The sequence below is a fragment of the Netta rufina genome (genome assembly GCF_964035555.1).
Source record: "Netta rufina genome assembly, chromosome: 3".
Lineage (NCBI taxonomy): Eukaryota > Metazoa > Chordata > Aves > Anseriformes > Anatidae > Netta > Netta rufina.
Window position 1 is genome coordinate 42145375 of NC_140125.1, and position 288358 is coordinate 42433732.

General features: G+C 38.6%; 1 protein-coding gene across 1 annotated transcript; it reads right to left on the minus strand.

Annotated features, from left to right (window-relative positions):
* Positions 1-85165: 85165 nt before the first annotated feature.
* EML4 (EMAP like 4) lies at positions 85166-241696 on the minus strand. Its single transcript, XM_084283965.1, has 24 exons — positions 241557-241696; positions 156225-156407; positions 145073-145202; positions 139799-139972; positions 137536-137664; positions 133793-133818; positions 133282-133314; positions 121780-121903; positions 116539-116688; positions 114957-115026; positions 113587-113697; positions 111223-111318; positions 110374-110508; positions 110002-110137; positions 108042-108193; positions 106395-106520; positions 106146-106277; positions 105487-105554; positions 99404-99492; positions 98054-98151; positions 93452-93539; positions 92027-92125; positions 88412-88542; positions 85166-87919 (listed from the first exon to the last, which is right to left on the minus strand). Exons 1-24 carry the CDS (start codon positions 241579-241581, stop codon positions 87455-87457), a joined length of 2970 nt encoding a protein of 989 aa, XP_084140091.1. The 5' UTR covers positions 241582-241696; the 3' UTR covers positions 85166-87454.
* Between the last annotated feature and the right edge of the window lie 46662 nt (positions 241697-288358).

The window sequence follows — 288358 nt, forward strand, 5'->3', positions numbered from 1 at the left end:
GCTGATTAGGAAATGAGGAGAGTTAGCACTGCTTTGCCAATATCACAGACTTTAATAACACACTTGCTAGATGAGGAATTCAAATAGCTTTCCTGTGGCCTCCTGAATTTTACATCTTTTAAGCCTGAAAAAGAACCTACACCTGTCTGTAAAAGCTATTTCAGAAACAACACATAGAAGAAGGATTACCAGGTTTTATAGCCCAGCAAAGAGAGATTTAAACTGGTCTTCCCTGATGCTGATTTCAGATATCCACCTTTGCTTGAATACCACTCTTTTATTTTTTATTTTTTTTGCAGTGCAATCCTTTCCTTTGCACGATGTAAAGACAGAACTTGCTTCCACAGTCACTAGATATTACCAGTCACTTGTTAAATTAAAAAATGCCAGAGTATGTATCATGTCCTCCCTGTACATTTCACCGCCATTCCCATGCTTGACCCTCCACAGTAGTGGAAATGATACAATTACATACACAGGTGGGTCTGATTCTGACAGTTAACTGTAGTCTCCACCAGATTTGTTTTGATAGGCTATCTCCCAGCTGTAGCACTGCTGTGATGCTGTTCTGTGACTATTTATTTTCCTGAGGAGAAGAATCTGGGGGTGTTGGTTGATGAGAAGTTCAACATGAGCAAGCAATGTGTTCTTGCAGCCCAGAAAGCCAACCATATCTTGGCCTGCATCAAAAGCAGCATGGCCAGCAGAGCAAAGGAGGTGATTCCTCCACTCTGCTCTGTTCACATGAGACCCCACCTGGAGTCCTGTGTTCAGCTCTGGGGCCCCCAGCACAAGAAGGACATGGACCTATTAGAGTGGACCCAGAGGAGGGCTGCAAAAATGATCTAGGGCCAGGAGCACCTCTCCTATGAAGACAAGCTGAGGGAGTTGGGGTTGTTCAGCCTGGAGAAGTGAAGGCTCTGGGGAGACCTCCTTGCAGCCTTCCAGTACCTAAACGGGGCCAAGAAGAAAGCGGGGAGAGTCTTTCTACAAGGGCATGTAGTGATAGGACAAGAAATAATGTTTTTAAACTAAAGAAGGGTAGATTTGGATTAGAAGTTAGGCAGAAATGCATTACTCAGACAGAGGGTGGTGAAGCCCTGGCGCAGGCTACCCAGAGAAGCTGTGGATGCCCCAACCCTGGAGGTGCTCAAGGCCGGGCTGGATGGTGGTGCTTTGGGCAACCTGGTCTGGTGCAAGGTGTCCCTGCCCATGGCAGGGGCTTGGAACTGGATGGTCTTTAAGGTTTCTTCCAACCCAAACCATTCAATGATTCTATAAAGCCAAGCCCACTACTAACACTGCATAGAAGAAAATATTCAGAGGCAGGTATAGAGATTTGATGGATCTTCAGTTAACGTAGGAGGTTTTTGGGGTGCAATCCTGGAAGACCTACATTTTCATGTATTGTTTCTGTCATTATCTGAAGATGCAGTGTCATAACAGATATTGACTAACTGCTACTAAAACTCATTTTATAATAAACAAAGGAAAGAAAGGAAAGAAAGATTTGCAACACTTTCCTTAGATGGATAACAGAGCTCAATCCACTCTATTTTTCTTATTTTTATATGCTATTATGTACCAATACACCTTGTTTTAGTTCTTTTTGGTGTTACAGGGCAGTAAAAACCTCCCTCGTCATGCTTTCCCATCCCAGTTATGTTATGGGTAAAAATATATATTGTTAATGTTAAGAATTAGTTAATGCTTACAGAGTTTACCACAGTCTGGATTATCTCTGTCTCATTACACATGCCATGGTGGCCATCAGTCTCCAAGACCTAGGCAATGCAAAACAGTTAAGATAGCACATGGGATTCCTGTGAAAAAGCAGGTAACAAAGGGATGACCTTACTCCTGAGCCAGCAGAAGCTGCTTCTGTGCTATTCCTTGAGGGCCAGGACACAAGAATATTTTTTTTCTGAAACTCTAACTCTGTCAGTGCTTACTCCACCTGATGAATGTCTGTTTCTTTCAGTCTTTTTTGGTCTTTTTGTAGTTTTTTTTTTTTTTTTTTTTTCTTTGATTTGCATAAAGCATTAGGCAGATATTGTACAAGGTTAGGAAATTCCTTTTTCTTTTAACTTTGTAATCACAATTACTAATTTTGTAAACATCACTTAGAACATTCTTCTCAAAAGAAGACAAGATTAGTGAGAACAGTTTTAACAACTTTGAGAGAGATCTTATACCAACAAGGACTGTAATACCTGTAGTAGCATACTTTTCCCATTTAGAACAGAACTGAGAATGAAGATAGAAGCTGTGCACAAACAAGGAGAGCATTGTAACTTTGGAGTCCACCAGAAGCAGTGCTTCTAGCATCAGAAATTGCAACCTGCTGTTTTACCCATAATTATTTTATGAAATATAATCTACACATTTCTCTTAAAAATATTGCATAGGCCTTTTTTACAAAACAAACGATCCATGACATTTCAGTGTAAAAACACAGATCATTTTTGCTTAAAGCTTTGCGACAAAGAAAGATCTTTGAAGCAGCTAAATAAAGTAGCCACCCCATTTTGTCTAATGCATGGATATTGTGACTCAGATATGCTGGCAAACGCTACCTCCAGAAGGCTGAATCAATTTATAGCTTCATAAAGAACAACTTATAATGACCAGTGCTTATATGCTGTTTCTGATATTTTATTGATCAGTGTAGGTGTCCGAATGGTGATTTCCTGCTGCCAGCTCCACTGAGTAATAGCTTGTAAGTGCTTTAAATATTAAATATAGCTGGAAGATTTGTTTTCCACAAGCAAGGGGAATCCCATTGTTCAAGCCCTTGCAGGGTTATTGTATTATGAATAATTGAAAAAAACTGAATTGAAAGGTTAAGGCTCCAAGCAACTCTCCCACAGCTCTGAGAACAGCTGGCTAAAAATGAATGGAAAATCACCCAAAGTTTGGCTGTTTCTTTCATTAGCTTTTAAAAATTGGTATTATTCTCATAAGCAAATTATAGTTTGCAATAATCAAATCATGAAAACTGATCTGGAGACATTCCACATACTGATGTCATCAAGATTTCCAATAGTCTGTTTAATTTTCTTGGCAGAAATCCTAGGAACAGAAATCATTCTGATCGTAAAGGGCAGGAGCATAGGTGCTGGGAGATTAGAGAAACAAGGTTTTCTAAGGACAAAAAAAGCACCTCAGACCTCAGCTCAGAGGTCTCAGAGTCTCAGCTCTTCTAACTGAATTAGAAATAAAGATTTCCAAATATTTCCTGATTAACTTGTGGCTGTTGGCTACGAGGTAGGCTATGTTTTCCTCAGTCTAGAATACTTGGTGCCTGTGCTCAAAACTATTGTACCATAAACAAGGATGTGTTTACAATACCTTTAAAGAAATAGATCCCATGTTTGTCTGAAGATAAGCATGCTTGTCTGAAGAAACATATTTTTCATTCATGGAGTTGTCAAACTACTGAAAGAAAAATATATGAATGTAAGGTGCCATCTCTGCTGTACCATATATAAAATGTCTGTAAAACAGATACGACTGGAGGGATGAGCTTGGAGGTAGTATATTTTCCAACACTAAAATGGCAGAAAGTCCTCTCCTTCCTATGCAAGAGACCAAGGAGTTTTAAGATAAAAATCAGCGCTAAGAAAGCAGACACTTTTGTTTAACTGTCTTTAAGCTATGCAGATGAGACTTAATTTCACTGTGAACAATTTTTATTCATTGAATTTCCTTTCTTCCAGCCAAGTTCTATTACTTACTAGAGCAAGAAAACAACATTGGCATATTTTCCATTTCTTGAAAATAGAGTCACATTAAGAACTCATTACAGACTCCTAACATCCATATGCACTCATCTTCTTTAAGGACCAAACAGACAAGTATTTAAAAATATCTTGTTTACCCTGTTGCTGCTGAATTTTAAGATCTAAACAGTACCGTGTACACCAAACTGATCTGAATTCCAGTCAGAAATTTCTTATGTTGCACCATATCTCCATCATTAAGAAGTTTAGTGCACCGTTAATAGACTGGAGCTCAACAGCTAAAGAAAGCATCATCCTGGAACAAACCATGAGGTCTCAGTCTGCGTGCCTTTGATTTTTTTTTTCATATGAAGTTGTTTGCTGTTGGCTTTTTATGCATAAATGAAACATTCACATAGATGATCATTGCCACTTTTACCTAATGCAAGACCTTAAACTTTAATCTTGGTTTTACTTACAGGATTTGATAAAGTTCCTCTGAGGAGAGTATTGAGGCAAAGTAAAGCTTCATTTGTAAAAATTAAATTAAATTAAATTACTCTGGTAATCTACAAAAAAAAGTCTTCACATCTTTTCCACCAACTGACTCACTATTATATCTTTTCTTTAAACATGCAAGGAATGTTTACATAATGTTGTCTATGCTGAAAAAAATCTGGTAGCACTCACAACAGGTTATGAAGATTTCAACTGCATACAACTCTCGGCAAAATCCAACAAATGACAGAGCAATTAGAAAGGGTTATCACCCATGAGTTAAACTGTAAGGAAAATCAAAACAATAAAAAAAATAATTCCCCTCCCCCCACTTTTTTTCCTAAAAGAACAAAGAATAATGTTTTTGTGCAAGACCTTTCCTGTCCACAATGAGATCAGGAGCAGCACTGTGATTGCTGACCACTCTCACCTGTTCTGTCTGTTTTTGTTTGTTTGTTTGTTTGTTTTTGTTGTTGTTGTTGTTTGTTTTTTTCAGAATAACCTGAAAGGATGAAGGGATACATTAATAGTATATCAGTCAAATTCAGTCATCCACCACTTCTGCTTTTGTGGGCCAGTGCATGCAGTAATTTTTCTTTATAGTCCATGAATATTTTGGAGTAAGATATGGTGCTTCAGTAGTACAAACTGGCATCCTATAGAACATCCCTGCTTCACAGAGCAATTCCAGAGCTGCTCCTGTGAATTCAATTCTCCCTATGTATCTTGTGATACAGGAAATTCGATGAGCTACAATACTCATCAACAGAGATCACCTCTGTTTTTCTCTGGATACTTCAGGGTACTTCAGAGATTTGACAAAGCTGGTGACATCCACAGAAAAATGACCCCAGGCCATAAGAGCAAATGAGCTTTACTAAATGTGATTCAATTAATTTTAGTTAATATACTGAACTCATGCAAATAATTTGCTGCGACACTGTGAGGGCTAAGGAGTAGCTCAGACAGGGAACAATTCTGTTTGAATAACAACTGTCTTCTTTTCATCTTAATCTCTGAAAATATTGATGAAGTAGACCCTTCAGGCAAACCATGGTTGATAGGGTGCCCATGAGACTGATAGGATGTCATTAAGCTAAATCTTTGCATTAATGTTTAAAGAGCCAATGAATCTGTTGTTTAGCTCTATGAACTGTTTTTCACATGGCAGCTGTTGGATACTGAGCTTAATTGACGGATTATTATGTGTCCTCACAGCTTCATATATATTAAACTTAACTAGCCTTTTACAGTTAATCTCAGCTGAAAAGGAATATTTCACTAAAATTTCTGAGAAAATCAATTTTCTCCTCTTTCCCTAGCAGCATTTATCAGACAGTAAATTAGAAAAGAATGATATTTAAAAGTTATTTTCCTGGAATTACATTTTTTTTTTCTTTGTTTTAACTCCACTGACAGGTAAAACTCACCAAGTTGTGACCAGCTTCATTTTTATCAAGAAGAGATTTATTTTAGAGAATGCAGCAACTGTAACAACACAGACCAACTATGCACATATACTGCCTAACTACTGGCTCTGCTGTTAGATCACTGATCACATTCTGAATTTTCTTCCACGTGCTGATCCCCAACAGAACATGAAGGCCCCTCACAGCACAGAAATGCAGCTATTCTTGCTGTGCAGAACACCATGCAGTCACAAATGGCAGAGAAGTAAACCAAACAATTCCACCATCCATTACGGGAAGAAGAAAGACCAAAAATATCATTTACCACTCTGTGGGCTTAATGTTTTCCTCTGACCCATTGTTTTTACCCGAATATGTAGTGTGAAGTACTAGCTTGGTGCTTTCTTCTGTCTCGTTTGTTATAGGGACTGAGCTATCATAACATTTCTAATAACCATTTCTGTATGACTTCTGCTAAATGGAGTCTATAAAAATACACTGCTTGCGCATGATGTAGGTCTCAGGTGTTCCTCACCAGGGAGTTCAGAGACTAAGTGCTGCTGAAAGGACAAGTAAACCTCATCAAGTTTCCAAGCACAGTGCTGCAGGGAGCTCCCAGTGTTAAATCCTGCCATCAGGCCGAAGCTTGCTTTCATGACTTATTTCTGTGCCCTGGTCCGGAGTCACCTTCATTTCAGGCACTGTAAAATCATTTTTGTCAGATAAAGACATAATTCTTTCTTTTCTGTCTAGCGTGATTGTAAGAATACATATTATATGCAAGATGATTTACACCTGAGATTAGAAAAATATGCTTTAAAAAGCTTTTAAAAAATAAATTTAAGTTTGAGTAAAAAAGAGAACAACGTGCTTTGATCATGTTATTTCCACTAGCTCCTTCCTCCAGACACAACCCAATCAGAGAGTGGTGAACAAGGTCTGAACATTTTTTTCTATAGAACACATTTCATTGCTTTGCCAATTACGTTGTTCCCTACCATAGCAAGACAGAAAATTTACTTTATATAGGAAAATGATTCTTCAAGAAAGATTTTTTGTCCTTTATATGTTCATTGGAGATATGCATGTGTTTCACCATTAGGCATCCTTTTTTTTCTTATGACTGCATTCCCTTTAAGCATAGTCTTTTTCTTCAGTAAGGCATTTCTTCTCTATATCTGATTGCTTCCTCTGAAATCTCTCTTTGTTTGAAGAACGACAAAACTCAGCTACATAGAGAGTCACCTTAGAGCTTATATTATCTTAAGCCAGTGAAGTTAGTCTCTAAAGACATGCCCCAAATATTCTCCTTTTAATGCTGTGTACTGCTAGCGGATATTTTCTAAACATGTGACACAACAAATGTAATGACCTTTTTGTAAAAAATACAGAATTTTCTTGACTTTTAGTACCATAGAAGGACAGAAGACTGCAGTATATAACTATCCAAAGTAAGCTGATAGGGATCTAGATGTGTAGCTTTCTTGTTATTCTTTAAGATTGTAACTGCAGTTCATTCCTTTCTGACAGTTGGTAAAAAAACATCAAAAACAAATTTGTAGGAAGCTATTCTCAACTGAAAATGCATCCTGAAGAAAAAAATAACAATTTATGCAAGCATTTTTATTGTCCAATAACATTCTCTATCATACCTCAGGAACAAAAAGAGAAGCTCCTCATAAAACTTACATGCAAGTTATGTGACAAGCACGGGTGAGAGGACATAAAGAGGTGATTTATCCACAACTTCTTCTCCCTAGGAACTGTAAGCACTTCACAAAGAGAGAGACAAGTTCTATTTCAGAGCTGAAAGGGAAGAAGAGATGAAGTGTTTGGTCCACAGTCTCATAAGTCGATGATGGAAACATAAATGGACTTTAGGTCTTCTAGGAATGCCTTCCTTGAGAAACAGCCAGAGGACTGAAGGCTGTGGTCTCTAGGTGCTCTCACACAATTGCATCTTTAAGCTTTGCTTATACTTCATTAAGCTTTGCTTACACTTCATTGTTTCCTGTAAGTTTATTTTATTTAAAAAATACTTTTGGATGTTCAGAGCTTTATAGATGGGTGCTAGTGATAGTGTCTGCCCTTCTGTAACTATAAATTATATTTAAAGTCTTGCAGGCATAGGTGAAAATGCACTTGATGTGGAAATGTTGTCTACGAGGCTGTCCAGAAATTTAATCACATACTACATGCCCATTTTCATCTCCTACCATACCTACCTACAAGCAAGGGACTCTGTGTTTATCTATACATTCATAAGAGTTACCTGTCCATTTAAGTGAAAGTAAGAAAGCAAGGAACAGCAGCTGGAAGCCAACAACGAGACAAGAAAAAAGCAGAACCACCTAATAGCAGCATTCCACGAAAAGAGCACAAAGATGAGGTACAATATTATGAGTGCTAGCCAACATTTAAGAACCAACCAAATAATTTGCACAATTATTTTTAGCATATCCTTTCATGAGTGTGGGACCTCAGACAGGGTCAAAATATTCCAAAAATGAAAAACAACTGCACAAAAATGCAAGTGTCATTTTACACCAACAAAGTTTAAAGTTATTTTTGAAAATATGGCTTCCCAAAATGAGTCCAGATTTCATAGGAATAGACCAGTTGAGGAAAATATATTAGTTTTGTCATGTTGGTTTCCTTGTGGAAAGACTAATTTTGTTTAAGATGTGTAACTTGGCCATCAGAGTTGTAAAACCAGCAACTGTAAACCTCTTGCATGCATACCACTGGTCCAGTTCTGAAAAAGTCAGAAATTTTCCTCTCTTTTTGAGGAGTTACATTTTCTTTGAAGTAAAAGGAAAGAGTAAAATGTACCTCTGAACTGAATGCAGTACAATCAGAGCCAGCTCCCACACTGAATCCAGACTGGTTTATAACCTCATTTATAAAATGCTATTGACAATTTCACCTGAATGCTCTGTGTACCAAACACCTGTCTAGATAATGTAGTGAAGACGTGTACAGTGTCAGCACAAGCTCTTGTAAATCATTAGGAGATTGTCTCTGCAGGATCTGAGAAAGGGCACAGAAATTACTGACCAAGAAATGACATCAGAATACACTTAAAAGAAAACTGAAAAAGATAAGATTGGTCTGCCGTCTTTTTTATTATTATTTTTTTTAACTGATCCGGGAAAGACAATAACTGCTATAGTACAGCTAATATAAATGCATTAGAGAAATACTTTAGCAGAACCCAGAAATCATGTCTTACTGTCATTTTTCACAAAGCCAGTTACTGACTCTAAGTTGCCACCATGCTCTTTAAATGCAATTCACTTAAGCTGTGTGAACAGGGTGACACAGCAGGATGGAATAACTGTAAGGATGAGGCCAACTAGAGGTAGCATCCCTGTGGAAATCACCTGGGCTGTGTGGTTTGTGCCCAGGCAGCTCAGGGATGAGGTAGCTGTTTTTGTGCACATGTGCTCGTGTATTTCCATCTGCCACTCTGCATCTCCGGAACAGCTTTGCTTTCATGGCACCATCTGCACAGGGACATTTCTAGGAATTGGTTTGCATTTTGGGACAACTTGGCATCTCTTTGTCTTCCCCAATTAAAATAATAATAATTAAACAAACAAACAACAAAAAATAAAGTTACTTTAGGAGAAGCAGTTACTGAATGCCTTTCCTTCACACTGTGTGGAAATCTCTCTGTTCATGCTTGCGAGATAAGCTACAAATAAATAAAATGAGTGCTGGTTAACTATGTGACCTAAGCCTACATGGTTGGCACTTTCAGAGATCTTGACAGCTTTTCCAGGTCTTTCTAAAATTGGAGAGGTTTCTGAATACAGGAGGTAGGAAGGTCAGCTGCAGAAGGTGTCATTCAGTTGTTTTTACAAAAGTATTCTGTTTCTGTTAAACGTATTTTGTTTCTGATAAAGAAAATGAGTGTTAAAGGACATAGGCATCAATGGTATATCATTACTTCATTTTCTTTGCTGCCACCAAAGCATACATAAAGTGTGTAAGGCAGGCCTGAGAAATACCTTGTGCACCATTGCTGTAGGGTCAGATGCAGCCTGGGGAGCACCTCCTGCACCACGCGGATGCCAGCATGTCCACACTGTTCATGAGCTGGGAGCCTGCTGTGTGCTGCCAGGAAGGCAGTGGGCAGCATTTCTCAGCAGATGGAAGTAACACGCTAGTTTCCTAAACTTGGTCTGACAACCTGAAAGTGAACCCATCAGCACAGGCACAGATTCAAGGCAGGCAAGGAGGATAAGGGATACTCGTGCTCTGCTGATCCTCAGCTGACCAGAAGGATGTGAAAATTATTTAAATTTGACCAGGTGGTTTGCAGTATCCATTTTTGAGGTATCTGTTTATGTTGCAGGTTTTAAACATAAAATATCCATGTACAAGCTTTTTTTCAAGGCACTTGAGAAGTTTTGGTTTATTAACGAGTTAATACTATGTTAAAAAAATCCTTTCCACCTGACTATGGACAGTTATGCCTTGAAATTATTCTTCTAATCAGGAAAACAAATGTTGAAGAAGTCTACCTAACTGCAGGAGAAATCTACTTACCACTACAAACAGACCACATAGCTTGTCTGACAACTGAAAAATTCAGTTTCTAAATGTGCATAAATAAAGCTAATGATAGAGTGTGCTAGCGTGTGATAACATTGGGTATTACACATTCAGAATGAAAACCCTGTTAAACTGAAGTAAAAATCTAAAGACAGTAAAACTTATCGAGAACTAGCAAACATCATTATTTAAAGCACAGTTGCCATCATGATGTAGAAATAGCACATAGGGCTCTTGCACATGACTGAATTCCAACAGGGCTGATGAACATTTAAAATCCACTCTCTATTCCATTAAACCCACTTTATGCCCATGCAATGCCATTATTGTGAATAATGAATAGTAAATAGGCAAATCCATTTGGAAACAACCTATCAATGAAAATGAGTGTAAGTCAAGCTGTTAATATCCTCATTATAAATAAAAGTACTTTGAAGGAAAATCAGTATTCTATTAAAGAGATTTTTGTTCACAATGATCTCTATCACAGCTGTACCCTGAGATCCCTCCTACATGCTATAAGCATAAAATAACAACCCTTGTCTCAGAAAGTATGCAATCAAAGATGAAAGAGGAAACGAAGATCCATGAAAGTGAGGTGACTTGAATGAAAATGCCACTTAGGCCACAGAGATAAGCTTGGAAAGACAACAACTCTCTTGACACGGTGCCTGGCTGGGCACCTCTTCATCCCCAGGGCTGGCCACCTCCCAGGTAAATAGATGATGCCAGGCACTTCAGGCTAAACCTTCCTGTGCAGTAAGAACCTGTTCTCTTCTACTTCTGTAAGCCAGACGGACCACATGACTCCTATTCATCTCTAGCCTAAAGCCGAGGTTGCCTAAAATCCTGTAATAGACTCTCACCAGTAAAGTTTTTGTGGTGTCTAAAGATGGTCTAAGCATCAAAAAGACTTGTACCTGACTTGGATACCAGTGCATCTACCAGGCCAAATCCAGTAAGGTTTTCAGAGCTTCATGAGTACTTTTGCTACGGAAGAGGAGAGGAAAAAAAGGAAGTAAGTATGTACAGCAAGCTTTCAAATGGAGACATTTTAACTGATGCTCTTCATTTGCAGCCTTTCAGTGTAATAAAGCTAAGGAAATTAGCTATTCATTCACAGGATGCCCACGAATGTTAAGTGCTAAATTCAGTTAAAAAATTGAGACAATCTAACAGGGTCATAAAGGACACACAATGTGCTTTGTCTTCATCAGCACATCTGGAATTTCCTTGGTAAGTACTACGGTGGTAATGCTGCCATTTGGATTAACATACAAAACAATAGCTAAATCTACAAAGGAAAATGTGAGATATTCCGACACATAGAAATTAATAAAACTTCTAGATGGGATTATGAAGGCTGTTGAACAGTCAGCTAATGTATTTGGATTAATTTCAGAGAGATTCATTATCTCTGGGCAGACAACAGTAAACTACATTTAAACTGATTTTTATTTCACAAGCAGTAAAATGTTATGGAAAGATAATAAAATGTGATCGTTTAGACTAATATTTCAGATAAGTCCCACAAAGGCAATGAGCATTTGTAAAACATTTTCTTTTGGCAAGATGTTAATTTTAAGTTAAATTAATTCACTTGAATGCTTGAAAGACATTTGAATGGAGTAACCAAGAGGTGATCTAATACATGTAAGTGTCTTGGAGAAGAAGAAGAAGCAGGCCATGGATCACCACTGCTCAGGTGCAGGGTTAGATAAAGTGCAAGAGGGGAGGGTATTCACCACAGAGGGACACCTGTGAGCTGCAAAGTGGTTCATAATCCTTTCAAAGGACAGGAGAACATTATGGCAGTTTTTTCCTGTCTTCTCTTCCAATCTGTTATAATTCCCCCCTGTCACACTTCAGCAATAAAAAAGGTGAAATTCCACTAATTTGTTTTGCATTTCCACCTAGGGTTACAGCTTGCATTTTATGCACTGTTATTTTGTTATTGTTTAAATTCTTCTCTCCCTCCACTGTTTCAAAAATGCAATTTATGTTTGATTTAGTATCTCCGTAATACCACTATGCTTTTTTGTCAGCTGACATCTCTACAAGTCAAAAAGTGAACAACAAAAGTCCGAGAGTGAACAAGAATCTGCTGTGTGTTTGAGAGTTCACGCAACTGACCTGAAGTTAAAAGCAATAATATAGTATTTGGACTTGCATTGCTTCTGACAGAAAAGAAGTAAACCTCCCTGCAAAAGTACAGTGAAATTTCTTCAGTCTTCACAAGCCAGAGACTGAAATATATTCTGAGCAGCACTAGGGGATATTCCTAAACACAGGGTGTGCTTTTGTACATCCCCTTCCACAGAGATGTTACTTTCAAGATTATCAGCTTAGGAACTAAGAAACCTATTTTATCTCTTCTTCACAGCAGTAAAATAAACAAACAAACAAACAAACAAATAAATAATCTTACAAAGCTTTATTATGCTCTTATGGCATAAGGCAGTTAGTTGCTTTTGCTTTATTAGCCAGAAATCCGGGAATTTGCTTGTATTTCCTTAGCAGGATGTTGGTTTCTGTAATGAGCAAGTCATCAAGGTTTTGTAATATCTTTCTGGAAAATCTATTTTTTGAAGAAAACCTATTTAACACTTTCATTTATCTGTCTCTAGAAGAATACAATCTAAGTCTTTTTATTAGCTTTAAGAGAGTCTATTCAAAATGTTTTATCTGAGAAGACATAAATATAATGTTTATATTTTAGTAATTTTTATGTTGAATGTCACTTTGTCTAAAGATAACAAAAGCTCTCAAGGGCAGGTTCTCTTAATAATGAGAGGCAAGAGCTAATCTGAGAGCTGCAGGAAAGGTAGTACAGCAGGACGCCGATAATTTGACTGTGTGTTTATTTATGTATTTAAGTTAGAAGAAATGACTGCATGGGCAGCTATTTTGTATTCAAGCCCGACAAATAAGGCTGAAACGCCCAAGATCCTAAAGGTAGAAGATTCTTTGGATGAAGTATTATGGTGAGCAACAGCACTCAGTGCCATGGATGAAAAGAAAAGCAGGTAAGGTAGGGTGGTGATATTCCTGGAGAAGGGCCAGGGGGGAGGACAGGAGATGCTGTGGGCTGCTGTGGAGGGAGCAAGACCACTTGCACATAACAGGCGGATGACACAGAGAAGACCAAGCTGCCTTTTCGTGCCTTTTTAGTGTTCACAAAATTTGTGGCATGTGAAACACAGCATAATATTAGCAGGTAGGTAGAAAGTCAGGCCAGAACAGTTAAAAAGTTTGATAAAGAGAGGATAAATGAATTGTAGTCAAGTCAGCAGGGCATACTCAGATATACCTTAAAGCCAAAAGAATCTCTTGTGAATCATTATCCTCAAGATGTCATGGAAAGCTGATGAAAGGCAAGCACTGTGCTTCTTTTAACATGGAAAGGATCCAGAGAATTAATATATCAGCTTGTTTCATACCCTGAAAGGGGCCAGAGCAAACGTTAAATGAACAATTTGTAAGTATGAAGAGGACAGTAAATTGATCCAGTGGATGTAGCCGTTTCCATGTATACTGTAAATAGTTAAAAAGAACATAGTAGTTAATTATCCTCAAAGGCCATTGTGGATGAAATGAAGAATAATTAGGTTGTTTCATGGCAGGGAAATGTTGGAGGTTATACCAACTTTCTACTTAAGAATGGCAAAGTGCCACAAGTACCTGAAAAGGTTATGAAAACTAATCTGAAGATTTCCAGAAGCATGTTGGGTAAATACCTGTTAAAGAGCATTTAAAAGAGAATTCCCCTACTTCAAAGCAAGAAGATGAAATAGAAGACTATGATATATCTTCAAGCTCTTTATTCCTCAGATTCTGTGTTTCATATGTAGTAGGTGTGTATTTTCCTTACAGGTTCCAATACATCTGTATTTTTCTTTCAGATTTTCATATATTGATTTCAAAGGCACTGCCAGATGCCCATCATAAATCTTGCTAGCTCAGAGCTTTATGGAGACCTTCAAGGTATTCAATGACTTTCAGCTCATCATGTCATAAGATTTTATAAGAACACTATTTCTCTCTCTCTTTCAGAATACAACTCCCCTCAATATTTATAGTCTTTACAGCTATAAAGAAAAACTTGCCAATATGACCACAATGTAGGCTAAGATAGAAATCAAAGAGAATGAGATTCTTCCTTTTTAACATTGATTTTTGGAAGCTTGACGGATTTTGAAATGTTCAGGGTTGGTCATGAGACAAAGCAACAGATGCTTTCTCCTAGTATCAGAAAGAGTTTCAAGTAAAAAAAAAAAAAAAAAAAAAAAAAAAATTTAGATTTACTCCTCTTTGCTGGGTTATAAAGCATCCTATTCTCATATTGCCTTCTTTAATGACTTATCATCATCAAGATATTTCATCATCAAGATAGAAGGAACAATGTAACAAGAATTTATTAAGCATGTAACTCAAGTCTTAGGTTCCTAATGAACTACTTTTGCACTACTGAAAGAATAGAAATAAATAATAATAATAATAATAATAATAATGATAATAATAATAATGATAATAATAATAAATAGACCTCCTCTTCCAGGTCATCCTGGATTACCCTTTGTAATTTAGAACACTCTTACATGGGAGCAGGTAGCAAAGCACAAGCCTGTTTCTAACACAATCGCTTTTTTTTTTTTGCTTTTTTTTTTCTCCATTACCTATGTGTAAACCCAGAATAACTGTAATGTACATGTATGCTACATAAAACAGCAAGACTGAAAAAAGTGTTATCTGTGATAGTGGTGCTCTTGACATAGTGCTCAGGTAAGTTTTACATGTCACTCCCACCCTGACAGGCACCATTTAATATCTCAGACATGATAGGAGTCTAATGCTGTCACTATACTCTTACCATAGTTATACTACTACATGCTACCTACTACTCAACATGCATTTTTTCTTTGCTCTCACTAAATTAATACAAAATATATAAAATCTATGTCAATTTTACCTATTTAGTATTTCTCTTTCACTGTCAATTACTTTTTATATCACAACAATACCTTTTCTTTTCTTGTGATTTTTTTTTTTCCATTATCTATTTGCTATTTAAATTTTATTTGGGTTTCAATCTTTCAATACGTAAGCCCAGATTTACAAAATCCATCCTCTCACTCCACTGACGTTGCTTTGCCTATACACCTGTGTGCAATTTTATTGGTTTGATTGAAATCAAGATATTTCCTAAACACGATTTGGTTAATCCTTTATGTAGATGTGTATCCTGAACACAAATACAGAAGGTGCAAAATCTGACTACACAGATAATGATTTAACAAAGCATTTGGGTGCATGAACATCTACAGCATAAGAACACCACTGTCTGTTAAATGTCCAGTGTTTTACAAGACTATGCCCTAATGAGTCATTTAAATGATGAGATATGTCTGCAACTATTTTTTTCTACAAAAGAAAACAAAAACAAACAAACAAACAAACAAAAAACACAGTTGTATTAAACAAGCCCAAAGCAAATCTGTGAGCTGAAAGAAGCTGGGCAGAAATATACTGAAAAAATGAGGTTCTGTTGTTCATATGTTTATAAAGCACCCCTTGTCAAACCCCACATTGTTTGTCAGGTGTAAAACTGATTCAGTCCTAAACCAAAGCTTACCCTGGAGAAACTGAAGAACTGGCATGCAGGAACCAATATGGTGTGTATCTAAGACAACCTGTAGGGTCATACAAGAACAGTAATATAATTCCCTAAATATATAAAATCTATAATTTGAGCACTGCATTTTAGGCAGCTTGATTAGCATAGTAGATTAATTGAGAATACTTTATTTTTATTTTTATTTTTATTTTTTAGCATACCAATCCTTCAGAATCAATACCCTTATATTAATTCTGTGCATACAGTTGAACTCTACCATCACCAGTTTATTTTAAACATAACATTTTGCCTTCAGAAAAGGAATGAAGGCAATGTGTCTTGGTTGTTTGTTCTCCATTGAACTTCATCCATGCTCACCACCTCCTGGTTCCCTATTTAAGATAAATTATCTTCATTGATTGAAATGACATAGAAAGAATCTTTGACTTTGGGAAAGGAAGTGATGAAGATAGATGCATTCACCTCTTCACTTTAAAATAAATATTTTCAAGTGTTTTAGAAAAAAAAGGACTGCTACAGCAAAATGTAGGTTAGGTACCTGAGAAGTATCATGCAAACTGACAGGAAGATGCTGCATGATGCTGAAATGTAGCTTTTAATTCGCCAGCTTTCATAACACTGAAACGATGTTGAAGGACTGCTGAACTAATCAATTACTGTGCGTAACGGTCTCAGAGGAACAGCTGCACAAATAGATTGAACATTACAGAGATCACAGGTGCTGGGATTTTAAGTCAATCATCTGTGCAAGCATAAACATTTAAGTCCAGCGTCTCACATAACACCCTCTCAGACAGTGTGGAAACAGGCTTATCACAGTCATTTTAGCCATTTCTTACACCAGCAACCAATACTTTCTAAAAGTCTTATCTGCAGAGCCAGAGTTTAATGCTAACAAATCTCTCTCAAAATCAATTAAGTTAGATCCAATATTGGAAGATTTATTTGTGGAGAAAAGCAACAACTGTAGGAATAGGAAGCATTCTTATTTTTGAACATCTTTTCCTTTTTTTTTTTTTTTTTTTTAACCTTGAAAAATAATACTGTATAGGTGCTATATTTCTATCACAAAACCGTAAAAAAAAGTCAGTTGAATACTCAATGGCAGTATATTTATGGTATGTGCCATAGAAATCAAAATGACCCCTTTTACACTTACAATCAGTGAATATTTCATGTTAAATAATGAATTATTTATATTATATTTATATATATTATATTTATATTATATTATTATATATTATTTATATTTATATTATATTATATTATATATATTATATTATTTATATTATATTATATATAATTATTTATATTATATTTATTATATATTAGTAAATATATATATATATGTGAAAATATGATTTCTTTTTACACAAAGTGGGAAAGCAGAAAAAAAAATCCAGCTCAGAAAAAGAAAGAGCATTGAACAGTCATCATAAGCTGGAGTACCTTGCTCCTCAAAGTTTGGTTCAGAGGAAAAGGTTATCAAAGTCTGCATCTTGTATGTGACATTCTGCAGAATAATTTGTACCATTTTGAAATTAAAATAAGAATAATGATATGTATAAAATGAGATAGAATAACATTTAGAGCAAGCCAGTATTAATCCTAACAAGACACATCAACACTTTCTAAGTGCTGCCTGCTGAGATGCCCCATTGCTCTTTTTTCTGGTGTAATGCAAAGGATATGTGAACTGTTGCAAAAAGTAAGACAAGACAAATCCCTGTGTGTTATCTGGGCCTCACTGCAATGTCCGGACAAAGTGAAGGAACACGGAGTGAGGCCCTAAGCAACTCATTCTAAAAACTAGCAGAACTGGGATAACTTTCTCTGTGGACATAAAAGCAGGCAGTAAAATCTTGAATCCCACTTCTCTTGATCACACTTTGATGTATCTTCTGTGAACTTAAGAAGCAGATTGAGCATTATTTATGTTCCAGAATATGAAGAACTCTCCACAAAGGCCAGAATTTCATTTACATGTAGCTTAAATTAAACAGGATATATCATATTATTTCACAAGACTGCCAGTGACTGGGACTAATCTGGAGCAATGTTTTGACACCACTGAAATCAAAGACTAAAATCCTATTAATTTCACTGCAGCCATGCATAAAATCCAGCTGCACACTACAGGGATCTGCTGGGGAAGATGCAGTGCATCCCAAGAAGAGGTAACTAAAATGTAATCATTCATAGTTTTGTTTGAAGGCTAGAGGGATGTCCAGATGTAAGGGATACCTATGAACATAGGAGAAAACATGCTGCAAGCCAGTCATCAGGGCTTTCGTAATTGAATCTGAGTCTCTTATAAAACTGAGCTTAGATTTATGTTTCTTATGACTAATTAGCTGGTAAATGCCATAAATAAAGGAAATGGTGCAAAGGTTGTAAAAGGAAAATAAACTATAAAAATGCTGCACCATCAGAAAAACACAGTTTGAGGAAGAAAGCTGATGTGTTGCCCTCTCACTGAGTTTCTTTTGGCTTCAGCTTTTGTAACTTTTCAGCATTGTAATTCTGAATTTAAACTATTATGAATTTAAATTATTAGTAGAAATGAGGTCGATATTTTCAGTGTTTGTACCAGAGGGTTAAATTAGATGATTTTCTCTCTTTAGTCCTGAGGCTGTTCTCAAGTGTTCTGCATCTCATAGAATCATAGAATATCCCGAGTTGCAAGGGACCCATAAGGATCATTGAGTCCAACTCCTGGCACCACACAGGTCTACCCAAAAATTCAGACCACGTGACTTAAGTGCACAGTCCAAACACTTCTTAAACTCCGACAGGCTTGGTGCAACGACTACTTCCCTGGGGAGCCTGTTCCAGTGTGCGAGCACCCTCTCAGTGAAGAACCTCTTCCTGATGTCTAGCCTGAACTTCCCCTGCCTCAGCTTGATATCATTCCCATGGGTCCTATCACTGGTGACTAAAGAGAATAGATCGGTGCCTGCCTCTTCACGCCTGCTGTCCTTCTTTCTCACTCTTTTGTGCTATGCTTGGGCAGCTACACTAGGAGACAGACTGGGGCAGATTCATGTGGAAAAAAAAATATTCTCCAACTGTATTTTTTCATAAATCTCAAGGTAAGATATACAACTGTACTGGAAAACCTAAGTGGAGGCAGGAGTGCATCTGCTTCAATGACACTGCAGTAAAAGTTATTTGTGGTACTCACATGGCTCATTAAAAGAAGATGAGGTAGACATTGTACTAGATTAAGTAAGTGGAATGCAATTATTGATGACAGTTTTACCCAGTCCATCTAATAGCATCCAGCTCCACATATAACCTAGAGCAATCTGAGGGCTGCCCTATATTTCATTTTTAATGCTCTCAGATACTTTTTCCAAATAACCATGATCTGAGAAGGTCTTTTCTTCCTAAGAATTTGTTTGACTGATCAATTTTTAACAGAAACAGAGAAGATGGGGTGCTGGGGTAGTGGTTCTTCCTATCCCATAGAAATCCTCCTTGGGCAAAAGTGTTTCAAGTAGGACAGCCAAACCAGATTTTGCAATTTTACTGAAGAAAAATACCTACCAAACCACAGATGAAAATCAGAGCTTGTATGATTTCAGAAACACTGTATGAAGTAAAACCACAGTAAGTGATTCTTGGACACTGAATTGTAGAAAATATTGTCATCTTACCAAATGAGGAATTGTGCTTTCCTTTAGTGCTGCTTGAATTACCAGCCTCACTGGATTGTTGTGGCAGGTCCATTTGCACTGCAAAATGGAAATTCTTCCCATGTCTGCAGGATTAGAAGAAACAAAATAAAAATAAATGTCTGAGATGAATCACTACGTATTTAAAAGCAAAGAATGCTAGAAAATTCAGCTGATGCAGTTTGATTGTGATTTCTCTGTATGACCTGTTTATTTAGTTTACAAAATCCCTCTAAATTTTCTAAGAATATCTGGATTAAGATTTTTTTAATTGATATTCAATAAAATCTTAACTATTTTATTTTTACTATGATCAGTGAAAGATTTTTCCAAACTATCCACTCACTATATCTTCACGTGCAGACTCATGATAAACTAACTCATTAGCTGAGACATGGTACCTCTCCAAAGACAAGATTAATCTCATGACCTTATAACATTATATTTGAGTTAATTGCGTAGGCTCCTTTTAGAGTCAGTGGAGTAGGATTCATCTGCTGTTTTAAACAGCTATCCCAAGATGAGACGAAGCTCACCCCAGACACACCTGTTTGTTTCCACTGACTTTAACATGAACTTAGACAACTAGCTCAGATATAGACATCTCTGATACAGATTTCTAAAGTTAGAGCAGTGAACCCTACCCAATGTGCACTCCTAACCCATGGCATGCTGGGGGAAATTTGAAGCAATAAAAGAGAGTTAAGTAACATTACTTCACATTTTATGTGTCGACCCCCGACATGAACAATTGCTACTGTTCAGCTGATACACATTGACAACGTCACTTACTGAGCTGCAATAACTTGCTGTTAATCATGTAATGTATTCCAGCTCCTCAGTTATATGGGAAGACTGGGAGAAACAAAAATTTATATATTTTTTCTTTTTTTTTTTTAGCATTCTTATATTATCATGGGTTTAGCAGGATGGATTATGATACACTGGCCACAAAATAATCAGCCTTTCATGGAACAATATTACATCGTCTTTTTTTTTTTTTTTTTTTTTTTTTTTTTCCAATAGCATCTGAGCCAGCACCAGCTATCCAAACTCTCAGCACTTCTTAATTTTTCTCTCTTGGGTATGCAAAGAGAGAAGATCAGGTAGCTGACTAATGTTGATTATGGCTCAGTAGCCAAAGTTTGGATTCCCAGCCCTGAGCAGGATATCATATGTCCAGTTTGTTTTCATCTCGTAGTGTCTCTGTGGATTTTTTCTTCTGGGATTTTGCAGCTGTCTTATTGTATCAGCTTTTAAAGTATTCTTTACTTCACTTTGCAGTCTTGTATATACTGGCATTCAAACTGAACTTTTTTTCCCCTCAGAAGACACATCAGTCACAGTGAATACAAAAATATCCACCTATTTTCTCAATACCAATTTGTTCTGTGGCATGAGAAATGTTTCCCAGATAATTGCCTTACCTGGCACTCTAACAACTGGACTTTGTGTTGTCTATGGTTATCTTTCATGGCACAGTAGGGAACATTGAATTTAAAATAAAGATAACATCCAAAAAAAAAGCATACTCTCCCTGGTCTTACAACCCCTTTTAAAATCTTTTTTTTTTTTTTTTTCTTATGAATTCTCAGCATTCCTTTCAATTCCTTTCTACTGAATTCATCCAAAACCTTCATAACTGTATAGATAAGGATACAATACCTTGTAATATATATAAATACATGAATATTTATATATTTATGTCCTCAAATTCAAGTGTAGAAATGGCCAGTTTGGGTCTAAACACCAGCTGATGTAAATGAATAAGGCCTGTCTTAACATTTTGTTTAACAACTTTTGCCAGACCAGAACTTCAGATGGCAGAGACTGAAGCAGGATTAGCATAAAATGCTGAAGTTACACTGAGGTCATAGAAGCTATGCCAATTTAAGTCTGAAGGACACACAGAGCTCTTTTAGATATACCTGAAGAGTCCTTAAGAGTTCTTCATGCTGAGAGAAGTGGTAATTTACTGGGAATCATAAACACAGCCCAAGTGGGCTTAACTCATTCAAGTTATTCACAGCAAGCCATCTAAACTCTAGAAACAAAGCCGTTTGGAGGGAAACTGGTATGGTGAACAAAGACCTTAATGTAAGCCTGTTTTGTGGGAGTTCGTCTTTTCAGTGTGTCTAGGGCAGGGAGGATGAGGGAAAACAGTTCACATAGCAGCATAAACTCTGCTTAAGTCATTAATGTGGATGGGATAATGAATCAACACACCTCAGCTGTGGCACTCTGCTACACAGCTGTTCCAAAAGCAGGCTTGTGTTCCCTATTGCTGATACCACAAGCACACCAAGCAGTGATTCAAGGGAGAAAGTTGTCCCCTAAGCCCTCTGCCTCCTCTCCTCATGCATCTTCAGTAAATACACCTGAGAAAGAAATGAACTGTGACAGGCATCTTCATAAAAGCTTGATTTAGTGAAAACTTAAATTCAGTTAGCATTGCCACACATAGTACGGCAAAAATCCCTTTCCCTTTGTTGTAGTCAGCATCTGTTTGAAGAGCTCCAGGGTAAATTTCCCAGAGTGGCCATTAGGCAAAGTGCTCACTTCAGAACATCAGATGGAAAGTTCAGCAACTTTTGTCCAAAACCTGATTCCCTTGAGCATGCCCCACAACTCTTCTGACATGCAAGCAAAATGATTTTGCTCTACCAAATCACTGTGCATGCTCATCACTTTGTGCACTTGTGCTGTCCTCCCACCACCCCTGCTGGTCTCTCTTGGGGAAAGCTATTTATCAAAGTAAAAGCACAAAAGGGATGTGATAAAACCAAAATTCCCCAGACTTCTGAAGGTGGTCTTCTGTTACAGGTAATAACGAAAGGAACAAAGGATTATAACTGCCAAACCTCAATGTCTGCAAAAGAACAAAATTAATCACTTTCCACATAGGTGACACAAGCTCTATCTTTAGCTGATTCAGGTTGAAGCATAGGAATTTAGGGACTGAAAGCCAAAGAACAGAAAAAAGAATAACATTTTGTGATATCAGACACCAACTCAACAAATTTATCTAAATGCACATTTCTGACTTCCTGACTGTGAAGCACAAAAAGGTATTTAATTTAAACTAGATTCAAGAACTCTACAAACTCATCCTTCTCTTGCTAAAACAGCCAGAAATAGAGTTTCAAACATCATTTGTCAGAAAAAGAAAGGTGAACGGGACAAGAAATGTAACTCTTTTTGAAAATACAGCCACTGAATTCCAAATTTTCTGACCTACGCCCAAAACTGTGTATATCACTTTAGCTTAATACGGACAGGTCCAATCCAACAGATAGTTTTATGAAAATATGATTTTTTGAAAATGTTTGTCCTGCTCCTACAGGGCCTTAACAGATACAAGCTTTTTAACCTCAGAGTCAACTTTCAAGTTCAATTACAACGAAACAGTTTCTGTGGTAATGGTACTTCTCCATGAATCTTGGTTAAGGTGTTAATGAGCTACTATTCAGTGCTAACAGGAACTGCATGCAAATTGTTTTTCATTAAACAATTTTAAAATACTCTTATTTTAAACTTTTTCATAATCATGCATTTCACATGTTTTGCAGCAGAAGCCAGCTAACTCCTGAATTAGAAGCATTATACTTCAGTTTTCCTGAAGTTGGATGGTTAAATATTTTAGTGTTATACCTGGGTAATGCCAAGTAGGGCTTATGTCAATATCGGAGTAAAAAGTAGAGAAATTAAGACATATTGCCTTTAAATGTATATAACATCCTAATAGATTCAGTGCTGGTCCTCATATTTATGATGTTCTCTGTCCACACATGAATACTGTTGTAGTGAATCTTTGGAAGAAATTGCTTGTGTCTCAGTGTTGATGAAGTTGCAGCAGAGGGTTGGCAACAAAAAAGTGCATATGAGTGTGATTAAATCATCATCACTGGTGACACTTAGTGGAAAAGGTAAGATCTTTGCAAGTACAGTGGAACCATTTAAATTGAAATATTAGGATACTATATGAAAAATACTAGGTTATTATATTGAATACTTGGTAAATACTCACCGAGAACAAAATATAGCAGCTGATATATATACCATACAACAGTTCCCAAGAGACCATCTTGGACAATAAGATTGCTTTCCAGGTTAAAGACCCATTGCTTTCACGTCTGGAGGCAAAGAACAGCATCTTGGGCTGAGGACCTCACTACTGAGCAGGGCTTCATCTGAGACAAAGATCATTGATCAATGCAATTATATTAAAAATAAACTAAACTAAGTGCTGAGAAACAATGATAAGGAGTGAAATTCTTAGTATGCTGCCTGCAGAAAAGGTAATAGATTAAGCTGTGGTAAATAAAGGAATAATAACCATGTCCTTTCACCAGCTAGCAAATGTAGAGCTTTATGACTAAGTATAAAGATACTTTAAAGAAATGAGCAGATTTAGATGCACCTCACAAAAAGCCTCATTCTGCCCTCTTTTCCTTTGGGAAGAATGTCCTCGCACACCAGGAAATGTTGTCTCTGTTCGTGAGGAGGGCATAGAGGTGTTAGCCTCTGAAGCATTTCACACAGCAATTTTGCTCTTCAATATCAAGGCACCTGGGGAATACCCTGGATATGCACACTGCAAATTAGGGCAGTGGAAAATGCAATCAATGCAATTGGTTTTGAATTCCAATTCACCTGGGAAATAGCTTTAACTGCACAGAACTGTACTAAAGCACCTTGATATTTTCCAACTTTATCCTAAAACAGATTGCCTTTAAAAAACCTCAGTAGTTTCATTGAGTTTTCAGCTTAGTAAAAGATTACTCTGGATTTTCAAACAGTTTCTATAATTCAGAAAACACCCCACATAAACCCAGATTATATCCAGATTATACTGCAACCATACAAGAGTAATTCTTTGCACACATTTGCTGTTTGATAGTTGAAGGTTTGGTGATACTTCCTCTAGATAAACTTCTAAAACTTTGGCGTATGTTTAAAGAAATTTTCCTTGCTTAGTTTTTCGTAGCCTTTTTCATAGCCATCATTTCATATTTTATTTTATTTTATTTTATCCAGCATGTTTGCATAAGTAATTCAGTAAAAGAATCAAACACATATTTCTACAACATGAAAGTTTACCATCTATTGACTGACCCCTAGTGGAAATAAAGTAAAAATTAGAATAAATTTTAATTGGTATTGTATGATATATTAAGGAGACTATGGGGCTATGGGGGATATAAATAAATTTAATTTGCATTTTAGAAAAATATAAAACAAATCTGAATGCATGTTATTTTTCTTCTCAAATTATATTCAAGTATGTTATTGAAATGATAGGCTGAAACCAGACCCTGTAAAACAACAGTTGATTACAATGACTGTTACGCTGGACATTGAGAAATCAGCTCATAAATTTCACTGAACCTAAGTAACTCATTTGAAAATGCTACTGTGTAAAAAATATGACAAAAGCACAGATCCAGTGTAATGATGCTCTGCAACAGGGCACAGACCCTGCTACTTTCTCTCCATGAGTCAAAATCAGTCATAAATAACTACAAATTTTATCTCAAAAGTCATAGAGTCATGGAATCACAGAACATCCTGAGTTGGAAGGAACCTACAAGGATCATGGAGACCAACTCCTGGCTCCACACAGGACCACCCAAAAAGCAGTCTCTGTATCTGAGAGTGTTGTCCAGACACTTTGAACTCTGGCAGGCTCGGTGCCATGACCACTTCCCCAGAGAGCCTGTTCCAGTGCCTGATTACCCTCTGACCAGGGTCGAGGCATCACTGAAAAACATTCTTACTACTTTTTTTTTTTTACTTTTTTTTTCCTTTTCTTCACTATCTTCTGTACTTGAATCTCTCCTGTAACAATTGCTAGTTGGTACATGAAGAAATAAGGAGTGAATGTTTATGTGTATGTGAGATATCAATTTCTGTCCCTTTTTTCTAGGACCTGGAAGTAAATGAATACTTGCCCAACAAGCAAGAATGCTGAGGGTATTTCTTCACTACTTATCCATCTTGTCTGTGCCCTCTTGCCTGATTATCAACAAAATTCCACCTTCTCTCCCCTGACTCTGCTGGATTTCAGATACATCTTTGCAATTAAGCCTTTGGTTCTGTAGCATATGGCTGTTGATGGTTTTGAATGAGGAGAACACAGTAGCATCTGGAAAGCTTTGATTAAAAAATAAATTGAATGTAAAATAAGCCAAAACCTTTTCTTGTAAAGATGCCTCTTTCAGTCAAATATCTCTGTTATTAGAAAAAATATTAATGGGTATTTTTTAAGGTTGCTGTATCTGAAAAAATTGGACTTTCTATCTACTCAGCTCAGCCAGACTTTTCTTGTTCCATTATTTGCCATCTTTTTGCAGCTTGGAGAAGAAAACTTGCACTGCTGTATGATGGGACTAGAAGAAAGTCAGGGAGTCTGTACTGGGAATAATACAACAAGACTGTAGTATGTAAACATGTGACTTGAGAGAGCTATTCTGGCTTTACATACATGCAGTCCTCCAGTATTATTACCCAGCAACCCAGAATACACACTACCGTCTAGTTCATCTGTATTTCTTTCTCAGTGCTTACCTTTGTAACTATCACCATGGACTACACCCCATCCTTGTTTTCTCCACATCCCTTCTGTAACATAACTCACTCCCATGAACTGAATCTGTGCCTCTTCTCTTTGCACCCATTTTTCTTATGAGGGGCACCCTCTTTGATTCCCATTTACCTAGGTCAGCTTCACCATCCTGACATCACTACTGACATCTCCACTTCTTTTCCCTAATTTACTGATTAATACAAAAGACATACCGAAATTATCCTGAGAAGGAGCACTGAGAAAAACTATTAACTGATATTGCATTGGGCTTTCCAAGTACACTTGTTTAGGGAATAAAATGAAAATTATAAAATGAAGATGATTCATACTTTGATGTTAGATGAGACACCATACTTTTATAATTAATTTAGTTCACATATTTTTCATCACTGTTTTTGATTACATTTATTTTCTATTTTTTTTTTTTTGTAGTCTTTTAAAGGAAACATTTTGTAGATTACAGAAATAGAGAAATTTATAGCTGCTCATTCACTGAGGATCTTGTAATCATACATTGTACTACAGACATTTACAAATACATATATTTATATATGCAAGGAGAATAAAATGTTTTGTTGACTTTAATGGAGAGATTTTATAACTGTACCTGGAATTGCAAAATTGCAATCACATTTCTGACGGTTTCTCCACTTTTTTTTTTTTTTTTTTTTTTTTTTAAATATTGGACATCCTCCCCATTAGCAATAACATGAAACTGTAAAAACTGGAATGTCCCCATTTTTAGTAAAGATTTTAGTGATGCAGTGTGAGGAAGTAAAAGTACAGTTTTAATCATGGTCAGAGAATGGTGTTTTATATATTTCATTCCATTCATTGTTCACAGATTACATAACAAAGAGCATGAGAATGAATATTCATTTAAATGTACTGTTCTGTAACTTCTTAGTTCTGATTCAGGCTTTTCCCCAAAATAGACTTGCAACAGGCATTTATCTCAATTCTTTCTGCCCTTGTTGTAATGATTGTTCCACACTCTACCTACTGTACTGATCTCAGTATTTTTTCCATTCTTTATACTGCAAGAGGTCAGATTTCAGACTGTTGAGTACTTTTGCCTCCTAAAGATCTAAGTGAATATTAAACATTTACCTGTCAGATTTAAAAAAAAAAAAAAAAAAAAAAAAAAAGGAAACAAACAAACCTCTTTTGAGGTTATTTTATCACCAGAAACAATATCATGTAGGACTATCTTAGGTGTTAATAGTGTAAAAGTGCTGATTATTTCATAAAAAGGCATTACAGACCTTCAGCTGAAATAGGGATCTATCTCATTACCACTTAGGAAAAATGCATCATCTCATAAAATTCCCCCTAATAACAATATATCATGGGGATAAAAATAAATAAACAAACAAACAAAAAAACAAACAAATAAATAAATAAATTGAAGCATTGAACACCAACTGTTTCAAGCTATCACAAGCTATTTCAAAGCTGTCATCTTCACCTGGATTAACTTTTGCCTTCTTCATCCAGCAGTGATACCCATGTGCAGTCTGGGAGATGTGCAAAAACCCTTTGAGAATAAAGACAGGATGGTCTCCAGCAACAGAGCAGCAACCTGCTCTCCTGCCAAGATCTTACATGTGGACCTGATAATCAGGATGCCTCCTTTAGGCTTGAAATAATCATGACAACAACAAAACACTACCACAGCACAAGAACAGAACAGTGAGAGTTCATCAAACTTTCAGCTTTAAGAGCAGAACTAGAGTTTGGGCTACGGAGTCACATAGGGATTTTAAGTTTCCAAAAAGCAATAGAAGCCCTGAAAATCTTCCAGGCAAAGTGATTTCTCACAGTACTTGTAGAAATTAAATGACAAACCTAGGCAGGAACAATACAAAGAATGGAAAATTTATACACAGTGATTTATTGTAGCCTTTTTAGAGACTGTTGTTATTTTTCCTACAAGTTTTCTCAGATATCTCACAATGAAATTAAAATATCTGTAGGGCAATTCTGTCTTCTGATTTGCTCTCAGACAATTCTTCATAGTTTTCTAAAAATACTTTGCAAGAATTTACACAACTCTGATTTCGCTAGTAGAATGTGCATCATATGATCAGACAGACTATGCCAAAATCATAGTCGTTTAACAACTTGGCAGCTAATATTTGTATTTTTTTTCTCTCTTAGACTACCAAAGCCTGGCTGACTTTAAGAAGATCTGACCTCATTAACACTTTGCAACCTCATTTTCACTTTGCTTCTTCTGAAAAATACATATATTTTATAAATCCACAATATGAGCTACTGTTTCATACAAAAATGAACTACTTCAGCCTGTGATTTAATACTGCTGCCAGCTTTGCCTTTCTCAAGTCTTTGCCATGCTTCCCCCTCTAACTTCTCCAGCATACACATAAAATCAATGTTACTCTTGGGAATTTTCTTTACCTCTTCAACCAGAATATTCTCATAATTTGCCACTGAGTCATTAGAATCTTAATCTAGGGTTACTTAAGATTTAAAAACTAATTTTTCTTCTTTTGTGACTCATGTATAGCATTTCTCACATTTACATGGTATTTCTAAAGAGTATACAGATATTTTTATACAGTTTAGCTTGTGGGGGTGAACACAAAAATAAGGAGATGCAAGTTAATGCACAAACCAAAAATACATGTTGATTTACTGGTTTAAGTACAATCTATACAACATCAGATGCATCAGATTTTCTGTATGAAATCAATTTGCTGTAGTATGTCCATGGAAATTGCATGCAGTAAAAACAAAACAAAATAAAACAAATTATTCCACTCTAATGTACAGATTTTAATGAAACAGTAAATTTGTGAATTTGTTTCCCACTAAAATATTTTTTTCCTCCTCTTTCTTTTTTTCTTTTTCTTTTCTGTTTTCCCCATGTCTTTTATATATATTTATATATTTATTATTCCTAATCTGAGCTTTACATAGGCAATTTAATCGTTCTTCATATAAAACCTGGTCTCCAATTCTATTTGGATGAAAACTCAAAGGATTACTAGCTGCAAGATTAGCTTTCTAGAGACTATCCTTTCTTCTACTTATCTATCAGTCTTGTAGACAGTTCAGGAGACTGTGGGAAATTTTAAGCTTGAGATTAGTTACTTAAAAAAAATAAAAAAATAAAAATGTCTGGCAGCCAGAGCCATTTAGAACCTTTAGAACCATTTGGGTTTTCTAATGTGAGCTCTTTTATCTCCTACAGCCAGAAAGTATCATACATTGCTGGAGAGAGAGCTTTTGAGAGAAAACGTGTTTTGTTGTTGTTGTTTTGTTTTATTTTGTTCATTTTGTTTGATTGTTTTTAATTTCAAATACAGTCAGTAAAATGTATCTAAAGCTGACGAAAATGACATGCAAGATGTTTACACCACCCAAACCATGCTTTGAATGTTACTTGTTTTTTTTGCACTTTTGTCATCTTTGTCCAGACATGTCACCTCTCAGTCTCTGCTTGGTAGGTTGTACCTTCTCCCCTTTCTCTACTCTCCTCCACAAGTGAACTTGGGAGCTATCAGTGAAGCTGGATAGCTCTTTTCTGCTAGTCACCATCGGCTGAACCAGATGTTATTAAAAGTCCAGTACAACTCTGGATTTACATACGTGTTCATACATTCATAGGCATAAAAACTATATGCTTTTTTCCAACAGCCTCTTGGAGGATTTATGTCCTTTTCTATTATTAAAACAAACAAACACAAAACCAAAAACCCACAACTTTTGTCTGAAGGTAGTTACATTCTGAAGTTAAATATGGTAGATGTGAACATATATAAACAAAAGTTTTTGTTATAGAGTTCATGAGATTTTTACCTTTTAGAGAGAATATTTTTGAAGTTTATGGCCAGACAGAAGAGAATTTTTTGGCACCTGGTTCTTCCCATGTTGCATATGTATGTCTGGAATTGTTTCACTGTACAGTAGGGACTCATTACATTTTAAGGGCTGCAGTTATATACTTGAGTATGTTATAGGCTGAGCTACCATGGAATCCAGGGGTTTCAGGCAGGCTCTTCCTCAAGAAGAATCACACACTCCCTGAGAGTGGAAAAACGTTATCATCTGGCTCCAACTTGCTTCGTTCATCCCTGGCACGTGTCCCAGCTGTTGATACAATCACGCATTGTGCAATGGTAAGGTCTACAAAAGAAAAGGAAGAATAGAATGGATTTCCTTTCTCTTAAAATATAAGCATGAGAAAGTGTGTCAGTCAACTGCTGCATCATCTTAGATCTTGGGAAACACACCTAACAGACAGTAATAAACAAAGCAACACGGAGTTAAGGAGCGGCTCAAAACTGATTCATCGGCAGCATGGCTTGAATACCTGCACATCCACCCAAATCAATACCAGACTTCTGTTTTGTGTGGCAGTTAAAATCTGTATTTTAAAAACAAAACAGATTCCCTATTTCTGTTAAAAACAGGTAGTGAAAACATGGACCTGTGTGGTCCTTTTATCCTGAGTTACCCTCTGTCTGTTATATGCCAGCTGTTGTTATTTGTGCACTGTTAATTAACAGAGTAACTCTGGGAAAAAATGGACATAGTCCATTTGAAGGACTATTTATATTAGCCTATAACATGAAAGAAAGTTCTTAGATTATTCTATAAACTCCTAGCAATATGCTATTATACTAAGCATGATTAATTCAGTTATCTCTTCTTTATTAGTTTATCCATCTACAGTAATCAACAATTTTAATAGAAAAGGCAACCAGGATTTTATTTATTTATTTCTAATTCAGGAAAAGGTCATCTAGACCAAAAACATAATTGCATTTACAAAGAGTGTCTTTTGTTCAGCTAAATATTTGGCTAGTTTAATCAAAATGCAAATTATATCACAGCTGAGGAAAAAAGAAAGACTACTTAAGAGCGAAATATTACAGGATTGCACAGAACTCTCTGCTAACAATTTATTTTGGAAGATCTCACTCTTAGAGATCAGCCTCATAAATCATGGACTACATTGCTATGTGCTTTTCACAGCAGCATCTCATGTCTGGAAGCAAACCTTTCCAAAGCTTCAGTGCTTGGCATATTGAATGCATGGGCCCCATAATTTTCCTGTACTCCTTGAGCACTGACCAAACAGTAATCTCTCTGAATTTCTCTGTGGTGATGGTCATAGCTTAAAAACACACAAAAAGTGCTTAAATATGAGCAGTCTCCTTACCCAGAAGCTGATGGCTTCCGTCTTGCAGTGGAGAGGTTGGCATCTGCTTGCCACGAAACATAGGTCATGATTTTTCACCTGTGCTTTCCTTGGTAGTTCCACCTCATCTTCCTTCTGTTTTTGTTATTCATTGGATGAGGGTTCAGATTTCTGTCCTAGCTGGTGTTTGTTCTGCCTTGTGTAACCAGACTGTGGACTTTTCAGCAGCTGAATTCTGTGTGTCCCATTGCATTTCATCACCTGTCACACAGACTCCCATCAGCACATCAGAGATGCAGAATCTGATCTTTACTTGGGTTCCTGCAGTTATCTCACAGCTTTTCCTGCAGAAATCAGTTCCACATGAATAGTTTCAACATATTTGTCTTGTTTCTGTATACTTCTTACCAAAGTAAATAAAAGAATGAGGGAGGAAATATATGTTTCCATGAATGTTAGACGCCCTTCTTCATTTTAACTCCAAGCCCTTCAGGCTCCCAAATGCTTGAGAGGTGAGGTTATGCTTGACAACAGAGCAATGTCTTTTTCTCTTCTGGGTTCTTTCATTTTACAACCGAACTTTGGCATCTCAAAGCAAGATAGAAAAAAAAAATCTTTACAATCTGCATTAATAGTTCAAAAGAGTGGGAACATGAACAGGACTATTTGCCTGCCAAATCTACAATCAGGCTAACTGCCAAGGTAGGAATTTAAGGCAGGAATTTGAGCAATTTCATTCCTCAAGACCCATAACTGTTCCCAGAGGTCTGTGGCACTTGGACTGTGATGCCCTGGAAGGCGAGAGGGGGTAGGGTTTGCTTCTGGGGATGTATGGAGTGCCTACAATATGACAAGCCAGAGCTACAAAACTTGTAGCTCCTTAAGCCCTTCTGGGAACTCATTATTGCTCTGGCTCATCTGTGAGGCCTGATCTGATGGACTCAATGTACATCTGCTGGGTTGGACCTTACAAGGAAAATGAACACGGTGTTCTGCTTTTATGAACTGGCTTCCATGCCAACAACTCCTCCACCTCCTCGCACCTCCGTTTCTGTCATTCATCCTTGCCATCTCCTTTTTCTCTCTCTTGATTTTGCACCTCAGATATTAGCTCCATCACGTCTGTGCTGAGCCACACCTGTAAGCTGTTTACTACATTTATTAGTCTCTTTTTTGGAGGTGGTTCAGCTTCACACAGAGTATTTAAGTATGTCTTTGGACAGAGAATGATCTTGAGTGTGGTTAAAAGGTGAGGAAATTTTCCTTTGGTCAGGAACCCATTTCCCTTTTACTGCTCCACTGTCTTTTGTATTTTTACTCCAGTATCATTTAGAAATTTTTTTAAACCTTCACTGGAAAAGGAACTGAAATCCAGCCCTTGCTCTTCACATGCCCTGTAGTTTTCAGTCTGTGTTTACTCCCTCTGAACTATTAGGAAGTCAGTCCGCACAAAGGGGAATCACACAAGTGGATTTCAATGAGCATTAGCTCAGAAATACAAACTGCCTAGCAGCTATTTTAGTCTGACAGGAACTGGGGATTTAAACCCACTCAGGCAGAAGTTTAGCTAGGAAGTCACCAGCTACCAGCCTCCACAGCATGCAGCTGGGTAAAGCTTTGTCATGAATTCAGCCTCCACTGAGTTAGAGTGACCATGGAGTTACTAAGCCTGGCCTGAGTTCTGAGGGTAACAAAGACAAAAATGCTGCTTTATACAGAGAATTTTTAGCTCAAGTAAAGACATCGGATGTTGTGGGACTATTGCCTTTATTGTTTATATAAATGATGTTTGCTACTGTAGCTCCTACAAATAAAAATATATTTTGTTGTGCTAGGTACTCTAAAACCACCATAGTCAACATTTTTGGTTCTGGTGGGTATACTTACATTTCAGTAATGTAATTTTAAAACACCATGAATTTCACCTTTCTTCAGTAAAAAGTCACGTTTTGCTCTCACAAGATTACTCAGAGTGAAAACTAGATTTTACCCCAAAAAATCACAACCTGATCACAATGCCTTGTCATATGTTTACTGCAGCTCTACGACAATTGAAACGTGACCTCTTCCTCTTATGACAGTGATGCTTTGTGGTGATTTATAATTCATCATCTCTAATGGCATGTAAATGTGTCTGTCACACTTTGTGTTCTGCCCCACTGGGACCATCGGCAGGCAGGGTTTTAAACTGATCACTTGCAAAATACATGAGAAGGTCCAAATTCTGAAACCATTCAAACTGACTTCAAATAACTGCACCTGAAAGGAATGAAAAGTTTTTTACCTTTGCTGTTTCTAATTCTTCTTTTTCTTCCTACTAAACATTACTTAATTGGACTAAAGGGAGTGAAAAATGATTAATGGACACAGATATCAGGTATTCTTATGCACTTGACACCTGGTTTGCTCAAGAATGAGATCCAATGGATGTTGTATCTGTTCCAAGGGATCCAGTTGAACTTTCCTACTTAACACCATTTAGCTTTGTCAAATCAAGCAAAAATACACAGTTTTATCAACAACAAAGAATCCTTGATCATAGATAGCCAAGGTTTCTGAGCTGCTGTGATGATCTCTCACACATGAAGTAACAATATGTCTCATTGTATAATTATAATATTTATAAAATTATTAATTTTGTTCAAGATCTAGGCTAACATTTCCCATGATTCTGAGGACAAAGACTTCATGCAAGGACAGCACAAGAGCTACAAACAGAGAAATCACAAGAAGCAGTGTAAGCAAATACCTTCAGTCATCATATGTTTGGGGGGATTATATTCTCACTGACCCCATACAGAATGTTACCATGATAAGACAAGGTTAACAGCAATATTTACATCCAAAATAGCAGTGTGGAAGATGATTCCATTTGCAAGGAAGAAGAATGAACAAATACCGCCATCAAACACAATCTCTGGGTGTAAACTCATACACTGGTTTGTAGGAAAGGACATTTAGACCGAATCCAGTGTAGTCTGCAAATATTTGAGCACATCTAGGAAATGAAAATACTATTTAAATATCCATTTAAAACACATTTAATAGACAATTTTGGTGTAGAATAACATTTACCTTGGCAAATTAGCAACATCTTATTATTATTATTATTAAGGATGAAGAGAGCTCTTTGCACTCAGTACAGAATGCATTCACCTGACAAACATACCATTTTCTCCTGACTGTCTCCTTTATTGTAGCAAAAGACCCGCCCCTGTTTTAACTAACATTTAGAGAGTTGTGAGTGACAGAAATTAGCTTCTTTTATAAATATCCTATTAGTAATAATTCTGGATTTAGTTTTAAGATTTGTTTCTCTAGCATATTTAGCTAATTTCAGTTGAAACCAATGGAAATTGAAAATCAGATCCTAAACAGTGAATGACAAAATGGTGTTGTAGGAAACAGTGACTGCACATGAACCTGGAAGTGACATTGGCATATGAAACACATCTGAGAAGTTTCCTCATTAAAATATTACATTTTAATAAGAATAATTTATGACAAATTTGTCATGTTGCTGAAACTCTCCTTTGCAGCATAAATCTAAGAATGACAATTTAGTCAAATATAGTAATTTTGTAACATATACAATAACAATTCTGGAATCTTTAATATATTCTGAGTTTTTTTCATCCTCAGGCATAACTTTTGACCATAACTCTTTGTAGGCCCCAGTTCTCTTGAGGTTCAAAATAACAAATAATCATAAAATAATATTCAACTACCTCAAATGTACCAGTCCATCAGGCCTAACACAGTTGTCATCTGGAGATTAAAAGAGAATGATGAGTAGGAAACACTGTTCTCACTGCAAAACCAAAATCACAAAGCAGTCCTCTGCAGAGATGCCTGAGCTGGCTGAGCTCTCAGGAGATTTTATAGCTGCCAAGGGTTCTGCCTGATCCAAAATATTAGCTGTGCAGAGAAGGTCAGCGAAAAGGTTGGAGACTGTATGACACATGAGCTGGTTGAACTAACACTGCATTTTGCCACCTAGACAAACCTAAGGATTCAAAGAGAAAGGCATCATGGCAAAACAAAGAAAACCTTTAAAAAATGCATTAGAATTTCCAGTAAAATGGATTCCTAATTCTTCTCCATTGAAGGAGGACAATAATTGGACAAGCTAACTAAAGAGCTGAGCAAGAATTTTTAAAACAGATAGTTTTCTGGTTTTATTTAGAGTCTGATAACAACTGGAGTGCTGTTATATCTCAAAATTATGAACACAAATAAAATTGTTGGCATGAAAAGACCTGTGTCAGTATTTGAAAAATTGTAGGTGATATAAGCAGTCTTTCCTGACTTCAAGTAACAGGAAGGGTATGGCTATTTGTTTTTTGTTTTTTGTTTTTTTTTAAATCAACACTGTTACCAAAAATGTGCTGCCAGTTATTTCAAGTACTCTATACTCATGACAGAAACAAATCAGATTATTTGTTGGCAGTAATGTTCATTGAGCTTTATCTCCTTATAATCCAGCTTGCAAATGGCTGTCAACAGCTTTGATTGTGCATATCTGATTGTTTTATGTAGCATTTGGCAAACCTAATTTAAAACCACAGATTGCTTGTAAGCCCTGTTTTCTTCAGATGTAACTGAGTAACCCAATAACATCTGAAATTAAGTCTTATCTTTTCTTTAATGCTGCCTTCTGGGAACTGACAGAATATTATTGTAAAAATTGGAAAAAAGAAGAAATCTGTAATTTTATTGGCCTTAAAAATGAAGACAGTTATTCTGCAAAGCTGCTACCATCTCTCGTAGAAGCTACATCTATGGGTTGTATTGATGCTTGCTTCTCCTGTGCAGCTCCGTGGTCAAACTACATCACAGAGTCTTATCTGTCCTGATTAAATAGTGACTTTATTACTTTAAACCTTTAAAACTTTCCAACTTCTGGGACAAGTAAATGCTTGGGACAGCTGATGCACAGTTTCTCCATCTCAGACTTATTACACCATAAAACCATTGGGTAACCTCCCTTCAGCATAAGAAAAATTCCTTTACTAACTCAAGCAGGAGGAAAAAAAATCATAAATCAGAATCATTTGCAGTGCTGCCCTGCCTATGCAATCTGTAGCATCCCAGTCTTCAGAACAAAAGCGTGCCAGGGATCTCCAGGACAGACACAGGAACAAAGCCTGAGCAATAAGAAATCTTGTTTTCATCCCAATTTATCTCAGCAGGCTTTTGGTGACTCAAATTATTTTCTCTAATTTATATTAGCTATATCTTAAGTACATTCTATATTTTTATATTTATTGTGAATTAAACCGATAAATAGGAACTTAGCTAACAGAAAATAGTCAGCCTGTGTGAGGACACAAGTAGGCACTGTGCAGTTTTAACATAACTATATTTTTGTAGATTACTATCTATATAGGTCAACATTTTCAGTTAAACATTTAGAAAGCTGTAGCCTATTGAAAGCAGTTTCTCATTGATAGCCAGTTCTAAATGACAGTTGCTCTCAAGACTTAACAATTTACTTTGCTGTTGCTTTCACACTTTAATTCATTAAAATTCAAGCTCGGTCCCCAGAACAGTAAATTGAAGTTTTCAAAGAAAACGCTTGAAGAGCCTTAAAATCCAAAGGTATTAAAAATCATGTTCATAAAGCCACTGGCAAGATTGCAACTCTCATTCCCAAATGTTTTCTTTATTCTAGAACTTTTAATTTAGGAAAAGCTCTGATAGTACAAAGTAAAATCTCTCCAGAACAGTTTATACCATGACTAAATCTATGCAACACTATTTCTGGTGAACACAGAATAAAATACACACCCTTGTTTATTCACTGCTACTTCTTCAAGGTTTACAGTCAAATGAGAACCAGTAATGGGCACAGCCCATTGTTTTTACCTGCTGGGAGGTTTCATATACAGCCTGAGCAGTGCATGAATGCATTTGTGATGTCTCTGGCTTGCTCCCAACTCACATCCTGAGGGGGTTCCTGCCTACATTTGTGTTGTGCAGACGTATACCTCCACTCTTCCTCCCCGCAGCATATCTGCCACCTGCTCTAATGCACACAAAAGAACAAGCAGTGGCCCACTCTAAGTAAAGTTTATGGCTTGTGTCCTTGACCTTGCTTGCTTTCCTAATAATAACAACAACAATAAATTCATCTTGAACATTCCAGAACCTTCAGTTCAGTTACAAAAGTAATATTCTGTTGTCTTTAAAATTCTCTTTTTGTTTTTCCTTTTGTTTTAACCAGCCCTGCAGAACTCATCATAAAAAAAAAGGCAAGGCACATGGGAAGCAGCTATTCCCTAGATAGACTGGCACCCGGGACTTGTTTAATACATCCAAATTCCCTTTGCATGTGTGTTTACAAACAGAAGGAACCAACTTTTCAGTGAGGACTTTTTCTCTACTGTATTTTAAAGATGAACAAGTTCTTCTAGACACATTTTATAATCTGTATTATTACCCTCAGAAACAATTTGTTAAGAATGATTTCAACAACCTGAATGTATCTCAATATGAAACTCAGCTTTATACTTCAGAGAAAGAAAATAATATAATGTAATATGAACTCTTCTTATAACCCCTCCGATCTTCGCATGGATCCCTAATGTTTTCCTACAGATGCTTCAATATGGTAGTTGTTAGTTCATTCTACCATAAAAACCTTGCCTCCCACCAGGCATTAAGGCTCATTTCCAAATATCTGATGCATAATTTTTTCCATGTCTGCTACCACCTCAGAGCTGTCTTTTCCTTAATATGTCCTCTAGAGATGCTGCTCAATGTTCTGAGCTGAACCACAGCTCCTCAAGAGCTGGTATTACCAAATCTGACAAGGTAAGGCTGTGGGAGAGGGAGAAAGGTCTCAGGTAGTGGCAAAGTGCTTCAACAAACACATTTTGATCCTGATGAAACATGTGATGTTACAGACATGTTACACCTCACAGTCACAGAGCACAAACCACTGAACAGTTTCCTAAAGCAGGTCTGGGGATGAACAACCGTTCCCAAAGTCCTGTGGTGCACGATCAGCATTTCCACACAGATTTTGGCACAGTACATTCATCATAGGGTAGGAACATGTGCAATAAGGTGAACGAGTGCAATAAAGGGTCAAACGCTGTTTACTGTTACACCGACATGATGATTAATACCTGCACTGACCACAGTGGATTCACACTTAATTTACAAATTAAAAAAATAGCTGGAGACATGGCCAGCAGGATTTAATCCTGCTGGAGCATAACAGCTTTGGCAGGTTTGTACTGATGTCAGTAGGAGCATGCAGCATTTTGGACCTCACTGTTTTAATAAGAAAAAGGTTGCTTAAAAAAAAAAAAAAAAGTGTGTTCATTTACTGACTGTGATATTTTCTTAACCACCCACACAGTGGCTAAAACTATGTATCAGCATCTAGAGGCAGAAAATAACAGAAAATAAAATGCTTTTCTGAAAACCTTGCCTTTTTTTTTTTTTTTTTTTCACCCTGTTATAAACGTAATCTACAAGAGCTGTTTGTAATCTCAGTCTGTTTTTACATAAACTACTGAAGTTGGGGTTCTTGGATTTATCTCCTAATTCACACAGCCTCTGAAGTTTCTATTAAACTGTGCTTCTGACCCACCTGATCTCTTTGATCAAGATGAGCTGGGCTCTCAGCCCTACCCAGTCCTCTGGGCTGATTTTGCATATGTCTTTCACCTTCAACCCGGCTTGCAACCACCCATGGCAGAAAACCTGGACATCAGTGCCTTTGTGTCTCTGTCTTGTAAATTTTTCTTCTGAGAAGTTGTGATGTTTTTGCACTGCTTCTTCCTTGGTCTTTACCTGTTAGATCAAATGCATTCAAGAAAATCTTCCTTTCACTTCCTAAATAACATACAGAGTTCATGAAGTTGTTATATCTGACAATCCTTATTGCAGCTTTTACACAGTGGCAACCTTTCTGCCACAGAAAAGACTCAGGAGACTTTTTTTCTGCCTCAGAAACCTTCCAGCAAGAGGAGGAATGTACTTAAGTGTGTTTTCTAGAAGTCTCTACTTTGTACAAAGATGAAGCCGTACCTCATTCCTCACGTTCCCTTAGTTTTATTGTAATTGTGAATAAAGTGGGCTGCAAATATCTTTACAATTGTTTTATATTACTTGGATAGATACTTTTCTGGTTGTGCCAACAAATGCATGCTTTTCATGCATTTCAACCAGGGAAAAAATAATACACATTTCTAGCCATAATTGTGTGCAGGTGAAAGAACAAGAATAAAATTTTGATAGCCAAACTGAGTTCCCTGGAAAATCGAGACCTTAACTCTTCTCACCCTGAAAAATAAAAAGAGAAGTTTCAGATGTCACTTTCAGGATTAAATAAATATATTTTCATTTTCTGTATGACTCGAGTAATTTTTGTTTGTGACTGAGAACTCCACAGTTAGCGGGGAAGGAAAAACTTCTAGTCCACATTGTTCAGGGCTAGCTTAGCCCTTTGAAAACAGTGCATCTTGCCCTTGCCACAGTACAAGGAACATTGCCCTTGTCCTTGGAAATGCCAGCCAAGTTTTCAAGATGTGTACAAAGAAGAAAGCACCCTGGAGTTGCTTATTCTGCCTGAGCACCTTCTGCCACTGATCTTCTGAGGTCTTGCCTGGACTGTCTGCACATAGGATCATTTCTGTCTATCTCACAGTAATTGCTATGGTATGTTGGAATAAGAACTCATCTTATGGTTAAGTTCAGATGTCCTGGTCTTAGATTTCCATACATTCCAATACTCGTCTCAGCACTGCAGGGGAGAGAGAAAAAAAGGTCAAAAAATCACAGTCTCTAATGTGCTAAATGTCAGCATACAGTTAAAAGTATCTCCCCAGCCACTCATAGTTTGCAAACTTGGAAATGTCCCTTATTGGCACCACAGTGGCAACATTACAGGATAATTCTCAGTAATATTCATAATTCCCCCAGTCTATCACTGAACTATATCTCCATATGTATCTCTGTTTTATCTGTGAAAAACAGTAAAACTGTTCATGGGACTTATGTCCACAGTTCTGACACTTAAAAATACCTAGTACTACTATCACTATCATTGCAGCAAAATGCACTGTATTTTTAAAAATGAAGATGGATAGACATGTAGATATTCCTTTTCTGTTAGAATAATCATCATCATATCCAAATGCTCTTTTTAAACATTAATCTTTTTAATCATTAATAAAAGGAATCTATGTAGAGAGCTTCTTATGAAATGTCTTTAGAGTCTTATTTCTAGAGAGAGAGATCATCTTCATCTGCACTATATTGACACATTCTGGTTCTGGCAAAAAAAAAAAAAAAAAAAAAAAAGTACAACAAATGAAAATAGAATTTAGTTTAAAATATTTCAGTGACCAAATCAAACCTTAGGAGATTACTGCTTCTAGGTAATGATATATGGATATTCCCTCAAGTGGATATGACTTTTGGGTACACTAGATATTCTTTGAATAAAATCAACAACAACAACAACACATTATATTTAAATCTTATTTCTTGACTGGTTGCCCTCAAAGGGAAAAAATAATTAAAAAAAAAGTAGTTTTAAAATTTCTTTATACTCAAAATACAGTTTCCTAGCTAGAGAGAATGAAAAAAAATAAATTCCAGCCCATAGTTTGTTTGTGCCAGTCGAAGAGCAATGCTGGGTAATGATTTATTCTGTGCATATCAGTAGAGTAGGAGAGAGATGGGGTTCGTTCCAAGGCAGGGGTGCCTAATTTACACCTCTCACCTCTGACAGTCACTGCCTGGGACTTGACATCCCTAAACAATTCTCCCGTGGTCCCTTATAACAGAAACAGAACATGCCTTTTCCCCACCACCTTGGGTAAAGTGCAGATTTTCTGTGTCATTTAGCTATTCCTTCCTTCCCAGAGTCTGTGTTTCAGGTGTCTATAAAACACAAGTTCGTGTTGCATACAGTGAGGATTTATGACTAAAATTGGGCTACTTTGCTCCCAGGCATGGAAAAAATACTTTTACCTTTCAACCCCTGGAACTACAGAGTAGCAAAGCCAGGTTCTGGGAAGGAGGCAAGAGATGCAACTGCCTCTTCATGTTTATGGAAATCATAAAGGATCTCTTTCCATCTTTATGTTTAACGTGAAAATTATTTTATGCTTATTGGTTTACCAGTAATCTGAAAACAAACAAACAAAGAAACAACAAAAAAAAAAAGGTAAAAAAAAGTTACTTAGGGCATATTTTAAGAATATCTAAATCAAGGTTACCTAATAGTGATGCCTTTTTTCTTCTAAGAAAAAAAAAAAAGGTGTAAAAGTGTGGGGTTTTTGTTGTTGTTGTGCAGTAAAGACAAGAAAGACAGAGAGTGACAAAAACATAGACTATAGTTCAACAAAGGTGGAAATCCCATCATTACCTCTCTCTATATATAACCTGTCATACAACTGGGAGGGGGATAAGCATTGCCCTTTGACTTCTGTGCTGGATGGTCAGGAAAGTTTAGTTGTGATTACCAGATGTGACATACGCAGCGTCATCTATGTGGGTGTATATGCAAACATATGTTAGTAGCCATTCCTCTAAAGGTCTTTGAGCTCCTAAAATGTAGGATACTGGTACAAAATATTAATATGCTCCATGCAAAGCAAAAATGCTATAAGTATGTCATTCGGGAGTTTTTTTTAAGCTTTAGTAAAAATTAATATAGCTTAATTAAGCTGTGACTATGAGAGGAAATCATGAACATTCTTGAAATATGGTGTCTTTGCATCAATCCATTAAAGCACACAACCAAGGTAAATTCTGAGTGTTGCAGTGTAGTTAACAAATCGTGGTGTTGCAATGTATGTACAAGCAGGACAATCACACAAATAAATTCATTCCCCATTCCTGTTAGCAGTCAATGTAAAACAGAATGAGATTACATTGGAAAACTGCCAGAGATTGCACAATCTTCTACTTTGTATCACAACATGCTTTGGCTGTGCTGTGGTATATAAAATCATAGAATTGTAATTGTTAGAAAGATCATCTGGTCCAACCATTCCCCTACCACCAGTATCACCCACTAAACTGTGTCCCTAAGCATCACATCCAACCCTTCCTTAAACACCCCCAGGGACGGTGACTCTACCACCTCCCTGGGCAACCCGTTCCAATGTCTAACTAATAAGTGCGTCCTTCACATTGCTCCAGTCACACTGGTGAAATTATTACAAGGATGAATTTATACTAATACATCTAATGCAAGAGGAAGTCCAAAGGGATGGAAAAAGTGAACAATGTCCATTATTATGTAAAGTATTGTTTTAGTTATTAAATTATCTCTGTTAAAGCAATATCATTGACATAATGAAAAGCTTGAGTTCAGGAGTCTTCCAAGGACTTCTCTTAATCCCTCATCATTGCTCTCAGCAACTGTGTGTAATATATCAGTTTTATCCCACATGGGGAATCATTACCCTCTGACTCTGAATTTGCAGAACAGAATTTAAGAGCTGCAGTCTGTTTCCCACATGATAGAAGACTAAATATTTCCATGAGGATTGCCTTGTCCGAGTGATACTTTTTTGTCACTGCATTATAAAACTTTAAAAATATTGGGAACTTTTAATGTTCCACTGTGCTGAAGGCATCCCTTATGGATTTACTGAGGCGTCCCACATCCTTTCATAGTCTTCCAGTCACACAACACAAAATAGTTAGTCTTCCTGTGCACGTCTAAAAATATTATTCACAGCTGTGTTTGGACACACATTTCAGGACTGTTATAACTGGGGCTGAATGTAGCTGCTGGTGGCTGCGATGTGGGTGGGAGGCTGTGCAGTAACGTGGCAATTTTCATCAGTAGACATAGGCAACGCTTACGATAGACCCAACCCTGTCTCATCCTGGTACATCTGTGCTCAGCCACAAACACCTTTATCGTAAGGGGAAATTCTCCACTTCTCTTTCTTCTTTATTTATTTATTTTCTTTTCCCTAGGAAAATATGTATGGGATATAAGAAAGGTGCTCGAGTTAAAACATTTTCAGTCTTCAAAACCCAAGCAATACCAAGTGCGTCCACATCTAACAGCCTCAGAAACATACCCCAGCTCCTGCCCTCAGGGCTCTGTACTGTGCAGCACAATTCAAAACAGCAATTTCCTCCAGTTCCCAAGATCCTTGGCCAATAGCCTCTAGATATCCTCAGAAATACTTGAGAAAAATGAAAATAACTAAACAAAAATGCATAAAGTCTAATGGTAAGCTAATCTACTACTAGATCTCTGTAATTGATAATTTTTGAAGACTGCATGCAATCAACACCAGAAGGTTGGAGGATTTTCCATACACAAGTTGAAAGTCCCATATAGTAGATCGCGTAGCCATTTTGTACCCCTTTTCAAAGCATCTCATTGTAGTGGGTTTACGTGTCAAGGTTTTGGTAGCAGGGGGCCATAGGGGTGGTTTCTGTGAGAAAGATCTAGAAGCTGCCCCATGTTTGGGAAGGGCCCCATTGTTTTCCAGATCTGAGCCAATAAGCGATGTTGTTTGCGCCTCTGTGAGAGCATATTTAAGACAGGGAAAAAAACACTGCGCCAGACAGCAGCCGGGAGAGTCAAGGGAGTGAGAGAACAGCCTTGCACCAAGGTCAGTGTAGAAGGAGGGGGAGAGGTGCTCCAGGCGCCAGAGCAGAAGTCCCCTGCGGCCTGTGGTGAGGACCATGGTGAAGCAGGATGTCCCCCTGCAGCCCATGGAGTACCACGGTGGAGCAGGGTTCCACGCTGCAGCCCGTGGAGGAGACCACGGTGGAGCAGGTGGCCCTGCACCGACGGAGGCTGCCGCCTGTGGAAGACCCCTGCCGGAGCAGATTCCGGGCCGGACCTGTAGCCCGTGGAGAGGAGACCACGCAGGAGCAGGTGACCTGGCAGGAGCTGCTGCCCGTAGGGGAGCCAGGTTGGAGCAGTTTTCTCCTGAGGGATGGACCCCGTGGTATGGACCCATATCTGGAGCAGTTCTGGAAGAGCTGCTGCCTGTGGGAAGCCCACGCCGGATCAGTTCACCAAGGACTGCATCCCGTGGGTGGGACCCCACAGCACAGGGGATGAGAGTGACTGAGAAGGAGCGGCAGAGAAGAAGTGCTGTAGACTGACCATAACCCCCATTCCCCCGTTCCCCTGAACCGCTCGGGGGGGAGGAGGTGGAAGAGGGTGGATGGGGGGGAAGGTGCTTTTGGTTTCTTTACTTTGTTTCTCACTGCTCTAGCTTTTTAGTAATGAGCAACAAATCTTACTATCTTCTTATGCTGAGTCTGTTTTGCCCATTACAATAATTATTGCGTGATTTTCTCGTTCTTATCTCAACCCTTGAGCCCTTTTTACATATTTTCTCCCCATTCCTCTTTGAGGAGGGGGAGTGAGAGAGCGGCTGTGGTGGAGCTCGGCTGCCCACTCGAGCGGAACCACGACACTTATAACCTCTACTGGAATCCACCATAACCATCAGGTTCTGAGGCCAGGTAGAGTACCTGAGCATGAGCTTACACTAGGCTAGAAAATTACACATTTCACTGCCTCAGGCTATATGTCTTTACTACCAGAAACACTACCAGAAATAAACTGCATAATGAACTAGACCAAGAGGCACATATAGGAACCAAAAGCAGCAGAGATATAGGACACAACTTACCAAACCAAGAAAAAAATTCTTCAGATTTCAGACAGAGAGCTAAGGACAGGAAGAAATACCTTAAAGGGATATGTATGCCAAAGCTGCTACATGGTAGTCATCATCCTTTAGAAACCCATAAACCCAGGCCTTCATCAGACTTCCATGGGAGTTTCAAGTCCCTTCTTGGATGTAATCTTCCAACAATCACTAGCTACTTTTGTACAGCAGACAGCTGATCTTTGGTATCAGTAATGCAATGCACTACCCCAATAATGGGAGTACAAAGATGTATCAGAGAGCATTTAACATTTGCTTATGGAAGGCTCAGTTTCCTGAAAGCTGTAAATTGTAACTTTTTTTTTTTTTTTTTTTTTTTTGGTCAAATGGCTCGGGACAACCATTGCAAGCACAAAGGAAACAGATCCCTCTCCCCAACCTCCCTTTTGGGGCATGCTACAGAAAGATGCTCCCAGCCACACCACAGCGGGGTTTTTCCCTGCATCCTGCTGCTGTTCCCTCTCTCCCACGGAAGGCAGCACCATTTCAGACTACTTGCTCTTTGATATCCAGTGGCATGCTCTCACATTAGATTGGTAGGCATCCCTTTTCGTAATGAGCAGGTATGAAAAATAAAGTGACCTGGAACTTGTCTGACAAAGCCAAATCAATAAATAGTTGTACTTGCACTGGAAAGGAAGCAATTAATCTACTCCACCATGTACATTTATCTACAAAGGCAGGTTGTAAAAGCAAATCAAACTTAGGATTTGCTTTCTGATCTTCTGTTGGGCTTTAGACTTACCTGTGTGCATTTCAAAACATTGCCAGCCATGGTAATAAAAACAGCAAGTTAGAGGTAATTGAAAATGGTGTCGCAGGAATGTCCTTTAAGAAGGACATAGATGGGTGAAGTTACAGTCCATACATACCATGTGAGCCTCTCATGCAGAACTTCCTCATCTTCCATCCCTCAGGTTCAGCATTTCCTGAGGAAAAGGACCTGAGATGAAGAAGGTCTTCAGGTTCCTGCATGAGAGCCCTGGGGTCCCAGTCCCCACCTGCTTGCCAAGGGCAGGAGTCAGGGAGGGAGGGATCTTGGGGTACTTGAGACAGGCAGCATGAAGGTCTGGAAAGCCCAGGGGAGACATTCTTTTCCACAGCAAGGCATAACTCTGTAGAGGAAGCAACTGTTGGTTTTGCAGAAGTGCAGACTAGTAACAATGCTTAAACCCAGCTTATGAATTTTGCATCACCTTCAAAAGCAACTTTCATGAACCGTTAGTATCAAGCAAGCCAAAGATACTCAGCATCTCTCCAACTGACATCCAATATCTATGGTATTGTATATTTGGTTACTTTTATAAATATACTTATTTCTGCTGGCTTTTGTACTTTGATTACAGATTAAATTATTTCCAGACATTGTCTCATAACCTTAATTGTGTGGTAACAGAACAATTAAGTTTATCTGTGACCCTCTTCCTTCTGACAGAAGCAAACTGTGGAGAGCTCAGGCTTCCCAGAATTCAACCTCAGCACAGAGGTTCTTTGCCAGAGCCATGTCTGACACAATGAAAGATGATCTCTTCCAAAGCATCCAGCTCAGACAGTAGAAGAACAGCAAGATACAATAAAATATGAAAACTTTTTTTTTTTTCCCCTCATTTAGAGGAAAAAATGTAGACAAGGCACAATTCTAGTCACTTTTTACATTAATTTTATGCTCTTTTAGCTTGTCTTTCATAGAACAAATGCCTGTAAAATACAGAGCATATACTTGTAAAAGCAATGGTAGTTAAAAGGGTAACATGACATGAGCCTAATCTGTCCTCTTTAATCAGCAGACAGAGCAAATGGAATATAACATGACTGTTTGCATCCTCTGTGGCTTGAGCTCAGAGAGAAAGCTGATACAGAACATTTTGCAGTAAAAAAAAAAAAAGAAAAAAAAGGACTTTTTATACACAAAGCATACTTCTGTTATCAGAATGATTAAAGCCATTTACTGTAAAATAACAGCTTTCCAGATCCTCTCAGCATCCTGAACTCATTCTGCTGTTCTGTGGTAATTAGATGTGTTTCAAATGTTGTAAAATATAAGGCTGTTTATGGAAAGATGTTCTGCTAATCAAGATGTCTCAGAGTATTTGGTACAAGTTTTCACCTCTATTCCTTCTAACATCTGTCATGTAGGGGAGGTAACGGAGCTTTGCAAAAACATAACTAATACTTCTGCAACTGTAATTTGCTAGAGCTTAAACCAAAACATTTAACAGAAAATTCCATAAGAAAAAAAGTGAAGATGGTGTGGTTGCCAAGAAAATGAGAGGTCTGTATAAATTCTGATTGCAGGGACATGCCTGTGTGTGTTTCTGGGTTCTGGTCCTCTGGGGCATGTTGAGGAATGAGCACAAGTCTCCCACAGCCCAGAGAACAGTCCTGACCCACCTCTTGGTATATACATATATTAAAAAAAGAGAGAGAGAGAGAGAGAGAGAGCAGAGCTACCAGAATCAACATTTTGTGATCTCACCCTTCATTTCTGTTGCTTTCCTGGCAAGTCACAGTTTGCAAAGGGAGCTTTCTGGGGACTAAGTGGTCACCTAGTTTTTATTTTAGTTTCTCTGTCAATTTTATTTTTCCAGGGTTTCCTATTTTGTGGGGCATCTAATTCTCGGTGCAAGTGTAGTCATTGGTTATTTACTACATTTTATTTACTCTGTCATTCATTTCATTGCCCTGATTCTCCCTACTAATGTAATCACAGTTGTTTTTCCGAAATGTGTTAAGGAGACGAGACACCCCCTTCCAAAGCCTCTGCTTCCCAGCCTTTACCAGCTAGCTGTGTTGTCACCTTGGAGCATACAGCATGATGGACCTTTGCTGCAGGGCCATGTCATCGCCCAGGCTGTATTTCAGTCACTTTCTCAAATCATTGAATTCTTTTGAGAAGTTTCCATCTGCAGCTCAGAATTGCAGGTACATCTCCAGCCTCAGAAATACAAGTTTTCCTTGAGTTTTGGCAATGCTTTTTGATAACTTTAATATTTTTAGACTATTTTTAAACAAATACACATACACCCAGTGCTAAAACCCAAAATGATGATTTGGGCATTGATGTCAGAGCACTAAGGGCCCTCACACTCCGTGCCCAGCCTCCCCAAGTCCTCCTTCCACCCTGCCCGTGGACCAGGAGCCCTCTTTCAGCTCAGCTCAAGGTTCTAAGTCCCTGCCCTAGTGACAGCACAGCAGTACCAGACCCACCTCTGGCCCTGCCTCTCAGGTGGACCTTAGTCATATGCTGTGAGTAACCCATCTCCAAGATGAACCCCTTTGACATACCCTATGGTTGTGTACCCCACTTTGTCGCTTCCTTGTCTCTCCTTTTGCTCCTGGCTGGGCTCCCTGCTCTGGACACCAGAGCGAGTTTATCCCCTAACCATGTCCAGGACAGCTGATGGACTTTTATTACAGCAATACCCTGTTGTGCTTGGACGTGGTGGGACTACAGGCCAGGGGTGACGGCATGGCTGTGTCATGGTGACCCTGAGCTCCTAGCTTCTCATGGTGCCTCAAGACACAAGCTGCAAGAAAAAGGAATGAAACCTGGAAATGACTTGGCATAAACATATGCATCACAGAACGAGTTAATCAGTGGAAGAACTAGGGACTGAACTATACCTTTTGAAGAGGCAAGACTTGATTAGCAGGGTTTACAAGCAGAAACTTCTCCAGAGGGATTTTAATATATTTTTAAATATAGATGTACATACATCCATGTACATGTGCATGGTGGTTCTGCCTTCTCTAGAAATGAACAAAGCTATAAGTTTCAAGGAAGTTCAGAGTTCTCTAAACCCAGGTAAGAGATGAATCTTTTCTGTGATAATTCTGTAGAAGTTTCTGCAGCCCAGCAGCACAAACTCAACCTGCAGGCATTGACCTGCTCTGTGGACAAACCTGAGCATAGTTGACTGCCAGGCAAGAGAGTTACCTTCACAGCGAGAGCCCAGTGAGATACAAACTGAGTGCCTGCAGCAAACTACACAGTGTAGACAGCTCAAGCAAGATCACCTCATCAAGTCCCCTCTCCTCTTCACACTACCATTAATCAACCTGGGTAGTATCCCGTCAAAGACACCTCGAGGAAGCTAGCAGTTGTGTCCAAGTGTTGCTGGAAGCTCTGAGTCCAGTTACATTAGATATTTTATGAGTGAAGAAATCCATGGAATGAGCCTGCCAAAATAAATATCCACACCACATCCCAGGGCTTAAAAACAGATTTGTTCACAGTGACCATTTCTCTCAAGACTGAATAGAAAATTGCTGCCTTGCAGTTCTCACCACATTAATGGCAAAAGGGAACAAATAGATACACAAGCAGGGAGAAAGTGGCTGATTAAAATTTTCAGCACTGTAAATAAGACATGCCTATAGAGGACGTGTTGCACTTTGTAAAAGTGGATCACACTTTCAGGTCATCTGATTTACAAAGAGCTTGCATCAAGTAGATTAAGTCCATATTAACAATAATCAACACTAAACTTGTAGGGTTGAGGCTATCATTGACAAAAGAATATCCTGTTCACATCTGAACATCAGAGTGCTTTGGAATATGATATATAAATTAGTTACTGTTTTCTTTAGGTAATGCTGTAAATGTTGTTTCCCATAATATTTTGAGCTGACTTCTGCAAACTACTAAATTTTGTGCATCTTCTGGGTGGTAACATAAACATGAAGCCTTGGTTTTCTACATTTTTTTTTAAATTTTATTTATTTATTTTTTTTACAAAATTACAATTTTCTACAACTTTCTACAAAGTTACCAGCCAGATTTTCTAGGCTGAAGGCATGATGGGCATATTACTCAGTTCCTCCCTTGTTCTTATACCTTTTATGAAGTATAAGTTACCAGTTACATCAATAATACTGCACTGTATTTGATGGAGCTTGGCCTGATACGTCTGTTCTAGTGTTTGAGTAATTTAAGGAAAATGAATTTTTGAAGCAGATTTGTTATTCGGTAAGAAGCAGAGAGTTTTAAATATAATTTCTATTCAAGTGGAAAGCGTATGGCTTTTCTTCTAATTCAAAAGATTACTTACCTTGACATTTTCACCAGAACAAGTATTTTTAACATGTCAACATGGATTGAGACTATACAGTAATCTTAATAAACATATATCTGAGAGAGAATGAAATGAGAGCCAGAAAAGGAAGTCACAGAAGTGCATACATGTTCTAAAACAAAAATAAGCTGGGGGGAGGGAAGTTGGAGGTGATGGAAATGAGCTACAGGGACCATATTGTGGTTTCAGAAGTACCAATATTGGCAATGTCTTCCTAGTATGTTCCATTTGAGGGGAAAATATCATTGAAAGAACTATTTTGGGAATGGTTGCTGTTGTGATTTAGATAGATATACTTTGATAGACTGGTGATAAAAACATGAAAAAAACACACTCGAGTTCGTTCATAATTAGAACTTCAGCTGATACACAGCTTGGACTGGGGTTTCAGCATGTATGTGCAGATGGACACTATATTCAGAGGGAGGAAATTCAAGCACAAGAAACTGTAGGAGGGTTAGTGTCATAGTGAGACAGCTTACATCAATGCTTTTTTCCTTTTTGCTGCCAAGACGCACACACACTAATTTTACTGTTGCCCATACGGATAATTTCCTCTTTGAAAACAAAAATTAGTTCAGAGCAAATAACCAAAAATTTCAGGTAGCACACTAGAGATCTGCACCAAGAATATCAATGGATCAATACCAGAATCAGAATCACAGAATTTCTAGGTTGGAAGAGACCTCAAGATCATCGAGTCCAACCTCTGACCTAACCCTAACAGTCCCCACTAAACCATATCCCTAAGCTCTACAAATGACTACTGAATCAATGACTACTGGGACATAAATAGCTCTGTCACATGGTTACAGAGGAAATCATGATCCCGAGTCTGTGTCAGTGAAACAAAATTTCTTATACTTAAACTAAATTATTTCTTCCAAATCTATGATATTTGCAAGAGATAAACAGTGATCGTATCACCTTCCATCTACATGGGAGTTGTGAAATTTCTCTACTTAAACGTTCTAGTGATGAAAAAAGGTTGATGAAAAAACACGTTAAGTTACTTCGGCATTTTGGCAGACTGGTTTGGAACTTTCATAAATCTTTTTATTTGATAAAATGTTACTTTTTTTTTTTTTTTTTAACCTGGCATATGTGCAGGAATGAGGGGCCTAACAACCTTCTATTTGTTCCATCACATATATCAGCTCTCTATTCTTATATGACTTTAATTTACCCATCAGTACAAAATGTTTGATTAAAATAGACATGGGTAGGTGGCACAAATTGCACTTAAAACAGCAATCTAAAATGGGGTTAAGAAAAATGATGTCCTTATGATTAATTGCAGTACTTCTTATTTGATGTGAACTACAAGTTAATGACTGCTTTTAAGATATTCTTATTGCTTCTTCTTTATTTATTTGTCCAAAAAGGCATTTTATTTTTATTTTTTAATCCTATTGAGTAACTGCTGTGAGTGGGACTTCATATAAACATACTTGACAAAAACAGAAGAATAGGATTTCTATAGGAATGGGTTTCTTGAAGTGACAGATTCTGACAGTGGTAGTCCAGCAAAGCAACCAAATGAGTACCTCAGCCTTTAATTGTTCCGCACTTTCACATAACTGATATTGGCACAAAAGCTCCATTCAGCAGTGAGCGTTTAAATCATGGGACGATAGAGTTCAGTCATAACTTTACATGAAAATGTACAAGCAAGCTGTTAACTAGATCTTCCAACATCTGTTTCCATCCCATGTCACTTTAAATATTTCTCTCCTCTGAATGATGCATAAATTAAATTAAAAGAGTGCTTTTTTTTTTGGAGGGGGGTGGGGTGGGTGGGGAAGAGTTAGGAGGGGAGTGGGCAGAAATGAGATGGTGGTCTGCCCATCAGCATCACACAGTATGGCAAAATTTATCTCACACCTTTTAATGCCAGGGCTGTCTGCAAGCCTGGTACATGCTACCAACAACACCAGGAGTGACTGTTGTTAAATGCAAACAACAACACTCCATTGCTTTCCCAGGCACAAACAAACAAGCCAAATCGTAGTAAATTATATCTGTGTTTCACCCTCAATAGTAACAGAAGTAACATGAATAATAGGTAGACAAAACAAGATGACCCAAGTTGTGTTTCTCTCCTGTTGTCCACAGACTGTTGGGAATCTCTGAAGTACTTCTACAGAGGCTACAAATTAACTAAGAATAGAAAATTGCTTGTCCATAGGCTTACACCATTTTCATGGAGTCCACACATTTGCTTGAAAACTTTAGGGAAAATGTTTGAAGACCACACTAGTAAGGCTTTTTCTTTTATGAGAGAGAGAGAGAGATTAGACAATATATATATATATAAGAATAAATATAGGGGATTATGATATAGGGGAAAAAACGGTTATTGGAATAATAGCATGTTGATCTTTATACAATTTGTCTTATCTACTTAAGTCTGGGAAACTTAAAGCTGGGAATTTCTAGCCACAAAAATCTAGTCACAGATGTCATACACACTGGTGTAAAATAGATTACATGTTGAAAAATGGTTTTAGAATCACTCCTTTGTGCAAGAAATATTATTTTCTTCTCTCCTAAATTGATAAAATACAATTGCATTTCCTTTCTGAGAATCAGTTTTGACTTCCATGTAACAAAATTTCACAGGCGACCTCCCATGCAAGATAAAACACATGTCACGTTGGTCTCAGTGCTGTTCAGCAGCAAAATCCTACCCACAAAATAGGAAAATATTGTGCACATTCCATGCTGGAGCAACGAGAGGGATCTGCAATGCCCTTCTCAGCTGTCACCCAAACTCAGAGGTGCTTAGATTTAAGCCACACACTGAACTGCCAAAGAACAGCCAGGACTGCATTTGTGCGATGCTGAAAGTTTGATGCCTAAACTCTCACAACAGCCCTGAAGGATTCAGAAGCGTGGAAGCACACTGTTCATACCAGACATCAGTTCTGGCCGCTCCTTCTGGAGGTATTATGCTGGGCTTGTGTTTGGCAGGTCCTGTGTTTGCACTGGGAAGCCACAGTAGAACCTGTGCTGGGACTGGGGTATTTTCTACCTCAGTGTCAGTCACAGGAAATAGACCAATCAGTAGGAAATTTAGATTAGCCCTATTAACTCAGAACACATTCAGGCCATCTCTTTTCTGTGCTCTAGCATCTGTAGACATGATAACATTTAACAGTTTCTGGGGGAAAGAATTTGCTGTATTAGGAGCAGCAATGAGAGGTAGGAGCTATTCCAAAGAGAAAAGTTGCAACTCCTGGAAGGCAAATAAGTAAACTGAGAAAATACTGGAGAAAGCACTTGAGGCTTACTATCAGCTGGTGGATTTTTCTGAATAGGAGAGGGGAAACAAGTAGTCTGAAGTGTAGAGGCCATGTGAGACAGAATTGATGTGGCAAGGTTTTAGATAGATAAGCAGAGAAATAAATAATGTAGAGAGGGAAGGAGCAAGAAAAACTGTTGAAGAGACTGCAGATGTCAGCAAGCAGTTGAGTAGGAAAAAGTGACAGAAAACATGACTCCAGATTGTAAAGGAAAGTAAAGGGGCCATAAGATATAGAAGACATGATAAGGGCCACGGAGAGAAAGCAGTCTTCTGTCCTCTGCTCAGATATTTGTGTTCTGCATTAGGAGCAGGAGAATGTCATCTCATTCAGCTCTCACCAAAGACCTGTCTATTTGGCTTACACACACCCCTACCTTCTCTCTCTCTCTCTCTCTCATTTCTGTTGAATCACTGATAACGGAAAAGCACATCTTGCTCTGGTATGTCTGATAAAATTAAATCAGAAGAGTTGCTTTCTTCCTTCTTTTCAGATATTAATATTCCCTAGTGAATAAGCCTGTATCCTGTTAGTGCTCAGTTCAGTTCAATATCGGATGGCACCGCAGGTTATGTATGCTGTCCTTCAAGTCCTGCCTAAACCTTCTGTCATTATCTGTCCCCTGAGCAACATCACTGCCTTTCAGGGGCCCCCTCATTCTTCACCCACTCCTGGAGAGAAATCACAGTTTTAGCAAATCTTACCGCAAACACCATGAAACATCAGCAAAAGGACTTGCATACACATTTTAAAAATAAATAGAACTGCTTGACCATAATTAAACATATTGTGGTATATAGTCGTCCTCTTGTTCACTGAGCTTGCATTTTTTGAGTCTGAAATAAATTCACCACTCTTCAGTTTGCAAGAAAATTGGTGGCAGTTTTCAATACAATGCTCTTCTCTTGTGACCTTCATGTCACAGTCATTTGTGAAATTCTTCCCTTTGCCAGCATTTTAATCCATAACACTTTATTCATTATTCAATCATCCTAAAAAATATCATCAGCTAAAAATTAAGCTTTGGGAAGCAGAAGAAATGGCTGCAAGTCTCCATATGTTATCAGTCTTAATTTTCTTCCCTCCCAGTCTCACAATCCTCCTTCCATTTGTTCCAGTAGTTCACTTATCAGCTCCCTGAGGGGACCACAGGCTAGTCACTTCTTATCTCTTTACCACAAATGTGACATTACTTAAAGTATAAGCCTGAACAATGATATCAGTCACTGTTTTCCTCTCCCTTTCTTTGCTAATCCACAGTACTAATTCAGCCTACTCTCTTGCACTTGATATTCACTGAAATTAACAGTTAACAAATACAAGCTGTTTTCTGTGCTTTTTTAATAATCAGAGTAAGTATCTCTTGCTAGATCATGAGGAATTTCAAACTATTTGACTATGTAAGAGAAGAGAATTAAAATATTTTTTTAATCATGTTTCATGGCAAATGCAGCATTTGACCAGTAAACTTGAGAGCAAAGGCTGACAGCTGGGCTTGTGGCAGAGTAACCTCTTCTCCACTGGGATTACTGGCAGGGCTGCTGAAGAGGCCAAGTTAGAAAACACTCCCACACTGAATATCTGCCCCAGGATGCTAAATCAGAATGCTTACTCCCAAACATAATGCTTTCTGCCAAGATTAGACAGATGATTTCAACTTACAGGGTCAGGTTAGTAAGTTATCATCAGTAAAGGACTACAACACCCTGACTTCAAGGACCAGATGGCAAAATAGAGAAAAGTTTGGAAGATCATGATTACTCACCACCAAAAATTATGAGGTAAGTATTTACAAAAAGTATAGATTTTGATTAAACTGTTATTCTGCAGCTTGCAAAGAAAAAAAAAAATCTGTCTACTGAGAAATGCTGTCAATGAAGAACATGTTGAAAAAGAGCTGATCAGTACTCAGGTGTTTTATCTTTAGATCCCTAGAAAATTTGTTTTGTCCAATCACTGTACTTTGAGTCATGCATTTAAAAGGCAGGTTTAAATAGCTAATCCTTAACAGATTAAATATTTTCTACTGTGACTCACCTGATGTTTGCAGAGGACCTGTAAAAAATAACTATGTTACTTCAGAGCCCCTGACATTTCACGTGAGAGATAGGTCCTTGATAGGTGCATCCTACCTGGAGCAAAAAACAGAATATATATGGAAATGAAGACCTTTGAAATATGTTCAACACAGTAACAAATTTTACATTGGGTCTTCTGATTCTTAGCTTTCTGGGTAAAGGATAATACCTCTTCTCTGTGGCTATAGCAGTCAGCACAAGCAACTTATTTGATATCAAAATTGGCTTTGAGAGCTAACACAAGAAAGTATTATTACTGATTAACCTGGAAAAAACAAAATAATAAAATTTTGGGTGAGCATAGGAGAAAGTGCCTGCCTACACCCACTTACAGCACACTTCAGCAGTGATCAAATTTTTAATCCATTCCTGAATATCAGTTGGAAACAACAATTGTTAGCCCAGAGGAAGGCTTCAGCTTGCCCTGACAGCCCTCATCCAAGGCTGGAGCTGTGGATGCTGGATGCACCCTGCTGCTACCTGACTAGCGCAAGGTATGGGGAAAGACAGCGAGGTTCCTGTGGATGAAAATGAAGGCCAACAGCAAACCTAGGAAGGTATCAACATTTAGAAGAACCACATCAGCTGCCCAGATCAGTCTAGGAACTGTTACAGCTGTGAAGACCTGGATTACCAGATTTCTTGCATACACCTTAGTTTTTGACACCAGATTTCATATCTGAATGTCCTTTTCCACATTTCCCTGAAATACATGTTATTTTCAAAAAGTTTAGGACTGGTTTGTGAATTTATCAAATAATATTTTTAATACCAATAATTGTTAAATGCAATTTCAATATAAAACTTAATTTTAAATATAAAATAAATATTAATTTCAATATATGAAAATAATATTTTTGAACTGTAAGAAAGTTCAGAGTGACTCAAATGCTCACAGTTACCAATACAGTATAAACAACCACATAAATACGTATTTTAAAATAGCTTACTGGAATTATATATGACTGGACTAAGCCCTCACTATAATTCTAACTGGATCAATTAAGGCGTGTGTGTCACTGCAGTTTAGTGAACTGCTTACAGTGAAACCTGATTGAATCGTAAGTAGATCAGGAAGATGGTCAGCCTGGGACATATTATCCAATGCAACATACGCAAAGGAGGAGAAGAAGCCCTAAGATCTTTATAATTTAGCTTGGTCAGCCTGTCTAGACCAAATAAAGAATAGGTTCTCAGTAAACAATTTACCATGTTACTCACTGAAAAAATTCATCTGGATTTGTTATCTGGCAGCTTGGACAAAATTACATGCTTATGTTTCTTTGAAATGGTTTAACACTTCTTATCCATGATTATGTAACTGTGCTTTACTTCAAGATAAATTGTGAGAGTGCAGCAAACCCAAGAACCTCAAGAGTTTTGATTTTTAGATCCTGTTTTGCCTAAAGGCACCCTCTGCTTTTAGACTGAATCAGTAGAAGTCTTTAGATCTCAGCTGAAGCCATGACCAATGTAGTACTGTTTGAGGTACAGCCCAGAGGGAGAAAACAAAACAAAACAAACAAACAAACAAACTTTGATTCTCTGCATGGGGTTATGAAGTTTGGTCAGTTCAGAGTGATTTGCACCCTTACACAGAGTTAAACATCATTTTGTTGTTCAGTGGGACCCTTTTGTAGAATTAAATGCGAATACAGGTGAATTGTAATCAATCTAGTGTACCAGCAGACCCCAAGATTCACTGAAAAGCTCTATGCACTTTGTCCAAAATTGCTGAAATTTTACCAAGTACTACTACCACCATTTGTAAAATGAAGTTGCTCCTTTGTCATTTTTTTGTTCTTATTGCTCTTCTGTATGTCTGTTGTCTTCTAACCATCTCCTCAGAGCTGAACAGTCCCTTTTTATTTGCACAGGCAACAAACAAAGCTGCTTTAGTCAGTGATTTGTAATTTTCCCGTACTGCAAATACCATATATCCAGCTTTTAGTTACTTTAACTCCTACAACTGACGTGAATAATACTGAAAAAATACGTTTTAAAAAAAAAAACATACATTCATTTTAAAAAAATCATAATTCATAAAGGAAAATAGAGGATATGATTAGGGAAAATTCTAGATATTCAACACTTCTTTCAGAAAGTTACATATATCCATAAAATGACAGTAACTGGAGACAATGATATAGATTTTTTTTAGTTTCTCTATAATCGTTACAGAAGAGGTGAGCAGTGCCTTAATCAAATTCACAAACATCAACATTTGCTGAAGCTAGAGTTCTGCCTGCAAATGTGTTTTATGCCCAAGAAAAAGGAAGGCTTAAAAGCCAGAGAGTAGGTACATAGCAGACTCCTTCCAGTTCAGCTGGCCTTGCCTAAGACTGCATGAAAAAGACAAGAAAGTGTCACATACACCTGTGTCTTTTTCACAGTTCCTATTCAGAATAAAATGGGATCCATCACACCAATGCTTTGTAATAAGAGACCTCCAATCAATCATCATTATGGTGACAAATGTAAAGCACTATTCACCTGAGCTAAACGTAAATTAGAGACTGCACTATAATAAATCCTGGCTAAAATATTAAACTCAATGAAATTACATTCATTAATTCAAGAAATAAATTATCCCCTGACATGTGAAAAGCTCTATATTGTTATGTGAGAGAAACTGAAGTCTTTGGGGATGGTTAATGGAGAACAATAGAATTTCTTCATGGAAAAAAGCAGGGAAAGTCTGCCAAGTGCAGACATTCTCTTAGGACACACTTGAAAATATGAAAAAATACTTTTATATTCATAATTTACAGAATGTTTTTAAATAAAAATAGATTTTATTTTGTGAAGTTCTATCTCCTCATAAAGAAGGGAGAGGAGTTGATTGAAAGAGTATGTTGATTCCCAGGGGTATTAATGAGATATTCCCAGTAAAGACTGCAATTCATTGCAAACCATATCTTTATCATGTGTTTCCTTGCACGATATTCTCTCCTTTGAGTCTTCCTGTTTCATGCTAGTTTTTGACCTTGCAACCACTCAAGAAATGTCATGCTAGAGATGAAATTAAAAAAGAGGCTCACTTCTCTCCTGTTTACTTACTCTTCTGTTTGTCACCTCAAACCCCAGGACATGTGTCAGTTGGGCCTATCAGCAGTTTATTTCTCTCTCGAGGAAGCAGTAGGCTTTCTGAGGCCAAGTCTCTGCTTGCAGCTTCATTCCAGCTTTCCTGATTTGAGAACATGAACTACTTCACTGTCACTTATCAGTCATCTTTGGACATATTTTTCCTACTGAACTGACCATCTGAACTGGTCACAAAGACTGAAAAGAATTGTGTGTAAAACACAAGAAAAGGAGGGCACTGTGTACAGCCTATAAAAGGCAAGGCAAAGAGTTCACAATGACAGCCAAAAATTTAGAAGACTTCTACAAAAAGGGATGCAAATTCTCTGTTCTCTGCAACAACAAAAACCTTGCTGGATGAGTTAGGTATTAACAAACAATTCTAAAAATTATGGTGGAGTAACAAATGAGAAGATTACCAAAATGGAATTTAAATTCCTAGTCAGGAGGGATTTTAAGACCAGGGCATAACCCAGGCAAAGAGAGGACAATGCAGCTGTGAGGTAGTTTTCTCCAGGCCACCAATATCTGGAAGGAAGAAACCAATCTGCAGGACCAGTTTGTTTCCCCTGCCAGCCCTACCTAATACAGGCTTCGTTAAGTGTAAAGAAACCAAACAAACTGGAAACACAGATGGTCTCTGAGCACCAGTGGCCTACAAACACCGGAGACTGTCCCTCTTACACATCTCACTTTACTCCTGTGCTGCTCAAGAGCACCATCTCCCAGCTGCCTCACCACGGCCATCTGTCCTGCACAGCTTATGAAGTGGAGGGTTTACAAGAAATCAAGCACCGTGGGTTCCCATGGACTTTCATTTCCTATTTCATAATACTGCTCATTATCCGCACTGGAATGCGTGATGAATACATCCATACGAGCCTAGTGGAAAAAACATACCAGGCATTATCCACTTTATACTTTTCAAAGGCTCAGAAAGTTGGCCAAATCAAACTCAATTTCCACTGAAACTCTCCAAAGTCCTTCCCAATGAAAGCTATAATCCCTGCCAAATGTCAGTTTTCAAATTTTTGTTGCAGAGCTATTCAAATATTCATTTTTAAATGTTTTCATAAGGGGTAGAAATATTCTTTTTTCTTCTTTTTCTTCTTCCATTTACAAACAGAATACAAGTATCTCATCAAAATTTATTAAGCAATAAAAAAAAGCTGTCTTTCCTAAGCAATATTTTGGCTTCAGAAGGGAAAGACTCTGCCTCAATGAAAAGAGGCAACTTCAATGGCCATCTTTGCTACCTGCATCATATGATAAGTCTCCATCTTTGTAAGATCTCTGGACTAAGTTCATAACCAACAACATTAATGCTGTCTGCTTTCCAGAATAGCAACTGTGCCACACTGTTATATCATACCCTGACCAAAGCTTATCTCTTTAGAGGCAGGTAAATTATCACCACTAGCATCCCAAGTGGCTGCCCTGCACCTGTCCTCACAACTGCTGGGCTCACAAGGTCTCAAAAGTTGAAGCAATGAACTGCCAAATTGCATTAAAAAATTCAGCACTTAATCATGTAGGAAAGACAGACAACTACCAAGAACTTAATGAATCACACACATTTATGTATTCAGTTTTGCAGGTTCCTTAAAGCTTACCAATAGGTTGCTGTGTATAGGAGTATACTAAACTTCACAAAGTACGTGCAAAACACAGTGTAATTCATCATTTTCACTGGTATGCTGACAAAACCTTTATTAAGCCAGCAAAGTAGATCTTTCACAGCTTCATTTCATGAAAAGAAAGAAAGTATTTGGTATATTTACATTGTTGTTTTGTTGCACTGAGGTACAAATTCCAAGTTGTCAGTTTTAAGAGGACCCAGGCTTTACATTAAAAGAAAAAAGAGAAAAACAAAACAAAACAAAACAACAACAAAAAAAAACCTTCTGACTCAAGCTTCCTTAATAAATCTTTCTGACTATCTCAGAGTAAATTTTCTTTAGTGTTCTGGTTCAACTCAAGCTTTCACCTCCTGGTTGAAGGTCTTATATCATTAGCCCGTGGGAGGAACAAGATTAACAGCTGATATTCTGGGGGAGGAAAGGGAAAATGATCATGATTCATTTTGTGCCTTTTTTAAAAATGACTTGTTATTAGTTACTATTTTTACGTGCTTCACTGGAGTGTACAACAACAAGGGAACTTCCATCTATTTGTGCTTGATGTTTTGGCAGTTTTATGCACAAAATCAAGGCCAAAAGACAGAGAAAGGTGGGAGAGAACTGTCCTAGAACAGAAGTTGGAGTTCCTCTCTTTCTGGGTGATAAAGTTCCCAACTGACCTACTACATGGCCATGAGTGGCTGCCTCTCCAGGATGCCAATATCTGCAGGAACCAAAGGCATACCACAAACCTGGCCTCACCAGCCCACACCGAAGTCTGCAACGCTGCAATTTGGAGGGCAGATCTTCAGCTGTAAAAAGCTATTTAGGGAGGGTGAAAACACAATGCAAGAAAGTATAGTTAAATCTAATCCCAAGCCCTTCAGCTTTTCCTTTATTTTTATTTTTATTTTTATTTTTATTTTTATTTTTATTTTTATTTTTATTTTTTTCTTTTACTGAGCACTGAGTAGGCAGTATTTTAATGTTCCCACTTCATTACCATCTTGTGACTGAGTCTAAAATCTTGAAAAAAGCCCTCATATCTGTATTTTACTTTGTTTCCACACTGACATGACATTTCCAACTATGTCAAACCTAAAAGCCAGAGAAAAATTATGTCCTAGCTCATTTAAAACTGTAGTCAAACTCCAAAACAGCTAGATATTTAAGTATGGGATCTTGGCCAATCCTAAAAATATATTTGTGTAGCTTGGGTTGGAGAATGATTAGAGCTGGCATCAGACTTATTTCATAGGAGATTCTCTCTAAACATGCCACCACATTGTCATCACAGTTATCCCAATGGTCTCTAGCAGAGCTGGCAAATTTGGTATGGAAAAAAAATAGTGGTAGCTGTGAAAATCTAGGAGATGTATTTTACTCATTAATTTCATCATTACATGCAGCAAAAGAAAAGCAAAAGCTAGGGAAGACTGGAGATAATGTTTGCAACTAAGCTGCCTATGAGAAAATGCCCCTCAAAGCAAATGCAGGGTTCTCTTCCAATGCCCAAACATCATTCCCTTTCCTCATTCCACTCAGCAATATGCCATCCACAATGTCACAACCTTTGGCCATGGATGTACATTTCTCTCCTTCCCTGAGCCTCCAGCACTGTGTAATATAAGTTTATAAGTATATATAATTTCCAGTATTAGAAACACATCTTGTCTAGGAATTGCTATGCTAACTAATGCTTAGTGCAGATTTTTTAAGTAGTCCCTACTGTCAAGTATAGTTTATAGCCAGCTGATCTGCATTGTCTTCTTCCAAAACCTCAGCAGATTCAACTGACTGTCACTCTCTCTATTTCAAGTGAGTGCTCTTCTCTACCATATTTCCAGCAGACCAAAATCCAAGGGTTCACTCAGCTCACAGAAATCAGAGGTTGGTTATTGGACTGAATTACCACATTGTAATAAAGATTCCCATTTTGAAAACATCTCTCTGCTGTTCACTGAGGCATTTGATAAAATTCAGATTATTTTCAGCTACTGCAGAAAATGTCTAAATAAATCTAGAATCAATTTTAATACTAATTTATTTAAATTAATTAGATAGACACGCATATTAATTGTGTTTTCATTTTTCTTTCAGATATTTTTGGTCAATGGTGAAAGCAGAAGGGAAAACATCTGTTCCAGGTGAATGATGTACATAAAAGCCATCAACAGGAGCATTATACAAAAGCTGGCTGAGCCACTAACATTTCTCCACAAGTGGTGTCTAATGCATCTTAATAGCATAAGCCTAGAAACCGTAAGAAAGCCTTTGTTTTTGAACAGTTATGCTAACTGAGGTTAAATATACATAATTGGATACAAAAGATAATCTGACAGCAAAGAAAACCAAGTGGATCAAAGATATGAAATTCTAATGAGGCACTTAACAAAATAAATGCCATCTTCCACTTTTAACTCTGTAGTGCACTTGTTTCAGTGTTACTACTCCAGATTTAAAGCAGCATAGCTGAGATCAGAATGTGGTCTGATCTAAGCATTGGTTGAGAATTAAATAGTATCCCAGCAAAGGGTATGCATTTACCCTGACACCTTACTTTTAAAAGTAGTATTAAAACTTTAAGCTTTTCACAGCTTCTAGAATTATTTCAGTCCTCTCAAGAACTGGGTGTAAATTTTGAGAGGATTAAATACAGACTCAATTAATATTTTCCAGAAGCAGAAAGAGTGAAAGAGTGGTCAAAGGATATAGGTGTATTACTTGAAAAACAGTTACTTTTGAAAAATGTAGTAGCTAGTCAGGATGACAAGATATTTAAATTATATTTAAATGGCATATTAAATAAAGAGGTTTTGTTTTCTAAACACAAGTTCATTTAACCCACTTACTAGTGATATGTGCTTACCATCATGTTAAAAAAATAATAAAAATAAATTAAGGATGTCCAAGCTTTTTGCTTGCTCTTGCATGTTGCAGGTAGGAGTGATCATTAAGGAAGGTTGCTTTATACTTGCTGCACTTTCCTACAACGGTGATATTGTTAAAAGGAGAGAATGTGCACAGCAAACAAGTAAAGACTTATCAGCAACAAAGCACTTCCATTATACAGGCGCCCTTTTATCCTGATCTAATTATTTCCATAAAGCTTTACTTTTTATTCTGGTTTCCACTGCCGCCGTAAGGCCAGATCTTAAGCTGGCACAATAGACAGAGAAATATATGTTGAGTTAATTACAGGCTCTGGAGAGCAGCCAAGAAGATATACTGCTATGAAACATTTACTTACATTCCGGAGGTCATGCAAACAGCATTAATGGGATTCCCAGCTTCAAGACTGTGTGGAAATGAAAAAGGGGAACCTCCCATAGGAATATTGAAATGTAAGCTAAAAATGGAAAGTCAGACAATAGGGAAGGAAGCTTTAAGACTTATTAATGCAAGGAACTAAACTGTAATAAGTGAACACAATTTTTTTTTTTTTTTGACTGATATGCAAAGGGTAGATTTTAAGATCTAGCCTGAAAGTCTGCAATGTTAAAATAAAGGAAAAGCATGTTGCCAGCAGGTGAGACTTCTTTCTCTGGTTTTCTGGCTTTGAGAGAAATGCTGGGATAGTATATAGGGAATATCAGAAAGAGTTGTTCCAGTCTTCCTTTCTGACTCCTTTCACATTCATTTGATACTTTGAAATGTGTAGCCAAGGTCCAAAATATCTCATCTTGGATTCCCTTTAAAGGATTCCCTGCCTCTTAAATCCCCTATTTCTCTACTGTCAAGCTGAAGGAAACAGGGTTGCTTGGCCGTGATTCCCCAGGTCACCAGCAGGACAGACTGACTGATGTACAGACATCAAGAGAGTTAAGATTTCTAGGTACAGTTCTTCCAGAAGGAGGGACAGGATAAACTGTCCCTACCTCCTGGGGTCAAGAAACCAATCTTGAATTAAATCTCTCAGCTGATCCCCCTTACACTGCATTGTTTGTGTCACAAGAATATCTCGGACTGCACAAAAGTCCTTTAGCATTAAACTCAACTGGATGATGCGCTCCAGGAGTGCACATACTGTGCTAATGGACAGAAAGTCCACAGGATCAGACTGCATTCATTCATAAATAAATTCCCCCAAAATGTATACTGCAGGCATCAGAAACCCATCAGAAATGTTTTTACATTGCAGATTATCTCCTACTATGCAGCAGTTTTTGTTAATGTCAGCATAACCTGAGATGATTCATTAGTTCATTCAAGTCACCCTAAAAAGAAATCAAGTGGGCCCTTAAAAAGTTTTATTCTGCCTTGTGTTGTATCTATCTTCCTAACTACACTTTTTTTTTTTTTTGACTGTTTTTACACCTGTAACATCTCATCTAGAAATAACTATTTCTTTCATAACCTTTCAATACTTGTCATTGTTTTAGCGAGTCCTGCAGACTGCTACGAGAGCGGTTGGGTCTGTCAGCCTCAGACAGTGTACAAACCTGATCTCGGGAAGTACCTTCTGTTCCATGTCCTCACAAAGATGCTGTCAAAGGCACGAGTGTGCTGTGGAATTCACTACTACAGCTTCTAAGAAAGAGATCACCCATCCACAGACTCACTTTTTATACTTGGAAACACTTGCCAACATCTGGTCAACTCATATCTAATTCAGCTTACTCAAAGGCTGGTCTGCAGTGAATTGAGAAATTTTATATTAAAAAGAGGAGTCACATCACAGATCAATGTCTGTTTCTATAATTCTGTGGGGAGGAGTTAGAAAAATAAATGTCAGTACTAGAAAGCATTAAATTGCTGTAAAAGTTACTATTTGAAGAATAAGCTTGGATCATCTGTTTTGAATACTGCGTCACCTAACTCATGTGTTTCACTTCTGCAGAATATTATCTGATCCATCACAGAAAAAGAGTACATCACAAAGCAATGAACCCACTTGTACCCCAGGTAGAATATGCCTTCATGTGTTCAGCAAAATATTAATGAGCAGGATGACAGTTTACACTTTCCCCATTCCAGGTGCTTTTGCCTTATCAGTGTTTTCAAGGATATCATAATTCGTGCTTAGGGAGTAATTAACAGTCTACACACACACACGCACAGAGAAAAAGGAAAACTAAGAAAAAAAAAAAAAGAAGACTACTTCAGAATTGTGTCTTCTTGGGGTCCTACCGCCAGGCTCTGCATATTAGTGTTCTCTTTGTTGGTGTTTTTCCTCGAGCCTCTTCCAGAAATCAGCAACTTTTGGGAAGATTCTTGCTTTCCCCTCTTGGTCTTATTTATTTTATTTTATTATATATATATATATATATATATATATATATATATATATATATATATATTTTTAAGCAAGTGTCTAGTCCTGCTAGCTGTAAAGGAAAGCTTTATAGTGTAATCCAAGAGTATCATTTCAGCTTCTGTGTCAGTTAAAAAAAAAAAAAAAAAAAAAAAGCCAAAATCTTAAACAAGAAAATAAATTCTCCTTACTGAAATTTAATTGGGGAAAGAGGGAAAAAAAGAGAGAGAAGGGACTAAAGTTTAAGCTGTGAATTCTTGTGGTTGACAACCGTTTCATGCAACCCACACACTGACACAGCCCAGTTACAGTATTTGCAAACACTGTGCAAAGTGAAACCTTCACACTCTACATACAAACCACAGTGCTCTCTCTGCCTGTACCAAACTCAGACACTGTTCAGGTGTTTTTTCAACAACACCAAACACCTGAATGGAGATGTACAGAAACCTTATCCCTCTTCAGATACCACAGCCTGCAAAGCAGCAAACCATTTCTCATTTTCCCAAACTACTGCATGAGTTCTGAATGAGCTAAATTCTCCAGTGTGAAAACTAACAGCAGCTGGCAAGTGCAGTGGCTTCTTAGGAGGTTTACAGCTCCGTGTACAAAATCTCAAAGTGACACAAAAGCAAGGAATTGCTTTGGTTCAAATAATTAAGCATGCAGAAGGTTTTCACGTGCACTGAAACGCACAAACACCGTTGACTTCAACAAAGTTGCTGCTGCATTAATACATGAAAGATGCCAAACTGGTCTCTAACCTTAAAATGTCTGAATCTTTCTTTTGTCATTCAGGCAGTGGTACTTTAAATCTGTCTTGCTGACGTCCCGTAGCCACAAAGTACATGCATGCTGTATCGTGCTTTCCAATCAGACATATATATGTGGGATGCAACTGTATCCTTTATGCAGGCCTCCAACAGAAATGTACAGACTATTAAAAGCATTTGTTCCAATTTTAAACAGGATTCTGCCAAAATACTTAAGTATAGCCAGTCAGCAGACTGCACAGTGGTTACTGCGATTAAGTGAGACACCAGTCTAAGCTCTGTCTGCACCACAAATTTAACCAAGCTGGTCGATGGTCAGTGGTACAGTCTGTTGATCTGGGCTCATCTCTCAGTATAATACATCCTAAGTCATACTTGCTTCCATCAACAGAGTATCTGAATGCGTCTGTGGCTCTGCGGAAGCATGTGGGTGGGTGTGTGCTATTCACAGATGTGATGCTACAAGACCTTCAGGAATGTGACAGAAGAGCTTGCTGAGGGTTGTTTATCTTCTAATTTAACGCCAGTCTTTTAAAGGTGAAAAAATGAAAGACTGGCTCCCAGCACCACGTTGCAATTTGAGACAAGGCGAGTTTGTCTTCAAACACTTGGATGATTTACTTTCTGAATTATATCCCTGGATATTACCCTCTCCTTTCTCTTGCAACGCTGACGCAAAATCACTAAAACAACACAAGAGCCAAACAGTAATTAAAACTTTCCATCACATTGCACTGACATTATCAAGTTGTGGGTGGATTCACTGACACAGTAGTGGAAGTACGAAATCAACATTGGTTCCATTCTTTAGAGATGCTGTGCTGCTGGCACTCATACAGAAACGCCTACGAGTCTTGTGAGAATATGATAGTTGACCTAAAATATTTGTATACACTAGGTTATTCAAACAGTTTTAAAGATATTTCTGAGAGAGAGCCTTATTTCAGTTTGATCTCTGGCTCTGTGCTCAAGAAACATCTTGCACTTCACTGAGAATTTGCTGTGAATCTAGATTATATCCCAGTGCTGAATGCTTGGCCAAAGAGATCTAGGGTCTCTGCCAGCAGAAATATACACTGGAAGACAGGCTGCCTCAGTGTATTTTACCAGTACTCCGCCACATATTGGACTGATTTGAAACAACCAATTGCAGTTGTACTCTACCACAAAGAACAGTTAAATTGGGCACATTTCACAAAGAACCACCTCAGATGGATTTGAATTTATATGGAAATTTTTGTAATGTAATCTTTGCAGAGAGGGAAGCCATAGCTCATACAAATAATAAAGAAAATAATAACCTTTACACATCAAGCCTTGTACGGATAACCATTTATTCTCATTTATATTTATCTTTCTTTGCAAGCATTCCTCTGGAAAAGAGCACAGAAGTTTTGAGCTTTCTTTCCCTTAAAAAAAAAAAAATCTACAAAATATGCCTGTCTTTCTGCCATTAAAAAAAAATAAATAATAAAATAAAAAGACCAACTGAAGACATGCTATGGAATAGAAATTCAAGTTAATTATTTGCACGTATTTGAAGGGAAGAAAATAATAAAGGCAATCCAAAATATCAGAACTGTCTTAAAGTACAAAACAGACCAGGGTTAATATTAAGGAAAAACAACAACAGCCGTTGTAAATTGAGTATTGAGAAAAAATAACTAAAAAAATTATATGTATAGATAGCCAAGGAAAATGGCACCAGTCACTTGGGGCAGTAAGAACTGTTCTACATGGAGCACAAGAAAAGCTTTTTCAGGCGGGAGCCTTCGGTGTTAGGAACAGGACCCAAATCACAAATGTCATAGACCTACATTAAAATTTCAGCATTCACCAGCAAAACACATATAGACACACCACTACTTCATACAAATCACATTTGCCCCCCAGAGGCACCTGCTGTGGGCCCTTCCTCTCCTCCTTTGGGTGGCTGCCCACCCAGCGTTCACTCCAGCTCACCACCCCTGCTCCGAACAGGAGGTGGAAGCCCTGCAACTCCTGCAGGCAGGTACCATGTGTATCTGGAGCCCTCCTCTGAAAAGCAGGAAGTTTGGACATGCACTTCCATGTGATAAGGAAGAAAGCGAACCCTGGGCCCCCAAGATATCTGGCCTAGATATCTAAAACCTAAACAATTTGGTGTTCATCTCCTCCTCTGCCAGCCCCATTTTCAAGGAAAAAGAGACAAGCTCTGCTCAGCTCTTTTAGAAAAAGCTTTTGGCTACCTTTCCTCTGGTAGGACACCAATCTCTGGTTCCCAAGGGGATGGATACCCTCCAGCAGCCTCAGACATGCTTTTAAAGCTCTGCTGAACATAAGAAATTTCCCAACTTGCCCCAGCTTAACCTATAACTCTCCATCTTCTTCAATCATCAGCAGAGATGTGTTTGCCCATCTCACGTCCTAACTCATCACATTTTGGTTGCAGCATCTCAGTTCCTAATCTATGTGAATTAAGGGGTGAGTTACACTGAAGTAGCTGAGTGTTTGACTGAATCCAGCCTTTGGTGTTCATGGTCACACAGGAAGTCTGTAACATCAGACTTCAACATCAAAGCAGTAATCCCAGGGCTGGGTTTGTGTCCTGAGCAATAGGTCACCCTTCCTCTGTCCAGAAATAACAGTGACGTAAGATCAATATTTGACAGTCATTTTCCAAGTCACATATTTTTCTAAACAGAATTCACAAGCTAAGTTTTTCTAAGACTCTCCATTTCTTCCTGACAAGCTACACACATACAAACTATTCCATCCATGAGTGCTGATATAGGGTAAAGTGCTGATACAGAGTAAAGGTCTGCCAAGGGCAGCTCAGCTGGGAGCTGGGCTGCATTACTTCTTAACATACACAGAACTTCTGTTAATCCAAATCGGGGAACCTGATTCAGTCCCTGAAATACTTAGTTACAGAGGATTTTCACTCGGTCATATTCTAGTAAATTGTCTTACTGTTCATATTTAGCCCCATGAGACAGAATGTCAGTGCTCGCTCTCAGGTGTGTGGTGACTGAGCCCCTCCTCTTCCATTTGTCACAACACTGATGTCATTAGAGCTTGAACAGCATTCCCAGGCAACACCTCTTCCTGGAATTAGGGCCAGGCACAGCATCTCACTCCAAAGTCTCTGGATTACTCTTTATCACTAGAAATTGATAGAAGTGAGTTCCAGAGCTCAAGCCTACAACCATCGCCTGCCTCCACTGCCTCCTCTAATGATTCACCCTGCAGACAGCTCCCCATTGTTAGCCACTACCAGAACTCTGCCCCCCCATAATAGGTTCAACACCCATCCAGGCAATATTTGTCCCAGAAATACACCTCTCTGTTAACTCTTCACTTGCATCATATGTTCAGTCCATTAAAAAAATAAACAACAACAACAAAAAGCATGGAGCAAGTCAAAGTTGTTAAAATTATAAATTCCTGTCTCCTATGAACATATAGGGTAGAATGGACACTTTTTTTTCAGTAAGCTTTCCTAAAATTCCCATCATGTTCTCTATTGTTGTTGCCTTCAATTATTTTAGGTTGTAGCACTTTCCCAAAGGGCAACATATTTACCCATTACTGACTGTACCTCTTTCTCTTTCTCAGCAGTAGGTACAAGGAAAAGTGCTATTACAGTAAGTACCTGGATCTAATTTCCTTCCTGCTCCCTCACCCAGTGGGCATTAGAGAGGCTCAGGCAGGCTTATGATCTAATTAGATTTCCCCTCTTATCACAACATGTGTGCCTATCCTTGTAGCTTACTGATGAACCCAATCTCTTTTTGTTGTTCCCATTGCTAAAATGTTTACCAAACTTCAAAACTAAGACAAACTAATTTAGATTATAGCAGAGTGCCACCTAGTGCTAAGCAGATTTGAATTCTTTGTGAACCTGACAAGACTGCCATTACCTATGCTCTGCAGTTCTAGGTGAGTGCATTTAGACTGCTGCACCCGCTCTGGACTTTAGCAAAGAACATGATGTACGTAAAATGGAAGAAGAAAACACAATTGAATACTTTCAGACTACTCTGGAAATGCTCAAGGACAAAGGAGAAATAAAAGTCATGCTTACTTCAACCTTTGTTTTATATGATATTTTTTTGCCATGAAAAAAAAATCCAAATGTCTTACTGAAGTGATCATGGCACATAGGGCAAGGAACATCTTCTGTATTTTGGATGAAAGGCACCTATTGACCCCAGCATACATTAGCTGAAATTCTTACATGCCCCACAGCTCACTAAAGAGATACGAGGTGAAAACCTTGCTTGTGGGCTCTGCAAATGGCCTTGGACATGAACAGAGACTAGAGACAGAAAAGTTTCCACTCCCTAAATGATTTTACCAATGTTCTAAGGGAGATTTTGGGCTGGCAGAGGGTGGGGACAGGAAGTTGTTCCTTGAGAGTGCAAGCAGAGATTAAGAATTTCCTAGTATTAAGCTGGGGAAAGTATTTCACTAAGTAGGATGATGTTCCCATGCTGTAGATGTTCTTCTCTGAGACCAACAAAGGAAAAATTGAGAAGCATTTTTATTTTTATTTTTTAATTTCTTAAACATTCAACACACCCAACAGGTGTTTTTTAAAAAGAATTTTTCCCAGAAAATGATACCCAGACTCCAGAAACCTCACTCTTGTCTCTTTGTGAGAGCTACAAGTGGTTACTAACAACTGGCTCACACAGACTGTCAGGGTGGAGCACAGATATTCGCAGCAAAACACGATCTGAGGTAAAGTCTATTTGCTGCTTGTTGCGGTCTTCTTCCTTGGGTGTGTTTGAGAGAAAGCTGAGATTAATTGCCATTTATTATGAAAAACACAATTTATCTTTAGGCTAGTATTACTGGGCAGAGTGAATCAAGAAATAATTCAATGAATAAGCTGAGTTTCTGATTTGTGTCTCATCCTGTTTAGTGCTTTCAGACTGCAGCAAAGCCACAAAACACCACTTTCATTGTTTGCATTTGGAACCTGTTATTATTTACAAGTACGGACTGAAACATAAAAGTTATAAAATTCTTCCACTTTGGAGGACAACCAACATTTCATAATGGCTTACTGATTTTTTTTCCAAATATGTCAATTACTTCCTTGCCATGGGAGAAATTAGCACAATTCATGGGTTGCTTTTTATTTTCTTTTTCGTTAAAAACAGAGTTTGAGATAGATGAAACACAAAGGTGCAGCAATTTGAACCCTCTATCTGCTGTGCAGCTACTACACAAGCAAAAATAGCCTGAACTACTTTTTTTGTGTTATGACCACAAGTCATCAGCTCTGACCCAGAAATCTTGAAGGCTGAGAGAGGTGCCACTCTGCTGCTACTGTGCCTATTTTAGCCATTGTTACGATGAGGGATGAATTTGGTGGAAGTCCAGCAGCATACTAGCAGGCAGGGTATGGAGATGTCTCTGTAAGCTAGATGCCTTGGGAAGACTTGCACATGACCACCTGTTTGAAGCATCAGCTGGTCCCACCACACACCTTCCCTCTCTGCAAAGCTTAGGATGGGTGGCTCTGGGCAGTATGAATGTTGCACATCTGCCCCCAGCTTCATACCATACTCTACAAAATAAACGAAATAAATGTAGGGTTACCCCTACGTAGTGGGTTTTATTTATTGTCCATCACAGTTCGCACTAAATTTTGTCTTGATAATTATTTTAGTTTTTATTAAGGTTTAAAAATCAGGGCACTTTCGCTTACTTGTAGCTTACGAAGTTAGGTAGCTGAACAGGAATTGACCAAATCTCTTTCCCCCTCCTAGTGCTATCCTGCTGACTACTCCCACTTATAATTATAGCAAGCCAAAATCACCTCCAACGAGAACCCCTGCCACGAAAGCGAACCTTTGTTTCAACCCTAATCATAGTCCAACCGTTCATCCTTCTAGCCTTCTCCACCACGGAGCTAGCACTATTTTACATTGCATTTGAGGCCACACTCATCCCAACCCTAATCCTAATCACACGATGAGGTAGCCAACCCGAACGCCTCAGCGCCGGCACCTACCTACTATTTTATACACTAGTAAGCTCACTACCCCTTCTAATCACGATCATACACCTATACGTAAAAACACCCTGCACCTACCAACCCTAGAACTAACCCACCCAACCCTGTCCACCTCATGAACAAGCATCCTGTCAGGACTAGCACTACTCATAGCATTTATAGTAAAAGCCCCACTATATGGCCTACACCTTTGACTACCAAAAGCCCACATAGAAGCCCCCATCGCAGGTTCAATGCTCCTCGCCGCCCTGCTATTAAAACTAGGAGGCTACAGGATCATGCGAGTCACACTGCTAATAGGACCACTATCCAACCTTCTCCACTACCCCTTCCTAACCCTGGCCCTATGAGGTGCCTTAATAACCAGCTCAATCTGCCTTCGACAGACAGACCTGAAATCACTCATCGCCTACTCATCCGTCAGCCACATAGGACTGGTCATCGCCGCAGGAATAATCAAAACCCACTGATCATTCTCAGGGGCAATAATCCTAATAATCTCCCACGGACTAACCTCCTCCATACTATTCTGCCTAGCCAACACAAACTATGAACACACACACACAGCCAAATCCTACTACTCACACGAGGCCTCCAACCCCTACTACCACTCATGGCCACCTGATGACTACTAGCCAATTTAACAAACATGGCCCTCCCCCCAACAACAAACCTCATGGCAGAATTAACCATCATAATCACCCTATTCAACTGATCCGCCCTCACAATTATCCTAACAGGAATTGCCACCTTACTAACCGCATCATACACCCATACACCGAACTGCAGGTAGCTGCAAGCAAAGCCGCAACCCTGGCACACACAGGACTTATCAAAACCTACTTAGGATCCTTCACCCTATCTATCCTAGTAATAATCCTAACCACACAGACCTTCTAATGGCCCCCAACATCCGCAAATCCCAGCCCTTACTAAAAATAGTCAACAACTCCTTAATCGACCTGCCCGCACACTCTAACATCTCCGCCTGATGAAACTTCGGATCTCTACTCGCCATTTGCCTAGCCACACAAATTCTAACGGGCCTTCTGCTAGCCATGCACTACACGTATGCACTACACTGCAGATACCTCCCTTGCCTTCTCCTCAGTGGCCAACACATGCCGGAATGTCCAATATGACTCATCTGCAACCTACACGCTAACGGCGCCTCATTCTTCTTCATCTGCATCTACCTGCACATCGGACGGGGCTTCTACTATGGCTCCTACCTGTACAAAGAAACCTGAAACACAGGAGTAATCCTCCTGCTCACTCTTATGGCAACCGCTTTCGTAGGCTAACAAGTAAGCTTCAAGTTACGTAGGGTTACGTAGTTACAAGTTACGTAGTTACTAAATAAAACCCAAAAATAATATTAACAACAAAAAACAATAATAATAAATAAATAAAAGGGTGCACTCCCAACTCCTTTGTCAGGACCTGCAGCTTCCTGCAGATAACCTCTGTCTTTCATTAACCTCAGCACCCAACCATCCACAGCCTTCAGCAAGAAATTAAACCGTTACAGCTGGCCCAGCTCTCCAGTCCTGAAAACCTTCTTGCTTGAAGCAAAGAGAAAGGATTAACTCTATCCTGGTTAGTCATTTGCAAAAAGTTTCCTTTGCTCTTACAAAACATGCAGACAGATACAAGGGGAAGAACTGCTGTCTCTCAAATTTCCCCTTTTACTGAAAGGGTTTCTCTCTCCACATAGAGTTCAACCTATTTCACCCCAAGTACAAGTGGTTTGATGTGCTTTTTCTTCACTTAAGTTCCTGGCCTACAACATATTGGCTTTTAATGGATTTATTTGTTCTTTTTTTTTGGTAAACATATATCATTACCACAACACATATTATTGTATGTACTAAATTCATATTATTAAATACATATTATTAAATACTTATCCTATTCATTTTATAAAATTCTAGCACAGCAGCACGCCCCAGTTTTACAGAAGTAAGATTTCCTCATTCCATGCACAGGTAAACCAAAAGAACAGCTTTGGCAACAGCTTCCCCATTGAGCTGGGAGCAGAACTCGGGCTTCTCGAGCCACCATCTGAGGTATCTCCACCCAGCTGCACTTCTTCACACCAATGTTGCTGAGGCACCACCTGAACAAGGTCAGCCACCTATCCAGGACTCGGGTTTAAAAGACAGTTCTCCATTGGAAAACTACTGTATCGACCAAGGACCTTCAAATCAAATCCAGTAAATGAGTCCTGCCTTACAGAACTGCTCAAACAAAACAAAAGGGCCAAGTCTGAATGATCCGCGTGATCCTGCACAATGGAATCCTCTTTTGGTTACTGCATTTGAACTGTTCAGACTGAAACACAATGCTCAGCTGTAAAATATTTTCTTTTTGGCAGCTCACAATCTTGTTCCAAAGGCACATGTGAAATACATTCCTGGGTAATCTTGGAGTGAAGTGGGCCAGATGGTAGCAGTCAGATGTGACCCAGTTCTTCTTAAGCTCTCATATTTTCAAAGATGTGTGCTTAAAAACCTCATGCTTCTCTCCCACAACAGATATATTTCAGGCAGGGCTTTTGAGGCAGCTGCAGGCACAAACAGAGCCATCACCTTTCAGCTGCCTGTGTCCTGGGGATAAGGAACTGTGCATGTGTGTAAAATAACAAGTCATCCCATCATGATTTTCGCTCTGTTTCCTGAAGGAGAGTGGATCAAGGGGATATCAGGCAGCCCCTGGTTTAAGGAGGGTGAGGGAGTGGAAATACTTTCTTAAGATTTCACTGAAAGTAAACAGATAAAAGATAGATAGGGGTGGAAAGCTTTTCTAGTTGTTATATCAGCTGGAGGAATGGGAACAGCTTTCAAAATGGCCATAGAGCATTTTAGTTTATGGTTTAGACTTGTTTTCTCAGAAAGACTTTACAATGCCTGATTCGTGTTCAATTAAACATGCAACACACAGCCCTCCTTTAGGAGGGCTCACTCTTTGTTCTTGTTTTCTTTTCATGTTATTTGGCATAGGCATCTAAATAACATCCCCAGTGTATAAATGTTTCAACATCCTTTTAGTGGTACTCAGAGTAAGCTCATGTAGCTAACACAGCAAAACCCATCACAGTAGCAGAGCCAAAGCAGGGGAACAAAAAGCCCCACCAGTCTGGATGGCCACTAAAGCTAACAGATGCCAGAACAGGCATAGGGTGGTTCCTGATCCTCCATCATGTGAGACTCTTCAGCTACCTCACAGTAGTCAGACTTCAAACTTGTATGCAGACAGCCCTCTCCATAAACTCTTTCTCCATTAAACTTGATCTTTTCGTTGGTGTTCTCCCTGATGAGAAACTTGTTAGAATGCAGTCATCACTACATCACATAATCATTATTCCTTCAGAAATATATACCCAGTTATTCACTACCAAGTCTGTCTTTCACAGATTAAAAGAGGTAGGCAGAGTTGCCCATCAAAATGTCTTTTCTCCCCACCAGGACAGTTCACCAGAATGAATCAAAATGTGCATCACTCCAACAGCCTCTGCCAAAAATTTCAAAGGCGCAGCACATGAAGAAGAAAACATAACTGATGTTCAAAAGTACCTACAGCCCACCATGGCAATCACATTTTTGGGATTAAATGTCATGGAGAATAGAGGAGCAGAGCTCATACATACCCTTTCCAGTGCTCTGCAGCAGTATGGTGCACCCTGCCCAGGCTACTCTGCATAAAGAGCAGCACCACCATCATACTCCATCCTCACCTAGAGCTGGCACCTGGAGCCTGTGGAGAGGGGCCCACACAGGAGCAGGGGGTCTCAGGGGGAACTGCCACCCGTGGGGGACCCGTGCTGGAGCAGTTTGCTCCTGGGGGATGGGCCCCATGGTACGGAGCTGTGTGGGAGCAGTGCTTGGAGAGCTGCTGCCTGTGGGCAGCCCCCTCAGGCTCAGTTCGGGAAGGACATCATCCCGTGGGAGGGACCCCACATGGAGCAGGGGCAGAGAGGGACCATAAGGAAGTGTCAGGGACTGACTGCAGCCACCATTCTCCGTTCCCCTCCCCATGGGGAGGATGGAGAAGCGGCGGGAAGGTGGTGGTTTTAGTTTTGTTTGTTTCTCACTTCACTAGCTTGCTAGTAATAGGTAATACATTTTATTAATCTTTCTATGCTGAATCTGTTTTGCCCATGACAATAATTGTAGTATGATCTCCCTGCACTTATCTCAACCCTTGAGCCCTTTTCATCATATTTTCTCACCCTTTCCTTTGAGGAGGGGGAGTAAGAAAATGGTTGTGGTGAAGCTCAGCTGCCCAGCTGGGCAAAATGACCACAGAAGCATATGTAACTAAAGTCTCAAACTGAATACAAATACTTGATTCTATATTGTAGCTTATCAGATTGAGCAGTTATGGGACCTTTGGGATCGACAAGTAGGTATGCTGGTTGTGTTATTGCTCCTGAAGCTGGCAGTTTCCAGGGTCCCAGGTACCTTGTGTCAGGGATGGTTATCAGAGTATGTGAAGAGCACAAAATAAAAATAAAAATAAGATAAAATAAAATAAAATAAAATAAAAAAAATAATAAAAAAACAGGATTCCAGGGAAAAGCTTTTCTTATTTCCATTGAAACTGAATAACTGAATAAAGGACAAGACTTGAAACAAACACTTGAACATGAATGTCAACCCTTCTCAGCTGAATTTCATTGACTAGACAGAGTTTAGCCTCCCTGCTGACCAATTGGTGCTGTTACTTACCGTAAAAGTGCTTAGACCCCCACAGTACATGCAGAAGCAGATCTGGAGGCAAGAAATACAATCCATATTTCATCAGTGTGATGGCTTTTCATTACCTGCAGAGATCAATACCTTTGATTTAGTATTTTGCTGAAGGTATTTTTGTTGAGTTTCACTTGCCTTTCATAGTTTCTCAGAGCAGCTGTCTGTGACATGGAGGCTGAGCTGGAGAAAAGTGATTGTTCACAAGCCAATGTGGCAACAAACCATTGACAGTACTAAAGGCTACCTATGGAGTTCCTAGAAAGTGAACAGCTTAAACATGAGCCTTATAGACTGGCTGCATTAAAATACAAGTTGCTAATTGAGAAAAAAAAAAAAATCTCTAAATGTACTGTTGAGGCAAAATCCTATTTCTGCAAACTCACAGTCTACTCTGGTGAGGGAAAAAAAAAAAAAAAATTAAAAAAAAACAGCACCTTTTTTGGCCATTGCCCGGACTAGATATCCTTATGATTATACCATTCACTTGTAGGTCAAAATTTGGGCAGAGAGGTTAAATGATTAGTTTTTACCTGCAGCAAAGAAAAATACCAGATGTTCTGAAAGTGAATGGGAAAGTAAAAATAAACAACATGAAAAATATATCCAGGCAGAGATATTTTTTGAAAACATTTCCAACACTGAAAAGCAACTGTGCAGCACTGTTTAGTTTCAGTCTTAACACAAGCCCACGCAGAGCCAACTTAGATAATCATGGCTATAACAAAGGTACTGTAAACTAATCAAAATAATTCATCAAAAATAAGGAGTGTGTGTGTGGGGGGGGGTCCTGCAAAAATGGCTTGAAAGGTCTCTGTAGAAATTTCAGCAAAGCACTACAATTTCCCAAGGTGTACTCTAGCTCCATCATGAGAAAAAAAACTGTCTCATTGCACATCACCCTGTACTCGTTGGATCTATGATTTTTACAGATTTAAGTTAGGAGGCATGAGCATTTTTCCACCCAGACAGATTTTCACCTGTTGGTGAGAAAGACAAAAAACACTGATATGTAGCTTTAACACACTGAAATGGTAAACAGAGATGAGTTAGGTGACCTACAAGACAGCCTACAACAGGACTGGCCATTACTACAAAAGAGTATAACCCAAGTTCTTATAGGTAAAGCTCTAGACTTTCAGATGATAGTGACCAAATGTTTTACTTTTACAACAGGCAAAGGAGGAAAAAAAAAATAAAAATAGGGGTAGTACACTCTGGTGTATTCTATAATACATGGACTGTCCAGAGGAAATTTGGAGGACAAAGTTCAACAGCTTCACCTTGAATTCATAATTACTCAATGCAGTTCCTCAATTGCAGTGTGTTTCCTTGAAGGACAAATGTCAAAATTGACCATATCAGTTCCTCTGTGTTAAGGAAAGTGCTAATACAGAGTCACAGAATAAATACCTGTTGGAGGGGAGATTTCAGAACTTGCTTGGGTTGAAAAGCAAAATAATAAAATCCAAGTCTCCTGAAGGGTTGAATGGATGGTGAAGGCATGATTTCTGAAAGGTGAGCTTGTACCCAGATTCCTTTTTTTTTTTTTTTTTTTTTTTAACGATATAACAACTCAAGATGAACACAAATACTGGAAAATGAGAATTATGAACAAATGCTAAGATCACTATCAAAAGTACATCTAATTCCAGAGTGTCCCTAGAAAAACAGAGCACTGAAAAAGTTTGGTTGAGAACTATCAGTGAGGAAAATGCTTTAGGAAAGTGTGCGTTGTAACAAGTTTTGAAAAAAATTGCACAACATAGTTCCCATTGCCTTGTGTCTTGTTAGCTCTTGCTGTTTGGAATTGCCTTTTGCTGTGGTTTAGCCCCAGGAGGCAGCTCAGCACCATCCAGATGCTCGCTCACTCTCCTCAGGTGGGATGGGGAGAGAATTGGAAAGGTAAAAGTGTAAGAACTCATGGGCTGAGACAAAGACATTTTACTATGTAAAGCAAAAGCTATGTGGCAGAAGCAAAGCAGAACAAGGAATTCATTCACTACTTCCCATCAGAAGGCAGATGTTCAGCCACTTCCAGAGCCCATCACATGTAATGGTTTCTTGGGAAGGCAAACGCCATCACTCCAAATGCCCTCCCCCTTCCTCTCTCTTTACCTCAGCTGTTATTGCTGATCACGATGCCACATGGTACCTTTTAGTTGGCCTGGGCCAGCTGTCTTGGCTGTGCCTCCTCGCAGCTCCTGGTGCGCCCTCAGCCTCCCGCTGGCAGGGCAGCACCAGGAGCAGAAAGGTCTTTGGCGCTGTGTGAGCACTGCTCTGCAACAACTAAAACATCGGTGTGTTAACACCACTATTTTCATCAAAAAGCCCAAATACAGCATTTAGTGAGCCTCTATGAAGAGAAATACCTCTGTCCTAGTCAAAACAATGACACCTTTATCTCTAATGTTCAGCTACTATATTCAGTACTATGCAACCTCACTGTTCTGATGCTTCTTCAAACCATCAGGAATAGTTTGATCAATTTTGGATGACAGTAGAAAGCAACAGTGAATTTTATTATTTTTTAAAGGCAAGTCTGCCCTGAAAATGACTGTGGACTGGAATTCCTTGAGAACTTCCTGGAATAATCATCACAGAGGGCCTTTGAAAATTTGAAAACAAACAAAAACAAAAACCGAAAACAAAAAAATCAGGTTAAGGATATCAAAACAGTTTCATGTCAGGCTGATCTTGCCCAATCCTTTGCACATATGATTCTCATTCCCTCCACTTCTTGCACATTTCATTAAATACATATTTTTACAGAGACACAGCATGACAGATGTGAAAAGACATGCACAGAGCAAAGTGCCCCTATGCCAAACTCTCAGTGCATGCAAATTCTTGAAGCTGTACCTAGTCTAAAACTCATGAGTTGATTCCCAGAATTTTTCTTGAGACAAGTCTTTAGAAACATTTTCAAATCATCAAAAAGCTGGAGTGTAACATAAGCCATTTATGGCAGTTCTCCCATCTACAGCCCTCCCCCCTACACTCAAAACCCCTTCCTGCTCTTCACTGTAGAGTAATGCTTTATTCCCACAGGATGATTCTCAGGAGATAGCACATGCGAGGGGGAGATGTTATAGTTGGCAATAATTCAGGGCCCAAAATGGGATACAACCCTTAGCTTCCCTAGGTCTTTCCTTATAACAGAATTAAAACAGAATGTCTTTCATACTATCTGTGACATTAAAATCTGTGACCTTGGTCAGACTCCAGAGAGATGGGGGAAATACTGGAATAAGCTTTGTGGTCAAACCTGTGGCAGACCTTGTGACCATATGTTCCTTTGCCCATTTCCAGTCAACCGTGTTTAAATCTGTGGGAGAATTAAGAAAAAATGTAAAAATCAAGTCAGTAAATGAAAACTCTGACTACAAAAATTTTTCCCCTCCTCTCTTAAAAATTCATGGATCTTGATAGTCTGTGTGCTGCTGCTAAACTGAAAACACTCTGGGAGAAAGTAATCCAAGTATGTGAAACAGCTCCAAGAATATCACCAGAGTTGATAATGCCAGGGCATAATACTCACGAAAACCAAGAGACCTTGATGGACCTCCATCGTTTGCTGTGGAGCAGAAAGCTGCCCACAGCCACCACTGGCTGGTATCAGGTACATGCACTTACATATTTACACAACCTATCCTACCTGGTCTCCACCTGCAACTTAAGCAGGATGGCTTTTTCGTGGCAGCTGAATTTTCAGAAGATAATTTGAAAACCATAAAATGATTGTGATGGTTAGAGAGGCAGAGTTTGATTTAATTGATGGAAATAGCCTGGAATGTTATCATCTCCTAAAGAGAGAAAAACATTCAGAAACATATAGATAATTGAAGAAAGACCTATCAGAGCAAGGGGCGTACTCAGAAAGAAATTTCAGAGGCATTCATTGACAGAATAATCTGGAAGATATTTATTTGTGGGGTATTTTTATTCCTAAGGAATTATTGAGTCTAACTCAAAATACTACACGATAAGCAAAGTGTAATGTGGGTGTACACATGGTCCTGGCAAAGTGTGGGATGGATCCTGTCCTGATAAATCTGTCCTAGGTAAGCTTTTCCAACCATTTAAAATGTTTCACATTTTTTTCTCTCCCAGTTGGCAGAAATACCACAAGACTGCCCTTCACAAAATAGGAGACATGTAATCTTAAAAATGCATTGCAGCTTTTGATGTAAGAAAATCAGCTTTACACGCTCAACTGACATTTAATTTGACATTTGCTAAACTTGGGGCAAATAGGATCCTTTCAAGAGCCTTGTCTATGCTACAGCCACTTCACATTAAACATTTGTGACAAAGATCTGCTTAGCATTAGCAGTGTTGGGTACCAGTGCACAGACAAGATTTGGACTGCTCTCTCAAGTCTTAAGACTGTGCTGTACAAATCTTCAAGGAAAAATTCAAATCAGTGCAATACTGAAAACAATCTTTTCCGCTGAAATTCTGCTTACAGTGGATTTCACAGCTTCTCTGTAAAACAAAGTGAGTCCAGCAGGGATATAGCCCACACCCACCTTTATGTCCGAAGATAATGAGAGCAAGCTTAGCATATACTTACGTCCTTTGTACATTATGTAGTTGTTTTCTCACCCTTTCACTGTCAAACTGAAACTTTTCTGTTTTGCTGAAGATTTATTTTTTTTATTATTATTATTATTTTTTTTCTGTTTTTATTTCTCCTGAGTTCCAGTTGAGCCTCCAGGCCTCTCTGATGTTGCAATAACATTAAATCTGTTCTGGTCTCCTTTTACCTCAGTCACACATAGCTTATCAAGTTCCCAGTTCTACCATCAGCATGCACACAGTGCCAGACACAGACCTTCATTTATACAATACAAAATACCAGGAATTATTCCAATTCCATAACAGTTGGCTTTTGAGGCTGCATCCCTTATCGGATGCAGGTGGCTTGGGACTTTCCGCCTCTGTGACGTTTCTGCATGCAGTTATAGAGAACGTGTGAATGTACAAAAGAGAGACTAAAAGGAAGGAACATTGCCAGGTGAAGGACTGATCCTTACTTGACAGAAGTGTGGAGGAGGGAGAAGGGAGGGAATGTGCAGACACTGGCTGGAATGAGAAGATGGCATATTGAAAGGAGGCTGAAATAAGTTCTGAAACAGCACTGTAAGCAATAAGCAAATGCCACCTCTTTTGCTGTTAGACTGGAAGAGCGTTGAGGCACACATGATGAAGAACAGGCTGTGTGACAGGGAGGATTCAGCACAAGGGCAGCTTGCAAAACAAGCGGTGCACGACAGAAACATCAAATTGCTGAAACGTCCCACAACAGGCAATATGGTATCTCAAGGGCTAGCTGGAGCAATTATTTGGCTCACCATACAAAAGCATGTTCTAGAAACTAACTCAAAGGTGCTTTATCACAAACAACAACACCAACTAAAAGTAGGGACAATGTAACTGTAAATGACTATAATCCAGACAGACTTTAAGGAATTATAGAAAATGTCTTTTACAGAAATCCCAAGAAAACAGCAAAGCAAGGTGGTTATCAGACGGCAAAATAATATGACATTGTGACCCAGAGGTGCATGGCAGGGGCTGCTCACAAGGCACAGGTTTTTCTGACTCCACAGAACATCTCAGGAAAGCTGGGAAGTGCCCAGAGGTTTCCTCCAGAAGAAGATATGGGGTTGAAAAACCCACCCCTTGAATCACAAGGACACACAGATCACTTGAACAGGTAGACTCTTTCCATATTTAGTGATATTTAATAAAACCTTTTGGGAGAAACCAATTTTCTAGAATTATTCATTAAAAATTAAACCCAGACAAACTCTCCACAAACTTGTTATTTCTCTAAACAACCCTTACAGAAAAACTGAATGCTCTTGCAACCTTTATCATATAAACAAAAGACAGGCATTTTGGTGGGGAAGGTAGTGGGGTGAGGATAGTCTTTTTTGTTTGTTTTTAATTATCCAGTGATAACACCACCCTCTTTCTTCCTTTAAGTCAGGTTAGTTTTTTTGATACAGGGCCTTAAGTAAAGCGTCCAGGGGCTTCTGTTCTGCTTTTTTCCCCCCTCCTTCTTCAATGGCAGCAGGAGTCCAGCCACTGGAGCCTCTCCTCAGTGGTGAATTTCACCTCCCTCCCTCCCCAGCACTCCTGAATGCACTCAGCTGTACCAGGAGGCATCCAAGCTTCTCAACTCCAAGGCTTTTTTCTGTCTTTATAAAGAGGAATTTGAGGGCTACGGTCAGTTTAAGGTAGCAAGGCTAACAGACATATTCCAGGGGGTTTCCACTTACCAAATAAAATGCCTCGTAACTCTGAAACACCTCTTAGGGAACTTTTACTTTAGGGGATGTGTCAGGAGCTTCATCTCAGCTCATCCCAAATGAGGGCCACAGCTGGACCTGAAGGGAGGGCGCTGGGTCCTGGGCTGGGAAGCACAGCTCTGGTACAACTGGTGTGCCTCTCCCCCGGCCCTCTCACCTTGCCATCTTGCTGGGAAGGATTTTCCCCCTGTCCCATGCTCCTAAACTTTAATTCACCGCAGTGTGAAGCAGCCTATGTTTCTCTTTCAAGCATGACAAATGGCCTACAGCAGTAGTATCTGTTTGATGTTTGCATACATGTATGCACACAAATACAGTGCCGGGTACATTAAATAGTTTACAACGTGTATGCTGCCCATTCTCATTAATTGTATAACCCTACTGTAAGCAATTTTTCATTCTTAGCTGATTAAAGTATTAGTACAGAAACCATCTGTCAGAAATAAAGATTAGGCAATGGGCTCGGACTTGTTCAGAAAGAAAGCAAACAAGCAGCACAAATAACACACAAGTAAAATCCATCACATGTAATATTAATCCTTTCATTGCCAGGAACCAACATTTCATTGGCATGAGGCAGCGGAAAGGAGAATTTTTTGTTTGTTTGGCCCAGTCAAGCTAAATTTCACAAGGACTTCCTACTTATTTTTGTCCTGATTATTCAACTGAAATACTGCACTAAACTGAAAGAAAAAAGGGGGCATAACTTATCTCATGGAGCAAAACAAAGTAGAAAATACATTGAGCAGCATGCTATCATGAATGTTACAATCAAAATTTATTTTTTGCTCTATTTTCAAAGAAAATTAGAGCCAGAATCTATGCATTCTTGGGACGATTAAAAAAAAAAAAGAGGCTGGAACATAACACACGAGAACTTGATATTTATAATGAGAATTACAGTAAGATCAAACCTAAGAAATGCTTGGTTCATCATTACCCATCTACAACTGTAGCTTCTTTCTCACTACCCTGGAACTTATATTTCCATAAACAACAACAAGAAGACAACACGTAGTATGTGATCATATCCATACTCCTCTATATGTAAAACCTGATTAAAACTTTGCATGCCATGCTTCTGATATAGATGCATATTGCAAGAATGGAAACATATAGCATGACCTTAGCATATCTGCCTGTTGCTCCAGTTCAGAACAACATACTCAAGAAAATTTGGTGGAAAAGAAGCATCATGGAGGTTTCCAGTTTGATTGGAAACCTCAATGGGGGTGGCAATGATTTATTATTTTTTTTTAATTTTATTTTTTTAAGCAAGGATAAACATAAGGTATTTGGCTATCTTGGAGGTTTCTTTCTTCTACACTCCACCCTCTTTTAGTGAATGACAGAAACCAGCTGCAAGCAATGGAGATGATTCAAAGCCTTATAAAAGACTAAGAATCTTTCACAAGGAGTATGTTAAGAAACTAAAGCATATTGTATCCATTTTATTTCCAAAATATGTTTGTACTTTTCACATGACTTAAAGAAGCAAGTAGAACCCAGGAAGGTAGATTGCAATGCACATGACAAATACTTATTTGTAATCCCATGACCACCATCAATTAGTTGCAGAAGGGTAGTGTAGTGTAGGCTATTAACCAACAGTGGAAAATGGAAATGTCAGATAACTTTTGTAAAGTAAGCAAGAACAATATTTAGGAGTGTCAGCCTTATTCATGTTGCTGAATGAATTATTATTATTTTTTTTAATGAAGTCCAGGAGCCTATCAAGAAAGCACAAGTTAGACAAGGTTCTTTTCTTTGTTTTCTAACATCATAGACCCAGACATTGAATACATGATGACGACATGCAATTTGCATACAGAAGAAGCCAGGATAATACAGAAAACAAAACAAAACACTGCACTATCTTATTTTGATTATTTTATTATTTTTTTAATCTTCAAAATGTTCTGCCTTGAGACAGGAATGCATGATAGATAGAAATGGCTCAAACATCTTCACATGAAACACTCTTAATCAAAATTCATTCACAATTATTTTTCTAAAACATCTACAGTTACATAATCCCACCCATTTCCATCCATTATCACAGATTTAATTATTTGTTAAACAGTAGTTGCCAGCAATTGAAAGCTGTAAGGCTTTTTGCATATTAGTAGAGTCTTCTGAACTACAAACACAAGAATATCACAACTATATAACTCTCACTTTACATGGCAACCCCAGGTGACAGATGTTCCAAATGAAATGTGTTGCTTACGTGGAGTTCATAACAATGACAGAGAGCTCCATGCCTCATTAGCTCTAAAATCCTTTTTCCTTTACTAGGATTATTTTCTAAACCTACAGCATATTCCTCATTTGGAACCATACACTTTGATGAGTTGATCTTTATCTTCCACTGCTGCTATTTGGCAAATTCGCAAGTCAGGCATACAAGAGCTCTCCAGTAAAACACTATGTACAGAGCACAGTTTAAACAGATGGGTTGCTTGGAATCCATATCTCCCTCCATCCGGAGGGAACTACTTTGAGGTTTTCTTGAACTGTTGTAAACAAGAGGATATTTATATATATATATATATGCGTGTATATATATATTTATATATTTTATATATAAATGTTCTAAATGTCCTTTGGGAGTCCATTTGTTTTTATCTTTCCAAATGATGACTAAATACCTGATCTGTAGCATTTCTCCTGAGAAGATACTAGTAAGGGAATGACAGTTTTGATGCACTTTGGAATGGCACAATCACGTAAACGCTTGCACAATTAAGACTTATGAACTCATCCAAAGTATCTAAACATGATATTCTAACTAAAAACTAAAATACCAGCACAATGCAGCAAGTTAAAAAAGAAAATTCTATGTAATCAAAATATAAACAAGTACATAGGAAATGGATATCTGTCAGTAAATCTATATCTTTTTAAAGTAGAAAACGTATGCACTTAAGAAAAAAACTGTAGCTATCTGACAAACTTTGTAAAAAAAATTACTTTCCAAATGCCAAGATATCCCGTAACTGGCCAGGTATAGCCACATGAGAGCTGCATGGCTTAGAGCAACCCAGGGAGAGGTTGTGGTGGGAGTAAGGGTAGAAAAAAAAATCACAAAAATAGATCAGCAAGTCGGAGGGGGGAAAAAAAGAAAATCACATAATCTAAATTACTGTATGCTTATATCACAACTGCTAAAAAAGCCAGAAAAAAAAAAAAAAGAAAAAAAAGAAAGAAAGATTGCAGTTTAATGATTTTTAGAGTTACCTCTAAAAATTAAGAAAAAAAAATACCAACTTAATACACTAATCCCAAGCACCAATTTAATAACTTAAGTTAACTGTATTTATATTTATCCTACTAGTGATGGAGCAAGTTCTGCTTGAAGGCTTAAAGTTTAACTCTGGAGCCCATCTGAAGTCTGTGTTCTTGCCGTGCATTCTCTGCCGTTCACATCAAAGTCACTGTAAAGACTCTCTTAAGTTTCAAACTCTCTAGGCAAGCAATTCTCTGAAGAAAATTACATCCTACTGTTTAAATCAACTTTCTGGTCATGAAAAGTGAAACAGACCAATAATTCGTTAGTCTGTTATTAAATAGTCTGTAAAAATGGAACAGCTGACACTGTTCCTTGATAGGATTTGCCTTAGAACTAGCAGCACCCAGGGCAGACCAACTGTGAGCATGTCCAGACTCCTCTAGGAATTAGTAGTGTTAGAAAATTGCATATGTGTTAGATCAAGAAGGCATTGCCATACACGTGGCATCATTGCATTGTTTTTCCTCTATTTTTCTGATTAAGAAAAAACAAAGGAAAACAGCCCTACCAAGAACTTTTTGGTTTTTGTTTGTCTTCGCACCTGGAAAAAGCAGCATGGTACTCCTCAGCTGGAATTGCTCAGTGCTTCTCATCCATTCGGTTCTTTCAGAAAGCCCTTTCATATAGGTAAGGTGGTCTATTTCAGCTAATTCTTAGAGCTAACCTTTTTTCCAGTATATGTTTCATGCCACTTCCTAACAGCAATTTCAGTACTGAAATGGATCTATGATAATGTCCACTACTAACTTTGTCCATATCATGACACAAACCATCAAAGCCAGGCCCTTGGGATGGTTCCACATATTGAACTGAAGCTCAGACTAAAAATCTCACCAAAACTCAAAAGCTGGAGTGGTCACCAATCTCAGCTACTTTTCCTTATTTGAACCCTCACCCTGTAATGAAAGCACGCACACCAAGGGAAAATAACAACGGTCTGAGCTGGGAGCATTACGACACCAGCGAGTTATCTTGCTGCTCTTCAGTGACTGTGGACTCACTGTGCTCCTCGCTCGTTTCATTGGAGGGCTCCTCGTAGCCCGGCTCAGCAGGATCCAGGCTGCTCCCGTCGCTTTGCTCCTCGCTTTGCTCCTCACTGGCCTCTGCGGACTGCTCCAAGTTGCTCTCCAAGGAAGCTGGAGAGCTGCCAGTTACACTTTCGTTTTGGTTCATTTCACTAAAAGGTTGTGGGAGAGGTGCAGGAGACTGTACAGCATTTTCACTGGCAGGGATGGGCAATTTGGTTGAACCGATGTCTACGACAATGTCATTTTGTGGTAGAGTTACCTTTTCCACGAGTTTCCATTGAATAATACTCATGTCTTTCCCTCCAGTTGAGATTAAGTGACCATCACTATGGGTAAAGCTGACGTTTGTCACATGACTACTGTGAGCACTGTATTTGTGACTTGGGGCCTATTGAAATAAGCAGGAAAGAAAAATCACAATCTTAAGCAGAAGAGCACAGGATATGGAAATCTAAAACTAATATCTTTGTTCAGCCCTTCAAAAGAGCCCCTTAGTCACACAGGAGTACCAACTTCCCCCCACAACACATCTTCTCTTCTCTTCTTAAGGCTTATAAGTTGGGACAGATTTAGATCTTTATGTGAAAAGTAAAGGACTTAACACTAAGGCCAGGCAAAGGAAAGTGTGACTATTGTTACGTCACTTTTGTATACATATAAATATTTTTTCACATAATACATATTATATAAATATAATGTTTTCATATAATATTATATACTATAGATTAACTTAATAGGGAAAAACATGTTTTTGTCCTGAGTACTTTACTTCCAAATTTGGCTGCCGGATTCTAAAACAACTGGACTGGCAACATGTGTCTGGCAAGGAAAACGTCCCTCAGCGCAAACATGCACATAGACCAGCCTGGTCTAGACTTACCTTTGGCTTGGAACAGGGATACTGAAAGAGATGGACCTTACAAAAGTCATCTGCAACTGCTATCACTTTTCGGTTATGGGATCTGACAAGGGCATTTATGTCTGTCCCATCTGATCCCTCAGGCCAAACTCCTAAGAGAGAGCAGAGCAGATATTTAGTGATGGTAGTTTTAAATACTATTTAAAAGTATCCTTGAACAAAATTAAAATGTATAAGGCTGCGACAGACAAGCATAACAAAATGTAAAAAGTTGGAAAATGGAACAGGTGTTGAATTAAATGTTGCAGTAATTTACCTGTCTAATGCTGTTTCCTCCATCCCTGTCCTCCCAAACCCTTAGCCTTGGTCAGGATATACTCTTGGGCTTGCAACTTTTCCTGTTGAAAACCTCAGTCTTGCTTAGGGCTTATTTTAACTGGTAGCTGTTAAATTAACACTTGGACTGATGCATAAACATTTTAAAAGCAAGACTGATGTTGAAGCATGGAACAAGCCAAGGCCATCATGCAGAAGTATTGTTCGTTTGTATGAAATCTGGAGCAATTTTTAATATTTGCATGATTCAAAGGAGATGATTGATGATACTTTACACAGAAACCTAGCCTGTACAAGTTACATAGATGAAAGTGCTGTCAAGTGCTTAAGTACAATTCAACATGCCTTTAACTTAAAAAAAAAAAAAAAAAAAAAAAAGAAAAAAGAGAGAGAGAGAGAGAGAGAGAGAGACTGATATGTCTAGACAAAAGAATAACAATATTGCTTGGATGAGCAGCCCTGAATAATTTGGGGATGGGGGAGGCTGTAGTTTTAACAAAAAATAAAGACCTCAGAGCCTCAGAGATTCCCATTACAAAACTGGTGATTCACATCTGTGAGAAAGGCTGAATAAAAGATAAACAAGGTATTATAAGATACTAACATATGCCAAAGATGCCAGATTTTATAGCTCAGACTAAATTTTTCTGATTAATCAGGGAGTTATGAGGAATTTTTCCCTTCAATTTCCCCTCAATTAAAAAAAAAATAAAAATGCGTCTGATTGACTGAGAGGGATGTCCATCATGAGATATGAACATTTCTTCCTCCTTATAGTCACTGGCTTTGGTAGAATAAAAAACACATAACACATGCTGATGAATATTTTCTACAATTACAAGCTGCCAGCATAGCACTGCCTTATCTTTTTCAAACGCCTTCTTTTTAAGCAAAATTGCAAATAACATTTAACTTCAAAGTTGTTGTTTTTTCCCCATTCTTCAGCTGATGGAGTCAGAACTTTATTTTCTCTGGACTATCCAAGGCAGTTTATTACACTTGTAGCAATGCTAAAGACATAAAATGCTAAGGAAAATGTTTAGAAACATTTTAGTACTCTTGAACTAATAAAATCAATCTGAAAAATGTATTAAAGAATTTTCAAGTAGCTCAAAATGAATGAATTCTACTTTCTCCTGCATTCCTCTATAAAACACTGTCATCAGACGTGAGTAATAAATTAACTTCAAATTAGTTTCCTGAAGTTTCAGCTAGCACCTTTGGCAGCTGTGCCAAAAAGCTATGCTATTTCCTCTTCTTTTTAATGTGAGATTAAGAAGACGAATATTCAAGATATTCAGCTGGGCCTCTCAAAAGAATTTGCTCAGAGAAAAGTGTGGAAAATGTGCAGTAAACAAGGAAGTGACTTCAAGTGCTAGGGGTGCAGAATGATGATACCACTACGCCACTGCAGTAATACTGGCAGCTGTTCTCATCCCCACCACGCTCTTCCATCCTCTTTCTTCTGCTGACAACAGTGCAATGCTGGTGCTTACAGACATACTGCCACAGAGCTGAATCAGTAGAATATACATGTATAACCCTGAAAATCAAAACCCCATAAACATAACCTTCTCTCCTGAACATTAAAGTGAGCAGCCCGTGGCTTTGTTGGGTCGCTGAACCAGCTCACCCTAGAGTCAAGGCAGACTTCATCTTCAGGCACCAAGTATCTGCTAGCTTGACTTAGCTGCACTGTCTGATTTAATGGGAAAATACTTGTCTTTGTCTGGGACCAATCCATAATTTTACAATTCTGTAATGGGTATCAGACCACCAGACAATATAAAATTAAAGCACGATGAATCTTGGCTAGGAAGTTTAAATATATTCTGTTCTTCCCCAAAATAACGTCACATTAACCTACTTCATTCCCAGCTCCATTCGCATTTTGAAGATTTTTAGTGAACTTGAGACTAATTAAACTTAATCCAGAGTTAGGTTAGAGTTCAGATTAATCCAGAAAGGAATACAGACAGGATTTGCAGACTTATCTACTCTTTTAAAACAAAAAGTAAAATGGCTTCTCAAAATGGTGATTATGAAAGCTGATCATCTCCAGCCTGGCTCCAGTCACAAGCAGTTTTTAGCCAATAGCTATTAAAGAGAGTAAGTCAATGACTCAGATGTGAAACTGAATTCTTTCTGCACTCCCACACCTTGTCTCCTTAGGTCAGGAGTGAAGGATGCTTCTGGGAAAGTGCTGGGACTCAGCTGCTCCCCTTATTCTCTCTCTTGTACTAGTAAATGTAGCGGTACAATTTCAGTAGCAACAAAGCTACCTTCTAGTACCTCTGAATTTCTGGTAGATATAAGTACTCTGCATAAAATGTAAAATGGTATCAGATCCCAGGCTATGCCTGAAGGAACATTTGGTATATTTGCCTTACAAAGCATTTACATTCCTTCTAGAGAAAAAGGTCACATTAACGTGGAACAGAGCTTTGATTTTCACTTTATTGTTGCTTGAATTGTCTGATACTCCACTTAGAAAAGGTGTTTGTGTTACACTTATTTCAGTTGTACCTCCACAACAGCAAAAAAACGCAAAAATGACTACAGTGGACTGATAGCCTTCATCAGCCTAGGCTTGCATGTGCAGAACATTAGGAGGAAACAGCCATCCATTCTTGATGTCACAGACAGACTGAATAAAAACAAGCACATATGCAACCCAGTGCACAGTTCTCAGGCCAGTATTTTCATCAAAACAACACTAAGCTCCAGAAAGTATTCAGCTCCAGAAAGCTGCAAGAGCTACCATCAGCAAAAGCTGCTTGAAATGCTTGGCCACAGTCTCAAACTGCACTACTGAAATCAGATCTGTGAGCTCCGTAATTTTTTTTTCTTTACATGTTAAAAATGCACCACTAGGTAAAGAATCTGTTTTATCTTCAAAGCATTTTTGCTCTTTAGAAGCAGTGTGTGTTATTCATTCAACTATCAAAGGGCTGTCATGATTTTAAGTCACAACCTATAAGTTATACTTGCATTATCTTGTTTCTATCCCAAATCAACATACACAAAGATCAATGTACCTGTACCATATAAGCACTTTAAAATACCAGCTTTTAAGTTTGAAGTCCCTCAAACTAGAAGCCTAAAATGATAGCAGAAAAATCAAATCTACACTTCAAGATTAAATATAAATCAATTATACACTGTCTGTAGAGCATCCACTGCTCTGTATCACAGGCAAGTATTGTGGTCATCTCTTTGGGCTATCCCCTCTGTGCCAGAAAGAAATCACAAATACACAATGCAAAGGAATGGCTTAAAAGAAGGTTAAATTGTGCTTACCAAACACTTGAAAGCCCAGCACACAAGTGTATGTTGTCCAATCTATATCCTTACAGTCAGAACGATTCCTGATTAGCTTGCAGCCACTTGGAATGTCCCCTGTAAAAAAAAAAAAAAGTGAATCATGAGTTACGGCACGTAACTTTGGATTTATACATGTGGTCTTTGAAGATCCTAAAACTGATGGAGGTAGTAGCAAAATGGATCTTAAAACCAACCTGGAATTTCAATGTAGAGACAAAGATACACCATTACCTTTATCCCAGACATCTGAAGCTTTGCTTCATATCTAAAAGCCACATTTACTTCTCATTTCCCTTTTCAGATCAGTGTACCTCAAGAAACGTTTCCCTGCAGTTTGGTCCCCTACTGTACAAAATGCCTTAATAAATTCTGTAATAGCAGAATGTCTATGCTCAGTATAGCTCCACGGATGTGCTAAAATTCTATCAAGCATTCAGGAAACTCTGCTTTTAAAACAGTGAGAAACTGCTGCCAGAGGAGTCTTGGACAGATTTTCAACTGTAACTAGGAAAGGAAAAATTGTTTCCCAAAAGAAAGTCTATCTTTCAACAAACTAGCCTGATACTAATGGGTCACAGCTCTTTGCCTGTACAGGCGGTTATGTTGACCAACACTTTCTTTTGGTACATTCAGATACTGCACTATCCAGATTTGAAACCTAAGCAGTGAGAGGCAGAAAGAACATATTAAGGAGCCAGATATTTAAACTGCTGGCTCTTCTTGCCTATTACAGGAAAAGAACTACAATCCTTTTGTTCTAGTTAAAACCATATAAAGAATATAAAAAGTAGTTTAAAACGCACTATGTAAGTTGAATTTGTGACATAACTACTATATATTAAATTCACCTTTTCATATATTAAAAAGACAAATGTGAAAATGCTATCAACACTAACTCACTGAAGTAGTATTATTACTTTGCTCAGTTTTCAACATCACCAGCCAAGATCAAGTTTAAAAAAAAAAAAAAAAAAAAAAAAAAAAAAAAGCAATCACACACACAAAAGGAAAACACAAAAAAAGCCAACAGAACAGAACAGTGGCACAGACCTGCTGATTTTATTCCCCCCAAATAACTGGTACTGTTGACAGTAATTAGACAACTGTATATATTATTTTCAATCTATGGAGCCTTGGGCCAACATCAAAACGTAGTGCCACTTGCTCTGTAAATTCTAAGCTGTTAACCTGATTTATGACCTTGTAAAGAAGTAAGCTATATTTGGCATTGCCATTAGGTAATACACAGCTCTGAATAACATCAAGATATCAGGTTACAAAAGTTCAAATTAGTTCCTTTGTCAGGGAGCATTTTGCACAGTCTCGATCAAACACCTTCTTTTAAATATTGTGATAATGAATACATATTTCTGTTTCCAGTATATTTGATGTCATACTTACAGTATAGTATTTCATAGTCTCCTGAGTTTGACATTATATACTTGTTGTCTGGGGACCAATCAAGGTGTGTAATATAGCTGGAATGTCCCTAAAGAAGAATGCAGTAACAACAATGTGAAACATATTTTAAATAAAACAGCAACAGCAGTTACATCCAATGATGGGATGGTTAACAGGAAAAAAACACCTCCCCACCCATCCCCTGGTCTGCTACAATTCACTCACACTCCTTTAAAGGCTGCTTACTACCCAGTGCCATGCTTGCTAACAGCTAAACAAACGCAGGCTGGGCACCCTGCCTCTCCCATGGCACGGCAAATTCCTCACTTGTAAACACTGTCGTCCCTCTTGGGCCACAGTATGATTTACTCTGAGAAGGTACACTGTTAAAATACTGATGACCTCATATTTGTATTTGCATTAAGAAAGTATACACTGCAGCTAAAAAAGAAGGGCAAGTAAACTTGCAAAGAATCATTTTTTGACTCCTGCCAGAAAAGTGATGCATGGGACTACATTTTATTCCTGTATAAATTAAAAACAATTTTAATAAATGCATCCACATTCTGGTTATTTCTTTGCTTATCCTAAAAGCTTAGGATGCATTGATTAATAACCACCATGTAAAACTACAAGAATAAGGTGAAGTGTTACAAGAACACCTTTATAAGCTTTTTGAGAGCTTCTGTGTCTTACGTTGCATGCATGTTAATGCCAGTTTCAAGAGGAGTTCTACATATAGGCACAGGGTCACCTATATAACAATCAAAAAACTTTGGCCTGATTGCATAGTTATGCAATGCCACATGGAGTGCTAAATATCCATCTTTGTTTCTGAAGAAGCTAAATGCATCTGGATAGCATGCTTTTCCTGTGTATTAGTTCTTTTGCTGGTAGTAGCAACAGTAATAATAAAGAAATGGGAGCCTCCAGAGAAGCTGCATGTTCCTAAAGGCTAGGAATGAGCTAGTTACTTATAGAGGGACGGATAGGAAGTGAAGAAATTGGACATCCATTTCACTCCTCTTTCATCCTTCCATTTCTTTTTACTGCTCCTCTCCTCCAGGCAAGACTGTCCATTTTCCCTTTCCCTGCCAATCTGCTGGGCAACAACATGCCATCTCCATGACTGACAGCTGCCAGTTCAGCTCCCTTCCTTTCTTGGTGGGCATTAGGAAGACACTGTCCCTCCACTCCCCTCAAGGCTATTGGCCTTGAGGCCTGCCTGCCTGCCCCTGCTGTGACGGGCATCACACAGGACACAGGCTGGTCCAGCTGCCATGCCAGCCTCTTCTACAGCAAAGTGCAGGAGATGTTGACTGCTCCCAGAGTTAGACATGGAAATACATCCAACCCTGTCTCCTGGTCCTCTGTGAGATACTCCAAAAATATTTAGGAGAAAAGCTAGCCTTTAAGATTTATTCACTTATGAACCAGTCTGTCTCAAGCAGAGGAACTGCGTATTGACATAAGTGCTTTGCAGTCACAGGTAGGATATACGATATCAACAGGCAAACTTGGTATTTTGAAAATAAATAAATAAATGAACTATTGGCTAGGATTCTTCCCCCCCTCCCTGTTTTCCAAGCTTTCAAATTTGCAAGCTAACTCCAACATGGAAAAGAATTGGTCAGTCATTTACTAAATCCTGCCAGACATTTGGCAGCTGTTAAAATTCCTAAGGGTGGTGGGGGAGTGAACAAAGCAATTGGCCGGGGGGCTCCATGCTGGAAAATCCCTTCCAGCAAGCAATTGCTGAATGATGAGTCGGAACATAACATTGTCCATGTTATTAAGGACAATCCCATTTTCTATGAAAATGCTTCTTCAGTAGCCACCACTGATACAACGTTTTACTCTTTCCATTTCTGTACCTTTATGTACAATGAACATAATTACATTATCGCTGGCAAATAAAAGTATTTGGTCACATGGAAACCCTCTCCTTCATTGCTAATGCTTATCTGCTTCAGACTGAAGTGGTACAAGGGTCAAAATGGCCACAGCCTACGGGATGGGCACACGACTTATTCAGGTTAAGCCTCATGTTATCAGATATTCGCAGCCCATGTGGCTTTCACCCCTCAGCCCTCTTGGTAAATGCTGAGCACTTGCTTTTTCTTTGCTAACATATCTCTGATGTAAAGCAAACAGAACCAGCGCTGGCTACCCTTGAACTGTTGACACGTAGGAAGTTCATAACCTAGCCCATACCTTCACATTGCTGTCTGCATAGCTGGAGCCCTCGAAAAACAGCTGCACAAGCCAAAGTGGTTGTTACAGCTAATCTGAAATTCCTTCTGATCACAACCACCACCACCCCTCACCACAGAGACACGCTCACGGGTCAGGGCCTTGCCTCTCCAGGAGCCCCAAGGAAGCTTCACTGTGACTGAAAGGGGATTTAAATGTAACAGTGTGAATACAGCCCTTATACACAAGCTGATGTTGGTTCAGTAGATAAAATCCTTCTGAAAGTATTCAAACAATGTTTTCAGCTTGGAAGAAACAACCAGAAGTTGACTAGCAGGAGGACTGAGTCATACTACTTGGAGGTCACTCGCGAGGCTACTGGATGACAGAAGAACGCCAAGATGGCACGGCGCCAGCACCCAGGCCTGGGCCAGGAGAGCTCCAGGTTCCAAGCACGCCTAGGTGCCTCCCTGTTTCACATCAAGCCAGTTTCGGGCCATCAGCATGCCGTCGGGCAGCAGAGGGTGGGTGAAACCCGATCAGCAGCCTCGCCGCACAGTCGGTCAGTCTGTGCAGGCTGCAAGGGTCAGAGGAGCTCTGCCCTGACAGAAAGCAGGCTTCTAATTTTGGCTTCTACATGCTGTCATTCAGAATGAAAAAAAATGGTTAACAGAAATCTGCTTTGAAGTATTAACCCTTCTGTTTAAGTATATCAATGCAAATTTCTCCCAACCCAGTTTTTACAAACCCCCTCCACTGCCAAGGCAGAGGGACAGACAGACATGTAGATGCTTGATAAGAGGCTGCATACTAGAGAATGTCTTAGGGTGCATGAGAAAGAAAAGGATAAGGAAGAAGAGGAATACTCTTCAGAAGGGTATAATTCAGCACAGCTTCACCATCCTCTGTGCACTGAAAATTGGCTGTTGATCAATATACCCAGCTATTAGCTGCTTTAGAATTATGAGACCACTTATTACTCACACATTTACTGCTTTAATAAAGTTGTATTATCTGCAAACTAGTTGTTCTCTGAAACACTGTCCTGCAACACAGGGGCAAGAGATCCAGGCATCAGTTTACAATATTATAACATGCTCTCTCTTGAATGAAATACATAGGATATACAGAAGTACATGATCCCATACTTCTTCAAAGAACTCAGGGATCCTAAAGTACATAACAAGCTAGATATTACATATTTTAAGATTAGAGTGATTTTATCTTTTGTGGTTAAAAAATAAGTAATGGGGTGAAATGCTGTGTTGGGATCTGGCCAGTTGTCACCACCCTGGCTCGCCCCATACCACAACTGCCATCAAGGAGTCCCCAGAATGCCCAATGCTCAAGTAGCATTGGATAGTGTGGGGTATCCTCACCAAGTGCCCCCAAAATGAGAAATTTCTCAAAGTGCCACACGTGGCACTAAAGGACTTCCTAATGCTTGTTCACTTCTTCCCTGACAACTTCTGCTGCTAATCTTGTATCAAAGATTGAGAAGAAAAAATATATTACAAATTACAAATGAGGCTTATGGTCCCCTCACCTCCACTTTCAAATTAACCAAGTTCTCCTATTTTTAAAACTAAAGGAATGCAATTGATTATAAACACATGAAAACTGTTTTCAGCAGGAGATGTATTCTTAAAAAATACATTTGATATGTGAACCTATTCTTGTAACATCATTTACAAATCCCTCTGAGGTTCAGATGTTCATTACGTACATGTTCCCACCAACCTAGAGAGATAGCTGGACTTAGGGCCAGGGTGTTACACAACTAAAAACAAAATGAAAAATGTATGTCCTTTTTGAACAGATCATTTTAGCAAAGAGAAAACATCATGTAAATGTGAGCTCTAAAATTAACTTCACTATTTGCAAAACACACTTATTTACCCCAGACCAGAAATTTATTGGTATTATTTCAAATGCTGTAATAAAAATTGCAGTTGAAAACAGTACATATTTGCAACCTCCAAAATTGTATATTCTAACAAAATTCCATCATCTAATGCTATGTTGGTCCAAAGAATACTTTATCAGTAGTGCAAAAATATCTGCAAACAAGTGTAATATTTTCCCAGAAAGATTTTTTCAGCATCTAGATTCAAGACACTTCTGCATCTTACTGTTAATTTTCCATTACAGAGAACAGTTAATAGTCTAAGAAATTATTCATATGTAATGCAAAAGTGTTCACCTGGCAACTAAGTCATAGTACACATTAGGTTGCAGTTTAAAATCAACCAAATGCTGAAAAAGACATAAAAGGTATAACCAAAACTAAAAATGGCAAAATATGAACCTAACAAGATACATTTTCTTTTTGTTACACTGCTTAACATCTTAGTATATGCATAACATCAACATGCAATAACTGCTGATTATATTTGCTCCAAAACTTACAGTGCATTTTCCGTATCTGCTATACTTCCTTCCATTTTCTGTTACTATGTAGAGGTAAATAAAATTGTCATGGGATCCAACTGCAAGTAAGGTGCCATCTACAATAGAAGATCAGAATATTAGATAGAAATTAACAGAATGTTTATTTTCCAAATGTTAATGAATTCAGATTTATCACCAAAACAATGTTCTCATTTAAGATATTGCTTACATGCTGTATTTAATGATACATAACTGTTTACATTATATTCAGTCAGTATCTGTCTACTTTGTGGCTAAGTTTTTTGGGCAAGTTCTTTCACCTCTGCTCTTTTTAAGTAAATGCCCAATGGACATGGTAAAAAGCCTCAGACTGCACTGGATTTCTGGAAACTGTTGATTGCAAGCAGGCTTGAGATTTCTGTATTACAAAAAACTTACAAAACTATATTTATTCTGGAGTTACAGGATTTTTGGGGGCATGGTAGAAGGCAGATTGCATATAAATCTGCACTAAATAAGCTGTAAAGAACAAGTGGATCATTCAAATATTATAAGCGGTTTTCTAACCTGTATTATCTCATCTTAAAACAAAAAAATACATGGTTGAGAGTTGCCTTGAGTCACTGTAGTATCAATGAACAATGGTGCTTTGAAATAAATTGCTGTGTTTATCAGATGTGGCAGCAGCAGAGGAGCATTTTACTCACTGACATTGCACATTATCCAAAAGCAAACAAGAAACAGATTTACGAGATTCTTCTTCCACCCAGTTTTAACAGAGAGGATTCAGCCTCTGTGGATCTGTCATGTTACCTCTGAAGAGGAGACCCAGTACTGACTTGGTGTCCATGTAATCCCACACCAAGTCCTTAAACAGCTCTGAGTTTCAGACAGACCTACACTTATTTTTATGGTCTTGTATTAATAAACTTGAAAACTTAACTACAAAGTTTATTAATATATTGCTGAAATGCTAAGCTATTTACAGACTATCTGGGTAGACAGCTTATTAACAGCTTTTTCTTTTCTGTTAACATGCCAACTATTTTAATTGAGAATTTTTAATTTTTCTGGGAGCAGAGCATTATTATGACAGCACTGATCAACATAAAGAAAAGGCTAGGAAATGAAACTAATGTTTGCAGTTACAAGACTCCAAGATTTAGCATAGAAAAACCAAATCTGCTGTCAAGTATTCAGGTATTATTATTGCTATTATTGAGGTATTAAGTATCTGATAAAGCAGTCTTTCCAAAGCTCTGTCTCTTCTAGTGACTGGGGAATAGTTTAACACAGCTTAACAGAACAGACATCTCATTCATCAGAAACTAAAACAAGCAATTATTCTGAATGTACAAGTCTGCCTACCTACTGAGTAGCGCATCACTGAGAGCTGCTCATTGCCATCAGTGTGTATTGAAACCAGATCCCTCGTTTCTGCATCCAAAACAAACCACCTGGAGAGAGAATTCCAGTGAGTATCACTTCCATGAGGAAAAAAAAAATAAATAAGAGAAAGCAAAAGAGCAATAATCACTGATTTGCTTCATCTTCTCACACTAGCCCTTAAGGGTAGCATAGTGAACATCTGTTTTTAATAGAATGCTTTTCTGGTTTTCAACACAAGTTGCAGTTAAAAATTTATATAAGATTTTAAATGCAGCAGTTTTTTTTTTTTTTCTCTCCCTTGAACACTGTAGTAATAACTTTAGTATCTCCTGGATGATAAATGTGTCACCAGATAGCTAACATGACAGCACCTTCTCATCTTGAAGCCCTAAAGGTATAGCTGAATTTTTAATCTACTACATCCTCCCCATTTTGAAGAATGGCTTTGATTTAAAAACTGATCTTTTGACTTTTATAAAGCAAAATTAAAAAACAAAAATACAAAGTAGAAGGAAATGGAAAACATTTCCATACTCATTCAAAACACAGAACCTATTCTATTTGGTATTATTTATTATTTAGCAATAACTTTTACCCTGCAGTATTAATTGTGAGGCACAGGTGAAAAACTCCTAGATGCTCATAAAAGCCTAGCGGTCTGTACACTGAAATGGCCACTGACAGCAAACTGGGAAAGATCAGCAGAACCAGAGCTTTTTGCAAACTAACTCCTAAAAATACAGCAAATATTACCAAGACAAAGGCAATGAAATTCAATTAGAAAAAAAAAAAAAAAAGGTATATATAAAGCTATTGGGAACAGGCCACTGTTCTGCTGTGTATAACATACACTGTGACACGTATGTCACAAAAGCCTAAGATGTCAACATGGCTAAATACATTACAGCTGTCTTCAGAGTTTAATTTCTGTGCTTCAGACTTTGTATCTCAGCACTGCTGAAGTACATGATGGCCAGGTTTCTGTACCCATCAGCAAACAGCAAGCTCAGACTGTGGATATGAGTCAGCCAATTCCATCCACCATCTAACACAGATACCTAATAGTAAACTCAAGAGAACAAACATATAGCAAAAGCTAGGACCGTCTAATACAGCAGAAACATATATAGCTGATATAACCCCCCAGGAGCAGCAGCACACATTGGTGTTTTCTATGGATGGAGATAAGGTTCTAGGTTGTGCTGACCCAGTGTCTGGCAGCCTGGTATATGAAAGTGGCCTGGTCCCAGTGGCTTAAGCCCAGCTTGTGGTTAGAGAAACACATGAAATAAATAAATTAAATAACATGCACATGAAAAAACAGCCCCACCTGGCACTCACTGTTGAGCAATCTACATGCAAGACAGATGGAGCCAGTGGAAAACAGCTCATCTGTTCTCAATGGACAGCAGCAGAAACCACACTCAGTGTTTCTCTGCTGTACTCCAAAATGCATACTTTTGATTTCTTCTAATCTGTACACTAAAGCTTTGCAGGTTATCTGAATGCGTTAATAGTTGCAAGTTGCCATTCAGTTTAAACTCTGCCTCTGCCTTTGTCCCTGCCAAGTGTTCCAGTAAAATGTTATTTCTCTTATACCCGTCTGATAACCATGCAGATATTGAAAAACAAAAATGAACACGAAAATGGTTTGGCATGGAGAAAGAGAGAGACATGTACCTATGCCATATAGATTGCTGCCAGTGGGAAAAAAAAAATCACTCCATGACAGCAAAACTGCTCTGGAGTTATATCTCGATGGAACAACAGAACTGTGTAGAACACACATGGAGGCATCACTGAGCTGACGGCATCTGTTTTTCAAGTAACACTAGAAGCTGGTCCGCAGCCACTGCACTGCTGCCCCATTCTGACTTTGTTTTCCTGCATCCAATACAGCATGGAGACTCCTTACTGCTTCAGCCCAGGCAGGCAACACACCTTTTGTGCATGGACAGCAGAGAGGGAGGTAGAAGACCTTTTGTTCTACCAGAAAACTTCGGTACTGTATGGCAAATCTGTCAAGACTCGAGAACATCATGCCTGTTTATTTCTTTTGAGCATTGTAATTTTGGTGCCTGGTGATAAGAAAATTAATTATGAACAAAGCAATAACCAAAAGCTGCCTTCTTCCACAAAGCGAACGGGTACCTCCTCTTCCCATGCCATGCTGTGCAATGAGGACAGTGATAACTCTGCACCAGGGACATGCCTCTCAATGCTGGCTCTTTGGGTTCTTGAAGTTGTCACCTGAGCCAAGTAATCCTCCAGTAAACACGTTTCTTACACAAAATGAAATTCCAAAGCTTGGAAAAGCATGCAAAAAAAAAATAAAAATCCAGTGTACTGAAAGCACAGAGGTGGTATCAAAAACAGAGTTTCTGAGGGTCCTAAATTGCTGAATTCCATTGGGCAATAAAAGAAAGTATTTCATCACACTGGTCCTCCTCCAAAGTTTATTCTGAACAAAAGATACTAAGAACAGTCTTAGCTAACCGTGGAAACAGCGCACCGTGACAATTTTGATACTAATTTAGGAAAGGAAATGCTGGTCACATCTAGTTCAGCTGTTTCTTGGTTCCTCCACCATCTGGAATCAGACGTGCTCCCTTCAATCACCCAAACTCTCCCAAAGCTATGGCAAATTTTGTAATTGCCAGCAAGAAAACCCATCTCAATGAAAGCTGTCTCCAGTCTAGCAGCTACAGCCATTCACTGGCATACTCCACATGTGCCCTTATCTCCCGTAGTTGCAGTCCACCTTCAGACTGTTTTGGGAGAGAATCTTCCTCCCAGCATGAAAGGTATGCAAAATGCAAACAGCAGCCAACCCTGGAAATGCCACACTTGGCTGGGATCTGCAAAGCCTGGCAGATGTCTCCTAACTCTCCTAACTCCTGATCTGCAGACTGGACAAAATAAGCAGTTGAAGAGTGTAAAAATAGCAGCTCTTTTACTTTTTCTGATTTGTATTGATTTTCTCACCATTATTATTGAAAATGACATATTTGACTTGTGAGCTAAATTAAACAAAACTGAACTTTCACCATGTTTATCTGTTTCTTGTCTTCCTATTCTTTCTTTAAAATAACTTATCTGAAAAATAAATTATTTATTTAGAAACAAAAATCCTGTAAACAACTCTTTTGGAAAGCAAATTCTGACCCATGACACAGACATTTATTACTGATAATTTACATCTGTGAGTACAGAATTTGTCTGACAAAATCACCAGGGAAACAGTACTCTAAAATAGTGATATATTTTTACACTAGGACTTGAAATTTCCACAACTTTTAGGTAATAAAGAATGTTGAACCTGCAAGGTATAAAAGCAGAGTGCTGAATGTATACATGAACAAACCAACCCATCAGTTGGTTGGACTGCTCCCTGGAATGTTTGGGATTCATCTTACTGCCACAAATACTGAACTGGTTTAAATCTGAGTAACTCTACTGACTTATTTACCTCCTTGGGGCTCTGACTTATACTAGTATTGTTTCCCACCCTTCAGTTTTCTTGATAACATTAGTATTTTTGCAAGAATCCTGTTATCCTTTTTCTTCTGTTGTGCTTTTGAGCAGTTATATCAATAGTACTCAAAATATTCTACAGTAGTCACAGGAAGATCTACTTCCCTGCAAATAATACCACTGACAGCATGGTAAAATTATCCATATAATGCTTTGAAAAACTCATTTTTCTGGAAGAATTTTCAATTGCCAGCCTATTTTGCTTTTTCAGATCTGCTCTTCCAGCAAACAGCAGGTTCCACAAAAAATATCAGTTCTCTCCAACCAGGCTTAGTCACTGACAAACGATGACCAGACATGCAGCAGGTATTTAAAGAAGTGGGAACAAAACCTGCAGCAGATCATTTGCAGACAACGCAAAGAAGGGAAATGATACTGAAATACTCTTCATGGGGAGCAGTATGTGAAAACCAATCCAGAAACATGATGTGTCAGCCTGATAAAAACACACTGCCATGAAGCTGTGGACAAGAATGGGAAGAGGCAAAAAAATCAGTTTTCTTCCAATGTCACAATTTTAGTCATCAAACCTAACCTTGTCAGCGCTCCCATTCCTTATCCCTGCCTCACTGACCTCTGTGCATGAAGCAAAACAGTGCTAGAGATGCAATGACATACACAGCCAAGATTTGGGTTTATTGAATCCTAAACAAATTAGACTTGTTTAACATTTGCTTTATGTGCTTGGGGCTATAAATCAAGTAAGTTATTAAATGACTTGTTAAAGGCCTGATTCTTTTCTCTCCTGAGGTAACCAAAATTTATCATACAACCTCATTCCTCTGGGAAACGCCTCCCTTAGACTGGATTATTTAGCGCAGAAAGCACTGTGTGATGCCTTTGGTTAGTCAGTAAATCTAAAACTGTTCTGTTTATCTGGATTCACAACTCCATCTATTTCTCATCCACTTGTGCACTTACCAGACCCCACTTCAATTCAGTTTATGTCTCAAACCTATAATTGAATCATGCAATTTCAGAACACAATAAAACAGAACAGTAAAAATGTAACTGCTTAGTTCTAAGAACTTGGTAAAACACCACCACCGCCAAAAAAAAAACAAAACAAAACAAAAACAACAACAGCAACAAAAAAAAGCACCGGGCCATTGACATAAACTTATCCAATACAGTGTAAGTGGGTTGCCTGAAGTAATTTTTCTTTTTAAAAGAAGAATTTAAACTGAAAACTGCTGAATTGAAAAAAGTTATGTTAAACCTTCTGAGAGGAAAAAAAAACTCAGTCAAAAGCAAACACCAGACTGCATGCTCTGACCACTCAATATGCCTTGGTTGTGCTTTGATGTAATTTCAAAAATGCCTAGTAGCTACCCAGAAATGTGGCTTGATCTTTTTTTTTTTTTCCCTGTCTCAATTTCTATTATGCCAGTATCTGCTGCTCTGTTTAACGAAGGTAGAAATACCTACTCAGTTTAATGCTGTAATTAGAAAGAGATGAAAATATTGAAAAGCACAACATGGAAATCAAATGTACAAGAGCTCAGCAAGATCTTTCTTGTGAGGGTACACTAGGTTTTCTAATTTGATTTCGTATGTAATGTATTTAGTGCAGACTGCATCATCATCTTGGATAAAAAACACCAAACACCTTGAAAAGAAATTTAACATTTAGTTTTTTCCAGGAAAGCTAAAGGGTGTTGTACATGCTTAGCAGTTTTTGAAACCAAAACTTAAACGGTTTTTAGGCATGTTGTTACGTATAAAAAAAACTAGGGGCACATTTAACACAAAAAGAAACAATTTTCTTACATGTACTACGTGTTATTTTACCAATATGTGAATAAGAAATAGAATAAAAATTTCCTATCAGCTTCTCCAACCTTCCTTTTGCTATGAATATCCTTTTTGTCTTTATTTCCTTTTAGTTGATACTTGCTAAGAATCCATTACGTGGAACTCCTTTCATGGCAGATGATACCAAGCCCAAGAGAGTTTGGATATGAATTGAGACAATTTTTTTTTCTAACACTAAAAGAAGCCTGAGTTAAAGGACTTGACTCATGTTTTGATAGCTTTGAAATAAGCAGTGATTTTAGGATGAACATGAACTGCTGTAATCAAGTACTATTGAGCTATGTGCCATTTTAGCCTCTCACTTACACAAAAGTAGAATACTACAGCCTGTTCATTTGCCTCTCCATATCAGTTTAACAGTTTGTATATGTTTGATTTGGAAGGGAGAAAGATCTGTACTGTACCTGTCTTATAAACTGATGTTATACACACACGATAAAATATATGATACCTGGTAAAGTCAGAAATGAGTGCTCGTGAAACCCTCCCAGCACACACACACACACAAAAAAAAAAAAAAAAAAAAAAAAAAGAGCTGTCTCCATCTAATCCCTTTAAGATCTGCCCCTCTCCCCCAACTTTTCATGTTAGTTAACTTAATGCAAAAGAATAAAGCAAAAAATATATATGCATTCAATATAAAAGAATCATAGTATCAAAATGTCTCCTTTTGATCATCACAACTCAGCTGATGCACTGTTACCTTCCCTTACCTTCCCGAGTGTGTTCCAATTGCAACCACTGCTCCGCTGGGATGGAAGTCAGCACAGTGCCCTGGTTCCTAAATAAGGAGGCATGTACATGTTATTTTCCTGTCCACTCTACACACCAAAGCTACCCTAAAAGCCTAACATGAATTGACAAAAGAAAATCTACTTAGCTAGCACACTTGCAATTCACAGATTTTTTTTTAACCTATCACTGATATACTACATGACCTTCTCATAAGTAAAAAGCTGAAATTCTGTGTAAAAATATGCTGTCTACACATATCCTTGTACAAGACAGAATTCACAAACAAACAATGACAATAAGGAAGGACTTCTGAAGCCATACCTTTTATATCTGCATGATAACCTCTGCAGATAGATTTAGTAATTGGGAAAAAAAGCTAAACTGTAACAAGTACAAATGACTTGGAGTTTTATCCTGACTTGGACTGCTAGAATGGCATTGGACAATGATAATCAGATTATTGTATATACAACTTCTGAAGAGCTGTGTTAAGCTTATCAAAGCTTCTGAATGGCTTTTTAATGCCACAGTTTCAGAATTTTTGCTTCTCTCAAGGACATAGGGCAAGGGTGCTTCAGATAATTAATGCTTTTTGCTATTTTCCAGTTTTATATTTAATGTTAAAGGGTTGACATACATCTAGCAGCCTGGTCCATTCCAGTGTGTGGTCCACAGAGTTCCACATACAAACTTGCCTATCTTGAGCACATGTTAAAAATAAGTCCTTGAAAGGATGCGATGCCAGTCCCCAGAGTTCATCTGTATGACCCTGTAAAGAACATGTATGTGATTTAATAACAAATAACACAAAGAGTCTCAAATTAGCACACCATCAGGGAAGCTCTAACAATTTCGAGTAATCGTTCAAAAAAATCAGTGTACTCACCTGTACCTCTACTAGGAAACCATCATTAAATGTTCCCCGCAAAACAAAGTTTCGTGAAGTACCCACTAAAAATTGATCTGCTTTTCCTTCTGCTACAGCTCTGATTGTTCCATATTGATCAGGAACCTAGGAAGAGAAACGTTTATAAAGGCACATCATGTATCTTAATAGGCACTTATTTTTGAAGTCTATAAATAGTGCACAATAACAGTACCAGAACTGCAGTTCTCACAGCACAAAGGAATAATCTAATCACACATACAATAGATCAGGACTTGACCCAAAACTTACCTCATTTATTTGTTCAGTACAGGCATATACAACAGGACCTCTCTCCAAAACAATCACAACAATCACAATTATTTCATTTTAATAGGTATTAGTAGAAAAAAATACAAAAGAGTTCCATGGACTTTTATGCATAAAACACACCAAATAAATGTACTCCACATTCTTACAAATCATCATATAAGGATAGGAATAATATATATATATATATATATATATATATAGTTACTGTTTACTTTTCAAAACACATTGTGAAAATTAAGAGGGATCTTGTAGCCCACAGTAAATGCTTCCTGATTTCCTTAATGCTTCCTGATTAACCTTACGTAAATGTTCATATGCCTTATGTCAGCAATGACTCCAAGTTTTATTGAGTTTGCTTATTGCATGCTTGAATACTAATACAGTGCTCTACTTTACAGCATACGTTTGTTTGTTTTTTCTAAATGATTTTGCATTAGAAAACATGCTAACTTTAATATTAGACACTTAGGATAGAAAATCATTATAATTGTTCACAAAGCTATATACCAGGGCTCTGGTAATATTTCTCAACATAAAAAATTAGGTTTAACATAACATATTAAAAAAAGGAAAACAGAGACTGATATGAATAGCGTGTTACTAAAGCCGAAGAGCTGTACAGGGTAACTCAAAATGGACTTAGTCTCAGCCAGGCTTTGTAAAGGTCAATGGACTCAAGATAGTAACAAACTCTTTTTCTTAACATATGTGCTAAGTTCGATCTAAATGTTTCTAGAAATGGACACAATTGGAGTAAACAACTACTAGAAAAACTCTTTAAGAACATACTATTTCAAAAGGCCATCTTATTGTGAGGACAAAATAAGTATTTTCATTTTCAAAATATATACTTTTTTCCAGTTAACCCCCATCACTGTCATATAGCCAAATCAGAAACATACATCGACATTAAATACCTGTTTTTAAGATAAAGAGAAGTTCCTCAACCTAACTAATTTTTGAACAGTAGCCATATATATCCTACTGATATTTCTATATAATGTCAAAAACTCCATATTAAAATAAAATCCTGATAACATTGCATTTGTCCAGACAGACAAACTTAAGAAAAACATGAGCAAATTAATGAAAATCCTCAAAAAATGGGTGAATAAAAGAAACTAAGGAAGGAGAAAAGAAAAACCCCATATGGGCTTATTTCATGGCTGAAAATTGATACGCTTATTATAAAACACCCTCATCCACTTAAAAGACAGAAACTAAAAGACAGAAAACAGAAGATGCTAAATACCGATACTCCAAGGAGTGGGAAGGGCTCAGGTTTGCTAGTCATACATTGAAAATGCAATTTCTTTGTCACTCTTGCCTTCTTACCTCAATTTCCCTTTCGGGATTCAAATCATGATCCCACAGGATGATCTTTCGGTCTTTCCCACCTCCTGTTAGCAGCATTCCATTCCTCATCTGACAGAGGGTAAATACACTGCCATCATGAGCTTTGATTTGTCTGCTTATCTGATATACACCTATATGCATGAAAAGAAAATAATACAGAACACTACTCACTTTTTCACCTGAGGTTTACAAGAAGCTATACATTTTGGCGTAAGAATAAAGTAGCAGCGTACAACCAATAATTACAGTTGCACTGTTGGGCTATTAGTATTGCATTAGTACTGCAAACACAAGGTGGTAGTGTTTTCTTACAGGATAAAGGGATAAAACAAAAGGCCTCCCTTTTTCAAGAGAAACTTTTTTGAGATTGACTGCCCTAAAACATGTATTTGCAAAATACTTCAAATTTTCTGCTATCCAAGGGAACACAATTTTTTCACATACAAGGAAAACTGTCTGAAAAATATTTAGTAAGCAATCATTAGAAAAGAATTAAAGTTATTTTGTTAAAAGAAACTCAAAGACTTGTCTGAAGTCTCATGGGAATAAAAAAAAAAGGGGAAAAAGTAAATTATTTAAAGGAAAGGTTCCAGGATGCATGATGCTAATATCTGACACTCAATGTCATCTTGCTTAAAAATAATTAAACAGCATTTGGCATCTATCAATACAGTAGTCTACTCTGAGGAAAACACGTGAAAGAATGATAAAGAGTAAAACCGAATGAGAAAAGGTGTTAAAAGAGAACCTTTTGCATCCCAATTGTGTCTGTATTTGAAAAGAATTGCTCTAGAAAATCGTGTTTTAATAAAGCAAGATTCTGAGGCTTTGAAGATTTGCATATATACAAGCAGCAGTCACAGAAAAACTCTAAACACCATCCAAATAAATGCCAACTTAATTAAGCTGACTATGCCTACAGCTCAAGTCAGTTCAAGTTGGCATGCTCTCACTTTGTGAAAAAGTTTGAGATAAGTACTGTGACCAATTCTCATGTGATGAACCAATGAAAAGATCTCATATTCTGTTACACTGACGTAATAAATGTTATATTTGTTAACTTTTAGTCTTATACAGGTTAAAAGTTATTTTGCATAAGAAGAACCTCAAAATTAAATATCAGACAATTTGTTAAATTACTTTTCCATTGCAGTTAGCTTGAAAGAAAAAAAATCTACCTACAAAAACAGACTTACCTTTAAATTTTTTTTTATGAATTTTTACATGCTTTTTTATGAATTTTTACATGCTTTTTACATGAATGTTTTCCTGGCATACCAATTTAACCCAGAGTGTTTGAAATAGCTGCCAAGTAAAATAAATTATCCTTGAATTTATAAATTACCTTAGGGTTCAGCTGTGCCAGGTCTGCATAAATTTGGTAACAAATAGTTTTTCTTTCTTTTTTACAAAACCTTTGCCATAAAGACCAAGTTTAACTCAAAGTGCAAATAAAATGGTTTTTAAACTATATTTTATAGCCAGGACTTGTACACTGTCTTAACTAGATACTCTTATTTGCATAATTGGTACAGATGTAAATTACATTTTCCCTTCACACACAAGTCCTCTTAACAATATTCCTCTGAGACCAAGTATTGTACAATGTTAAGTCTTAAGAAGTTAATTTAGCCTGCACAGCCTTTTCCAAATCACAGGATGAAAGGAAATCTGATTAGCTTCACAATTTTATAATGCAAAACATTTAGATAAACTAGTTTTCATTCACTTCAGGCACAGTCTCATAAATTACTGATAAACCCTAGATTGTGTTTAAGTCACCAAATTCATAAGACCTGAAGGAATTTAGTACCGGTTGTTAATACAAGAAGTGTACATGCACAGCTAAGTCTTTTTCCCTATTACTATTCTAATGCAATTCTTTATGTTTGTCTTCTACAGATAGTCTAATCTGCAATTAACTGTGAATGTATCCTACCTTTAGGTCCTTTTCCTGGAGTAGATTCTACAGTAGTTTTGCCCCATATAAGTATTATCCCACCTGAGTCTCCAGTGAGCACATCACCATTTCCCAAAAAAGCCAAACACTGAACAAATTTGGGTTTTTCATATTTCTGAAACAAAATAAACAGAAGGAAGGGATAATTGTTTGTATTCTAAGTAGTTATAATAACATATCCATTCCCATATAACTCTGAAAACACAAAGAGAATTTAATCTTTTTGTTGTTGTTGTTGTTTGTTTACCTCTCTGTTCAAACAGTATAAGGTGACAACAGTGCAAATTTGTAGGCAGCATGAACAGATCCTTCCACTGTTTTAAAACTGACCTCATATCAAGACATTCTTACCCCAAATATCCCTTGCTTTCTTGATAATGAATTGCCACTCCAGGTCCAAAAAAATATATGAGATTTGCCACATGTTATTATAGTATTTGCATCAGTTGGATGGAATTCCACAGCAAGAACAACTTCATTTGTAGTCTGAAATAACAGAAATAATATTTATTCAGATGTTCATATCCTAATTTTACTAGCAACTCATGTAAAATTACAAGTTTCAGACCAAAGATAGGAGGAACTACACAGGATGTTGCATGTATACAAAAATCCATAAGTGTTCCCTGATAAATTGACTGTGTGAATAACTGCACATATCATTTAAGTATTGCTTTTTCCCATATTCATAAGGTGTTTTGTTTGTTTGTTTCTTTTTTAAATTTTTATTGCTAATAAAACTTCAGTAAAAAAAAATTCAGACTGCAATCTACAAATGTACATATACCAAGAACCAATGTGCGGAATTTGATTCAGACAGAAATGAAAATAAGGAATGTCTAGAAGTGTGTATGTGTGTATATATATAATATAAACAATTACAGGCTGAACCATCACTTCAGCTCTTTAAAGTGTCCAGGATTTTTTTTTATTTTTTTTATTTTTTAATTAGGAAAATGTTAAGAGAATTACTTTATTTGGACTGGTCCTTATGGAAGAGTAAAATCTAATTAGAAGTATTCCAGTATTCAAAACCCTTCCAGAATACAAATTCAGAATACATTTCTTTTGTGCCCTTATACAACTCATCAGAATTACACAGTTGTTTCCATGTAAAACCAAGTTTGTGTCTCACAAAATTACTATATTTTTGTAATGAAAACACCTGCATTTTAAAATAGGTATTTGTGTAATATTTACCTTTATTTCTGCTACTTTTGATTTCTTCTGCCAATCCCACACAGTAAGCATATGCTCATTAGAGTCATCAATTACGCACAAATGAGTACCAGAATCCTAAAGGAAAAAGAATAAGAGGTGCTGAAAAAGAACTATTAAGCCCTGTTCAAACAAGGGGCATGGCAGTAATATTTAAAAGACACAGAAGGACAAATATAAATTTAGCAACTCCCTTTTAAGGGATTTCCTTTTTTCTTAGAGGTAAAACATATTTTTGTATAATCACACCACATATCATCATGCTTCAAAAAATATTCTAAGAAAGCTTTAAAGATACCCAAATCTTTCTCTTTTTTTTTCTTTTTCTTTTTTTTTCCCCTTTCTTTCTTTCTTGCTCTTTTGTATTATCATGCTAGTAGCATAAGTGTTTATTCCTTTTTCTAGTCTGCAAATACTTTGTTTTTCCCCAGGTTCCAGAACACACAGTTCTGCTTGTGGTTTTCTTTCTTAAATGTCACCGTCACATACACACAACTTTGCAATAGTAACATTTTGAAAGGACATCTCTTTTTTTTTTTTCCCTCACAGAACATTAAGTGCCAAGCAGTTTCATTATGTAGTTGGTAAAACTGGAGCTAGGGTAACACTTTATGAACAAAATGATGTTTACAGAAGCAAGAAGATTTATATCCTCTGTATTAAATAACTGAAATGTCTTATTTTTAAAAATTCTACAACAAAACAGTAAATGTAGCTATGTAGAATTAAAAGAATTGACAGAGATTCTTAGAACAAAAACATACTTATTCACAGCAACACATACTTGCACAAACCAGTTGTTTCAAGGACATTTGTAGAAAGTTTTGGAGGAGGCCTTATTTATTTTAAAGTTGATTCTTGCAGTTCAGCCAGCATTCTCTAACAAATTATGAAAATAAAGGTGGCTGAAATTTCTGTTCCCAAACACTAACACTGTTATGAGCAGCAATATGAAAACATACTTTCAAGGTTTTTTTTTTTCCACTTAATTGGAAACAGTATTGGTGATATAGACAGTTCTTGCATAGTTTAGTGGGATTATGTGATTAAAAACATAGTTCTACTAGATACTTAACATTCAACTCTCAGTCTAATAAAAACTAGAACATGATATTCAAAAGAATTCCTTAGTGTTTTGTTTATTATTTTTAATTTTTATTATTAAAGCTGAAAAATGCATTTATTCATCTTAAAAGAAAACTGAGTTTAAAAATTTCCTGGTTTGTTACAGCAATAGGAATTACAGTGTTTCTCTCACATTATTTTATTTATGCTACACCCTATTTATAAAGAAGTTTATATCCTGAAAGTCAATACCTATACATAACTAAGTAATGTTTCAAAGTTTAGTGAAGCTGCAGCAAGGGAGCATAAGCATTTATTTTCAACAGGTTTTCCCTGGAGAGCCTCAAAACACAACTGTACAGTCCTAAGCAGTCTGCCCTGGATGAGTTATTTCCAGAGGTCCCTTCCCACCTTAATTGTTCTGTGCTTCAATTTCTCTATAAGCAAAATACAGCTGATTATCTTTCTCTCTCTCTCTTTTTTTTTTTTTTTTGATACATTTATTCTCTGGCACTTGCATTTATTCTCTGGCACTTGCATTCTTGGATGCAACAATCACAGCGTGGGTTTTCAAGAGGTCTGATATGTCTTAATGCTTTGGCAAAAGCATGAAGGTAGCTTAAACATTAAAATACATGTCTTTTATACAAAATAAACTTAGCAGCAATTTTGAAATTAGAATTTTATCAGTGCCAAACAACACATTTCTGTTTACTACTACTACTTCTGATAGATTTTGTGGGTTTAGTGACAAGACTTTTGTTTTTTATTCTATGCAAAATTAAGAAGCACGAATTGAATAAACTATACCTTAAGAAAATGGCAGAGGATTTTTATTTATTTTTTTATTTATTAAGTTTTCTGTTGGTGCATAAAAACCTATTCCAGTTGTGCAAACAGAAAAGTTACCCTTTCCATAAGAACTCACTAAAATGTCTTCATGAACCTCAGTAATAAACTTGCTTTTAACATCTAAATAAACAATAACTCCCCATAAAACCCAGCACAGATTTTAATTTCTACTCAAGGTATGTCAGTGTCTGCTATTTATATGTAGTGCTAGTTTGTTGCCACAATTTTACATCTGCAATTTCCTGTTTTTTCACCTCACTCGCTGTCAGCTGTTTTTATAGAGTATGCATAAACTTTACTGACACACTTTTAGTACCAAAGCAGGTCAGGTAGGAAATCGCATTCAGAAATCTCAGTTCAGAGACTTGCTAGTTGACACAGGGTTGGATAACTGATGTAAAACACACCAGGTAGCAGCACCCATCTTACCGCTTTTGAAAAATCCAGGCACCCCACTCCACGCTCAAAAGTCCCCAGGCCGATGACCTGCAGCGTCACCAGGCTCACCGAGTCCCACACTCTCACATGGGGCTGCAAGGGCTGTGCAAAAGCAACAGGACAAATGGGTGTCACCAGTGGCAAAAGTGTCAAACACAGGCTTAAAAATTATGTCAAGCTACCCAAACTGCGAACTGTGGACTGAAATGCATATGGCCTCTGTTGATGCTGCTGCTGTCAAGACAGTTTCTGCCCACCGCACGCAAGCTGCAAACATCAAGAAGGCATTTGGTAGCTGTGAAAATAAATCTCAGCCCAATTCAAACCATTGAACAAAAATAGAAGAGTCATATTGCATTTCAAACCCCAGACCTAAAAATCTCACACAGCAATTGAAACAAGCGATCAAACCCTATTTTTTAAAACATAAAAGTATGAAAATAATAATAATAATAATAATAATAATAATAATTAAAAAAAAAAAAAAACATGCCAAAAAACAATGTTGGTGCACTGAGTCATCTAACCATAACCAGTGAATGAAAACCTCCATGGCAATATTTCATCCAAGTGCTATCCCAAAGCAAGTTAGCTGCATAAATGTGAAACAATTATAAATGCAGTGGGAATTAAATTGTCTTAAGGACAGCATTCACCATAAAAAAAAAAAAATCATAACAAGATTAAACAAATGCTCAGTGGAAAATAAGACATTAAGTTAAACACCTGAGAAAGGGTTGTACTTAACATGTTTCTGCACTTCAAAGTATCTGATTTATTTATTTTTTTCCCCTCCATCTGTAACTTCAGGAAGATAATCCGATTATTCAAATTGTGATAGAGTTCATCATCAGCCAGGGACAAGAGCATTTAACTATGCTTGTCCTCAACTGAGCAAGTTTGTAGGGCAGCTTGGCACACCTTCCACAGACTCCCAAATTTGGCTTCCTTTCCCATGAAGCCTTAGGAGTACACAGACCCACTGTACTGGGGTCTTGTTTTCCTCTGGGAAGTTATTGAAAAATATGTGACAGAAATGATACGGCTTTATAAATCAATTACAAGGTCCAGATTTGCCTTCAGAATTAAAACCAAGTTTCTCATGTCACAGATAAAAGACTATGAGCTTCTTCTCTTTTTGATGTATGGCTGAGTGCTTCCATGGTACTATCTTTCGCTAGAGATACTACTGTTACCTTAGAAACAGCACAATATCTCAGTATATGCAATGCATTACAAAAATAACAGCAAACAGAAGGTGATGATAAAATTAAAACACACACACACAAATACAGTTTTTTTTTTCATTTTTTCCTGATTTTCAGAACAAGAGACTATTGTTTGACAGCTCTATTACTTACCCTTCCATCTTTATCCACTCCAGCTAACTGTCCTGTTGCAATTCTAATTTTGTCTGGATGAACTGCAAGACTAAGACAGACAGAAATATGACTCACTTTTGCTGTCATTGGCCTTCAAAACTGAAAGCTTTTTTTTTCTTTTGTTTTCAACAGAAGTTCAGAAAGACACTTATGATCCTAGATCCCACTTTTAATAAGACAGCTTGAATGCTTTCCTTGACAGACTATTTCATGGCATATTATACTGCAAAATCCTGACGGGTTGATCAGGTTTTTGCAATGGCTGCAGGCACGCAACCAGGAGTGCCCAAAGAGCCACCTTCACATGTGCTCAGACAACTAAATCTCAGGTTTGCACTATACTGGGAGTCCACTGTAACAAAACAGCAACATCCCGTGTTGAACTTCCAAGACATTATTTTTTGCCATGTTTATAAGCATTAGAGCATACTTCATGTCCAAATCAAGAGATAGCATGAAACTGAGCAAAAATGGTTGAAAAGATGGCTGAAGGCATGTGCACCCAGGAGTCAGGCCTTACTTCTTGAATCTTGAAATGAGTTACTCACATAATTGTACTAATGAAAATCTCCAGTACGGTGCACTTTTAGTGTAAATCAAAATCTGCTTTTGTTTTGAAGACCATGTTAAAAAACAGATACTGTAATTTCGAAGTCTATGTCCTCTTACTCCTACTTATTTTTTGACTAGCCTTCTCATTTTCTTTCTTTGTATTATTACAAAGGTGAAGAAACAAGAAAATAAAAACAGGCAAGGGGGAGCAGTGGAGGGGGGCTGAAGAAGTCAGAGTGATGAGCACCAAAATGTTTACAATTCAGTCTAGTTTTCTGAATGAACCTGAAGACTAACAAGACTAGCAACAAGACTAACAGCATTACTCCCATAGCAAGCAATTACAGTTATCAAAGCAGAGCCAGGAAAAAAGAGGTTTAGAGAGCAACTCCTTTCTTCCATTCAGGTACAGCAAAGAGCCTATGTTTACCTTGAAACCAAAGCCCGATGCTACTCTTCAGACTAACACTGTAAAGTGACGAACCTTTGCACCACCAATGACGTTGGCTTCAATTTTTCTGCTTTTATGTTTTGTTTGCAAGTGTCTTTCTCGTATGCCAGACGGTCTTAATACTTGGATGGGGCGTCCATTAAAAAAATTATAAAATTACTCTTCAGTCTTCCATTTGGTTTTCTAATTCTCCTTTAAGTCTACACCTTTGCCATATTGCCTTTAAATTCCTGATCTAGAATTAGGCTGATGACCATTTTTAATTATTGGGACATCTATTTAGAATAATTTATGCAGATATCCTGTCTCTAATCTGGCAATCCTATGGTATCTATGTATCAAAGTTTACATTTAAGCCAGAAAACCTAAGCTAATGTGGACTGTTCTATTACCATTCATTTGTAAGGCACTTAATACACTGAAATTTACAGGGACTGATGAAACAGAAAATAACCGCAATCATGATGACATTAAGGAGATCACAGATACAGTGATAAAATTTTAAAAATAAATACATTCCTGAATTATGACACACACATACAAATGTTTTATACTAACCATTTAACGCAGTCTGTATGACCCAGGTAGTGTCGCTGAGTTCTCTCCTCATAGTTAAATAGTACCACCACTGATGCTATGAAATATACAATTTCTCCGGTAGGAAGGAGGTAAACATTGGCTCGACAATCTCTTCCACGATACCCATATCTATACATTTATATATTTTTAGAGTCAAGGCTTTCATAATCACTGTATATCACACACATACAAGAAAATCCAACAAATTTTGAAAGGATTCCTGGGGAGCTCTCATGCCATGAAGTGCCCTTTATGTTTTCTTCTGAAACTACAACACAATTTCACTAACAGTTTAAAAAAAAATTAAGAATAGGATCAGACTTCAGAAATCCAAACCACTTAAAGTGATATTCATTGATGTAAAAATAAAACGTGCATAACGCACACTGAGGCAAAACAAACATAGCTGTGTCACTATATAGAAATCCTTAATGTGAATTTTCATTAGGTAACAGCAAGACGTCACGGTACAGGCTGTAGATCTTTTTTCAGTAACAGAGCTTGGGTAACTCCATGCCAGGGACCAGCATATTGGTTTTGTCTGGCCTTTCAAAATAAGCGTGTGAAAATTCCTAATGCCCTTCAGAAAAAGGCAAGCTTCAGCACAGCAGCTGCCAAGTCCAGAAAATAGTTCTTAAGAACATTTTAGAGTATTTTTAAAGGAAACAAATCTCAAAATGAACTGACACAGGGAAAAATAATCTACCTCAAACTACCCAAAATATATAAAAGGGATGATTTTCGTAGAAAACCTGTATAACTACCATGACACTAACAACATTCAGATGTTTTATGCACTACAATCAAGACATGACTTAGCACTGATCAAATGTAACTGTATCTTGATATTACTTTGAAGCTGGTGCGACTTTCTTCATCCAGATTATTAATGCGTCTGTGTGCCTGTGTTTCAGTTCCAGGGTCACTCTTTACTAGTAAAATCAACACTCGGACTTGAACAGCAGCTTTGAAGCCTTATATATATACATACATATATATATGTATGTATGTATATATATATGTATTTATATGTATGTATATATATGTATTTATACATATGTATATATATATAAATACACATATATATGTGTGTGTATATATATACACACACACATATATATATGTGTATTTATATGTATGTATATATATGTATTTATACATATGTATATATATAAATACACACATATATGTGTGTGTATATATATGTATATATATATGTATAAATACATATATATATATGTGTGTGTGTGTGTGTATATATATATGTATTTATATGTATGTATATATATAATTTTCTCGTTGTGTCCTACACTCTTCAGGGAGAGGTTCCCTTTTTAGTGCCAACTAATATACCTAGAACAGCAGGAGATGCCTCAAGCAACTTTAGGTAAAGGCTTCCAAGGTCTTGGATATTGAGATAGATAGGATAAAGTAAAAGACCAACATGGAGAAAGCTGGATGGGTTAAGCTGGCCCTCTCATAATTACAGGTGCAGGTGCAGTAGCACAGGTTTTGGAGTTTTTAAACCAAAATCTCCTTGCTTGACAGCTTGGCCTCTGCTCTTGAACAAGAACTACTTCTCTAACAAAAATACCACCCAATGCCACCCTCCACATCCAAAAAACGCCCCACAACATGAGTAGCAAATATAGGTCTTTCCTCTTTTGTAGTTACTGAAACTACAGGGATGTAGTCCCTGTAGCCCATCAAATTACAAGACTACTGTACCACAAGAACACTTGCAAAATTAAATATGTTCATTTAATAATGTAAATAAATAGTGATTCAAAGAGGGACACTGCATTCAGTTATCAATTAAGTCTTTTTAGAGTAAGAAAAAGAAAAAACGTTTCTATCTTGCTGTCTTCCCTTTACTACAGAAGAACACAGTGGCACCTCTGAAGCTAAGCTTGCTTAGCAAATAATGTGAAGAGAAATGCTGATACAACACAATGCTGAGAGCACGAAAAAGGATGCTTCGGTTTCTCCTTTAACAGTATTTACCTTCACACTAAATTTTCCTCTCCTCTTTCAAACACCAGTGGAACAACAACAACAACAACAACAAAAATGCTCTAGAATGGCCCTTTACAAAAGCAGAACAAATAAACAAGTTCAGTGAACTTTCAGAAATGACAGGCTATAAACTAGTGAAAATATTATTTCTATACAGAAGCATGAAGAACACTATTCTAAATGGCATCTCAGAGGAGAAAGGCAGATGCTGCTGATCTGCTGTATAAAATAGGCAATGTATTGATAAGGATTTCTTGTGATTGTCATCTTTGAACATCCATCCTTTCATCTCAGACGTTTACCATGTGAAGCTACGGCTACATATTTTGGCACCTGCTGTTAAGCTCTGGCATTCACGAGGCTGCAAAAAACAGTTACGTTTTCTCAGTCCGTTTCTTTCCTTCACCCTCCTACATAATAACGTACCAAAGAGTGGCTGCATTTTCTAGGAGCATGTAAAGCAACAACCTACTTTGTGAGAGAAGTTTTTGCTTTCTTCAAGCTCTATCCCAGGCATCTTGAGAGAAAACAAGAGGTGTTGCTGCTCCACAGCAGCTCTTTCCTTCTCCACACTCTCAGAACAAGAGAGCAGAGATACATTAATACAATGATTGACCAACTCTCTGCAGGAAAAACAGCAATACTACTTTGATGCTTAATTTCCACTACATTTCAATGTTTATCTTTCAGTAAGACATGTTTCAATAAGACTGAAAGAAATTCAGTCAATATTGTGAAGGTTTGGACTATATTGTCACAAAAAAAAAATATATATATATATATATATATATATATATTTAACAGCTTTTAGTTTTCTTTGTTTTATTTTTAATATGGTAAGAATAGCCAAGGCCCCCACGGAAAGTGATCTGCTGTACAACAGTATTCAATAGTATCATTACAACTGACTCGAATTATTCTTAGAAAGAGCACCAGTGTTAAAAATAAGCTTATAAAGGGAAGTCAGAAATTCCCTGCAGAAACTGAGCTACTTTACACTAGAAAGAGGCTAAAAAGTCACTGCCTATCAACAGCAGCACTGACAGTGATCTCTGTAGAGCAGCCCATTTCCCTCTTAGTAGGAATACCTGATATTATTTAACCAGTTCTGAAGTGCAGTAAGCAAGATTGTACTGCAAAGCAGGGATACCCAAACTAAATTTACATGAAATCACTCGGGAACCAGAGATGGTCAGCTCAGATTTCCCCATGAACTACTACTTCTTGCCAAGCCGTTTAGGTATTTCTTTAATTGACAGTAATCTGCAGGGCAGGCAAAAGCAAAGTGTGTTCTGTTGAATCTACAGTACCAGGTATCAGTCATTGAAAACACCCACAGGACACAGGTCATCTAAAAAGAACAATTCCACTCCCACCTCCCCACACAACACAGTCCAAAAACCCTACCACACAACCTTTTGCCTCTGTTCTTGCCTTGAAGTTGTTTATCCTCATGGTTCATCAGCTAGCCTGTAAATAGCATCCAGTATGGTAATATCAAAGGAAAGCCCAATTATAAACAACCATCCAGAAGGCAATTGCTGAAGAATTAAAAGACCTTTAAAACAAAGCTTACCAATTGAATTATTCAACACTCCATTAACCTTTCAGTTGCACAACACTGACATTACTCAAATACTCTGTGAATAACTGTCCTCCTACCTTGTTAATAAAGTGTACAATCTTCAATCTGCCATTACTTTTGGAAGTTATGGCTGGCTTGCAGATTTCTCAGCTTTTCTAAGCCTGTACACAAAGTACATGATCTCCTGCTGGAACTTCACGTCTCCAAAACTGATGGCCAATTTTGTTCAACGTCATATGGATCAACAGTACGCCCTCACAAATTTTACTGCTTTTTCCTCATTGTTTTCTTCAACATTATATCCAAAAGATATCCTATAGCCAGAAATATAGCAGTCTGACTTAGAATGACATTTCCTTAAACAGATTCCAAAAACATGTGGACAATTTGTTTAGACTAGATTTATTTCACTTTAATTAGCCCAAAGCATGAAACTGATTTAACCTGAACTTAAGGTCCTTGGACACTAAATAAATGTGTCCACAGAGGGATTTGCACCTACTTAACTGAGGGTATGATTTCACGATCAGTTTTCATCAGTCCAAACTCCTCACTGCTGCTGAAACAGTAGGTTGGGCCTTCCTCTAGTGTGTTGATCCTAGCCCTTGCATGTTTGTGGGACAAATCAAATTAATGAGTTGATCCCGCTGAAAGTTAACTCCACAAAAAAAGATTGCATTTCAGCCAGATCAGCAACTGACCCAACCCATTATTTCATGGTCATATGAGTGCCAGCATCAGCACCCAACAGTGGTGACAGTAGGAAAGCAAATTACCTCAATTTTGCAAAGCCTGAGTAAGAGCTCAGTTTTCTTTCCAATCAGACTTTTAAAAGAAAATATTCCTCTTTTATGGCCTAAGCTTTCACAATCTGTCTCCAAAGTTCAAAGGATACTAGTTCCACAGCTGCTTTTTCATAACTGAATACCCAATATCTTTAGTTTCAAACATTTAAAAGTTAATAAAAGCAGAGAAAATAATACAGAAATCGTCTTTCCTTAACTGAGTAACAAAGGGTGGCTTAAAATACATGCCTTATGCACATACGCTAATAGATGTATGGGGAGACCCTGTCTGCACATATCCTGACATATGCCAGCACATCATCAATGTTTATAAAAATTTTCTTGCTTTCAGCAAGATCAGAAGGATTATTACATCAATTCGAGTGCTGTCTAGACCTGCTATTTTACAGGAGGACTAAGAAAATTGTATCATCACAGCTTACAGGAAGAATCTGTGGGGATGAGAGGGGGTGATGGGAAGACCCAAATGTGTGCAGAAGCATGTCTCTTATGAACTTCTGATCTGCAAAGTCTGTAGAAATGCTGTCAGCCACATACCAATTTACTTCTTCACATGATATATTTGATTTATTTAATATATTTAATTATATTAGTAAAAGACTGTCCAAGATATCAACCACTTCATTTCAGAGCTGAAACAGAAATAGTGCACGGAATTGCACGTATCTGTGTTGTGTTTTTTTTTTTTCTCCTGTTAATATTCCACTCCCATGTAAATTGTCAGTGAACAAAGAAGACACAAGACTGATAAAAAAAAAAAAAACGGAAAGGCATGGCAAGACAAAAAAAAAAAGTTAATGGTATCAAGGATACACCCACTCCAGTTTTAACTTCTCAGGAGGCAGCTCTGTCCTAATATCATCATAGTTTTCTACATCAGAAGGAATGAACATTGTGATTGGTCGACCCCGCATGAACATCTTGATATATTCTCCCTCTGTTGAAACAAAAAGTATATTAATCATATGGCAAGTTTACACAAGAAATGAGCACACAAAAAAATAAAACAAAAAACAAACAAACGAACCAAAACTAGTAATTAGCACAGAGATGCAAATAATATTTGTGATATAACAATTATTTTTGAAATGTGAACTTGGTTAAGGCCCAGACTTTTCTAACCGAACACGAAAACAACACGCACACACACACACAGGCACAGTAAGTGCTAGCTGAATTTAAGATAACTCTCTGACTAGATTAGGCCTGTAACATTTTCAACATGTAAATTACAGAGCAAAGGTAAATTTTAAATCTAAATTAAAATATGAAATTGAATAAATAAATTATAATGAAATCACAGGATATGATATTTCAGGTTGAACAGGGACCTCAGGACATTTAAGTCCTGCTTCTAGCTCTAAGCAGGTGCAGCCATGAGGTCTGACGGTATTGGGATTTTTTGGGATTTTGTCTGGTTCAGTCTTGCCAAGCTCCAAGGATGGAGATAGCACAGCCTCTCTGGGCACCTTGCTACCTGTCAGCACCCCCAAGGCCTTTCCCACAGAGCTGGTCACAAGGCCTTTCCCCAGCCCCTCTGTTCCCAGTCTGCATCCCTGCCAGGGGGCTCTTTTTTTCTGATGAGCAGGACTTGTCATTTGTTCTTGCTGTTTTGTGAGGTTCCTGCAGGCATACCACTCCTCCACCCTGCTCCTGTTCCCCGGTCTACTGCCATCTGTAAATTTGCATGCACTGCGTTGCCTGTTCCAGGTCACTGCAAAAGTTGTTCAATGGGACAGGTTCAGGACAGACCCCAACAGACTCCACTTGTTACCTACTGGTCATGAGGTAGCGCAGGACCCCAAAAACACAGCCTCTGATGTCAACCATCCAACGATATCTTTTACCCACTGAGCTGCCCACCCATCCAAACTAATAGCCCAACTAATACACAAGAATGCTTCAGGAAGAAGCATCAAAAGCTTTGCTGATGAATACAATCTGAAATTTACAAAGTAACTAATAAACTAACCTGATTTATCAATTTATTAAAAGCATTTCAATTGTATCCTATTGAATATTGCACCATATCCTAAAGGATGGAAAGATGCAACAGATGACTCCAGTTGTAACACTGTCTTCAGCTGCGACAAAAAATATGCACATTTATTGGGGCACCTGTGCACTCTACAAGTCTTTAGAAGTTCTCTTTCAAGGAACACCAGATTTTTTTTTTTCCACCAGAGTAAACTAATTACAGAGTAGCTAAATGGCTTGGTCAAACACAACAGCTAGTGGTTGGAAGGTAACTCATTTACATTTAAGGAACAGCTCTAACTAGTATATGTTACTAGTATATGTTACCCCTGTCCTACAAGGGTTTTCCTTCCACACTACGACAGAAATGATTTTTCTAACTTCAAAAGAAAAAAAACGATACCCACAAATAAAACCTTTGAAGACTTTTAAGGGTCTTTACACTCCACCATGCAGCAAAAATAGTATTGTGACACAGTTAAATCAGGCCTCAAATAAACAAGAATTACTGCCAACACTTCCAACTCTACTGACACAGGAGCTGCATTTCAAAAGGCACTAATTAAAAGGGATCCAACTATTTCATTAATTTTGCATCAATGTGTTTTTTTGTTTTTTGTTTTTTGTTTTTTAAAATCACGCTTCAGCTTCTTTAGTGACTAATATCTGTTGTTAATGTAACTAATATCACAAATTAAATATTATAATACTCTGCTGTGAATCTTAAATATTTTATTTTTTGGAGTAAGGATTTGAAAACCATAGCAGAGAGAATGGAAGAGTTTCAAACCAAATCATAAATAGTTGACTTAGACTAGATTAGAATAGTTGTGAATTAGCACTAAAGTATGAAGAAATGTCTAATCACATCTGATATGAATAATATTGAGCTCTGAAATGAAGATCTTTAAACAATTATTTTTATATTTGTTTCAAAAGACAAACATGAGACAAACATCCTGTAAATGTCCAGGTAATGCTTATAAATCTTTCCTGAATTAAGTTGTAGGATTATTATATAGATTGTATGAATGTGGAATCTATGTTTTGCATCTGAAATAGCTAAAATTGAAATTATGTGAAACTCAGACTTATTCTGACTGAATTCTAGAATGAACACAAATAGTTTATGTCTAACTTGGATTATCCAAAAAGGCAAGAGAAAGCAGGTAATTTCAGTGATGACTGCGAAAATAGTCTCTTGCATATCAAAATATTTTAAAAGATGTAAAGATTGATAAATAATTGAAGTTGTGAGTAAGATCAGAAACATATTCACCAAGCTTAAGATAGTGTCCCTACCCTCCCTCAATTTGAAATTGATCACAGAAACATATTCTCTTAAGTCTTATGTACAGTCAGAAGAGAATGAGAGGGGAAAAACCTGTGACTATTTTACTGCACCAAAGATACAAAGCAGTGTTGCACAGAAGTATACACTAGAAACATACACTATATTTATATTTACATTCCAAGTATTTCATTCATTCCAATGGAATGATTTAACTGGGTCAACAAATCCATGTACCTGAACACAAGCTAGTTAAAAGTTCTCTACCCATGCACAATATTCACTCTGAAGATATAACAAAACAGAAGGCTTATCAAAACCTTTTTATTTTTTTGCTCTTAGTGCACAGAAGTTTTAATTTCTTGATGTTTCATAATTTCTATAAAACTTTTTTCTCATTAACTGGTGAAGTAGGTCCCAGTTTATCAAATTGATGGAGTTCCCAGCCTTAAAGGATATGATTACTGTGACTCATTTCCTACTACTAGCATGCTCAAATCAACCTTCTGAGACCAAGAACTCATTTTACTTGAATTTTGTGTCTCTCTCGATCCTGGTAGTAGGTTTCCTCAGCCCTGGAGGCAGTAGAAGTGAATTTCCCAGTGAGAGTCCAAATAAAACTGAAAGCCACTGAAAATAAATAAACAGATTGATCACAGGCTAAAAAAAAAATACTTCTTGTGCAGAAATTGCAATAATAGAGCAATGTAAAACTAGCACAAGTGTAAAGGTTTTTCCTTATTTTGGATATTAATACAATGAAAGTTGAGCCATTTAAGTATCAAAGGAACAAACACAAAGAAGATGAAAAACAGTTGTCCCATTTCTTTCAAAGAACAAATACAGATCCTTTGAACAAGAACCCTGTAAGTCTGTCCATTGACAACAGTAGAAAACTTGCCTCAGATCAAATATCAAAGAACATAGAACAAAGAAAATCACTTCCCAGTAGATAAATTAGAAACAATAGTTATTTTTACAAAAAGTGCACTGCTTAATTACATTGCTGAGAAAAGAAAAATCTGTGTTGTAACTACTCTGACAGAAATTTTTAGATGATTATTCCAAATTAGAAGTGTCTCATTTTTTCCATGAAAATATTTTTATAGTATGTATTTTATAAAGAAAACAATTCTTATCAAACCCAAGGGTAATCTATCAGTAAAGGCCTGTCTGCTAAAATCTGGTGTTTATGCTCTTAAAACACGATGTAACCTGAAGGTATTTGAGAAAGACCACCCACTTCTGCAAGTCAAATTCTCTGCTTAGCACTCATCTTGGCACTTCTGGTTCCATAAGATCAGTGCAATATGATGCCACGAATTTATGTTCAAATTTCTTATCGCTGCTTAGAACAGTGGAGACAAGCTGCAACTGAAATGCGTATGGATGGAGGCAGTTGCACCTGTTGGACCCTACAGACAAGAGAGATAGAGTCTAAGAATTTTGTCAGGTCTTTGGTCAGAAGATAAGAGGTCTTGTGGAGCCTGGAGAAAAGACTGCAGGGCTGTCAGATGCAAGTCAGATCTCTGAACTGCCCTATTAAAGAAAGAACATTTTTGGCTTTTATTAGCTAGCTGTGTGTATTAAAGATTACCTTTGAACATACACGCTTAACACACTTGTTAGAGAGACACAGCTTAGGTATAACTTGATTAAGCCTCTCCCTACAGAAGAAGGAGGATTAGAAAAAAAAAGCAGACAGACAACCCACTGAAAGGTTTTTGTCTAACACTGTAAATTTCCTTTCTTCAGGAACCTGTAGGGCAGATATAATATTAATGTAAAAATCTTTTGAAATACTAGAGATGATGGCAGCATATCAACAAAACCATTCTTCAACAGAAACTAATTGCCTAAGGCCAAATTCTTGTAAATGCAAGTTAAGAAAACCAGAGATTTAACTATTTCATATCCTACTTGCTCAACTGCATACTCAAGAGCATCACACTGTTTCTTTCCTGTACTCTTGCTATTTCCAGATACAGAACACTATGTCAGATTCTTTTTTCCTCACTTCACTTTTGGAAGAAAAGGGTCTTTGCCATTCCATAACAGAAATGTGGACAAGTGGGTATCAGGGGGAGAGAAAGAAGTTATAAAGAACTTTGAGGGATAAAAGAAAAATTAAAAATCCAACACTTCTCTTATCCAGCAGCCTGAAAATAGCAGGTAACCAACTAAAAATTTTCTGTTTCTGATGAAGAGATGTTCAGACCCCTCTACCCACTGTGCAGAAGCATTTTAGGAGAAGGGGGAACAGGAGAGGACACCTGAAATGACCTTTGTGCTCAATAAATCAATATGTAACCACTGCAACCACAGATGTCCCATAAATCCGTTCAAATATGGATCAAATGCACCTAAAAGCACAGTTACAGCTCCACAGGCAGCACACCCAGGTGCTGTGGATTATCCACACCAGACAAAGAACAGCTCAAGCACAGAGCTGCTACAAAAGGCTGCATCACGTGGATGCAGCACTCTGGCTTCAAGGGCCAACTCTTCACTGGGAACAGCTGGAGCTGCTTTTGTGAAGCTTTGAGCTCAAATTCACAGCCCTTGCCAGACTCCGCTTGGCTCCACAATAATTCACCTCTGGAGCCTCAACAATGTCTTTGCACAAGTGCCAGGGGACAGAGGACCAACGCTCCCAGTTTGTGCTCACAGGCTCAGCTCAGGCATATGAGCCTCACATGGGAGCCCTCTTGCTGTGCTGGACCAAGCAGACCCCACACAGGCCCCTGTGGGATCCCCAGAGGTATGGGGAAATTAGTAACTCAGTCCCAAAGATGCAAGAACACTTGATCCAACACACAAAGGTGCTCAGACAGAGCGATGCAAAGACAGAGCCCTGCTACTCCACAGAGAGAGCAGGCCTAAAGCTGTGCTGTCAGCCCATGAGGCTCTGCAAAGCCACGTCAGGAGCTGGAGCTACCTCCACAGCCAAAGCCAGCCCTGCCAGTAACAGGAGCCCTGTGCTACCCCATATGACATGTCTCCTTGTGCCCTCCCCACCTTCTCCGCTCCAGTTTTTACACTCAGGGTGCTCCAGCACTTGCTTCAGAAAGCACGGTCAGGCTGTTTACTTTTTTGTGTGGCAGCAAGGCTGCTAACTTCAGCACAGGTATGGCCAGCTGCTGTCTAAAATAAAGTGTCTAAAGTGTCTAAGTGTCTAAAAGGTGAGAATGAAAACCCCAATCATGCTCTGCCTCACAGCCTTCCATTTGCAAAAGTAAGAATATCCTGCTACTTAACTGTCCTTTTGCATGGCAAACGTTCAGTCTGTTCCCATGTGGCCCCAAAATTTACCTTTTAGGAACGTGGGTGGCAATAACTGCATGCAGTGTTACAGAGGAGAACCTATCAGGGTTTTGATGCAATATTTTTTCCATCAGGCTGTGTGTCTCTATTAGAATTACTTCTGGTACATCCTGGGATTGCATTTATATTTTCATAAGTGGTCCAATCTTTGCCTGATTAACAAGAACATTAGAGCCCTCTTCCTCATCGTTTCATTTTGGCAGACAACCTAACAGGCTTTTACAGCTAAAAGGTTGTTAGCAACTCCTGCATATGTGATCCTGCACTTTGAATAATTTAATTTTGTTTTATACTAATCCAGGGCTCAGGAACATCTAGGTCTTACTGTATTAAACTCCCAGCCTCTACCGTATCAGTTTGGTTACTTGGTTTCACATCATCAGTGAAATTTCCTCCATGCTCCTACTTTCCTGTGCTAAGTTCATTAGTGTAAACGCTAAGCCAAATAGGTCCCAGCAGGCTGCAACCAGACATTAGCAACCAGAGTATATACTCTACTGAGAGTTCTCTGAAAGTTTATGGCCTGCTAGAAAAGAGAGGTATAAATACCTTGATGAAACAATGTGTTGTTGCTGAGAGGGAACCTGAGAAGCCTGCCTGATCTGCAAGCAAACAAGTGCATCTCCACTGACAGGCACTGTAAACCAGTGAACGTACCTGGCATGCAGGGAAACTGTTGGTAAAACATGCAAGATATGGCAATACAAGCTATCTGAAAGGTTGAAATCAGTGCTTACATGAAGTCAGAACAGGAAGACTCATGCAATTACACTTAAGCAATTTATTACTTTGTGAATCATATTCTCGGGGGAATATAGAAGGTTTTCAAATGAAAATAAGTCAGAAAATGAGTAGGAACTGCAAAACAGGAGAAAAAAAAAGATCAAAGAGATCTTTGTAGATTAACTAAAAAATATCTACAGAGAAGAACAATTCAGGAGGCATGTTTATATCCTTCAGAAATTTGAAGAGTGACATAACTAAACCAAAATCCTGACCTACAAAAAACATTCCTCAAAATGAAAGAGTCAAGGATCATACAGTAGTTTCCTAGAAACGTGTGAGATGCCCTCATTACCTCTTACTGATTTTTACAAGAAAACTGGAGAAAATGTTAGAAGAAAAAATTATATATCACTATTCCTCGTTACTTAGGCAGACTTTGAGGTAGCCCTGCAAGTCTACGCTGTAATTAAATGCTTTTTGGCTAGCAAGGCTACGCATAATAGGAAGTCTAATGAGTATACAGCTGCTTTTTCATTTATATATGCATGTGTATGTATACATACATACACATAATAGATAAATAGTGGATAAATAAAGGTAATCATTCATCTAAGTTCAATTATTTGAAAAAAAACATTAATATGATCTTGTCTTACAAACTATTAATGACTATTTTTCAATAATGCCAATGGGAGAGCAACAGGGACCGATGCATCAAAACCCGCATCTCAAAACCTGCAGCTCAGATCTACTTGTGTTTATCATCTGAATCTTCAACATTAAAGCAAATTACAAGCAAACAAAAAACCTCAAACATCTCCAACTAGCTTGGCGAAGCAGAACTCTCTAACAATATACAATAAACTACCATATCCAGAGTGCACTTATTAATCTGTCTTCACATTCTAGCTGCTTGATCATTGAAAGTATGCTTTTTAATACTACAAATAGCTTCTCTCCCACAAGCTTTCTGCTTTCAGGCCTGTGTCATTAAGAATCTAGATAGTAACAACAGTTACTATTTAATATTAAACTTGAATTATTGCAATGTAAACTAGTATTTTATGTAAAAATAAAAAAAAAAAAGTCTGACAAAAAGCAATACTGAACACTAATATGCTCAATAAAACTGAATCTAAATGATTCCTGCTTAAAAAAAATAAATCCTGACTTCTGCAGGAACCACTGATAAGAACTCCCAAGCACTTCAATGGAAATTTATTTTTCTGACAGTATCTAAGGCTTTTAATAACAAGCAATGTGCCTGCATGAGAGCCAGCAGCCCAATAATAATGAGATAGACTGGGTCTCTATTTGCCCTCAGATACGTGAGCAACTTCAACAAGCATCTGACAGAAAACCCATGATAGCAAAACTGTTCTGAAGCAGCTACTAGATTTTGCACTCTCTGTGGACTGAACATACTGTCAGCAGGGTAAATATTTCCACTGTGGGCTTCATGATTGCCTCATTCTGGGAAGCTAGAACTATAGCACAGTTAAAACTAACAAAAGAAAAAAGCACTGGAAACTAATAAAGCACAATCTAAAAAGAAACAAACTTAGGAATGCAGTGAATGTTTTTCATTAGTACCCTTTTAAGTAAGCACCTGCTTGTTCCATCCATAACTTTATTGGATTTTTACAGAATTTTAATACCTCCTAGTATTGGATTTTATTGCAAAAAATTGTCCTGTTTTGGAAGGATAAACAAAGAAATGTTGAAAAATAAACTAAAAAAAATAAACCCCAAAACCTCTCCAGCATATGTAAGGAAGTGTGTCTAATCCTTTGCTCATGGGATTGGCTTCACAAAAGCGTTCCTGCATTACATCTGCTTCAGCATAAGCCCAGATGCACAGAGCTCAGGACTAACCTTAATGTGGAGCAGGTGCAGCTCAACACCACGTGAGAGAGAGAGGCACCGAGGGAGCAAAATCGGGTGCTGCAACAGAAGGTATGTGACCAACACCAATAACACGTATGGCCTCAGCATGGTGTTATGCAGAGGAAACTCTCAAGTGATTGCCCACGAGGCAGCTGCAGGCTGTGGTCCCCAAGGCTGTGGCTGCTGGCAGGAAGAGAGAAGTGCCCAGGTCTTGGCGATGTTCACTTGCAATACCTGCAGTACACACTCTGTGGGACTCCATGCTGCAGCAGATACAGACATAACTAATGCCCTTCATCCCTTGAAACTCACCTAAGAATATTTCTCACTTGCTCCTCAAGCCTTTCACTTTCATAGCTAATGCTTCAACAGGAATCACATTGAACATACACAGATGTTCATGATACAGATAACAATACACCACTTGATGATGCCAGATAAATAAGATTCTGAGAACTAAGCGTGTAAAAATATATTCAGCTAAATTTTGTGGCATAGTACTGTAGTGATATATTTAAAAAAAAAAAAAAAAAAAAAAAACAGAAAAAAGCAAAAGTGATCCCAGGATGTTTATACCTACACAGAATGGTCATCTTCCATCCCATTATTCCATGCACTTGCATGGAATAATATCTTCTGCTATGATAATTTGCTATTTCACCGTGTTTCTAAGCATGTTTTATGTTTGCATAAAGACACTGAAGTACTTTTTCTGTAGATTTGCTTTGAAGCCTGGCAGTTTGCACACCAGCAGCCCTCCCCAGAGACCCCTTCACACAACTGCTAGGAAGTGCATTGATACAATCATTAGTGCAGGAGGCGTGCGCTGGGGGCATATGCAGTGGTTCATGTACAGCCTAAGGGAATTGCTTTGTCTTAATTAACAGCGTGCTAGAGACTGCTCACCTTCAGAGGCAAAAGCTGACAAGCCACAAAGGAGTGTTAAAGCAGTTTTTCTTGCCTTTGGGTTGAAGAATGTGGAGGTCCTGCAGAAACAGCATCAGCAAAGGCTACCCTCCATCCTATCCTGCTCAAGACAACTCTGTCCAGCTGCAAGGGTTCTACCTTCAGAAATCATGTTAACTGTCTGGGCAACTCTTTCTGATCAGCTTGGTCAAACTGCAAATAGTAACTGGATATTGATATGAAAACTATCTAGTAGAAAACAGACTAAACCCACCTGCCCAGGATGCTGCACTGCAGAGAACTGGCTGGGTATTTCTAAGCTGATACTGGAGAAAGGTAGGGAAAAGCCCTCTGCAACTACACTAGCTTACAGGTGGTTACTTCTGTGGTAGTAAACAAAACAAAACCTAACACAAAACCCAACACAGGCACATAGAAAAAGCTGTCATAAAATACACACACACACACACAGAGCTGTCATAAAATACATTTGTTGGCCCATATTAAAAAAAAATAAAAAATTAAAAAAGCCTTTGTAGGTAGAATCCTCCTAATTGCAATTTTGCCAGTGTTAAAGGCAGAATGATCTGACACTATATGTTTTTAAAATGTTGGTAAATGCACTTTCTGTGACAAGAATTTCTCCCCATCTCCATTATACATGGGGCCACTCATGCACATCCTATTCCTCTTTCATACCAGCCAGGCTCAGAACAGACTAAGGCATGACACACGTGGAAAGGTACCCATTCATCATTTAGTGAAAGCTCACATCCTCTGCAGTAACATAATAGATAGCAGGGAAACATTGAGGCCAAAGAAGTTAGAGCCACCAGAAGGAGAGAACCAAAAGACAGCCCATTCTTGGTGGGACACACAGAATTGTACAAGCACATTGTAAGGAAAGAATTAGTATTAAAGGCACTTTAGCTGTATGCAATTTGGTATTGTGCAAAGTTGTGTTTGGTAGAAAGGGTATTTTTAATTTAACAAATTTGATTAATTCTTGCAAAGCTCAATTGCAGCTGATCTGGATGCTGCTGATTAGCTTTCTTTTTACAGTAACCACTGCTGCATATATACTCTTCTATAGCTGGCATAAAGATCCTTGGCATAAAGCAACAGTTTGTTGCTCCTGAAGTTTACGCATCCCTTTTTACCCCCAATGTTTTCAAAGGATGCTTTTGATAAAAATCAATTTAGAATATTTTTAAATCTATAATTTCTCTGTAAATTAGAAACAAAGAGTTACGGGATCCAAGTTGTTTTTGCTCTCATTACAATTTATATGTTACCTTCCAAAAATTTCATTTTCTTTTTTTTGAAAGAAAATCTAAAGATCAAAAGTAATCAAATTGTGTATAACGTAATCTTGCTTACAGCACAGAATTTGGAGACTACAGACTTGTAAAGTAGCAGCAAAAAGTATGAGACAGGACCTCTGCGTATATATGTTGTACACAGCATGCATTTGGATAACATGCTTTAGTTTTGAATCTGCATGCTTCCATACAGTTTGCAGGACATAAAAGCAGTGTAGTTTTGTGACACAAGAAGTGGATTTCTTTTGTTGCCATGTTCCACCATGTTCAGGGAGACCACTCCTATTCTTGTCTGAACAAGCCAGCAGTAGCATGTAGGCACAGAATGCAAGATCAATTGGTGCAAAGACAAACACTTTAGGAGAGACTCATTTCTCATGTTAGGAAACTATATTAAAGACTTCGGTCTCTGTTCTTTTCTAATCAGTGTGTGTATGTTGTAATATTGGCAAGACAGAAAGCTGAGATAAAACAAATCTTTTAGTTGGCAGTTCTTAATATTCTGATATCTTAGGCAACAATGCAAGACTTCTAGAGCCTTATTTGAACACACATTCCTCTCTGAGGAAAGTATGCATGTACTAATTTATTTTAGACTACCCCAATAATCCACCCTATACATATGCACATTGTAATGTGTTTCAATATTAAGTTGAAATACAGACTTATAAGAAGTCTTAGGTTGGAAAAGACCTCCCAGATCATCTGGTCCAACCGTACCACTACCACCAATATTACTCACTAAGCAATGTATATTTCATTTAAATGCTCAGTTTTTTTTAGAGATCATGCACTGATGCTCTTTGATGGTGAAAAGCCAACTAAAAGAATCACAGGAGTGCTATATCAGAAAGCGACCAACGGGCATAGCTTAAATCTTACCTTGGCTGTTTTTTTCACGAGTTGACATTTTTGCTGGTTATGAGACAGAAATAAAATATCTTAAAACTATTTCTAAATTCTCACTCTAACCTGCTTGGATGAAGACTGGCATATGGTTTAAAACTTAGAAATTTTGCTTTCATAACCTCTCTCCATTTACGCATGTACACAAACAAAAATATAAGGGAAATAATCAAAAAAGCTTTTTTTTTTTTTTTTTTTTTTAAACCCATCGAAGTAAAATAAATCCTTCTACCTCCCACCAAAATTTTCTGTCCTTTCTAAAGATCCAACCTGATGAGGCATTCTCCATAATTTCAAAGATCTTTATAAAAGTCTTGAAAAAGAGCTGGAAAGAGCAATTCTCGGAGTAGTTATTAATACAATTTTAGCTCTATATCCTCATTTCATAACCATCTTCCCAGTATATTTATTTACAGGAAATACTATTCAGTCAAAGACAAATCTTTTCATCTTCATCCAGTATTTAAAAATAAATATTTTTATTTACCTTGGCTGACGATGACATCTTTGTGCCTGGGGAAAAATTCAAAATAATATCGTTAGTCTGTGAAATAATTATGAAATCCATATAATCTAATTTTATATATTATTCAATTTTTCAATCTCAGGGTCTGTGTACAGTTTAACTGTACTATACAATGCTATATAACTAATCTTGATGAACATAGAACATTTTTACACACACATTATTTTACTCAGGTCTCCGTATCTGTTAAGTCACTTAATGTCTTTGGCACTATGGCAGGGATTCCTAAGAACTACTGTGATAACAAAAACTAAAAAGCTTTTTAAAACAAATTATGGCAGCCATATTCCTTGCATGCAAAAAATTCCATTTTGAGAGTGCAAACGTGTAATAACCAAATGTTTTAAGCTGCCAAACACCCTCAGGACTGCATGCAAAGCATTTAACACCTGTCAAAATAAGCTGTCCACACACAACACCACAAAATTTTCTAGGAATTAACCCTGTTGGACATGTGGATTAAATATAAGCAAGTTGCAGTTTCATTTAAAATGGATCCATGCAGCATTACTGGATATATAGCACAAAGTCTTCTTAAGGAGTGCAGTTCACATGTCTCTTCTTGCCAGAATCAGGAATGAACCACTCACAAAAAGCCTCAGACCTTTTTTGTGAAGTGGGAAGAAATACTAATTTCCAGCATCAGAGCTACTTCTTATCAGAGTAACACTCCTTGATGGGAGAATGTATTGCATAAAAAAAAAAAAAAAAACTTGAATCCATCTGAAATTCAGCAGAAAGGTATGAGTGGCATCCAGTATTTTTAGCTGGATGGAGGTCACATTTTTGTAACAGTGACAAAGGGTCATATGCATGCGGAAAGTCATCTCTGGCTATTGGTACAATCAACCTTCACCGTGCTGCCAAATGACAAATTAAAGCTGGATTCCCTATTTTGCCTGAAAAAAAAAAAACTGAATGATGGGCTGCCGTGGGAACCCAATTACTTCTTGTGGCTTTATCAGACTGATTTACAGCTCAGTGCTGGCTTGAAGACTGAGCTTGCTAAACAAAGTCCATATCCTGGGCTGGTAGCGCAAAGCATATGTAAAACATTTCTGTCCTGGGGCCCACAATAGGGGCTGAGTTAGTTCTACTCCCTTGCATGAGACTCGGGTAACTTTAGGCAGATTAGGCCAACTTTTCTTAATTGGGAACTCTAAATGCAATATATCAATATGCCTTTGCACAACACAACTGATTCTGTTGGAAATCAGGCATGCAGGATCTGACTAAGAAATTAGTATTAATGTGTGTTTTTGAACACAAATTCTGTTTTTACTATAAATTTGAGCATAAGAACAAGGTACACAATACAGCGTGCAATACCCAGTCTTCAATTCAATAGTCTACAATTGACAATGTTGGAAGCTTTATTTTTGCCCTATACTTCAAGATACAACAGCTTCAAATTGTGAACAGGTAACTTTCTCTGACAGTAATTAATCCTAACCTTTCCCCATCTACTCTTTTGTTAGATACCCTATTTGCTCTAAGTAGAGACTGGAGAACGGTGGCATTTAAAGTCCTTCAGAGAAAAAGTAGAATTGCAGGAAAATGAAATAAAGCACTTACTTTGACCTTGCTTGAACCAAAACACAAAATGGGAATAAAAGTAAAATTTATTTTTCATTATTAACAAATTTAAAGCATAACACACTGAAAGATATTTTATTAAGATAACAAAAATCAGGAAAAGAAACTTTGATAAAGTAGAAATCAAGACAGAGGGATTTTCATTCCTAAAAATTATCTAGAAGTGTCCTGCTGTAATTGAAATTGCCAAAGGGCTTTTAAATTCCAGCAGTGAAAAACAATTACAAAAGGAAAAACGTACTTGCAAAATATGCAACCCATAATCCCTCGCACACAGCACTTCACTGCGCTGCAGAGCTCTTCAAGCTAGGCATAAAGCTTTTAGTAAATGTGCCGATATCCACACCCAAGATTAATTTATGATGTTTTTGTTCTTCCCATTCCTAGGGAAGAAGGAATGCACTTGCACCACTCTTGAGTAAGTATGTGTTTGACTTATACGCAAGCTCAGGAGAGCACTACAAACACCATCATGGAAATTAATCCAAACGGCCTGAAGAGTTTTATTTGTCATAGTGGGAGGGGCTTTCAGGTAGTCCTGCCTTGGACCAGTTAATGATAATCTGAAGATTAACGAGCGGATGTATGAGAGCTGCAAGGACATCCAGCTGGAGAAGCTGGCTGCACTTTTGGGGCAAACTCAGAACTCAGAAGGATCTCAGCAAACAGGAGAGGGCTCAGCCTAAAAGCCAGCACAACAATTTTAAGAAAGTGATCACAATTTCAAAAGAAGTCAAAAAGGAAACCAAGCATGCAAATGTGAAACAGGAAGCCCAAGTGGCAACGAGCATTGAGGATAAAAATTGGGTCACAGCAGGGGTCAACAATGTGAAGTTAGAGCTAAATGCAAACTCTTGTCTGTGCTGACAGAAATGTGGAAGTAACTGCTCTGAGCTGTTCTTCCCTTGTGAGGCCCCTGCTGGAGACCACAAACTGAGAAAAACCACTGCTGAAGAAGAGCACAAGAGGGCTACAGAGCATCACCTATGTGGAAGGGCTGAGGAAATTGGACTTCCCTCTGTGGAGAAAAGATAATATAACAGCTAAAAAGTGACAAACTATAGCCACCAATCACTACGCTCACAAAAGGTCATTTTGATTTATAAATGTGATGGCTTATATGCAGGATGGATATCCAGGCACATTTTTTGTTGGGAGCAGCATCCCACTGCTCACCTGGGATACGTTGTGCAGAGCACAGCAGGGGAGGCCCTTGTCTCACCTCAGCACCCGTTGGCCTAGCACGTGGCCTAGCACCCTCCAGGCTCACTCCTCCAGAACTACATAACACCCTTCTCATTAATATTGTGGAGACACGGTGCTCTATGCCTCATCCATGAGCTTAATGAAACAGCCAAACATTGATTTCCTCAGCTCTACTGTGAAGTTTGGTGACATTTGGGTTCACTGGGACAGTAACCCAGGAAAGCAAGCATGTGCATAGTCACTGTGTCAAAATCAGCTCACTTGTATAAATTATTGACAACAGCTGTAAGGTGGGTCTAGAAAAACACTGCAACACTTTATTATTCAAATAGAATTAAACTCTTTTAGAAAGATAGAAGTAACAGAAGGAAAACCCTGGCACACTGGAGATTAAGCTGAAAAGAAAATCCCTCCCTGTCATCTAGAAACTGCAAGCAGAGATCTATTAAACAGTTCCTTTTGAGAGACCTTTCTGAAATCACAAATGTTTCTTTTACAATTACAAACTACTTTAGAAACACACACGTCAAATCCAGTAGATTAATTTCAAGGAGATATACCAACATTTTCAAATAATTTTAAAGCAGCAAAAGACTGGTTGGAAACTTCACAACAGTGGCATTAAGCCATAAATTATAATTCATAACACAATTTTGCTAACCCAAACAAGCAATATTAAAACATATTTACACTCACACCCCACATTCACATTTTGTAATTAATTTAAGATTCCACAGGCATCTGGAGTACCACACTTACAGATTATGCAAGTGATTACTCATGGCGAAAACAAAGATGCAAGTGGTCTTTGCATATACTTATTTAAATTCACTGAAATTATGCAGTTTCAGAATATTTTGACTCTAAAGTTCACTCATTTTTATGCACCAAACTATACGTACTTGTCTGCATTCTTTGCCACTTTCGATATTAATTTAGATGTTGATGCTACTCTCAGCAGCTTGTTACGACTGTCATCCGAGCCCTCCCAAGCACTGTGAGGTTTTTCAGCAGTCAAGGATCTCTTTATGCTAGAAGAAAAAAATATATTTTAGAATGACAAGTTAATAAGATAACAATAACTGGAATGGGTACACAACCGACAAGCAGCAGTAGACAAAAGCAGAGCTAGGTCTTCCTTCAAGCTGAAGCATGAAACAGGAAAAAAAAGATTAGTCAAAAAGTTCTAATGGGATGAATGAAAACAATAGAGCAAGACAGTTGCCAAATGTTTTATCCATGCCTTTCCATTTTCACATGCTCTTACATAAAGGCTTGAACAAAAAATCTCTATACTTCATTACAAATGAAGCTAACAAATTACCAAAAGGGAAAAAAGAGGCTATAATGTATTAGCCTTAAAGAATAAGTTTAAAAAAAAAATCACCTAGAAAAAAAAAGTAGATTTTTTTTTTCACAGATTAACTGTTCATCAGCTTTAAAACACTAATTTCTGTGGTGGAACAGTTCTATCAGACTATGATTTATCTGCAAAAAATAAAAAATAAAGTCTTCTAAATCACATTTATTGCTTTAATCTTTTTGAAAAATGTCTGCAAACATCTTACATGAGTAAGGCAGGCTAGATTTAGTCCAATGTTATAGACAAATAAATCCATGAATTCTGATGTAGTTTTTCAGCAATCTCATTGTAGCCAATTTACACTAATGGTAACCTGAAAAGTTTTGCAGTCACTAGCTCATTAGTTTCATACCCATCTTAAATCAGGGTAAACATTCAAAAGTGATCAAGGCCATATTACTCAAACAACTGACTTAGTCTGCATCTGTCCTGCTAACAGCGTTACACTTCATCCCATCTGAAATGCTTTTTGCAGAAGTAAGTTCTGATATGCAGCCTCAGAACTGGCAAGCTCACCTCCACAACACCTCAAGAGGCTGGAAAAGGTCCTGTGATAAACACGTTAATCAAATCACATTAAACCATTAAGACACTACAAAAGCTTTTTTTTTTTTTTTTTTTTCCCCAACACTGCAAAAGATTAGTATGCAAGACTTCAGACAAACACCTGTACAGTGAGATACTGGGCAGAAGAACAGGCCGCAAGTTCAGCTTCAGACAATGTAGAGTTTGTGCAAGACATGGAGACAGAGCCTTTATGAAGTGTTATAACATGCATCAGTCAAGTGGAAATTTAAATATTTATTAGAACTGTGAATTCAAGCAATGCAAGACAACAATCTTGTGAATTACAGGAAATTTCAGAGGAATAATTTGCATTTATTTAAGAGTTTGAGTCTCCTAAATGACAAACAGTAAAGGAAAGAATGTCATGCCTTCCTAAACAATAAGGTAACAATGAACCAAAAAAAAAAAATAATTTAAAAAAAAAAAAGACAAAGAAAAACAAACAAACAAAAAATCACCACCACCAAAAAAAATAAAAACAAACAATGCACCAAGTGATCTGGACAGTCTTTAAATCCAGAAATAATGACCCAAATCTTAAAATCCATTTAGAAAAAAAAAAAATAATGCCCAATTTCCAGTAAAATGAGCGGAAACACAGAGGCAATCCTAAATAAGCTCCTACCTTCAGCCAAGTCAAGCAGTTCTATAATTTGGATGTCAAAATAGAAGTGTGAAGAATTAGAATAAAAGTGAAGTGTCCTGCAATCTAGCAGGAATTGAAAAGGGTGGAGAGCAAAAAGAAAAAGCAAACAAATAGGAAAAAAAATCCAAACTGCAGTCACATTACAGAATAATTTGAGAAGAAAAACATCCAAAAAGGTAGAGTTTCAGTAATACTAGCATTTAACAAACGCTGTTACAACACATAGCAAACAGCCATGTGCAAAATACACTCCACAATTCAGCCTCTTCAGACAAAACATTTGAAGTGTATTTTGAGAAAGATCAAGTCAGAATCATTGTTATATATTTCTGAATGACTGATTAGAGGTAAAGTAGCTTTACCATATAAGGATTTCAATCACTGAGAAAAATTTTATAATCTTAAAAATTTACTCAAATAAAAACTGCATTTTTAGATATTTGCTGTGTTGCAATGCATTCTGAATGCATCTTCTTTCACACAAAAAAATCAAACATTAACTTGATCATGAAATTAGAGCTATTTCACATGACTTGTTGTCAGATATGAACTCAGTATCATTTCAATCATTTTCTATCTCTGTGAAAACCTTTTAGCTGGAGCAGAACTCTTGCTTTCTTGAGTTTGCCTGTGTGTTTGGAGAGTCTGTGAGGAGGGCTGGGGAGAAGGTGATGCTTGAGTTTGTGGACTTTGATCATTAGAGTGAGATTCCTCTTTTTTTTCTTTCTGTCCTGGAGGTTTTTCCTTCTTTTTTTCTGTACCGCTGTAAAATAAAGTATAACATAGGGAGAAAAAAAAAAAAAAAAAAAAGAGAGAACAAGCAAATAAATTAAAAAGGTGGGATAAAATGTCCTCTATGAAAAGATGGGAGAAGCATGTCACAACATTATATATATGATCACTAAGAAAAAACTCTGTCTACTCACTCTGTTCAGATTAGCATTTTAAAGAAGATTTGGCTACCTTTTAAATAAGACTTACTTACAAGCTCCAAAAATAAAAAAGGCGATGGATGCACAGAAATTTGTTTACTTATTTTACTGTGGAGATGTACTATGTTTATACTGATTTAAATACAACTTTCATTTCAGTACATCCTTCATGCTTGGGTGATGTTACAGCATTCAAAGCTGACAAAAGATGATGCAGCAGAATTCAAAGGAAATTATCCCCAAAAATTCATCACAATTTTGATCTGCAGTTGAATGAAATTAGACTATCCTGCTACATCTTTAACACCATCAGTACAAAAGAGCTAAGAATCTCTTTATTTTCTAAGAATCATCTTTATTTTCTTATCTTTATTAGGTTAACATTTCAAACAGCCTTAAATATATGTCATTCATTAAGGATCTAACCAAAGGTCCACTACATAAAGAGTACGTAAAAGATACTTGTATTAAACAGTGTACTTTGCAATATACCAAATCACACAAATCATAACAGGACCTGAAAGAGAAGAGAATTCTGTAGTACATGACATATTTTGTAAACGAATAAAAAAAAAAAAAAAAAAAAAAAAAACACTCTTCCAAGATAAATTTATCAATGAAACAAAACAAGGTACAAGCACCAGCTAAAATAGGAAAAGAAGGATTTTTCTCTTAGGTTCAAAATAACCTGCAAAGTAAAGAAATAAAATGTATCTTTCTGAAGGGAAGTATTTAGATTTCTATTCCTTCACATCACTTCTCCCCCAACCCTTGTATAACCTTAATTGTTTTTCCATTTGTTTTTTTTTTTTTTTTTCCACAAAACACTATAAATGAAAAAAAGTCAATATTCAAAATAAATGAATGAAGATGGGACTTGATTTTAATTTAACACTCATCTACCACTGAGAGAAAACCCTCAACACTTCAATATTTCTAAATGCTTCCTAAGAAGCACTGAAGACCAGTTTAAATAAATTGCAGAAAAATAACACAAAAAACACCAACATTTAAGGATCATTTAGGTTTTCTTCAGTAAACCACATCAACTATATAAACAATACAATACAATACATCAATGTCACACTTTCCTTTCAGAAAGATGAAAGCAAACCAGAGCATTCACAGTTGTGTAAGGCATATATGTGATCATGGAGAATAATGCTTGAAGAACTGTGGGGTTTTGATTAACAGATATAGCCAGAATTCCCTCATTCACTAGAAAGAGAAAAATAGAGGTTTTTTAATCGGAACACTTCACGCACAATGGTAGATACAAAAGGGCAAGAGGGCACTAAGCAATCTTTTTTTTTTTTTTTTTTTTCCCATTCTCTGGGAAGAAATGCATTATAGAGGAATAAATTCCATGAATGTCTTATTACTAAAGATGCTCTTTATTCCTTTTGTGAGAGATACACTTGCATTCATACTCATAAACGTAACATTTCTCACGACTTCCATCTACTAGGAAAGAGGTTTTTTTTTCCTTCCTTCTTTTATTTTTTCCCTCTATTTTACCTTTCTCTCTATTCAGGTATTTCAAAATAGTTTAATTAGAGGAAAAGTAATGAGGGAAACAAGAGGAGAGAGACCTGTTTCATCTCATATTTTCTGTGTTCTTACCCAAACTCATTCAGCTCATCTGATCCACCTCCTAGAAACTATAGGTTCACTGTGAGAATCTCTTCAATATCTTCACTGAACTTGTCAGCTATAGACTGCCAACTTCCATTTATCATTACTTTCCCTCCTTAGCTTTTCTGCATCTTTGAGTGCCACTGGACCACTGCTTGCTCTCAGCTGCAGCACAAGGTATATCTGGGGTTCCAATACAGTGTTTTTATTTGGCACCAGGAGGCAAGTAGGCTTTTTTTTTTTTTTTTGGACTGCCATTTCAATTTGAAAGTAAAATATGTAGATATGTGGCAGTCTAGGTATTGAATATCCGTGTTCTGAATGTATTTGGTTTACTATCTCCTGTTAAAATATTCAGCTTAATCGTATTATGACTGCTATTACTGAGTGGCTCTCCCACTAAATCCTCTTGAACAACTAATACCTCTTGTGCAACAACTGAAACCAAATCAAAGACAGTACCTTTTCTTGTGGGTTTCTAAAGACTAGTTGTTCTGGGAAGCAGTTATTTAATGCATCCAAAAATTCTTTCCAAATCCCAACTTGGTGAGGCATTTCTTCAATCCACATGTGAGTATTTGAGATCTATTACTATCCTAATTTTCCAGATTCTACAATTTCACTTAGCCCAATGTTTCATCCCTTGGACCACAACACACTGGCAGCTACTGTGGAGGGTCATCGTTCTGAAATACAAAGACTATTCTTACCAGAAGCTGTTTTCAGACAAACGTTTAGTCCTAAAGAAAATTATCACAGGTCTCTGTGACAGAGTACAGTACAAAGTAAAAACATATTTCCAACTCTAGTGATACACAAGGTGTGCAACATTTTTTGTTGCAAAGTGTTTCGGCACCTCTATCACCCATCAGTTCCAGACTGTAGGGCTGAAATTTTCCAAACATACATGACTTCACCTCTGACAATGGGACATCATCTGTTTTTTTCACAGTGATGTTGCTGGGCTCTGTTTTTAGTGCTCCTGAAGTGACAGCTGAAATTTTAGCACACCTTTGTTGAAACAAGACACAATGCTGTTGTGCAGCTCTGAGCCATAAAATCATCTCCATAATCTTACAGTGTTCAGGTTGATAGAACAAGGATTAAGCAGTCTAGGAAATGAAACTGTTTATTCATGGATGAAATCTCAGATATATCAAGTTTGCAGAGGCCAGAACCCCAGAAACATGCAATATTAAAACTGCACAAAACAAAGACACTAAACTTCAAGAAAACAACAGTTTGGACACAAGTAGTACTCCTGATACATGTGACTAGATGTATGGCTACCTATATTTAGAACATGCAAAGCTATAGACAGGCTTTGGGATTGTTTGGTAACTCAAGTGTAGTTCTACATAAACAGATGACCATTTTCACCTGCTGCACCAGTTGAACCCCCATCCTGAAAAAAAAGCGTAGACAAGTCAAGGTGAAGTGTCCCACAGTCATGTGATACCCTCCTTTATCCTCTCTCCTTTTCATCATGACAAAAAGAGTTAGAAACAGACATGTTTATCCTGACTTTATTTAGAATGTGGAACTACTGAAATTCAATTATGTTTCCTAACACAGACACTATTTAGTACTCAGCAGTTTTGCTGTTGCAAAAAGAAAAGAAAAAAATAATCACCAAAGCCCACATCTTCAGAGCCCAAGAACTGACATTTCCTTTCACCTTTCTTGAAATGGTATTTTTATAAAAGGGCAAACCTGTTTTCTTACAAATACCAGACACTTTTTTTTGGAAGACTATAGAAATACAGGAGAACAGCTGAGCAGATAACTGAAGATGGGGGACTTAAACCTTTCCGAAACAACCCTTGAAGAAGGCAGTCATGTATCTTTAGCTGCACTGGTAGTACAAAACCCTCCATCTGGAGGCTTTGGGGGCCCAGGAAGAGCTGCTCTCCGCACATTGAGGTTTACCTATTTTGACCCATCCAGGTCTCCTTCTAAAGACCTTAACTCAGATGAAAGGGTTGCCAGCCACTCCACTCTGTTCCTGTTATGTACTCAAGTGTGCATCAGCCAATGAATCAGGAAGGCGATTCAGCACAAACGCAAACTGAACACTGCAGAAGCTGGACTGGCTCTCATCAATGTGCTAAGAGCCACATGGGTAAGATTAATGGAAAAGTGCTAACTAACAAATACCTTCCTGCAGGAATGTATTTTGTCCTGGTGCCTGTTGTGCTAGTAGAGACACACAGTGATCAGTTTCTAATTTATTGTAAAAAAATAAACATAAGTATTCAACAAGAAGATATACAATGCTACATGAGGGAGAAGAGTGAATAACAGGGTATTACCCTTACTTTTCAAATTCCAAAGGGAACTAAAGCTTTTCCTGTTTTGTTCTTAACACAGTTTATATTTGCATGCAGCGTTTTTATTCCCTGAAATATATCATTTCCCTGTCTTGTTGTATAGCAAAGTATTTACATCCATACTAGAAGATAGAACAGCTACTGGAGTTACCAGAGTACACAACAGAGGCCAAGAAGTTGTTCACATGATTTACACAATTATACATTAAGAGCATTCCCTGTCCTGTGGCTATACCTGGCAGTCTGTTCTTCCCAACAAATACATATAATTGCAAACTATTGATTAAATAAGCTATGTGATCACTATTTAACAGACCCACAGAAGGAGTAGTTATAGAAACTACAGAAGTAGTTACTTTGGTTGCTCTATGCAACTAAAACCATTACAGGGAGGGGAAAAATGTTATTGTTTTGTGCATAGCAAACTTAAATTGCAAATATTTAATCAGTGTTATTTTTATACATTTGAGATCTCATACATACATACTTTACAAAGACTAAGACATATTCTAGGTTAAGATTTTAAATTTTAAAAAGTAAACATATCTTAAAACTCACTATTGTTTCACAACTATTTTGCTATTGCCTGCTATTTACACTCAAGACAATGAAGTCGGTTTTGTTTTTTAATTTCCTTGGGGAGGAAAAAAAAAGATTCAGATGAATACCAGAAGGAAAAAAAATTCCAGTCATATTGGAAATACATTTGCCCCTTCTGTCCTTTCGTGAGAATGCATTTGGACAGTATACACTAGAAACAGTCTTCATTTATGAATTCCTTTTAGAACCCTGATGTAAGCAGCCCAACAACATAGTATATTTCCAAAGCTAATTTTTGCCTCAGAGAGCTCTGCTGAGGGTTGTGCAGAGACAAAAACAAACTCTTTCTCTGTTTCTTTTTGTTGTTGTTTGTTTTTCCATTTTGCTTTTTAAAATATAATTTCAATCTTAATAACAGGTCGGTACCTTTTTGCAGCAGATGAAAGAGTTTCTTTTCTGGCAACAGATACAGAGGAACTGTGGCTTGTTTTTCTGCTTCCCGTACTCCCATTGGTTATACAGGACATTGAGATAGCTTCTCGGAGGCTTGGCTGACCTAGAAAAAAAAAAAAAAAAAAGAAAAAGAGGAAAAAAAAGAGCATAAGTGTTTACATCTGCAACTCAAAGATCCATCAGAAAAAAAACACGAGCTCTCAGAGGTGGACCTGGTATCCCACAGAAGCAAGCTGAAATGCTCAGGACTACCATCCAGTTGGTATCCAATGATGTACTTTCATGAAATAACTAGAGAAGGGAGACCCAAGACCCTTAGAAAGGCAAGAATACACTCTTACGGGAATTAGCCTCTCTACTGCCACACTGCCAGCAAATAGCTTACTTCAGTGACATGCCACATCTCTTTCCAGTTGTGATCCTTAGGAAGAATTACAGGTTATGGCTAGCCTTAGTAAATTGGTTAGCTTGGACAGCTGTAGTACAGCAGATCAGATTATTTCAACTCTTTTTCAAAACCATCACAGTTCACAAATAATACCACATGAGGTTTGTTGCTTTCAATTTTTTTTTTCCCACTGAAGTTCAAAGAAGTTGCAAACAGAAGCCCTCTCTGTACTGAGACTTATCAAGTTATCCCTTAAGGAATATCTCTTAAGTTAACCCCTAAGGGTTGTGATACTAAGAATTAAAAAGAAAATCAAAGGTGGTGGTGTTTGTTTTTTTGTTTGTTTTTTTTGTTTTTGTTTTTGTTTTCTCATTTGTTTGTTTTTCAGCTGCCCTTTCCCATCTTAAAAAGATATCTACTTTTGAGCATATGCAATATGGTAAAATTATTTCCAATATAGCTTTCTCCACTGAACATCTGCCCTCTCCAGTGAATGCTGCAGACTCCCTCCAGGGATGAATCAAGATTGTGTATGTGAAGAAGGCTGTTTGTCAGATGCCCACTTCACTCATTGCAGAAGTTTGAAAATATGCAGTGAATGTGGGAGGGGACTGCAAGAAAGAGGGGGGAGCGAAGGCTCTTCTATTTAAAGAGCTGAATGCTAGCCTGGCAATTGGCTCCTAGACCTTCCTGTGCCACAGGCTGTCAGTTAACTAAATAAAAGGCATTTTACCTAAACCTGACATTTCATTATTTTCCACTAATTATCCCCCTTTCTCTCTCTTTTTTTTTTTTTTTTTTTTGATGCCTGTCTTATTTTTAAGGTCATATACAGAAAAATGTTTTGTCCCCTCCTTCCCTCCTAGTTCTGAGCTTTCCCCTCTGAAGCATTACATGTACTGAAAAGAAATCTAGGCTACTCTCACATTAAGCATCCAAAGATCAGTGCTCACTTTTGACCCCATCTCTGTGTCACGTCTCCATTGCATAAACAGCAAATTGCTACTGCATCTCAGGGGCTCGTGATGTCCAGTCACTCAGACTTCAGCAACAAGCATGAAGTACACGACTGACAGGAAAATTACACGTCCGTGCTCATGGCAGGCTTGGAATAGTGAGAAATAGATAAGGCATGAGGCCGCACATTGAAGATAAAAGTGACTAGTAAAAAAATAGTCAGGGAGAATCAACTCTGTACACTGAGGGCAAACTCATGAGGATGCATTATTAAAACCATACCAGCATTTGGTCAATTTGTCAAACTGCAGTTCTATCAGGCAGGCTGAGAGACAAATTAATTCTTATTTTAAACAAGCGCTTTACATGCAAGAAAGATCTGTCAAGGGAATATTAGATTTCAGAACTATTTGGATGAAGGCTGAAAAGGGTTGACATGCATCCTGCTTCAAACATACTGAGCAGCATGTGACCATCTGAAATTCATATCAGAAGTGCCAAAAGGAACATGTGGAATATCCAAGGCAGAAATGAGACTAAAGGAGATCTGAACAAAGTAAAGGCACGCTTAAGTGCAGAAACGCTGCAAAGATCATGGTTGTTTTTCCTAAATGCTGCACAAATCAGCTTTGCTTGATTCCTTCCAACCTGTACTTCTTAAAAATAACTTTACGGTAGACATATTTGCAATATAGAATTTAAAGATTAACGTAATGTATAAAACCACAAAAACTCAGAGTTTTACCCCTTTCTGTAACTTTAATGCAAGAACAAAAGCATGCGAGCTTAAAAAGCACTTTTAGCATTAGAAGCCTATAAATTAACTTCTTTTCTTTTCAGTGACAAAGTAAATCATTTTCTTTGTGGAGATGCATAATATCAAGGCCTATGATTCACTCTTGAACTGCATATGACCTTAACATCTCTGTCTGCTCATCGTAATAGATCAATGCCTCTCCAACCAGCACTAGGCACAGCTTTCCAGAAATGTGAATTGGGAGATATAATAATAGAAGCGATTCTCAGTACTGCTGGAAAAGCATTCAGTGAACAGTGTAAAGAACAGCAATACTTCCAACAAAGTACAGAAACTTTCTAAGACTGAAAAAAAAAAAAAAAACCCAAAAAAAAAAAAACGAGATAAAAGAAGCTCCCTTTTCTTAAGCAATAAGCACACTGATATTTTGTTCAGAGAGTTTTTAGGATTTCCCCTCAAAGTAGAGAAAGTGCTGGTTTCATCTTGCATCCAATGACAAAACTGATCATGAGTAAAACTGCACATCATTGAATGCTCATGACAAGAATGTGCTCTACTCCATGCAATGATGAATGCAATAATTAGAAGGGGGAATTAGTCAATAAGGCAGCGAGGCAACTGTTACGTGTTACATGCTTTTTGAGAAGGGTATTTTGATGGTAGATCTGCAGAATACCTCATTATTTCAACAAGTGCATGCAAAATTAAGTTTGAGATAAAGATTCTTAAATGAAAATAAAAACATTTTTTTGTAAAATGACTAATGATTACCATAACGGAGATTTCCGCAATCATTAATTTATTGAAAAATGGAACAAAATATTTGCACACAGACCAACACTACAAAATGTGAGGAAAAAAATGAACTGGCAGATTATTTTTTTCAAGTGTCGAAAATATATCAGCATCTCTTAGAACCAAGATAAAATCTTGGTCAGTCAGAGTTCAGTGTGCCACACAATGCACAATGAAACATAAAAATGAGCAAACAAAAAACATACACACACACACACACAAAAAAAATACTCAACACCCTCAAGAAATAAGCCCCCTTCCAGACTCTGTGTATTACATTGCAACATGGTATTCTAAAAATGACTATCAGAAAACCTATTTTTAAAAGGGAAAAAATATCAAGTAAATGTCTAATTGCTTGTCGACAAAATATGTTTAAATTTTTAAGCTGTGGTGGAGGAGGAAGGGACACCTTAAGCACCAAGCAAGCCGCAGACAGCAGAGCATTAAAGGCTTGCTCCCCATGGGTTCAGACAGCACCAGGCTCTTTTCAGCCAGGATCAGAGCCCTGGGGAAGCTGCTCCAAGGCTCCTCATGACTTTTAACCAGAGGGTCTCTGCAGTCAAATCAGTTTGAAAATTAATAGCATCACAAGCTGTTTCTTCATGGCAAAGATAGCTTTTCTTTCAGCAAAGCAGTGAAAACCTGTGAAATAATGAAGCAGCTCGGGAGAACACAGATTCCGTGTCAATGAACAACTGAGTTGTCCCACCATTCAGATTGCATGTCTCTGCCAATATCATGTTGTACGTCTCTTACTAGCATAAATAGTCTGAAATTTTCAGGCTGAACAGCACTCAGCTTTATCTGTTGGTTTAGAACAAAAGCCAGACATAAACTGAACATACAATGAAAGCCAGCGCGTGGTAACCAGGATTAAAGCCAAATTGTCAGAGATCAAAGTGGTAAAAATGTCTTTTATGGATAGTAGATTCATCTCTGTTCTGATAATTTTCACAAAATATTATCCATTGAGTTCAAAGAAGCATTTCGTTAACATCTGTCAACTACACAAGTGTGTGAAAGAAAGATAAGTAGGATTAGAAAACACAGACCACAACAAACCAAGAATCTATTTCCAACCCTTTATCAGCCTCGATTAGCTAACTGGGGGAAAACTGAGGTACAGCTGTAAGAGGCAGTGGTAAGTTTTGAAAATACATGTCTCGTGAACTTTTCTTTCTAAACATACATATAACATACTAGAGCTGAAGTTAGTGATTCAGTTATCTTCTCCAAACCGCTTATAGTTTATTATCGCCTTTGGTAACAGGAACAATGAGTATCTGAGTATCTTTATATTTGCTGATCCTCACAGGCAAACTGCCTTCCTTCCAAAGAAATGCCAAACCTTTTACTTCTTAGGATAGTTGCAATTTCAACTAAGTGTAAATATGTTAAAATACTTTCTCTTTACACCTTTTTTGTTTTTACAAAACAAAACAAACAAACAAAAAAAAATCAATAATTCTTTCTAAGAAAAAAAAAAAAAAAAGATTTTTTTCTAAGATTAAAACAACAACAACAATAAAGCCCTTCAACAAAAGCCCTTATGATATTTTATTTTCAGCAGAACTTGGAAAAGATGTCTAGATATCTCAAATAGATTACATTCAAAGGGGTTTCCTGTAAATAAGTCTGACATCTTGAAGAACAGAAACACAGTTTAGTACTCCTACCAAATAAATGTACAGTATTTGCTCAACCACTCTGTTAGTCATCAGACAACCCACACAGGTGAGCCACAGAAAAACAGACCTAAATAGCTCTAAATGCAGCAGAACATAAGGCTTTATCTGCACTTCCTTCCTAAAAGAAAACCATCAAAACCAAACTTGAAAGTATGACAAATCCTAAACTTTAAGATGTTATAAGACATTGTATCAAAGCAGCTGTAGTCACTTCTTTGTTTCTGAAGTTTCAAAGAATGTCAAGTCACTTGACTGATGGAAGACTGGCAAAGAAATGGCTTGGGAGCACTAAAGCTCCATTTGAGAAGAGTACTCTATTCTGAAGGGCTGGGAACAATTTCTTTGGTGTTGAGGTTTATTCAATTACTTTACTTACACTGTCAAATTCTGATTGAGACTTCTTAAGCAGCATGTTCTGTTCTTCTATCCCAGGAGAAAAAGCTACAGGTCAGGGTGAGATACCACTTCTCCAGTAAAGAATGATATGAATCAGGATAAAAAATAGATCAGCTGCCTTTACTAACTATGGCTTATACTTCATCTCGCTAATAACCCGATTTTAAAACATAATTAAGTTTTGACAAACTTTAGTATTCTTAAAAGAATTACATCTACCTGAAAAAGCTTCAGACGCTTTTTTTTTTTTTAATTATTATTTTTAATTGAAACCCAATTTCATAAATCTCAGCTGAAAACTGAATATAAAAATTATCCCTCTTTTTCTATTATAAGGAAAAGTTTAATAGGGGCATGTTAATGTGAAACGGTTTGAGGACATATAGCTAATGCATAAGTAACTTCAGATGCAAGCAAATCTCTCTCAATAGTTAGGTTGATTACAATATTAAGATTAATTATTTATTTACAGATTTTGTATACATTTTTAGAGCTATTGACTGAAACTTTCAACGCATACATTTCTAAGTGTAACTGATCCTTCTAGACAAAAACTAATTTTTCTGGTGTTACATTCCCAAAAGTCCAGGAGAGTCATGCTGCTGCTCTGACGCTTGGCTCTTTGGGCAGGAATTTTATAAAACTACTACTGAGGGAAACTGAAAACTTCCTCGGTTTGAGAGAGCCAACAGCTTATTAAAACAGCACAGACCTTTTCCTCCTCTCTCCCTACCATCCTATTATTTTGCTACACTTTTCCAAAGGCACCATCTACTTCCTCAACCCATTCCAAGTGAGCTGTATCCAAGCAGAAGAAATAAAAATTTAACTATGGTATTCTGAAACAATTTGATACACTCTGGCAAACAGTGATGAAAAAGCTACTGAAGTGTTATAAACAACAAGGCAGATTTTATTCTGAAAAAGCTAACTGCATCATTTAGCTACTCCAAGAGTGCAGTTCTTAGCTTGAGAAGTATCATGGAGAATAGTAGAGCAGCACCTCAGGAGAATTTGTCCACACTCTTCCTAAAAAGCACACAAATGCATAAAAGCATGTCCAAAATTGTAAGAAGACTATGGAAAACGAATAAGGGTACTGATCACCACAACTGAAAAACACTCTTCTACAGTTGCTTTGAGAATTTTTATCAATGAACAGGATTATCAGGTAAGAGAAATTAAAAAAATAATAATAATTTGCTCTTCGCTTTTCTTTCCTCAACTTGGTTTAGCTAGCTAATGCCCTTCAGTTCATTAACACTCTCTAGATTCAAATTCTCTGAATAGCTGAAGAACATCAAGAATAGTAAGAAAAATTACAGAAGGCAGAAGAAAAAGAGAAGACAAGGAAAAAAAAGGGGGAAGTAGTAAAGAGAAAAAAAAAAAAAAAAAAAAAAAATTAATGCAGAAAGAACAGATGGCACTAAAACCAGTACCTGGAAAACCCATTAAGACCTCAAGAGTGTCATTATTTGTTATGTGAGCATACAGCCTGCAGACTTCAATTGGACTATTCCCATGAGTAAAACGACACACGTATATGCTTGCCAAGTTAATCTTACTATCATGAATAAGAACCTATAACCTATCTCTCTGATGAACATTTTCTATCTACCGTTCCATTTTCAGTTTTAATGTTTAATAATTAGACAACATAAATATATACCCTGTTATTAAGAAAAATTATGCACATTGGAATGTTTTAAAAAGAAAAGTACTAATAAAAGCCTATGTTATGCTTTCATTAATGTATCTTACTGAACACCTTAAGTCAGTTTTTGTTAATAAAATAAAATGATTTCATGTTATTGAAATGAAACCATTTTTGAGATAAAGTAAAAAAATACAACTGAAGTGTTTTGTTTACATTACTGCAATGAGGTGGAATTTGATACAAGATACTACTTCAGAATTCTTCCTATTGAGATGTTGAACAGACATCATTTCACACCTGAGAAGGGAGCAGAAGAGTAAGGAAAACACTCCAGTTTACTATTAGAAAACTCCACTGAACAAAGAAAAAAGAATCTGCATTTCCAATATGCAGCTGCTACTGCAGATCCCCAAGATCTCTGCCATAAGTAAAACAAATGCCTCTTGGTCAGCCAGTCCACACTGTCACGGGAGGCCCTCTCTGCAAATTGCCATCCACTTCTTGAACTTCACTTTGTGACCTAAATTTTCACACAAGTTATTTGATATCAATTCTTGCCCAAGGAATAGGAAATATTTCCTATTTCAGGGGTTTAGCCTGTGACAAGTCACATCGTTACTTCCAAGTCCAGAAAAAGGACATGAAATCTGTTTCTCTGTGGGCAGAGATCAGCTGTAATTTCTGGTAGATGGACGCTTTCTCAGGCAAGAGCTCCTACCCCAGTAATATGTTGAGTCTGAGCTATTTTACTGGTGCCATTGTGCACCACAAACTTGTCTCCACACCCAGAGCCTGAGGAATGAATTCTCCCGTTACACACATTTTGACACCCTGAAAGATTTTAATAGGTTTACCAGGCACCAGCTGTGAGCCAATCTATCGTGCTGGCAGCCACAAGTACCAGACTGCTTTATGCTTTCCTTTTCTTCAGTGTCCAGGTAATCTTTGTTTTGGGAACTTTTTGTGAATGTTAACAGCATCAATCATGCATCAACAGCAGAGACATGTGGCAACAAGAGCACAGAGCTGCCAAAAGCAAAGAACTTCCCATAGAAATATTCCTTGCTAAGATGTCTATAAAGCAAAACAAAACGAGAAAAAAAACAACAAAAAAAAAAAAAAAAACAACAAAACAACAACACAAAACAGCAAAACCCCAAATGCTCCCACACACTACAACCCACCCTACCTAACCCCTTTCTTCCCCAAACCCTGTAGCTGCTGGGGACCTGTTCTCTAACCAGCCCCTTTCGTGTTTCTAAGAATGTTCAACATGACCTGCAGTTCAGACCCGACTAATTTTGCCATTCCATAGTTATCCTTAGCTGAGAGCAGAGATGCAGAAGTAATATCAAGGCCTTTTTATTTTGAAAAGATGTTCTCTATTCAGAAGGGCTTTACATAGAGAAATACTGAAAAGGAAGACACGCCACATCAGAACACAATCTGCTTTTTGTGTGCAATAGCAGGTGTGTCGATTCTGCTGCAATCCCTGCTAGAGGGGATTGCAATTTCCCTCTTACAGCGTCTCCACTTCATGTTCTAACTAGGAGGCACTGAGGTGGCTTAAAAACCTCACGCTCTGGCTTATCTCATACAGTTTGCACATCACCTAGCACCATATAAAGAGGAGTTTGCTTGAGTCACAGCTAGACAGTCAAAATTGTAGGCAGTAATCTACTAATAGTCCACGGAGTATGTATAAATAAAAATCTACCAATGCCTATGTCAAATTGTTTACCAAAGACTGGACTATATTCAAAATAAGCATGCAACAATAGTTACCTAGGAAAAAAGAAAAGCAAAGACTGCAAGAATAATACAAGGAATTCTAGCTTCAGCTATGGCTGATGCAATCAATCAATCTAAAATAAAGGGATAAGAAAAGTAAGAACAGAATTGGCTCACCAGATATGCAATGCAGACAAACTAACAAAAAGGATGAAGAGATCTGTTCCTACACCAAGTTGAGCTATCAGCTTCAGAATGAGAAAAGTCAGTTACAAAATGATCTGTATTTGCCCCCTTCAGCATGATTTGGCCTGTTCACTACACTTATTTTTAGCTTATGAAAAATCTCTCTTGAAAGACACTGCTGAGCTGGTTACAGAAAAAATGGAGAGGTTTTAGAAAACATTTCATCAGCAAGTAGGAAAGACTCATTCAAACTGGGTTAGATATTGTCTGCTACTTGGATTAAAAATCTGTTTGATGAAAAGATTCAAGATGGCTTTTTCGGGTACTGTGACTTTTGCAAGTTCAATTTATTTCAGATTTATCTAACCATCTTGCCATACTTCAAATTAAACACCTCTCTCAATTCAAAAATACATACGCGTCTTTTTTTGTTGTTCATTATTAAGGTGAACATGCAATCAAGCACTGCTGTAGAGACAAATACTTCTGAGAACCAAAGCCTCAGCTTTTTTTTTTTTCATTAAAACTGTCTACAGTATTACAAAAAGGTATGCATGATCTCATTTTAAAATGTTTATTAAAATATCAATGTTTAAGTTTGAATCAATATTAATATCAAGTTCATTCTTAAAGTTTAATTTCAACCTTGTAGAAAATTTCAGTGATCGTACGTGAACGACCTCTTTCCTTGGTGACATCCTTGTACTATCTATCCACAACTGCTTTCATGATAAACAGTGAAGCTAAGGTGTCACCTGGTAGTATTAGTTAACTGAAGACAACAGGGATACATCCTCCACAAATTAAATACAGTGCCAGTTAGTCATAATTCATTTATGTTCAATGTATTAGTTCGCACATGTACATTTCACCCCCACTCCCACCTCTATCTTGAGTTACGTGCTGCTGTCATTAATTGCTAGAAATGTAATATCGAAATGCTGAAGGTATGTAGATCCTCCATCCTTTCCCACCCAGAGGAATAATTATTTTTCATTGAATAAATTCACCTGGAGAACTCAGTATGGCCACAAGGCTCCCAGAGTCTGTAAGACGGCCCCAATGCATTCTGCAAAACTCTGCAAGCTTGCCCTGCCTGTGAACTACATTTGCTAGATATTAGACAATTCCAAGCCAAAGGTCTTTATATCCGTATTTATGCACATCCCAATTCCTCTGCGTGTAAACAGGAAGAATAAGGCTCTATGTTGCATTCATTTTGCCCACAGTTTTCCACAGACATTTTCTTTTTGTCATAATGGACAGCAGACAGCAAAGATTGATTTAGCTGAAATACTTGCTTGAGCTTTATTTAAACGGAGTTAGACAAGGAAGTCTCAATCTTGATGAGACCAGAGATACATATCAGGCAGATAAAGCTGCATTTATAAGCAGGGTTGACAACAGTCTACCATTTAGCAAGTAAGAGAGAATGGCAGGATTCAGAGCCAAAGCCAATTAAGTGTCATCACTTCCTTCCATCTGGCAGAGAGACTACAAAAACACTTAATTAAGGAATTTGATCTCCCTGCCACATCCAAAACAATTCAAACTTTCAGAATTTTCAGCTTTTGCATTTTCAACCTGTATAATGCAGCCACCCAAACAAACATATGCTCTGGTGTGTCAGTTCAGTGTTATGCTAGTGTTGGTGTAATGGGTGTACTTCAAGGCTGAAGTACAAGGGTTGAGCTGAGTGAATTCTGGGCTGCATGGTTTCATGGGGGTAAATGCATTTATGGTGAACTAGAACTGTGAATTATCTGAAATAAAACCTAACCTTTTATTTAATCATAGGCCGAACATATGTCACATCTGTATACAGCTGTAGTTCTCTCTCTATACACAATTTTAAGTTGGAGTAAATCCCACTAACAATGCAAGTACTTCTCCAGAACAGAAAAGGAAACGCTCATGGAAAAAACATGATACATTCACACACATTTGTACAAATTAGTGCAAGCAGGATCTAGTTCCTTTACTTTTAAACAACCCCATATATTTCAAAGTTACAGTGTAAAGGTTAGCTGCTAGAGATACTGCTAAATGGATGTCCATTTCTTATAAGAAACCTACTGGTGTTTATCCTTGCAGGTGAAGAAAAATAAACTAGAAACTTCAATTTATTTTTTTAATTAAGAATTGAGGAGCGGGGGAAATGTAGACTTTAATACAGCCCTTCAGCTGAATAACTTATATATGAAGTCAAAGCTCAGACTTAGAGCTCCCTGTAAGCTTCAGAAACCGTTGGCAGCTTAAAGACTGCAGCTGTAAAGCAGTCCACTGTTTAAATTAAATGAACCTTTTTAGAAGAATTAAGGTAAATTTCCAGTGGCCATAAATACATATAAATGTTAGAAAATGGCAAAATTATTAAGCATATTTCAAATAGCTATTAGTCATATACTGCAAAGCTGACAATAAAAAAAAAAAAAAATTACCCTGTTCCTCACAAAATATACTTGCTTTTTCAGATGACACAGAAAAGGGGGAAAAAGTCACCAACAGAGAACATTCTAAATGATAACATTTTGACTCTAGAAAGAATTTACCAAATATGGGCTTACCCTTACTTGGTGCTGATTTTCTCACAGAAGCTACATGGTCTTCAGAGATAGCAAGGCGCCTTAGCACATCAGCCAGCGCTGCTTTTAGGACAGTGATTTCATCTTCTTGCTGCTGAACTCTCAGCTCCAGGGCTGAAAGTCGGTCTTGGACATCGGATGTGCTTGCAGCTGAGATGCTGTCATCTGTATGGAAGGGAAAGAGAGTAGAAAGAGTTTTAACTGTTTTGTTCTAAACCAAAAGCCATAGAAAGACACAGAATGAGTATGTCTATCCCATCATTTTGAAGTACTGAAGATGAACAAATATGTTCAGGCAAAGAAGGAAAGGATATGTATCATATGAATGCTTCAAGAGAGAAGTGCAGCTAATCATTAACTTAGAAGGCTTAAGCAGCATGGTTCTACCACAGTCAGAAGAGGAAATTACTTTCCTTTAAAAGTGTAGAAGGAAAAACATGCTTACCAGTAGAAGAAAGACTGAAATCAAGTTTATTTACATAGCCAACTGAATTAACCCCAAATTATAAAATTGAGGTTAAATTTTGCAAAATATTCTTTAAGAACTGTTCAAGAATTTTAAACAAGGTCTTTAGTTTTAAAACAAGACATAAAATTATAAAAAAAAGCATATCCATAGTTGAACATACTAGTATTGCTAGCCATGATCTAATTGCATCAAGTGACAATCTCAATTTAAATGGTCTAGATCTGAGTTCTTAACTCCAATCCTTTCTCTGTACTTTTTTTCACATCACCACCCTGCATGAGCCAAAAAATAAAAAATAAAAAACAAGAGAGAAAGAGAGAGAGGGAAAAAAATGACATTATAACATTTGGCCTGACGTGAACAAAAAGTAAATACACTACAAAAAGGTTCCAAAAACTTATTTGGCCACACAGAGATAGATTAGCATTGAAGGCGCAATCCAGCCAAATCTATTCTTCAGTGGTAAAAAGGAAATTACAGCTTCTGCATATTCTTTGCTTTTGACAGTTCTTTGCATTACTTCTGCCAAGCCAAAATAACACATAACAGATTTTTATATTTGGCTGTTCCAATAAGTCAGAGTCCAACCACTAAAAAAGACCCATAGAAGAATATGTTGCTCAATCACAAAGTACTGAATTCCTTATCCATCCTCACTTAGGCTTACTAGAACTCAGGATTCAACAGGTTTACAAAATTTTTTACAGCCTGAGTTCTGCAAAGAGACAGTATGAGTTCATATTTTATGAAACATATCCAAACAGAAAATTCACACATAAGGAAAAATAACTGGATGTTATTACTGTCAATTTATAATCTAAATTTTAGTTCACTAATGTGATGAATACCTAACAAAGGAATAATAAGTTATCATAAAGCCATAGCCTTAAAATTCTATTTTTGACTAAATTCCTTAATTAAATTCCTTTGAAATACTTGTATAAGGGTACCACTCTTAAAGTGAATGTTTCATAAGCAAATGAAACACAGGCCAAAATGGTTCAAAGAATTAAATATGAAAGAGATTATGGATTTTAGTGACAGCTTTAAAGCAGAAAGCCTTTGTGTATGATAATCACTACTGAAGGAGCAAGAATTTAGCTAAGTGAAAAAAAATTACAATATTACTTTTACAACATGAAAAAAGTCCCATAAGGAATTAGTAAAACAAAGTAATAGTAGTAGTGAAATGAATTTGTAACTACTATTAAACCAGAAGGCATGGTTACAATTACACTGATATGACAACTCCTAAAGAAGACAGTTTTGCACAACAATTTAATTCACTATTTTGTTAAACTAGAAGCACAAGTGCATTACTGCATGGCTAATACTGTATTCATTTACACTATTAAATAAGAACTGAAGGGAAATTAATAAGGTATGCAATCAGACTGAGATCCAGAAATAGTAAATCAGAACACCTCTGAACAAAATGTCTGTAGTATCACTAGCCACCAACAACACCTCATCTATCCAAAAAAGGTCATTTTTTAAGAAGTTATTTTAATGACTCTAAAACCCAACCTATTCAGTTCTCTTTCTAGTATTTTAGAAATCCACACCAGTGACTGCTATTCCAGGTTGGAAAGAACTGTGAAAGATTCTTATATTAAAAATCCCATTTTCAAAACATAAAAAAAAGATCTCGTTTAAGGAGTTACTAGAGGTTCCTACAAACACATGTACCTATATTGCATGTTAAAAGGAAGTAAATTTATGTAAATTTATGTAAATTTACTTCATAAAGTCAAGAAGAGTTTTGACTTTAGGGAAGTGGATTGAAAGAGGCACCATATAATTCATACTTCTATTGCAATCACAATATTAGCCTTTGTATAAATACAGAGGACAAGCCAAAACGAACATTGGACCAAACAACAACAATTATTTTCAAAGTAACTTTTATGACCTTTGCATCTCATCTTACACTACCAGCAGTCCAAACAAACACAGAAGTTTGACATCTCCTTAACGCTTTTTTCCTTTTTTGTCTGCCAAAGCCTTCAATTAATGAACTATTAAAAAGTCTTATTATGGATAAATTCCCAGGATCTTTAAATATGCAGCAGATTACTGTAAAACATTTGTAAAAGGAGTGAGTAGCTCTCTGTAAACTGTGTCAAATCTTCATTTTAGAAACTAGATGTTATTGTGTCCCCTGCATGGAGCCCAAATAATAGTAATCACCAAACCAGGAAAGGCTCCATTACTTGATTCAGTCTGATAAGCATTGATAAAAATGCTCTACTAGAGCTGCTTTTTTTTTTTTTTTCCCCCTCCCCCCCATTGACTACCAACATTTGCTAGACTGCCTCTGCTAAATCCCAGGAAAGGGTTGCAGTAGATGTCTCCTGCAGTCCTCTAAGCCACAGCTATGCCACTCATTAGAAATCTCAAAGGGGCACGGGAGAGCAAGTCTTCCTGCCCAGAAGGGTTAGCTGCAATGCTCTGACCTCCTCAACATAAAGTGGGATGGTGAAGTTGGCTGATTCCGGTCTCTGTAACCCATGCTATGGAGTCTCAGACCTTTAAGATGCACGGTGAGCTAAGGCAAAAGCACCCTCAAACCCAACTGCCTGTCAGAGGTTGCAGCTCTATAAATGGGACATGAACAGGAAACCAAGATTAAGCCAGTTAGGTGACTCAAAAACTGGCAAAGCAACGGGCTGTGTGTGCTTAATGAGAGAAAAGAGGTTTTGCATCACTGGTGGCTGCTTTGCATTGCAAGGGGGCACATGAGACACAGCGACTGAAAGGAGAAGCTTGACAGCAGGTAGATCACTAGGAAATCAAGAATATTTTGGTTGATCAAGGATCACAGTCACACAATGGGAAGACATTTTGCTATCCTCTATCACTCTACAGAAGCAGCGTATATTCTGAGTGATGACAATTACATATTACACTGGGAACTACGAGAGAACTAAAACAAATTATTCCCAACCCAAATACCTCATCCATGACAGCAAATACTCAACTGAACTCCAACATGCCCTTCTTGGCAGTGTCTTGAAAGTAAGTCAGTTAGGGATTAGCTTAAAAGAAGATGCCTTGAAAGTAAACACAACTGCAATCCTTGAGATCATTTTAACAAATCTGCACAATACATAACTATTTTTTTTTCAAAATACCTGGCTCTTGTGGATTTCTTCCTTCAAAAATGCATTCTTATAATCCAAAGAACTACTTCAAAAGAAATTTAAACAAAAAGCTTCCTCTAAGGGCATGCCATTCGCCTTTCAGAGGGGAAACAGCTCTTAATGCAAGTACAAAGACAGTCACAAGTGAAGCGTAAGTCCATCTCCTCCCTCTCTCTTCGCCTACTCCTAAACATCTGGCCATTCCGTCGTGCTATATGGAGCATCTATCCAGACCTTCCATGAGCCACTCAGTTTACTAAACCAGAGGGAGATTTATTTATTCAAATAAAAAAATTGAGTTAGGAAATAGAGCAAGAGACCTAGGTGGAATTGACTATCTATTTCAATTCATTCACTTCATTTTAAACAGGACTTTTCAGTCATCTGGCTATTTTTTGTAATAACAAAACAGAATTATTTCTGATGTGTCAGCCACACTTCCCAAGCTGTCCATGACCTACGCTCTCAAAAGAGCCAATGGAACAAGATCCATCATGAAAAAAGCACCACCTGCAGTGCCTGCTGGTGAAAGTGAGGAGACATCCACATAGATGTGGATGGAAGGTCCTTCCATGTTGAAAAGTGGTATAAGAGTACTAGAACCCAAAGACAGAAAATATATGCTAAGTCTAAACATACAGTACTGTAACTTGCAAAATAATAAGTCTTGTTATTTTATCATAGCTATCTTTTTTTTTTTTTTTTTTTTTTTTTTTTTTTTTTTTTTTTTACTTTTAGCCGTTAAAACATTAATTCCTCCCCTCCTTTTGGAGTAAGCAAGGATGTATCTCCCAGCATACTGAACAGATAAACAGGTCTAACAGCCCCTTAGGCTTTCTCCAGGGACTTTGACAGAGGCATCCAATACGTCGTGATGGCACTTAACAATACTCCCAGCCCACCCATCACTCCACTTTTCACATGTCACCAACCAGGCACGTGAGGATAGCAGCATTTGAAAGGTATTTCCCTTAATCACTAGCTGCCTAGGAGAAATCTGAACTCTCTACTATTTAAAATGTGTGTGCATACACATACACACACGCACATAGGTATATTACAACTGAACCATATATTCTGGGGCCCCTCAACAATTCCAGAGCATCCATTATCACTTCTCTCAGCCAATTCCTGCCAGCCTTGACTAAACGTAAGTAAGGGCTTGATTTTAGACATAAGCAACATTTTAGAAAAACAAATTCTACAAGCTCCAGCACATGGAAATTTAAACCACAGGATGGAAAATACTACATTTTATCCAATAAAACCACACAAACCACAGATATTTTTAAACCCCTGCCTGCCAAAGCACCCACACAGTTTTCTATGTTTTCCCCAGAGTGCTAAGAGTCTTTTATTACAGAAATGCAACCAAAATTACTTGCAGTAGCATAAAGGTCTGGATCACAATTTCTGAAGATAACTGGCCCAGTAGAACCGTTTCTCACTAGACCTGTGATATGCCCACGCGTGTACGTATTTGTACAGCCTGCAACTTTTATCCTGAAGTTCAGTGAATTATTTGACTCTGGCTGAGGGATTTATTTTCAGAGAGATAACTGACAAATTTGTTTTTCTTACCATGCTAATTGAAAGAAAATTTCTTCACAGTCCTCTGCCACTTATTTTTCTTACAACCAGCTTATAAAAGATGTGAAGATCCTGTTCTGAGTCTGTAATGCATAACTTTCTAAGAAAGGAAGAACTAGACTCTACAATCTTTTGCTTGCAGTATCTCCTTCACCTCATCCAAATGTCAGTATACATACAAACTATCTTGATTTTGTAAAGGACATGAGTCATGGAAGGAGCATGACAAGAACTGGAACTAAAACACGCAACATAAATGTGGAAAATTAAGAAAGCTTGATAGTAGTAACAGATACCTTATTCATTTCTAATGTGCCCCTGGAAGCTAGACCTGGTGGCATGGAAGCTGAGTAGGAAGTTCTCTCCAAGTTTTCCCTTGCTGCAAATTCAAGACCTTTAACACTCTTGATTACCCCATATATCTTTTCATTTGCTTTTCCTTGTTTCCCAATTTTTCCATTCAGAATTAAAACAAACAAACAAACAAAACCTGCTCAAATTCATTAGGAAATCTGCACTTATTACTGAAGACAAAGGTAAAAGGTGTTCCTTTACTTTCTTGTAGAACAATCATGCAGATGTTTTGAAATGGCTACAGATCATTGTCTGCAGACTAGTACCCATCTTGCAGCTTGCAAATGCATGGCATGTTAGTACTTCCAGTACGAGCTAAAACTGTTATTTTTCTCTTGCACAAACATTTATTCAGGTTCTCAGGAAGAAGCAGCATGTTGTCAGTCCCCACTCAACCAGCTGCACGAGTACTATCATATTAAGAAAACTGTCTTGTACAATTCACTGAATTATTTAACATTTCGTAGTTCAATCTTAGTCCCCTCCATGCTAGTTTAAAAAAAAAAAAAAAAAAAAAAGTATTATTCTCCATTAGCCTTTCATAACTATTTTTAAACTAATATCCACAGTAAGCTTATTTGTATATTATTTGTATAGATCCTACACAGAATCAGACCATAAAATTAAAGTGCAATGCCCAGTGCCTTAAACATTAAAAATGATCATCCTAATGAGTAATCTGCATTTTTAATCATAAACTATATAATATATATAATATAACATAGATATAAAACATTTTTCACTTTAAAATACAGCAGTGCAATCCAACCCTTTAACTGAAGGACACAGAACTGGGTCTTAAAACCAAACCAAGCCAAAAAAAAAACCCTTAGTCAAGGCTGAAAATCTAGACTGCATCGAAAAACCTCAGTGAAAACCCCAATAGGAATATGGTTTATACTTCTATGAATTTTTGCACGACTTTGATAAATGAAAACTGGCACATCTGGAATAGATCTCTATAGATTGGCATATATCATTACAAATAATCATAAAATTCAAAACTCAAAAGAAAAAAAAACAATAAAATAACATGTTATAAACGATAAAATTAAATCATCATAGCACTGCAATATGTTTTAAAACAATAATATACAAAGATATATAATTATGTATCTATAGTTAAGATATGTATCTATAGAAAGATATATAACTATAGTGGGCAAAGTTGCATTTGGACTTTTCTATTAAGCATGCTACATATGTATAATCCAAGTTTTGTCTGTAGATGTTCCACTAGAAGATTTTATCTGGGCATGAGTATTCCGCAATGCAATAGTTGCTACCGATCTTTACAATTTTCAACTGGTTTACGATTTATTTGAAATGAGCTCGTGTCTGAGAACTGCACTATTGCAACACTACACTGAAAAGAACATCACCTGTGTTCTGAGGCAATTGCATTTAAAGAGTTGGTCTGACACATACAATGATTTACCTTTTCATCCCTAATAATTAGTTTTGCTTGTGTATGCTAAACATATTTGTGTACACAGGCTTATATTATTTTTTTTTTCTGACATGAAAAGACAAGGGAAAGAGAAAGATTAAAATACAATACGAAAAAAAACACAATAAAGTAATTTTGTAATAAAAATATCGACAGTATTATGATAAAAATATATTTGTAATAATCCAGTATATCTGCTGCTGTAAACAATAACTTTTAATACTGATAATCTAGAAATATATCAGCATGAAATTCACAGGGTGCAACTCCACCCATGCTGTATCTGACTAATCTGAGTGTTCAGCTTGCCTAAGTTTGCAGTAACTGGTAGTACTGACTGGGTACCCAAGTTTAACAAGAAACAGAGCAGACTTCGTACTTGCCAATGCTAACTTTGATAAGCAGACTGAGAAAACAGAACAAAGCCAACACCTGCACACACTTCTTATATTTGACATTGGTATCCACATTAATTACTTGAAGAAGCAGGTAATCATGCGGTCTCTCGTGTCCCTTCCCCATCTGCATAGTTCGTATCAGCTCCACCTCCATTAAGGACGTATCTCAATAGTACGATCATTCACTGTGTTTTCACCATCCACTAATTAAAACACTTTTTTCCTAGTGTCAGTTAGTTAGCCCTTGATGCTCCTGACATTGTCCTGAAGCACAAGACCCTTCAATGCTCAGCCTTTGACCAACAGGACATGCCCATATCTTTTTTCAAAGAGTGTTTCTGCATAACAGACAAGTGACCTCTAGACACCATATGTAAAATTCACAATGGCTACAGACACCTGTTTGGGATGCCCTGCATATCTCACTCAGCAGCAATCTCAGTCACCCCAGGCTCTTTTTAATATCTGATGGCACCCTATTTTCACGTCATGGCAATAGAAAGAGAGGCAGAGCATCTTCTGTTATCTAACATACACACTTGGAAGTTCACAGAGGACTTCTGCAATGAACTGCACATGCCTTAGGAGTAACATTTAGTGCACAGACAATCACAGAATCATCCAGGTTGGAAAAGACCCTCAAGATCAGTATTCCTTTGTTGAAAACATTTCATATTACGCTAGAAGCGTCAGCAATATTAACAATTGTGAACACTTCCGAGATAAAATCCTATTTAAAGAGTTATAAATTAGTAACTTTGTCAAGTAAATTGTTCAGGCTAAAAATGTCAGTGCCAGGAGCTCGTTTCCCTTATCCAGCTCTCACAGGCACCTCACACCCACAGCAGTCAGGCTTTTGACATGCACAGGGCTGTCCTGCCTGCACACACCGACAAGCAAGCCTTCAGAGTTTCAAATTGGGCAATTACTTAATTAGAAAATTGAGTAATTAGCAGATGCTTTTGACCTTAATCTCATTTTAACTTCATCTGTTAAATGCAAGTATCATCCCACACTGCATAAAGGTTAATTAACACTTGTAGGCTACTGAGACACTACCATAAGTCTGCAGCAAAGTCAGTGTTGAACTTCATGTCTTTCTTTGGAAAGCACGACTAAAAGCCTTGCCATAAAAATAACGTAGGGAGCCAAGCAAAGAAAATTAAAGCAACTCAAAATACAGAGCAACTGCATTTTAGGCAGACTTGTCTTTTCTGAGTATTGACTGACTTGGGGGAGACTAAGTAATTAAAGGCTGCACCTTACTACCCATATGATCCAGAAGACTAAAGACAGGCCTAAAGGGCTACCCCTACCGTGGCTTTTATGTTCAGTCTTTGACTTCCCACTCAACCATTTTCTTTAAACATATTTCATTGCTGCATAAATCTTAAGATAGCAGCATTAATTGTCATTGATCTGGCTCAACGCCCCAAATGATATCGGCACTATCCAGGCTCAGACAGAAGCACCAGGATCCAAAGCAGCACACAGAGCAGGTCCAGCAAACATCCTGCAGAATTCACTGAGAAACAAGAGATCATCTGAAACACCGTGGCTTTCCAGGAGTACTTTGCCAACTCATTTACACAAAGCAGTACCCACCAGTTATCTGGAGGGCAAGGAAGTTGGTGTACAAGTAAAATCCAGTTTGCAAAACCCTCAATCTTCACATTGCAACAACTCAGGCAAAATCCACCATTTACTGTAGTCAATCTCCTCTGCTGCAAAACATTTGCATTCAGTAGTACTCAACATAGTTTTAATAGGAAACTTATGGAAACCCTCTGAAATCTTAAATATTTATTGTTTATTCAGGCAACAAACTAATCTGAGTTTTTATTTGTGGCGTGCTTTTAAAAAAGTACATTTTTGCCCAGGAGTTATGTTTCTACTCTCTAAACTCACTGTATTCTCATCAGTTGTGAGGTCTAATTTCAGAAGGAAAACAGAAAAGCACTGAAATCATTAAGTGAGATAACATCAGCCAAAGCAACATACCCTCTTCTTTGATGAATACAATTTATTTGTACTATGCAGGGTTTATTTGCAAAATGTTACTCATCTCAAATCATGAAACACACAGATGAATGATCTTCAGCTTCTGTTATCTAGGAATCAAGTTAGACATTTCAAATGGAAATGTCGGAACACTTCTGCAATTAGTTGTCCTGGATGCTCCATCACACTGCTCTATTTTCTTTCCCCCAGGAGTCATAAATAAGTATCTAACTGTACAAACAAAGTTTATTTGATCTCATTCTGTGCTATTCTAAGCCAGTATCATAAATGTAACTATCCATCAGGTCAGGAAAAATAATGTCCTGGCCTATTTTATTAATTTCCTTTTCCAAATAAATATGTTTTTATTCATGCTGCACACTTATAAATTGGTGTTGTACAGGTTGTGCTTCTGCCAGTGGTTGCTTATATTTTATACACAGTAGGATGTTATCTTGTAGGCTCGGTATTACTTTTACACAACAAGAATATTCTCCTACTGGAATGATGGACATGTGTATGAAAATATCAATATCAGAGTATGTCCACATTAAAGAGATTAATTTCTTGATATTGATATTAAAAACAGCATAACCCATGCTATTCTTCACGTTTAAGGGAAAGCTACCGAAGCCCATCTTTTGTGGTACCATTTCAGGGTCAAAATTCAACTTTGCAGTGAATACCCCCAGTACCATCCCTCCCCAAATCCACAATTAACCTCTTTCAGGTGGGTTCACTAGATGCCACGCTCCTCCCGGGCCACCAGCCCACTGTGACTCAGTTTTGGGCTGACAGCAGCCTCAGGGCTCCCCCTCCCAAAACAACCCTTGCCCCTGCAGGGGACATGTTCCCTCTTGGTCTGCTGGGAAGAAGAGGATCCCATGGGTTTCAGCGCTCAGCAGATACATGTGTGCACCAGGGCCAGTGCACACATTGCTTATGTGACACAGCAATTTCAGATAAACGCAAAAATCTGGAAGGAGACTTATCAACTCATTGCATTATCTTAGTTTTTTGGTATTTCAAGTATACGAGTTCTTCCCACTTAATTCACAACCCCATGCAGCCACTGTTTTACCTCTCTGTAAGAGAGATCATTGAGTAAAAGGCCAACTTTTTCTCTGACAAGCTAAAGCAACCTTGCAAAGTCATTATTCTCCCTTACATTTTGTTATCCACAAGCTAAGGATGGCCATGCATTCACTTCCTTGTGAAGAAAATATGCTGTAATGAGACAGAAGTACTTGTGGATGAAGTATGTAATTGTAGTTGTAACCCACTGCTGCAACCAGGGGATACAACTTGATGGTTTTAAAATCTCTTTGTGTAGGTAAAAATAGACACAAGGTTTGCTTCTGGTATGTTTTTTAAAGGTTCATTGGTTTTGGGTAGTGTGGGACTAGATCTCTCTAGTCACGAGATAGATCTAGCACAACACTTAGAGCAACAGACACAAAATCCCACTTTGGGTTACCTCCACTGAGATACCTCCCTAACTTCTGCACCTGCTTGCAGCTTTGCTTACTCGAGGTGCATCCAAACCACCATTATTTTTGTTTGTTTGTTTGTTTTTTAAGTGTTGAAAAAGACTTAAAACTCCTTCATACAGAGCAGTCCTGGTATAGACACCACTAAGCTATCTGCTCCAGTTCCAGGACAAAGCACAAACTCTGTGACTCCCACGCAGCCAAGCTGCAAGGCAGTAACTGCAACCACTCACTGCACACTAATCATCATCTCCATTGCTGTTACTACAGAGGAGAAAGTATTGAGAAATAAAGGGATATGTCCATACTATGTGTCACAGAAAACACTTCAGACCAGACAGCAAGCAGAAATACTGCTTATACTGGTGTAACTTGATAACCACCCTCAAAAAAAGGAAACTGATCATAAATACAATTTAAGAAGTGACTAGTTCTTTAGCTAAGCTCGTTTGTTTCATTATGTTAGCAATTAATAGTCCCAGCGAAGCTCTGAGGTTAGCACCTCCTATAAACAAGGTGTGGGTGGAAAGCATTGCTCACATCTCTCCTGCTGCTGCAGCTGCTCCCACCTGATGTGAGACCTACTGCACAGTGATCAGACCTGCCATTCTGCAGCATGCGGGTCTGAGCGACTGCAAACGATACCAGGTATTGTTTGCCAAGGATATTATTTTAAACAAGTCTGACCACACATCTACCTTCAGGTGTTGCCATGTTTTCTTTAATAAGGACACCACCAACAATCACTTTCCACATACGCTCTAAACCTATGAACAAATAATATAGCAGTGAAATTAAGCTAATTTCATTCATGATGAGGAAGACTTCTAGAACAGAAGGACATATTCCTACATGTGTGTTTACAGATATATTTTAAAAAGTTAAAGTTAGTTACAGATAGGCTGGTTCCACAGAAACTAATACATGAAAATGAAGGCTGCTTCCACAGAAACTAATAGATAAAAATGAAGCCAGCTTCAATGATGGTATCGGTTCCTAATCCTGGTATTATTAGGCCTGAGCACAGCTGAAAAAGGATGTAGTAAACTGAACACCAGCAGGGAAAAACAAACAAACAAACAAACAAACAAACAGCCCCCCCTCCCCCTCAAAAAGAAACAAAAAATAATTAAAAATAAAATAAAATAAAATAAAGATAAGGCCTTGTTTACTCTTGATTGAGAGCAAAATAAATAGAATTTTACATTTTTTCCCCATTTGTCAGCTGGGATGTACATGGACACTACACTGATAACAAAATTTTAGTTCCAATTACAACCCAGTGATCTTTGCTTTCCCATTTAAAGTGGAAAATTCCAATTGACAAGGAGGAATTAGGTCTCATCTTTATTTAGGTTAGGGCACGCTTCTGAATCAATTCACCTGCAAGCAAACACAGACACGTAAACAGTGTTCTATGATACTACAACTTCTAAGGGGAAAAAAAAAATTAAATCACTCAACATCTGGGACTAAATACTTAGGTTCAGAATAGTTCGGCTAAGACCTTTCAAAATTTCACCTTGAACATATTTTATGTAAAAGTCCCATACAAAATTGAAGTATCATAGTCACCATGGATAAATCATATGAAACCATCATGAGTGTGTGCATGGAATTTGCCTGCATGGGAAAAACACTTTCATAGGGATGCATTTTCCTTCCTTCTCAAAAGGATCCTTTAGAAAAACACACATTTCTGATGTGGAATATTTGTCAAATTCCGTAAACATAAAAGGGACTATATTTCTATTAAGTTATTTTTAATTCCATCATGTTTTGTATCATAAACAGGTTACCTATAATCTATTCATTAGATGGATGGAGTCTTTGAAGTAGAAAAAAAGCTTCGGGTTTCTTTTCCCACTATTTGCTACAAACCAACAGTTTTTAGGTAAAAAGAACATCACTATAAATAGTAGAGGAGATGGGACTGATTACAGATGTGTCTGGCATTGGAAGTAATCAAGTACTGCAGACACTTTATAGAGAACCAAGAATTAAATCTGGTTGTGACTAAATAACACCAGTGCCATGAATCATGAATAAGCAGCCTCATGCTTTGCCCATTTTCTTCCTTATTCCTCCAAATAAGTAATTTAGTTAAGAAATGACACCAATCAAAGTCTCATTAGAAAGAAGGATTGTTCTATGCATAAGGCACAGATTCACAAAAATTCACAAGCAGCAGAAACGCTGAGCTGCAAATGGGCCCCAGTACTTGCATACGAGCACAGGATGGGTGTGTTTGAAGTCAGCAACACCTGAACAGCATGTTCTAACCACACAACTTTGGGCTACAACCCAGCGTATGGCCACATAAACTCAGGGAGTGAGGAGAAGAGGGAGTCAACAGCATCACAGCTTCCCTGTAGTAACTACTCAAGCGTATACTCTTACTCAAGAATAAATGCCAGGCTGTTAATCCACATTTACTAACCTGCTGTGTCAACATGCTGTACATTCCCACCTTCACTTAGTACTCCGCAACTCGTGTGCAAGCCCACACTGACTAGGTGTGACCATCTCTTGTGACCTGTGACGTGCATACCAAAAAGTCCTTATAGGAAAGCACAATAGGAAAGGCAGCCTGTGCCTCTGAGAGCCAGGAAGACCTAGTTTTAGGAAGACCTAGTTTTGACCCGTGGGTGGAGAAGGCACCTCATTCAGCTTCTCGTGGAAGGAAATGCTCCCCTCAATGCATTTCATAGGTACCAGTAACCTGACTTGGTATTCTCATGGTTTCAAGCACTTCTGAATAGCATCACAGGCAAACAAGGGCAAAACCCAAAAAATTAATATGCCATTTTAGAGCATATGAAGAACAAAAATGATGGTGGGAGAGAAGAACACATGCAGAAGACCTGGCACCTAAACTCTGTCTATGTTATTATAATACACCAGAACATCTTCTCATCATGCACTAAAAACTGTGACTAATGGCTGGCACACTTGGTCCTTCCTACCATCTCTTTCCTTGCATTTTCTAAGAAAATTAGCTTTCTTAGCACTTTCTGCAAGTCCTAAGAAAATGCGAACCGTTGCCCTGCACCAGTCATCATCACCATCTTTTCAACCCCCTCTTGATGACTAATACATATTCCTAGAACTGTTAGAAGTGAGATAGCAGAAGAGGCAAAGCAGAAGAAACATTACAAAAACCAAAACCACATTTCTGAATATTAACTACCAAGTAAAAGAAGTGAGACAATTCCACTGAGTCAGGTAAATATAGCTTTCTTAGCACTGCAAGATGGAAAACCCTGGTGACTTTTGTATTTGTGACTTTATTTCATATCTCCATAGCACTGGTGTTACAGCGCAATACAGTAGGTATTTAGCTATATATTACTGTGCAATACCGCAGATATCTGGTAAAGTATGTACCAGGGATACTTTTTTTTTTTGTTGTTTCTTAGTCACATTGTAATATTTTTAATGGTGTGCATGTGCAAAACATTGTGCAGCATCGCAGACTGGATGTAGCTGGCAGGGACCTCTGGAGGCTGCCTGCTTCAAGCACCTGCTCCAGCAGGGCCACTGAAAGCAGGACACCCAGGGGCATACCCAGGTCTCCAGCCAGCGACATGCATGGGAGCCTGACACCTCTCCTGGCCAGACGGAACGATGCCTGCTGCCCTGCTGGTGCCACTCTGCTGGCTCGTCCTGGGCACTGCTGGCTCTGGAGAGGCATGTCCCTCGCTCCCGGATGAATACCTGGAAAGGGAATGGTATCTGAAGAGTAAATGGCACTTTGAGGGGATGTTTAATGGGATGAAGCCTGGAAACAGAACCAGCTGATCGAGCTTACAGTTCGCTTCATTAAGCATGGGCTCATCTAATACATGAAGCAAATAAATATTGTTTAGTCCAACAGCACTTACAATTACTTCATATAAGCGCTCAATAATAGGTTCGTTTAACTCTGCCAAATTAGTAGGAGAAAGTAAGTAAAGCTGTAGTAACCTGATAAGGAAGTATGAAGTCGAATTTAGAAACAAGCATACACTATTTTGCAAACTCTAGTAGGTTTATGGGTCCCTAAGAGGCAGCAATGGTATTTTCACACCCTATAATGAGACAGGATTTTACCTCTAGACCTAAGAGCTGAAGAAGCTGAAACAAAAGGCTCTCGCTAGTACCTCTTCCTGACAGTAAAACTGTTTAAATGAGTCTCAGGTCCAAGAGACCGAACAGAGGCAGAGAGGCAGCACTCTCGTCCCACAGTGAGCCCACAGCAGGTGTCAAGAGCCCAACCCTCGTCTCCCACCACGAGCGATGTGGGATAAATGGTGGATTCAAACCCACATCAGTACTCGCAGTGTGTTGGAAGATTTCTCCTGTCTTGCCACCTAGAAATCTCATTTCAGGTAACCCAGCATGGGTTGGTGAGGCAGGCTGGCAGGAATTGTGCCCTCATTTGCAAAAATATATTAACTGAACAGGAGAATGCGGTCTCTGAGTTTCATTGTTTTGGAAGATGAAAATGATAATGTGGATCATTACTAGTAACCTAGTAATTACTCAGAAATAGTACGTTAAGGTCGTTTTAAAGCTAGCCATGCTCTGACTCTCATATGAAACTGAATTGTGTGTGTCAAATACACTGAAACCTACAACAAATAATAATGATGATAATAACATTATTATTATTAAACCAAACACCAAATATCATAATATTTTAAGTGTATAAATTGAGAGTATACAAATGCCACTAATGCCTCTAGCAGCAGCTGCTCCCCACTGTGACACAGCACCTAAGCGAATGCTCTGCTCCTTCGGCGTTAAAGATAAAAGTATCAAAATAAATGTAGAAGCCTCAAAGCAACCAATTTTCCATATCTGGGGACTCTGAGAGTGGCACTGTTTTTTTTCCACACCCATTTATAAGTGCTGCTTGTGATGCTAAATGTCACTGGAGGCAAATATTTAATGCAAAGCATGCAAAGTTAAAGTTTTCTGAGCAAGTAAATATCTTCCTTGATCAAACTAAAAATTTCTATCCTGTCCTGTATAACCTAAGCTAAATTCTAGCCCAGATCAAATTTGATAGACAAAAAGGACATGTTATGATGTAAACCCTGTCTGTATTTTAGTTACAAAAGGCTCATTAAACCTAAGTATATTAAAAAAATAAAAATCCATAACTTGACACCTAACAAACTTTTTTAAAAATCTGGACAAGTTCCCTATCAGTTCTGATGTTCCATTTATTAAAAGGAAGTTCTACTTCTTCCCCACTGAACAACAGATTTATTTTAGCTCTGCCAACAAATGAGAAATAGGATGTATTTAAAATGATACCCAGAAATAACAGCCAGGAGAACCCCTACAAAGAAGTTTTTTTTGTGTTTTTTTTTCTTTGATTCTGTGTTTGTCAAGCACCAACACAAAACAAGTCACCACTACAGGTAACACACGGCAGCAGTAGCAGCTCTCATAACAAAGCATATCATTGTAGAACCTTTATTAAAAATAATAATAGTAATAAATTAAGAACTCATCCCCCAAACCTTATCCCAAATGCCATATCATTACTGCAAAGTCTTAATCTCCTTCACATAAAGCGAGAATGAGCATCTGTGGTCAAAAAAAATCCATATTTCTACAACTTAGTCTCAGGCTTTTTCCAACTTCTTGTTACCAATTACCATTGCAAAAAGTTCTTAAGGCAAGGAACTCTCGAGAATGCGGTCAGAAATGTCATATGAACAAAGCAGTTGATTCTTTGTCATACCAGCTTCTTACTACTGTAAGTATACTTGTCAACCAGGGCACATTCCTCAAAAAATTTATATAAGGGTATATTAGGTTTAATGATGTAAGTAGGAATGAAGTTTTAAATCAGCAGAATACATTACATTGCTAAAAATATCCAAAGTCATATTTTCTTTCAACTACGAATTCTGATGTAAACATTTTCTTAACAAAAACCTCAATCTTGTATCAAGATATTAGTCAAAATTATTTTCTAAGATGCAGAAAAGAATTAAAGTAGAATGTAAACATTAAGTAAAGAACGTATCTCTCACACCTTATTATGCTGGATTTCTAGGCAAATCTCAGAGGCCAGCCCATCATGCCACACTTGCTTCTGAAACTGTGTATGCCTCGAACTCAAGTCTGAGACAGTGGTATAGTTCTAATCAGAGGATCACAGAAACTCTTGGAAAAAGCCATTAAAATCAATGGAAATATCTTCACGTAACCCTCAACTCACCAGTAACAATGCTGGCCAGATACAGCCGTAAGAATTTCTCTTCTGCTGAATTTTGTTCTGAAGATAAACAGTTAAACGTTAGTCCCTTTTTACTCTTCCACCACACAAAATTGTGCAAGTCTGCAAAAGACCGTATGAAGCATTTTAAAATTTCCAATTCACCCTCCCTCTTTCCCCAGGGTTGCTACATCTTAAATTCTAAACTGAATGCTTTGAATTCTAAAGCAGATAAAGTTCAGTGTGTTGCTCACTTTAAGAAAGCACGGTGCGGCAAGGTCACTTCTTTCTCCCATTAAATACACATAGAAATTTACACAGCAAGTACCTGCCCATATTTATTTTTTAAGCAAACTTTCCTGTTGACAGATGCATTTTATGGAAGAAAAAAAAAAGAAAAGAAAAGAAAGTGTAAGCTTTTATAGGCAAGATGCTGTACTTATATGAAAACTGCACTGCATGAATCAGCAGACAAAGAACTACTCACTGAAGTTTGTTTCATTGGGAATAACATGCTTCTCTACTATATACAAGAACAATACATTTGGTCTCTATTTGGATTTGGTGGTCTTTTTAGTATTTTTTTTCTTCCTCCTAAAGGCTGAACTCAAACTTTTGGTTGATAGGGCAAGAATGCTGCAATTAGTTATCTGATTTACACTAAACAGAGGCTGGTTTGATAGCAACTGTTTAAAGATAGGAAGTCTGTGCTGAAAGATTTCATTTTTACCAAGGCACCGGTAAAAATGAAAATGGAAAAAACCCTTACCTCTGAAGGACAAATACATGTTTTACACACAGACACACAAATACGTATGCAGCTCAGGCTGCGGCGGGCAGAGCTATTTTAACCGCCTACTTTGAACGAATCTTTGCTGCCTCCTGCCTGAGAGGCCTGCATGCAGCCAAAGCTTCCCTGCAGGAGCTTCGTCTTCCTTTTCTTTCCAGAGACACAAACCCGAGGTGCTGCCTGAAGCGTGGTGTACAGCAGCTGCTCTGGCCCACGCGTGGGAAGGGTCACTCTGCACGCTTCTCGCTTGGTCCGCGATGCGCTGAGCATGCACGCCACCAAAGCCACCGCACCAGAAGCATCGTGCCCTGCGAGTATTAACTTCCTAATCACCTCCCCGTTATTTTCTCCACTATACACACATCTTTTTTTTTTTTTCTTCCCCTTAAATTTTCTCAAGGTTAGGACGCTGCACCGCAGTGAGTATCTCAGCCTCTGCACAAGCACCCCTTGCCGGCTGCAGTCAACTCAATCACCTAAATAAATATTCGTCCTGGCATTTACAGCTTTCCCTTTCCCCCCCTGCCCAAAAGGACTGTACTTTACCCATACAGAAGTTCCCCAGCGTGGCGGGATCGCAGCCGTCCACCAGGCAGGGCAAGCTGCCCTCCATCCCCAGCCCGCAGCCACCCCGGGGGGCTCAACGCAGCCCCTCTGCCCGAAGCCTCAGCCAGAGGCTGAAGGGGGTGGGATAGGGACAAAAATCCCAGGCTGCCGCAGGGAGTGGCTAGCCCTCAGACGTCAGAAATACACCAATAAAGGCACTTACGAGGCGCATGCAGCACAGAAATACTTCACAGCGCGCTGGCTATCCATCAGTGATCCCAGCGTTACGACTACATTGCCTTTTTTTTTTAATTATTATTTTTTTATTTTCCTTAAGGGAAGCAGAATTCACCAGCTGCTCATCGACCTGCTTCAGAGTCGGAAAATGAGCATTGTTTATACACACACAAGATCCTGCACCACTTCCATTTAAAACCAAAACAATTAGGCTGTCACACGGGCACCCTGCCATGCCTCTTTCAGATGGGACTGCAACGCAATGTATTCACGGCAAACATTAAATACAGCTTTAATGCTGTGATGTTAACTAGGAAAAGCCAACAGCAGTATATTTGCCCTCAGTCTGAACATTAAGAACCACCACAAATAGCTAATGAAAAGGATTTCTGTAACGGATCAATTAAAATAAACTATTATTGTTCCACAGCATGTCTGTGTGTGTGTTGGAGAGGACAGACCCAATGGCAGTCACAGTGCAACGTGAAATGAAAAGTTCACACGGAGGGGAGGGCAAAGGGGCGGTTGTTTATTTAGTATTATATTTGAATATTTTTCCTATGACATCTTTCAAGGCGAAAAAGCAATGACATCACTGGCAATATACTTGCATTCATTTCATTAAAATGAAGCAAAATGCCGTGGTTTAAGAGCAGCAGCTTTGCAAAGCCGCCACTCTGTTATGCAGAAAAGACCTCGTATTACAAATGCATTACAATCTATTTAGTATGATCGTGATTTTGTCTGTCTTGCAAGATGAAGCACAGCCAGATGAGAACTAATGAATGCAACATGTGTTCATTCTTTTGGTAGCCGTGCCTGAAGCCAGTTGGCAGAATGAACACAGCAAGATAAATGTCAAAACAAAGCTATTCGTGAATATGTATTGCATAGATTTTGCCTCATCTCTCTATCATGCTTCAAATAGTTTATTTTCAAACTTTGCAGGCATATTAAATACCTCTGGGTTAAAGTTTTGATTTCCAGACAACAGCAGGATAGTCAAAAAATACACAGGGGAAGTCCATGTCTCCATTCAAAAACAAGGAGGGGCAGCACTTTTTTCCACCCCCACAAATGAACAGTTGATAAGAAGGCTCACAAAAACACATATAGTTGAGACAGCACACTAAGGTTTTATATTGTTGTTGTTGTTTTTTTTGTTTTGTTTTTTTGTTTTTCCAGAATTATCAATCTACATTATTTTAGTAGTACCTTTGTTTTTCAGCAGCTCCTGATACACTAGAGAAACTGACCTCTGCAGTGATTTAAAAAACAAATAAAACAAAACACACACACACAAAACAACCAGAAGGACAGTCAGCTGAACCCAGCTCTGCTATATTATGCAAGACGGACAACTAATGTGATTAATAATCGTAATAAAAAGAGCCTAAGAAGCTGAATGGTGGAAAGTGATAAAGGGTAAAGGGCAAGGGCACAATTAAGGAAACAACCCTAACTAAGCCAAGGGCCTCAACACGCAGCTGCAGCACGAGGATTGACCAAGAACCCATGCTTTCAACTTGCCCCAGACACTGGGTTGCATCACATCATTAGATGAAACAATCCTCATTGCAAGATGAAACACTGAATCTCATCTTGTGTGGGCTGGACGGACGAAATAGCTTAACATGCACAGACATACATTTTGGTATCACTTAAAACTTATCATCCTTCGTAATACAGTTATGGTGCCCAGAAAGAAATTGTGGGTAAAATTCCTTCGCTATGCCAAAGAGATGTTGTGTGTGCTAATAAGAATGGTGAGGAAAGCAAAAGGAGCTTGATTTGCCATTTTAAATGGTCTTCAGTGATCCAAAGAATGACCAAACACATACAATGGCAGGAAGTGTTCAACCAAACAGAGTTCTAACTAAAAAATTTTTGTACAACTCATTTTGAGAATAAACATGTTGTATAAAAAAGGTTAGGATCTCCTACTGTACCAAAAGGATATGAACTGATATTTCCAGAGGTACCAGACCCAGACTTTCAGCTCTAAAAAGTATGGATTTCCTCAATATAAGAAAGCAGAAAAAAAAAAACAACCATCTGCATTATGGCATTAAGCTCTGAAGAACAGCTTCAGGATGATGACCTGAAGACCCACATTTGAAATAGATAGTTTTCAGACAGCTCACTGTATACTTGCTCACCCTGGCAATGAGCAGAAGTCTCATCCCACCCATCATCTATTCCACCCCCATCTGAGGACCTGGGACACAATTCCTTGATTTGCCTTTAAGTGTCTAATGAAAAACTGAACTCATTAGGATTTTTCATTCTCCTAGCTCTGGCCCATACCTGCCCTTCTAAGCCATCTCCCTGTTTTGCAGCCCTGCTATCTTCAACAGCTATCTTCCTCTGACCTTTTCAGGTTGAAACACCATCTCAGGCTTCTCTTCTTTCCCAATATTTACCATGGGGGGGGGGGGGGGGGAGGGGGGAGAGGGGGGGATAAGGAGGTAAAATACTCCTATGAAGTATTGTAGATAAGTACAAAAGACAATACAAGTACATAAAATGTGACACAGACTAAAACAAAACACACACGAAGCAGGCAAATAACCTTTGCCCAGAAAAAAAAAAATCTCTCCACATCTTAGCAGTGCAAAATACAATGTTATGCCATGAAAAAGAAAAAACACTCTTCAACTGATCATCATAAAGCAAGTTAAAAGACCAGGAACAGAGCCAAGGGCTTTATACAAGCATGGCTTGTTTCTTGTTTTTGTTTTGGGGGGTTGTGGGTCTTTTTTTTTTCTTTTTTCTGTGTTTGTTTTTTTTTTTTTCTCCCCCTTTCCCCATCCCCCCCCAAGATGAAGGTTTGGGGGAACATTACATATCTGATGAGAACAGTGGTTGCCTCCAAGACCGCAGCAGCATCAGTCAGATGATGAACCTGAGGAAAGAGCCACCTGAGACATTTTAGCTTTTCAAGCTCCCAAAACCACTCCATCCCTCAGTCTTTGGAGGCTGAGGCAAACAGCTCCTCTGGCTTTTACAGAGAGCCACAGTAAGTCATGAATGCTTCTGAGTCATCGCTTGGATGCAATGAGGAGGAAGAAGCAGGTCCCCTGCCACCCCCACCATTGCCTTTTGGTGACCCTGGCCCAGCTGAGGGCGCTAGGGGTACCCCCACCAAAACCACCGCACCCCAGCCACACAGGCTGCAGAAAGGATGCGTCCTTCCCAGGGCATCATTAATCTTCCTCTTTTGGCTTCTAGTGACTATCGAGTTTCCTTGGTAAGCGACCCTGCTACTGAGGAAATATCCGCTGTTGTGCAAAGTTTGGAAAAGCTTAAGTGTGTTTTCACAGAACCAGGATCTCTTCATGTCCAAACGCAGAAGACCATAGAAACCACAGCTGCTGCACAAGGCAAACATGTTGATTACATTATCTTCCCTCCAGCGGATTACTGGTAGCTCTCCGTACCTACCTTTCCTTAAAGAAAAAAACAAAAACAAAAACAAAAAAAAAAAAACTGTAGCTATAACTATGTCTAATCAATATAAACCAATCAAGTATACAGAGATTAATTTAATGACTCTTTGAATTGCAAGATGGCAGCACCAGTTGATTCTATTTCTGCATATATATGAAACTAATCATGTTTCCAGTGAAAAACAATCCTTCAATTATTTTGCCTTTTTTTTTTTTTCTTTTCTTCTGAAAAGAAACCACAACCATGTTTCAGTTGGCAATTGCCCTCACAGTGAAGAGGTAGCACCTTCCTACACCTGGGTGCATCTCTGTTGCTGTGTTACCTCCACCCCAGCAAGAAGAGAACAGCAATTTCTTCACTAACAACACAACTCCTTTGAAGAAACAAACCCATCCAAACTAAACCACGAAGCCTCACCAGGCCAGATTTATGGCACATGGCACAGCGACCAGCACTGCAACAGCAGGGTGGCAGCACCTGCTGGAAAGAGCAGTGGGAGCTGCTCGTGTTCACAGCAGCTCTGCCTTCTGGTGACAGAAGGTGGCTGTGAAACAGCCACGCTTGTAAATCATGCTTCATTGCCTTGTCATTGCCAGACAAGTGGAGTCCCAGCATGAGCAGCGCCAGGACAGGGTGTGTAGACAGCACATAACCACAGCACACGCAGGTTCCAGTCCTACGCCGAGCTATGGAGGTTTTACCTACAATAAGCTAAAATACAGAAAACAACAGAAACAACACATCTATATTTGATCTTTAGAAGCCATCCTGAAGCCGTCCTCCAGAGCCGAACCATACCAGTGACCATGCAGTCAATGACCTTGGGAAATTCAAATGTGAATATATATATTATTTTCTCTCTTTTCTACCAAAATCTCACCTAACTTAAATAAATAAAACAAATAACATTTCCTCCAAATGCAGAGCAACCACCTGAATGTCTGTTTCTGCCAGGTGGTTTTGCAGCTGCATCAGCAGCCCACTGCTGTTTGTCACAGCCCTGCTGAGGTGGCAGCACACTGGCACGAGAGTGGGAAGGGTGGCAGTGCTGGAGGCTGGTATTTCACCAAACATAACATCAAACCACAGCTGTAGCATGCCTTCCGCTGCCTGATAGCAGCAGTTGCAAAGCAGACTGCTTGCAGCTGCTTTCCTGCCTACCCATCAAAAGCAGTACGGAAACAGCCAACAAACAAGATGAAAATGTATTAAATCTAAAACACAGCCAGGAAAAGGTTTCTCCAGTGAATTTTATTTTGGGCACATGTTCCAGACCACAGCTGTTGCCTATTCTACACGGTGGCCCGTGAAAACGTGCAACTCTGCCCCCTGGGAAAGGGAGGAGCCTGAGCAGCAGCATCCCTGCTAGGAGCAGCCTGTATTTTTGAGGGTCCACGGCAATTTCACCTCTGGTCCAATTTTGAACATAGAAATTTTGTATAAATTATATTTTCAAAGATAGTGGTAAACCATTCAACATTATTAAACATGTAGCATTACCATTTTCTGAAAGCAATAAGCAAAACTTTGTTTTTTATTGAAGACAACTAACTGGTAAGTCTTAGTCATACGAAGTCCAGGCTGTGGACTAGCTGTGGTGAAGTGCCTAACTGAAAAGCCATTCAGGTCATGTCTACAAAAAGAGAAGGGAGAGAACAACTGCAAAAATGTTTTCTGACAAAGCCCTTTCAAAATAGAGCTCTTAATTCTAAAGATATTACCATGTTTAAGAGTTGTGTATTCTTTCAAATAGAGTAAATGCCACTCTTGCCTATCAAAACATCTCCAGATGTTGGCTGCTTCCACCAACACATTGCCACAACGTTATTTTTGCTATTTTTAAAAGTCATTCTAAACTACATTCAGCACATTTTTTTTAAACTAGTCCACTATTTATGACAAAGAGATTCTAATTTATTATCCGCTTTGAAATGCTGAGGAAGCGGAAGAGCCATTATGAAAGCAACACTAATGAAAAAGGGCAATCCTGGCCACAGCATTAATGCTCATTAAGGATGTCCAGCACGAGATCTGCTGATGCAGCCAGTGCTCGCACGGCTGGCTGCCTGGCCCAGCAGTTGTGCCAGTGTGGAGCAATCCCCGTTGTGCATGGAAACTGATGGTGGAGAGGGACTGAAAGTCATCCCAGAGATTGGCTCAGACGTAACCACCCGCCTCAGTATAGTGAGTAAATGAGGGAGAAAAGACACAGATAGTATCCTGGCTTCACCCCGATAGCTTGGAACGCCTTTCGGCTGCTAGACTCCTACGAACACCACCAGGACCCAAGCATCCCACCTGAGGGGTGGGGTGATTGCCTGTATTTGGGACTGCACTGCATGAACACAGTACCTCCTATTTAAATATTACTTTGTACAGGCAAATGCGATGTAGGTGTCAGACCGTCAGCTATTACAACACCTCAGAGCTTGACCTTATCAGAATATCATTTACAGCCACACAGTTTTGACATATTACATACAACAGCTGTACAGTCCATAAATTAATTACTCTTCTGATGGCACAGACTATCAAATGAAGTGGTTCAAAGGGAATCTGAAGGGACAGTTTCGTATCTGTGTCATTCCTTCAAGTCTACTTGTCAGAGTATTTTGTACTCTCAATAAAATGGGTCATAATAGTAAACACCATAGTCTGTTTACATATTGAAATATTTTTTGATTGAAATATTGTGAAATCCTAATAAGACAGGACTTACAACCTATGCTGTTGGAAGAACGTAATAGATATCATACATATCAAAAAACAAAGATGGAACTTTTGGAACTTTTTACTTCTGTTGTTTTTCAGTTTTGTTCTCAGTATCATATTTCATGTTCACTTTAAAACTTGGTGAACATAACACGGAAGACTGTCTGAAGCAGATCATAGGGAGAGAAAAATGACCACTAAGAACAAGCCATGCTATTTCCATGAATTATTTGGTACAGAATTGTCATTAAAAGGAACTAGTGTGGTTTAAGCACAACCAAAGAGGTCAAGGAGACCTTCGAAACAAATCAAAAAACTAAATATGCCACAGTAGAAATCATGTTTACTTGAAAGTTTGAATGACATTACTGAAATGAAATTAGATATTGATTTCCGATTTATTCTTACAGCAGGAATGTTAATGTTACTAAAAACTGACACAACTGATACCTTTGCCAGTGTCTCTGCAGAAGGAAAGAAAAAAAAAAAAGGGATAACCAGAAAACAACAAGCAACTTACCACTGTAATTAGTCGTTTGACAGGTCAAGACTGAGGTCAACTTTTTAATACAAAAATATACTTTGATATTGCCAGAAAAAAATAAATAAATTTATACATCAAGAAAAATAACTTCTTCCTCTGCACCATCAATCCTGTTAGAACAGTTAAAGGTCAAAGCAAGAACAAAAAAGCTAATTAGAGGAAGAAAAACAGAAAATGTTTTGGTGTGCAGTGACAAAGGTCTAACCAAACTGAGGGATAAAATAGCTGTGGTGTACTCTGGACAAGGACATACCATGCCATGGGGCCAAAAACAAAACAAACAAACAAACAAACAAACAAAAAAACACTACATAGCAAAATAGGGGCAAAAAAAAACTACCACCACCAAACAAAACAAAACAAAAACACAGTGAAATGGAGGAGGTCCTTGGTAACATTAAGAAATATTAAGAAATATAGTTGTATTTTTCAAGAATCCAGCTTACTACTAAAGCTTCAGAGACCTACCAAAGTTCAGAAGTGACAGGAATTTGATGGTATCAGATTACATAAGATCCATTTTCATACACAGCAAAACCATCAGCCCAGGAGGTGATGTTGGAGGCAGCAGTATATGGTCAAGTTCACTGTGCCCTTTTCTTTTCCAACCAGAAGCCTCTGTATTCCAGATCCACCTAGCCATCTTTGAGTGTTTAGTGCTGGAAAACAAGAGTACAATCCAAAACACACTGAAGCCAATAGGGACATATTGACTGGAGCAGAAATTTAATCCAGCCTCAGATGAAGAGTTTATCCATCTGTTCTTTGAGAAGGATGAAAGTCTATGTTCTAAGTGGATAAAATACCAGGGATTATGGGACCAAATTAAAAACAACTTCTTCCCTAGCAGAGAAAATGAAACCACTGACTGCTATAAACTCTGAAGGGCACAGGATAAGCAACAAAATTTGCCCTGTCATTAGCAACACACAGGAACTAAATTTGTATTTTCTTAATTTTAAAATATTTTCTAAATACAAGTGGATATTCCCAATCCATGCAGCCAGTAGACTTCGTGTAGACAGCTGCACACTTACATATGTGCAGGCTTACATGATCAAGACTGATGAGAGAATAATTTCACCACAAGATTTTTAGACAAACTATTTAATTTTTTCTTTATGCAAGTCTCTGGGGCTTGTGTTTGTGTGCTTATTTTTAAGCACCAAGTGCTATCCTACAAAAAACTTGAGAATATTGTTTAGTTTTGAATTATACATTCCCTATGAAATGGACTGTAAACACTTTTTTTCTTATCAGCTTGCAAGATGATGAAAGCACTCCATAAAGCTTTGGAGAATCAAAGGACAGGACCTGGCTATATGGCTTTTAAATTATGGACATTGTAAGGCATTGTTATATTTATAGTCTATGTTTTTCCTTAGTATTCCAAAACTTCTGAAGTCAGTGAGATGACCTCAAGACAGTCTTCATACACGAAAGATGTACCAAACCTAGTAAAGTGCTCTGAATTAGTTACCAAAACCAAGACATTTGGATATTTGTTTTTAAAAGCATATATACCATAGGTTCCATGTGACCATCAAAATACTCAGTCCAGTATGCAAGGCACCCCAAAGTTCCCACGTTCTTCCTTTTTCTAATCCTCAGCCAAAACAATTCCACTGTTGTGTTTTCTTTTTTGTCCTTTTTTTTTGTTGTTGTTGTTTTGTGTGTTTTTGTGTGTGTGTGTGTGTGTATTTTGTTTTGTTACATTTTTAAGTCCACTCCACAGCTTCTGAAGTTTGCCAAAACAAAACTTTAGAAGACAAAGTATATCAGCCATTTATTTTACAATGAGTTTGAAATCAACACAGTAGCTTGCAGTACAGTGAGCAATGGACAATGCTGTATCTTCAGTACAAGTTTTATTTGGTAGAAGTGCTTTGCCTCATATCTCTATAAACAGAAAGACTAAGCTATTTCCTTCAACCAGCGCTAGAGAGTTACTAAAATAAGATAGTACGCCTGTAGCAAAATCTACTTGAAAGCAACAGACCTGTGATACTAGACATTTTGACAGGCGTAATAGTTCTCCATTGGCTGTACTTACAGCTTAAATATGTCTTTTCTATTTTCAGCATAAGTGAAGGCTACTACTGGAAAGCACACACTACCAAATTATACTGCAGGACACCAGAAGGAAAGGAGTGATATTAGGTAACAGTAAGAAGACGGACTGAAATATCAAGGAAAGAAAAATTCAGACCTTTTTTCTGAAGTCTTCTTTTGTGTTTTATGTTTCTACAGGCATCATTTGAGGTTGCATTCAGTTTACAAGGCAATAAATTTGAAGCAACCTAAGAGTCATCATCCAATCAAATATCTAGTTTGTCACTTCTGTCAAATTGCCTAGATTCTGCCACCTCATAGGAAAATAAAGTGCAAAGTTACATGATGTTAATCATTAATAAATCATTTGTTGCCAATCACTCGAGCAGTACTTGAATAGCTAAGATATTTACATTTTAAACAAATATATCTGTATCTCAAAAATAATCCTTAATATAACTGCTTTGCTTTTCTCCCACCACCACAATACAACTCCTTGTTGTCTTTGGCCCTGCGAGGTGGCTCACAGTGAAGACCAGCCCCTTCAACACAAACTCAGGAGACAGCAGATGTTGATCACAAATGATGACACCTAATACCTTTAAAGATTTTCTGAACAGAGGACTTACAACAGATTTTATTTCAGTGTCCTGACAAAATTCCAATCACTTTTTTTTTTCTTCTTCACCAAAGGAGAATTTTATTAAATAACGCATTTAAGAGGTAATTAGGCAACTGATTTTAACTATTTCATCACTATCAAGTGGTCAGGGTTTGCTCTCATGGAAGCCAATTGCAGGTTTTAAAGCATACGTGCAATCAGATGAAATCAGTTTGATCTTACAGCATTCTTCAAGAGCCATGAAGGATACAAGTGTTGGAAGGAGGTGGAGAGAAGTAGAGAGAAGAGGATTAAATTAAACAACAGTTTGTAGGAAGTATCTTGCTGTTTTTTTTTGTCTCCACCGATGAAATCAGGTCTATGGCATTAAAACCGATGTGAGAAAACAAAACACAGCTAATTTGCATTGTCTCCTTCCTTTTCTCATTTAAAAATCAATTGCTATGTCCTTCAGCAGCAGATGCGTTAGAAGGAAAATAGAACAAAACCAATAAGCTGAATTTGCATCCTGATCCTAATCACCAGCTCCGAGAGCCACACAAACTCGTCTGTTGCTACAGCGGACAAGGAGACCTCTCACCAAGGTGAACGAAAGCAGCACCTTGTGCTGCTCACCTCTCTGCCCCACGTGTAGGTGGGTATACACATGTGCAGAGCAACTTGATGCAGTCAGGACAGAGCACAGTGCCCACCCTCCCACAGAGAGCAGGGAGCCAGGCACTGCCTGTGGGATTGAGCCCAGCCATCCCCGAAACGCTCCCGGTAATGCTTCCAGAGGTCTGCTTACAAAGTGCCACCCTTCAGTAAAAGGATTAGAGTGGAAATAGCCCACACTTGGCATGAAGCTCTTTAGTTGGGGTTTGGTTTGGGTCACTGGCAAATTAGCAGTTTAAACTAGATTCACTGTTGGCAGATTTGATTTGGTAGGAAGGACTAAGCCTGGGCGGAAGGGGGACACAGCACTTCACACAGCCTGCCTCTTGAGCAAAGCAGTGGACAGACCAGAAGTCAGCGAAACACTCCAGCTGAAGGAAGAGGGAGCAGAGACTTACCTCAAGGCTATTAGTTTACTCTGCTGTCATTTAACATTGTACAGCAATTCCTACAAGATTTTAAAATAAGGCATTCTCACAGATACAAGATATAAAAATAACATTTTAGTAAAACTACAGCTAAGCAATATTTGGACAACATGCTACCATAAATATTATATGACACTATTACTCCTTCTTTTATAGCGTTATGTTCCCAGTGATTGATTCTCAGGGCTACTTTAGTAAAAAGAATAGCTATTAATATTATTCCATCAGAGTTTTAAAATAGTTGTTTTTTCAAATTATTTGAGTATTCTATAGTTCCCACATTTGTTTTGCTAGAAAGGGAAGTTTTTAATAAATTCATAAAGATGGCATAAATAAAATTATGCTGGCTTAATTTCTTAGTTTCTTAGATAAAAATGTTTTATGGTATCGTAGGGTCAGTAGAAGTTTTTAGGGTCAGTAAAAGTTTTACTGATGTGCTTCTTCAACAGATAATTTCACTGATGGCTATTAAAGCACTAGGTGGGTCTACCTGTGAAAATTATTTCGTATTAAATAGTAGTACATTGAGTTCTGTCATTTTTTTCTCCTAGGAAAATGTAAACCTGAAAATTGGTCCACTGCAGTTCATTCATTACCAAAGTCTGAAATACTATTTAACTACCAGAGACATTTTCCTTACAGTAAAAAATGTCACTAATTTGTCATTTATATATTAGCTCCATCTTAAAAATTGAGATGGTATAATTGAAGTCTAAAAAAAAATAGAGATCTTTGTAGTTAATAATAGAGAGTCATCTTTTCCCACGTAGGCTGCTGCCCCAGTACTGTTGTAGATATGATCCCTCATGTTATGGAGTAAAGTGAACTAACTCCAGAAGCAAGGCATTCCCTTTTTCAGTTTATTATATTGGGTTCCTTCCCAATGAATATTGGGTTCCTTCCCAATGATCTTCGCAACGCAGCACTGTCCGACACAAAACATGAGTGTCCTGAAGGTGCTCTGCTGCCTAAACAACACACAGAGCAGTTCAGGTCCACCTGAACTGGACACAACTGACAATAAACATTGATGCATCCACTACTCTGGGTTTGCTTTTGAAATGTTCCCATGAAAAATAGGGAACATTTCCAGAAAATAGGGATTTATGTGAGGGGAGGAGTGCTAGCCTCCTATCAGGGCAGTGGAGTTCCTTCTACAATTGCAAACATATTTCTCAAGGTACAGGAGAGCCAAACTGGAAAGAAGCTCCACATAGGTCAGCTGGATACAGACACTAGATAGCAGGCTCTGTTCAACAAGATAGCAGCTTGAACAGAACAACTATAAACAGTGTCAGTTTAAATTAAATACATTTGTTTAAGCCATATGTTATATGACAGGTATCAGCCGCATCCAAGAATGTAAAATTTATGAAGCGGATGTTAAATATAAAGCCATCCTAAAAACATTCAACTAGTGGGAGGGGGACCATATTTTCTGGTCATCTTTTGTTTGTTAAATCAGAATTCTTCTCAGTTCTGCCCTAACCGCCCCTTAACACTGCACCCCTGAGCTGTACTATTTTCATGCTTTCTGCCTTTGCAACTCTGAGGGCTGCTAACTTCCTGTTTTTATTAAATGAACACAGAAATCCTCTTAACCATGATTTGCAGCTTCACTAAGAGTGGCTTTAGGGAAAACCAAACTCATGAAGCATTCACCATACAGCCATTTCCCTCAGCAATACAGCTGACAATGTTGTAGAAAATAAAATAATAACAAAGCGCTATGCAAGGTCTCCCCTAGCAAGAGGCTGGCTGGAGCTTTGGCACTGAATGCACAGCTCTTGTTAAAGGTCACTGTAGTTTGGCGTTTCAGAACGCTTAGTTTAACATTCACAACAAAATGAACAAAGCGCCTTATTTTTATGGCTCATATTGATTGTTCCAACGCACGCTGATCCTATCTTCTACAAACACAGCCAGGATTTAATTGCACTGGAGCATTAAGCAGACAGCCTTTAAAAACTCTCTTCCACTAAACCTGAGCACCTGTTTGAGCTGCAACTGACTGCATCAGAAAGGACCGCAGCAGGTGCTACGCTGCAAAACAACCTGTATTCCTATATGTGGGAAGAAACATTCACAAAGTAATTTCAAAACATGTAACTGAGAAGGAAGAATTAGGAGTTTGCCTTTTTAACCTTCCCATAGATGAATACAATTCCAGCTTCCTAAAAAAATAACCATATTCCCATTTCTAGGTATTGCTACATTATTCCTAGCACAGCTAGTAGGGGCTGCGTATTAACAGCGACACATCTAAATAAATTATCAGTGCGAAATTCCAAGTGTCAGCTAAAGCTGACAAAAATGTGTGCATATATATATTTACTTCTATCCATTCTTCTAGATGTATGCCAAAATTTTGTGCCTGTTAAGACCTTAGTTTTTCTTGGATCACGAAAACAAAGCAGTAAAGCATATCAATGAAAACAAGCTCGTCATTTTCCATACTGAGGAAGCAGTCAAATTTCCAGTCCCCTGTAAATTCCAAAGAGGTAATTTATTTGGCATGCCCAATAATGCAGAGGTACAAAATAGCATTCCAGACACCTCAAGCAAAGACCAAAGCACAAGCCACATGTGCCTGGACCACCCCACACCAAACCCTCTCCTACCGGCAGGCAGGATTTCTCCACGTTAGCTGACATTTTATTCCCCAAACAACACCAAGCCTTGCACTGAGCAAGGCCCTTCCTGAGGCAAACCACTCGGCTGCAACGCTTTTCCAGTGAATATGAGACAAGAACTGCTTCCAGCTCTGTGACAGACGTGACACACACCAGCCCCGCAGCCTCTCCGAAGCAATGATGAGTACCGGAGAGCACCACAGAAAGAGACGCTGTGAACTCCCAGCAGTGCCTGCACAAAGGGTTTGGCTCAATTTCTTAACTCCTCCAAGGGAATCGCCTGTAAATAATAGCACTAAAGCTGCCTGCTGCTCTTTATCGACATGCACAGAAGTTGCCACTCCACAGGTGTGGGAACAAAGTGGAAAATGGGTATGTTCAACACTATGCACCAAAAAGGAAATAATACACACTGTACATTAGCAGGAAGGGACAAGAGAGGGACAACCAATCCCTTTATTTTCTTTAAATATTTGCTTTTATCCTACTGTTTTAGGGTTTTTGTTGCTGCTGGTGGTATTTGTTTGTTTTTGTGGTGGTGGGTTCTTTTGTGTTCTTTTGTTTGGATGTTTTTTGCATATTTGTTTATTTGTTTCAGTACAGTGGACAAGCAAGTAACGTAAACCAGGCACGTGGAAAATGACTGACACCAACACTGAGCAACTAACCACACCAGGTCCATATTACCTTAAGCCACCACAGCTCCAAAGCCACTTAAGCCCAAATTTATTTTAAAAGTTTGCAATTTCAATTTGCAGATATATTTATATTCATATATATGTCTATATATATGAATATATATATATTCATATATATATATGTATATATATATATGAATATAAATGTGTGTATGTGTGTACATATGCATGCATCTGCAACCTAAAAAAACAGGTAGCCATCTGGTCACTCAAAGCAGCTCTCAGGATGCATAAAGGACAAGGCCAGCACCAAGGTAGTGCATCTGTACAATGATCATAAAAGAGAGGAAGGAAGTACTGCATAAGTGAGAACACAGAATGCTAATAGGTGAGTCACTTCTGGATTCAGTAGTTTTGAGACCCCTTTTGGATATGAGCCATTGGTGAAGGGGAGATTACACTCACATCTCTATAGAACTCTAGAAAGAGTAACAGATCTTGACTCACCCTCCTCCTTCTGAGTCACTAGGCATCCTTTCCTTTATTTGATGGCACTAATTAAAACCATGCTCACCTGTTCAGAGAGTAGCAACAATATGCCTAGGGCTACTTGACTAAATGTCTACAGAGAAGAATCAAGCCTGGAATTGCCTATCATATCAGCACAGAGAGTACTAGTCAAAACTCTCAACTGTGGACAAGACTAAACATTTTCCACTTAGAAAATAATTTGAGAAGTATTATTGCACATGGTACAAAGATAAATTACAGACTATTAGAACATGTTGTCAGGCAGATTGTGTCCCACTTCCTTTTTCTCCTCATCCAACACTGAACATAAATCACAACTAGTTATTTCAAATATAATCAAACCCTGCCTGACATTGAGACTTGCTGATGCCTTCACTCTGCCCATCTCTCTTCACCATTAACTTGGAGGAAAATTAAAAAAAAAAAAAAAAAATACAAAACACAACAATTGCATCCCCCAAACACACAAGCAAAGCAATAAAAAAAGCCACACTAACGAGAAAAAAAAAAAAAAAAAAAAAAAAAAAAAAGCCAGTATGCATACATAAGGGGCTGGCAACTCTACAGTGAGAGGAGCATTCGGAAACGGTATACCAACTTCCAGACTTCTTACAACATGCACGAGTTTTAACCTTTCCATGATTATACATTTTCACAGCAGGTTAACATCTACCATCTCACTTTTAGAAAAAGAAGCCACTAACAATTGCATATGCAGCACATGCACTGCCAAGCATATGCATTACTGAGTGCAGGGAATTAGAACAGTCTGAGTCAGTTACTGGTGTGATTAGACATTTTATACACATCGTTCTGTTCCTAAGCCTTCTCATCTCCTAGAATTACAATTACTGGTATAGGGACCACATCTGGAAAAAGAACTGTATAACTTGTTTTTAGACAACCACATTTCTTGTATGGTGGCTAAAAATCTTCCAGAATTTCTCCTATAAACATATTTCCAGTAATTTCAGCTCTCCCACACAGTCTTTGCTCCTATAGCAATAGTTTTCTGCAGAAAAGTATGATTATTTTTTTTTAAATAACTCAGACACGCATTTCTCTTGCATGATGAATAGTTTTCCATATTAAGATGACAACACTAGCACTGAAGCGTCCTATCACAGCAGGCAATTAAGAAAGAGATTCAAATGAAAAAAAGTGTTAGTATCGCAAAAGACTAGCTGTTGCCACATCACAAAATACAAATAGATCAAGAGAAAGATAACATTTGATAGGTAGACAATACAAAGGCTAAAATTGCCAGGTGGGATGGTCAGTGAGGGAGGAGGAAAATAAAGGAAGAGAAGTACTAGCACGCACAAATCTTAATCAGTGAATTCATCCATCCATCAAAACCACCTAGTACAGAAAGACTCAGCAATTGACCATATCAGTGAGTTTAAGAGCTCAACTTCCTCTATTTCACTGCCAAGGAGGGCTGAGCCTGGCCACATAATGCAGAACCCAGCTGGGTGACATTGACTGCGCACACCAACAGCAACCTGGGTGCAGGCAGCGAAGGTTGCAAGCTGAAACAAAACCATATACCAACTGCTAGCAGCGACGTGACAGCTGAAGTACTCCTTTGCTCAGCAGACACGGTCACCGCCAGTCTAGGGGCAATGAGGATGCTGTTTTAGAGCTGGTTCTGGTATCAGGAAGGAGAGCTGGCCAGGGGTTCAAGCCATTCAGGACTGGTCACAAGCTAACCCTGGCCATGTCACTCCACAGAAACACGTCAAACTGTCTAGAATTTGGGAAAGGCAAACCTCAGGAAACCTACTGGCATTTGTTAATGTGACTGATGAGCTGAAAATTTTCAGAACGGTTACAAAGTAACTGAAAGCCCTTCTCAGCCTTTGGGCTTGCTTGTCAAGCTAAAGAAAAAACTTGGTGGGGAGGATTTCTCACTACCTGGACTGTGATTATAACCTTATTGTAATGCTAAAGATACGCAGAAAACCTTCTCCTACAAAAATGGACAAAAAGATTAAGAAAAGCAAGCATGTTTCAGAGCTTACAGGCTACAGAGTAAAAACAGCTAGAAGCCTACTTGAGCTGAACCAGAAAAAGAAATAATGGACATATTGCTGTTCCTATGCATTTAAGCTTCAAAAAATAGAAAGACAGGCAGCTATCTACTCACTGAGGCTGAAAAGGATGCTAAGGGAAAAATAAGCAGGAACAAACACTGAAATGTACTTTGCCTTCCATTTCAATAAATATAATAAAATGATACACTGAAAATGAGGCTTGGATAATGGTTATTACCACATACAGTGTGGAAACAAAATTAGAACATTTACAAGAAAGAAATAAGGGGATCTGGATAATCTCCATCCCACAATGCTGAAATAATTGGCACACAGAACAATGACAGATACGCCAAAAATCATTAAGAGAGGGAGAGGGGGAAAGGAAGTAGTTTGGGAGAGAAGGAAAACAATCTTGGCACTACAAATATGACCTTGATAACACAAGATCTGAAAAAGAAGTTGAGGAAATGTAGTAGTGAAATGAATGGTGAAATGAAAATTAGACAAATTTGATTTTAATGGGGGTAGTTTATTCATCAAAAAGGGTAATACAGTGAACTTAAAAAAGAATCACAGAATCACAGAATTTCTAGGTTGGAAGAGACCTCAAGATCATCGAGTCCAACCTCTGACCTAACACTAACAGTCCCCACTAAACCATATCCCTAAGCTCTACATCTAAATGTCTTTTAAAGACATCCAGGGATGGTGACTCCACCACTTCCCTGGGCAGCCTGTTCCAATGTCTAACAAAAGTAAAGCAAGAGCTGATGTGATCCCTCTTTGAACAATATTTAAGGTGGAGACCTATAAGAGTTGAAAGATGAACACAGCACTGGCTGAAGGAAAGGCAATAAAAAGATATCCAGAAAAAGAGACAGTACAGTGTTCTTTAGGTACTGTTAAATTAGTTATTAGATAATTTATGTACTGACAAAAAGCAAGTACCCACTAATGACTTCTGGAAGAAAAAAAGTTAGGAGAAGAAATTGTTCCTGAAACCATCTCACAGAAATTTGTCAGTCTTTTGCGTTGGCTGGAGCAATGCAAATGCAATGAAATTTGCATACCAAATGAAAACCTATTATGAACAATGACTTTTGCTATGGTCAGGGACCCATTAACAGGAGATGAAGGGGGGAAGAGAGATCTCAACACAAAAGACCATATACTCCTGTTAGCCCTCATAACAGCTGTTTGATACTGATGCTTTGCAGTTATTCTGCAAACAAGAAAATGTATTTTTAGTAGAAACCCAGGAGCAATCAATTATATAAAGTACCGGTAAACCACTATTTGAAATTTTGTATGGTTGTGGTTACCTAATTCAAAGCAAAACAAAAACACATAAGAAAAATGGCATGCTTCCCCTCAAAAACTATTTAATTGAAACAGGTGCAGAGAAGACTACTCAGAGGATTGAAAAAAACTATTTTACAGGGGAAGCTGAAGCACTTGGAACGCTTTAGACTAACAACTACATGCTAAAAGCAACACAACCCTGTAGGTACATCTTGTGTAGAGTAGATAAGACTTCATAGGGAAAGGATGGCTTGTTCCGAGTGGAAATGCAGAGGCCAGTTCCAGCTCAGAGAGCGGAACTGTCTTTCAACCAAGATGGGGCAGATAAGGGGAAAAACCTGAAAATCCATTGATTATCTGAGATAGAAAAAAATAAAATCTTCAACAACTCGCTGTTTGGCTCAGGCATGGAAGGGCTCCCTCTGCCCTGAAGCAAGAGATATGACTCCAGCCATAGTGATGGAGGACAAGCAGTACTGTAGCGGGAAACATCAGCAAGGTCTGCATGGCACCTCACTCATATTTTTAACTACCGTTCAAGTAATATTTTTTTTCTGGATCACACTTCCGTAGTTCAGGTACTGTCTATTCCCCACTTATCCCTTGTTATAACAGAGGTGTAAGACAATGTCTCTGACCCTTTATGCTGCTTCTGTGGGGCACACTACAGTTTATTCATCATTTCCATCTTTCATGAAGGCTTTCAATTTGTTAGAATGCAGAGAGAGAGCTAGCAACAGGCTCAACAAGATTTAAACTTTTCTTTTTTACATGATTGTTTGGGGAAATTGTCCCCTTCAGTCCTCCAATCCTGAATCGGCCGTACTTTAATAGTCCATTACAAGAAGAGAAACAAATCTCAATATTTACTTTTTGTTGAACTATCAGATAAACGCTCGGTCTATTTCTGTTCTATTCACATTCTCCCACAATTTCCATTACAAGGTATGCACTGAGCACTTTGACAAGAAGTTCCCCACCACTAAGAATCTTAGTGCTAGAAGAAAAAGGAAATATTTAGTTAGGTTTTGGTTTCAAGCAGAAATACATTTTCAAAATTAAACTGGAATTTCCCCCCACATCTTACTCCTTTGCAACACAGGCTCACACATTCAACCAACTCAGAGATATAAACCATAAATTTTGCTAAGTGAATCTGAATCCCATTTAACTGGAAACAGCTTTGGTTTGTTTAACTGTCCTGAACTACCAGTAAAACCTGCTATACTGCCCTTCTGATTAAATTGGTTAGAAATGGCTCGTGGTAACTTTTATTCACAGGTTTGCATGGTATCCAGCAAACAGGACTATCTGCACTGCATACAATATACAAGATACTGTTGCATCTAAAATGAACTTGTTAATCATTAAATTGTAAAGATAACATTGATATATGCTATGCTGCTTATTTTCATATCCTTAGTAAAACGTAAGGCCTAAAAAGGAAGTCTGTAGGATGCATGCCAAAAACGTTTGGTTTTCAGAAAATTTATGTATTATCTTTCACATAGTAAACCCTCTTAGCCTCTACTTGCTAGTACAACAGTGTTCTTCTGGCAAATTAACCAACTTTTTCTTCCAGTTTCTGCTCCTTTTGTTCTGCTTTTTTTTTTTTTTTTTTTTGAAAACGAGTTCATCTTGCCATACTCTGTAACAGCTTGCAGTAGTTATCTTTGAAAAAAGTTCCCTTTTCCAACTCACAAGCATGACTGCACCCTATTTAAAGATGAGCTTCATCTCTCCAAGTTTCTTATTAAAAAAGAGTTGATGATGTAATGCAATGTAATGGTAATCCATGGAAAAGGGTTTATAGTTCTCTGAAAGCAGCAGGCTACTGTCGAGTCCAAAGCAGTTTAGAGATGAACTATGAAAGGAGGAAAGCACATTTGATTTGCGTAACTGATTCTGATTTTATCCCTAGTCAGTAGTGACTTTACAGTCAATAAATGAAACAAACATAACTGAAAGGAAGACTAAAAGGGGAAAACTAAAAAGGGAAAAGCTATGCAAAACCTACTTTTAGCTTTTTTAAAATTATTATTATTATTTTATTTATTTCCTCATTCTTTATCTAAAGTATGAGGGTCATACCTCCTTGAAAAACCTTGGCAAGGCAGCTATATAAGAACAATTATCACAGGCATATAAAAGCCTGAAACTATAGTCCTATATTAAAACTATCGTCCTATAGTTAATACCTACCTTTCTTCATTCTATGTTCAAGTGTTGCTGTTTACAAGTCAGCAACCTGTATCTCATTTCTCTACTATTCCAAACCTGAACAACACCCAAAAAAAAAAGCCAAGACTTTCCAGCAGAAGTGCTAGAAGTGTTTCACAAAGACTTCTTTACAGAGAAGCACTGGCTTTTTTTCTATTTCTTGATTAAATACAAGCATAAAGACAGTATATAACTTATTCAAGACTTCTGAGAGTATTTGATGTTTCTCTCTCAACAACTCTCCTGGATTTGTAGGAATGTAGCTAGTACTACTTCCAAGTACCCTGGTCCTTTTCTTTCCTTCCCTTCTACAAAACAAGATGTGGTTATGTTTGACATCACATTAAAACATTCTGTATTTTTAAACTGGTTTGAAAATATACTGCAGCAAGTTAATTTTGTTTGGGAATTACATATAGGCAAAAGCAAACGCAGCAACCATATACATATCAAAAGTCAAACAAACTCATCCTGGACAAAGACGTTAGTTATATATAACATTAAGAAAGATCTGTAAAATTCACTCTAACTTAAACATTTTCAAGTTTTCATTGCTACCAGACGTCCCCTGCAGTCATTACCCTCATGCCACTGGATGAAATGGCTGATGGGTGGCTTAGAGAAGGTTTCAAGCTGGCACTACTATTTAACAACTCACATTAAGCTCACGTACATCTTTTAAAACACATATGAAACACCTAGTGTTGTCAATTGCTTTTCCATATAATGTTGTGATTAGCAGCAATATTAGCTCCAGGAGCTACTGCCACCCCACTGCATTGCTTGCCTCAATGTCTCCCGTGCACAGTTCATACCACCTTGCGGTACTGCTTACTCCTGCGCTACAGACCAGCTAGAAAGCTTGTACTCACAAGAAAGGAACAAAATCTCCATTCCTAGCTCAAACCAGCAACTTGATAAAAACAAGCCTACTCACGGAGGTGTACAGGATTTACCAGCAATAAGGAACTCCTTCAGAAAATCATAATATTGTTTATAAACATATATTTTAAGCAACAGGAATTTGATCATTCTAGGAATCTCAGATGAAGCAATTCTGAAACACAGCTAACTGGTTTTCTTGACCTGATGCACCCCTGAACTGTATTTACAGCCAGGCAGTAATAGGGAGATGGCTGTGAACCTATGGGAGGACCACCAAGGCTGGTGGGAAGGCCCACTGACATATGCTTAGAAATGGCTCACAGTAACTTTTGTTCTCCAAATGAGGTTTGGAGCCAAGATCCCTCCCTCTGCCCTATCTGAGCACTAACTGCTGCTGTTCCTAGCTCTGGGGAAGCCAACAGGACTCAGTATCAGCACATGCTCAGTCCTCTAGAAAACACTGTCTCTGCCAAAGCTAGAGGTGGATCAGACATGTAGTTAAGGAGAATCAGTTCTAGAAAACACCTCCTCAAATCCAGAAGCTTCACTAAGGATCCTCTGCCTTTCCAGCCTGAACCCTGGCAGATTCACAGGTCTTTGGCTCCTGTCAGAGACAGCTACTCACACACCAACAAAATAGTCACATGGAGCTCTCATGCCACCTAGGAAAGTCAAATAGCTGCAGGAAGTTCACCATAACTGAACTTGGGAGAAAGCATCAACAAAAAAAATCAACACCCTGTTATTGAACTCCCTGAGAATCTGCGTTCTCAGTTTCACTTGATTAGTGTCACCATTTTAACTAAATTATTCTCTGCAAGAAAGTTTTCTGGAACAAAGCCCATAAACCAATGATCCATGAAAAACAATTAGAACTACTTCCTTTTCATAAGTTGTATAAGCAGCAGAGATCCTGTCAGTTATGGTTGGAAGAAAGTCATCACACTACTTTCTTCTTATTCTCTTTCTCCTCCTTCCCCCTTATTCTTCCCCACCCATTCACCCCTTCAAATATATCACTCTTCAGTAATAAAGAGCAGTTTCCCTGCCTCTATGTATTCGGAACATATCACCCTTTGACTATGTTAAATAGAGCGTTTCCTCAGACACAGCATCTATTCTGTCCTCCTCATGCTCATACGAGCTCTATCCAAACAATCTGAAGAGACAGGATGTTTAAATTTGGGGGGGGGGGGGGGGGGGGGGGGGGAGGGAGGGAACACTCTCTGGAAGGCACAGAAAAGGAGCTTTTTAAAGAGCATCATCTGTTCCTGAAAAGCAATCCAAATTGCGCTACTAGTTTTTGCCTACATTTCATGGCCCAGTGTAGCATCAAGCCCACCCCAAACAGTTTAATTTAGGGCTGCTGTAACCCCTCGGAGAAGTTCTCCTAGAGAACACTTCTGACCATAACAAAACATTAAGACACCCAAGATGCACATAAGTCTAAACACTATTTATTCTTGGAGTTCAACCCTTCTCCCAGAAGTCAAGGGCAAAGGCTCCACCAGCTCCACAACTACCAGGACTCTTCAGAGTTGTTAGCCTCAACTCTAACCCCATTACTAGGAAATCCAAGTAGACCTAACTGCCGGCCCTACAATTGAGCACAATAAATGGCACTGTTTATTTGTGTATGAAGATGGTGCTTCCCTCTTCCGTGTGCCCTGCTAAGCTGGAGTGCAGTACGAATGCTGTATCCACGCTTGATGTGACTGCTTTCTCAATGCTACGGGGGCAAGCTAATACTCCCATCTTACTAAATGTTTGTTAAACCAGTTAATAAAAGTAGTATAATAAGGAGTTTCACTGTAAATTATCATCTTCCTGTTCCAAATACAAATGTGTTTTCTTGGAAATTCAAGATTTTCCTCAAACAAAAGGTGTTTGCATGGGATGGAATATCCAAGAAGGTAAAAGAGTTTGTAAAAGGGAAGCATATTTGTGTGATTAAAGCACAAAATCTATACTTAATTAACAGATTCTCTGTTCCAAGATCCGCACTTATTTTTTATTGTTCAGTTAAAGGAAAAATGTGATTTTTCAGAAGCCCTACAGTAGAGAGCTATCCATATAATAACTGAATTCATATGAACTGCGCATTCATCTGCTTGAGTTTTCAAAAACCTGAGAGCCTAGGTACAAACACACACAAATCTAGATAGAAAATGTAATTTGTATTAACTTATTAACTGCCTGTCATGAAGTACAGAAGTCATCTCTTGGCTTTATCATGACCAGAGCTTTCTTTTCCTTTCCTCTTCATATATATATAATGGCATATTTCTTCAGCATTGAGCCCTTACACCTGAGCAACAGGCTTCAGTGGATCTTGTCACAGAATATATTTCTCTCAGTTTTATGCACATTACAAAATGACCCATTTATGGTAATCACGAGGTAACTACTTATTCATAGATGTTTAGCATTTCCCTAGCAGCCCAAACAAAGAACAATGTAATTTTAATCTAAACAAATGTGGCAATATTACTTCATGGAAATCATTACATTTGAGAAGCAGCAGACATTGCTGAGTGTATGTTCACAAAACAGACTCTTCCAGATTCATGCACGCACATGTACTCTCAAGAAGCCCCTACTCCTTGTAGAACAGGCTGACAAGATGTTTCTTAAAATACACGTACCTGCATCAACAGTTTGATGCATCAAAAAGTACAGAAGCAAAATGCATCTTTCACTGGAGAAATAGCTCACAGATGCACACATTAATTCTGTACCCTTAAAAATCTGTTCACTAACTGCAAAACAGAGTAAAATTAGTTCTTCATCCTTGACCAGGCAGTGAAAAAATGCTTGATTTGAAGGCCAGACACATTGTTCCAGCTAAATGCAAGCCGTAAGTTCTCAACTGACATTTGCTTTGGCGAACTCACACAAATCAAGATCGCCCATTCTGCCTTCAAAAAAGGGCTTGGGGATTTACTGTGTTAATGGGGCATTGTTCATTTATAGGTATGACAGTTCACACAAACTTGTTTTTCAATGGAAAAAGTCACAGACAAAACTATTTCAATTCCCCTTGAAGAGAAGGGGGAAGCTTTTTGTGAAAGTTGGCAGTCTCCTTTGCCTTTTCTTCAACTGAAAGAAAAAAACGTCAATACAAGAGAAGTGGAACTAACTACACAAGAAATACTGTGAAAGCACAGAACAACCTGTCCTATAACCTGCAATTACAAGTCCCAAGCAACCTCCAAGGGACCACTAACTGGGCAGTCACAAGCAAAAAGCAAGGGGTGTCCGTGCATTGTACACAAGACAAAATAAAGCTTAGAGCTCTCTGTTTCCCCACCCCAAAAATATAAATCACAGAATCACAGAATTGTCTAGGTTGGAAGAGACCTCAAGATCATCGAGTCCAACCTCTGACCTAACACTAAGAAGTCCTCCACGGGGGAAGACTTCATACAGAGTGTACAGAAAGCTGCTGTTAAATCAACAAATAGAAGTGCTGTGTTCCCATCCAGTCCAGAAGAGAAGTTACAACATGCAAGGCACCACCTTGCCTTGCCTTTAAAAAATGATGCATTATAGCATCTGTACAGTGATCTGCGCACTCCAGCATACGCTGCAGTGGCCACAGTTGGCTTTTTTTTTTTTTTTTAAATCTTGCCAATCTGAAAAGTGTTCTCGTTGCACTTCCACATTTTCTAGGGTCTATTCAACAACTGATGACAACTCTGAATCTCGGGATTAGGAAAGTTTCAAAGGCAGCTCTGTTAAATCTTTACCGTCCTCTCCCATTTAAAACTCAGCATGTACTACTACTTATTTGAGTAAACTTTGGTAATCTTCATGCAAATGCATTTGGGTGTTTCATTCTCAGGGCAGGTAGTAGAGATGAATGCTCTTTCCATGACTAGAGAACTTTCCTTGAGCTAATTGAAAACAGACGTATTTTGAGTAACGAACACTGTTGCCAATAGTCTTGTAGGGAGGCAATGCAAGAATGATTTATTGACTGTGAATATCACGTAAATCTGTCCTCAAGTAAAAGGATCATCTCCGCACAGAATAAATGTAAGTACTCAGTCATCAATGCTCTGAATTTTACATATTTCCTAACTAAGCAAAAAACCACAGCATATCCTAACCCCCTCAGAGGTTCTCACACAGCAAATTATATCTGTATTTATATCTAAATAGAGCCAGAAAGGCAACACTCAATTACAACATTGTAAAATTAGATTATATTTCATGTGTTTTCCAAGACTTCCTTCTACCATCCCATTTTCACATCACCTTTGCATTTATTACTTACTCTGTGGTCCAAGGGGAAGGCAGTAGTCAGTCAATATGCTGGAAGCTAAAAGAATAGTTTTCTTTTCCATCTATAACAGCTGTTGTGACCTTCCTTTTTACTGCCATTTCCAGCAAGTGTTTTTATTTCATTTTCATCTGAGGCCTGCAAATTCTGACCATTACAGGGATGGAAAACAAAAATAATTTTTTTTCATGGAAACTTTTGATGAACATCAGATGCTTGAGCAACTCTCCTGATTCATAGTGGAAGTACGTTCTACAAACTTCTTTAGAGGCACGCACAGCTTTCTTTTGTTTATCATTTGGGAGTTATTACTCTGAGGATCTGGATCTCACTTCAGCTATCTTGCATCTAACACACCATAGATTTACTTTTGAGTAAATCTATGTAAAATCTATGTTGAGTAAAATCTAAAGCTACATTCTCTGCAGACATTCACTGTGTCCTAGGCACATGCAAACTCTGACCACACTGAGCATGGTAGGTCCTCATTTGCACTGCAGCAAGAAAGTCAACATATATCAACGACTATGAATGCATTCAAAGAGAAAAACTGAAAAAAAAGAAAAAAAAGGAAGAAGAAAAAAAAAAGTAAACCACTGTAAATACTTCAGTAGCCATATTAAAATCTGGAAAAAACAAAACAAAACACCCTCTGAATCTGGTGATCCTTGAGTCAAATAATACTGGACATGAAATACCCTCAATTCTTCAAATTTGTTTTGCTGTTCTGTGACTATTATAAGCTACATTTTAGTCCTTTATGGTACAGAGTACACTTGTATCAGCTCCTCCATGGCAGTTAAGAGAAGAGCTGTGCTGAGTAGCTCTTGAAGAAGTTGATTCCAAAAGCAGAAACATAAGAAAGAAACTTAGCAATCTTGACAAGTTAGGGGAAAAAAGTGCCTTCTTTTAAAAGAAGAAATTTGCATGCCCACTTTGACTCATCAGCTGTGGACCATGCTGATGAATGTCACATTGTACTCAAGCTGATGCCATATTTAAAGGTAACTCACCACAGACAAACTGATTTCCATGAAGCTGTCCAGTTACTTGGTGATAATTTGGGCCATTAAGAAAATAAGGCATAGCCAAATACAGCGACAAAGAAACTATAGAGGCTCCACCACCCACTACTATTGGTCCTTCATGAACTAATTGCAAAAAATTGATTTCTTTATTTCCTTCCATTCTAAACAAGAGTTTGACCCCTAGCATTGTACCTGGCTGGAGAGGAGTATTAACAAGGCACTGAATACTCTCCAAGAGCAGGACTTGATTTCTGCCCTTCAATCCACCCAAGTCACTGCAAGAATGGGGCATGATGAAGCTCAAAAACATCCAACAGAGCATCAGACTTTTTAAGGTTTACCAGATGTTTAGCAAACAACTTTAAGTACAACAAAGTACTTGCAAGCTTGGCAAATGTTAACTTCTGCATCTGAAGGGCAAATTTCAGAAGCTCCACTATAAAACTGCAGTATTTGATAGTTAGCTGCATGCATATGGACGCACATAAATACAAATGACCCAGGCAGTAATGGATGGATCTACTTGTGAAATGGTTAACCTTCAAGGCTTGATTTCAAGACTCTGGAAATAGCCGTTTTTCCCCAAAGCAATTAGAATATCTAATTTGTAATTACTTGGTCACTTTCAGTTTAATAATGGAGAGACATTGTGCTAATCGAATACCCAGTCCTGCACTCCCTAAAGTGCAACACGGGAACAGAGGTCAATGCACACAGGCAAGGAGACTCATCAGCTCAGTAGGCTCAGTGAAATATGCTTCAGAACTGTAATTGCCTTCCAGAAATCACTAATTTTGAAGGGATTCTTATAAATCCATAATTACAGAAGAGCAAATCCTTGTCATAAAACACTGAAAACTATATTCATGCAGTTCTAAAAGAAGTGCTTTCAACAGCATGGCCCATTGGAAAGGTATTCTTGCATTATGCTCCAACATAAACGACACTTTAACGCAGTGCCCAGGAGCAGCACTGAAGATTGTATTACGGCAGTGAAGACATGCCAGGTCAATACATGTATGATCCATCATCCCTTCGCAGTGGAAGGCAACTGGAGTCCAGTGGTGGCATTTTGCCTTTTTTTTTTTTTTTTTTTTTTTTCCCCAGGTATCAAACACAGCTCAGTATGACATCCTGTTCTACAAAACTCACACCACCTACATGATTCAATACTTAGGAATATTTAGAGTTATCCTTACCATAAGTATTGGGAAGAGAGTCCATCTGTCCTTCTATCATTCCGTTACCTTAGGACAAAGCTACTGAAGCCCACCAACCTCAATAGTAATTGCTGCCAATTTTCCTTTTGAACCTCAGCATTCCTTCGGAACAGCTCCACTGCAAGAGACGGAAGAAAACTGCCTCTGATGTTTTGCTGGAAGAGGAATACAGCTATGAACAAAGGTTAAAACTGAAAACCTGAAACTGCTTCGCAGAGGTGTGGCTGCTGAAACCTGACATGGTTGCGTCACCAAGTTTTTACTTTGGCAAACACAGCTTCCTGAATTCAAACAAATCTTAGACAGAACTATCTTTTGTTCCAGCAATAACCAATTATTACACAGGCACGCTTTCAAGGTCGCTAGCGGGAAGAGTAAACTACACCAGGATATGTCAGTCACAAGTAATGTTTTAAAAAAGTTAACACCGAACTATACATATTTAAAGCCTCCCACACTTAGCAGGATGCAAAGTGCTTACTTCCTTCCAACTGACCACAAATAAACATGAACAAAAAGATTCACAGAAAGGCAACATTGGATATTCATATTCCTCTCTGTTACAACTTATTTCAACATTGCTTACAATCTAAATAATTCTTGTTTTACTTTGGCAAAATAGAACAAAATTAAATGTCTTGCTTGAATGATTTTGGTAGAAGACTATGTTGCCTTTAAAACAATTTCAAGAACAGGAGTTAAAAAAGTGTGTTTACCAAAGACTTTGTTCTCCTTTATATTAGGAACTTTAATGGAAATACAGATTTGAAAAAGAAGCATTTTCACAATTGCTAATAAGGACTATGTAACCTATATTTGTATCTTCTTCCAAAATAGAATAGTGCTCAAATTATAAGTATTGTTGTACTTCTAAAGACATTTATATTTAATGAATGCAAAGTCAAAAATACAATCATTCCTAAAGGTATCACTTATTCTCTTCAGGAGTGCATACATTTAGATTATTACTAACAAAAAAGGGCATTAAAAAACACACAAAAAAAAGTCAGTTCTTGAAACAGACATCATAGGCAAAATTTAAAAAAAAAAAAAAAAAAAAAGCAAAAGTACTGTAAAAGGAGACATAAAGCACCCTTCTTAAGGATTTAAAACAACTTCTATTAAGACAGAGGAAGATCACACCACATTTTTCTGGCAGGGAGGTTTTGTACCTTTCTTTAAATAAGAGGATTATGACAGAAGTTAAATACAAGATATTGGACTGGACAGACACCATCATGTTCTTGTACTAAAGGTTACTAAATGTGTTGAAAGCTTTACTACAGGCTTTCCTATACAGTTGGTAAAAACAACAGTTTCTTTTATTTCAACTTTGTATTCCTCCTTCAGTTACAGTAAACTGATAATGCCAAGTGAATAATGAGTGATAATAAAGAAAACAATGCAATTGCTGTTGTTTTGTTTGGTTGTCTTTGACAAACGCGTGAATTGTCACATGTACTGCTTCAGTATATTGAACTATACTTCAGGTTGAAAAACTATACTTCTGCTTTACTGTGCTTCAGAATATATAACAATATTACAAATAAACAACACAAGAGCATTGTTTTGGTTAAGATGCTGTTCACTCACTGGATTTAAAGAATATTTTTAAAGACTCTAACAGGAAAAAAACACACACTGGTAGATCTTACTGAGATCAGAGTTGCAGAAAACAACTTGAATTGTAATGTTTACTGCTTTCATGAGCACATTCTCCATGCACACACACATGCACAATGATTAACTGCCATAATTCAATGCAAACAGTAATAAAAGCTTTTTTTCTCCCTAAGTAGAGAAGTTAAACACCTTCCTTTCGCAAGCTTCAAAAGTATGCATTGAGATAACACTGACATGAGGCCTCCTCATGCCCAAGAAAGTACTTAGCATCCATGACATATGGACTTTGAAGCACGAGTTTTCTGCTTGAACATGCCTACAAAAGCAATTCACATGTCAAGTATTTATACACACATACCTGGGTAAAAAATTAACAAGTACAGTATAAGTCCAGTATGCATACAAAGTGCTTTGCAGACGTACTCTGTAACATGGTGAATAAGAGTAACAATACTTGCTAAGAGCACACTGAAGTTTAAAGACCCTCTGAAAACATTTAACTCCACTTATTGCTCATTAATGGCAATTGGTTAGGATTTAACCTGAGCATCAAAAGAAGTTATTTCCTCATGGGGAATTATGGACCTAACTGTACAACAACACGTGGAGGCATAAACACCAGCCACCATCTGCTAGATTAGATGGGTCTCCAGCATGATATGCCAAAATATCCAGACCCCACTTAGAACTCCTACATCATCTCTTGAAAACTTCACAATGGATCTCAGAAATCTCAAGGACTGACAAGAAGACCTAATGTGACATGAATGAAAAAAAGAAGGGGAAGTGAACGAATGACACCACCAAGGGAATTTTCCTCCACCCTCTGGAGGACTTCATGACCTGCATGCAGAGGTCATGCATGTTGTAGGGCTGTTCTTCAGACAAACACTGCCAGGCTGGAGAGAACACTGGTACACCTAACCAACACCACGTTTCTGAAAGTAGTCATTATTTGCTTCTTCATTTATGTCAATGACACATTGAGAGACACTTGCTTCTGAAAAACAAAAAAAAAAAACTCAGAAACATGCTTATGCTGAGAAGTGTGATAACTCTATAGTTTTCTAAAAATTGATTATTTACTGTAACACCTAATTGTTTCCTATATGAAAATCTAAACCATCTCAATTCTCAGGAGAATTTTCTGCGTTAGTAGTCTCTGCAGGAGATGTGTTTTTTAATGTAAACATTAATTCTGCGAGAACAAGGATAGAGAAAAGAGAGTGGGTGGGAGTATTTCCTTTTCCTTGGATTTAGTTTCACCAGCTGCTCATTGTTTACAGGCGATGTTCTACCTTTCCATTGTTTCATACATTTCCCCCACCCCTTTTCTTGATCCCTTAGAGGCAAGCACTTAGATAAAGCGATCTATTTTCCTCCCTGTAGTTAAAATTCGGTTGCCCAACTCTGGATTTATTTAAACCAAGGTCCTGTTTTGATATGCACGCTCATGTCTGTCCTGCTTCCTTCCTTCACAAGACAGTAATTAAACCTCTGTAAATCCTCTTAGTCCAATGTGATTTTCTTGTCTCCTTGTCACTCCCTCTTGTTGGTTCATCAGGTTACCCTGTGTTTCTTGGTAAGCTTGGCTAGTCTTAACTAAATTAAATAACTGACTATTCTTACACAATTTTTGTAATTTCATCATGCTACTCATATTGAAGGTAAAAATGCACATTTGTGGAACAGAGCAACCCCTTCATCCTTAAATTCTACTGGAACTCTTTGGCATATTCAGCTGGCCATGACATCTTCTTACGTGAGTGCTTCACTGCACCAGACTGAATTACTCTCAGACTGTAGAACGTTAAGTAAAGAGACATTTATTCTTATTAACCAGACAAAACAAGCAAAGCCCACAGAACTGAAGTACTCACCACCACAGCCCCATCTACTTTTTCTTTTAACTACCAATTAGAAAAGGAACTATTTCATTTACTTTCTATATTTGTAAGGTGACACATTACAGCGCAGACCATCTGCTTCACAGACCTATCACCCTTCTGGTTTCCCTCCCATACATTTATCTCAAGTATTTTATGACTTCTTGTACTGGGTTGAATTCCCCTTTTCTGAAGGATCCCTTCCCTGTTGACTCAGTCTTGCTGCATTACTACTGGCTTCCGTTTTTCTTTTCTGTTCCCACCTCCCCCCCAAGACGTGTCTTCTCTCTGAGACCAGATGTTACTTAAACCTTTATGATTTTGAATTTAGATCATAAAAAAAAAATAAAAAAAGTTTCTTTCCTTCCTAAGTTAGAGGCATGACATCAAGAATTTGTCTGAAGGGGTAGGAGGGAGGGAAATAAATCTTTCCTCCACAAATTCGCTGGGCTTGTTTGGGCTGGCATCAGTTATCAGCTCAGAGCTTCCACTTTAGCTGTATTTTTGCCTATTATTTACGACAATTGGGCAACTATTAACAGCCTTGATGTTCACAACAAAACCACATATTGCCTGTACTAGGACTGACAAACATCATGACTTAGTTTCCTTTGTCTATTACAAAGATTTTCAGAACATTTCAGATCATTTTTTAGTCCAAGCTAAACTTTAGCTTTAAATAAGCAAAAGGTGTGGGGGTGGAGACAGACCTTTTTAAACTGCTAACTGAAGTGTTTAAATCATGGCTGACACATCTAACTTTAAATAATTACAACTGTTGTAATAGAATTTAGCAAACCGCAGTCAGGTGTCTCTATTTACTGCATAAAAAGGAAGGCATTCAAAACCAAGGGAACCTGTTAAAGCATGTTGTACGGCTTAGCTCATCTTTCCAGATCAGTAATACCAAAATCCAACAAATACCTTTTAATGCAGAATTATATTAAAAAAAAAAATAAAAATCCTTTGGTGGTGGAAGAAAAAAAAGTCTTCCTCCTTCATACTCTGAGTTATAAAAAACACAGAATACCTGAATACTACAGACTGTACCTGTAGTTTTGAATGACAATTTTAAATCCTACAGCTAACCAGAGTCAGTGTAAAAAAAACTGATGTACACCACAAGCAATAAGAAAACAAAACACCCTAAGGCACACAACTTTAATTACACCTCTGATATTATCTGTATCAGTAATCATCTAATGTTGATTGTATAGATACAGCTTGTTTAGATATAAAGCTGTATAGATACAGCTTTATTTTTAACAGACCTTGTACTGTACATACAAAAAAGAGGTACAGAGCACTGGCCTGTGATTAAGCCCCCTAGAAAATAAATTTATGTTAAATTCAAGCAACAAGAATGAAATTAATTTTATTTCATTTTAACTGCAGTCTAGCAGAGCTCCTCACAGTATCAAGACATCATTAGGTATAATTTCCAGCCCGCACATTTATACTTATTATTATTGTTAAATACAGCAGTAATTTATTACTATTTATCGGAACTAATTGTAACTTCACACTCCCATATGTAGTGATATCTGGAGATCTTTAATTATTTAGAGACCTTTAAAATCAATTTTGTACTTCTTAGTCTCCTCTGTGAGCCACAAAGTTTCAATTTTAATTCACGTTCAATGATTCACATGAAGAAAATAATCATAATAAAAAGCCTCAATTTATTACCCCAGTTCACTTTGTCAGATGTGCCAGACTGTTTTACAAAAGCACAAACAGTAATGCCAGCCCCCTCATGCAAGCTTTTTAGGCATACACACTCCTTCCTTCAAAACACCTTATTCAGGACTCGTTTCTAACGTTTTAGAGGGTAAGGACCTTCTGCCCCATGCCTACACATTGGAGAAGAGAGACCTTTTTAAAAAGTATTCCCTGCATATTCCCTGCTTATGAGATCATGAGCGAACAGCCTAGGTACGAGTGTAAGTTTCTGCTCTGCCACTCTGCAGTATTAAAATAGCACCACAAAACATTTCACTTGCTTCTTCACTGTTGCCTTCCAAATTGAATGTAATCCTGCTTTATCGAGAACAGGCATTACACAATGCAGTACCTCCCCAAAGCAACTCATAGCACGGGCTGTCGCTACCATCCCCAGACACTTTCTAAATGTAAGCCAACACTGCAACACGTACTCAACGACTGTATTTCAAGCAGGCGGGTCCCTGGAAGGAGAAGGGTTCAGGTATTTGCCTGCATTATTCCTTCCGTTGTTGCAGTCCCACGGAAGGGTCAGATGATGATGAGGGCTGAACCACATAAAACACAGGCAGCCAGCGGGAGCTGTCCTAGCTGGACCTGCAGAGCTGATGGACAAGGTCCACTGCCCAGCCACGGCTGCTTTCAAATGGCCCAGGAGCAGCCAGGGGACATATCCTGCTCAGAAAGCTCCAGCTGTGGGCATGGATGCACCAGAAGGAAAGCACTGGCTTGGCAACAGTGCACATGAACTTGTGGTTCAAGGGTCTGTCTTAATGGAGGCAGAATTACATTTCCATTGCTTATTCTTCTTAACAATGCCATTATTGTTACTTTACACCTAAAAACTCAGTGAGAAAGAGCACAGAAAATAAATCACTGCCTCAAATATAGGAGCTAACAGCTCATTTATGTAAATTCTACTTTAATCTTAAGTCTCCAAGCTAAGCCTTAAATGTTTAGGTCAATAGCTACTTAGCCTACTGGGAACACCATTTATGTTCTTTTTTTAAATATCAACTACATTCAAGCAAAACATAAAACTCACCAAAGCAGAGAACAAAAATATTATTCTACAACTAAAGCAAAACAGAAAAGAGGAATGTCTGGTTATTTTTAAGCACCTCTATGGAAGTTGTACAAGATACTTCATACTGGCAGTTGCTTTGGTCAGCTCAAGAGGAGAGTACATGTGGTAATACACAATCCCTATTTTCTGGAAAGATGCATTTATTACTGAATCTCCAGAAGCTGCAATCAAGAGATTCTGGCTCTAGCACACAGAAGTAGAAAAGACTTTCAGATCAGTCCTGTTACAGCAAACTAAAACAAAAGCCTCATAATGGGCCTTTCCCTAAAAAGGGTTCATTTTGCTCCACTGCCACCATTAGAAAAGACGTTAGAATCTGTTTCAGTATTGTCCCAAACATCGAGTGCAACAAGCATTTAAACTGGGAAAAGTTTAAATGCACCCTTAACACAGCTCAGCAACACCTTTTAAAAAAGGTGTCTCTTCCCCAAACAGCCAGTTGAGTGTTCTAATTTCTTCCGCATCATTGACTGCTAGCCCCTTCCCTGTGTCCCTTTCTTACCTTTTTTTGTGCTGACCCATAAACAGGCAATGCATCATTTCCAAAGTAAGCAGATGCTGCAAGCCCCTTCTGTTCTCTGGAAATCTAACACTGCCAATACAGCCGTATAGGATTTCACTCGTTTGTTTTTTTGTTTGTTTTTTTAAAAGTACATCTTTTAACATTAAACATACACCTAACACATCCATTCTCCAATTCTTTTCTTGGGGGACAAAGAAACCAGAGAAGTACACAGACACCTAACATCCTTTTCAGAAAGCATTTGTGTAATTAGATGAGGCCTCAACTCACAGCAACCAAACTCAAAATACTACATTTTAGTTAAAGCTAACACCACCTTTTCTTCCCACTAGCTTCTCACATAAACCATTACTAACCTTTTCTTTCTGCAAGAGACTGCGAGCAAGCTTGCTTTGCCCCAAGTTATTTGGAGTCACCTGTTACTCACACCTTTTCACAGCATTTAGATTCTTTGCTATCTTCTGTGCAATTTAACCTGCCCCTGAAGTGCATATCCTCCTGAATTTAGAACAAAACATAAACGTGGAAGTGTTACATCCCCATCTTCATGTGTCACCTGGGAAGGGATGAACAAACCGGATTACCACTGTGAGGATAAAGGGACTGCACTGGTCAAGGCACTCAGGTTTATAAAAGAAAGGATGTATTGGTCCAATGATCACTGCCCCTAGAAGAGCTGCACTGTCCTAGCATGAGCCAGCAGCACTCCGTTGCTGCACTGCCCCAAACCAGCGTGTCTATTAACATTTTCTTTGGGCTTTCACCTAGCTTCTTCATTACGGCCCCCCCCAAAAAAAACCTGTACAGTGAATGCAGCTTTCTACAAATGACCTGCATGTGTGTGTGCGCATGTGTGTGTACATGTCAAGGGGTGGTTTTATTTAGTTTGGAGAAGTTAAACTTGTCAGGAGACTTCAGAGTATCAGCTAAAGGAGACATGTTCTTGCTCAAGACATTAGTTTAAGCATGCTGAAAACTGATGCAACACACAAATGTGCATCTTCCTTTATTATTTTTAGCATGGGGATCCACCTCCCCACTGCCCCAAGCTACATCTAGGGAATATTCAAATAATCTTCCTGTAAGCAAGCAGGAATTGTACATGCTTACTAAGCAGAGTAATTACCACTGTCATTACAATACATGGTAATCATGCATGGCCTCAGATGGGTAAACAAGCACCTTTGGAGATTTGCCACTGGACTTTCAAGGCACACACAGTGAAAAGAAAAAAACTAAAAACTAACAAACAAACAAAAAAAGTTTTTCTAACTACTTAACTGGAAGTGAAAATGGCAAGGCTAATCACAGCTGTCACAGCTTCACGCAACTTGATCCACTAACAATGGGAAATATCGAGACAATGCAGACATGGGAGGCTTGCTATCACTCACAAAAAAAAACAGACTGGAACAGACTGCAAGGTAATTTCCCAGTTCGTAGAGTAAGTGCCCATTTGGTATCTTCAAATCCTGCCAACAATCCTTGCCAGCAAGTTGTTTTAAACACCTGCCTGCACCTGGGGAAATGAAGAAATGCAGCTGCTAAGCCCTGGAGCACAGCAAGATGTGGTGGGTGCTGATCACACAGAAGTCAGCGAGTAGACGTCTCAAACTGCCTTTCAATTCAGCTACAACCTTGGTTTTAATTCATTTTTTTCTTCTATTTTCACTCTAGCTATGTTCCCAATTTCTCTGACAGCTTCCAGATATCCCTTGATGTAAGTCACAGGAAAAAAAGAACTTTTTTTTTTTTTTTTTTTTCCATATTAGGTTTTTCATCCCCCTTCACAAATGAAGTTTTGTCTTCTTTCAGCACGATATTCACTGAATGCAAAATGTCATGCGGTTATGGACTAACCATCAGCTCCAGACCTGCTTTGTCTGCACAGTAGGAAATGCTAAGAGCTCCTGCATTACAGAACGGGCATTAGGCAATTCCAGATGAGACCACTGCATACCAGGAAACTTACAAGTCACAGTTTCCAAACACAAACTTTTGCCTTATGTTTCAGCAGCTTACAAAACAACAAGAAAAAAAAAACACACCACAATCAAAATGTCATCACCAGATTTCTTCCTCACAAGGTATTACAAGCTGATGTTTTTAGAGACCAAGTGCTTTAGTTCGAATCCATTGCCTTATTTCTGCTGAAACCACAGAAGCTGCTAAAATTACGCAAAGCTTTGAATTAAAAAACAAACACAACACCAGCAAAGCATATCTACAAGAACACTACCAGTTACCAAAACCAAATAAAACAAAACACATTATATCCTCAAAAAACGTGTAATGAGAATCATGCATTTAAGGTTCTGTATCCTCTAAGGTACTGGGGTGTTTTTGGAGGACCACAGTAAAAGCTTCTAGTGATTATCTTTCTCAAAATTGCTACTAACATTTAAACCTATGCAATTGACAAAAAGGGTACAATATTTATAACCTGCCAGTAACATCAAGGAAAAGTATCAGAAAGACTCTCACCATGCTAACAATGCCCTCTTAAAATAAAATAAGGTACAGAACCCCACAGGCAATCTGATAATTTCTTCCTGTGGAAGTTATTTTGAAGCTGCAAGTTCCCACTGCCACACCTGGCTGAGTCTGTGGAACCACTCTGTCCAAGGTCAGTCACTCTAGCTCCATCAGCCAACGCCAGCTCTCTCAGCCTTTCTTCATAGGAGAGGTGCTCCAGCCCTCTGGTCATATTTGTGGCCCTCCTCTGGACTCATCCTAAGAAGTCTGTGTCCTTCTTGTGCTGGTGGCCCCAGATCTGAATGGAGGGCTCCAGGTGGGGTCTAAGAAGAGCAGGACAGAGGGGCAGAGTCACCTCCCTCGCCCTGCTGGCCACGCTGCTTTTGATGCAGCCCAGGATACAGTTGGCTTTCTGGGCTGTGAGCACATATTGCCAGATCATGGTGAACTTCTCATCAACCAACACCCCCAGGTCCTTCTCAGGGCTGCTCCCAATCCATTCTCTACCCAGCCTCTATTTGCACTTGGGATTGCCCCAGCCCACGTGCAGGACCTTGACGTATGCCCCCTCCTCATATCCCCTGCCTGTTCTTCCTAAGAAGCCTGTATTTTTCCATTCCAACACCCCAGTTATGGAAGCCATCCCACAGTCATGGGTGCCATCCCATCTTCAAACCAATGCTGCCACAGTTGCCAAATTACTAGTAGTTATTAGAGCAGCAATTCAATTCTCCAAAACTGTTTAAAGGTGTTTAAAGAATCTTGTTCTGTCAATCTGACAGAAATTTAAAAATGAAGTTAAACCGCAAATTAATGCTTACACATGGGCGCATGCACCCCACAGTCAACAGAACTACTTAAAAATTAGCTGTCTTCTGCAGATAAACTAGCTATAGATTTGTGTCAGAAACCTGAAGATTGCACATGATCTTGACTAAGTCAAAAGAAAGACCAAGATTTCCAGTTTCATATATGTATATTACGTTACAGTATTTTATGTATTTTATTATCCACAGCTGGATAATATTCAGGCAACACGTAGAAAGGAAAATATAAATAGAAACACACCACTCACTTTCCACACCTACCACTGCTCCCAACAATCAAAGTAAATAAAATAAATCACACACCTTCCATTAATTTTCAAGACATGCTAGGCTGCCAGCTGAAATAGCTCTCACTTTTTCCTGTGTATTTGGTAGGGGATTAATTTTAAGAGTGCGACTACTCCCCAAGGTATGGCAAGCGGGCTTTTACTCAAAGCAGAAGGCATTCTTCTCTCTATTGTAAGTATTCCTGCTGGCATCAATCTATTCCTCCAGCACCTTAAGCAATAGAAGATCACGACTTTATTCTGTGCTTCCATCAAACTTAAGGATTTAAGAATAAAAGGTCAATGTATCTCCAGTCTCTTTTATATTTGACATGTCAATAACTCATACTAGTGCCATGCACAGCTGTATAAACTCATACATAGAATGGATTTTTCCAAATTCGCTGCAAGAATTTTAATTAAAAAAAAAAGAAGACTGTATTTGGAGAGAAAGTGTTACCTAGTTTGATCATAACCTTCAAACAAATTGTATCAACACTTAAGTGATTCTTATGGGAATTTTCTATAGCAACATATGTATTTTTTGCTCAGTTAAGAACACTAGTTCTGATCTATGACACAATTTTCTTTTGCAGGTGATGTTCTGACCATCAAATTTGATAATAAGTGAGTTGCGGAATAATGAAAAATAATGTTCACTCATCATAATGTCTCATTAAAGAGATTTTACATAGATATTTAATTCATCTACCAAACACTTGCGTGCTTGCAAAGCCAACATGCTTCTGTATCTTTTGACAATAAATGCTACTTGGCACAGTTAAGAGGCATGCAAATACATCCTTGTTATTGTGCAAACTTTTCTAAGTCCAACTCAAACAAAAAAAAAAAAAAAAAGTGCAAGTAATAATGGATCTAGTGAGGTTAGCAAAATGAGCATACTGACTAAAGGCACGACAGTAGGATTTTACCTTAATTACACACAGGTATGTGTGCATATTTGAAATAAAAGATACTAATTTGAACTTAAGTGCCTGTCAATACTTCTGTGTAGTCCAAAGCAGTAGAGAATAGAAGCATCTCTAAAATGGCAATACTTCCCAAAGATGCTGTAATACAGAGATCTAGTATGACATAACCAACACATATACTTGGAACATTTTCCTGTATCACAAACAAAATCCCTCTTACACCTCCCCCCATTTCCGTCCTCTTTTTCCCCCAGTGCCCACACCTGGCGAACCAGACAGCTGTACTGCCAAACCCATGAGGTGTGCTGTACAGCAACAGCCACACTGCATCTGCAGAGCAGCATGACCAAGCTCACAGCTTCTCCCCTCTGCAGTACAGCTGGTTTTAAGGAACAGGAATTTCCGACTTCTGCACCAGGAGTTAAGCTCACTATCCTAGTAAGCACCAGTCATAAAACAGCAGATCACCATGGGCTGCAATTAATTTTTGGAGGAGGGAAGGGGGATGGAGAGGGAGATGGTAAGGAACAGGAGCAGGAAGAGAGGTGTATAGCACCCACACCCAAGAAGGAAGGACTGTCATACAGACCCTCAGATCCTTCGGATGGGATGGCTGGGCTGAGCCCTGCAGCCTTCCAGCACAGCTGCTGTGCTATGCTCGAAACCCTTTCTCTGCACAGCACTTTCCCCCATTCGCAGCTACATTCCTCATGTTTGCGTGGCGGGAAATCGCTCCACAAAGCTCACGCACATCAACCGTTTCTGAGCTGGAAACATGTTCCCCCATCCCTGTTCTCTCTCTAGCAAGTTCACTGCTCAGTATTTTTCAGCTGCGACTTCCTAACACCCGCTATGATGTCTGGCTGAACAGAAAGCAATCCTCTGGCAAAATGTCAAACACAACAGCCTTGCAGAATACAGCAAAGAAATGTGGAGCCCTGCAGCAGTGGAACAACCCCACAGAGCAATATGGGCTGGGGTAACCAATAGGGATTCGGGTGGGCAAACCGAACAGGAGCTGGCATGGCACCCTTAAAGCAATTAAGGCTGACCACACATTCTGCATGAGCAGCAGCAGAAAAAAGTGCAGCCAGCAGGTTGGCAGAAATGATTATTCCCTTCTGGATGGCAGCTAGACGTGTGTAGTTGTGGGGTCTCCCTGTACAGCAAAGACTGACCAACCAGAGAGAGCCCAGTCAAGGACTATTAAGATGGCAAGCAGGCTGCAGCATGTGATGAGCTGTGACACCAAGAACAAGCTTGTTCAGCCTACAGAAAAGACAAAGAGGCATCTAATTTTCATCTTCACTACCTCAGAGGAAAGAGGTTATAGAGAACAGAGTGCCAAACTTATCAGAGGTACACAGCAAAGAGGTGTGCATGAAGCAAACATCACAAATGGCAACGAGGGAAATTTTAGCTCAGCAACTTGTTTTAGTGCTTAACCATTCTTAATGCATATTTGTTTTTTTCCTTCACATCCATAGAAGTTACAGCATTTCCATTCTTGGAGACGTTCAAAACTCAGCTAGGGCAAGACTCCAAGTAAGACAATCAGTTTTGAAGCCAACGCTGATAGGGGCAGAGGGGTCTTGGTCCATATGGCTTCCAGAGGTCCCAACCTACACTTTTCAATGATTCTACAATCTATTCTCAGAGGTCACGCTTAGTATAGGATTACAAATGTAGTATAACAACAAGCCAAATATACTGCCAGCCAAAATGCAAGAGTAGAAGGTCTACGCTAGTCTTTTGACATAGCCTTGTCAGCAGATGCTACAAAAGGTTGGCTCAACACTCATTCTTAAGGGCAATGGTGGGACAGGGAAAAAAAAAATTACACAGTTTTTCTGACATATCCATACATTGGGACATCTACATTACATACAGAAAATCATACCTTTCCATTGCTTACCCGTAAGCAACAGACAAGAGGTAGCAAAGAAGCTGGCAGTACAGACTTGACAAGGAACATACATCTGGGACAAACGATAAGTAGTCTGAAATAGAACTTTTCTTTCTAAAATGCCCTCTATTGTTTTACTGCCACTAGATCCTGTTCTGAAGTCACAATTCAATGACTAATTTATCATCGTTTCAACAAATTTGGTGTCACTTATTAAATATGCATGTATCACCTAATTTATCTGCATCAGAAATACTTCACTGTGGAAAATCTTCAGATAAACCCAGGGAAATGTGATAGCTAGCCAAAGTCACAATAAAATATATAACAAACCATCCAAGGAAAATAGATTTCTGTAACAGCTGATGCAACAAACTTTGTTCCAATGTACATGTCCCCCTGGTGTCTCACAGAGGCAGTATTACTGTGTTTGGGAATTGAGACTGGATACGGAGGGCCAGAAATTCAGCTGATGTTAATCAACAGAACTCCATCAGAGAGAGAGGAACAGTACAGAGTTACACTTGATACTGCCCAGCTTGCTGTGCTTTTGTTGTGTTTACTGAAAAAAAAAATTCTGTAAAGCCTGTTATGGTAACTTCAATTTATGTTGGTGGACAATCCTCACTACAGAAGGCCTGCTAAGGAGGAGAGGCTGTTCTCTCAGTGTGTGATAGCTTAAATTGGAAGTGAATGGAAGCATACTAAGCTTTCAAACAATGTGAATCATTCTGTTCTACACATGGAATACAAATTATTTTTTTTTTCTAATAAATAAAATGAAGATATTGCATGTCTGAAGTCCATGTTAGCTTTAGGAGACTAACTGAAATTTACTTTTAAGTCTGGAATCCAACCATAATTTACTTTTCCCAGCAAGGTGAAATGAGTAACAGAAACCTACATAGGTGAAAAATGTAGGACCCACTGCACTCAGTGGATATAAACCATATTGAAGGTGTTATCTATTACACATAGGTTATAGGTACATAACATAGGTACACAACAACTAAACACAAATGAAAATTCAGCCATAAAGGAGAAAGCATAAGCATTTAGAATATCAAAGGCTTAACTCAGCAATACAAAGGTAGAGATGCCCAGCATAGATCTTCCCTTTTCTTAAGGAACAATGTTGAGAGATGTAACAGAATTCTCAATGAAGAACTGACACTTGCTCGTTTCCTCACTGAACCCATGATGACCAATAAAGAGCTTCGCTTCAGGGACAGTGAAGATCTTCAAGAGATTTAAAAAGGTACCCGAACCTTTATATAAAAGAACACACACACACTCTGATCTTCCTGTTATCCATGACTGCAAGGGCACACCTCAACCAGGCTAATGAAAATGCTATTTTCATATCAAAACTACTATTTTGAAGGCTGGTCTAATACTATAACTCACAAAAATACTGATCCTCACAGCAATGGTGCCTAAAGTTACGGTCATTTACAAACAAGAAGCCCACAAACAAATTGAGGAGACAGGCGACCAGGCATAGGTAAAAGTAATTTTAGAAGTTGCAATACTGACAGTTCATGCAATAAAAGGAGAAGGTTCGTAATTTAAATAAATAAACAGACAAATGAGGAGGTTGAGACACACTGCAGAGAGAGGGTACTCAAACATTGGTAAGCACATCAGTGCTGACATTTGGAAAACATAGCCTTTATTATAAGAGCTTCTACGTGAGCTATACAAAAGCTACTGAGTTTGGTGCAATTTATCTATGCAAGAAAAAAAAAAAAGAAAAAAAAAAAAGGAGAAGAAACTAGTGAAAGTTCCAAGTTTCCTGAGACATCTGACAAAGTGAGGACCATAGAATGTATTGAATTGGTACTGCTGGAATACCATAAAAAACATGGGAAAGACATTAAATGTTAATCTCCTTACCACTCTCGCAGAATTGCAAATTAACACTTTGAGCATTACATCTACTTGAAGCAAAACCACCTACACTGATCATGTAAGCAACGCACATTAGTTCCAGCAGGTTTTACTATCTCCCGAATTGCAAAGAAATAAATATAAAAATAACCCAACTAACATGTCTGCAAATTGGCTAACAAGCAAATAATAAATCCTGTATGCACAGATGTAAGGGGAAAAAAAAACAACACACGCTGAAGCCTGTAAAGCAAGTGTGGCAGAGCTTGATCAGTGACTAAAGATGCCAAAACTTATCAGTTTCCAAATTCCTGTCTGTGTGCTCGTAAAGTGTCATTTACGAAAATGCATTCTAAGTGAATGAGAGGCACTTCATGACTCAAGAGAGTGCAGCATCAGAAATTCAGGATTAAAATAGGTACATCTTAGTTAAACCATTTAGAAAATAGACTAAACTTAGACATTTGAAGAAAGTCAGCAGTCGTGTCTCGTGTTGGTGTCATGATTCATTAAACTTGGAAGGTCAAACAGACTAGAGGTTTCTTTGTGCTTACTAGAAGTATCGAGAAAACTGAATTACACAATTGCAGACTTCCGTCTCCCAGGGGTCTCCATATGTCACTCAAGTTGTTCTTATTTGGACAATCAGAGACCACCACAAAAAGCTGGTGAAACCACTGTCTAAACCAGTTAAGGAAACAAAAATGGGAACATTTCACAGTATGCTTCTATATATTTAAGTGCTATATGGCTATTGCCTTATTAAAGTTTGGGGCTTTTAACTCACCACTTTAGGATTGCAACCTGTGAATACCTTCCTGTGGGTAACTTCTAAGCAACTGCAACTCCTTTTGTGAGCAATTTTACTGATTTTTTTTCAGTGAGTTTTTGCAGAATCAGGAACATGCCTACCATTTTCCTCTTCAGATATCTCAAACTAAAAATTTCAAACACTTATCCAGAAAGAGCAAAGAAATCAAAGGGATTTTTCAGAATGTGTATTTTTCAGCAGTAACACCTTTATCTATTTATAAAAATAAGGCTTCTGGCACAAATATATTTATTTTTTTTAATAAACCAGAGAAACTTCTCTATGAAATTAACTCTATCACATTCAACTATGTCATTCAACAACAGAAGAAAATAAATCATTTAAAATACCCTAGATTTTTATGCAATGCAAGCATCTTATCTTTCAGCACATTTTGGTTACTGCAATTGCCTGTGGCAACTCAAACTATGAAGTGAGACTACATAATACTTGCATAGCATAGAAATTACTACTTATTTAAAAAAAATGTATTCATGTAGCAGCTTTTGCTTTATAAGAGAGGACAGTATGGATCATCAATTTGTAATAATATTTGGCATTTCTTTAACTAATCTCAAGTAAATAAAAATCCCTGTCATCTCTGCCATCTCCCTGTAAGAATTTGAAGGCATTGGCAATGCTTTTTAATAGTCCCTAACACATCCTCTCCTCCCTGTGATTTGCCTTCAGTTTTACATAGATTAACATATTTTAATTCTATCTTTAAGCATTTACTTAGAGATATAAGTCTGTCTGTTGTATTCTGTTAGCCCACATTCACCTGGGGGAGGCAGCTTCACCTCCTGTTATAGCACCCCCTTTCCTTTTTCCAAATTTTCATTCCTCAAAGCTCTAGTAAATTACTTCCACATGGGCCTGTGCTCTTCATGCCCGATTTCTAACCAAAGGCTATTCCTGTGGAAACATGCAGAGTAACTGGCTCGTCCATTTTTTGTTTTGTCTATACCCCACAGACATTTTCTTGGTGCTCTGAACAGAAAAATTGGTGCTGATGTAACCAGTCTACAAATTTCTGCTCCAAACACAGGTTATATAAGTTACTCCAAAATCAAAGGAGCATTCCCATACACTTACAACCCTAACAAGGGCAAAAGCTAGAAGATTTTGCTGGCCTGCAACAATTTTTCTCAAGGGCTTGTGGCTCTTATGCAAAATACTGTCACCTTGCAGAATGATCTGAACCAATACTGCGAAGTAGCTGGATCCTACCAACCTTGTAGGAAATGTGAGGCCAAGGAGTCCCTAGAGAAGAAGGAACTGTTGGTAGGTGTGGTGACAGTGTCTTCCTGAAAGCCTGCTGCTACAGAGGAACAACCAGAGCTTAAAAAAAAAAAAAAAAAAAAATGCCAGTGTCTCTCCGGTGCCACATTAACACACAAGCAAAGAGCACTGCACTGCACATGTTCACCTTTACGTGCAAGGCAAGTTTTCCAGGTTAACTGATCACCAAGCAAGTCATCTTTAATGCTAAAATGAAAGGAAAGGCAGTTAGGATTTTGCCCGCAAAGTGACATTTCAGAGGGGGGTCCTATAACAGTGACCATGATAACAACTCAAAGCCAAGTATTGCAAAAGTTAGTTCACTCCTTAGTTTCTCAAAGCAATTCCATGGAAATACCCTACCCCTTATCCACAAGGGCTTGTGGACGTGTTTACATTCACACACCAACTGAGATGCAATTAAGCCAACAGGAATATCTAACCGCACAGAACTGTTTCCACATGCTTAGATGAAAGACCTGGGCCGCTTTTTATGAAAATGACAAAACCCCTTAAAATACAGAATTCAAACAAACAAACAAACAAAAAAAAAAAAACATGGCTAAAGATGGCCACAAAGGCACATCACATTGCTGGCTATTCTTCCTAAGATGTTCTAAGCAATGTAAAGACTACTGTGTAAAAATGGGACGAGCATGAGAAAATGCTTACCATTAGCAATCACAGTCCTCCCCATACTACTAAATTTTGCTCTACTTCTAATCCTGGCCTCCTTCCTAGTGGCATTTCAGAAATAGCACTGTACAGCAGGTTCTGTACTCCAGAAGCTATTTTACTCGGTTGCACTTTTCCATGAACAAGATATAAAATACAATGCTTCTTGAGAAATCAGGGTAATTTCTCTCTTAAATTACATGCTCTTGTAACATGGGTAGAAGTTGATCTGAAAAAAATTAAGTTGTTCACATTTTATTCAAGTTTACATTTATCGTAAAAAGGACCTATCATGGTGTTTTTCTGTTTTCTTACGTTATGTACTGAAAATCAGCATTTTGCAGACATGAACAGCTAATATCTCAAAGCATGGACATAACCTCTTTACTTAACAACCAGTAAAAGTTATGGGGGCGCTTTACCAAGGGTTTAAAGCTACAAGGCTCAAAAATATCCTATTTTATACTTCACATGACTTCTGAATAATCAATTATCAATGTTTTTAGCCCTAAAAAGTAGTAAAATAAGCATAAAATTCTCACCCATGAAAATCAGTTTTCCAGATATGCTGATTTTGCAATTGTCACGGCCAAGACTAAATTCTCTATCTTCATGAAATAAATACAACACAAAGCACATAGCCTTTCTTAAACTCCAGAACTTGACTGTGACAGCAGAAATAAAACAAGGGAGGATGAAGATGAATAAGCAACTTAGAACAAGCACTTTTGATGCCAAGCCCATCATCCATGTTATTAATTAGTCACAGATGAACCTCATGTGATGTTCTGAATGAAATAAAGAATCCATTGACATGGATACAGTTAACATTTCCTATAACATTAACTTATAAAACACTGTTCAAACCTTGTGAGGAATGAGTAAATAAAGAACAAGGAACACACGAATAGACATGCTGAGGAAGACCAGCAGAGACCATCCCGTGTTACCAGGGGATATCCCAATGCCTCATCACAAAGAATAAGCAAACAAGCAGTAACAAGGGCCTGAAATGGAACTGAAGCATTCCCTACAGGGATCAAGGATGGTCAAGCTGCACAGAGCAGTAGGGCAAGAGAACTGGAGTGCTTATTAAAAACCACTCCTCAAGCAAGGAAGTCCCAAGCAACCTGAGACACAGGAACAACTGCAACTTCATTAACTATAATGTAAAATTGAACTTTTCCCACCTTGCCAAGTAAGCACAGATGCAATTATTGAGTCTGTATTTAACTGCTGCCTTCAACAAAATGAACTAGGCTTATATTTATTTCTAAAGCTCCTTTTGAAACAAATGGGTCTTTAAATGATCTGATAAACATGAAGTACCTTATTCTCTTTTGAGCAGGGAATCATTAAACAGAATAAACTGGCAAGCTCTCAAAGCACGTTTCTTTCAAAGCATTTGCAGGGTACACTAGTGCTGGCAGCCAGAGTCAGGGTTGCAAAACAATTCCATTATAATATTGTTTTCAGAGGTCTGTAACTTTCTCAAATATTTACCTTTTTATTTGAAAGGTTTCACATTCACTGTGGGAACACTCTTCATAAGCATATGAATGCGCTTTAAAAAAATACATATTAAAAAATAATCACACACTAAAAATGTGATCACTTAGGGACTATATAATGATAACCTAAATAAAGGTCTATATAATCAATCTAAACCTAAGGCATCCCTGAATTGTGATAGTTCAGCTATGCAAGCAAATGCTGGGGGGGAGGAGAGTAAGTAGGTGAATAGATTAGATTTATACACCTTGCAAACCAAATACATTCCTTCATTCCTTTGTTTTCTTTTGTTTGTACACCTACGAATTCACCAGTTTAAAAAAAAAAAAAAAAATCTGAAGAAATTCAGTCCAAAACAATGAATTATAAGCCAGCAGACTTCCATCTGGATTTATTCAAAAGTACATATGGTCATATTTATAAAGTAGAAAAATTCTGCAATCTGATACTTATTCACCTTTCTTGTGATTAGCTAGCTGCTCTACAACATACTAGCTTTAGAATATGGAACTCACAATCTGGCCTTGTAAATGAAAAAATAAGTTATTAAGTTACTAATTTGAGACTACTTCCATGCAATATACACATGCTAAGAGACAGAATTAGGTTGGTTTCTTCTTCTAGCACACAAAGGAGTGTAAAACCCAATTAAAATATGTACACATTCCAGGTGAGAAAATGTAACTACCATAACAAGGTAACAACTAGCAAATAGTGATGGATAGTAGGATAAATACATCATTAGCTGCATTCAAGTCCAAGGTTAGTTTGGCTCAAAAAATATGATGTATTTATTTATATATTAAGATTGCTGTATAAGTCAGCCTACACTACACATTTCTTTTTCAGAAGGCATTGGAAAGGCAAATCCACTCCTGAAGACAGGAGCACCGATGTCTCTCTACCCATGCACAGACAATGAAGCAAGGAGAAGGAAGGGAAGGAGTACAAAAAAAGGCGAGGGAGAAGAAATGGTATTAGTCTATGAGAGAGGAACAGAGATGTTTAACAGCACTCAACTGGCTCCCCAGATTGCTCAGTCACCATACCAAGCGGTTTTTCCTTCCTCACAGCATCAGCCCCATGTTCCTCCTCTGCCCTAAGCTACATTTTGATGAGGTATTTTTCACTTTTGGGGCTGAAGTGCACCAGCTTCACCACATTGACAGAGAGGAGCTCCACAATGGTGAAGACGGGTCTTTGCAAACATTGACAGGACCACAGACTGACCACGCCGGCCAGCACACAACAGCTTAGTGTCTTCTAATTTCTTCTCCCAAACTCAAGAGCTCTTCAAAACAGTAGAGGCACAGCATTTTACACATCTTTCCTTTCCAAACCAAGGTTTCAGATTGTCTGCCCTCTCACTTCCAAGACCCATGTCTTCTGTCCTCTCAAGATATGATGACAATTTATCCTAATGGTAACCTCCTGCACAGCCATGAACAGCAACGCATCCGAGTCAAAAGCAACATGAGCTCCTGTATCTGGGTTCCTCATGGAGGTCAAAGCTGAGCCTAGGAAGCTGAAAGTCTCAAAGCTCCTCAGAAAAGCTGCATGGCTTCTTCAGCATAACTTAAAGAATGGAAGTTACTGCTCTTGACGCAAGACATGGAAGAAAGCAGTTGCCATGAGATAAACTGTCTAGCCCAGCAATCCTAAATCATTAACTAGTCTTTCTTGTGCAAAAACATCCTCACCACCATGCTAATGGACATAGAGCTAATCCATCCCTTTAACCTTAACCATGTTACGTATGAGGTCATTTGGACTTCATGAACTCATCTTGTATTTTCTCACCCCTCCACCCTCAAACACAGCCATTAGCCAGCCTTCTTCCTAAAGAGGGTTTGTAAGAGTTGACAAGTTCAAAAAAATACTGGTAACTAATACTTACTACTAATAATAATCATTTTCTTCTCAGGCTAGGAGAGCCTGGCTTTCAGGATCACCTCCAGACTGGGCTCAGCTTGCCCTGTGCCCAGGAAGGCACTGTACCACACAGATGAGCAAAGCAGAGTCCTGAAGGCAGCAGCATGTTGTTCTTCCTCCAAGGAGGAAGACTACTCTGGGTAGACTACACCCAGAACTCAAGTCAGTCTGTTTTGTCCTCACTGCCAATTTTAGTAACGTTTTCATACAAACGGGAACAATGACATACTGAAGAACTATAAATACTGCCTGAAAACTAAGGCTGAACCTTTCCTAAATGGCTGAATACGAAGCTCCTCTATAAGGCTTGCTCAAAAGGGAGCTGAAAAAAAAAAAAAAAAAAAAAAAAGCAGTATTCCTGTAAAAGAACGAAATGGCATTAACAAGATCACCATATACAGTAGAATAGCTGCACTCCCTCTTAATAATTATGATAACTATTCTGTACGGCTTTCTACAAGATCAATAAAATGCAAAGGCTGCTCTAGAAAGCAACACTGCATTCAGTTACAAAGCCAAAGCCAAGTTTCCTACTAGTTATGTTGACGCACTCTGGGTTCAGAAAAATCGTCTCACTGATAAAGCAGACCATATACACCATACAGGTAAAACAGAGCATGTACAAGAAATCATTAACTTTAACAATGCAAAAACATACAAATCAGCTGTAAAAGAAGCGGGAAATCTTCAGTGATCTGATGTCGCGCTTCCTTCTGAAGTTCCTGTTTAAAGTATGTAATTGATGCAATAAAAGTCCTTGGAAAAATTACTCACATCAAACAAAATAATCAAACCATAATGATTAACAAAGAGTTGGACGATACAGTATAAAAACACTTTTCAAATGTAAGTGCTTTTAAAATACTATGATGCTTTGTTCTATGCTAAAAAAGTGTAGCCCTGTTTTACAAAAATTGTGTAAGATTTCCATAGTTAAAGTCATCTTTAAATGACAAAGAAAAAAAGAATCTGTAAATCAAAAACACACAAACCACCAACAGAATTATAAGACCTTTTGGGAGCTCTAGAAGTATTTCACAAACATCAACAAAACAATTTCTTAATTCACTAACCTGTCCTTAAAACCAAGTAGAAACCTACTTTCAGTGCTGCAGCAGGTTGGGAAAAGGTCTTCCTGAAGCACACATGTAAAATTAAAGGAACAGAAAGAAGAAAGCCATATGGTAGCCATCATCTTATTAAAGAAGAAGAATGGTTCTTGTTAGAGGAGAACTGAAGAGACAATCCGTATTGGACTGAGCAGCCAATATGGTGCAGCAGCAGGAGCAGCAGCCTCCTTCTGCTCTCAGCAAGCTAGAAATGGCCCAGCAACATGTCAAGTTCTCGGAGAGTCAGTGCAATTCACTTTTCCGTTTCAAAAATATTGATGGTTAACATAGCACAAAAGCTAAATTGCTAAAACCTATTCTAACAGCTGCTTCCAGGAGATGGAAAATTGCTTGTATAACACTGAAATTGTCCAAAGTCAGCATCTGAGGAGGGCACAGGTAGAAGAGTGACATCACTTGAAACAGCCCATTTCAACCAAGTAGAACAAGGGGAGAATGCTGTGCACCACCAGATTTAAGTTACCACCACAAGGTTAGGGACATGCTGCCAGGCAGCCCAAGCCAGCCACCAGCTGGAGCTGAGGAAAACACCAGTGCCTTTTAGAGACAACAAGGACGGCCTTCCCATTTCCCCTATTATTTTGTTTTTTTAAACACACAAAAAGAAATTCAAAATGCATATCACCTCCAGTTCCCATCGCTCCCTCTAGCACAGCAGCCTTGCCAAGGATGACAACAGCATTTGCTTTCTCTGCTGTCAGGCACACTGGCAGGATGAGCCTCTCCTCTCCCACTCAAGGGTGACAGTGTAGCTTTGCAGCTAACAGCAAAAACAGCCAGGACCCACCTCAGCAGTTTTTCAGCAAAAACCTGAAGCTCAATGGCTGTCACTGGAAAACTGGGGATGTAACATTCCCCAAGGAATAAGAATTAAAACACAAAACATCCATACAGATATTAGGGGAGTGGGAGGTGTGTCTAAAACTTATATAGTGTTGGAAAGGCTAGGCATTTATAGTGATGAGGGCGATGTTACAGCAGCCTAACACAATAGGAAGAAATATGAGTTGCTCGGCAGAGCACCATTCCAGACAGCTGCGGCCTGTCAGCATCCCCATGACACTTCCCAGAGAGTAGCCGAGGGTGGCTCCCCCAGCCTTTGATTACAGGCCTTCCTTCCAGGGGCAGACATCTGCCTCTCACTTCTCTACAACAACACCGCTTGTTCATGATGAGCCAAAACTGTATTTAGTATCTGATGATTAACATTACCCCTACACCGCGCAAGCACACACAAGTCCCTGCTGTTGTACAAGCGGTCTCCAGCTTCCCCAAGCCACTGCTGAGGACCATATGTGAGGTGGGATTAAACACCTAGAGGCATGGCTGTCAGCTTGAGCAACATTTCAAGGGCTTCCCACTGTCAGATCACCCCAAAACCCCACAGGGACCTGGCCCTGCTCTCCGGCACCTCCAGTGCCCAGGTGGCACATGGCTCGAGGCTGCCGACCAGCAGCCTGGAGGAGGAAGTCAGGCACAACACATACTGTGCTCCCTGCAGGAGAGGGGACATCAGTGAACACACAAAGCCCATAAAACACGGTGTGACCTTCGTGGTGAAACACTTGTTCCTGTACCTTCACTCTGCAGCATAGAACGATGCAGATGTAAAGCAAAACCTGGCACGTGAGGCTGTTCAGCCAGTATTCTGTGTTAGCCCAGCGTCATTAAGGTGATGAAGACAAGTCAAGGGTGAACAGGCGACTCTTGGATGACATCAGCCCTACCCATTTTTCTTCTAGAAATGCACAAAGATAATATGATAGTACACAAGAGCTATTTGCCAAAATGTAGTTTCCCTGTTCATCTTTGGGAAGTCACTTCTTTCTAGTAAAGATTTCTATCTTTTTTTAACCTATTTTTTGCTTTGAAAGTATTTGAGTTTTAAGCTGTACAGCATTGCATGCAAAAGACTTGTAAATAGCAATATGGCAAAGAAAGGGAAAAAGCTACTTCAAAGTCAGCTTTCAGTTTCACAAAAGCAAAATACATGCTACAATGCATAAGATGATCGAAAAACCATAATCCTGAAAAGAAACTAGGTGGACATATTAATCGTATGTCAAGTAGTACCTGAAAATAGGAGTATATAATATGACAGAAAGGTTTCAACTGAAGAATGCACATACACTGTAACTGGAATATAGGAGCACTGTATAATGATTTTATGCAGTTTTCATAGAAGTCAAAAAGACCTGTTCTAAATCCTGCCTAACGTGCAAGACACCACCAGGTCAAGAACAATCTGAAGCAACATTCTTTGAAACATTCAACTATGAACAAAACAGGCCAGACCTCCCTCAATCCCTTTAAGTTAAACCTGGTTTGGGGAAGGAGTTGTACACACATACATGCACACACCAAATTTTGAAAAATTCCCAATTAGTTCTGGAGAAAAAAAAAAAAAAATGACTAGTCAAATTTTAGATGTTTAAGTTAAATTTTAGATGTTTAAATTAACATCAACTGAAGGCTGAAAGGCAAATGTATGTCACACTATCAAAACAATCCACATGTACTGATAAATACAATGTATGTTATATGCTACAGATACTTTATTGCCAATTTTATTTTACTTTCTCACAATTCCTTTTACCATTTTATCAATAGCTTTGAAAAAAAGGCCCTTTATGGTCTATAAAAAGGGAACAGCAAACGTTGCCATTAATTCACAAACACAGCAGCCAAGTTATGACTTTGAGCCCTTTTACTGCTAAAGCTGCTCTAGCTGTATGAACAGGAAATTGAAGTTTCTGCTGCAAATAATAATTACGTAAATGCAGATAATTAAAAGCATGTTAGCAAGAAACCCTGCACACATATTCTACCTTTATTATTTAGCTAGTCAATATCTGAATTGATATTCAGACAGCACACAAACAGTAGGTCATGCTATCCATCTCTGAAGGCTTCAAATCACTGTAGTTAGCGATGGGGAGGAAGGAGAGGAACACGTTTAAAAAAGACAAGTCCCAGTTTGGCTTCAAATCCCACCTGCACAGACATCACTCCTCTCTCTATCCTTCCCTAGCCCTCACCTCGAATTGTTGGCTGGGTTAGGGAAAGTGAGCTCCCTTCAGCTCTCTGCAGCACAGCAGCAAACAGAGGCTTCCTGCATGGGAGAGGAGAAAACCATGAATTGGAGAATGACCACAGCAATGGGACCACATCCAGGGCAGAGAAACAATAGGGAAAATTTCATCTCTGACAACAGTTAAGAAGATACTCATTTTACTTTATTAATCGACTTCAGCATAGCCAGAACTTCAAATGCAGAGTTTAAAAGCCATAAATACTTGATCTGAAGGATGGACATTTAACTCCTAGGTGACCCACACTTTCAGCACCACTTAAAATACCAAAACTGGACAAATAAAAGAAAACAGAGGGAATGGACTAAATAGAAGGACACCAAAGGTCCATGGCCACTGCAACAGGAAAAAAAAAAAAAGTGACCCCAGTACCCTTGGGGTTTGTAGCACACAAATGCTGCAGTGATGCCCAGGCAGTGCACACAGCTTTGCCAGGCTCCATCTGGGCTCAGAAGTAAGCTATGTATTTAGCTGCGAGGCCTTGTGCAGGTACAGAGAAAATGGAACTGCTTGGTGCTTGTGTACCTTGCAAGCTTCATATGCTTATCTTTTGAAACACCTTAATGCACAGGGAACAGTGCTAGACAGCTTATGCTCTCCCTGGTTGAAAAGGACCATCACTTCAACATCTAATTACTAAAATCCAAACTAAACACTCTCCTAACCCCATATTCCTCTAAAGGCAAAGAGTGGAATATATGCATACAATTATTTTATTGTATTAGACACACATATAAGATGAATGATCAAAAAGCTGTTCAAAACTCCAATGACTTCCTATCTGAAAAACTGTCATTGTAGCTTAGAAAACAAAATGCTAGATTAAGTACCACTCAATGCTATACAACTCATTGACAAATTATCACATTAAAAACGCAACATAAGAGTCCTTCAAGCAAGTCACATTCTCCTGTGTTCTCCAAAGCACACCAGGATATTTAATCCAAACGAAACAATTCTGCAGTACACCAATCTTACTGTGAAAGGGCAGAGGAAAACAGAAACAAGCATGTTGATACCACATAAAGCATTGTTGGACCTGCACACACACACACACACACAAAAAAAAGTCAAGTATGGATAGTATTTATACTGTAAATGTTTATAAATACAACTTATTAGGATGCTTACTGATGTTCAGAAGCATGGGATCTCAATTCTCCACATCAACAACAGTGACTAGTAGAGCCATATGTTAAGATACCTCTTGAAAACAATTGTCCCAAAAGCAGCCAACAGCAAGTTCAAAACCCACAGTGAAACAACAGCCACAATGTTGCTTGGCTTACAAGCCCAGAAGAGCATACATGTACAACTGCTTAACAAGAGCCGCCCTCCCTCACAGGTAGAGGTTTTGCAAATGCCAAATCTAAATGTATGGAATTGTCACTTTTGCAGGACCAAAGAGGTATTTTCTTTGTGTTGCACAGTCATTGCAGGGTTTTTTCCCCTTCCTGTACCATACACTCTATGTACCTAACAATTCTAAAGAAATAGTTGATGCAGATAACCTGGAATATTTAACTCTCCTGGTCTGTATCAATCAATATCTTTCCCATTTCCTCTCTCCAATGCGAGTATAAACAATACGACTTCTATTACACTGCAGTCTTAAAGCAACTCATTAGGTATATTTGCACTGTAATCAAGTACAAACAGGCACTTTCCATACAATGCATCTTAAAAGAGAAGCTTGCATCCACAAGATTATTTAAGTAACTATTAACATGTACAGATTTGGCAACTAACTGTGAAAAATGGAGATCTATTTTAGACTTAATTTCGTAATTAAACAATAACTTTCTAGATTTTTTCCATATCCTGAAGTTGCTTTTTTGTTGTTGTTTTATTTTTCCAGTTCTTAGCCAAGGTTGTTCTAAACATCAGAGATTTATAAATTTGCAGACTGTGAGTTCAGATCCACTTTCTTTCCATCTAAAACAGCTAACAAGAAAAAGCTTGAGGACAGATGTTAATGTTCATCTCATATGAAAATTACCTGTATTCTGCACACTTTAGAAGTTTCCAAATCAAGTAAGAATTTATATTGCTTTGCAACACGACTGGCCAATGTGCCGGCTAGGTCTCCGAGACACAACACCTGAGACCCCACTGTACTTGCGGGTCACCAATCGCTTCCTCCCAAACCACCAAGGGATGAGGACAGAGCAACAGCTCCTGGCACACGAGCAACGGAGACAGATACGTGCCTGTTTAAGGCTCAGACCTGAGCATGAAGGTTATCTGTGTGAGCTAGCAGCACAGCAACAGCACCATACCAGAGCACTGTTTTTAAAGAAACACTAGCAAGTTGGATCGAGTGTTTAGGAAAAATATATATGTATATATATATATATATATATATATATTTTTTTTTTTTCCAAAAATCCAAATTGCTTATGGTTTTCTATTACTATACTTAACCACCATTTTCTCTGTTTAAAATGCAAACAACTCTGGAAATATTTAAATATCAAAATGTTTTTCTTCATATCACCCATCTCTGTAGAGAAACAGAATCAATAAACACCATAAATATAGCTTCCTTTAACTTCACAATACCAATAACACAAATATTTGTAGGGTTCGATGGTAGTTTTTGGTGTTCTTTTCCCCCCACACTTTTTAAAATCAAACAGAACAGGAACAAAAATTATAAAGCAAGATTAAATACTTTCCCATAGAAAAAAAAAAAAATCCAGAGAACCCAGTTCCATCAGCTTACTGAAACTGGAAAATGCTGCTTTAGTTGTAGAATTAAAAAATATTGTACTGATATTCCGAACCTGTAGTCATTAGAAATGATATTAATATTAATACCTGTATTAACCTGCCTTTCCAGGTTTGGTCTCATCACCACTGGGTACTTTGCACCTTCAGCTTACATTTCTGCATAAATTCTGCACCCTCTGTAGCAATATGGAACCTTTTCACAGTTCCTATTCCTTATAACCCATCCTTTCATAAATTGGGTCCCCAGCCACATCAGCTGCAAGAGAAATCTGGTATGGGATGAAAAAACAAAAGGGAAATATAAGCAGGGAGGCGCAACAGAAGAGGCCTCGCTGCTTATTTTCCTTTTGTTTCTCATCCCATACCAGATCCTCCAGGAAGTTTTTCCTGGAACAAACATGATTTTCTAAGCCCTCTTCTAATGAAATCTTCCCCACCACCCCCCTTCTAAAAATCCAAGACAAGGTTGGTTAAACGCACATTTTTCAGAATGGAAGTGAAAATGGCTGAGCTTAACAGTGCCAGAAGACAGAAACCACACAACTGCCTGTGCTGTTTTTTCACTCTGAACAAAAACTGGAAGTTTTACATGTGTACCACACTTTGAGACACTTCTTGATATGCAGGTAATGCACGGCTCAGTTTGAAAACAAATGCACATACCAAACTCACACTAAGATTTCAGGTATTTATTAGCTTTATTAGTTTCTGCAGATCCAGGCCATTAAAAAAGAGTTATAACAATTTAAAATAAACATGTTGACAAATAGAACCAGCATCTCCCTGAGCTAACACATTTTTAATGCCACACACACACACACACACCAAAAAAAAAAAAAGAGATCACATTTACATCAGAAATACTACTATCAAGTCCACATCAGCCTTATTACTCTGATTCTTTACTGTGAAGAATAAACTCAGAGAAATCACATTATTAATCATTTCACCATACCTACCTCCAAAAGTGCCTTAATTATTCATATTAATTAAACAATTACTCCTCTAGTAAGAATTCAGCCCAAGAATTCTGGAAGACAAAGAACAAACAGATTGCCTCCATGGCCGCAGTCTAACTGCTGCCATACCTGTGCTGACTAATCCTTGACCTATCTGAACACCTTTCAGAAATACTGTGGTCGCAGATCACTGAAAATATAACACATATTCCACAAATTTCTTCATGCCTGTCAATCTGACTTCGGTGCTGGGGAAGCTCATGGAGCAGATTATCTTGAGTGCCACCACACAGCAGTGCCATCATGCATCACTTACAGGACAACCAGGTGATCAGGCCCAGTCAGCATGGGTTTATCAAAGGCAGGTCCTGTTATGACTAATCTGATCTCCTACTATGACATGGTGACACATTCAGTGGATAAGGGAAAGGCTGTGGATGTGGTCTACCTAGACTTCAGTAAGGCTTTTCACACCATTTCCCACAGCATTCTCCTAAAGAAGCTCAAGACTTGAACAAGCATATACATTGTTGGATTAAAAACTGGATGTGGCTGGGCCCAAGGAGGTGTGGCGAATGGAGTTAAATCCAGCTGGTCACTAGTGGTGCTCCCCAGGGCTCAGTACTGGGCCCAGTTCTCTTCAATATCTTTATCAATGATCTGGATGAAGGGATCGAGAGCACCCTCAGTAAGTTTGCAGACACCAAGTTAGGCGTGAGTGTTGATCTACTTGAGGGCAGGAGAGCTCTGCGGAGGGATTTGGATAGGCTGGACCGATGGGCCAAGGCCAACTGCAGGAAGTTCAACAAGGCCAACTGCCACGCCCTGCACCTGGGGCACAACAACCCCAAGCAATGCTACAGTCTTGGGGCAGAGTGGCTTGAAAGCTACCCAGAGGAAAGAGACCTAGGGGTATTGGTAGATAGCCGGCTGAATATGAGCCAGCAACATGCTCCAATAGCCAAAAAGGCCAACAACATCCTGGCTTGAATCAGAAATAGCACGGCCAGCGGAACTAAGGAAGTGATCGTCCCCCTGTATTCAGCTCTAGTGAGGCCGCACCTCAAGTACTGTGTTCAGTTTGGGGACCCCACTACAAGAAAGACATCGAGGTGCTGGAGCATGTTCAGAAAGGGGCATGAGCTGGTGAGGGGTCTAGAAAAGAAGTCTTACGAGGAACGGCTGAGGGAGCTGGGGTTATTTAGCCTAGAGAAAAGAAGGCTCAGGGGAGACCTTGTCACACTGCACAATTATGTTAAAGGAGGCTATAGTAAGGTGGGGATAGGGCTCTTCGCCCAAGCACCAAGTGATAAGACAAGGGGAAATGGCCTCAAGTTGTGCCATGGGAAGTTTAAGTTAGATATTAGAAGAAATTTCTTTACTGAAAGGGTTGTGCAGCATTGGAACTGGCTGCCCAGGAAGTGGTTGAGTCACCATCCCTAGAGGTCTTCAAAAAACATGTAGATTTAGAACTTAGTAGCATGGTTTAGTGGTGGGCTATAGTACTAGGTTAAAGGTCGGACTAGATGACCTTAGAGGTCTTTTCCAACCTGAATGATTCTATGCAAATCTAGAGGACAGCGGTGTCAACAAGTCATTTTTCTTAAATGTCATATCATTTTCATGGAAAAATGCCATACCACATCCCATGGTGCTTAGAAACCAGAAATGCAGAAATCCTCCCAGCCCCAATGCATGAGAGACTAAAAACAACAGCGATCTCACAACAGAGCTTATCACAGCTATCGCAAATCTGTCAGTAGTGACTCAGAGCTCTTTCGCATTTATCCCATGGAAGAAAAAAAAATGCACAGAATTTGGGCCACTTATTGTTGTCTCCCTTCACTCATGATTTTAACATACGTGTTTAGAGTTTGGAAAGAAAGCACTACAGCCACACCGACCCCTAATTTCCTGCTTGATATCTCTGATGGTATTTGCATAGCACACACTGGAACAGGAGGTGATAGCAGTTCTATGCAGCACTTCATAGCTAAACAAAGTTGTAATTTTCTTCTTGCTTGAGTTCTTGTTTAAAAAAGCTAATGTGATATTATGCAGACATGAGTATTGCTATGTCTTGAGCCTTGCAACTGAGAAATTTTCATTTATGGTTCTTACTTGAAGGTTCCTCCTCTCTGCATCTCTCTTCAAAATCACCAAGAACTAAATTTGTAGGAACATTCTCCTGATCTTTCATTCAAATTTCAGCAATAAAAGCGCTAAACTGAAACAGTTCCAGCAGTTTTGTTCCATTTCACATGTTCAGATGTTTCAATACCTACTGCTTCTGGAAAGGAATTTGGTCAACGATACACTACCTAAAGGACATCTACAATTCAAAGCCACTGCAAAGTTTGTCATAAAAAACAAAAGGAGGTTTTTACTGGAGGATGTGGAATAAAATCTTAAGAAACGTGATTATTTTTTAGAAAGTGATGTCCAACCTCAAAAACTGAACCTGCAAGAAAAACTTTTGGCTTTCTACTGCCATTTCTTATACATAACTTGCCAATGAAATTCAGTGGTCTAATTAACTACAGATCCATGTAAAACACACAACAGGAAACCTCTTAGGAAAATGGCATGGTCTACTTGTGACTGTGAATAAGAGGGAAGGAAACAAACTCGAGCCCACCCTCCTGCTGTTGTTTTGTACTGAGATGGGTGCAAAGCTCATCAGAACCCTGGATTAAAGGTGACATTTTTCCTTTTGTTCTTTAAGACAGAAACAATATAACATACAGTAAGCTGTAAACAAACTAATAGCTGTGCCATTTATTTTGTATATATTTGGTGTTGTTAATTCAGTTGCTTGTGAGTGTTTGCTCACCACAGCAGCTGACTGAAATTTAGCATTTTAAAATAGTATCTATTACTCTTATGCCATAAATTCATTAAAAAACATAAAATGTGGTGAAATCATTATCTCTTGTATTTGGACAGTAAATATGATTTTTTTCTTGATAACAGCCATTTCTTACTTTTGTGTCCTAACCCAGAATAATGAAATCCAACTACTCTGTCTTTAAAATCATAAAGTTCTCATGAAAAAGCATTTTCATTTGCTTTAGCTAAACCACATTTCTAGGCTTAATTTGCAGCATCCCTTTAGAGAGCCAAATCTTGGGCTTAAAAGCATTTGTGACTTTAATTTATCCACTGGGTTTTAAACTCCCAATTTTCCCAGAGGATTATGAAAGCCTGCCAATTCAGCTTGATGCATTAGAACTGTTTACACAAGTTCAAAATACATTTAAACATAAAACAGTTTGGTTTCAGCTCCCCATATCCCCCTTTTTTTTTTAAAGCTCAAATTAACTGGAAGAACAAATGGGAACCAACTCCAGACTGGAAAACTGGACTCAAAGCTAGAGGTGAGTTTCAGTGAAAAACATGAGAGAATCAGACAACAGCGACTGTTTTTCACTAACTTAATACAACATCTGAAATCCAAGGTAGATGAACCTCTCCAAAACTATAGTGTAGTTTTGTACAGCAGATCTGTATTGGTTCATCTCCTTCCATTGCATTTTTATTACATGTAAGAGTCATACACATATACAAGCAGCTCTAGAGAGATAAATAAATTGTATATAACACAAAGTGTAAGGCTATTTCTACAATAAGACAGATTTGCACTCAGATAATTTGCACTGCCTAAAGGTTGCAAGACCATGCAATCCACTCCACTAGACAGGTGCACACCAAAGAAAGCAACTGGATTCTCCAACACTTGCTAAAAAAAAGTTGTCCTTCCAAATGAACAGCACGTCACACAAAGTAGAACAGAACAGACACTAGAAAGTCAGGAGAACAGTCGGGTAAAAAAAGCAGTTAAAGAACATCAAGACATCTATATTTAGTAAACAAGTTAGGCTGAAATTATTGAAGATGAGCAGAAAAGGCAACCTACTGAGATACACAAACACAGAAATAAATAAATAAATAAATAAATAAAAGTATTCCATCCAATCAAGTAAGAAGTTTTGGGGTAGAAAGCTTAAGAAGAATACTGCTACATACCATCAGCAAATATTACATGAATACTGAAAACATGGAGCCAAAAGAAAATAATATCAAATAAAAATAAGAAATGAAAAGGGAGTGAGAAGGAATAAAATAAAAACAAAGGAAGAAACAAAACAAAAAAAAAAAAAAAAAAAAAAAAACAGAAGAGAAAAACATTTCATGTGTTCCAAGATTTAGCAATAAACTCAGACTTTTAATCTCTCTGGTGTCTCTCTTCACATCCCACCCCTCCAACAGCACCACCCTTTTACGTCCACTGACCGACTTATCAACTAAAGCTGCAAGCTTGTCCACGAACACAACATTTCTAAATCAGAGCACATGTGTGATTCCTAAAGATGACTCAAAACTCTCAGAGGAGCTTGCATGGGGTTTCCAGGTTGCCATCCTTCAGCACCTGATGAGAGAAAACCACAGAAAACCAAAGTTCTGCATTGATTTGAACAAGCAGACAAAGTTAAAAAAAGAGTAACAATTTCCCTTCAAACTGAGAGCCTGGACTCATTTGTTTACAGAGAAGAAAACAAGGCAAGCAGTGGCTCCACCTGAGCTCATGGGCAACTGTAAAAAGATTTCTTGAAAAGGAAGTTAGTGAAGCTTATAAAAAACTGTTTATCAGGTGATTCTGAACTTCTAAACAGAAGAATGTCCCTACTAGAAACAGTCAACACCAGCAACAGCACAGAGACCTGCACTGTCATCATACGTGCCATGTGTTACAAAATTAATTACCCTCTAACACCCTCCCTATTACATTATGTGTGGGTAAAACAGGAACAACATTCTTGGCCTTAAAATCACATTCATTAAGGACTAGATTTAGCAAGGACCTAAAGAAAGAAGGGCAAAATAAACCTCAATAATTGATGGAAACCACACTAAGGGAAGCAGCTATTTTGAATAGCAAGGAGTGGCAAACAGAATCTCCCTGCACATTACTAACACTACAATTAGCAACGTAATGCTGTTAAAAAGAAAAACAGTGCTTCAGAGGATTTGTAAGAGCACTGTTCTTGACCGAATTCTTCCTCTTAAATACCTCAGGATATAAAACAGAGGGGGAAAAATCCTTTCAGAGCAGGATTTTCAGACAAGAGAAAATTCTGTCAAATAACTATGCTTCCCATATCAAAAATACTCAGTTAAAGAGTATGAAGTACACACCATAAGGTGTGTACTTAAAAGCCTTTCTACAAGAGAGAGAAGAGAGACTTTTTAACAGACTCTCCTGTGTTTGGGGCTTATGGTTTCTTTTTTTTTTTAAAAGCAAGACTGTTATTCACAACCAGGCTAAATATTGCCAATTTCTCCATGCAAAAGAGACTGCTTTTTAAACACTCAGTCCTTTGCTTCTCAGCTTGGCGACAGCAAAGGGCTGCTACTCGCTGCCCACTAACTAAAACCCATGCAAACAAGAGGTGGGCCACCGCTGAGTTTCTAAAGCAAATGGCCTGTCTTCTTGGCTGCTCTTGTTTAGTCACCCCGGTGCCAATCATCCTTCTCAGGCAGGATAGAGTTGTGTCCTGCCAAAGTTTTTATTTTTAAGAACACTAGCACACTGACAATAGCACAAAGCAGTCCCATGAGCACAGCCCTGTGGATTAAGTTGAATTCACTGCCTGTGGACTAGAAGGGCAACTGTTAAAAAAATAAAAAGTCTTTATATTCTAGCTCAAATAAATGACAACTTGTTGTAGCTAGTCACTCCACATGCTCATTTTTCTTGGTACAGAACCCAGCCACAGATTAATCACAATGCACTTTCTTCATACGCTCTGAAGACACAGTGCATGGTGACCACAAGATCCTTTCTGCTCCAGTTCTCCTGCCCACTCCAGCGTACCTGCCTGTTCATCACTGGGGCCAGAGAAAAGCCTTAAAGGGCTTTAGCAAAGCCAGTGCTTCAATAAACTCTACTGGCTCTTCAAATCCAGAAGAGGAGCACATCCTCATAGAAGTGCCTCAGCAGTTATCCAGTCCAGCTTCTGTATAGCTATGAAACAGGTATGTTTTCAAGCAACTTTTATGCAATACCCACCATAAGAAATGAGGAAGAAAAAAGAAAAAAAAAAGAAACTGACCTACACGCCACCCCTTCTGTTAGTAGTTGTTAGATATACTACAGTTAGTAGCAGTACACAAAGTGACACAACACATAGATCCCATGTAATAAGAATCATTTTCTGCAGCTCCCCCTCTAGTAACATGAACAGAAAAGCCTCACTCTCCATTTAGTCATTACAGCTCTCCTTTGTCTTCTTTCTCTCAAAAATAGGCCTAAGCTCAACTACTCTATTTTTTTCCTTAATCCTCAGTTATTTTGTTTGTCTGAGACTTCAAGAAAGGATTGATTTTAATTTCTCTGTGAAAATATTTTCAATCATAGAAAATTTTACAGTAAAAACTGCACCTAAGCTTCAGGGCATGCTGCACAGCTGCACAAAACCAACTGTCAGAATTCGGAAGGTGAGAGCTCTTCATTTACTTCTGTAAGTTCCTATTCTCCCACGGACCTCATTGCTGGAGAGAGTCCCATTAAAATGCTTCAGACCACTTTGTTATCATATGCTGGTGACAAAATTGGAAACAGCTGTACCCTTTTTTTTTAAATGCATCTGATGAATGCTTCCATATCCTTGTTTACAATTAGTTATTGTTACAGAGCTCAACAAACAGAAGCCTTCTCAGAAGAGAAAACAATGCAACAGCTATAAGAGCAGTGGAAAACTGTCCACCAAAGAACATCCCCTCACCAGCCCATCATAGTTTACTCTTCACAACCCTAAATCTAGCAGGATCAAAAAGATCTCATACCTTAGCCAGCTAACCCTGCAAAAAGTAGAAGGGGCATGAACAGCTTAAGAGTTGCCACAGAGAAGTAACACACTAGCAAATGCTTCATGTTAAGACAGCTCTCTGAGACACCTTTCAGCCACAGGCATGCATTTGCTGCACCAAAGAAAGTACTGGTTCCAGAAAGTTAAGTTTTAGGCCTGAGAAAGGCGGCAGCATCCTCCATGCTCTGGGAGGTTCACAATACAGTAAAGCCAACCTGAGAGTTTTGCCAGCAGTGCAGTCCTACAGCCTTCTGCTGGGCCACCCGTTCACTGCAGGCTCACCAGCACGAGGGTGAAGGAGATCAAGGGCAGTTGTCTGCAGCATGATGGCAAAAACAGGACTACCTTACTGACAGGCTCAGCACCACTATTTCTCACAGAGGCTTTTTTTTTTCCCCTCTTCCCTTCTCTAGAAGTGTGTTGTTCTATTATTTTGGTGGAATTAACAGCCCTTTCCCCTGAAGATGCCACCGCTGCGTTGTTTTGATCAGGACCCTTAAGCAAGAGAACTTGGCCGACCCAGAGGCAGACACCCATGCTGTGCTCCTGTCTCGGCGAGGGAGTGGGGCAGAAGCCCAGGCGCTCGGTCCAAGTTCCTGGACTTCTTGTTCCCATTCAGAAGCACATTCTTTCACTTCAAGCGATGCATCTGAAAAAGCGGGTGGCCAAAATTCACTAAGCCCTCAATTCATTGAGCCCTCTGATGAGCGTAGTGTTGGAAACGCTTCAATGCGAGGTAAGGCTGTCTTACTTGACATAGCAAATGGGATTTAATAACCACTTTACTACTGGTGATGTTCAAAATGTACTGAAGTCCCAATAAATATTAAATATTTCTGTGCTTTATCAAGAGTAAATCAATACTTATTGCAGTCGTGGAACTTAATTCATAATGCACAGATTATTTTTTTTTTCTGTTTAGAATAATTGCATACTCTCCTCTTATGTACAGTGTTATATAAACATGTCCTAAAACAATAACTGAAACTTTTTTTTAAATTACATATTAAATGGTTTCTTTCATCTCTTTATTCTCATAAAAGTTTCAGTGTGGAAGCCAAAATAAAACAGCTGCGTAAAGTATTTTCAACTGCAAGAGACATGTAAGAAGGTATTTCTGCCTGTGCTGGAGGGCACAATCTGTAATAACATTTTGCCTTCCAGATAATGACAGGAGGCATTAAAAGGACAACTTGCTCTCTAATAAGCTCGCTTGACTGGTAGAGCACGCACATACATAGATAGCAGAGTTTTGCCAACAATAATTTTAATTAATTTTTACGTTTCATTCTAAATTACATTAATTTATGGCCTTCCTAAAAGGCGTTTAGCCGACAGCTAATTAAATTCAAGCCATTAGATTTTAATTAGAGATGTTTAAAAAAAAAGTCTCAAAACAATTCACACATCTTTGTGAACGCTACATGCTTGTTATCAGCAACAGCAAACAAGAGACGATTATAAAAACACAAGAGAGCACGGCTGAAACCTGAAAACAAGCAGGCCACGTGAAGCTTCGTGCTTTGAGGCTGGAGATTCCGGCCATGCTCTCTCCTCAGTCCCACTCCAGAAAACCACTCTGTACCAATGCCTACTGTAAAATCAAAATCGGAGTCCAACTAACAATGAACATCATGACATACACTTTAGAAGGCTGAGCTTTGCTTAATCCTCATTAAATTCTAATGAAATGGCAGCGCTTCTTGACCAAACAGTGAAAAAAATTAAAGGTCCAGCTGGAGCCTCTGTTAATAATGCAAGTGGGATGCTCTGAGCAGCTGATTGCTGCTCCAGTGCCGGGCACTGGGACATCCAACCGGACTGCATTACTCTGCAAGCAACCTCCGTGCAGGAAAATAATGCTTTATGATTTCAAAATGATTGTCTCCCACCAGCCACCCTCCTCCTTACAACACTTATTTCTAAATATGGACCTCGGGGGGGGGGGGGGGGGCAGTACTTCACGAGTGAAAGCAGCATGGGTGCTCTTTGATATGTTGATCAATTTCAGTACTGGGTAAAGAGACTCATAAATATTGAGCGGGTCGCATTTGCATGTGTCACCCACGGGCACAATTTTCCCGGTGAAAAATGAGAACAGAACCCTGACAATTTCTCCCAGTGTCGCTTTTGGATCGGAAGATAGAAAATGACCATGAAAGTTACTTGAGCAAGGATACTGTATCAGGCCAAGAGCCAGGCTAAAATAAAAAATAAAAAAATAAAATAACAAAAAAAAAAAGCGTACTGTTAATTATGGTGCACCAGTTTGGTTTGGACAGGTGCCCAAAATGCTGGAGTAGACATTTCGAAAACCTTAAAGGTTAGGATCACACTCAGCAAGATTAAATGAGTCAACGTTTCCAGAAAATCGAGAACTATTCGCTATTATTTCGGAGAGGCATTGTAAAGAGAAATCGATCTGTTTTTTTAGCGGAACTGATTTACTCTTCTCCGGGAGACGGACCGAGCCCGCAGGAGGTGCAGCAGGGCCGAGAGAAGGTGCAGAAGGCGAGGGGCAGGTGGGCACTGCTCGCAGGACTCCCCGCGCCGTGCCACCGGCGGAGCTTGCAGAAAATAAACAGCAACGTGCGCGCCTGGCGAGCCCTGCGCTTGGCAATCGCTTCAGCTCGCGCTTTTAACCGGGGCCGCTTCGTGCTCTATGTGCTCCGTCCTCTGAGAGGCTCGGAAAAGCGGGCTGCCCAAATGTTTTCCTTAAAGCAGCCGGCGGCGATTTGCCGCATGCAGCCTCGGGGAAGTCGCCGAGCAGGCAGCCTGTCAGTTTCCTGGGGATGTTTGGGGCGAACATTTCGGGTTTCGGCGCTGCTCCCAGAGGCCGAGCCCGAAGCGGGCGTCCAGGAGCGACCCCCACTCCCCGGCTGGCTCCCCCCGGGCCAAGGGTCCCGAGAGCCGCTCCCACCCCCGGAGAGAGGCAAAACCCAAGGGAATTGACGGGAGCAGGGCAAGCAACTAACTCCGGGGAAGCACAGAACAAAGGAGGCAAGTGCAGCCGGAGCTCTCGCAACAGATGGTTTGAAGCTGACCAGATTTCGCGCTGGCATCCCCTCCCTCCTCCTCCTCCTCGCTTTCCTCCCTCCCTCCCAGCGCGGCCAGCACCGCATCGCCCCCAGCCCCGGCACCCCTGGGTCCCCCCAAACCGCAGGTGCGCGCCCCCCTGGGGGGGCAGAAGGGCGGGCAGGAGGCTGCCGGCAGGCTCCCCCCGTGCCGTGCCGTGCCGTCCCGTGCCGTGCTCACCCAGGCTGCCGGCGAACCCGTCCATTTTGTGCCGGGGGAGGCTGGCGCCGCAGCCCGAGGCGATGCCGCTGGCGCCGGCCGGGACAGGTTCATTCACCCGCGGAGCAGAGGCGCCGCAGCCCGGCGCTCATGAGCCGCCCTGGGGCGGCAGCAGCTCCTCCTCCTTCCTCCTCCTCCTCCTCCCGCGGCTCCGTCCGTGCGCCGCGACCCCAGCAGGGCGGCGAGCGCCGAGCTCCTCCCGCCGCCGCCAGCGCCGCCCCAGCGCCCCGGGCCGCCGTGCTGTCGTGCTTCCGACTCCGCCCGCCCCTGGCAGCCGCCGCTTCCCCCCCGGGCGGGACGGGGACGGGCCCCGGGACGCGGCTGGGGACGGGGAAGGGGGCGGCCGATCCGCCGGAGCCCGGCGAGCCCAGCCCCGATGCGGGGGGGATGCCGCCGTGCGGGGTGCCTGGGGGTTTGGGGGACGGCGCCTCGCTCCCGGTGCCCCTTCTTCTCGCCGGGCGGCAGCCCCAGCCTTCCTTATTTCACCCTCTGGAGCTTGCACCGCTGGGAGAGCCGGTTGGGCGACCGAGGGTGATAATCCCAGCCATCAACACAGAAATTCCCATAGGCGGCCGTGAGCACGCCCGGTCAAAGCGGGCTGGGGGAGCTTTCGTCCCGCCGGGCGTGACACTGGGGGGCTGTCACCGGTGTAACCCCGCGGTCCTCACGGTGCCTGCAGCCCCGCTCCCGGCCGCTCCTGCAGCTCCCAGCCCTGCGCTCCGTGCGGGGGAAAAATGGGAAGGAGAACCAGAAATACAAGTCAGCCATGCTGCGTACCACCTAGCCTCTCCTCTCGGCGTGTTAGGCAACGCGGCCGAGCCGGGCGATGCATCGCTTTCTCCCTGGTCAGGAAAAGCTGCATACCCATTGCGACATCCTGTTTTGATGCAAGTGTTTTCCCTTCACGCACTCAGTGGTAGCGCTGCGGTCGTGCGGCAAGAGGGGTGAGTGCCTCATGCCGCCGGCTTTTGCAGCCATCTCATCTAATGACAGCCCGGGGATGGTGTTGAGCAGGACTGGGGAGAAACGTGGTCTGCTGGAGAGCAGCACGGCCCCCATGGCTGCGTTTCCCCAGCACCTTCCCTTTAATCAGGCACAAGTGCGGTTAACTTGCTGATCCGCGACACAAAATAAGCCCAAGGCACTCGTGCTTGCTCCTTCCCACTGAAGCAGAGCCCTGTGTAAATTCCTCGGGTGGGGATCGGGTGTTTCAGCACGCTGTTGAATTAAACAAACAAAAAGCATGCCCAGCTGCCCGCTCGAGCTCTTAGCAGGACTGTCCTTCAGCCACAGCAGCGAGTGAGTTACAGCAAATACACCTGCGAATAAAATGCTATCTTTATTTTATGGACTGGAAACTGAGGCACGGAGGAGAAGGTGGCAGCAATAGATGCTTATCGAGATGTTTAATTACCAGCGAAACCGGTTAGGAGTGTGAATGGTTTTGATTAACTGTATCCTGCACAACTTGCACAAAACTACATCAAAGGGTAAAGAGCTGCAAACAGCTACTTCTTCACGGCCTCATTTTAAACACAAGATGAGTGAGGTACTCAAGTACTGTTGGAAACACAAAATCAGTACTAACATTTAAAAAATAAAGCTGTTCCACTGTAGAGCTAAGGAACTGAATAAAACTCAGGAAATTAGGAAGGATGTGTACCTCCATGTGACTTATTAATTGGGAATTCCTGAAAAGCAAACTCTATGCAGGACTTAAATAAAAAACAAAAGTCTGTTAAACCCCAGCATTTAAATCCTTGTGCTACCTTCTTCAGCCTGAGTCAACTTCTGAATGCTGCCTGAATTTAGGTGGGGGCCTTGTTTGGGATGTTAATTTATTTATTGTTTGTGTTTATGATGTATAGAACAGATGTAATTGTGGTATAGGTTAGAAGCATTTAACCAAAAAAATCTGGACTAAATACATATGTGGGTGTGGGTATATCATCTTTAACAATTTTACTTGGCTGTTGAGCAAAATAACTTATGATTAAAGCAAAAAATACTTTGTGTATGTCAGTTTCAGGCAGGTACTGGCAAATGACTTAACATAGCCTGTAGATAAGCAGCACAACTGTTCCAGGTGCAAACCCTAAGGACAATGTGATTTCTTACCTCTGGTAGAGTACCTAGTACTTAAGTGTGGTGGAGGGGGAAGTTGGACAGTGCTTTAAGGAGATTAACTTCTGTTTCTAAGTTGACAATAATTCAAAAACATGAAGCAAAGAGTTGTTACAAAGCTTTAAAAAAAAAAAAAAAACTGAATCTCCTTTTAGCTTGCATCTTGAGGCTAAAGAAAGATTACATGATTTAGCTTTGGAGTAAACTCAGTATATCTCACCCGAACTTTCAAATCAGCTAGATGTCCACTGTTTTGTTGCATGAGTAGATGGTAAATAGAAAGTGACAACAGTAATACCACAGGGCAGGATTTCTGCAACAGTTTGATGGACTCACACTTTAGGAAATCAGAGTTCTTCTCTGCAGCCTTCCCTCTTGCTCCAGGCCCCTTTCCCCAGTGTGGCTGAGTCCAGGCTGGGTTAGGGTGAGGCTCCTCAGAGCTGCTCAGGAGCTATGACCGAGATGGTTCCTCAGCTGCTGTGCCCCAGCAGCTCAGTGTGACTAACTCTGCAGGACTACACCGACCCTAGCTGAGGACCTGCACACACATGCAGTCTCCTCTTACCAGAGGAAAGCTATGGAAAATATGAACTGCAGGAAGAGGTCACCGTGAAGTACACAGTGGAGGCTACATACATTCCAGAGATTTTTACTCTGCTCTTGAAGGAAATAGGCTATTTTCCCCCATTGTTTCATTTATCTGGCACGTTCTCCTTGGACCACAGGTTTTTGAACAGTACTTCTCATAAGAATACCTCTGCATTTATTTATTTTTATATATATAAAGTATAAATTGACATAGTTTGGCTACATTCAGCCTGGGAATTGTTTAAAACTTTTTGGTGGCTTGAATGTAAATTGTATTTAAGCGCTTTTCTGCAGAGGAAACATGAAAATGATTAACAACTGAAAATGAAATTGCTGAGATTCTTCTGTGTGAAGCTGAGAGCCTGAACCTTTGAGCCACTTCATCTCACCCATTAGCAAGAGAAACCTGCTTCCCGCAGTACTTGTCTCCTATTACTTACAATGGTGTGTAGTTTCCTGGACCAAAGTGGAAACACCTGAAGGAAATCTCCATCCTGCATTTTTCCTGGTGCACCTCTTCGGGGCAAGCAGCCCCAGACACTGCTGGTATAAGAGCCAGGACACCCAAAGCCAAAGCCCCACCAGCCTGGTCCTGCTTCTCCTCTGCTCCCATCTGCAGTCCTGTGACAGAGGAAGCAGTGCTGCTATTTGTAACCAGCTGTGCCCCCAGCTGGTGGAGGTTTAGGCAGTGTGGGATCACTCCCTGAGCTGTGGTGCTCATTTGAGATGTCATTCCTTTGCAGATATTTGGGGTTCTTTATGGTGCCTTGTTCTAAAGAGGAACTACTGTATGGTATTGCTTTACCATACAGTGTGGGATATTGTTAGTTCTCCCAAGTGAGCCTGGAGGTATAAGAAGTTCCCAGGGGTCACTGATGTAAGGGAAAATAATTTGGTGCCTGACCTAGAGGTAGATTAAATTACTCTTTCATGGTTTATAGAGGGTACTCCTCTTACCTCCAGCACAGAGTCTCTGGAGTTTTCATTTCTAGGCTGGGATTTTTCCTCCCATGTAAGTTTCCCAAGGGCATGAATCACCTGTAATGCTGAATGCAACAGGAGTCTTGCCAGGGACTTGAGCAGAACTGGTGAGGTTTTTTTTAAAGCTTGATAGGTAATGATGGGCAGTGACTGTATTTGAAGCTGAATGTCAATGTTGCTGTTAATTATGTGTTTACCTAAAGTCTGGCATAAGCCTTTACAAATGGGACTGAATTTGGTAACTACCACGTCTATCCTCACCCATTTTGACAAAGACCTCTAGCTGCTACTGCATAAGAAATGCAGTCTTGATGTTGCTGAGTACCTGCTTGACTTTTATATTTGTGGAGCTGAGCTGGTGTAGAGAAGTGCTCCACTGCAAATGGAGCAAAATGAGCCAGCACAGTGTGGTGCTTCACAAGCCGCTCAGGAAGGTGCCACATCTGTACTGAATCCTTTCAAGCACTTTCGGTTAACTTAGTCAGTATCACCCTCTGAATGCGCATTTATTAAAGTGAATGGGCAGCTAAAAGCACAAATTAAATGCTATTTAATAGTAAATGGGAGGGGAAAAATAAAAATCCTTCCAATTCCTTAGAAGTCCTTATCTTTTTAAATTATTTATTATTAAAGGTAAGAGGTTAAGGCAAAACTAAGGTTCTCCTGGTGTTCCTCCATTGTCGTGTAAAGTATCAAAAGAAATTGTCTTCCAAAACAAAAAGATTAAAGTTTGCAGGAAGGTCTCAGCAGGCTAACATCTGTTTTAGCTGTTTTTGTTTGTTTGTTTGTTTGTTTGTTTTGTAGCAGGATGGATTCTAGTTTAATTTTTATAATACTACTACATTATTGTTAATCAAAGTGAAAAAAAAAGTCTCGTAAGTTTGTAAGTTTGAAACAGGTTTGATTTTTGCACCTGTATGTAGCTGATCTTCTGCAAGTATAGTTATTCAGTTTATGGAAAATAGATTTTGATCACAGTTTGTGAAGTCATTCCAAAATATTTAGAAATGGTTTCTTTTAATAGGATAAATACAATTTAATGATGATCAGAAAAAAAATATATATTTTTTTATATTTTTATTTTTTAAGGTACATGATTTTTGAGGGCCTCCACTATGGAGACTCAACAGAGATGTTTTGATTTTGAGGAAGTGCAGAGCACCCGCTTCCTGAAAAATTGAGCTTACATTTGCTGGTTTTTATTGATTATCCCAAAACTGCAATCCCAAGCCATTTATGAAATTTTGGCAAGGGCTGTATAATTTCCTGGTGTCCTCATTAAGTGTACATTTTGGCTCAAATGTAGAACCTATAAAAAAACTGTTAGCTTAAGCTAAACTTCACATCATTGAATTAATGTATTTATAAAATGGCAGTTTCCTAGAAATGTGACTACTGAGTAAGAGAAAAATAGCAGAGCTTTGGTGTTAATTTATTCACCAGCCCTGATGGGGAATGAGCAGATGCAGCGTGACCCAAAGCATTCGAAAAATTGGCAGAATTGTAACAGAGATAGTTGAAGTTCTGTGTGTGCAATTTTTTTTAGTTGTTGTTATAGTGTTGTGTTGTTGTTGTTGTTTTTCCTAATGAGGGCATAGGAAAGGCTTAGCATTTTAATTAGAGATCAGGTTGAAAGTTTTATTCTGAAACTTTGTTGATACTGAGATTATTTTAAGTAAGGAAATCTGAAAACCATTTCACAAAGCTGGAAAAATAGAATCTTATCTTCCTTCATCTCTCCCTAATGGATACGTGGTCTGGTTTGTCATACCAAAGAGCACACTCAGTTGTTTTCTCAAATTAGGGAGCTCCTCATGAAATTCATACCTTGGTCCAAGCCCTATAAAAGTCTAATGCCTTACATAAGTGCTAAGTTAAGAATTTAGCTGAAGCATAAATTCATGCATTGGCTTTGTATCAGCCATTTACATTAGGGTGCATTTTATTCCCTGCCTCAGGAAAAAATGTGCTTCAGCATGTACTCAGGAGCACCATGATGAGCTTTTGGAGCAATCTGGTTTTTGTCCCTAGTTAGAAAAATTAGGAAAAGGTAAAGCTAATGAGTTAGCAATGTTAACTAGGGATGCTAACTAGTAGGTATAAAAACCACTTGAAAAGGAGATGATTTTTAGACTGAAGAGATTATAGGGATCCCTCTTGGTGACAGAATAAATTAGCATTGCATGTAGTTTATCTTTTTTTTTTTAAAAAAAAAAAACTTAAAATATCTCCTGTAGCTTTGCGTTTTATACAGATCATTATCCATAATAACAAGCTGGTCCACACAATAGTCTGTGTGCATGTGTATGTATGTATAAATAAATACACTCATATAGATCCTTCTTCATCAATGCTGTTCCCCCCCTGTGTAATTCTGTTTAGGCTATTATTCCACTTGAACCATTTGTCAGTGAAAGGAAGTGCCTGCAGAGAAGTGATACATTACTGTATAGTTTCTTGCTGTGAAATGTTGATTTTAAAACAGGCTGGCAGACTGCAGCTGATCCCATAATAAAAATGAACAGACATTATTTTAGGAGGTTTTATTTTTCTTTTGTCCAGCTGTTTTGTCCAGTTTAAGTTCCAGTCCAGTTCTCCAGTTCTTCTAGTTTATCCAGTTCTTTTATCATCTTTCAGCTAAGCCATACTTGATAGTAAGTTTATGTCTTCATGTTTGGCCTTTTTGTCTCTGAGAGTTTGGGATTCTTTCCCATTTCCATTTCCACATTTTTAAGCTGTGACCACGACCATATTGCCTCGTTATTAGCTAGCAGGGCAGGTGTGCAATGTTTTCTTTTTGAAGGGATGTTAGCATCCAAATTCAGTGAGCTGCACTGAGATCGTCCCCCATTTTATAGATGAGAAGACCAACATGGTTGTTAATGCATGACTGTAGGCTGAAGAATGAAAAACAAACACAAGTCAGCATAGACTAAACTGAAACATAGTGGAAAGCAACCATATTCACATTAAAAATACTAATGTTGCAATTACATTTACATAGGGGTAACTTGGACTCAAGGGCAAGTCTGCTGTCTGTATGCCAGTAATGCACAACAGAGCACCTGGGCATTGCTAACTTCCATGCGTCCAGTAAAAGACATTTCCTTTACTTCTCCATGAGAAAATACAGATCTAGGAAGGAGGCTTGTGCCTTCTTTTAGGAAGATCTCCTCTTGAACACACACTATTACTGCATTTGCAGAAAGGGTCATGCAGAAATGGTTTCAGCATTGTTTGCTAAGTCTAATGAGGTTTCTGATTGCTTCTTTGTTAAATGAATAACATCAGAGCCATTGCTATCAATCAAGAAAATATAAACTCTTATCTTTGCTTCTTAATGCTCATCAAAAATAGGTCTCAATATCTCCTGCTTTGATAAACTGCAAGTCTTTTAGTCTGATAGTGTGATGGGGCTGCTATGTGATCTTCCTCTGGACAAATTCTGTAAAGACTTGAAGATGAAATTTCTGTCTTGCACTGGAGTCTCTGTGTGGGTCTCTGACTGACCTAGTCAGGGGAGTTAGATTTGCCATAGTCGGTGGCAGTAGGTTATTAACTTACTCATAATAAGGCTGTCTTAAGCATATAGTGCATAGCTAAGGTGAATGAACTCATTTTCAAACAGATTTACCTGTGCCTGAAGAATTATTTAATAAAGCACATTTGTTTTAATTTCCATTACCTACCCTACATTTACAAATTATAGTTCCTGATTAATGACATCAGGAGTTGAACTTTGCCTTCTCAAGCACCAGATGCATGCTGTGCTGTAGACACATTTACATTCCATTTATGCAAGTCGTCCAATTAAAATTTACTCATAGAAAGTATATAATACACCAGAATGAATACATTATTCCCCCCATTAATCTGCATTCTTTGCTTTTCAACAGAAGTGACCAACATTTCACTTTGTCCCAAATGGGAATTCATGTCAAAAAAAAAAAAAAAAAAAAACAAAAAAGAAGGGGGGGGAACAAGCAGCAAAATAAAGAAAAAATTTCCAGATCACATTAATAAATTGTATTTGTTAAATAAAGAATTGGGAAGATGAAAGCTTTCCCTTAACTTTGCATATAAATTTTCATTTAAAATTAAAGAAACCTGGTCTGATCCTACACAGCACAGGTTCCTCCTTACAAGAAAAGAAAAATGTCACAGAAATGAGCATCCTCTGTCACAGGGTGGCCTATATCTCTGGAAGGGCATGTCACTCAGTAATATCATCATGAACTATTTTAGGTTTTCCTTTTAAAGTTAATGAGCAAAATTTAACAGCATCCATCACTATGTGAGGCTGCACAACATGCACAACAACTTTCGCAGTCCCTCACTTCTGAGCAGCACCCAGTGCTTTCCCAGCGCCCTTCTGCTGGCAAAGGACGAACAGAGCAACTTCTGCAGAACATTTCTGGTGTGTAGCTAGCATTAGCCTTTCCTGCCAGGGGCTGGTTTTCCCACAGGTGCTCACGAGCAATGCCGATCTGAGCCAGGCATCTCCAATACCAGAAGCTACTGTCAATAACTCTGCAAAGGCAAGAGCTATGCTTGCTATTTTCTGAATCCACTGAGTGAATATATCAGCTTGAATGGTATCTCCCCACATGCTCTGTGAAATTTTGCCAAACTGTAGGCAGGATTAATGTAGTAGGTAGAAGGAAAAATAATGTAGTAGTATTTGAAATCTTCCATGCTTCCACAGTAAAACAGTAGATGGCAGCAAGAGAGACAGTGTACGACCAAATCTGTTTATTGCCTTCTTTGCTTTGATGAGTAGGCTTTGAATCATTTCTTGGCTAACATCTTCTAGTTAGTCATGAAAATATGAGTTGAAAATTACCTTTTCTTTTCAGCATGTGATCTCAATATCTGTGATCTTCATCCTGGAATGGTATTTCATGGCTCAGGTCTTTCTGTCCTGGCACTGAAATATCCTTTGTCCTTTTGTGTGGCTTACAGTGCTTGAGAAATCATGCTAAAGGCAAAGGTGAGTGCCCGAAGCAACTCAGTCTTTATTTTGTTTTAAATATAATATTGGTTAATAGGAACAGGTCTCCTTCTAAAACACGCTTCTCAGATGAGATCCTTCATGTGGTAGGGCAACAGCTCCTAGGATTTATCAATGGATGCAGAAAAACTATTAGACTGGAAGCAATTAATGAGAAAATTTCCGCCTGAGCACTATGTGATATAGAAATGGAGTCATAGGCAAAGGCAGGGCTTTGCAAAAGAGAAAGAAAAACATTATTCAGAAACTAATATTGTTGAAGTTGTGAGACTGCCTTTCAAAACAAAAGCTTCATTTTATATCCAGGTGCTCATGCATTCATCCTTTAAACAGCAGCCAAAGTAGGTAAGATTTCCACAGGTGATTCAGAGCATCAAAATTAGGTCCTGCAGCTCTATCTGTGCAGAGTTTTAGTATGTTTTAAAGGAAATAAAACTTGAACTGTGAGAAGGGCAAGTTTCCCTTAGGGCTTCCTTGTTGAGGAAAACAAGTATACTGGGACAGTACCTGTCAAATGTAGCAAAAATATCTAGTTAACCATTCTTGCAACATTATGAATAGTGTTTTTTTTGTTGTTGTTTTGTTTTGTTTTGTTTTTCCCTCACACACAAGTTCTCCAATTCAATTGTTTTGATGGACATTCTCATGTGAAGATTTTTCTTACTATTCCTGACATTATATTTTGACTACACAGGTGCCATGTGCTCTGTAGATCCCTTTACCACATTTCTGATCAGGCAACCCAGTTCTCTTCAGAGCTTTTTTTTTCTAGGTGTTCTTCTTTTTACTCTGCTAATTCTTTCACCATGTTCTTTTCTACTCTAGGATATAAGGGTTCTGTTTTTTTGTTTGTTTGTTTGTTTGCTTGTTTGTTTGTTTGTTTTTTGGCTCAAACTACACTGCCAGACTGACTAGCTGTTCCAGTCTTGGTTCACAACTCACAGTAATGTTCTGAAGGTTCTTCATTTTATATTTAAACAATATATTATTTTTTTATGGTCTCCTAGTGACTTGAAAGGCACGGTGCTTTTCCTGCTCCTATGGAAGCCTTTTAAAGGTTTCCTCTCTTTCTGTATCTCTGCATGCTTTGTTTGAAGCATGCATGATAACAAATGGCATTTTCTTTCTGAATAAAAGATGCATCAGACAGACTGTATTGGCAATTTATACTATTTTTCTCTGCCAAATCAAAGGATTTAGAGTTATCTTGATATCTTCATATGGAAAACAATTGTGAGCTGTTCTATTTTTTCCTTTTCCATCTGTTAAAATATATGGAGAGCAAAATCTGATTTAGATGTTCTTTCTATAAAGACTGTCAAAAAATATTCTTGTTGGAAAAGGACAGGTGACACCATAGGGAAGGGATAATTGATCTATTCCTCTTGTTTTTCCTAGTTCAATATGCTTGCTGCTGTATTTTGTGCTTACGGCAATGTTCTGCAGCCCAAAAGATCTGCACTGAAAGATCTTTTTTGTAATATCTTTCCCTCCCTATGTCACACTTCCAGCATGCTTCAGAGCTGTGACTATCAGAGGGGTTACCTGCAGTAACCATGTACCTGGATGCGACCATTTACATCTGTTCTGTAATGGCACATGACACCACTGAAGTGGATCAAAGGATGGAGTCTGCCTGCATCTTTTACCAACACAGAAGAAGGGGATGAGCAAACAGTCCTCTGTTTTTTGAGGACACTGAAAAATAATAGTAAAGTGGAAAAGGCAAAAAGCAACATCAGGCACTAGGAGAACTTAGTAGTCCAAACAAAAGTATCCCTATTTAGAATATAAGCATTTCAGGTAAACAAAAGAGTAAATGTTGTGTTGTTATGACAGGCTCTCGGAAGGGTTTATAAATGATCCTAGCTGGTTCCACATCAGTAGAAAAGAGTAACTAATCCTGAGGGCTGAAACAAACAAACAAACAAACAAAAAAAAAAACAACACATAGACTAAAGCTAATAAAATGAATAAAGTGCCAAAAAAATACAAGACTGCAACAAATGGGGAAAAAAAAAGCCAACAAGGAGGAGAATTTTTTAATTATTCCTGATAATGGGAGGAATGGAACAGCCTTTCTGTAATTGACATGCAGTCAATTTAGACAACTTTTTTCTTGTTTCTATGTCTTATGGGTTGAGATTTGAAAGAAGAATACTGCTGAAAACACTCTGTGTTCTTCAGGCAGCGAGTGAAGAGCTACATTTGGGTCATCTTTGTGTTCTTTCAAAACCCTCAAGGGTTTATCAAAGGCTCCTATCCTTCCCCAGAGTCTGCAGAGGACTGGTGGACAGGTACCAGTTGCTCCCCCTGTTTCTTGCAAAGAAAATGGCACAAAACAAAATCAAAACGATTCCCTACTGAAGCAGGAGAGCTTTATGTCCATTCCTAGTCAGCTAGTTGTCACATAAATAATTGTAGGACGGTGAAAATACTGAGTCAATAACATGTATTTCACAAATGGAGGAAAGCTACATGATGCATAAAAGGATTTTCACTAAAATCTGGCTTTTGTCATCAAAACTAAGTTACTCGTAATAAATAAACTTTAAAAAAAATAAAAGAGAAAAGGAGGGAGAAGAGAAGAGAAGAGAAGAGAAGAGAAGAGAAGAGAAGAGAAGAGAAGAGAAGAGAAGAGAAGAGAAGAGAAGAGAAGAGAAGAGAAGAGAAGAGAAGAGAAGAGAAGAGAAGAGAAAAAGAACTTTTACATGTATGTAAATGTTAATGGAACCACTTTAGAGCTGGATTATGAGAGTATGAAATAAGCACAGTTTGACTGTAATGTGAACATACAATATGAATCAAATGCTTTTGGTGTACTTGAAATTGGCTGCATTTTGTTTTTCACAGCATTATTTCTTTGTTCAATTCCTGTATCGTTTGTACTGGTTATTTAAACAAATTTGGTCTGGATTTCATCTAAAAAGCAACAAGGAGGGCCATATATGCATGTTAGAAGAAAATGCGAGTTTCCTTTTTAGTATTCCTATGGCTTGCTAAATGATTGCAAGCACAGTTTATCCTCTAAGTTCATTTCTGCAGAAGAATTTGAATCACCACTGGAATGCATGTGGTGAGCAGAGAAATTCTATCAGCAGTGAAGCCCCTAATCAGAAAGAGTGCCCAGTAGTTTTAAGACTGCATTATGGCTTATATTGATTGTGTGGTGACTTTTCTTTGGTTTCTTGCCATTATTCCCGAAAATACAAAGATCAAAGAAAGTCATATTGATTGGCTCGGGTCTGGTCAAAAACTAGATTTGTGTCTTCTAATGTAACTAACATTTTACAGATGGCTTGGTTCATGTTAAAGCTGGGGATGCATGTAGATTGAATTATCAGAGGATTAGAACCAGCTGCATTTAGTTTGAAAATATTTTTGTGCATTTTCTGTCCAGCAAAATTCATAGAGCAGCCTCTTGCTATTATGTTTTCCAGCAAATACCTAGAAAAAAAAAAAATTTGAGACTAATTGAAGGTCTGCTCCTATTTATTGCTGGTTACCTTTTCCTCAAAGAAACCACATTGCACATGGAAAGCGTTTGTGAGCTCAGGTCCATAAATTCCACAGAACTAGGGTTCATCTTTGACTATGAGTTAAGGGTAAAAAGGAAAAAAGGATCAGATCTGAAGAATTTGCATGAATAGAACTAGAATCCAGCCCAGTATCAGTAACAGACCCACACAGTAACAGGAGTGACTCTCCAGTCTCCTGCCTTTCATGCACCTTGCTAAAAGGATTTGGAACAATGTGATTCTGATTTTATAATGTTTTACTTTCCATATCTTTAAAGGGCTAGAGTGAATGCAAAATGATGAAGCACCAGAATAGTGGATTGATCTGACAGCAAAAGTATCCGTAATTATTTTCTCCTTTTGATGCTAAGTACCTAAATGTTTTCATGATGTCTCAGGACACACAGAAATATCAAGCAGTGTTAAAACAGGCCATCAAGATTTTCATTGTTAGACTAGATTTAATGTGATTTATTAAATTTATTTAAAGCTTTTAGAAGTCACTGACAAAAGAACACTTAAATTATAAAAGTGTTACAAATATACTTTTTTTCTTGTTTTTAATAACTAAAATACCAACATCCACACTTGCAGCAATGTTATTTCCACTAACTAAAATAGTGGAAAAAATAAATAAAACAGATCTGATTTTCATAGCATTAGTGCTATGTAGTTTATTCTATTCTATGTTCTTATGTTCATTAATCATAAATTATTATGAAAATGAAGGATAAAATCAGGCTTAGTGCCTGTGAAGTCTTCTGTTATTGATGTTCACATATATTGAAATGATTCTGGATGCTAATCTGTAAGGAGAATCATTTGCTGCAAAATTCAGAATTGTTTTGCTAAATTCATCTCTTTTCATATATGCATTAGATTTAAAATATGTTTTTAGCAATGCTTAGTAAACCAATTATTGCTTAGGGGTGATTCTTGCCAAATTTATTGTATGGCATAATCTCACCAGAAAAAGTTCAGGCTTACCAGGAATTAGTATTTTATATTTTTATTAAGTTCAGGGGATATTTCTTTGCAGAACTTTTTTCTTGAAGCAGATCACTGATGGTAAAATCAGCATGCCTCTGCTACGCATGTTTTTCCCATAAACTTGAAGTCCCTTTACAGCACGGGCTGATGCTTCTGAGAAATAAGGCTTTGTCTTGAGTACAGAGCCAAATCAATCATTAACTTCTCATACAGAACGTTTATGATGTGGGCCAGGCCCCTAAAGCTGAGTGGTGTTTTGCATCAGGTATGATAGTTATATGATTTTTCTAAAAATGTAGCTTTAATCTTGTGCATGTCTATTTGTATATCAAAGGAAAATATGAAGCAGAGTCTTAGCTCTGTCTTCATCTTGTCTGAATCAGCACTTTGTGCATTGCACTGGAGCTGTGCAAGCTCAACCCAGTTAAGCATCTCTCCCTGGTTTTTGATAATTACCTCTTTAAATCTCAGTGCATATGATCTGACTTGTCACAGTGAACTCCAGTGAAAAGCATTACTGAACTCCCAGGAGGTTCTTTTCTGGAAGTTCTATTTTATTTTTTCTTTTGAATATTAGTTTACAAGGAAAATGTGGCTCTTAAAATTTCTCGGCCCTGAAAGGGAAGGCTGGAAGGCGTTCAGGTCCAGAGTTCAGTAACAGCCTGTGTACTCTTTGTGAAAAGAATTATTTCTGTATACAGACCTCTCAGTTTTTGCTTGCTAACCATTTTAACTATTTCTAATCAGGTATCTGATCAACTTTTACTATGCTTTTGCCAGAAGAATGAAACAGCTTGTGGAAGGCTTAGACAAATACATGTATTTTTTTTTTCTATTTCAGTCTATTCAGCTTGCATTCAGCTTAGGTTTTAGAGCTTCACAGTGCAGGTGATGGCAATTACTTTTAACTGATACTTGAAATTCTCTTTTAATCAGATTTCTTATTTTCAAGACTTCAGAAAAGGCTTCTAATTTCACCATGAGCGTTAATAGTTTATGACAAGAATAATAACATGAGAGATATATAATAATATATTGAATGTTGTATTTTAATGCAACATACATTCTAAAATGTGAACTTCATTTTCATACAATATGTTGCAATAAAAATTATAATTAGGCTTTATAGTCTTTTCTGAAAGGTGGATTTCTTTTCATCAAAAAATAGTGGGTAAATCACTAGACTTCCATGGAGCTGCAGCCATCTTTAGAAGCAGAAAATGTTGTACAGTGTTTCTGTGCTAAAATAATCATAGCTCAACTTCCACTGTTGGGGTGGTGCAGCCCTTGTATTTTCAAAAAAGACATCTGTCAGGGGAACACATCTCATCTGCAATTTGATTGCAGAGCACTTAACAAGAAAGGGCATGAGTAAGTCAGGTAGGGGCTACCCAGGCCTGCCATGAGCTAAGTCTTTATCAGGCTCTCCTGCTGGATCCCTGGGGACCCTGAGCAAGCAGCACTGCTTCCATGTGTCTGGATGGTATGGAGGGACCCTCAGGCTGCCTGATACCAAAGGGGCCCTGGCGCCATTCTTACTCAAATGATCACAAGAGCACTGCCAAGCAAAAGCATCTTGATTCACCAGTGTCAAGCTGCAAACTTTCCAGTCCAAATGGACTTCTTTTTCTTTCTTTCTTTCTTTCTTTCTTTCTTTCTTTCTTTCTTTCTTTCTTTCTTTCTTTCTTTCTTTCTTTCTTTCTTTCTTTCTTTCTTTTTCTTTCTTTCTTTCTTTCTTTCTTTCTTTCTTTCTTTCTTTCTTTCTTTCTTTCTTTCTTTCTTTCTTTCTTTCTTTCTTTCTTTCTTTCTCTTTCTTCCTTTCTTCCTTTCTTCCTTTCTTCCTTTCTTCCTTTCTTCCTTTCTTCCTTTCTTCCTTTCTTCCTTTCTTTTTCTTTCTGTCTGTCTTTTTCTTTCTTTCTTTCTTTCTTTCTTTCTTTCTTTCTTTCTTTCTTTCTTTCTTTCTTTCTTTCTTTCTTTCTTTCTTTCTTTCTTTCTTTTTCTTTCTTTCTTTCTCTCTCTCTCTCTTTCTCTCTTTCTCTCTTTCTCTCTCTCTCTCTTTCTCTCTTTCTCTCTCTCTCTTTCTTTCTCTTTCTCTCTTTCTCTCTTTCTCTCTTTCTCTCTCTCTCTTTCTTTTTCTTTCTTTTTCTTTTCCTTCCTTCCTTCCTTCCTTCCTTCCTTCCTTCCTTCCTTCCTTCCTTCCTTCCTTCCTTCCTTCCTTCCTTCCTTCCTTCCTTCCTTCCTTCCTTCCTTCCTTCCTTTTCTTCCTTTTTTCTTAGCTCTACTAGCTCTAAACCATTGTCTACTACTGTTAGCTCACATATGTGGATTTATGCTAACAGATAATGCAAATTGCAACATTACAGAGAGGAAAACTACCCATAAATTTTTAGCTTAGTCTGATAATATAACTAAAAAATAGGAAAAACAAAATCAATGGTGACTAAAACATATTAAAGAAAAAAGTCTAAACCATCTCTTATTCCATTGACTTGCCAAGACTGGGAGACTTTTGTCATGTTGTGTGCACCAACTGCTTGGGGCAGTCACCTAATCATATTCATCAACCTCCTGAAAACTGGATGAGAAGGAACTCCATCCCAAGGGACTTGCAAAGAAAATAATTTTGCAGAAAATTTTCAATGAAGATCGGTTCATTTTTTAAATACAAACTACCTCCATTTCAAGACTAGTCAACATCTTTGATGTAAATACCAGACCAATAATAAAAAGAGATAAGTCTGATGTTGATTAACTAGAATTATAAAATAAGGAATGAGATTTATTGATTCTGAGTAGTCATGCAGTGTCAAGTTCAATAAATCATTTCACTGGTTTAAGAAGAAAAATGAAGAATTAAAAGAAGTCAAGTTGCAGGGTATCATGGTCTACATCATTAAGTGTATTATTAAGTGTTGTATACTATATTATGTGATGCATTTCCAGATTTATATAATGGAACCTGAACCTTACTGGAAACTGGCAGTACTTGATACTTTGTTCAACTGGTTATCTGCAGAGTTGTTGAATTATGCCCATGTGAACTTGCCTCTAGATATTCTAGGTATTCCATTTGTTTGTTTGTTTGTTTGATAAGTTTTGACCACTGTACGTGAACTTTTCTGGAGTATTCTTAAATTATAGATATTTTCCTCATAAGTCTATATTCCTGAGTTCTGATATTCAGATTCACTTGTAGCTATGTCTATAGGACTGTGGCTTTACTTGATTGCAAAGCCATTAGATGTAAAATTGTCAGATGTAAACTGGTAAGAAGAACCACAGTGAAGACTGGGTAGAAGCAGCAAGCCACAGAAAACACATCAAGAGGGAGCAAAGTGGTGGTCTGAAAGAGGAAAGCAGTGTACTCGTCTCTGTGGTAGCAGCATTTGACTTGTTCTACAATCAATGTTATGTTGCAGATGAAGCAGCACTGGGAGAGTGTGAAAGGTGATGTTGGGAAGGTCTGAAATCTGAAGTGAGGTGGGAGACATCAGCAAAGCAGAGCAATGTTGACTGTGTCTGCAGCTCTGAGTTCTCCATTGGCTTCATGCTTCTGCAGAGATATCTGCTGGAATAACTTAATGGCAGAACTGGTTTCTTTTTAAAAAATGCCTTAAGTAAGAACAACACAGAATCTGTAAGTCTTCTGTAGAAAGAATGAACATTTTCTTCTCAAGGCCCTGCTCTCATAAGGTCAAACTGAGAACCTTTAATTTAAATCTGCTAGGGAAACTATATGGCTCCATATGGTTTGATCCAAGTTCCCTGAGATCACTGACAACATTTTTGTATTAACTTAAATGGACTTTGGATAGGACCTGGTAATAATTAGAGTACAAAATGTCTGGCACTCTCAGGAAAACAGGTGGATGAATCCATAACTAAGCAAAATATGAACTTATACATATTTATTGTGGACAGCTGCAGGCAAAATCCCACTGTTTTAACCCTATACAGCCTTTGTTATGTGCATGCATTCCTTTGCACTAACCACCTGTTATTTATCAGTTGCACCACACCATCATTGCCATATGTGGAAGAATTGGCTGCGATTGATACAGACACCATCCCTGGAGTGCAGTCTCACATGAGGGAGTCCTGGGGATGTCAAGGACACTCCAAGTGATGAGGAGGAGCTACAGGCTGGCTGCTGAGTATAGCCCTTGACTTTGGGAGCTTACATGGAATAAACACTGCTGGTTCTTTGTCACTTCTTTGAAAAGGACAAATTTGCATGATGAGAACAAGAAAAAGTTATCACATCTGGTACAACACCTTGCACTCATGAATGCGATTTTTCAACCTTTCTTGGACCAATTAAAACTATCAGTTAAGTGACTAATGAAATATTTCTCAACATTATTAATCAATATTTCTGATATAAAGATGTTCTGCGATAACTTATATAAACCAAGAAGCAAAGGCTGTGTCTAGCAGAAAAGAATAGGCACAAAAGAACTAGGCACAGAAGTATAGTTTTCATGCAGAAAACCTGCCCTAGCAATAGTGTCTCGCTTATTCACTGTGTGATCTCTTATTTGCTTCTCTGGAAAGGACCAGAACAGCTGTCAATAAAAATGAGAGGCAAACCTCCATTGATTCCAGCTGCAATAGGCTCAAATTTTAAAACTCTCCTTTTGCCTCACCCATGCATACTAACATGTGTCTAAACAATCCGTATAATAAAGTAAAAACTGTACAGAATTTAGAATAGGCTTTCTAGGAGACTTGGGATATACTGTTGAATATTTCCAAGTAACACCTTTATACTTTGTTCATTTACTGCCTGCTTCCACTAAATCTCATTTTGACTGCAGTCTTTTGTTTTTAGCTTCAGAAGGTTTTGAAATCAGCCCTATAATGTTACTGGAAAAAAAAAAAAAGAAAAAAAAAAAAGAATTAAAACGAAATCCTGATTTCTTTTAAGTCAATGACAGAACTTCTATTTTATTTATCTTTTAGTGCCAGTGATAACCTTCCATCAGGAAATTGATTCAATTTATATAATCATATTTTCATGTACGTAATGACTAATGCTTCTCTGTTACTGTTTAAAAGAGATTTCAAAGTCTGCAGAGAAGAGAGAAACACTTAAGAAAAACTTGCTGGGACATTGTATGTCCTAATGATATTATTTTTGATGTTCACTGCTTAAAATCAGCTCTGTCTTTTATTTTGTTTGTCTGCTCTTCCTGAATCTGCCAGGGTCATGCTGAGATGGCCATCATCAGTTGTCAGGATGGTCTGAGTTTGAGTCTGGTAAACACAGATGCAGTTTCACATTTCAGACACAGAGTGTTGTGGACATTTAAAAAAGAACAACAACAACAAAAAAAAAAAAAACGAGGGGTGGGAGGCTGGGGGAATTTAATGTCCACTTGCTAATCTGTGTTAGCTCTTTACTTCTTCCAGACATTTACATGTACTGGAAAATCATCATGACCTTCTTAGTCTAGGACTTTCCACAGCTTACATACATAAATGACAGTCCTTCACAGTGGTAAACTCCCAAACTTGTGTTTCCCATTACAGCTCTAATTGTAGTTGGTGGGATATGTAGTACAAGATTAAAATGATGCCATGGGGACCTTAAAGTTTTTTATTCTTTCTTCTGTCATTTTAACAGGTTGTAAAATTATAGAACCAGAAAATGGCTTGAGTTGGAAGGGACATTAAAGCCCATATAGTTCCAACCCCCTGCCATGGGCAGAGACACCTTTCACCACACCAGGCTGCCCAAAGCCCCATCCAGCCTGGCCTTGAACACCTCCAGGGATGGGGCATTCACAGCTTCTCTGGGCAACCTGTGCAGTGCCTTACCACCCTATGAGTGAAGAATTTCTACTTAATATCTCATCTAAATCTCCCCTCTGAAAGTTTAAAACCATTCCCCCTTGTCCTATCATTATCTGACTGCGTAAAGTTACTCTCTGTATTACTTTGGGAAGAAGAGGGCTCCTCGTTCTGTTATTGCACCTGTAAATGTCAGATCTCTATATGTATTTTTCATGGCAAAATCCTCTGTCTAGATGTAATAACAGCTTTTTGCTTGAATGCTCAAACATGTATTTAATATTTCCCTAAATCTTTCATTTCCAAGATTTCCTTTTAAACAGAGATGTCTTCCAAGTCCTCCTAAATACAGCTGTTAGCCTTAATCTTATTTTAAGGCAGGTCTCAATAGAAGTATTATATAGGTATAAAAAGACAAGCATACAAAAAGCTGGCATAAAAAGTTACCTGACAGAAAAAGCTGGAAAGATAATGGTTAGATAAGAATCTCTCTTCGTCTTTTGCCTTTGTCATGCCTTAATCACTTAATCAACTCATTCCCTGAGACAGCCACCCTGACACCAGCCGGGTCTTTATTCACTAATCTGCTGCAGGAAATGTGGCTGGGCAGCAAATTCCTTCTGCTTGCTCCTAGTGGCCAAGTGGATGAGAATGCCATGAGGCTTGCTGTGCCAGTTAACACCGAGTAACACTAAAAATCAGTGGAACCTGGACCCTTCTCCGGTGCATACAAATCTAAGCATATTCCAATAGCACACAGTGTGAAGCCAAAGCTATGCATTTATTTGTACTTACAGTGGAATTCTCATTATCCCCAACAGTTTGTGTGTTTGTTTGTTTTGCCTATAGGCACTGAGTGTATGGATTGTTCTTGTTTTTTATGAAGAACACATTTTGTAAGAACTATTTCTATCCTAGCAAAATAACTGCAGTTGCTATTTATAAAGTACGGGATCTGGTGTTTTGGTCTGGATGCACCAGTCACACCATTTATTTCTGTTTCATGATTCATCGGGTACAGTTCTTGGAATGATATTTTATTTCAATGTTTTTTTAAATTGTCCCTTTGTTATTGTTTTGAAGTCTAACGTTTGGATTTGGTGAGCTTCCTAGAATATAGACTTAAGTCCTACTCACTTCCATGCTGGCATCTTTTGGAGAATTCAGTGTTCTCTTCCGTCAGCTCTTGGAAAGCGGCGTAATGTGTTTAGCATGACAGAATGTTTTCCTTCTCGTGTGCTCTGCTGTAAACAGTGCATTGCCTTTGACTGTCCATGTCTCCAAAGTGTTCCTCAAGTAGTCTGCATTCCCATTTTAGTGCTCTGCCCGCCCCACAGGTTTCCACTTGTTGACCAGGGGAGGTAACAAATCCATCCCTCACCACCAAATACCTCTCTCACTAGCCACAGCCTTCCACCACAGCCTGGAAAAGCTGTTGGTCTCTTTGAGAGGCAGCAGTGTTAATTATTTATATTTGCCTCAGCCTCTCCTCCTTTTCCATGCAGTCATCGAGTGGTTTTAGTCCCCTATGGGTGCAGGAGGTGGACTTTGCAGCTGGAGCCCCAGAGGGACATCAGAGCACCAGCTCCTGGTGGTGGTAGTGCTACACAGTGCCTGCCCAACACCTGGCTCCTAACCCAGCAATACCTGCCTGGGTAGGTCTCATTTGGTCCTGTCCTACCTCCTGGCATCTGCAAAGTCACAATTGCAACCCCAGAGTGTTCTTTTCACAAATTTTGACAACAGTTTCCTTTTGACGAGTGTTTTTGAAAAGATGCACTCTTACCAGAAGAATTTTAGAAATAGGATCCAAAGAGGATGTGAATATAAATTAAGCAAATTTGATTACCGCTTGGAAAGTACATTTCAGTACAGTTTGTGGCTGTTCTTATCCAGCAGTGCTGTGCACATAGGGAGGGAGATCATAATTATTTAGAGAGCGGGAAAAGGACTTGGCTCTCTCCATCGCATTCTGCTAACTCTTTGATACATTAGCTACGAGTATGCTATATTCCTATCCAATTTTTAAAAACAATTCAAAAAGCCCTCATAGCTGCCACTTCCTCACCATTTCATGGATGGCAGTGTGCCGTGGCAGGGTGGCCCCATCCCCATTGCTGCCCAGGGAGGCAGCAGCAGGGGTCCCTGAGCATCCAAGGTCTTGGGATCCATCATGTTCCTTGGGGAACACAGCCTGCAGCCTTGGCTCTGGGGTCCAACCATTTTGCAGGCTTCAGCTCTCTCACAAGAGACATGCAGACAGAGGAAATGGTCTTTATTCACGCTCTCTGCTGCTCATACACACTTGAGAGCAGCCAGACTTTGGCCTTCTGTTTTTCATTACGACTGAACATTTGAAATGTGGTGTGCATTTTCCAGAAGGGGCATGTTGTGTATTTAATTTATGGAAGTAAAGAGGAGAGGAAGAGTCGTCTAGATTCCTTCTGGTTCAGTGTTGTGTATAAATGTGAGAACTGGGGTAGTATTATGCTATGTCTTCCACTGATTATTAGCCAGATGTCTGTGTATATACTGTTTGATATGAACAATTCTTTTTTATAAAATACATGTGTCTCTGGTTTATTTATTATGTGGTTATATGCAGGGGTCTTACATTTCTTGATAAGACAGATATATCTAAAGGGAAAAAAACAAACAACAACAAAAAAAAAAACACTGCAATATGTGGATGCTATTTCAGCTCTGAAGCCTTGATATTTTTAGCACCTTCATTTTTGGAATAACTTCTACCTTAGCTGTATAAAACTTGGAGATACACAATACGTGCAGGGAATGCAGAAAAAGCCTTATTTTAATTCAACTATGTATATGTCCTGGGCTGCATAGTACAGAGTGTGTATTGGGAACTGGCTTAGAGCTGAGACTTGGCAGTGTGTGGGTGTCCACAGGACAGATAAATGAGCAGTTTGCACTGAAGGACCCTGCTCTGCACCTACAGAATTGTAACAAGACCTCACTTGTCAAAAAAATCAGGAGAAACATGGGGTATCATAAACATGGTTCTTTCCTGGTTTTAAGAGAAGTAAATCAGGAGTAAGGTTTTTTGATCCAGATCTAAATTGAAAAAATGAGCTCTCCTTTTCTGATAAGTGAAAACTCATTTCTGTTCTGGGAAAAGCTGTGCAGAGCAAAGGCAGTGTACCTCAGCACGTGAGATAATGCTTGAGCGAGCACAAGAGGCACAGACAGAAAATGGATAAACAAAAATCCATCTTTCTTTATGGATGGAAATGAGAGCGCGTCCTTTCCTTCAGGCAGAGCTACTGCTGGCCAGTGTTTGATCCTGTCGGGATACGGTCAGCATCCTGAACCACCTGGCAGAGCGGGACTCCTCCCAGGGAAGTGCCAGGGTTCCAGCACAGAAACAAAATGCTCCCTCTGTGCAACAGCAACTGAAGCAGCTGCACCAGCCCTAGGCATTCAGGAGTCATAAGTGAGACCACAAAAATCATTTGATTGTTTCAAAAATAATGAGATTTAAAAGTATCAGATACACAACTCTTCTCATTTGCTTGGGATTGTTGGAAGTTTTCAAATTCATTGCAACTTTTCTCCACAATCCCAGGGGCAAATTCATTCTTAAATATGGGACTCTAGGAACCAGAGTGTTTTTTATTTATTTATTTATTTATTATTTTTTTTTTAAATACCTCAAATGGTAAGATTTAGAAATATTACTCTCAAAATCTCAAAATATTCCATGAGTAGCCAGGAAGGACTGGTTTATTACAATTAAGATGAAGAAAGAGGACATCAAATTAATTCCAGAACTTGATACTGCTGACAAGATGAGGGAAGGTAAAGGACAATATAACTTACTAATACAATGCATATGTTTGCAGTGAATCTATTGTAGTGATGGGAGGTTGCCAAAGGCTTTAAAAAACATACACATACACACAAAAGCCCTTCTGCAAGGGGAGTTAAGCATCTCTCTGCAAATTCTGGAAGTAATAATGATGCCTGTATTTCTTTCTTCCCTAATCTCATGGTGAAGCAGATTGGGTGTCAGCTTGGGAAGGAAAGCTTTACTGCCACCAAGGAATATTCCTGAATTTCCCTTAGTATTTCTGTCTCACTCTTCCCCTTTCATTGAATGAGCCACAGCCACAGACAGTATTTTTTATTTCTTAATCTTTCTACCTACAGCTCTCTGTTGTTACACATGAGCATTCAGGGATGTCAAGGCAATGTTGTGTCCATGCTCCCATGAATTGTATCAGCATGTCACTTTAATAATGAAAACAATTAAACATGTTCAAGTTGGAGTGCTGATATTTTTCAAAGCAAAGACACTATGCACACACAGAGCTGGGCTGTACCTCTGTGGGACAAAGCTCTGTCTGCAACAGCACCAGCAGCATGCTGATGGCACCAACCCAGCATCACTCACCAGTGTTTCAAAGGGACCAGAGATCAGGAAGAGATGGCTTTGGGGAGCAGGATAGCCATGTAGCCACTCCTCCAGGAATAACTGGTGGTGCTCCTTGGCTCACAGGGCTTTTCTGGAGGTGGCTGATGCACCTGGGGGTACTACTCTGGGCAGACCCTACAAGATGCATGCCACAGCTGACATTTTCCTGTTTATGAGCAGCCCCAGGATGGCTCTATGGGATCCTAGAACTCCTCCGCCATTGAGGGCAGCTTTAGAGAGAGCAGAAATGAAACATATTTTCACAGCAGGGAGGAAAAGAGAAAGATGAGAAGTGTGGCACTAAACAAGGAAGAAAATCTGAAGAGCTGGCAGCAGGGAAAGCCAAGTCCAAGTACTAGCCTGTGGGTTGCATGAATTATCCATGCAATTAGGATAATTGCTTCCAGGGCAGTTACTGTGGAAGAAGTCCCATAAGATTTCAAGAGAAATCATTAAAAAAATCCAAATGCAGAAAAGAAAGATAAAATGATAAACAGATGAGAGATCCCATTTTGTATTCTTCAGCAAACTTTGTCTGAAACACGTGATGATTTCTTATGTCTTCAGTATTTTTCTTTCCCCCTCTAATCAAGACTTTTCTCTCAACTTTCTTTTATTTTTGCTTGTGTGTAAATCATCATGGCTGGCACCTTCTTGTTGACCTTATCTGCACTAAGAAGTCTCATGCAAAGTAGTTCATGATATGGTGGCAACATCTGAACCATATTTTACATCAATGCTCATATATCATTGTTTGTAACACTGTGAGTGCACAATTGCTGGAGACAAGTACAAATTGCCCTGCTGGAAGGACAGCTGGTGAGATTTATGTCACATTGTTGCCTGTTCTTCCAATAGGAAGTTCTCTCTAGTGGTACAAGTATAACCTCTTTGTTGAGCAATATACTACATGGCCAGACATATGGAGTCTAGCCTTTCTGTCTTTATGGTGCAATACAAAAACACACTACAATACCTGACATAACTCCAACTGAAACAGCTCCAGAACTGGGAACAGCCTAGCTGCATCAGCACAGTGGTATGCCCAGGCTAATTAAATTAGGGCAGAGGCTGCACTGATGAAGCTATATTGTTCCTAAAACCCAGATAATATCTCAGCACAGAGTTGCACTGTGTGATATAGCTAAACTCTTTGAGACTGTTGAGAAAATGTGGATATAGCCTTTAAGATTTGGAGATGAGCACCCACATAATAGCTTTCATCTTACCAACCTGTTTTAAATATTGACACCATCCTAACTGTTTTTCAGTCTTTATTCCCCAGTTTCCTTTACATTGAAGCAGCTGCTGAAGAAAAACAAAAACCCACAGCTAAAGATAACTCAAGGAGGGAGTTCAGAAAAGTCCTCACCAAGCTCTTATAAAATTCTTATAAAATGGAATAGAAATTGTCCAAACCTTTCCACTAATATCAGACATGAAAATTTGTCCACTTTCTCAAAGTTGTCCATTGTTTTCCAATACATGCATTGAATGACTTAGTCCTATCATTCCTAATACGCTTTAAGTCTCTTCTCACTGTTCTTAATTGTGCTGACCTTAATTTTCTTTGCTTCCCTTTTCAAGTTTTAACAATGCTTTGTAAAATGCATTTCTGTTGTATATTTTTATCATAAACTTCCTTTTTTCTTCCACTTGCTAATTTTAAGTTCTCAAAGCTGCCTTCTGTACTTTCTGTGCTACTGACTCCACTTGAGTCTTCCAGCATGTAGAATTTGATTCTTTTTTTTTTTTTTTTTTTTTTGATGACCATGCCTTGATGAATATTTTCTGCCTTCTGCTCTATAAAGAGTAAGCTCATGTCCTAGATGTAAGTGGTCAAGCTTCCCAGCTGATTTCTTGTTGGCCACTTCTTTTTACATTGAACAGAGGCAAGTGATGCTTCTTGAATACATCTGGTAAAGACTGCCTCAGTTTCTCTGTTGCTCTCAGGTTGTATTGGACCTCTCCTGTGGATCCAAACATGACAGAATCAGCAAGAGCTGGCTTCACAGAATCGCACACAATCATAGAAGAGCTGAGGCTGGCAGGGACTTCTGGAGGCTACCTGCTCCAAACCCTGCTCAGGAACACCCAGACCAGTTTGCCCAGGACCACATCCAGGAAGCTTTTGAGGACCTCCAAGGAAGGAGACTCCACAACCTCTCTGGGAAACCTGTGCCAGTGCTCTGTCACCTGCATGGTAAAGCTCTGGTACTAGCTGTTGTATGACTGCATATTGTGGGCACTCTATGTGTAAAAAATTTCTTTAGAGAAGAATAGAAAATTTGCCAGCCATTTGAGTTTTATGTGAAACTTCTCTCCTGAGCTCTCTTGTTTCACTAAAATGCAGACAATTAGAGAGATGCCATCATGTTGAGTGTAGGGATCTGCAAGTCGAGCCAGTGAGAAGCCTGTGCAAATTCCAATGCCTGTTCATGAAGCCTTGAGCATTTGCTGGTTGACTGCTGATATATTATGAAGAACGGGAGAGCTCTTGAGATGGCATTTCATGCCTTGTCATGGTAAGAAAATATGAGTTGTGGTTAATGACTGCATGGTGTGCAAGACAATGTAGTCCGGTCCCACAACTACTGCAGAACATCTTGAGTTGCTGAATGGTTTGGTTCAAACATTAAATGAGCCATCAGAGTGTATCCAAGATAGCTGTTATTTCTGACAAATCTGATTACAGTCAATAAGTGTAAGTCTCAGGGAAGAGTCACCACTAAAGACTTTCAGCAGGTACACACAAAAAAATTAAAAAGCAAAACTAACCTTCACGCATTCACTCCAAATGTGTTTATCTGTACTAAATGTCCTTTCCCTTTATCTGGGCTCAGTAAAACAACAACAACAACAACAATTCTGCTTACAGATTTGCTTTTTGCAACACTCTAATAGCGAGGAATTACTAGTGTTCAGATTTGCACATTTCAGAGGAATGAGTTTGTTTATAGAAGATGACTTAATCATGCTCATTTTCTCTGGAAGCTGAACCAACTCCTACAGCCAGCAAACAAAAATAATGCCCTCTCTGCTGCTCCATGTCACTTCATCTGAGCAGCTCCAAAGGTGTTGCACCACATACAAAATCAGGGAAGGACTGAGTAAATCTATCATCAAAAAAAGAGTTGGAAAAATTGTGATCTAGAAATGGACAGTACATAGGTTAAAGAAGTAGGAAATGTATTTAGTAAGTTATGGTTTAATTTATTCATCTTCACCTGTCTCCTTGTGACACCTCCCTAGGCAAGAATTGTGCAAGTGAGATCCATCACGACAACATGGAATGAAAGAAGGGAAATACATCTCTAAGTCAGATGGGATATGTATCTTATAATCATTTGCTTTTTTAATGGGAGTAGTCATGAATTGCCAGATCCAGAAACCCCCAAGATTTGCAGCTGTATCCTGGCAGCACACCAAGGTGCCTGGGCCATGCTTACTTGCCTGTGTATTTGCATACTTGCAAATTTAAAAATAACATATGGAATTGCATTTGCCTGTACTTTAACTTTCTTGATAAGGGTTAGACAGTGACACCCTCTGCATGAGAAGATAGGGGCAGAAAGGACCCTGCTCCATGTCAGCCACAATGTCAGATGCTCCAAGTGCATCCTGGGTGTCACCTGCCCCCATGGGAGCAGGAAGAGCCAGCCCAGAGCCCAAGACCTGCTCTCAGAGCCTGCCAGCTGATGAAAAGCAGGATGCTCAGAGTGAAGTGCTTCCCTTCGAATGGTCCCACCCATACAGGTCTCATGCAATAAGCCCTCAGAAAGTAACACAAGACAGTATTCCCAGGGAAAAACATGCATATGTGCAGTTTAATGGAAAGGAATTTCCTGTTGTTTGGTTTGCCTCTGTCATCTGTCCAGGGAGAGAAACACTTTTCTACCTGGATTGTATCTGAACTCCCTTATTTCTTGTTGTTGTTGAGCAAGAAAGGTCCTTTCTATCTGCTTTCTTGAGTTACTCACGTTCTCTCATGAAACAAAATCAGGTATTTTCATTTCTTATCATAAGAAAGGCCCTTAGGTCTGTAAAATTTTTCATTGCCCTGGTCTAAATTTTTCATTGTCCTGGTGTCCTTTGATTAGGTGAAATATACTACATTAACAACAAAACATACGAGGACAAAAGAGTAAAATCTGAAGTCAGGCGTAATAACTCTTGTGGTCATTTCCAAGGAAAAAAAATCCTTCAATTTATTTTAAAACTTTTTTGCTTTACCTCTTATTTTTTTTTTTTCCAAAACTTAATTGGGTTTATTTACTCACTGATGTATTTAGTCTCAAACTGAGTGATGTTTTTCTGATACAGATTTTCATTTAGAGGGGGAAAAAAAAAAAAAGAAAAAAAAAAACCCTGCCCTAGAACAGCTTTACAGCTATATTTACCCACTTTACAATAACCACTGCCAAAAGTAACTTCTGCTGTGTAGCTTAGTAATCACACTCATGCTGCAATATGCTCAAATTGCCCTGCAGATGATGGGTAAAAATAAGAGAGCTAGACGTAAAAGCACAGGGTGAGCGAAAGAGCAGGCAGGAGAAAGATGTCCTCAAAGAGATTATACGGGTCAAGTCATGCAAGTGCTTCTATTACTGCTGATTAATTCTGTCAACTGTTATGTTAATGTGTTACATGGCATGAGCATGCACAGAGCAAATGTACAAGGAAGCTGAGACTATTCTCTAAATAAGGATGTGGCCCAGACTGCTTGAAATGGTGTGTGTGTGTCTGTGCCTTGCAGAGTGATGATGGATGCTAACAGGACGAGAATGAATCTCTATTGCTGTCCTTTTGCAATACAGATATATCTCCCTGCGACCTCAGAGAATTTGAGGCAGGTTTTGTGCTGCCAGCCCCAGGCCTTCAAATAAATTGAGATGATTTGACATCATGTATTTTTAAAATAATAACTGTGGATTCTGGTTTTGGTTGTCCTTTATTTTCTGAACAGAGAGCATTTCATTTTCAAGTCTTCCACTTCTACTTCCAAAAGGGCTAGAACTGTACTTAGCAAAATGGAAAGCCCAAACCTTGCTGTATGCCAAGAGCTGAGATCTTAGGAAAATTACAAAATGCGTGAGCTTCTGATAATGATACACAAGCTAACCTTTCCATCTGGTCAGGCTGTATTTTTCAAAATGGGAAGTGCACTAAGAAAAAGATGCACACAAGCTTTGGCATGCTTAATTTGTGAAGACTCAGCATTCAGGAAAAGGGCATCAAAAAGAATTTGGGAGGTGATTGCAGCATGAGTCTGGCACTTAAACCAAGAAGGTGCTCCAGAGGAGGTGAAGATGATTAAAGGGGTAGGCAGAGCAGCACACAGTCTGTCCTGAAGCAGAAGGATGTGTGCAGACAGTGGTGTGACAGCTTGCTGGGGTGACTCTGTCCTTGTGAGCCGTGTCCCTCGCTGTGTGAGTGATGCTGAGTCCTGCTGGCACCAGGGCATCTGCCCCCGCTTGTCACCCACTGCCGGCATCACACACATCCTCCACGCCTCTCGTCAGCCACAGGGCATGCGCACGGCTGCAGTGGCTGGAGCTCTTCCCCTGCCACAGACTGTGGTGCCTGCCCTAAAGGAAGCACTCTTCCCCATCTCTGGCTTCACAGCATGAAGACACAGCATCAGGCACAGTCAAATGTGCTGTGAGGTGGGTCATGGGAAAGTCCCTGGTGCTCTTTAATTGTGCTGGACTATGTTGTATGATGGTCTCCTGGGAGCCCCAAAGGAAGACCTGGTTTGGGAACCCCCTTGTCAGAGTAGTATCACCTGTCTCCTTTCCTCATGAGTACTCCCTGCCTGCTGCAGCCCCCAGGGTGCTCATTGCTGGTGCAGGACCCACTTTCATCTGGAAGTGTAAAAAATATCCCTCCAGTTCCTGCACTAGGAGGCATCACAGCTATGTGATACAAATGCATCTGTGGTGTAAAATCAATCTGACAGATCAAATTCTGGGAGAGGGTAACTTGGTACATTTGTCTGCTGAACTTCCCTGAATGACAGAAAATCCTCTCCAAGGAGCAAGTGGCTGGGGAACAAATGGGTTGAAAACAGTTTCAAATGGTGCCTTGAAGTAGAGTTTGTGTTCCTGAAAGCTTACTCATTTCTTCCTAATATGCCAACTAGTCTAATAAAAGAAATTGTCTTTCCCTAGAAGCCTTGCCTTGTGATAGCCATCTGCTAATGAGAGATACTATTGTGATGAATAATGCCGTAATCTTTGGGAACATTTGCTCCAAGAGAGCCTTGTGGCAGCAGGAGGCTTCTCTCCCACTCCTAGATATAGTTTGCATGGGAGCATGGGCTCACCAGGGAAACGCAGTGATGTCTAAGAGCTTGCATCCATCTCAATTGCCATTAGCTTAATCATAGATGCCAGCCTGCTATGTTTCAGCCCAGAGCAAAAACTTCTGGTTGTGTGGTGAAGGGTGGAAATTTTTATCATCTCAGCCATAATCGGTACAGCTGTGTGCTGCTCAAGAAAGCAACAGACAAGTAGACAAGAACGTGGTTTCATCAGCGTTGGTGCTATTTAATACGCTTTTTTTTTTTTATTATTATTATTTTTTTCCCTGTGGGTATAGAAAATTGTTTTTTTTTGTTGTTGTTGTTACTGTTGTTGCAAGCACAATGTCTTTCAACTTCCTTTCACTTTCAGGTATCTCTGATGATCTTCTGCCAAAATCAAGGGAAACACGGGTCTGATTGTAGATCAAAGAAGTAAAAATATTATTTAAAATATTGATTGCAGTGTTTCCCTGCAGGGAAAGGAAAAAAAAAAAAAAAAAAAAAAAAAAAAAGAATGAATATACAGCAGGAAATGTTGGCAGATGCTGCCAAAAGCTCCCTTCTTTCTGAGTTTCCTTGAGATAATCTATGCTGTTTCTCAGTCTCCAAATGGAATGGAATTGTCTTAGATGTGGGTAGTTTTAGTGCCTGATATTTGCAGACAAGTTTATTCTTCATGAATGTGTCAAAGGTTGTTAGGATAGTTCCATTTTATCTTCCAGGGGGAAGGGAGGCTGGCTGTGAGTGGCAGGAAATGCAAAGCTGGCTGGAGGGGAGAAAGATAGAGACCGAATGGTGGAGAATACAGGCAGAAGGTTGAACGCTGACAAAAACGGGAAGCGACCATATGCGCTGGCAGACATTTGAAGAATTCATTTAGCAGCTTTCAGTCCAGCTAGCAGCGGTGTGAATTTTCCTAGAGAAGGGGATCCATAATTGCTCAGCAGACTGCAGGAGAGACGGGTCCAAATTGCTGGTGCAGAAGCAGAACGTTGTGCTTACAGGAGACAGGATGGAGTAGAAATGCAGAATTAGTGTGAGAGAGAGTTTTACATAGGAATGATACAGGGCCTTATCAGTAGACTGAGTGAATGAAATAACTCAGAGGATGGTTTGCTCCTCCTCCACATTTTCTCCTGCTGTTCTCAACTTTGCTCAGCATTCACCTTCAGAAATTTTCTACCTCTCTGTGCCTGATGAAGGGAAAGCAAGCAGGCTGAGGAAGGAGCAGGTCTACCCAGATTCTGGGTAAAGATAAGCTGCAGATATTTCCCCTGCCCATCCTGTCCTGTGGCTTCTCGCCTCTCCTGCAGGAGGTGTAGCCTGCAGCTCTGCTGCTGGCATTGAGGGCTTGGCATGGGAAAGTCTCACATCACCAGCACTGGGTTTCTCGTTATGAGGATGGGACTTATCTGGCCCTTGACTTCCCTTGATTTTGGCAGAAGATCATCAGAGATACCTGAAAGTGAAAGGAAGTTGAAAGGCATTGCATTTGCAACAACAACAAAATAATGTCACCACTGATTGTTTTTGCCACTAAAAAGAGTCTTTGAGTAAGTGACACAACAACAACATGAAAACTCCTTTTGAAAGCTACCATGCTTTTTCTGGGTACTCAGCACCCTTCCCGTAGCAGACTGGTTGGGGTTTTCTTCTTATGACTCCTTTGTAGCCCTATTTTGAAGGTAGCCAGGTTCAAGTAGCCTTAGATCTCACGTTGTTATGTGTAGGAGAAAAGCCTTGAACTCTGTTCTGCTGAAACAAAGCAGACCCTAGCACTGGAAACTTTTTTCGGAATATGGACTTTGGGGCTGGCCAGTGGAAAAATAACAGAAGCAGAAGGAAAAAAGTGTGTTTTAAACCAACAGCTTGTTTGGTAATTTCTGTCTGTTTGTGGACAAATAGGGGTACCTTGTCAGTAAGCCAGGCCAGGCAATGTATGCACAGCTATCTACTTGCTTAAATCCTCAGAGAAAAAAAAAAAATGCACTTGCAATGAGACAGCTACAAAAGCTGAAAATATTTGGGACCACATTCAGGAAAAAAAAAAAATTTTTTTACACAGCTTGAGAAATAAACTGCAAGCCCATTGCTACCACACAGCTTATTTCGCTTGTAAATGGTCCAATGGCTCTAATACTTTGTCTTCTCAAGGAAGGACTCCTTGAAGTTGATGTAAATGAGACTTGTTATCTCCTGCAAAGGAAAATCATGTTTGTAATCACTAATGAAACTTGTGAGACACACTGCTACCACAGATAAATGTGATGGATTTTAGAAAGTGTTCATTTTAGGTGCACAGTGGAACAACAAAGTACAGATTGGCTCAGCAGCCGTCTTAAAAGGCTGCCAGTTTCTGCTGTCAGGAATATGAATAATAATACAGATAAACAAAATAAATTGAGTTGTTCAAAACTAGTGCTACCATAAACAACAGCAGAACCTGCCAAAAAAAGAAAAAACAAACAAACAAACAAAAAAAAACAGCACCAGTTTTTAGAACATTTTCACTGCTTATCATTAAAGACTGCTTAGTGATATAAAGCTTTTAAAATAAGTATGGAACGAAGCTGACTCAAACTAGATGCATAAAAATATCTGGGGAAGAAGTCTACTTAAGATAATGGATAGAAATCAGAGGGAAAAAAAAAAAAAAGAAGTTGACTAAAAAATTTTAGGTTCCCTGTTCACACTGGGTCACACTGCTTCCTGAAAAGAAGATATGCATTGCCTTTAAAGGACATTTCAGAAATGCATTTAGCTAACTGAATATAAATTTTATTTGAAATTCTCTGCTAATAGGAAGGAAGATGAGGCAGACCTTGTAGCAGGAGTGATCTCAGATGTTGCCTGGTGCTGTTACTGCATTTTCCTTTGGTGTTGTCACAGAGGCTCAGTTTGTAGCAATGGCCCACAGCAGAATGCTCCCATAAATGTGAAACTAATATAATTTATCTGCAAAATTGCATGGTACTGTGGAACAGCACTGTGCAAGTTCTTCTCAGGCAAAATTTTCCCTGGCACTTCAGGTGGGTTAGCTGAGTGAAAACCAAAGTCTACAGCCTATAAACCAAAAAGAGGACATCCACTAAGCAGACCCAATTTCTCTCTCTGCGTGATGATTTTGGCACTGCTTGGCCCCTTACCAGTAAGTCAGTAAGGCTCCTGGTGAATTTCTGAACAGGAGTTTTCAGGGAAAATCCCGGGTGCTGCAAGCAGTCACCCAATTCGGTAGACGGCAAGTTTTCCTCTGAGTCAGCCCTCCCTCACACCTCCAGAAAGCTGGGAGGCACAGCCCGTAGCCCTGTCTTCCTACCCACCCTGCCACAGCGCCGACCGCTCTTGGCTGTGGGGACCAGGCCTGAGTCACCCCGGAGCTGGTGGGCGCCTCTGGCCCCCTGCCCTGTGAGGACGTTTTCCTGTGGGAACAAGTGATGTTAATGCTGGTGCCCAGGCTACATCTCTGATTCACCCATTGTGGTTTTGTTTGTGGAAAGATTTAGATCGAGTAGTATATTGCAGCTCGGTGATTACTTTGTTTGTCTATAGTGCCTCAAACTGCCCTTCCAAGAGAGCAAGGCCATGCCTTCCTTGCCCACCCCAGGCTATTATTATGTGGTGTTGAACTGGCTTTTAAGCAAACAGTTGCCAGGCAAGAATTTCCGTCTATTATTTTTCTGAATCTTTCAAGTTTCCTTGGTATTAGCAAAGGCAAAGCTCTTGGCTGAAGTTGAAAGAAATCATGTGAGATTTGGTTACCACTGAGTTTTGGTGTCTTGAAATAATTTCTCTCCTTTTGCATCTGTGCTTGCATGTATTTCAGAAATAGAACTAGTGAATTCATCCAGATTTATAGATTGATCCCAAACAAGAATCTGAGTATTCAGCATATTGTGATTGCAGTTTTTATTTTCTGCAGTTATAGTGCTTCAGAGAGTAGATCTTTAACAAGATTTAAATGGTGACATAAAAACATAAAATGTGCTTGGAAAAAATAGCATAAGCAGAAAAAAAAAAAAGAAAAAAGGTCTGTATGTGTGGCACAAATAAATGGTTTAGCAAGGAGTCATGGACTAACTCATTTTGATAAAAATGAAAGCAATAAGTGAGAAACATGGACTGGGCTGTATTTTGAATGGCGAGACCTGGGGTGGAATAAACAGACTGTGCTTGAATACAAGATTTTACGTGACATCTTAACATTTAGAAAATGTAATATATAATTTCTGATTTCTGCTGGAACCAACATTTTCTTATTTTTACCAGTTGTTTCTTTCTCCTTGTATTAAATAAGAAGAAAGGAATGGTTTCTAGAGAGGGAAAAATAAACAAAAAGTATTTAGAAGATGTTCTGTGCACACAAGGCCAGAGTTCATTTGTTTCTTCCTGTAACCACACCAAGTCTAATAAAATGTGTTGCTTCTGCTTACCGGCTTTGCTTCAACTCCTGTGTGATTGCTGCTCTCTAAATACCATATCATGTGCTCTGTTGATGTCGTGGCCGTTTGAGGCTCTTATTATTGTTAAAAATGAAACAAAGTTATCTCAAAAGGGGAAGAAATGCATATAGATTTCAGATCATACAAGCTTTTTTTTCAGGCTGATCTTGGCATATGCATGTGTTGTTGAAATACCTAATGCCAGAGGTGCTGATAAATCTGAATTTTGTCATGGTGCCATGGAGGAGTTAATAAGGCAATATGCTGAAATCAGTACCACCTGGGAAGAGGCAGAGTTTCCCAGATGACAGATATTCCCTGAGACACGGCCAGTTCTCCACCCAGCACATCTCTGCATGGGCTCCCAATTCACCTCTTACTGAGGACAATCAACCCAGGTAATAGGTATGGAGGAGAAAAATGAATTCTTCATCAGTCTACAAGTGCTACAGCATCGCCTAAGAACACAGGTTTTTGTGCTCTGATATATGATGTAAGCTGGGCTCAGGCCTACAGGTGTAATCCTATGTGTTACCCCCTCCTCTCATTTGCAGTTTGGCTTCATGTTCGGTGCAGTGGGGCTCTCACCTGGTATTTTCTCTGCCTCCCTATGGAGGTCACCAGTAGTACAGGACTGCGGGGAAGGCGGGGGGGGGGCAGAAAGCAGGTGGGTTTCTTAATGAAAGGAAAACCTAAGGAAAACTGTAAGGTGCCTGAGAAAAAGCCCTGAAAAAAAATAAATGAAGTGGTATATTTAAGGGTTGGGGCAGGGGCATGATCAGCCATACAGTGTTTTGTTCAGTATACTCATTGAGGTAGAAATTGGAGGAGGAGGAGGAAGACGCCTTGGCTCATATAAGTTATTTCCTTAAAGCTGTGAAGTATGCCGCTGACCATATGGGGGCCAGAAGAAAATACTGAAGTGAAAGAGCTGTGGAGAGACCCTACCAATGCAGGAAAAGTCTCCTCATAGAGCCAGCACTTCCTCACCCTCCAGGCAGGAAGACCCTCCGAGGAGTCTGTGATGATCATCATGGCAGCCCATGGAAAATCTGCAAAGAGACATTGGAGCTATGTTGTGTGCTCAGACTCATCTTTACTTTTAAAGGCAAATTCAGGACAACTCAGCCCCAGGAGAAGTATCCTGAAAGAGGAGAAGCTGAGGCAGCAGCCATGCATTTAGTGAAGACCTGCTGTGCCCATATCACAGTGGATGTATGCACCAAAGCCCATCAGCCCCTTAATGGATAACTGCCAGATTATCCACAGGGCTATTTATTGTACTTTATGCATCTGGGGCTGCAACGTCTGATCTGAAAATTGGCTAAAAGTTGTGGGAGGGGTTGCGAATCAGAGGCCGGAGCTTGCATAACTGCGCAGAGTGATGACTTCTAATGCCCAGCTTCCCCTTTCTTGAGGGCTCAAGAGAAATGTCTTTGAACAGTCCCTCGAGGATTTGTGTTCTTAGACCTTTGGAGGACAGTGTGTGCTGATATCATTCTCTCCTGCCAGAGAGGAAATCCACTTGATACTGACCATAACTGCTGCTACAAATCTATTTCATAAAGCTGCTATCACTAGACAGTTTTTTTTTTTGTTTTGTTTTTTTTTTTTTTTTTTTTTTTTTAAGTAGCAGCAATCAATTTTCTGAGTGTTTAAGCTTGGAAGATTTTTGTGGTCAGTGGGATCTTATGGGAGCTGAGATTTCCCGGATGTTATTACTGGAATGCTGCAGCTGCATTTTTAACTGTTGGTGGGCTGGAAGCTCTTTCACATGGGACTGGATAACCAAGGTGCTGCAGAGTCCTCTGGCTTAAACAGCCAGCAGAACTCTGGAGTTCTGCACTGAAGTGCTTTGTTGGATTAAGGTAATGTCTAATAACCCCTTTGAGAATTGTATCTTTGTTGCCCAAAGCTTCTTAGATAATAAACAGCAATTCAAGAAAGTGAAGACTTCCACTCAGCGTCTGCTTTTTACCAGACTTTGGATGGTTTCTATGCACAAATGTATTCATGCATCATGAAAATACCACACGTTGGGGCATCAGACCATAAACAGCAGTACCATAAATGCACTAGTCATTAGTCACTCTGTGTTATCAGCTCTTATTCCTATTGTTCTTTTTCCTAAAGTCAGCCAACTGGGCAGCGGGGATAGTTCCATGACAGCTATGCAAAGACAGGAAACCTGCTGAAAAGCAGCATCTTGTCAAAATGAGGTGGACTTGGATCTCCTGAGTTTATAGCTCGCTGAACCAAAAGTGCTGGCATTTCTTTGTGTAAAAACAAATGTAACTTTCTGCTCATTCTTGGCACCTGGGGTAGAGCCTGAGGATGAGTAGGCTCCACTTATGACACATAACTCTATGGGAATGTGCTTGGTCTTGCTTTTTATAAGCTTTAAATCATTACAGGTTTACAGAAACTGGATGATTCCTTACAGAACCAGGAGACATTATTATCATTTAATTGCATCTTGAATTCTTCCTTAGAAATCCAAAGCAGAAATATAAAAGTATATGAAATGTCATGGAATTGCTTGCAATTGAAAACAAAGCCAAGCACGCTCTTGTACCGGCTCCTTTTACAGCCCCCTTCCCTTCAGCAATACCATTGTCCTAGAATTATTTCTTCCATTTTTCAGTTAGCAAAACAGACAACCTTGTTTGAAGGGCTATTCATTTAGGGCTTGTCAACAGATCAGATATTTAGAAAGTGAACTTGAATTTAATTAAAGGAGTGAATTCCAAAATGGATTAATTAAATTGAATTAAACTGCCCTGTGGACACTGTTAAATAAATCACAGTGGTTGCCAGTGCTTCTTCCCTTTCGACAAGTAAAAGTATCTATGTGGGAGTTTAATTTAGTTTATCCAATCCACTTTAAAGATTAATAAGGATTAGCTTTCCTGGGTGTCCTCATCTCTATGAGCGGACAGCCCTCCCAGAGGCTGGCTGCAGCTTCAGCAATGCTGGGGCATTATTTCTGTGGTTACTCCCCTGTTGTGGGAAAGCTCTTACACCGCTTATATCCTGCCCACTCCTTTCCAGCAGGGACAGAGCCTGGCCCCAGTTATGTCTAAGCACTGCAAAATGCGAGTGGTGGTGGGATTTTTTCATACAGGCAAAGAGGAGTGGTGAAGGCCATCTGACCTGGCAGTGCTGGAGCTCGGGGTAGCGAGGAACGTGCGCAGGATCCCCTGGGCAGCTCAGCAGGAGCAGGGACTGAGCCGTAGAGCCAGCTTCAGCCTTCCAAAAATGAATTTTGGTAATCTGTGAGACATCATAGAAGAATGAAAGTGAGCTTCAAAATAGCCTCGCTTGAAATAAAAAACATACTTTGGCAAGGCTACGTAAAATGAAAACTGACGTGCTTGACCATCGTATTGACATGTTCATCAAACCGCTCGACAGACTGCAAATATCCCCACGGACTCAGTGCCAGACGTTGGGGCGGCCAACCAGATGTGGAGCAGACCGCGGCTGGGCCTGTTTGCTTCTCCAGCAGGGGTGGAGGGAAGCTGCTTGCAGGTCTGCTGGGGCCACAGCCCGCCAGGACCGTCCCAGCACCAGAGATCCCAGCATCTCGTCTTTTTATGAGGTGTTTCAGGGGGAGGTTTTCTCTGCCTCTTCTGGGCTGGGGACTTGGCTGATGGAAAGCACAGTAGGGAGAGGGTTGAAGTGAGAGCATGATGAGTTTTAGGATGGGGAGTGGTGCTACAAAATACCAGTTCCCTGCAAGTATTTATTATCATACAAAAGCGTGAAGCTGAGCGTGTTTTTGCAGAATGCGAGTGCTCCAGCACATTCCTTGATCAGATGTCTGTACCTTAGGGAACTGGGCTCCTAGTGAGATTTTGCATGATACCAATTCAAAATAGACTCCTATAAGAGCCACTGCAGACTTGTTTTAACTGAAGAGTATTTGTGCCAATAAACTCACTTACGAGGAGATTGCCAGGAAGCAAAAGCAATAGCTAGTCCAGTCCTGAGCAGCTTGAAAATCTGCTACATATGTATTTATACAATGTCTGCACGCAGGTGCCAAGACATAGCTCAGGGCTCACAAGTTCCACCAGCACAGGGATAATGGAGTTGATTACTGCAAACACGCGGCAAGCAAACATGCTTAAACATCTTCACAGAAACATTACAAAGGCCCCATTTTTCACCATATTTTCTAAATGTAGCAGATGCTGGGGACTGGGTGCCACAATGCAGATTGCCAGGCGTCCAAGAACCACAGTGAATGTGCTGTTAATCATTGGTTGCACTTGATCAGCTCTGAGCAATCATGAAATGCTGCAAGACATTCTTCAGTGGCTCAGTTACAGTAAAATAGAGGCTAATCTCAAAACAAAGGGACTGTCAAGAAGTAATAATTTCTTGAGAACACAATGATACAACCTGCTTAATTCTCAGGCAACTAATGGTGTGTGACAATGCCGTCCAGCTCTGCAAACAGTGCAAGCACTAAGCCAGGGCTGTGGGGAGGCGGCACCATCAGCCAAGCAGCCAGACTGCTCTGACAACTGCCTTTCCCAAAGTCCATGACTCCACAAATCCAGTTTGTACAAGAGCTGAGCTGTGGTAGGTCAGTTACTTTCTTTTTGTATTGGTTGAGAGAAAATAGGATGGGCTGGCTTGAGAAGCAAAAGGAACACAATCAAAGAAAGGAAAAAAGAACTCAAAATGCTGATTCTGAGGGAAAAAGCAACCCTTTTCAGTACCACTGATTTTGTGATTAGTAAAAGGAGTCCTAATAGTGTTCTGCAAATATTAATAAGCATTGAAATAAGACTTCAGTGCTGAAACAGTCATAAGAATATACTTCCTTTAACGAATCAGAACTACCTACCTTACGGCAGACTTATCTTACCACACACTTAAAGAGAGGGAGGTTTGAACCAAAGAGTAAAAACTGACTTGGACAATTGTTGAGCTGAGGATTTGCTCCTGAGCCATGGAGAAGTGGACTGGGCACTAGGGACTTGTGACACACAGTTTTAGGGTCGGAGAAATGGAGTGAGACACCAGGTTGACTTCAGAATTCTCTACCACCCCAACCAGTTTCCTGTGTGACGCTGAGTGAGATACGTGCTCTCTTTATGTCTCACTGTCTCACCCTGGGCTGCTTGTCTACTTACACTGAAAACTCTCCTGTGATCTGTATCTTTCTGCGTAGTCTGTATTAACCTCTTCCTTAAAATTATTTAACTGCTGCTTGGAATCCTTTGTTTTTTATTACTTTCAGAGTTGCATAATAACAGAGAATATCCCAATGGAAACAAAAGGAGTGAGCTTTTTGGGCTGCAGCTGCTGTTCTGCTTTGGCCCTTTGACAGAAGTGCTTTGCCTGTCTCAAACCAAAAGCAACCATCAGCTGCACTCTCAGAATAAAATGAAATGTACCCAACCTGCAGGCAGCAAGCAGACTTGAGAGACAGGGCAGAGGCATTGGTGCTAAACATAGGCAATTGCAAGCACAGCATTGCTCTTTGGTGGCCTTCCACGTGGACAGCCTGAGCAGCGGACCCGAAGCATAGGGAGGAGCAGGTTTTGACAGCTTGCCCCTCACAACACTGTGATGTGGGCTGCCCTTTGTTGCCCTGGGGAAGTGTGGTTCTGGGTACAGAAGCACTGCTAGAAGCCCACTTCATGGTAATTCAGGGAAGAAATAAAAGGTTGCCTAAAGTTTGCACATAATGTGTGACTAAGGGCCAGAGTGGGTAAACACTGCCCTTTTGGAAAGCTACAGGCTTTCTTCTTGCCCTTGAAATCACACACTCAGAACAGCTATGAGGGAATCCAACTTAATGCATTTATTTTCTTCCACTGTCCTGTTAAGGGACAGCTGATGGGGTGTAGATGTTACAGAGAAAAGGAGTGAAGCCCTGATGCACTGCTCCACTCCTGAGGCACTCTGGGCTCTGCCACTGTGGCTCTTTGAAGGTTTATGGAAAAACATGTGAAAGAGGAAATGCTACTTGCTCACAGCTTGTAGGTGGAGGTGGGGGCTGACTTTTTAAAGTTAAAATAGGCTGCTCACCTCTTGATTTGCAGTGGGAGTCAGATGCCAGATAACACACTTCTCTCTGCACCCAACACATCTTATCTCCAGTCTTTGTGTTTTAAAAGTCTGACCCTGGGCTCTTGTGTGCTACTTAGACTTACTTTGCTAAAGATAAAAATAGCACACAGGAGCTATTTTTGTCATTCGCAAAGCAGTTCTAGCATTTTTTTTGTTTGAATCCTCGGTCACATTTTCCTTTCTCTCCCCTCTCCCCCCCCCCCGCAGATCCACACCATGATCCACACCATTAAATCCATATTTTGCAACTGCATTTTTCTTTCCTTCTGAAATTCTTTCAGATTACTCTTATCTGTTATACCAAAAAATCCCTTTAACTGCTTTCTCCAGTCTTTCAGTCTCATCTCAGTGGGCACATTTGCATAAATGTCGCCGTGGTGTTGTAGGAATCCTTACAAAGGAATTGGTTTGCAGAGTTTAAAAAATTATAAAAGATTTTACACTTCTTTGCAAGTATTCAACTATATCTTCCTTGAAGCAGTATTTAAAACATATAAAACAGTTAAGCTAAGGAAAGTCAGTCTTCAGAAGATGGGTTTATTTGCATTTGTATTAAAGGTATGTTGTATTAAAATATATTTTAAATGAAAATACAGTTATACGTGCATTTGCATATACTGAATATGTATATCTACATGAACTGCTTTAAGGTTCTTCCAATGACTATAACACCATCTTTCAAAAAAAAAAAAATCATTGCTGAAGTACAAAATGTCAAGTATTGATTATAAAAAGTATATTAAACATTTTGAGATAATTGACAGAAAAAGAAAAACAAACCAAGACACCTCAGAGCTATGAAATGATAGTGTTATAGTAATATACTATTTCTACATAGCAACATAAATAAATTTAAAAAGAAAATGTTCTACTCTTCTTCAGCTTTATATTCTATTCTTCCCCCATAAATTGTAAGTGGTAAAAGGTAAAGTCTGCAATGCCCCTAATTCATTATATCATCAGATAATATCCAATAGGGAATACCCAAACCCCTTCTTTGGTCCATCTTTTTCTGAGCACAGCATAATAAAGACCACAAGGTGAGCTGGAGCTGTCTGCATTGTGGATTAAACTCAAGCTTGGAGGTAGGGGAGGTCATAACTCCCCTTCTTTTTTCCTGTTGAAACTTCCCTTGGGAAGTTGCTTTCAAAAAAAATCAAGTAGAATAAAAATGGAGCTTTTTATAACACTTCTTAAAACAAAATCTTTTGCTATGAAATGACAATATTCAAATATACATCCATTTTTAAAATGCAAAAACAAAATGAAACATCTGTTTTGACTTAGTGCCATTGAATTTTAGCATTTGGAAATTTAAAGATTTCAACTTTTGGATTCCCATGCTTTTTATAAAAACAGGCCCCTCCTTCTCCTCCTCCAGCCCTTAAACCTCAAATCTGGAAAATATTTAAAGCAGCATGTAGATATTCTCTTTTTCCCTCACTTCCCTCCCACCCCCATTTTTCTGCTGTTTTCTAACCATTTCCAGTTGTCAGGAAGATGTGCTGCTAGAGCAGAATGGAAAGAAAAATCATCCTATGAAATAAACCCAAAAGAATATACAGGTGTTTGGGCTGTGTGTGTCTCTGAGAGGGATCTTCTCCAACCTTCATATGTCCTCTAGAGATGCAGACTTTGAAACAAAATGCTCCGAGCCATGTGTTTGCTTCTCTCATGCATGTTGGTTAAAATGCATCCCTGGGCTGATCCTCTTTATACCTAGAGCTAAACTGAGGAAGCATTACTGCTGCCGGAGGGGATTGTGTGGTATGGTAACTAAATCTGTGAAATGGGAACCATCCACTTTAAATAGGAATAGCAATATTTCTCTTCCTTTGTAAAATATTTTGAGATTCACAGAGGAAACAGAGCTGTAGAGCATGATTACAGGACTTATTTTCTTCGCAATTACTGACACTCACAGCACAAAGAGAGTTTTATGCCATCTTAACAAGGTGCAAAGAAAAAATGAGTACAAAAGCATTTTTATTTTTTTTTTTCTAGGACTGTTTCTGTAGAAGTCCCACCACTGTTCCTCATACGCCACTGTATACGCATACTGTCACTTTGGAAAATAAGGTGACTGAAACCTGTCACCTCTGAAAATAAGGTGACTCCCTTTGAAACTACAGGTTGCTTAGGGGTGGTCCACAGTCATCAATAACTAGCAGAGGTCATCTGGAAAGTAACTGATAGCTGGAATATTTTACCTCCTGTCTTCTGGCTTTCATTTGTTCACCTGAGTATTTTTTTGCTTTCCCAAAAGGAAAACACTGCTGGGTATTGTAATAGACAGGAATGCATGCATAGATATGAAGGTGTCAGCAGCCTCTGGGTGTTTCTGATGCCACCGAACTACTCAAGCTGAGTGCAGGGGGCTCAGAACCAGAGCTGGTCTCCATGTCATGCCAACTTCTGAAATGCTCTGACAGGACTTTTGAAATATGAATTTTGTTAAAACATGGGACAGGATGCAGCTATTTCCACGACCATCTCATTCCGTAAACGACTGATTACAGGTTTATAAATATTTGCTTTATATTCCCCTAGTTATTCCTCTGGGTGTCTTCTTCTAGTCCTTTGGTTATCTTCTTACTTGCCAGGTGCTTATGCTGGTATCATTAGTCAGCATTTTGTGGGATCTGGACGGACACTTGCTCCGTGTCTCCCATTTAGGTTTGCCATTTCTGCATCCCTGGTGAAGTTTCCTTTGAGTAACACTGAAGCTGGACAACTGGCAGGTCAATGGGAGTCATAGGGCTGTCTGGAGAACTTAAAGGAAATTGCTGGCTGTGGCTGCCATGTGTCTTTTGGATGAAGAAACTGCCAATGTCTTCTTCTTCCAGGAGAGAGCTCACTCTTCTTAGCAGCAAAAGAGCAAATGTCAATCTGTGTTGCACTAAACATTTCCCATTGAACAAAGGTCTTGAAAAATTAGTTTCTTACTTTGTTTCCTGGTTGTTATCATGTGGGTTTTCATATTAAGTATAACATTTTAGAAAATCAGAATCCCACATGCCACTTAGGGGAGAATTTTAGTAGTAATACTGCTGGGCTCTTTGTTTGCCTTGAACTGTACTTGGGGATACTCGTCACATATTTTGCTTCAAATAAAATTTACTCTTCTGTGTTGCATGTTCTACTAGTACTGAGCTTTTCTTGAATAAGCTGTCAGGACCAGGGGGAGGATGAGCAGAGAGATAGATTATAGTTCCCCTTCCTCCAGCTGGACTGTTGCATTTTTTGTTTGGCAAAACATAGACAGTCCCAACTTCAGCTCCAGCCTGTGCTAGTAACTGACAGGCACGAAAAGACAATCTGGTACCTAGTGACTGGTGGACTTCAGGGAGGCATTAATCATGTTTTCTTTCCTTTTCATGGGTCCACAGGGCTGATAGAGAGGAAAACATGAGAAATGGCCTGAGTTCCCTCCCAGTAAGTTTTGTTTGTTTGCTTTACTATTATACAGACTTCATGGTTAGTTTCCACTGGAGTGGTGTTTCAGAGTTCATTGTTTTTTATTCAAAGTTACTTTATTGTACTGTGACAACCATTTATGTGCTGTCTAATAGAGATTGTTATACTAATGGATGTCCTGTTTCAGCAAAGTTTGTGTCTTACAGTTCAATTCAATGAGTCAAGCTTCAAGCTATTATTGTGTGAGTATTCATAACTGTGGATTTTGCAAAAGCACACAAAGGAAAACATCCACCCTTATGACTGTTGAGTAGATAATGCTGTGGAAATAGTTTTCCCTGCAAGTCAGTGGCAGGTAGTAATGACTTTCATTGGCTGTAACTTTCCTTTGAAAGTTGAAATGCTGCCTGGTGCTGGTAGACACTGATATCTAAAGCAAGAGTGCCAATCTACTTTGCCATTTAATATTTCCTATATATATATATATATATATATATATATATATATTTTTTTTTCAAACAAAACAAAACAATTAGATTAAAAATGTCATTTGCAGTCTGCCCACTGAAATTAGTAGTGTTCCATAGAGGAGGGAGTTCAGGATTTTGCCCACAGTCATGATCTATCTTAAAATATCACTTATTGTTCCTGGTGAGCATCAGAAAAGACTGCAGTTGAACTATCTCTACGTTTGATAGGACTGCCAGAGTAGACAAGGACAAATTATTCCAGAAAGAGTGGTTAAAACATGCTCCTGTGGGTTTTATGGTTGCATGGTGTAATCTACCCCTTGGCAAATCTGCTGTCCTACCAGTGCTTTCCTGTTGGCAGTTCTTATATAGATACCTATATATTCTAGCTTTGAACAATGGTGAACAAAGACTGAAAATATTATATTGCAGGTCTATCTCTAAATCTGAAAAAAGTAATAAGTAATTTTGCTGGATTAACAGCCTGATGTAGAAAAAGGTAGAGTGTTTTTTTTTGTTGTTGTTGTTTGTTTGTTTGTTTTGTTTGTTTGTTTGTTTGTTTTTCTGTAATGTTTTAGCTGACATTGAAACAAATGTGGTAGGTATACTCTGTGGAGATAAATGCTTATTGTCAAGCTCATTATAATTGACAAAAATTTAAAAAACGGGTTTCTGATTTTAGGTATCAACTTAAATATTTAACACCCACAAAATTTTACTATAGTTAGATGCAAATCAGCTGTGTAAATGAAAGGATTGAGGCACGGTGTATGAGCCATGATGTACCTGTTCAATTAAAAGACAACTGTTTATGCCCACCTTTACAGCATTTGACCGTCTGGTTTGTGAAAGTTCGAGGTGAGTATTAAAAAATGTGAAGAGCCTGCACTTTCTATTCATAAGGCTTTTTTAGGTTCAGTGCCTGAAATCTTGAAAACCTAAGCCTGGAATCTCAGGTATGCCTTCTTGTGCCATTGGTGCATTTGACAATATGAGCTCCCAGGCTGTGTGAGCGGCTGGGTGTTTTTATGTCCAGCTGCACAGTAATTTCCTTGTTACAGTTTGATCTTTGTGTGCATACTAAAATTTTGTGAACTGGCTTGTTTCTAATCAGATATGTGACCTACTTTTTAAAAAATTGTGCAATTCTAGATAATTTAAAATTTGTTGTTAGGCTTGTAGCAAATAGCTACTGAGTCACTATTGCAATGAAGGAACTGAAGAATTAATTAGCATTGAAATTAAATCAAAATTATCATCAAGTATAAATAAACCTGTTGAATACTTTTGTTTCAATAATACCGACTTCTAAGTCATAAAGCTTCAATCAAGTATACATTTGTTTGCTTTGCTCTCATCATTAGCTTTGTGTCAGTCACTGAATGGAACTGGTTTTTGTGGTGAAATTAGGCAGTCCTTCAGGGGCTTGCAGGAGCCTGTAGGATCAGCATCTTAAATCTGATGTGTTATATTTAGTTTCAAGGAAAGCCAGGTGAATAAACTGTAACCACATAAGCAGTTAATTTGCTTCCTTTGGCTTGTAAGTGAGAGCCTAGACTTTTCACTGTTCTTGATTATTAACCGTTTTTGTTGGTTTGAAGGAGGTGGATGGTCTGTAAGAATGCTGTTAAACCTGGGGTGCATGGTGTATGTGGAGGTGCCCACACAGCCCACCCCAGGCCAGTGACTGGGATGCAGTACTTCTCATACCAATTTTAATTTAATTTTATATAGCAATTACTGAAACTTATGATAAAAACCCCATCCCTCTCAGACAAGCTTTCTCCACCTGTGGCTCAATTTTTCACTACTCACAGGTAAAAAGAGCTCAGTAATGAACAGTGCAGCAGGTAAGTGAAATAAGAAAGAAAAAGAACTTGATAGACATTCTCATGAATTAAAATAAATCCTCAAGGAATATTAGTGAGATTACACATGAGCACCAACTTTCCATATCTATGCACTAAATTTTTAACCCCCCTGTGAACTCATTATTGTTGTTTTCTAGAATAGCACTGGAAAATAAAATCACTTCTGAAAGACATTTGTGGGGTTTCACAAATGCCAGCAATGAAGATCCCTGCTGTTCCCATGTTCACCTTAAAAATTTCATATCAGCAATGCCTGAATAAAAAGAAACACAGGAAATTAAGAAAACCCTGCTGAAACCTTTTCAGGGTATATTAAGCTGTGAATCAGATGAAGAACTTGTCTAAACAGATTAATTTCAACAGTACATAGCTTGTACAAAGTCATTATGATGTACACATACCTTACCATAGCCAAAGTGCTTTTGTTCTTTGAAAGGCTCTATTAGAGGTAAAAATCTGTAGAGACAAGTTGGTTAGCAGCCCCATCAGCACCCAGGATGTTGCAAACACCGCTGACTGCTGTTACTGACCTTTGAATGCCACATGTTTCTGCGTTTGCTGGCGAAAGACACAGCCTCTTGTCAAAACATCTCATCAGAAAGGAGAAAGTGCTTGCTTGCTTCTTCTTTTGATGGAGATTTGGATGATTCAAACTCCAGACATTTTAAGAAAGTAAAAATGTTTGAATGCCTGATGGATGAGTCACAGTGTAATTTTGGATCTGTCTGTTGG

Excerpts from the sequence above, each read along its gene's own strand:
- EML4 (XM_084283965.1), bottom strand. The coding sequence starts at position 241,581 with ATGGACGGGTTCGCCGGCAGCCTGG. Across the intron at positions 106,278-106,394 it reads GTTTCCTAGTAGAGGTACAG|GGTCATACAGATGAACTCTG; the intron begins GTGAGTACACTG and ends TGTTCTTTACAG. Across the intron at positions 93,540-98,053 it reads GCAGATACGGAAAATGCACT|GGACATTCCAGCTATATTAC; the intron begins GTAAGTTTTGGA and ends ATTCTTCTTTAG.